The sequence below is a fragment of the Lagenorhynchus albirostris genome, chromosome 9, assembly GCF_949774975.1.
Source record: "Lagenorhynchus albirostris chromosome 9, mLagAlb1.1, whole genome shotgun sequence".
NCBI lineage: Eukaryota > Metazoa > Chordata > Mammalia > Artiodactyla > Delphinidae > Lagenorhynchus > Lagenorhynchus albirostris.
Window position 1 is genome coordinate 7,518,939 of NC_083103.1, and position 280,002 is coordinate 7,798,940.

Below are 280,002 nucleotides of genomic sequence, written 5' to 3' on the forward strand. Positions count from 1 at the left end.
AGCACCCCTGTCCCATATGAGATCTCACCAGGTAGCCTATGGAAGGGCCCAGGAGAGGCCCGCCAAGGGCTGCTCCACCCAGCGCCAGGGAGGCTGCAGCCTTTGGAGACAGCCTGCCCTGACCTGTATCCCCCACCCAGGCCTGGGGCTGCCTCCCGGCCTCCCACCTGCTGCCTGGATATCAGTTGCTCTGTCAGGCCAGGATTACTGAACATGGGTGTGCTCACCAAGCTAGACTCTGGGAAGATCAGCCTGTGTCCATTTAGCAAGAATTCCCAGAGGGTCTCTTCAGTGCCCATCCCTGGGCTCCCAGAGGGGCCCCTACCAAGATGTGGACCCGCCCCCAGTGAGGGGAGCTGCCCTTGCTGGAGCCTGCATCTCGAGGGCACATTCGTCCACCTGTTGCTGGCCTTGTGCTTTGCATTGTCATTCTCCTACATTTCCCTCTTAGCGGGCTCCACACCCCCAGACCAGGGAACCCCCTGTGGCCCCAGGCACTGACCAGGCTGCTCCGTGGACAGAGACCCCTGACCCTTGACCCCAGGTACCTGGAGAGGACTTTCAGCCCACAGAGCAGCAGGCAGCAGACAGTGCCACCTTGTGGCAGGTTGCCCCAACACTCTAAAGGAGGGTTGGGGGGTGTCAGAATGTAATGTGCCAAAGCAGGGGTGCCTGGGAAAAGCAGGGGCCCCTGATAAAATATTTGCTGCCAGCAGAGTCTGGCCACCAGCCAAAGAAAGGCCAAGAAGCCAGGGAATATGCACTGAAAGACCAAAATTGTTATTTTATCTGTGTGTTTTTTAATAGGTAGCCCTTGGCCATAGGTACACAATTTTTTAAAAAATACAAAGTAAATACAATGAGAAGTCTCCTATTCAGGTCCCAGTTACTTATAAACCTTCTGGAAGTACTTATGCATATTTAAGAAGTAATGGTATGCTTTAGTCTTCCCTGTTTCTTACATACACGGTAATATATTCCACACACTGTTCTAATCTTGCCCTTTAAGATCTGTCCTGGAGGGAATTCCCCGGCGGTCCAGGGGTTAGAACTCCGTGCTTTCACTGCCGAGGGCCCGGGTTCGATCCCTACTCGGGATACTAAGATCCCGCAAGCTGAGTGAGTGGCCAAAAAAAAAAAAAATCTGTCCTTAAGAGCTTTCCATGATCAGTGCCTCCCACTTTGTTCTTTTATAGCTGGTATTCCACTGTATGGGTTTCCCATAACTAATGTGAATTAACTGTAGTTAGATCCCTATTGATGGAAATTTCAGTTGTTTCTACTAGTTTGCTATTACAAATGATGCAGCAATAAATACTCTTATGCCATTGCCACTGTGTAGGTATTCAAGTGTCCCGTAGGATTAATTCCCGGAAGTGGCCTTGCTGGGTCAGAGCTGGCTGTCTTTGTCCTTGTGACAACTACTGTCACACTGCCCTCCCTGGGCAGAAGCCTCTGGGATGGGTCAGATCAGCCTCTGTAAGCCATCCCGTGGGTCAGCAGAAGAGGCTAGGGCACCCCAGGATGTTCGGGTAGCTGGCCCATAGCCGAGTCAAGTGAGGGTCAAGGTGAGAGGTGACAACCAGAATGTGTGCTTCAAGACAGCAGGGCATCGGCCGTGCTCACAGTGGTATGTCCAGTGCCTGGTCACTGCCTGGTGCACAGAAGGCCCTCAGTCATGCTTTCTGAGTGAAGGAATGAGCGTGATATTGTGAAGAGGAGGCCCTAGAGTTGGGCCCCCGGACTGGATGAGTTTGCTGAGCTGTGTTTTCCCCAGGTAGACCATGTCCTAAGTCTATCTGCAGGGTATAGGGAGGATTGGAAGTATTGTAGTACACATAATGCAATGACACAGATGAATCATAGAGATGTAATGCTGAGTGAAAACAGCAAATTGCATAAAATGACACACAGTATGATAGCAAAAATAAGCAAAACTAAACCATCTATTGTTTGGTGATTTAAGCACGTGTGATAAAACACTTAGGAGATCAGGGGAAGAAACAGCACAAAATTCACATGATGGCCCCTGTGAGGGGAGTGGGCATGGGGTAAGGAAGGATCCCAGGAATTTGCAAAGGTGTTGGTAATATCTTGCTTCTCAGGCTGTGTGGTGGGTTCATGAGTATTCGATTTATAGCTCAGTTCCTAATGCACATAAGGTTCCACACACCCTTTTGTAAGTATCAAATACTATGTGAGGGAATTCCCTGGTGGCTCAGTGGATAGGACTCTGTGCTTCCACTGCAGGGGGCACTGGTTCGCTCCCTGATCTGGGAACTAAGATCCCCCATGCCACGCCGCACAGCCAAAAAAAAAAAAGTAAGAAAACGTAAGTTTAGATATTTTAAAGTAACCACTTAAAAAAACTCTGTAATGGCTTAAAAAACAAAATCAAACAGGCAACATAATCCTTTCCCAGATGATAAAATCAAGTGGAGATAATGAAAATGTTCCAGTGACAAGCTATGGGCAGGTCCCTCTAGCTGCCTTCTTCTGTTGCTTCTTTTAAAACAGCTTTACTGAGGTATAATTGGCACACAATGAACTGCATCTATTAAAAATGTACTATTTGATGACTTTCACACATACACACCAGTGAAACCATTATTGCAATCGAGAGAAACATTTCCATCACCTGCAAAGCTTCTTCCTCTTTGTAATCAGGGCCTCCTGTTCCTCCTTGCCTCCCCATCCCGAAGTAACCACTGATCCGTTTTCTGTCACTATAGATGAATTTGAATTTTTCAGAATTTATATAAATAGAATCATATTGTACGTACTCCTTATTTGGCATCTTTCACTAAGCATCATTATTTTGAGATTCATCCATGTTGTTGCATGTATTAATGGTCATTCCTTTTATTGCCAAGTAGTATTCCATCATATGGATGTACCACCGTTTGTTTAGCTAGTTGCCTGTTGATACACGTTTGGCTGTTTCCTGTTTTGGACTATTTATTACAAATAAAGTTGCTATGAACATTCATGTACGTGTCTTTGTGTGGATATATACTTTCATTCCTCTTGAGTAAATGCTTTCTAGTGGAAGGGCTGGGTCATATGGTAGGTGTTGTTTCATTTTTTCCTCTTTTGTTTAATTCTAATTTAAAAAAATTATTATTTTAAACCTTATTTCACTTTTTAAAAAAATTTTTATATATTTATTATTTTTTTTTGCGGTACACGGGCCTCTCCCGTTGCAGAGTACAGGCTCCGGAGATACAGGCTCAGCAGCCATGGCTCACGGGCCCAGCTGCTCCGCGGCATGTGGGATCTTCCCGGACCAGGGCACGAACCCGTTTCCCCTGCATCGGCAGGCGGACTCTCAACCACTGCGCCACCAGGGAAGCTCTCACTTTTTAAGAAACTACCAAGCTGTGTTCCAAAGTGGTTGTACCATTTTGCATTCCCACCAGCAGGGTAGTTGAGTTCTAGCTCCTCCAAGTCCTTGCTAACACTTGGTATTGTCAGTCTTGTTTAATTTTAGCCACTCAAACACATATGTAGTGGTATCTCATAGTGGTTTTAATTTGTATTTCCTTCATGACTAATGATGTTGAGCATCTTTTCCTGTGCTTATTTACCATCTACAGGTACACCTCAGACATATTGCAGGTTCTGTTCCAGGCCACCACAATAAAGGGAATCCCGTGAATTTTTTGGTTTTCCAGTGCATATGAAAGTTATGTTTACTCTATACCATAGTCTATTAAGTGTGTGATAGCATTATGTCTTTAATAAATATACACACCTTAATTAAAAAATACCTTATTGTTAAATAAAATTGCTAACCATCATCTGATCCTTCAGCGAGTTGTATCTTTTTCCTGGTTGAGCGTTTGAAATATTGTGAGAACTGCCAAAATGTGACAGATACACACAAAGGGAGCGAATGTTGTTGGGAAAATGGCACCAACAGACGGGCTTGACACTGTTGCCACAAACCTTCAATCTGTAAACACAATCTGCGAAGTGCAGTAAAGCAAAGCACAATAAAGTGAGTTCTTTGGTAAAGTGTGGATTCAAATCTTTTGCTTTGGGACTTCCCTGGTGGCACAGTGGTTAAAATCCGCCTGCCAACACAGGGGACACAGGTTCAAGCCCTGGTCCAGGAAGATCCCACATGCTGCGGAGCAACTAAGCCCGTGTGCCACAACTACTGAGCCTGTGCTCTAGAGCCCGCGAGCCACAACTACTGAGCCCACGTGTCACAACTATTGAAGCCCGTGTGCCTAGAGCCCATGCTCCGCAACAAGAGAAGTTACTGCATTGAGAAGCCTGCGGACCGCAGCCCCCGCCCCCGCCCCGACGCAACTACAGAAAGCCGCGCAACAAAAAAGATCCAATGTAGCCAAAAATAAATTTAAAAAAACATCTTTTGCTTTTAAAAAATAGGTTTTTTTTCAGCTTTATTGAGATATAATTGACATAAAACATGTAAGTTTAAGGTATACAGTGTGATGATTTGATTCACATATATACTGTGAAATGATTACAACTAGTTGACACTTCCATCACCACACAAGTTGTTTCTTTTCTTTTTTAAAAAATTATTTTATTTATTTATTTTTGGCTGTGTTGGGTCTTCGTTGCTGCGTGCGGGCTTTCTCTAGTTGCAGCGTGTGTGGGCTTTTCATTGCGGTGGCTTCTCTTGTTGCAGAGCACAGGCTCCAGGTGTGCGGGTTTCAGTAGGTATGGCACCCGGGCTCAGTAGTTGTGGCTCGGGGGCTCTAGCGCACAGGTTCAGTAGCTGTTGCTACACAGGCTTAGTTGCTCTGCGGCATGTGGGATCTTCCCAGACCAGGGCTTGAACCTGTGTCCCCTGCATTGGCAGGCGGATTCTTAACCACTGTGCCACCAGGGAAGCCCAGGAGTTGTTTATTATTGTTGAGTTTTGGGACCCTGGATAAAAGTCCTTTACCAGATATGTGATTTGTACATAACTACTTTGCTATTATTTCTAATCTGTAGCTAACTCACAAATTCCAATACCCATCCCCCCACCTTGTTCAAATTACTTTTAACTGGGAGTTGTAAATAAACATGGTTTTCCAGAGGAAAAAAAAAAGTTATGAAAAGTACTTGGTGCATCATGTGTGCTCACTCCATCGTAGATATTATTATTCCTAATTCGGGCAATGGAATCATCTACAGGGCTCTCCAAAGGCTGGATGCAGGGTGGAGGGGGGTTGGTTGTGGTGAACAGCCATGGATTTGCTCCCTCTAGGCTCAGCTAGCTGCATGATGCTACCTCCTGATCTTGCCAGGGGCCTGGGGTTTCTCAACTATCAGATTAGAGTTAAAAGATAGAAAATGCCAGGGATTAGTAAGTAGGGGTCAAAACCTTTTTTTTTTTTTTTTTTTTGGCTGCACTCTGCGGCATGCAGGATCTTACTTCCCCAACCAGGGATCAAACCATTGTCCCCAGCAGTGGAAGGGCAGAGTCTTAACCACTGGACCACCAGGGAAATCCTGAAACTTCTTGCTCTTTATGTTCTGACACCAATTCTCTGATACCAACCGTCCTACAATTCAATTCTTTAAAAAAATTTTTTTAATTTATTTTTGGCTGCGTCAGGTCTTAGTTTTGGCTGGGGGCTCAGTAGTTGCAGTGCGTGGGCTTAGTTGTCCTGCTGCACGTGGAGATCTTAGTTCCCTGACCAGGGATCGAACCCAGGTCCCCTGCATTGGAAGGCGGATTCTTAACCACTGGACCACCAGGGAAGTCCCCTGCAATTCACTTCTGACATGAATTACCTGAGTTGGGGAAGACCCCACAAGTTAAGGAGTTCAATCACAAGTCCCAGGTCACCAGGCTACCCACATCTCTGTCCAACTTGGCTACAAATTCGGGGGTTCCCACAGCCCCCTTCAGGTTCAATGATTTGCTAGAATGACACACAGAACTCAGGAAAGTGCAATATTTATGATTACCAATTTATTTTAAAGGCTACTTTTAAATGAACAGCTAGATGAAGACATGCGTTGGGTGGCAAGGTCTGGAAGAGTCCTGAGCCCAGAAGCTTCACCCTGACCCGTGGAGTCAGGATGCATCACCCTCCTGTTACATTAATATGTTCACCAACCTGGTGGATTAACTGCTTTCCAAGGCTGCCTACTAATCCCAGTTATGGGTGATCTAGTTTATTCAGCCATTCACATATTGATGGTAATTTACTTCGTTTCCAGGTTTTTGCCATTACAAACAAGGCTGCAGTAAATGCAGTAGAAGACTTTGAACTCATTACATTATATAATCACATGCCTTGCTTTGGGGCAGATTCCCAGGACTTGGACTGCTACATTGATTTTTTAAATTTTTCCTGCAAGGGGTACAATTTTAACAGGTAACAGAATGCTTTCCAAAAAAGAATTCATAGTAGGTGTTAGCACCTTTTTTTTTTCTATTTGATTGTTATTTAAAGATTTCTTATTATCACCTTAATTTGCACTCCCCTGCTTGGGATGTTAGTACCTTTCATGTTTTTTTGGCTGTTTGGATTTGCTCTTCTGAGACTTGCCTATTCAGTGTTTGCTCATTTTCTCTTGTTTTTGTCTTTTTTCTAATTAGTTTTCAAGACTTCTTTGCATATTATAGATATTAGCTCTTTATCATATGTATGGCAAGTATATTTTCCTAATGTATTATTGTCTGTTGACTTCTATCATAGGTTTCTTTGGTAATCAAGTATATTTTTTCTTTATATTTTGAGTTTCCTGTCTTCATAAAGTCTCTACCCCTAGATGACCCTGATAATCTCCTAAGTTGTATCCTGTTTTTTTTTTTTTTTTTTCCGGTACGCGGGCCTCTCACTGTTGTGGCCTCTCCCGTTGCGGAGCACAGGCTCCGGACACGCAGGCTCAGCTGCCATAGCTCACGGGCCTATCTGCTCCGCGGCATGTGGGATCTTCCCGGACCGGGGCACGAACCCACGTCCGCTGCATCGGCAGGCGGACTCTCAACCACTGCTCCACCAGGGAAGCCCTATCGTGTCTGTTTTATTGTTTAGATTTAGGACTCTATACCATTTACTAGCTAAATCTTTTCCTTACTGAATTGAAATACCACCTTTTTGGCAGGTATTGTAGGGAATCAATTTCCAGACTCTATTCTGTTGCACTAATCTGTTTTTCCTACAACAATAACACATTGTTTCATTACTGTCTTTTATACTGTGTATTATCTGGAAAGGCAAGCTAAGCCTCAATCTCGTTTACAAGTTTCCCCACTATTTTCAGTTATTTTATATGACTTAAAGATGATTTAATCAGCCCCAACCTCGTTGGGATTCTAATCAAAATGCACTATATATGTAAACTAATTTTGGAATTGACAACTTCATATTGCTTTCCACGTAAGATATATGTACCTCCATCGGCTCAGATATCATTCTTAATAGTCAACAAGACTATTTCATAGCTTTTGTTTTTTCCACTTTAATTTTTTTCAAAAGCAGGAAGTCCCCTTTTACCTGAGTTGTCAACGAATCTGGTTTACCCGCCCGCGCCAGCCCCTCCCCCGTCCCTCGGTTCCGGGTTATCAACGGAATCGAGGACTGACGTCACCAAGAGCTTCCGCGTCGGACCCGAGGACCGAAGCTGAAGCCAGGTGCTGGGGGCGGGTTTTGCGCCAACTACGCATGCGCACTGCTGCTCCGTTCCCCGCGACCCTAAATCTCCTTCGCCCGCACTTCCGCGCTGCGACCTCGCGCTTAAACCCAGCGAAACTACTCCCCGGGGGAAGGGAGTAGACTAAAGAATCGAACCAGCGACAGCCAATCCCATGACACTACGACGCAACCGAGTTTGATTGACTCCATCAACTCCAGCCAATGGGAGAGCTCTTGGCCCCAAACGTCACAGAGTTTGCCCCACCCTATCCCCTCCCTTCTGGACTCCGAGCTCAGTTCGCGCAGTAACAAATGAAGTGCGCGCTGCGACACCTCCCAGCTCTCCAGGCTCAGCCGCCATTTCCTCGCCTGGCCTAACGGTCCGGCCAATCCCAGCGCGCATCGAGAAGGGCTAAGGCTCCGCCAATCGGAGGCCGCCGATTTCGACCCCTTGCCTCGGCCCGGCCCAATCCAGGCTCCGGCCCCATCGCCCCCGACCCGCCCCCGCGGCGCCCTCTCTCCTCCCTCTTTGTGCGTCTCGCGCCGCCGCCGCCGCCCGCCGCGTGAGAGGACGGGCTCCGCGCGCTCCGCGGCAGCACAGTCAGGTCCCCTCCCCCCAGAAGATTCGCGAAGGAGAAACCGCCGCCGAAGAGGAGCCGCCGGTGCCGGTCCCTGGGGGGCGCCATGGCGACCGGAGCGAACGCCACGCCGCTGGGTAAGCTGGGCCTCCCTGGCCCCAAAAGGGGCTTCGAGCCGGGGCCACCGCCTGCCCCCGGGCCTGGGACGGGGCTGCTGGTGTCCGGGCCGCCGCCGCCGCCGCCCCCGCCCGTGGGCTCGGTGGGGGCCCTGACCGCGGCCTTCCCCTTCGCGGCGCTGCCGCCGCCGCCCCCGCCGCCCCCGCCGCCGCCCCCCCCGCCTCCCCAGCAGCCGCCGCCGCCCTCCCCGGGCTCCTCGTACCCGTCGCCGCAGCCGCCCCCTCCGCCGCCGCTCTACCAGCGCGTGTCGCCACCGCAGCCGACACCCCAGCCGCCGCGTCAGGACCAGCAGCCGGGCCCGGCCGGTGGCGGAGGAGGTGAGTCGGGCCGAGAGAGCGCGACAGGCGCTGCGCGGATGGGCCCGGCCGGCTGAGGGGCGCGCGGCGGCGGCGACGGCGGCTGCACGCGGCTGGGGCGCGCGCGCACGGGGAGACCCGGGCGGAGGCGCCACGGGGCGCGCGGCCGAGTTCTCGGGCCTCGAGTGCGCACGCGCGTTAGGGGTGGGGGCCTGGCGGGAGGAAGTTTGTTGCGCGCAGGCGCAGTGTGGCGGCCGGGCTTCGCGGCCAGCCTGAAAGCCTAGGTGGGGGGGACTCTCTGTTGCTCTCCATCCTGGTGTAGGGGAGAGGTGTGGAGGGGGTCGAGTGAGTGAATGGGGTGTTGGGTGTGCAAGTCTGGAGGGTGTGAAAGGGTCAGTTGATGACGTGGAGCGTCCTTTTCCTGGTTGTAGAAGAGTCCTAAAGGGAGAAAAGTACCCAGAGTAGCTCTTCGACTGCTACAGTAAGGCAGGGTTTTCACTACAGAGAACCAAAGAGGTTGAAAGTCTTCAGAGGATGGTTGGGTCTGATTTTTTTGTGGCTGTTTTTGGGGGAGGAAATTCTGTACGTTTTCTAATCTCCTTTTGTCTACCTAAGAAATGTGACATGCCTTCTCCTCTTGAGGCGTTCCCCCTAGGTCTGGCCCCTGAGAAGAACACTTTTGTGTACTGAATGCTAGGGAGTTTCTGCCTGTGTACTGGAGAAGGAGGATTTGGCTGTTTTTGTATAGCTTGTTCCTTGTTGAACTTTTGATGCATCTTTTAGACACTAAATGTCCAGCTGGCCGGGAAAATTGAATGCTGATTTCTGAGAAATTTCTGAGAAAAAAGTGATCTTGTGGAAGAATCCAGTTTTTTCAGTTAGTAACTATAGGTTTAGTTGTGTTTTGGCCCCCTTAGACAGGTGGCTGATGGGGAGGTGGGAGGAGCCAGCAGGTCCCAATATTGCTTTACAGGCTTGTCTGAGTGTTTAGTCTACTCTTATTTTCTCTGGGGCTGTTAAGGTGTTTATGGACAACCACGTAGTATATTATCTTCTCAATATTTTATTTTACTACTTGAAACTTTATGCATTGAGATTTGTTACCTTGTTTACGTACTTCACAGAATTTCTGTGGGCAAAAACTATAAATGTGAAATGTTAACTTTTCAGACCCAGGTCCAGGTCCCCTTCTAGTGGCCATGTCTCTTGACTTCTCAGGTTTGTCTTCCATTCTTTGCCATTTCCATTTTAGGTCAAGCTCTCAGTTTCACCGTCTGCTGAGGTTGTGTGTAATAATCATAAGCATCCTAAACTTCTGTTGGCACTTTCTCTGCTAGTTTATATTTGCATCTGATGAACTTTATTTCTTTTAGACTTTCCCAGTAAGAAGCGGAAGAGGAGCCGCTGGAACCAAGACACAATGGAACAGAAGACGGTGATTCCAGGAATGCCTACAGTTATCCCCCCTGGACTTACTCGGGAACAAGAAAGAGCTTATATAGGTAAATACACGTTCTGCACCCAAATGCATTTTCGGATTGTTACTATTCTGAGCAACATTTTATCTGTTGAAAGTTTGGGACTTTAAAATTTTCTCTTTTTTGAGAGGAGGTATGGTCAGGTGTACTTGCGACTTTGGTATAATCTATCAGTTTTTGCTCTGTGAGTCCTGCATTTGTAGCTCCTTGTTTTGGTCTGTTGGTAACAGCAGTGTTCTCCATGAGTGCCAGGAGGGTAGAGGGGCCCACTTAGGAGTGAGAATAGTCCCCAGTCCAGCACCCCACCCCACCCTTTTCAGCTGCTGTTCATTGCCAGTTGATGAGGTGAGTGTTTTATGCCTCTCTGGACACGGCCCCACTGGAGAACACTGCAGGTATTGTAAACCAAGTACCTTTTTCACAGCATGGGCTTTCACCATAATTTCATATTCCTCCCTTCCCTAAAATGTGGTCTTTTATTTTTTATAGGTACTTCCTAAAAGGGAAAAAAAAGCTCAGTTTAATCAAAAAGTGGTTCTGAAAGTGTGTTTACAGTGCACCCCTTTTTTACCATTTTGTTGAATTTAACCTTTCCTTTAGCATCTTTTCTGGTTTGGTCTTTTGTGGAGAGCTGTCTTGAAATGAGGGCTCTTGGGTTTACTACTAAAGAACTCTGCAGGGAAAGGGATACTGCTTGGATATGGAATAATGAGGTGGTTAGGATAAAATATCTTAACTGTTGAGAAATTTTGAGAAGTAAGAATGTCCACAGTAGAAATGAAATTAACCTCAAAATTACCTTTTTTTTAAATACAAGGTTATTAATGCAAGTTTTACCTTTATTTATGTACTTGCGCAGGTGTCTCAAAAAAGTTCACTTGATAAACATTTCTTACTAACCAAGTAAACATCCCCTTTGGAGTAAATTAGGGCAGACGCCTCCTAGACCCGTGAGGTTGTGGCCTTCACGAATAAAAAAAACTTCAAGGCCGTTGTTCTTGAGGATCTTAATCTCTTGTGTTTCTAGATTGCTGAGAATTTTGAGGTGTTGGAATTGTCTGTCTCTTTTTTACAATACTAATAATTCTCTCCCCGCTGTTCAACCTACTCCCACCCATCCCTTTATGTCTCATATTTGACTGGTCTGGGTCTTGATAACCTTATGAAAATGTTCCTAGTGGAGTGATATCCCAAGGACACAAGCAGATGTAGAAAATGGGAAAAACAAACTCATTCTTTACATCTCCCGCTCTCTTCCCTTGGAGGGAGTTAATGCTCTGGGCCCTAAGGGCTGTTTATAGCTATAATCAAAGTAGAGAGAATGAGAGCCTAGGTTACTGTAGGTCTCTGCTCCAAGGAAGATAGCAGCCTTTTGATTTAAGTGCCAACAATTTCCTCAGATCAGATCCCACACCCCTACAGTCCAGTTAAGATGACTGCCTATCTCCATGAAGGTGACTTTCACCTTGAGCTGTTGAGCTAATACTTGACTGCCAAGTCAGAACATTTCTGGCATAAAAGAGCTTAGGGGCCCATGTGTGTCTTATTGCATTTCTGTCTTTCATGGTACATACTGCCTTGTACAGAATGCCCCCAATATCTTCTCTTGATATTAATGTGGATTTTCATTTCTTCAGAGTTTGAGTGGCTGTGTGATATATCCCTGTAGGATATATTTAAAATTAGAAGGGTGTCTGGGGTTAGACATGCATTAATTCTTGGAGCAAACTCAACTTTAACCCAACCCAGTAAAACTTGCCCTTATTTAGAAGTATCTGTTTACAACACTCAGATGCTACAAAGGTAAGAAACAGGTGGTCTTCAGCATGCCGAAGAAAGTGGTTTGGCTATGCAGTGCCATTATCTTGAGAAATCATCCGGGTAATATTTCCCTGGAATCACTGAACTTTTGTGAAACCCTCATCTTTCTTTTTCACATACAGCCTCATTTGTCAAGGTCTGAGGGCCACACATACTGTCCTTGACCCACACTTTTCATCCTCTGCACCCCTACTTTTACTCCCTGCATAAGGAGCAAGTCTAAAAACAGACTTCTTGCATCTTAACGGTTACTGGTTTATTAAGGTATATGGATTGTCATAAAATTTGAATAAGAAACAACAGGTATTGGAAGATCCTTTGGATCTGGTTTTACACAAAGAGTTATGTACAAACTTATATGAGATTGTTGAATTGGTTATTAAATGTCTTATTTAAGGAATTTTAAGCCTGGTATCAATGAAAATGATCTTTGCTTAACTGGTGTTTTTCCTTGTCCCATGTTAATTGAGTCTCATTTTGGGTTATGTTTAATATTTAATGAAGGAAAAATAAACTCTAAGAGTCTTGCACTCAAGAATGTAATTTGGTGGGAACAGGATACTGGTGATAACGTGGTTTAGTTCTGGGTACCAATTGTATAGCAAGCCTTGGTGGGGACGGAGAGGTGAGACACCTCCTAATAATTGCTTTGATGTTAGCCTTAGCGAACAGTCTATACTGCTAACCCCTCTTCCAACAAATTGTTTGCTTCCTTAAGTGATAACCATTTTGAAGTGAAAGATACTTATAGATGTAAATGGACTCCTGCCAATAGGTGGTTGGGGTTTTTGCCTCAATGTGTTCACTGATCAGTCGTCCCTTTCAAAGTCTCCGAGTTCTTCATGCTTGTTGTTGAGATTTGAGATGTTTTTTGGTAACATTGTCTTTTTTCCATCCTTTTTTTTTCTTTCCTAACCTGGTTTCTTCCAGTGCAACTGCAGATAGAAGACCTGACTCGTAAACTGCGCACAGGAGACCTGGGCATCCCCCCTAACCCTGAGGACAGGTTGGGAAACAGTTTTAACCAGCTGACAGTAACGCTTTTACCTTTTTCTCAATACGTTTTACTGGTGGCAACATGTTGTGTCAGTTCAATAAAATCCTAGTAAGAAGACTGGTACTGTGACCATTCTGGGAACTAGAGTGTAAATTAGCAGTATATATGGTCAGTCATCAGTTAGAAAATTGGAATGAAATTTAATTACTAGCAGAATCGAAAGTTACAGGAAAACGGACAACCGGTTTTCATTTGGTAAGCCTGTAGATTTTTAACCTGATTTACCCACCGGTAGGGACAGTGAGGTGGCCCGTTAACCAGCTGTTTCAGTACCTGCTTTGGCTGACAGCCCACGTGTAAAGTTTTCCTCACAGGTACTACACAATGTAGGGAATAAGAATATTTTTGAACATCACTGAATCTGAGAAGGCCAGAAATTCATTCTGGTGAGCTCATTCCTGCAGTCTCTTGCTCATGGTTTTGACATGGTTTTAAAGTAGACAAGATTCTAACCAACTTCCTTCACTGCCAGTTAATTTTCAGCCTTGGCCATTGCCTGGGGGTGTTGGGAGGGGCCAGAATATTCTCACCTGTTTTGGGAAGGCAAGCAACCAACCCTAAATTACTTTTTTTTTTTTTAAGGGAGTGTGGTCTTCAAACAGCTGTGGTCTTGTCATTTCAGTTTATGATTTCTCTCACCTCTGAAAAGTAAAAAGTCTGAGGGAAATGAACTTTTTAAACAGGAATTTTATTGGCAGGTTAATATTTGAGCAGCTAAAATCTGGTCCATTTAATAGAAGGGCAGTATGCCTCCCTCTCAGTGAAGTTTCTCTTAGTGCATGCAGCATAGTTCAAAACACTTTGCTTTAAAAAAGTAGTGTTTTGGGTTTTGTTACCCATTTTAATAACTTGTTAAATCAGGAAGATGATGTAATGGTTTTAGAAGCCACTCACTTAAGCATCTTTCTGCTGCCCTTTGTCAGGAAACAAATTAACTTATTTCTCCATATTGACGCTTTTAATTTTATTTAATTAAATTTATTATTTTTTCACCAGTAGATTTTGGTTGGAGGGTTGTATTATGTTTTATATTTTGACTTTTTTTTTTTAAGATTTGAATTATAGGTTGTAGACCACAACTGTTAGTGCCTTTTTGGCCTTTTTCCCTTTAATAACATGTCTACAGGTTACCAGGCAATTCCTCAAAAAGTTGAATTTTTAACAAACCTTTGCTTCCTGGAGAATTTGGATTAGAAACTAGATGTTCTATAATACAATGCCTATTCAAAGCGAAGAAGTTGGGCCAATCTGACCTCTAGAATATTGGCTTTTGCCTTTCACTTCCACAATTTGGAAAGAGGTTCACTGTTGCGGGGCTTTTAAATGACCAATTTGGTGCTGGTAAAACTGGTGATTAGCCAGAAATGCTTAATCTAGACAGCTATGAATGAGGTGGGAATTAGAAACGTCAAACATGTTAGAAATAAAAACAGAGCAGAGTTTTTTTTTCTCCCTTGTATTCAGTTTGAAAGAGGCCTTAATTAATGCCTTATGGTTTTGCTTTGAAAGAACCCAGGTTGGAGGGAAATGATATGAGTTTCTTACTAAGATTATTTCTTAAGAAGGTGTATTCTCAGTATGAAGCCACTTCATGCCATTTTGATTTTGCTCAAGTTGCACAGTTAAAAATGCTTTAAAATCTCTTATAGACTTAAATGTGTAAGATGATAGTCTAATAAGCTGGGGTATGTTTGTTTTTGTTCACTATTATTGGATTGTGCTAACAGTTTATACAAATGCTAGAAACGGAGGTGTCATTTAGCCGTCATTAGCCATGAACAAACCTGACCTTTTATTCCATCGTGTGTGTAACGTGGTATGACATGGTTCCCTTTAGGCTGAAGACAGTGGGAGCAGCCGAGTTCAGTCCTTGCTCTCCAACTAGGCAAGGTTCTCTCAACTAAATCAAGGGTATAGGAGTCTTTGACTACTTTCAGGATGTTTTTAAAATAACCTGATCCACATGGTCTCTTCCCTTCTTGCAGCTGCTACTAAATTTTCATTCAGAATATCAAGCTATGGTCCTTTTTGTAATCTTAACTCAGAATTCTAGGAGTGTAACTTCTCTTTTTTTTTTAATTACCGCAAAATCCAGCTGTGGTAAACTGACCATTTTATCATTACTATTTTTTACTTGTAGCAACAGCATTTTACTCCTTAAAAAAAGAGAGAGAGAAAATCTGCTTTCTGGACTTGTAAACTCTGGTGGAGAATCATAGGTTTTCCCCTTGCTGTTTGCAGGTTCAGACCCTAGACAAGTACTTGACCAAATCTGCATTTGCAGCCTCTCACAGAAGCTGCTTTAGCAATTTAACCGTTTTCTCTACCCAGACTCCCCAACCTCGAACAGCCAGAAAACAGGTTGACCTCCTGGGCCTTGGACACAGCCAGCCAGGCCATTGAAGGAAAAGCAGAGACGAAGCCTTGAACCATCTCTCTCCATTGTGGGGGCCAAGTAGCTGCAGTAGCCTTGAGTCCCAGTTGCATTGGGTTAAAGAGCTCAGACTTACTATGTGGTAGGGGTGTAGACTCTCTTCCTGATAGGACATGAGCTCTGCAAGAGTTAACGTTTTACCTAAACTTGGGGTTTCCGTGGTTCATAAAGTTGTAATGTTATTTTTTTTTCAAATGAAAGCAAATTCATATCTGGCAAGAAGACTCCAGAGGATGATACTGTCCTTGCCATTTATAATCTAGAGATTTTCCCCCAGAAGGACAGACTTTTTTTCCCTCTTACTTTTAGAAGCAAAACTACTTTTTTCTTTCTCACACACACCCCAGTCCCCCTAATGCTAAGCCAGCTTCCACCTCCTCATTCCACACGATCGTGAATAGCACACGTTATGGTCGGTTCCTCCGAAGAGTGTTGAGTTAGGGTCTGAGAGGCAGAGGGGCTGGGGAAGACTTATTTTAGCCCGTGTGGGAATGAGAGAAAAGTGAAGGCAGAACAGTGATGGTGGTCTGTTTCCCACAGGTCCCCTTCCCCTGAGCCCATCTACAATAGCGAGGGGAAGCGGCTTAACACTCGCGAGTTCCGCACCCGCAAAAAGCTTGAAGAGGAGCGGCATAACCTCATCACGGAAATGGTTGCCCTCAACCCTGATTTCAAGCCACCTGCAGATTACAAGTAAGTGGGGGCCAGGTGATCTGGGACAAGGACACCTGCGGATTAGGTGTGGTCTGGTAGAGCAAGTTTGGTACTAATCTCTTATTCCTTACCCCCAGTCACCTGTAATTAACAAGTGGTGTCGGGTTAGTTCTAGAAGAGCTGTCGATTTGTGTCATCTTGGAAGTGTGCAGAGTCTATGAGTCTTTTCTTTCTTAGACCTCCAGCAACACGTGTGAGCGATAAAGTAATGATTCCACAAGATGAGTATCCAGAAATCAACTTTGTGGGGCTGCTGATTGGGCCCAGGTGAGTAACTACTATCCTGTGGAATATAGAATTCCTAAGGACCTGGGAGATGTGTCTGTCTTGTGCCTGTTTGGGTGCCACTGGTGGCTTATTTTCCTGTTTTTGGTAGGATGTTCACTTTGGCTGAGTGCATGCCTTTTTGTGAGAAAATCTCTTTTAACTTCCCCATTTCACCGCAGGGAAGTCAGATCTTGAGGATTGCTGTGTCTGTGACCTTAACTTAGAGATCATGGAGCTCTTGGTGGGAAAATCCCATTCTCTGCACTCATGGTTTCCTTCCAGTGCCCAGCGAGCCACTCTGGCGTGTGAATTTGTGTGTCAGGTATGACAATGGTCTTTTCTGCCTTTGACAGAGGGAACACCTTGAAGAACATAGAGAAGGAGTGTAATGCCAAGATCATGATCCGGGGGAAAGGCTCTGTGAAAGAAGGGAAAGTCGGGCGCAAAGATGGCCAGATGCTGCCAGGAGAAGATGAGCCGCTTCATGCCCTGGTTACTGCCAATACCATGGAGAATGTGAAGAAAGCAGTAGAACAGGTGAGGGAGCCAGAAAGGAAGCCTCTAGCCAGAATTCTAGGTGGTGTCCCAGGACTTACATAACTGTGCCCGTTGCATCTCCACCAGATAAGAAACATTCTGAAGCAGGGTATCGAGACTCCTGAGGACCAGAACGATCTACGGAAGATGCAGCTTCGAGAGTTGGCTCGTTTGAATGGGACCCTTCGGGAAGATGATAACAGGTGTGTATGTGATTAGTTTAGAGGGGAGTGCACAGAGACCTGAAGAACCTATGGAAGAAGGGTGATTGGCCATAGCCCTTCAGGTGACTTTTTTCTGTCAACAGGATCTTAAGACCCTGGCAGAGCTCGGAGACCCGCAGCATTACCAATACCACAGTGTGTACCAAGTGTGGAGGGGCAGGCCACATTGCTTCCGATTGCAAATTCCAAAGGTGAGGGTTTCCTGGTAGCCCGTGGTATACAAGACAGTTCCTGTTAACCTGCAGACTCAAGAGAAGCTTTCTTTCTGTGAATGTGGTCTGTAATGGTGTGATCGAAAACCCAGAATGATTAGAAACAGCTGATGCAAAACATCCCTATTTTATTGCTTATCTTGAGCCCAGGGAAACTGGAAAACTTTCCTTCTGGGTATAGGTGTTTTCACAGTGGCTTAATGTTAACTGCCATTTGTTGCTTAAGGTGGGTATAAGAAGACAGCAATCCTGTGCACTTCCGACCAGTTGCGAACCAGCATTTGATAGCAGTGTTTTTCTACTTTGGGGGGCAAATATAAAAAGCTTTGTTAAGGAAGTTCTGGCAGTTGCTCCGGTCTTGGCATAGATGTTCCTTCCCTCAGACCTGGAATGTAGAAATTGATGAAACTTGCTATTGTAGAAAAACCTGTGCTTTCCTGGCTGGCGTGGTTGGCTCTGGTCTGGTGCTTCTCTCTCCTCTGTGCTTGCCCTAAGGGTCTCTGCTGTGGCAGAGGTACATGTAATCCCAGTGGCAGAGCTGGGCATGGAACTGAAAAACTGATGAGACTATTTTGAGGAAGGGGTTAGAAAGGGTGACTGAATTCCTCAGAACTTTCTCTGTGTAAATTTCTCAGAGTAAAGGTTTCTATCTTAAGGAGGGTTTTTTCCTTTTCTGTTTTTGTGTCCCCCACCCCACCTTCAGGCCTGGTGACCCCCAGTCAGCTCAGGATAAAGCGCGGATGGATAAAGAATACTTGTCCCTCATGGCCGAACTGGGGGAGGCACCTGTGCCCGCATCTGTGGGCTCCACCTCTGGGCCTGCCACCACACCCCTGGCCAGTGCACCTCGGCCCGCTGCTCCCGCCAGCAATCCACCTCCACCGGTGAGCTTCAAGGGCTGGTTCTTACAGCCTGGCCCCCCTTGTCTTCTGAAGAGACTGGGGGAACGTGGCCAGGTGCTTTGGGTAGAACAGGTGGACATGGGCGGCAACATTGTTCTTTCGGGACGTCAGGAATGTTTGGGGACCTCTCAGTTTGGGGAAGATCTTGTCCTTGTGTCCTGGTCCTGTGGCATAGCCGAAAGAACAGTGTTGCCACCAGGGGGAGCAGGCAGGGACGCTGGCAGGAAATGCTCTCACGTAGTCTCTCATGTCCACTACCCAGAGCCGCCCACCCTGGATGAATTCTGGCCCGTCAGAGAGTCGGCCCTACCATGGCATGCACGGAGGTGGCCCTGGTGGGCCCGGAGGTGGCCCGCACAGCTTCCCACACCCGTTACCCAGCCTGACGGGCGGGCACGGTGGACATCCCATGCAGCACAACCCGAATGGACCCCCTCCTCCTTGGATGCAGCCGCCGCCACCACCGATGAACCAGGGCCCCCACCCACCTGGGCACCATGGCCCTCCTCCAATGGGTAAGTAAGTGTCAGACCAGAAACCTTGGGGCTTTGGGATAAGCAAGGGTTTGTATCGTCACTGCACACTGGAAGCAGGTCTTAGAGCCGTCGGGTATTGGTACTGAGTCTCTTGCCAAGGCTTGGGCTCCAGGCCAGGAAGAAGGTTCCGTCCTGGTTCAGGGAGGGACTTCTGTGTGGGGTAGGCACAAGCCTGCTGCTTAGAGGCGGAGTCCCAGAACTGCTCTTGTGCGGGTAGTGATTGCAAGCTGTGCGGCTAAGCTGCTGGTGGGGCGGCATCCTCCCTGGCCAGTTCCAATGTCCTGCTAAGTTCCTGCTCTTTCCTTCCATCAAGATCAGTACCTGGGAAGTACGCCTGTGGGCTCTGGGGTCTATCGCCTGCATCAAGGAAAAGGTAATGGAACCTGGCCGTTTGCTCACTTTGGGGTGTCGCCTCCCAGGCCTGGGAGTGAGGGGGGGCTCTGTTGCAAATCCCTCTCTTCCACTGAGGCCTCACCCTTGTCTCCACCTGGCTGCAGGTATGATGCCGCCACCACCTATGGGCATGATGCCGCCGCCGCCGCCGCCTCCCAGTGGGCAGCCTCCACCCCCTCCCTCTGGTCCTCTTCCCCCATGGCAGCAGCAGCAGCAGCAGCCTCCACCGCCCCCTCCGCCCAGCAGCAGTATGGCTTCCAGTACCCCTTTGCCATGGCAGCAAAGTGAGTGGAATATTTTGGGCTTGTGGGGGTGGGTGGGATTGCGGGGGAGGGGGCTGAGAGGAATGAGAGACCCTGGCAGACAGGCAGGCAGACACCTTGGGGTGAGACTCTGGTCTCTGCTGCAGGGTAAACAGAAGGGCCTTGTGGCCCCCGGGGGCCTCGGGGAGGAGAGCTGACGTTTGGTGTGGCTGTGTCTGGGGAGAGGTTTGGGGGGGCCTGGAGGGGAGCCGCCATCATAGGTAGGGTGCCAGAAGTCCAGGCTCTGCCGGGCGAGCTGCTGGCTGGCCCAGGCCTACGCGTTAGGCCCGGGTTGGGGTGGTGCATGCCTGCTCTGCAGAGGGATGTGATTGGGGCCTGAGAGACTGCGGGGATGGGATCGGGGGCAGCGGGGAGAGTAGCTGTGGCCTTGAGGTTGAATGTGCCGTTCGGTGGTGGCGGCGGATGGGCGGAGGGATGTCAGAGCCGGTTCTTGTGTCTGGTACCTTCCCCTCGGCCCTTCCAGGGGCATTGGTGACAAAGGGCTTACTCTGTTAAGCCTAGAGACCTTGAGGCTGACCCCAGGGTAGTCCTGCCCACCCCTCCACCCCCATCGCCAGGACAGCCCTGCCCGCCCGCCCCCCACCACCGTACCGCATGCCAAGCCAGGAGCAGGCGTCCCTCGCCCCCCATCCCAAGGCAGCAGCCGCAGAGAGCCGCGGTGTGCCCCCGCGCGTGTGACCTTGGGCTTCTTTACCACCCCAGATACGACGACTACCACCACGAGCGCTGGCACAGGGTCCATCCCGCCATGGCAACAGCAGCAGGCGGCTGCCGCAGCTTCTCCAGGAGCCCCTCAGATGCAAGGCAACCCCACTATGGTGCCCCTGCCCCCAGGGGTCCAGCCGCCTCTGCCGCCCGGGGCCCCTCCCCCTCCGCCGCCTCCGCCGCCTGGTTCCGCCGGCATGATGTATGCCCCGCCCCCTCCTCCTCCGCCTCCCATGGACCCTTCTAACTTTGTCACCATGATGGGCATGGGGGTGGCGGGCATGCCACCCTTCGGGATGCCTCCAGCTCCCCCACCGCCTCCACCACAGAACTAGACTCGGTTTTTTAAGAAAATATATATTATATATAGAGAGAATTGGTCTCGTTTAAACACACGCCGAACCTCACCATATGGAGCCAGACATTGGGACGCACGCATGTGATTGTGTGCACGCATGTGTGTGTGTGCACGCACCGGGCTGGGCCAAGCGACTGAGGCCTCGCTTAGGAACGGGCAGGTGGTAGTAGGGGCGCCAGCTTGGGCTCTCCTGGCGCCCCGTAGCATCGAGTGTCTTCTTTGTCTTCTTTCTCTCCTCACCCAAATCCCTTTGCCTCTCCCCAAACCGGGCCGCCAGGATCCCTCCCCGCGGCGGCGATGGCCCGAGCCATGAGAGTGAGGACTTTCCGCGCCCATTGGTGACCCTTCCAGGCAGACAGCCTCAGCAGCGCCCCTGGTGGACAGGATGGTTCGGCAAAGCAGCCTGAGTTATTTTTATGGACGGAATCGGAACACGCTGGCTCCATATTGTGAAATTTTTTATTAATTTTTTCTTTTTCCTTTGTTATTTCCTTATCTTTTCCTTTCTTCAGACTCCGTCCAAGGAGATGCTCTCCCCGGTCTTCTGCTGCAATTAGATTCCTTTCCCTTTTTCATTCCTCATTCTTCTCTTTCTAAGGAGAGAGGAACAAATGGTTCTTAGGCAAAGGCTTTTGGCCACCAATGTCAGGCTAGTGGGGGGTTCCTTTGGTTCTAAGATTTTCAAGGTGCCATAGTCGCCCTGAGATTTTTTTTTCCCCTAATTTTAAGCGTGGGGTTTTGTCTCTGTCACCTTTGTAGACTAGCGGGTTGACCCCCAGGTCCAGGGTCCATTTCCGTCCTGGCATCCCTGCCAGCAGTCGGGGCCACCTATGCTGCCGTGGGCTTGTCTGCCAGCCAGGAGCGCCCTTTCCACGCCCCTGAGCACCTGAGCTGCCTCAGATTCCATTTGTTCCTCTCTTTCCTGGAAGGTTTCCTTTTCAAATTTATTTTAGTCCCAAATGTCAGTGTTTTGCAGTGTCTAGGGGTTTGAGCCCTTTGTTTTCCATTCTGCTTCTTTTTTTTCCTCCTTCCTCTTAATGGTGTGATTATGTTGATAATAATGTATAATGCGCGTTCTCTTCACTGGTTTATCTGCAGAAATTTCTCTGGGCTTTTTTTTTTTTTTTTTTTTTTTTTTTTTTGGTGTATGATTCAACACTGCGTTAAAGGGGGATGTTCCATTGAATAAAAGAGCAGTGTGGTTTTCTGGGTCTGTTTATTTCCTTTTGTTTTAAATCCCCTCTGCCACCATCAGCACCAGCACCAGTTACCTTACCTGCGTTCAGCTCCTGGCCATACTTGTCCTTTTCTTCCTGGAGAGCCTCTGGGACCTTCATTAAGGAAGCCCCCATCTACCTCCCTGTGTAGTTTCGCTGAGGGAAGCTGGTGTGTGGGCGGCCCCACCTCCTCCCTCTGCCTTAGTAGTTAATGGCTGAGAACCTGGTGACCCCCTCCCTGGTCTCTCTTTTCGAAGGCCTTTCCCTGGGGCTTGGACCTCCCCATGCGATGAGCTCCAGTTGTGATTTGTACTTGGAAGCTGCCACCTGACTGTGAGGTCCTGGGCCTAGGGAGGCATCGGCACTAAAGGTCAAGCCAACTAATCCTGCCTGTCAGGCTCAGAGCTGCTAAAGTTAAAACCGTCAAGTGGCTTTTTCTCTCTCTGCTGGTGACTCGCAGCCTGCCACACTGCAGGCTTCGGGGAGAGGTGGGGCAGGAGAAGGGGACTCACCTTGTGCTTTGTAAGCACTTCACAGAGGGTCTCAGGCTGTTTTGGTCTTTGGTGTCTGGGGTGGTAGATAGGGCCCATGGTGGCACCAGAAAAGTACATCTCAGGACATAACATGGGGCAGTGAGGGTCTTGTTCAGCTGCTGCTGCTTTGCTACAGTTCCCTTGGGGAGAGCTGCGCTGGGGCCTGCCCTTTCCCACTAGCTTTCCTTCCTTCCAGGAGGCTGAGGGACAGCAAGCTTCTGTTGCCCACGGCTCCTGGCCAGCGGGGACGGCACAACGCTGGCCTGGGCTGCTTTCCAGCTTCAGGCTGGGGCTGGCCGCTGCTGTTTTATCTGGAGCAGAGCCTTGCGTGTCTGGGCCCCATCCAGGGTGCCTGTGTTTGCTGTAGGCCCAGCAGGGGTTAATGAAGCCTCAGAACCCAGACCTGTTCCCTGGGTCTTCCTAAGCAAGCCCTAAACTTCAGTTGACTGAAAGGGAGCAGGGAGATTTTTTCTCTTTGTTCTTAGCTGACAGAATGGGGGCAGGGCCTGGGGCCTGGCAACTCTCTTTGACTTCGGCTTCATCTCATTGCTTCCCCCCACAAGCTTGGTTTCCCTGGTGGGCTCATGGGGCAGTTAATTAGCTCTTTGAAGCTCTGGAAGAGGCAAAGTGGCGCTATGTGGGTTTTAGAAATAAAATCAATAAATGACTTAACCACAGCCCAGCTATCTCTGTTTCTCTCCCCTGGGGCCAGCTCCATTCCTGGGCTCACTCCCTTTCTGTTCCCTGCCGTCAGCTTTCGTTAAGGTTTTGGGGGGGTAACAAGTGGCTGAAGGAGGCATCAGTGGCCTTTCTCCAAGCAGCTCAAGGCCCTGAAATGGAAGAGAGCAGGAAGGCTTGGCCCTCGGAACCACAGCAAGCACCTGCCTTTGTGGTGGAACGGGAGGGAGAAGTGCTCTCCCACCTGCCTTGGACACCTAGGGTAGAGAAGAGCCCTCTACTTGACCCTGTTTCTGTTCTGCTGCAGCAGCAGTGTCTCCCCACCCCCTCAAAGCTAGGTTGGTGAAAGGAATGTCGGTTGGGAAAGGTCACCGTCAGGGCTGTGTTACTGAGACCCAGCCAAGGGCTCTGGAGGAACCCAAGATTGGTCCCGGGAAGGAGGCAGGATTTCTGATTAGAAACCTAGTCGGATGTAAACAACTTGAGTTATTTCAGGTTGGGAAGGTGCTCTCAGGGTTCTTTAAAATCTATGCATGCAACACTAATGGGGGTGAAAGGGGAGAAGGACTTGGGGAAACAGGTCAGTTTCAGCCTTCAAGTTTCCATCCTGCTGGGCTGGGGGAAGCAAAATAAAAGAGGGTCTCCTGAGGTGGCGTCACCTTTGGAAAAGACTGGCAAGTTTGAGTGGGTGCCAATGATGCAACAAAGACCGAAAGAGCCCACAAGAAAGGTAGTTGGAGAAACCAGTTCAAAGTACATCTGTTTCCCAAGAGAAACAGGATGTGTCCCAGTTCAGCAAGTGCCTTGAGTGCAGGGGCGGGGTGAGCACTAAGTTGATGAGCAGGGAGGGGGCGTGGATTGAGTTGACATGGGGAGCAGGATAAGAAGCTAGGAATGCTCTGTTAGGAGCAGGTCCATAGTGGCAGGAAAATTAGGGGTCAGTGCACAAAGGTTTGTGTGGCCAGAGCACGCAGCCACAGTTGGGGCATGAGGTGACAACAGGGGAACTGGCGCTACCTTGTCAACAACTGTACCAAGGAGCTTCTGAGCTCTACCCGGCCCTCCACAAGGAACCACGGGCCAGGCAGCCCAAGATGCTGGCCAAGCGCAGAGACCAGGTGCTTGGTGGAGGGTGGGGTGAACCTCCCCAGAGGCACAGCCCGGGAGGAAAGGCTGAGGGTGGGAACTGTGAGACCTGAGAGCCACCAGGCATTCTTTTGAAATACAAGGTGTAAAAAACTTAAAATGCAAACGTTTTAAGAGGAAGGTTTCTGTGTTCTCATGGCATCTGTGTTTTGGTGTTCTCTTCATGGTCTTTTTTCTCTGCTCTGGAGCACGCACTATGGAAGACCAGAACAGACGCTGTTTGGGAGTAGGGGTAGAGCAGAGCTTGGCGTTTGGAAGACTTGGAGTTTGGCCCCCATACTAGGGTGGTAATTCCAGGGCTGGGTCTGCTGTGGCGCAGAGAGTCCTCAGAAACAGCTTGGCCTTCCTTGAACCAGACTCGATAGCATCCTGCTGCTGTCCCGGCCTCTGACCTGCTTTCTTGGCCCTCAGACCAGAGCACCCAGTTCTCCCCTTCCACCGGCCCACCGCCCGGCCCCAGGAAGCCCAGGCATCCTTTGAAATAGCTCCAGGCCCTGGGCTCCTTTTGCTCAAAGAACAAAGCAGGATCTGAGGTCAGCCTCCACAAGACTAGGAGGCAGTGGCTGGAGGAAGCAGGGAGTTATATTCTCACTTGAGAGTATACATTTCTTGAAGGAATTCAAGGCTCAGAAAAGTAAAGCAACCAGCCTAAGTTCCCACAGCAAATCAGTGCTGGGGCCAGGACACCAGCAGTGAACTGGGGGCAGCCAAAGCCGCAGAAGGAAGGATCTGTAGCTGCCAGGCCCTGGGGAGGAATGGTGTAACATTCCCGGGGTGCAGGAGCTCCCATTTTACGGGTGAAGTCACATTTGGGAACCTGGCCCACTTTTTTTTTTATACAGCAGGTTCTTATTAGTCATCAACTTTATACACATCAGTGTATACATGTCAATCCCAATCGCCCAATTCAGCACACCACCATCCCCACACCCCCGCAGTTTCCCCCGCTTGGGGTCCATACGTTTCTGACCCACTCTTTAGGCCTGTCCAGTGTGAGGCCCCAGGTGGGAGAAATGAATGGGAGAAGGCCTTCACTCAGTCACCTGGCAGCTGCGTCATGGGGAGACCTAATGCCACTGGCCAATGTGTGTGTGTGTCTGTGTAGGGGGTGCTTCAGTTCTACCCCTGTGGGCCACAGGACTGCAGTTCCCAGGGACCCCTGCTCCAGGCTGGTGGCCTCCAGCCAAAGCTGGCCTGTAATCTGACCGTCCCTCTCAAAAGGTCACTTCAGAGGTCCTTGAGGGACAGCAACAGGGAGAGCTCAGAGTGACGTGACTTTGTGGGGGGGTGGGGCGGGGAGGGGCCCTGCCTCAGGCCACCTCCCCATACCACCCCTGGAACCCGGGGTCCCGGTCCCCCTTCTCCCAGCCACCCAGTGTCCTCTGCTAGCTGCCCTTCTTCTGTTCGGGGTACCCTGATCCTCAGCACCTGGGCCTTCAGCCTGTGGGGAATCCTGGCCCCTCTTGCCACATGTGTCCTCCCCACCCGGGTGCAGGGCCACCGTGGAAGCTTGACCAGAGGGCATCCCGCCTGTGGTTTGCAGCCTCTTGCGTGAAGGTCTAGAACCGAAGTCAAGCTGCTCTGATGGAGGCTGGGCCTCCTGTCACCTGTTCTCCTTGACAGCGCCCTCAGCCTCTCCAAGGAGTCCTGATTGAGGGCCCGCAATCAGGCTGCATCCTTCATCTATAACCCAGGAGAGGGGCCCAGATCAGGGCAACCTCAGCCAAAGTCACAGCCCAGAGGCTCTAGTCAAGCCTCAGGCCTCAAGCCAGTGCTCTGCCTGCTGCATCTTGTCTCTGACCCTGCAAAAGGCAGGGACGGGGACAGAAGACAGCAGACCCCAGTGTGTGAGGCCTGGAGGAAGTGGGTCAGCGCAGGGCTGCGAATGAGCCAGGTGGCCCTCCCTGCCCCTCCTCTCCTCCCCTCACCCCAAAATAGCTCCCCGAGCGGCCAAGCCAAGACCGACCCATCGAGGGAGGAGGCGTGGCACGTTGCCCAGAGCCAGGCTTTAAAGCACCAGCCGGCTGGGGATCTCCACTCCCTGGCTGAAGGCACTGCTCAGGCCGCCCGCCTGTCCACACAGTCAGTCCAGCCTGCCCTCCCGCAGCCATGTCCCGGCCCCTGACAGACCAGGAGAGGAGAAAGCAGATCAGCGTGCGTGGCCTGGCCGGCGTGGAGAATGTGACCGAGCTGAAGAAGAATTTCAACCGGCACCTGCACTTCACCCTCGTGAAAGACCGCAATGTGGCCACCCCTCTAGACTACTACTTTGCGCTGGCCTACACTGTGCGTGACCACCTCGTGGGCCGCTGGCTCCGCACGCAGCAGCACTACTACGAGAAGGACCCCAAGGTGCTGCTTGGGGCACCCCGGGAGGGGGATGGGCTGGGTGCCCTGCCTGGGGGCTGGGAGATCTTGACCAAGTGGCAGCCCCTCCCTGGGGTCAGGGCTCTCTGCAGCAAAATAAAGGGTCACTCCAGGTTCCTGAGGTTGGAGGATCCAGGGGTGCCAGGTGCAATGGGTTGCTGGGGCAACCCAGGGGGAGAAATCTGGGATGGGAGCAGGTCAGGGGGCTCGGGTCAGGTAGGCTGGTTGCAAAGGCCCAGGGCTCACTCAGAGAATGGAGGGGCTTCTGGGGGACATGAAGATCCCTGTGGCCTGGGTTGGACCCTAAGTGGAAGGACATATCATTGAATGCGTGCGTGGTGTGTGTGCTGGTGCAGCGCATGGGGCGCAGCTGGGGTGGTGAGATCAAATGTCTGTTGGGGTCACTGGTAAATGTCAGCAACCTGACACTTCTGGGCAGGCGTGGGGAAGGGCCAGGGAGGGGACCCAGGGAACCAGGAGACCAGGCACCATCAGCATCCTAGATCCTGGCAGCTCTCTGTCCTCTTCTTGGGACTGAGGCTTGAGAGCCAGGGGGCCCTCTGCAAGGACGGGAGGTGGCCGACTCTAGCCCTGAGTCATGTGTGACCTTGAGCCAATGACTTTTTTCTCTGGGCCTGGCTTTCCCTTTTGGGGAGCACTTGGAGGTGCTTCCCTATATTCTGACTCCCTGATGGGCTGTTGGCAGGATTGCATGCAATGAAAGGAGTTCCTGCCTCTCCTAGGCACCTCTCCTAACCCCTGAGGTAGATATGGCCAGCCCCATCTTCCAGATGAGGAAACTGAGGCTCAGAGAAGAAAAGTGATTTGTCCAAAGTCAGAAGAAATGCTGGGACCAGAATCTTGCCTGTTGGGTCCCAAAGCCTGAGAAGGGGGGAGAAATGGAGGCAGGGCTGGAACATGCTGGGGCCTAGGAGTGGGGCAGGAAGTATGAGAGGTGCAGGCCCAGCTGCGCCTGGCTGAATGTTAGTGGGTGGCCTTGATGCCCTCCCCTCCACCTCCCCACCTGTCTCTCCGGGCAGAGGATCTACTACCTGTCTCTGGAATTCTACATGGGCCGGACGCTACAAAACACCATGGTGAACCTGGCCTTGGAGAATGCCTGTGATGAGGCCACCTACCAGGTGTGTGGGGGAGGGGCAAGCCTTGGGGCTTGGGAGATTGACCTGCTGGCCCTTGGCCCTGACGCCTGCCGTACCCTCCCGCCTCTAGCTGGGCCTGGACATGGAGGAGCTGGAGGAAGTCGAGGAGGACGCAGGGCTGGGCAACGGGGGCCTGGGCCGGCTGGCGGGTAAGTGAGCAGGGTGGCAGGGGATTGGGCAGAAGGGTTCCTTTGTGCCGTGTCTCTGACACCCACCTCCACGCACACCCCTAGCCTGCTTTCTGGACTCCATGGCGACACTGGGCCTGGCTGCCTATGGCTACGGGATCCGCTATGAGTTTGGGATTTTTAACCAGAAGATCTCTGGGGGTTGGCAGGTGAGTGACCTTGGGCCCTGACCTTGTTATTATGATGATGGAGAAGACCCCTATTTGTTCATTCATCTGCACATAGATCCAGAACCAGCCCCAGCCTTGGTGGAAAATATCCTTGCCCCTTCCCCCTGGCCCCAAGCCAGTTGTTAGCTCTGGGGATAGGAGGTCCATACCTGTGGAATGTCTCAGACTCTCATACATACACAGTGTCCCCGTGGATATTCCACCAGACCAGGGGCCCACCTACCCCAAAGCCCTTCATTTACACCCTCCCTGTATAGGGCACATTAGGGCCACTGCTCCTGGCCTACTCACCACCTGCTGTGGTGTGAGCCTGGCTCTGACACTGCCTTCCTTTCTCCCCTGACCTGCCTTGGGCTCAGATGGAGGAGGCTGATGACTGGCTTCGCTACGGCAACCCCTGGGAGAAGGCCCGACCCGAGTGCACACTGCCTGTGCACTTCTATGGCCGAGTGGAGCACACCAACCAGGGGGCCAAGTGGGTGGACACGCAGGTGAGGGGGAAGTCAGGGAGCGGGGTGTGGTGGTGGGGAAATCTAGTGAGGGAGAGGGGAGGAGGTTCTAGAGGAAACAGGGAGAAACAAGGAAAGAGCCTGGAGGCTACTGGACCTAGTGCTATTTTATAATGGATGCCACTGAGGCTCAGAGAGGTTAAGTGACTTATTCAAGGTCACACAGCTAGAACTAGGAGAGGCTAGAGACAGGGTCACAGGGGAGCCAGACCAAGTGCAGAGCCTGGGAGGAGGAGAGAGGCCACCGTGCTCTACCAGTGCTTCTCCCCTGACCTGGCTCCTTTCCACCACCCCACAAGATTCATCAAAGAATAATCACGGAGTCTTGGCTCCCCTGCACATCTGAACTGGGGGCTTGATGGGAAACAAAGCAACAGCCCAGAAACGGGGACAGGGGAGAAACTTAAAAGCCTGGAGAGGGCAATTGACTTGTTCAAGGTCACAGAGCAAGTTAGAGGGAGCCTAAAGCTAAACGAGGTGTCCAAATTCCAGCTCAGCCAGTCTTGCTGTGGCTGCAGGTCACCGGCCTCCAGATGGCTGCACAGCAACCTCTAGGCTTTCAGAATCTAGAGTTTGTTCTGCTGTCATCCACGCCAAGGTCCAGCAGGGCTCTGGCTGCCCGCCTAGCTCTATGCTCTTGGGCCAGTCCCTTCCCTCTCTGAGCTGCAGCTTTCACTCTGCTCCAATCAGGGGCTACTTAGTGTTGGGGAGGGAGGCGTGGGTGTGCCCCCGCCCCATGGTAACAGGCAGCTATGGGCAGCAATTATTGATGTTTGCTAATTGTGGGAGGTGGGGCCAGCATTAGTCACTGCTAATTAGCCCTGTGGTCAACCAGGCATAAGCCCTTCGGATGGCCTTGACCTCCGTGACCCCCTCAGCCAGGCCCCATGGTTCCCCCCAGCCCTTCCATGAGTCCAGAGTGTCCTCTAGACTGTGCTCAGGCCAGCGGCCAGCTCATCGCCATCATGGCGGAGTGGCCACCAACAGGGCCCCGCCCTGGGCTCCGAGCTCATCCCCACCTCCTGGAATCTTCACAACAGCCCAGCAAGGAGGGGCACGGTGGTGTGGGGAGGCACTGGGAAGTCCTCTCCTTATGGACGAGGTCCAGAGAGGTTGGCGGGGCTGCTTGTGTCACCCAGAGTTGGGACTAGAACCCGGCGTGGGGAGTTGGGGGAGTGCAGTGACAGAGCACGGAGTTCCGGCTCTCAGGGCCTCTTGGGCATGGCAGATGCCCACCTCCTGACACAACACCGGGTGCCTTGCAGGTGGTGTTGGCCATGCCTTACGACACACCTGTGCCCGGCTACCGCAACAACATCGTCAATACCATGCGCCTGTGGTCTGCCAAGGCCCCCAATGACTTTAACCTCAAGGACTGTGAGTTCAGCCAAAGTCAGCAGCCCCTGCCCACCCCGGCCCACACTCGACCCAAGCCTGACCCTGTCCCCACATTCGTTCCTCAGTCAACGTCGGTGGCTACATCCAGGCTGTGCTGGACCGCAACCTGGCTGAGAATATCTCCCGTGTCCTGTATCCCAACGACAACGTACGTTACCCCCTGGGCTGGGGACAGGAAGCCAGAGTGCATGGGAGAGGGCAGGAGAAGGGGAGTGACACTTGCCGGTGCCCTAGTCACACCCAAGGCATATTGCTGGCCCCTGTGTGTCCTGTTCTTCCCCCAAGTTCTTTAAGTGGGAGGATGCCTGAGTCCTGGAGGCAGCAGGTTAGGGTGGGGCACTTTGGATGAGCCGCTCCCTGGTAACACCCACAATACTCCTCCTGGTCCTTAGCCCTCCCTCCTGCTACCATCCACATTGCTGCTTCTTGGTGGGAGAAAGACCCCTGGGTCCCTGAGGTGGGGCAGCTCGGGGCTCAGGAATCTTGGTGTGGGTGGGAGTCTCCCCTGGCCACACCCACAGCAGTGTTAGGCCACCACCTTGACTCCACCCTGCCTGGCACTGTCCCCAGTTCTTTGAGGGGAAAGAGCTTCGGCTGAAGCAGGAGTACTTCGTAGTGGCTGCCACGCTCCAGGACATCATCCGCCGCTTCAAATCCGCCAAGTTCGGCTGCCGAGACCCTGTGCGCACAAGCTTCGATGCCTTCCCGGATAAGGTACCAGGCCCCAGGGAAGGCCAGCCTCTACACCTCCTGTGATGGGTGCCATCCCTCCTCCCTCCAGTCTCAGCCTGAACCACCCATTTTACAGATGAGGACGTGGAGGCTGGGTGTTGGGGGTGGGTGTGGGGGGATCTGCTCGCGATCCTCAATAGAACCTCGCTCCCCTCTTCCTCCTGCCCCATACCTGCCCCCGTGAGGGCCTCCACCCCCAGCTCAACCCTAGAACCATGAGGGGCCCTGGGGGGGGTGCTCTGAAGGGGCAAAGGACAGCAATCATAGCCTTGGTTTGGAGCCCAGACTGACTCCAATGCCCCCCCGCCCCCAGGTGGCCATCCAGCTCAATGATACCCACCCCTCCTTGGCCATCCCCGAGCTGATGAGGATTCTGGTGGACCAGGAGCGGCTGGACTGGGACAAGGTGGGCTTCAGGGCCCCTCCTGCACCCCTGCCTCACCCTCTGCATCTCAGGGTTCCCCTCCCAGTCTGGGGAGTGGAAAGATGTGGGTGGAGCCCCCACTGCACAGACGGCAGTGTGAGGCCCAGAGGGCGGGTGTCCTAGAACCTGGCGCGGCAGTGGCAGGGCCAGGGCTCTTGGCTGCACAGTGTGTGTGGAGAGCCATCCGGCTTAAGCCCGGGGGTCCTTCCTCGCCATCCCATCTGTCAGGCATGGGACGTGACTGTGAAGACCTGTGCCTATACCAACCACACGGTGCTGCCCGAGGCCCTGGAGCGCTGGCCCGTGCACCTCATGGAGACCCTGCTGCCTCGGCACCTCCAGATCATCTATGAGATCAACCAGCGCTTCCTTAATGTGAGTGGAGGAAGCGTGGGGTGGAGGGTGGGGCGTGGAGGGCATGGAAAGCATGGCTCCTGAGACTCTGGCAGGGAGGGCTGTGGACAGAGACCTGGGGATAGGGTAGGGGCTGGAAACCTGGGTCCTGGGTCCCCGTCCTAGCTCTGGGCTCTCCTGGCACAGCGGGTGGCGGCTGCGTTCCCAGGGGATATAGACCGGCTGAGGCGCATGTCGCTGGTGGAGGAGGGCGCGGTGAAGCGCATCAACATGGCGCACCTGTGCATCGCCGGTTCACATGCTATCAATGGTGTGGCTCGCATCCACTCCGAGATCCTCAAGAAGACCACGTAAGACCCGCTCCCCAGACACCGCCCCTCCCGCTGGACCCCCGCTCACCCCCTCACTGCCCGGCACCGGCCATTCACAGTCGCCCTCAGCTGGCCCCTTCCATGGGTGGCACTGCTCTTACAAGAATCATAGCCTTGCCGTCCAGTCCAGTCCTGTCCCCAGATGACCCCTCTTACACACAGCACCCTCCCCCTCCCCTCCAGGCCCCTTTCATCAAGAAACCAGGGTAGGAGCCCCAGGGAGGAGGCCTTCATCCCACAGGGGTGATTGGTGATCCCCCGACCCCATCCTATAGCTTCAAGGACTTCTATGAGCTAGAGCCTCATAAGTTCCAGAATAAGACCAACGGCATCACTCCTCGGCGCTGGCTGGTTATGTGTAACCCTGGGCTGGCAGAAGTCATTGCTGAGGTGAGCGTTCACGTATGGCCAGTAGGGGTCAACACGGTCACCGCAGGGAGCATCTGGGTGTGGTTGTGTATGTGGTTCACTGTAGGGCACCCATCTGAGGGCTGAAGTCCATCCTGCACTGCGTTCCCCAAGCCTTGCATCTGTCTGGAGAAGGGGAACCATTTTCTTACTTGCATGAGGGTGCCTGTGGGCGAATGGAAGCCCTGGCTATGAAGGTCAACCTGGTGGAGTTCACAGTCTAATGGAGGGGTTATCAGCAGGTCACATCTGGAGTGAGACCAGAAAGGGGCAGAGAGTGGGAGCAGGGAGTGGCAGGGAGCCCTGAGGTCAATGCCTGTCAGAGGAAAAGGCCAAGAGGAAGGCCTGTGGGGTCAGATGGGGGTCAGCCATCAGAGCTCAAGGTCAGGAGGGGAGGAAAGATGCACATACATGTACCACCCCCCAGCTGGGAGGCTGCAGAGGAAGGAGCTGTCTGCAGTGGATGGGGCTTGGTTGACCTGGAAAGGGACCCCTCTGTGAGGGAGGACGGAGGAGGGATATGGGCCTAACTGAGAGCTATCGTCCCACAGCGCATCGGGGAGGACTACATCGCAGACCTGGACCAGCTGCGCAAACTGCTCTCCTATGTGGACGATGAAGCCTTTATCCGGGATGTGGCCAAAGTGAAGCAGGTGAGGAGCGCTGCAATCTGGGACAGACTCCTGTGCCAGGGCTTGAGTGGAGGGTGCTGGAGGGGCCGGATGTCTGAGTCAGGAATGGCCGATAGAGCTCATCTCTTCTGCAAACTCAGGCCATTGGTAGAAGTTGCCTGGAGTCAGTCCATGGTGGGAAGGCATCATCTGACCTCACTGGAAGAGTGCTGACATTGATTAGCAATGTCTGCCCTGATGCAGGAGTGGATAAAGGTAGCAAGGGAGACTTCTATCCTCACCTTCCTGGGAAAGAAATGAGACTGTAGGATTTCCTGAGGCTGAGGCCTATTGGTGAGCTCTCTCCACTCCCCTGACTTCAGGAAAACAAGTTAAAGTTCTCTGCGTACCTAGAGAAGGAATACAAAGTCCACATCAACCCCAACTCGCTCTTCGACGTCCAGGTGAAGCGGATTCATGAATATAAACGCCAGCTCCTCAACTGCCTCCATGTCATCACAATGTACAACCGTGAGTGGCAGGGTTCCCTCTGGCTCCTGGTTCCCCCCTCTGTGTACCTCCCAGGATACTATATACTTCCTGATCAACATCTCCTTTGACCTCAGGATAACTCTTGGGACATGGAATTATCCCCATTTCACAGATGGGCAAACTGAGGCTCAGAAGGGGAGGAAGTGACAGATCTGAGGTCACAAAGCAAGTGATTGCCCAAGTCAGGGCTACTGTCTCCCAGCCCAGCCCTGGCTGGATGAGTGCTGTCAGGTGTTACTGCCTAGAAGGAAAACCTGGCCCACTCACTGGATCCCTCTGTTTCTCCACAGGCATCAAGAAGGATCCCAATAAGTTTTTTGTGCCTCGGACTGTGATGATTGGAGGGAAGGTGAGAAGCCGGGCTGCAGACCATGGCTGTGGTTCTTTGATATCCAGATTGAGGTCAGCCTGGCTGAGTTGCAGGATGGGGGTAGGAGGTCAGGCTGTGGAGCTGACCCCAGACTGTGCTCCCACAGGCTGCACCTGGGTACCACATGGCCAAGATGATCATCAAACTCATTACAGCCATTGGGGATGTGGTCAACCACGACCCGGTGGTGGGAGACCGCCTACGCCTGATCTTCTTGGAGAACTACCGAGTCTCACTGGCCGAGAAAGGTGGAATGCCGCCAGTGGGGACCCTAGGGAAGCTCTGATTAGTTCAGTTCCAGGAAGAGATATTAATCTCCTCTTCTTAGGGTGCTTGCACTTTAAGGAAGAATCTGGAGAGGACAATACTCAAATCATGAGGATGTCCCTTTAATGGTGGTATGGGGTGAAATTATAGGGGAGATGGGCCTCAGTGGTGCCCTTTAAATCACACAGTGGAGCTGGGGGGTGGGGGGAGTCCAGGTTAGGTCCCAGATGTTCAAATATCAACAAGAGGTGGCGGGGCGGTGGGGGGCAGTGAGAGAGAGACTTAATTGGTTAAGAGTGGAGCGTTGGGGTGGAGGGGACTCTGAATCTGGCTAGGCCTAGGGCCAGACTAACTCCAGAGTCTCTAGCTGGTCTGGGGCTCTTCCTGGAGCTGAGCTTGTCCCCTGCTGCCCCCCCGCACAGTGATCCCGGCTGCTGACCTTTCCGAGCAGATCTCTACTGCGGGCACTGAGGCCTCAGGCACTGGCAACATGAAGTTCATGCTCAATGGGGCTCTGACCATTGGCACCATGGATGGGGCCAATGTGGAGATGGCAGAAGAGGCGGGAGAGGAGAACTTCTTCATCTTCGGCATGCGGGTGGAGGACGTGGAAAGGCTTGACCAGAAAGGGTATGGGCTGCAAAGTTCACAGTCTGTGGGCAGGAGGCACCAAGGTGCGACTGCTGGAGGTAGAGCCGGGAGCAAGAGGCATGACTGGAAAGGCTGGTCCAGGCTGCACAAGGTCTTAGTTATGGCCATCACGAGTCTAGAAAACTTTTGAGGTGACTTATAACAAATAAAGTTAATGAAATGGGAAAAGAAAGAAGTAACAGAGAACTGAAGGGAAAGGAAGAGAAAATAATACCAACCCTCAGAGATAATATTATTTCTGGAATTGGAAGTAAAGTGAAATTCTTAGCTCCCTGGCAGCCATGGCAAAAAGGGAAATATGAGTACAGTAGTTATATCTGTGCTTGTGGTCAGAAACATAGATCTTCAGAGAAGACATTTTCCTGGCATTACATTTTTTTTTTTTTTTTTTTTTTTTTTGCGGTACGCGGGCCTCTCACTCTTGTGGCCTCTCCTGTTGCAGAGCACAGGCTCCGGACGCACAGGCTCAGTGGCCATGGCTCACGGGCCCAGCCACTCCACGGCATGTGGGATCTTCCCGGACCAGGGCACGAACCCGTGTCCCCTGCATCGGCAGGCGGACTCTCAACCACTGCGCCACTAGGGAAGCCCCTGGCATTACATTTTTAACATTTTAAAATATGATTTTTTTCTTCTCATAAAAGCAGTACATGCTCACTGGTTAGAAATATACAAAGCCACAAAGAATAAAACAACTGTCATCCATAATCTCATCACCCAGATTTAAAGCCACAGTTCTCTTTTTCTTCGTGTATATAGTTTTTAAAAGTTGGGAATAATGCATGTACAGTTTTGAATCCTGTTATCTTAACATTGGTGAGGCATTTTCCATGTCATTAAATAGTCTTCAAGATATTTTAAATGTTTGTATAGCATTCTATCTTATGTACATGGCATAACTTATTTAACTAGTTCCATATGGTTGGACATTAAGGTTGATTTCCCCTGTCTGTTAGGATAAACGTCCCTGTGATGACTAACCTTTTACATTGATGTCCACATCTCTGATTATTTCCTTAAGATAATTATTAGAAGGGGGTATTTCTGAGTAAAAAGTATGAGTTCTTAAGGCTCCTGATACACATTGTCAAATTGTTTTCCCGAAAGTTGGTACCAGTTTACACTCCCACCAACAGCTTACAAGAGCTGGCACTGAATATTGATAGGAATTTCTCCTGTGGGGCTTGACTAGAAAGTTTAGACTTGGTCCTTTGTTGTTGTTGTTGTTGTTTTGGTTGCACCGTATGACATGTGGGATCTTAGTTCCTTGACTAGGGATTGAACCCGTGTCCCCTGCATTGGAAGCGTGGCAGACTTGGTCCTTTGACCAGGAGGGAAATGTGAAATGTTTTGAGCAAAGTCCAACACGTTCAGAACTAGGCTCCAGATGGACACTTTTGGCTGCAGGAGGCTTGACTGGAGGGGACAATGTCTAGGTGGGGGACCAGTGTGGGGCTGACACCAGATGGCAGGGGGAGTCCCCTGCAGCAGGCCACTGCTGGGGATGGGGATTAGGGACATTGTTGAGGAGGCGGACTTGGTTTCTGGTTGGAAGAGAGAAAGGGAGGAAAGAGATGAGACTGGTCTTGAGAGATTTGAACCCAGGTGGCTCAGGAATGGATTGTGCTGCCTTAGGAAGTGGGACACTGGAGGAAAGTTGGTGCCAGGCACAGCGATGAGCTTGGCTGGACGGTTTGAACTTAAGGATGTTCCTCACGATATACCTGTTCGCTCCTTCTGGGGCCTGAAAGTGAGGCCAGGGATGGACTATGGATGGTGGGGGAGAAAAGCCATTAACGAAGGAAAGAAACCTGTTGGGAGACAGTGGTGGTGTGTGGGAAGAAGAGCGCTTGGTTTGGGGCCTTTGGCTCTGACACTACCTTTCTCTCCTCTCTAGACCTCAGTTTCCTCATCCACAAAGTGGGGGATGAAAAGCTGAGCTGAGAAGGGAGGGGGCCTCTCGGAAAGACCTCCAGAGGGAGTGTGGCAGCTGCGGGGAGGGCAGTAGCAGGCTGGGCCTGGGTTTTGACCCTGGGGCTTGGAACTTCCTGGAGTTTTGCTGGAGGAGGAGGAGCCAGGAACCCATTTCCAGGGCACTGACTACAGCTCTTCCCCAACAGGTACAATGCCCAGGAATACTGTGACCGAATTCCAGAGCTTCGGCACATCATTGACCAGCTGAACAGTGGCTTCTTCTCCCCCAAACAGCCCGACCTGTTCAAGGACATTGTCAACATGCTCATGCACCATGACCGGTGAGCTGGCCGGCCAGGAAACTGCGCACGTGGGGCTGCTGGGCTCAGTAGGGCTCAGGTGCGGTGGGGAGGCTGGACAGGGCTTCTGGGCAGTTGGGACTAGATTCCTTTGGAAGCAGCATCACTGTTCAGGTCCCCAGAAATCCAATGGGACAGGATGGGCTTGGCCCTTGACCTCATGAAACTTCCTGATTCTCCATTCCCCTCCAGGTTTAAAGTCTTTGCAGATTATGAAGAGTACATTAAATGCCAGGAGAGAGTCAGTGCCCTGTACAAGGTGAGGGGTCCTGGGCCAGGGGCTGGCAGGGCTTTGGTGGCCCTGGTTGGGATGAGGTGGTAGGTGGGGACCCCACTGGCAGAGCTAGCTCCCTTTTGGCTTGTAGAACCCGAGAGAGTGGACGCGGATGGTGATCCGGAACATAGCCACCTCTGGCAAGTTCTCTAGCGACCGCACCATTGCCCAGTACGCCAAGGAGATCTGGGGCGTGGAGCCTAGCCGCCAGCGCCTGCCAGCACCTGATGAGAAGATCTGAGCCTCTAGACCAGACCCAAACCTGCCCCTGAGTCTGTTGGCAGTCCCTTGGGCCAGCTCCAGCTCCTCGTCCAGAGGGTAGGGTACTGGGGTTAGATCTCTAAACCTCTTCCTGGAACCCCATTTCCCATCAGCCTTGAGATCCCAGTGTTCAGCGTCACTAAGGACACTGCTCCCGTCCTGTCCTCGGGCTCCCCGCCCGCTCCTATTTATGGCTCTGACCAACTTTACCCACTCCCCAATAAACTGGTTCTCCTTGGGAGCCTCCTTACTCCTCTGTCTGTTGGGAAATATTTTTAGCTCCGGGCGGCATAGCAGCTGCACAGTCACCGCGCCTTACCCCCACCCGTGTCAGGTGCGTCCCCTCAGAAGGGGGGGGCGGCCTGTGGGGGCAGGGCCCGGACTCTCCTGCCCACTTCCAAGCGTCATCCTCCACGCCTCTCTTCCCAGTGCTGTGTCCATACTAGGTCAGCGGCCTGCTAGGCTGGCCGGGGGCGTGGCATCCGCCCGGGTGGGGCCCACCCGGGCCGGGAGCTGGGACTTAGGCCGAGGCCTCCAGGACTACTGAAGATCCATGCGGTTGGGGGCCAGACTCAAAAGGGGGAGGAGCCTCTGGGTGGTTGGCGGCTTCTTGACTCCGCCCCTAACCCCGCCCCACTGCGGCGTTTAAGGGTCTCTCAGCAGGTGGCTGCGCTAGGTCCAAAGTAAGGAGAGTGTTAGGGCGGGGGACACACACAGACCGTCTAGGCTAGGCCGGTGTTGCCCCTCCTCACTTGGGGAAACTAAGGACCAGAAGGGGCCTGTTTGTAGGTCTCGTTTTACCGAGATTGAGGTGTGGGGGTGGTCCTGCCTCCGCAGCCGGGTAGCAGGGCGGGGCAAGCCTTAGAAGATTTGTTTGGGGCCCGATGGTTTCACAGTGAGTGTGTTTGAACCTGAACAGCCGGAAACGGTTACCGGCTCCCCTAGGCCCGGCTTGTGGGGACCCCAACCGCCTGCGGCTTCCCCTCCCAAGTTCCTCTCTGCCGGGGGGGGGGGCGTTGGCCAGGCCTCCAGGCTCCAGTTTTCTAGCTGCGGAGAACCCACCCGTCGCTTGCAGCTGCCCCTTTTCATCTGGCCTCATGGGGAGCCAGGCTTCCGGGGCCCCAGTCCCTCCTGTGTGAACTGGAGCTCCCTCTATCCCCAGACCTCGAGGCCCCTTCTCCAGGTAGCCGCGTTTTCATTCCTCCCTCCCCACAAGCCCCTCTCCCCCAAGTGTTCCCACCTTGTCCTAGCCCCTCCCCCAGGCTATCACAAGGACCCGCCGCGCCCACGCCCCAGATCTCTACCCAACCTGTGCCCCCCGCTGCCCGCAGGAAGACGCCCGGCCCCAGGCCGGGTTAGCCCCGTGGGAACGGTTTGTCTCGAAAACAGGAACCCGGGCCGGGGGCTGGGCGGGGCGCCCCTTCCCCACCGCAGTCTGCTTCCTGCCCCTCCCGGCTTCCTCTGCCCCACACCAGGCTGGGCGGGGGGCAGGGGGGTGTCTGTGATGGGGGGAGAGGACCGGTGGTTTAGTTCCCCCCTTCCATGTCCCGTGCGGCCTGACCTCCCCTCACCCACCCTCGGCGCGGCCCGTGGCGCAGCCCCCCCGCCCGCGGCCCTCGTCTCCCGGGCGGCGCGGCAGGGCAGGGGTTAAGCTGCCGCAGGGACCGCCGCGTGCGGGGCGAGAGGGAGCCCCCGATGGGGGAGGCGCAGCCGCCGGTGCGGAGCCGGGCGCAGGGGCGGGAGGGGAGGGGAGGGGAGGGGAGAGGAGGGGGCGGCCGCGGCGCGGGGGCGGGGCGGCGGGGAGCGGGGCCGCGGCGCGGAGAGCGGGCGGGAGCCGCAGCCGCAGCGAGGTCGGCGGGCGGGAGAGCACGGAGGTGGCGCCAGTCGGGCCGGGTGCGGGCTTCTTGCCGCGGGTCCCAAGTGTGAGTGAATGAGCGCGGGGCGGGGGGGTGCTCAGGGCAGAGGAGGCCCGGCCCCTAGGGGCCCTTGAGGGCGGCGCAGACGGGCTGGGGGCGGCGGGTGGGTTGGTGGGTGGGGAATCTGCGGCCCGGGTCAGGGCTTAGGAGGGACCTGCCGAGAGACCCGAAGCTCCCTGGACAAGCGCGGGAGGGGGCGGCAAACGGGGCGCACCCGGCTCTTCCTAGCCACGTCTCAGCGGGACCTTCCCCGGCGAAGCCCCCATTTGACAGATGAGAAAATTGAGGCTTCGAGAGACCAAGTGACTCTCAAGGTCACACAGCGAGGAAGCGGGAGGGCCGGGGGGTGATGACTCTGGGTGGCTCCTAGGAAAAGTCTACCAGAGAACTCCATAGAGGAGCCCCCCGCTCCCCCCCCGCAGCCCGGGGTAGTATGTGTAGGGGCGGGGTACCTTCTGTGGGGCAAGGCTTTGCCAGCGTCCGTGGGTACGGGATGTCAGGTCGCTGGGGCCGCAGGGCTGGCCCTAGATCGCAGATGAAGGGGGCGGGGGCGGAATGGGCGTGTGTGCATACCCACCGGGTGTGTGCATGTGTGGGAGAGTGTACATGCGTGTAGGTGCACTGCCTTGCGCGTGTGCACACGTGTGCGGATGTCGCGCTGCTGTGGCCGCGGAACTCCAGGCTGGCCTGGCTCTAGTGAGCAGCAGGGCCGGAAGCCGGCCGCTCCAACGGGTTTGCATTCTGGGGTAGAGAGCTGGGTATGTGTGTCCGAGGTTTCCTTCGTTCAGGTGTGCGAGGTCTGTGGGTGCCATTGTGTGTGAGAGAGAGAGTATGGGAGGTAATTGCCTGAGGCTCGGCTTCTTGGGAGCCTCAGGCATTCTTGCACCCCGATGTGGGTCCCTGGTCTCGGGTGTGGAATGAGTGTCTCTGCATGGGTGCGTATATTCCCGCCAGTGACTGGAGCTGCTGGTGGAGTCGTACAGGCACTCTCCACCCCGCACGGTGCTAGCGCCCCCTTCTGGGCACCCTGCTCTGTGCTCGAGTGTGGACGGCCTGTGTGTGCACTCAGTTCGACTGTGCAGTATGGGGACCTGCGTCAGGGTCTGGGGATGAAGATAGCCTGCGGAAGGTCTGAGCCGGGACCCTTGGGGCCTTCACGGAGGAGGTGGCTTGGGAGCGCGCGGTTCCCAGGCTCAGGCTTCCCGCTGACGCCTCCGGGCCGCAGTGGGCTCCCCGCTCCGCCCTCTCCGCCCCCCCCCCGCCCCAGGAATGTTCCTCTCCGCTCCAGCCTGCCTCCCCAATGGCAGGCCCCTGGGGGCTGCCACAGCCCCGCCTTCCTTTCCGGGGAGCCCAGGAGGGGGCGACGCGGGCAGGACGCCTGGGTTCCTCCCCCCTCTCATCCCAGGGAGAAATTCCTCCGAGGTCCCCTCAGGCTCTGGGTTCCCAAAATAACCCTGCGGGGGAAGGGAGGCTGTGAAGGGAGGGAAGCGGGAGGGGCGCAGAACTGAGCTGCGGGGTGCTGCAGGTGCCTCTGGGGAGAGGACGTGAGGAGAAGAGGGCCTGCGGGGAGGGGGGCTGGGACACTAACCAGCCCCGCGAGTTCTGGCTCGTCCCTATCCCCGGGGAGTCCCTCAGCCCTCCCACGACTCCAAGGGTGGGCCGGAAGCTTCTTGGTCAGTTCGTTTCCCAACTGGTGGGTTGCAACATCCCGGGCCAGTTAACCCCAGGAGTGGCCGCGGCGGACGACTCCACCCCTGCCCAGCAGGGGGCGTGCCTGCCCCGCCCCATTTCTGTCCGCGGGGCCGCGCCCCTGGCCCGCGCCTCCGCTGACTCCGGCTCTGTCTCTCCCGGGACAGGGGTCAGGTCCGAGCCCCGTGGAGGCTCTCGGAGCGCAGCTTGGCCCAGCCTACCCGCGCCGGAGGCCATGGCGGGCACCCTGGACCTGGACAAGGGCTGCACGGTGGAGGAGCTGCTCCGTGGTTGCATTGAAGCCTTCGGTGAGTGGCACGGGAGGACACGCCCAGCCTGAGACCAGCCGGGAGCCTGAACCCTGACCCCTGCCTCCCAGGGCAGACCTCTGCCCAACTCGCATCCTGCAGCCTCTTTGGCGAAAGTCTCCTCTTCATCCCGGGGTAGAGAGATCCACACGGTGCAGAAAGAGAAAAGGTTTCCCTTCCCTAGTATACCAGCGTTGAAGGGAGGAGCGACGGGGTCCCCAGACTCTGACCCACGAGGACCGTTATCTGTCTCCCCGGGGGATCCGGAGGAACTCGCTGTTGCGGCCTGGAAGCTGTTTCCGGCTGATGGGGGGTGGCTTATCTGGTGAAGGGGTGCCCCTTCCCCAGGCACTCAGGAAATGACCTCTGGATTCTTGACCCCGCGGAACCCGTCTCCTTCCGCCCCAGCTGGTTCCCCTCCAGACTACAGGCCCGACTCAGACGCTCCTCTCCTCTAGTTCCTCGGATCCTGCCTTATCCCTCTTCCACCCTACCTTTACTTTATAATCTGCCTCCTGGTTTCGGAGCCCCGGGAAAGCCGGAGGCGGCCGGGAGCCAGAAACCCGGCAGGCTGCGGGGTAGGGTTTAGGGACCGAAGCTGCGGGACGTAGGGTCAACCCGCTTCTCCTTGACCCCTCGGAGTTAGATGACTCCGGGAAGGTGCGGGACCCGCAGCTGGTGCGCATGTTCCTCATGATGCACCCCTGGTACATCCCTTCCTCTCAGCTGGCGGCAAAACTGCTGTACGTATATCCTTCGCCGGCCTCGCCAAGGGCCCTGCAGTCCGCATCCATAAGGGAGCCCCGCTGCCCAGCGGGGGCAGAGGATGGGCTTCGCTCCTAGAGCGTGGGCCACTCCCACATCACAGAATTCAGGATTGGCCCAGGCTGCAGCTAGGGCCTAAGCTCCACCCCTTTCCTCCCCTTAGACCTAAGGCCCCGTCCCCGGGTCTCTCCCCAGCCTAGGCCTTGCTCTGTCCTCCCCACAGCCTAGGACCTGTTCCTACTCCCAGCGCAGGTCCTGCCTCTTGCTTCTCTCCCAGAACCCAGGTCCTGCTCTCAGCCTCTCCCAGAATCTGGCCCCCATTCCATCCAGGCACCCTCCCAAAGCTCACACCTCACCTCTGCTTTCAGCCCCTTTCCAGAGCTTGGGCCCTGCCCGCCCCAGACCCCACCCCTAGAATTTCTCCTAGAACCAGGCCCTGCCCTCAGCCTCCCCCAAGAACTCGGGTTCCCTCCCCCGCCTCCTGTTCTCGAGTAAGTCTCCATGCTTGCTTTCCTTAACTCTGCTTCACCTACCAACAATCCCGGAAGGACGACTCCAGTTCGCTTCAGGTGAAAACATGCCATCTGGTCAGGTGAGTCTTCCTCTTGGGGCTCTGTCCCCTCCTCTCCTCCCTTATCTCAGGCTTCAGACTGGCCTGAAGGAGTGGAAATAGCTCGTTCTGGAAGCTGGTCATGTGGGTTTGAACCTGGCTCTGTCCATGGTGGTTGTGCTGCCGCAGGCTTGCCCCTTCCTGGTCCTGGCCCGGTCCCTGTTTTCTGATCTGCCCAGTGCGGGTAGGGAAGGAAAGAGCTGGGCAAGGGGAACCACAGTTCGAGGCTCTTTCCCCCTCTCTGGGGAACTACAGTCCTAGGGGATGGTGGGGGAAGGGCTGCCTTGGGTGACTCTGAACCTCCACCAGGTACTGGATCTCAGCATTCCCAGCAGAGTTTGATTTGAATCCTGAGCTCGCTGAGCAGATCAAGGAGCTGAAGGCTCTGCTAGACCAAGAAGGGAACCGCCGGCACAGCAGCCTCATCAACATCGAGAGCGTGTGCGTGGGGGGAGCTCGGAGGGCTGGGCAGGGCACTCAGCATCCTACACCATCTGCACTTAATAAATGTTTGTCGAATTGAATGGGTGAGGGTCATGTCACTCTTGCTTAAAAACCTTCTATGGCTTCCTATCGTCTTCAAAATGCCTCGGCTGGGGATTAAGGCCTTTCATAGTCTCAGGCCAGCTTGCCATTCCTGCCTCATCTTCCACAGCCCACCACCCCATACCAGGCACCTCATGCTGCAGCTGCACGGGTCCACTCACCATTCTGCAGCTCCTGCATCCTTTCCCACCATGGCACTTTGCTCATGTCCCCTTGCCTCCTCCTCCGTGTTATCAAAACTTAGCACAAGTGTGGAGTGTCTGTGGACTCTTTCAGGGCAGAATTTGTCGTTCCTGCCTCTGTTCCTCCATGACACTTCGTGCAGACCTCTGCCCAAAGACCTCCACACTTGTGCCACGCTATTTCGTGATTGTTTGTTTCTGTGTCTGTCTCCCTCAGTAGACTGTGAGCTCCTCGGGGGCAGGAACCGTGTCTTGCTCATCTCTGTACCCCCAGCGCCTAGCACAGTGCCTGGCACAGAGTAGGTCTTCCATAAATCTGTGTTGAGTGTGTGATGAGGGGGAGATTGCAGGAGGTGCTGGGACTGGGGACATTCGTGCTCTGCACAGTGTCTCGCGGTCAGCGTGAGTGGCATGAGTGTAGGGCCATGAGGGGTGGGGCATCTCCAGCAAAGGACTCACTGCCCCGCCCCACTCCCCCAGCCCCACCTACAAGTGGAATCGGCAGGTGACCCAGAGGAACCCTGTGGAACAGAAAAAGCGCAAGATGTCCCTGTTGTTTGACCACCTGGACCCCATGGAGCTGGCAGCACATCTCACCTACTTGGAATATTGCTCCTTTTGCAAGATCCTGGTGCGGCCCAATGGCCTTCAGTCAGGGAGCGGGTGTGGGCTGGGGAGGGGGTGCCAGGAGGGGCAGGGTCTCTGGGATAGGTGGGGTCACAGGGTGGGTCTGGGGTTTCAATGTAACCACCAAAGGGCCGCTGGAGGATGAGGAGCGGCCATTGGTGAGGGGAGGGGCCGCAGGGTGCTGAGGCCACTGTGCCTGCAGTTCCAGGACTATCACAGTTTTGTGACTCACGGCTGCACCGTGGACAACCCTGTCCTGGAGCGATTCATCTCCCTCTTCAACAGTGTCTCGCAGTGGGTGCAACTCATGATTCTCAGCAAGCCCACAGCCCCGCAGCGGGCCCTGGTCATCACACACTTCGTCCACGTTGCAGAGGTGCCTGCTCCTCCCCTTCCCCCCAACCTCCCAAATTGCCAGTAGGGCTGAGTCCCTCCTTTCCCCTAACCCACTGCCAGGTCTTCTCCAGAAAAGCTGAGCCAAATTCTGGGCCCACTCAGTGACTCACTGCCTCATCTCTCTCCATTTATTCCCCAGAAACTCCTGGAGCTGCAGAATTTCAACACGTTGATGGCGGTGGTCGGGGGCCTGAGCCACAGCTCCATCTCCCGCCTCAAGGAGACCCACAGCCACGTGAGCCCAGAGACCATCAAGGTGCTTGAGACTCGGGGGGTCAGGGGAATGGCCTGGTCAGCCTTCCCAGGGCTGGCCTCGCTGAGAACTCCCAGCAGTGCTGGGGGCTGGGCACTCCCTCTTCATTTGATAAATGAGGAAACTGAGTCTGGGGGTTAAATCCTTTTCCAGTTGCACAGTGAAAGCAGCAGAGTGGAGTCTCACAGGTCTGCCGAACTTCAAAGCTCGTGCTTTACTCTTCCCCTGCTTATTTTATTTTATTTTATTTTATTTGGTCGTGCCGCACACATGTGGGATCTTAGTTCCCTGACCAGGGATCAAACCCGTGCCCCCTGCAGTGGAAGCACCGAGTCTTAACCACGGGACCACCAGGGAAGTCCCTATTTTATTTTAAAAAACATAACTGGTGACATACATATAGAAAAGTCTATAGAACATAGGTACAGTTAAAAAAAATTAGAAAACGCCTGTGTAACTACCACTCAGGTCAAGAAGTAGAACACTGCCAGCCCCCGAAGCTCTCAGCGCCTTAGCGCATAACTCCGTCCTCGTCAGAGGCAAACAATGTCATAACATTCCTAAGGATGATGACCTTGCTTTTCTTTCTTTCTTTTTAAAAATTTTAATTTATTTATTCATTCATTTATTTTGGCCATACTGCGCGGCATGTGGGATCTTAGTCCCCAAACCCGTGCTCCCTGCAGTGAAAGCTCAGAATCCTAACCACTGGACCACCAGGGAGTTCCTGACCTTGTTTTTCTTGATAGCTTTACCACCTGTGCATGCATCCCAAAAGCATGTGCGTTTCTTGTTGCCTGTTTTTGAACCACCTATGAATGGAATTGTGTTGTATACGTGATTTTACTTCTTGCTTCTTTCATTCTTACATTCTGTTATGTGGAGCAATTGTTCATTCACGTCCGTTACCGTATGATGTTTTAGTCCACCCCGATTTGTGTATCTCCTCTACTATTGAACATTTGGGGTTTTTCCAGTTTGGGCTGTTACGAATGATACCACTAAGAATATTCTTCGAAAGCATCATCCTGTGCTGCTCTGCCTCCCTGATCCTCAGTTTCCTCTCCTGTGAAATGTTTTTTTAAAAAATTATTTATTTATTTATTTTCTTTATGTTTTTGGCTGTGTCGGGTCTTAGCTGCGGCACGTGGGGTCTTCATTGAAGCTTGCGGGATCTTTTGTTGTGGCGTGGGCTCTTCATTGTGGCGTGCGGGCTTCTCTCTAGTTGTGGCGCACAGGTTCCAGAGTGCTGGGCTCTGTAGTTTGCGGCGCGCAGGCTCTCTTGTTGAGGCACGCGAGCTCAGTAGTTGCGGCACGGGGGCCTAGATGCCTCGCGGCATGTGGGATCTTAGCTCCCTGACCAAGGATCAAACCCATGTCCCCTGCATTGGAAGGCGGGTTCTTTACCACTGGACCACCAGGGAAGTCCCCTCTTCTGTTAAATGTTGAGATAATCTGTGCCCAGGCCTGGTGTAGAGGTGTGGTATTTGGTAGTGGGTGTCCCTTTGAACTCGTGACCTATGAATTCTGATTCCCAGGGGCTAAGGGAGCCAGTGTTGGGGGATAGTGAGGGAGGCTTTTGACCTTTCACCCATCCCTGACCCTGACTCCACATCCTCTCCCACATTTCCAGGGCTGGGCAGGGGAAGGAGAGCTGAGCTTGAGATATGTGATGTGTATGTGATGTGTGTGTGTGTGTGTGTGTGTGTGTGTGTGTGTGTGTGTGTGTGACCCTCTGCCCTTTGTCCCCCAGCTCTGGGAAGGTCTGACAGAACTAGTGACGGCCACTGGCAACTATGGCAACTACCGGCGCCGGCTGGCAGCCTGCGTGGGTTTCCGCTTCCCCATCTTGGGTGTGCACCTCAAGGACCTGGTGGCCCTGCAGCTGGCGCTGCCTGACTGGCTGGACCCCACCCGGACCCGACTTAATGGGGCCAAGATGAAGCAGCTCTTCAGCATCCTGGAGGAGCTGGCCATGGTGACCAGCCTTCAGCCCCCAGTGCAAGCCAACCCCGACCTGCTGAGCCTGCTGACGGTGAGGGGCCAGGCAGCAGGGTCGACAGCTGCACCTGGTCCTGCAGGCTCGGCCTTGGGTTCTCAGTTATGATCGAAGAACTGACACCCAGCCTGGGCCCCAAGGCTGGGGTGAACTTGGAGAAGGGTTCTAGGCTCCAGATGGGGCTGTGGGCCCCTGAGGCTGGCATGTGGACTTGAGGCTGGGCCTGGGCCCTGGGTTGAGTTCCTAGCAGTGGGCTGTGTTCAAGGTTTGGGGTCAAACTCTGGATTCTGGGTGTAGGGGTGGCTTTTATTTTATTTTTTTAATTTTTAGTTTTTGGCTGTGCTTCGTGGCTTGTGGGATCTTAGTTCCCTGACCAGGGATGGAACCCGCACCCTCGGCAGTGAAAGGGCCGAGTCCTAACCCCGGACCGCCAGGGAGTTCCCCAGGGGCGGCTTTTAAACATGGCCCTGAGCTCTGAGTTTCTGGGCTTGGTCTTGGACTTGGTTTTGAGCCCTAGCGTAGGAGTTGGGTTCTAGTCCAGATCTGGACTAGGTTCTAATCGTTGGGCTGGGGCTTAGGTTTTAAGGCTTGGTGTGAAGTCTTACCTGTTTCTAGGTTCCGGACTGAGATGGGGATTGGAATCTGAGCTGGAGTCTGGTGGCTGGGCGGGGTTCTATGTTGGGGGGGAATCTCAGGAGTCTGGTGGCTGGGCGGGGTTCTATGTTGGGGGGGAATCTCAGGAGTCTGGTGGCTGGGCAGGGTTCTATGTTGGGGGGGAATCTCAGGAGTCTGGTGGCTGGGCGGGGTTCTATGTTGGGGGGAAATCTCAGGAGTCTGGTGTCTGGGCGGGGTTAATCTGAGCTGGAGTCTGGTGGCTGGGCGGGGTTAATCTGAGCTGGAGTCTGGTGGCTGGGCGGGGTTCTATGTTGGGGGGAATCTCAGAGCTCTCAGCTGGGCTGCGACCTGGAGTCTCGGCTGAGATCTTGACAGTGCCTTGTGTTCAAGGTTTGGGGCCGAGATACAGGTTCTGGTCTGTGTGCTAGGCTGGCGTGTGGTTGCTGGGATGTGTCCTAAGCTGGCCTTCGTCCTGAGTCTAGCTTCTGGGCCAGGCTCGGGGCTGGACTGCGACCTCTAGGTGGACCTGTGGGTCTGAGTTCTGGGCAGTGGGCTCCTGAGAGCAGCGGAGGCCAGTGGGCGTGATCAGACCTGTATGTCCCAGGTGTCTCTGGATCAGTATCAGACAGAGGATGAGCTCTACCAGCTGTCCCTGCAGCGGGAACCGCGCTCCAAGTCCTCGGTGAGGGACGGAATCACTGCGTACCCACTCGGCCCATCCTCTTCCTCCCCCACCTCTGCCCTCCTGGGAGTTCCAAGATTAGAGGCTACCTCACCCATCCTGCTCGTTGGGCAGGCTTCCTTGTCCCCAGGGCTTGCCCTCTCTCCTCCACTGGGCCCTGGGCTTCCTCACCTCTGGCCCTCTCTCAGCCTCGACCATTCCCACAGCCAACCAGCCCCACCAGCTGCACGCCGCCTCCCCGGCCCCCGGTGCTGGAGGAGTGGACCTCAGCGGCCAAACCCAAGCTGGATCAGGCACTCATGGTGGAGCACATTGAGAAGATGGTGGAGGTGAGACTCCGTGGCAGCCAGCTCTGGAGTCTGCGGGGTGGGGGGACAGGTCCGTAGTGGTCAATCAAGGCTAGTTTTGCCAGGGCACTGCCCTGGGAGCCACCACCAGTGCCAGGTTCAAGGGCCAACACTCAGTCTCCAGAAGGCACGGGGTGCAGCTGATAGGTGGGGTTGGGATGGGGGTACGGAGAAGGGAGGTGGTGGGGGAGCCAGACAGCTGCAAACGGCTGAGACGCCCGCCCTTCATCACTAGGACTGGGAATGTGGGCAGGGTGGGGCTAATGCTCCTTTTATCCTCCCCTCCCCCATGTGTCCCTCTGTGTACTCCAGTCTGTGTTCCGGAACTTCGATGTCGATGGGGACGGCCACATCTCACAGGAGGAGTTCCAGATCATCCGTGGGAACTTTCCTTACCTCAGCGCCTTTGGGGACTTCGACCAGAACCAGTGAGGAGGCCTGGGGGCAGGGGGAGAGGGAAAGCAGACTCACTTCCCCTTGGGTTTTAGTTTCCTCCCGTGCAAGATGAGGACATTGAACCAGATGATCTTGAGGGAGGAAGCCACCCATGTGGGGAGGGGCTCTTATTTTCGGGGAGGCTTCCAGCTGCAGAGGCACAGGGTTACCTCACTTATTCAGACCGAAGAGGGGGTGGGGGGACTCCACCTGAATCTTGCAAAGACGGTGGCCTGGGGACTGTTGCTACATAAATGCCATTTTATTTGTGGAACTCACAGCTGGCAAAAAGTGTGGGCACGTTGAACTCCTGGGTAGCCTGTCTTAATGAATAGATAAGAAAGGCCTGCAATTAGCAGCACCCACTTGCTTATCAACAATTCACAATTCACATGCTGACAATTTGGACAAACAGCTGGTTCTCTGGAGTAGGTTAAACATGCAACCATGTTCGCACCCTGGCTTTGCTGAGCGGACAAAATGCCAATCAAAATTTATAGTCCATCCCAGGTCGATTTACTTTTCAATGTTATCCATATTTCAAAAAGCTGGGTTTTTTCCCATATTATAAAAATGCATGGTTAAAAAAAAATCCAGGTAGTAAAATAGATTTCTAGTGAGCAAAGTGTATAAGGTAAGAAGTGAAAATTCCCTCCCTCCTTTCCCACTCAGAGGTTGTCATTAGTAACTATGTTAGTAACATTACTGGTGTGGCAATGCCTGTATCTTTCCAGTCTTTTTTTCATGCGTGTTGCAAATTGTTAGAGAATTTGTCTGTGTCTGTTTCATAGACAAACAGGATGATGGTATAAATCTAGTTCCGCCAGTGGCGTTCATTGTAGTTGCTTTGTTTCTCCTCCCAGCGTTGGGAACAAATAGTTGAAAACAGAGTTTTCTCTGAGTTGAAAACAGTTCCCTGTCACCTCCCTGCGTTAGGGTGGAGTTTTTCCAGGCCACGTTTTTAGGGAGGGTGCAGCCCTTGGAGACCTTCAAGGTGTCAGCTTCATGCAGGCGTCTCAGCCTTAACTCCCCACCTCCTGCAGGCCCCAGGCAGGTATCGAAATCCAGCACCCGGCTCCTGGGGCAGCCACAGCTCACTGAATCAATTCGAAGATCTCTCTTTGTTTCTGAAACTTGGGGGATTCCGTTTCTTACAAACTCACCTATGCATTTAAAGCAATTTTTGATATATTTTAAGCAGCATCTGGGTATTTGTGGCAGTAGGGTTTTCAGGGTGTTTTGTTTTTGTTTTTAAATCACTGTCTTGACAGAACTGCATGCTTTGTGTTTTTTTACTTTTGTTTTCCACTTAAACCCTCATCATGGACATCTTTCCAGGCCGATTCATGCAGAACTACCTCATTCTTTAGAACAGCTGCAGAGTATTACACTGTGTGGCTGGGCCATCATTTGCCTCACCATTCTCCTGCTGATGGACACGTAGACTGTTCCCAGTTTTTCGCTATTAATATCCACCATGCTACCGTGAACATCTTTGTACCCATGCACTCAGGCCACTATTTTTGTAGGAGAAATTCCTAGAAGTGGGATAATTGGATCAAAAGATATGCACATTCTAAACTAGAAGAGAGACTGCCAAGGTGCCCTCAGGCAAGGTTGTGCCGGCTTGCACCCGCATCGGCAGTGAACGAGTGCCCATTTCCCAGCTTCCTTGCCAACAGTGGATGCTATAATAAGCTTTACAATTTTGCCAGTCTAATTGGCAAATGGCGTCTTGGTTAAATTTGCATTTCTTTAATACTAGTGGGGGTAGGAGATCTTCATATGTTTACTGGCCACTTCTATTTCTTCTGTAAATTGCCTGTTCATGTCCTTTGTCCATTATTCCACTGGGTTTGTGAGTCTTTTTCTCATTGATTTCTAGAATCTCTGTTAATGGATATTAACCCTTGGTGTTGAATATGTTTGCAAATATTTTCTCCCAGTCTGTCATTTATGTTGTCCTTTTCCATATAAAATTTTTTAAAAATGTGTGCTCAATATGTCAGTCTTTTCCTTTATGGCTTCTCGGATTTGTGTTATGCGTAGAAAGGCCTTCATCCCCTCAAGATTACAAAATTCTTCCCTTATACCTTTTCAGATACTTTGAAATTCTTATGTTTTACATTAGTGTTCTGAATTCAGTGGGAATTAAGTTTTCATGAACAGTGTGAGATAGGAGCCTAGGTTTACATATTTTCATAAACCATCAGTCGTCCCAATGTACCACTGATTTGAAGGACAACCTGGATCACGTAAATACAATGGGCAGGCGTTTCCGACAAGGGCCACCCCTGGTGGAAATAGCTCCCAGTGACCCAGCATCTATTAACCATTACAGACGCTGTTGTCAATGTTCCATGTGCACTATCTCATTTAAGCCTTACCCAAAGGCCTCTGAGGTGTAGGAACTATCATCGTCCCCATTTATAGAAGAGGAAACCGAGGGATGGGGCTTGAAGTCACACAGAGAAGAAGTAGAGCCCAAATTTGAACTGAGTTCTGTCCATCTCCAGAGCACGTGCTCACTCTTTCCCTAAAATATGTGAATGGATGAAAAACAAGGGCTCCATGGGGAAGCCCTGGATTACCTTTCTGGCAGGATTATGCAAGAGTGAGACAGGTGCAGCTTTTCCCAATCTTACCTGGTCCCCAAACTCATCAGAGATCTCTTAATTCTCGGGGCTCCGGACTGGTGTTCCACAGAGCTCACTTTGGGAAACAGAAGCTGATAATCCCATGGGGAAGTGCAGAGCAATTTTAGTTTACACACCAACTCTGTGAAGTGAGCAGGGCAGGAATTATGATCCCCATTTTTCCAGGGAGGAAACCCAGGGCAATTGACTTGCCCAAGACCACACAACTAGTTAGTAACAGCTACTACATCTGCCTGACTCCAAGTCTAGTGTTCTTTCTCTTTCCTGCACCAGGGGTCCAAAATCAGGAGTCGGTGAGGACCTTTAACTTGGTAGGGGTTTTTCCCAGTGGGATGGGTTAAGCTGGTGGTGGGTGGTCCCAGGGAGGCCCCCAGAGCTGAGGCCCTCCCCCTTCCCGGACAGGGATGGCTGCATCAGCAAGGAGGAGATGGTCTCCTACTTTCTGCGCTCCAGCTCTGTGCTGGGTGGCCGCATGGGCTTCGTACACAACTTCCACGAGAGCAACTCCTTGCGCCCGGTCGCCTGCCGCCACTGCAAGGCCCTGGTGAGCCCCCGCCCAAGCCACACCCCTCCAGCACCGGCCCCGCCCCATCCACGCCCACCCTCCCTTCTGGCCCCGCCCCTGCCAGAGCCTTCTCAGCCTAGGCAAACCTTAATTCCACCTGCCTCCCCTCTTGCTGTTCTGAACAAAACCCTGAGGGGGGCCCTAAGGCTCCAGAAAGGGTCAGTCCCACTCCCTGCCCATGGAAAGGAAGTAGAGTCATCCCCTCTAAACCCCTCCCCCCTACTACGGCCCCTCCTCTATTTCAGATCCTGGGCATCTACAAGCAGGGCCTCAAATGCCGAGGTGAGATGGAGTTGCAAGGCTGCTGGGCTGAGTTTTTTGGGAAGAGTTACTATCTGGGTGAATATTCTCATTTTGGTGGGGTAATTGCCAAGGAGTGAAGTACCTTAGAGCCAAAGAGGCATGCTGATTGATGTGAAGGGGGTAGCCTTTAACAGGGCTTTTGTTGGGACTTCCCTGGCCATCCAGTGGGTAAGACTCCGTGCTTCCACTGCAGGGGGTGTGGGTTCGACCCCTGGTCTGGGAAGTAAGATCCCGCCTGCCTCGCAGTTTTGCCAAAAAAAACCCCCAGAAACCAAAAACCAAAACAAGCAAACCAAAAACCCAAAAAACAACCAACAACAAACAAACAAACAAAAACCAGGGCCTTTATTTTGGTGAGGCAGCTGCCCAGGAACAGGGAGCTTTGGAGAGGGCACAGACTGCCGAGTAGGATGAAGAGGCACTTGGAAAGGAGGCTCTTGTTTTGGTGGGGCAGCTGCTCAGGAGCAAAGGGACCTGGGGAGAGGTGCAGGCCTGTGGAATGGGGTGAAGGGTATTCTGATCAGTTGATCTGGCTGGGCTCCCCATCTGCCTCCCCAGCCTGTGGTGTTAACTGCCACAAGCAGTGCAAGGATCGTCTGTCAGTTGAGTGCCGGCGCCGGGCCCAGAGTGTGAGTCTGGAGGGGTCTGCACCCTCACCCTCACCCACACATACCCACCATCGCGCCTTCAGCTTCTCCCTGCCCCGCCCTGGCAGGCGAGGCTCCCGGCCTCCAGGTAAGAAGGGGTCTCTTTTTGTACTGGCCTGTGGAGGGAGGGAAGCAAGGCCATGGTGGCATAGTATTACTTTCTCCAGGATGGAAATTATTGCAGAGTTTGTAATTGTCTTATTTTGGTAGGGTGATGGAGAAGGGCTGGACAGGTAAGGGTGTCAGAAGGTGACCAGGGAGCCCTCAACCCTCTGAGGCTGAGGAGGACAGAGACTAATAAATAAAAAAGAGTAAACGTGAAAGAGACTTCAAGATTCAATTTGCACTCTTATTTTGTTAGGGGGATTGACAATGGGTTGGAGAGGGAGTTTTGTGAGCCATTTGCCTGTGTTTCCCTTTTTGGCTGCTTTGGAGGCTATTCTGAGAAAAGTCCCTTGCCTCCCAAAGCTCCCAGCAGCTCTCTTGGGGCCATTGGTGGTTCTAGGTCAGTTTTCTGAATGACAATTCCTCAAATGATTATTTTGCTGAGAACACTCTGAACAACCATGTTCAACTGGGGTCTAAGGCAGTTGACCACAACTGTTCAGACTGGCATAAGTCCTCAAAAATAGAGGCAGGCACAGGGCATAAGTTCTCAGATACAGAAAAGATGAAACCATTTGCATTGAGCCTTCCAGAAGTGCTGGGGTCTAAAATGTAAAACACACACAAAACTGACATTTAAGCAAACCGCACCGATAAATCTGTGGCTGCAAAAAAGCTGTGGAAAATGAAAACTTAGAAAAAGAGCCTCAAAAATTGGGCCTTTTGGTCATTCAGTGAATTGATTTTTGGTGGATGGTTCTGCTTCTGGGATGGGGCCGGGCGCCTCCAGTGATGGGGAGAAGGGCTGCTGAGGGCACAGGGACCCAGGAATTGGTCCTGTGACACCCCCCTCCCTGCAGAGATCCGAGAGGAGGAGGTTCAGACGGTGGAGGATGGCGTGTTTGACATCCACTTGTAATTGATGGTGAGCCCCCCTGCAGCCTGGGCAGAGCCTCCCCACTCAGGGCTGGGACAATGGGGGGATGGGTGGGACGGGTGCTCTGTCCAAATGGCCCAGGCCAGGTGGAATCCTGCTTTTTGGGGAGTGGGGAGGGTCTTCCTCACAACCTCTGTTTTCTTCTTCCCAGCTGTGACTGATCAAGCACTCATGCCTGCTTTGGAGAAAAGACTTGGACCAGAGCAGGGAGCCTGGGGTGCTGCGGCGGCAGGCCGGGGCTGGGGGGCGGGGTGTGAGGGTCGCATGCAGCTGAGGGCAGGGCCAGGGCTGGTGTCCCTAAGGTTGTACAGATTCTTGTGAATATTTGTGTTTTCCAGACGGAATAAAGGCCCAAGTAATTAACCTGGACTATCAGTGCCTAGAATCCTCGCGGGGGCAGAGGGCAGGGGTCCGTAAGCACAGGGACTAGAACTGTGGCGCAGAAAACTCTGTAGTCAGAGAATCTTGGGAGATCTGGAATCTCATGTGTCTGGAATCTTGGGGGGAGGTAGAATTGTGGGGGATAGAGCCTTAGAACCAGGAAACCGTGGAACAGAGAGTTTTGGGGGGAGGTCTAGAATCTCTAGGAGTCCAGAATCTTGGGGGCCTAAAACTTGAAAGTAGAATTGCTGAGCCTGGTGGTCATGTATAGCCATAGCCTTCAGCCCGCAGCTGAATTTCCCTTGCTTGACAGGTGGTCTTTCATCCTCTGCTTGTATACTTCCAGCAACGGGGAGCTCACTACAGAGAATCATGGGAGGGAGGGGGCAGCCCTGAGTGCTGGGTGTGGGGGAAGGAGCGAGGGGGGCACACTCCTTGGGCTTGCAGCCTCCTGGCCTGGCGCTGCTGCCAGCCGGAAGGACAGGGACTTCCAGAGGAAATGCATATCGATCCTGCTGTCAGCCTCTGGCAGCCTCTCCCAACCCAGCTCTTCCCTCCCGAGTTTGCAGCATGGAGGTTTTGGGGGGTCACCACTACCTGAGGAAGGCTAAGGCCACTTCAGAGGCTGGTCTTGGTGAGGAGGGTGGACTGGGGGTCTTCGAAAGGTTCTGAAGCTGAGCCAGGCTGCCCCTGGGGTGAGGAGGCTCTAGACAGCAGTCTGAGAATGGGAGCTACCTCCCCAGCTCCCCTCCCCCAAGCTGAGGCATGTCCTACAGCAACTGCAGGTTGTCCTGGGAGTGGAGGCCTGAGCACCCCAACTCCTACCTGCAAAGCACAATATCTGAGGACCTGGCAATGGCCTCAGCCCCCTCCCTCAAACTTCCTTGACCCCATGCCCATCTTTCCCTTGGAGACCCCACTCCCCCTGGCCTACTCCTCATCTGGGGTACCTCCTCCTCCCACCCTGTTACTTCTCAGCTGCAGCTCTGCCACCTGTTGGGCCCCCCAGCCCTGTCCCCCGTTGGGTCCCCCGCACTGCCCCTCCTTCTATCTTCAGCCCCCTCCCTTCCTTCCTCCTCTGGAGGCTGTAATATCCGTTTCACGATTTGGGGGCTGAGTTGCTATAACAACAGACGGCGATTGTGCTGTGAAGAGCAGCTCGCTCCCTACGCTGCCTCCATCCCTGCAGCCCGGTCGGCTGGCTCCCCTCCCTGCCACCCCCCAGCCCCAGCCTGGCCTCTTCTCAGTGTGTGTGTTTGCAGATGTGTGCCCAGGTCTGCTCCCCCTGGGACTGGGACGTGTGGCCGCCTTTTCACGGTCGCCTGTGTGAATCTGGCAGACGAGCTTCACATCGTGCGCGTGTGTGCATGTGTGTGCACAGGCATGCATACTGTATTCGCTGCATTCTTCCTCCACCGTGTGTCCTCACTGGACTGCGCACGGGAGAAGGGCCACGTTGGGTGGGTGCCTGTTGGGGGGGTGTCTTGAAGTGGTGGGTCCCACCTACATCCGGTACTCTGAAGCCTGGACCTGGGTGGGGGGAGACATCACTGTAGCTGGGGGAGGGGCAGGGAGGTGCAGCAGCTGCCAGGTGACCTTTCCTGCCCTTGATGGGCAAAGGTGGCCCAGGGAGCTGGGGGTGGGGACCAGAGACAAGTGCTCACTCTTGCATCTCTCCCTGCCCCTGCCCTCCCCCCACCCCTTCCCACACCCATCTATAAGGGTCTGAGTCACTGCGCCTGTCTGTGTGCCCATCTATGCCCTGTTGCCTGGCTGGACACGTCTCTGTGTGTGTGTGTGCGTGTGCGTGTGTGTGTGTGTGTAGCCTGCAGGGAGAGGAGCAGTGGGGGATGGGCAGGGCAGTGGGCTCTGGGGTCAGAGAGGCAATTTCACATTCACAGGCCCTGACTCAGCAGTTCCCATTCTCTGGCTCCTCTAGTGGCCTTGATGGGGCCATCCTGAGGGTCTCTCCAAGGTCAGAGTAGGCCCCCCAAGTCTAGAACCTGGCTCAGGGATCTCTCTTGCCAACCTCTAGGGTCCTACAGCCTGGGTCCCCCTCTCATCCCCTTACAGGCCGGGAGGGAGCTCTCTGGTGTGGGGGAGTGTCCCCATGCATCTACTCAGTAACTGACCACTCTGTGCAAAGTGCCTCGGAGGGCAGGAAGACCTCGTGGGCAGGTCCTCTGTGTACACCTGTTCCCCCCCAAGGCATGCATCTGCCTCAGGCACCTGTGTGCACAAGTTTGCGTATGTTCTTGAGCAAGTATATGCTTCTTGTGGGTGTTGTACCATGGGGGGGGCATTTCTGCACGTGTCCCTGTGTGTCCCCTCGGGAACGCCTATGTGCATGGATAGGTGTGCATGGCTGTGAGTATGCCTCCGAGTGCCCATACATGCATTTGTGGTCAAATGAGAGTGTTCTTGCATGTTGCCTCTGGCTAAGGACGCACCAACTACCACTGGCTGTGCAGATCACGGACCCTGCAACAGAAATCAGGGTCCTGGAGTGAGCTGGCAGAATGGTCTTTCACACACACACACACACACACACACACACACACACACACACACACACACACACACACACACACACACACACACACACACACACTGCCTCCCTCATTCAGAAGCCCAGTGTCCAACTTTGTGATACACACGCTAGGTGCCAGGTCCACCTTGGGTTGGATGAGTGAAGGGGGTCCCCTTCTTTCCAAACTCATACCCATGCATAGTGATGCAGACGCCCTCACAGGGAAGACCTTCACCCCAGCACCACATTCACTCTGAAAATTCTGGTTGAAGTGAGCTGCTGCCAGCTTCCCTTCTGTGGTCCAGGCAGTGTGTATCCACGCCCCTACCCCTCAACCTACTCCTATCCCAGTCCAGAGTTCCAGGCAGGACTGGAAATCAGGCTTCAAACTCTGGGATTCCCATGAGGCAGGGTTGGGAAACCCCAAGCCCCTAGGTCTACCCCGCCCCCATCTCTGCCTTTCCCTCCCCCACCGCGCCTCTGTCCTTTTCCCAGGAAAGAGCCCTCCTCAGTTCTAGGGGCGGTCAGGGGGCCTTTGGGCAGTGGGAGGCGGAAGCCAGGCAAGGGCTGGAAAGGGCCCCCAGCAGCCCGCGTCCCTAGGCTCCGGGCAGCCCGGGCCCGCTCCAAGGCGTTGCCAGCAGAGGGCGCTGCGGCCCGGGCCCCCGCACAGGACCTGCTCCTTCGGGCCCCCAAGTCTGGGCCCACAGCCTCCCCTTCGGCTCGCCCCAGCCCTGGGCGCTGCCACCTGGGCCCGCGGGCCGGGGGATGCGGGATCCCAGGGCGAGAAGCTAGGGCGCCTGGGTTTCCGGAAAAGTCACTGGGGTTGGGTTGGGGGTCTGCCTGGTTGGGGGCCCAGGCGCCAGGGTTAAGGACCTCGAGAAGCGGGGAAGAACTCGGAGGCCGGGAGGCTGGGACGCCTGGGTTCCTCGCGGGGCGTGGGCCTGTGGAGCAGCGGGACTGGCGGCTTCTGCGCCTTCGCATTGGCTGCGCAGCTCGTCCGTTAGCGCAGCGTGATCCAATGCTCGCGTCCGGGGGGCGGAAACTGGTGCTGATGCTGCCGTCAGTCGGTGTTGCAGGGATGCGGCGGCGGGAGCAGCCGCCCTGACGCGCGGAGCATCCTTCTCCGAGCGGCACCGCGGCGGGGCGGGCGGACCGGCAGGCGGGCGGGGACGCGGCGGGGAGCGAGAGAGGCGCGAGGCGGCAGACAACACTGGCCCTGGTTCTGCCACCCGCCGGAGACGGGGCGGCCCTGGGGTTCTGATCCCCACCCTCCTGCTCCTGGCGCCCCCAGAACCAGGTACGGGGGGGTGCTGCGGCGGAGACGGACGGGGGGGGCGAGAGCCGATTGGGGGAGGGCAACGATTGGAGGGGCGGGGGAGGCAAGAAGGGCGGATTGGGGGGCGGGGGCGCTGGCGCGCTGAGAGGGCTGGCTGGGTGACAGCGAGGCGGCTAAACGGCTTGGGGGGTTGGGGGTCGGAGGCTCCCTGTGGAAGGGGCACTGGCACTGAGCTGGGGTGAATGGAGGGGGGTGGGAGGGCTGGTCGTTGAGGGGAAGGAATGGGGCGAGAAGGAGGGGCATCCGGAAGGCTTGTGAGGGAGGCTCTGAAGGGGGGTCCCCAGCCTACACCCCAAGGGCTGGAAGCAGTGCCCGTCCAGAGGGGATGAGGAGCCCGTTGTGCCCTGAAGGGTCTGCAGGGGAGAAACCAGCGAGGAACTGGCCTTCCTAGGAAAAGCAGAGGGGGCTGGAGAGGGGAAAGGAGAGAAGTGGAAAGGCAGGGAGCAGGGCCAGGCCAAGGGCTCCATGCTGGGGGGCACCGCGGAGGACCAGGCTTTACTGGGGGATGGGAGCCAAGGGGAGAGGAGGTTATGGGGAGGGAGCAGAGGGGAAGGCGCCCAGGTGCTAGAGACAGAGATGGGCATGTGTTGGTGGAGAGCCGGGAAAGATGGGGGGCCCGAGGGAGAGGAGCAGAAGCTTGCGGGGGAAGGTTGGAGGTGATGAGAGAGGGAGACTGGGAAATCAGTAGGAGGGGGCTGTGCTGGGGTGGGAACACGCTGGGGGTGGTGACAAGGTTATGGTCAGAGAGTGCTGCAGGGAGGGGAAGCTGCAGGGCCCGGGGCTTGCTCCCCTGCCCCCAAAGAGGAGGAGAACATTCCTCATGTCCCAGCCTCCTCCCCAGCTGAAGGAGCCATCTGCCCTGGGTCCTCTGGGTTGGGGTATGGGGCCCTGAAGCCTTGATGGGTCCTTAGAGGAAAAAATTGGCTGTGGGCAGCTGTTATCTTCTTTACTCTCAGCCCCCACCGGAGTCCTGGGTGAAGGCATTCGGTGCCTCATTGAACCAGCAAGGCTGGGAGGGGGCTCTTTCTTGGTGCCTGGAGGTGAAGGGGGAAGCTGTCCAGACCTGGAGTGATGAAATCAATCTTAGGGTGTGGGTCTTGGGTCTCCAGTCCTCTTGGCTGCCTTGGGGCTTCCATACACTTCTGGTTTTTTATGTGTTGGGGGATGGGGTCAGGTGGGCGAGAACCTCCCATTCATTCCCACCCCTCCCTCTTGTCCACCTTCCCAGTGTCTGGGTATTCCTTTTGGGGCAGGGTAGACTTCAGGGCTTTGCATTCTCTATCTTTCGCCGGAGAAGTAGACAGAGAGAAGGAAGACAGAGGAAGAAAGAGAGGAGGGAGGTCGGCTGATCTGTTAACCGTAAAGCCTCCTGTTTTGTGGGTGCTTTGGCCACTCAGGTCCCTAACTCCTTCTGCCTCCAGGGATGCCTCCAGGGACGCTGGCATCTGAGACTCGGCTGGATCTTTCTAGGGGCAGGGGAGAAGGGTCAGGCTCGGGGGTTCCTTCACTCCTGCTAGAGGAGGTGTTCTCAGATCCATCCTGTCCTCATACCCACAGGGTGGGCGGGACTGACCGACAGGCAGAGGCCGGCCATCAGAGGATGGCTGGGGAGTTCTCTCCAGGAGCTGGGGCCTCTGCTGGCTTCTCAGCCTGGGCTGAATCCACACTATGGGTTCCTGAGAGGAGGGGGCTGGGTTCCAGAGGGACTGTGGGGGACCTCTTTCCCCTCCCAGGCCCTCAGTCTCTATCCAGGTCCAGCTGCTCCCTCCCGCCCACCCTTGCCAGTGACACAGACAACCTGACACTGATACATATGCTCAGTGGCACCCGCCCAGACACACACCTACACAGGCACACACACCTGCGTACACAATACACCTCCCGGCTGCACACCGCCTACACGCCCCGCCCAGAGACTGCCACCTCACTGCCTGCCTCAGAGACCTCCCCAAGGCGCCCTGCTCTCCTGTACGTGACACGCTCATGGCCCCTACCTGCCCCCAGAGCCCCAACACTGCAGTGTCAGCCCACACCCTCAGGTGCACACAGCCCCCCATGCAACCATTCACCTCCCCAGATTCACACAGCCATCTCAGGCACATCTGTATGCTTGCAACATACCTTCACTCCCCGGGACACACCCTCTCCTCCTAGCTGCATCCCACCCCCATCATTAAGCACCACGTTCCCTTCTTGGTCCTGAGCTCTTTGCCCCAGGCTTTGATGTGCACGACCACAGCCCCTCCGGGTCTGGCCCAGCACTCAGCCACACCTGCCGTCCTCAGAACCTTCCCGTTTCTAGGCGCTCCACCCCCCAGCACTAATCCTACACTCACACCCTGCCTGGTGCCGGAGCCATGCTGTCCATTTATTCCCAGCCCTCATGGGGACACCCCAACCCACAGTGCGAGCCCACGCCACCCACCCTGCTCCTCCGTCTGCTGGGGTGGCTCCCGGCCTGGCCCCGTCCACACCGGTGGGCTATGGCTCTCAGAGACTCATTCAACAAATAATCTGGCATCTGCATGACACCTTGCTGATCCTTGATCCTTACAAAGCTGTCTCTGCTGCTGTCACGCTGGAGTGGGGTGAGAGTGAGGCCGCCTGGGCTCAGCTCTGCCCCTCTGTGAGCCTCAGTTTCCTCATCTGTAAAATGGGGTTTCCCATACCTACCTCATGGGGTTCTTTTGAGGACTAGACCAGATGATTATGCTGACAATAATAATAGTAACAACTGTATCTACAGGCATACTTTGTTTTATTGCGCTTCACAGATATTGCGTTTTTTGCAAATTGAAGGTTTGCGGCAACACTGCGCTGTCAGATGGTGGTTAGCGTAATTTAGCAAAAAAGTAATTTAAAATTAAGGTATGTACATTGCTTTTTAGACACGATGCTATTGCACACATGACTACAGTATCATAGACTATGGTATAGTATAACTTGGAAACAAAAAATTCGTGTGACTTCCTTTATTTCAATATTCGCATTATTGTGGTGGTCCGGAATTGAACCCGCGGTATCTCCAAGGTCTGCCTGTCCTCTGTACCTACTGTGAGCCTGGCTCTGTGCTAAGCACTCTGTGAACTTTGTCTTATGCCCCCAGTAAACGGCAGCTATTTCCAGCATTATCATGGCACGCGTGCACACACCTGTCACGGGTACCTTTAGGAAAATTCCCAGGCACCTCCTGCTTACTCACAAGTCTACCCCTGGAAACCATCTATCCTCTGCATCGCTGGGGTGTACCCACCTGCGGCATCATTCCTCAGCTGTGCATAGCACAGAGTGGGCACAGGGGTGAGCTCACTCCTTTCACTGACTACCCCCAAGCTCCTAGGCACCTGTGCTCCGGCTCCCACTCTTCCGAGTCATTCATTTGCACCTCGGTCCCCAGCCCACCCGTCTCCTCAACCCCCCACACCTGGCAACAGCTGCCGCTCTTGTGCTCAGCCCCCTTCACGAACACCTGCTCAGGGGGACCCTCGCACACACCTGCCCACTCCCAGCCGTGCTGCTGTGGGACCTCCACTAGTCTCCAGACCCATTCATCCCTTTCCCACCTTCCCAGGTAGGAGGAGGTGCTCAGCAGAGTGGAGGAAGGCTCAGCGGGCAAAATCTGAGTCCCAGCTCTGCCACTGACAGGCCGTGTGACTGTGGGGATTCTGCACCCAGTCAGCTCCCTAGCACCCCCTACCCACAGGTGGACTCTGCAGCCTTGAGCCAGCGGTGATGGGAGCTGGAGGGGGTCGGGGTGGGAGTGACTCAGCTGCTCTCAGGATCTCAACTCTTTCTTCCCCCACAGAATCCTGTCCCACAGAAATGGGCACTCAGAGGTCCCTTCTCTTCTCTGAGTGTCAGTTTCCCCATCTGCCAAAGGGGGCAGTTATAAGGCCTGCATTACTTACTTCTCTCATCTGGCCTTGGTGAGAACCAAAGGAAACAAGAGACACATGGAATTTTGCAAACTGTAAAATGATGAGAGGAGGAGTTTTAAAAGTGATTATTAATACAATACCTACTTTTCCACTTTAGTCTCTGCTAGGCACTGTTTCAAATGCTTTACATATATTAACTCAATTTTGACAGCACTACTAATATCTCTATTTTACACGTAAGGAAACTGAGGCCCAGAGAAGCCAAGCAACTGGTTCGAGGTCACACAGCTAGAAAGGGGTAGAGCTGGAAGGAAACCCAGGCCCCTGAGTCAGTGCCTCTAATCACTGCAGTATCTCACTTTTGCTTTTGCCCTCTGCCGACATGTGGCTGGACTTGGACTTGCCCAAGGTCTTCCCTTGTCACTTCTAGGTCATCAGGGCTGGAAGAAGGGAGGAGGAAGAGGGGGTGGGGCCTATTTGCAGCCCACCAATCCTGCCTGAGGTTTTAGGGAGGAAACAGGACCCTCCAAAAAACACCTTGTGCAACTGAAAGGGCCCTCAGAGCTCAAGCACTTCGATGCCCCCTCCCGTATGATTCAAGAGCCCCTCCTGAGCATCTCTGAGCAGTAGTCATCCTTTCTCAGCTCACACACCTCCACAGACTGGGAACTCACCGCCCCCCCCCTCCCGGAGGCAGCCTACTCCACTGTTGGCTGTTTTGCATTGCCGGCAAGTTTCTCTTTAGCTCGAGCCAAAATCTCCCTCCCCATAACACGTACTCTCCCACCTGTCCACGGGCTGCCTTCTGGGGCCACCAGAATGTGTGTAAACCCAGCTCTTCCTCCCTGATGTCTGGGGGAGGCCCCTGCTGTTACACTCCCAGCTGGCGAGAGGGAGCTGGCGTGAGGAGAGCCAGAGGGAGGCTGGTGTTCCCATGGCTGGAAGTGTGTGTGTGTGTGTGTGCTCTGCCGGGATGGGTGCAGACGATCTCACCCTGGAATTCACATCCATTCACTCAGTTTGTGCTGGTGGTATGGGGCTAGGCCTTTGGTCAGGCTAGAAGGCCCGGGAGTAGAATAGTGGATACAGGGGAAGCATCTAGAATGGGAGGCCAGCGACCTTGATTTTAGCCTTGCTCTTCTCTATGGCCCTGGGTCAGTCACTGCCCCTCTCTGGGACTCCGTTTCCACCTCAGAGAAAACGAGAGGGGTAAACTCCATGAGCTCTGAGGTCTGTGTCTTTCAGCCCCCAGGGCAGACTCGGAGTCTGGATGGTCTGAACAGCACAGGGGCCCCTGTGAAGGTTGGGTCGGAGAAGGGTGAGCTCTGTGGCCTGTGCACAGTGCAGGGTAGAAGGAAGGCCGTAGATGCTGGAGCCAGCCGGCCCCGTACCTGCACTTGGGCAAATGAATCCATCATTTGAAGCTCAGAGTCCCTGTTTGTAAGCCTGGGGTGACAAAAATACCTCCTAGAACTGGAGGATATGTAAGAACGTGCATGTGGTGGTCCAGCCTGGCACCCGATGCACAGTGGGAAACCCCGAAGTTGCAGCCCAGATGCCACACTGGCACTGGCCTGGCCATGGGAAGATGGGGAGGAAGCCGCCAGCCTAGGAGGACCCAGGAAGAATCGCTGGGACAGGATTCTGTGGGGGAAGAGAGTGGGCTGCGGCCCTGAGTGCAGCTGAGTCACCCCACCCCCAACCTCTCTAACTCCCATCACCGCTGGCTCAAGGCTGCAGAGTCCACCTGTGCGTAGCGGGTGCTAGGGAGCTGACTGGGTACGGGATCCCCAGTTACAGGGAAGAGGTCTGTTCCCCAGAGGAGCGGTGGCCCTGGGCCAGCAGTGGCTGGCAGTGTGCACTGCACTGACATCAGTCAGCAGGCAGGATATCCCAAGGCTGCTCTGGCAATGTCCCTGCACTGGCAGTAGGCACTGGAGAAGAATCAATCTTGGGGAGCAGCACCTGGACACTGTGGGTGCAGGGGGGCTTCCACTGTACTGCATGAGCCTCGGGGAGGAGCCATGTGCAACTCCAGGGACACTGTTTACCTGATGTAATTGTGCAAGGCCATGGCCCTCGCCCACGGGGAGGAGACCTGAGGCCAGAGAACTGCGTACCAGGAGTTGAGGAAGGATGGAGCCTCCTAGGTTAGCAGGAAGCCCCTGCGTCCTGGGAGGAAGGGTGGGTTGAAGGCTGGGTCAGCAGAAGCTTGGTCCTGGGGAGGAGGGAGTCTGAAGGGAGGGGACAGGAATGGTGAAGAGCAGCAGGTTTCCTGGGAACTGTAGGGTGGCGTGGGGTGGAAAGGACCGGGTGTCCGCTTAGCTCACACTCCTCTTGGGGCTATCTCTGCCTCGCAAGCCTGAAGCTGCCTCATTGGTCCCTGGGTCCCTGGAGAGAGGACGCAGGGAGGGCTGGGGCTTCCTCCTGGCCAGCTCTGCAGCCCCTGTGCCCCTGGCGCTGAGCTAGGCAGGCCTGTGCTGCAGAGCTGCAGGCTGTGGGGAGAATGAGTAATGAGCTTTGAGGGGCGGCAGGCCCAGACCCTGCCCCGGCCCCTCCCGGAGGCACCGCAGAAGCCCAGCCTCTGCCCTGGCAGGCGCTAGCAGGCACGTGCCCGCGCACAGCACCCCCTCCCTTGTCACACTCTTCCTCCACATCTGGGCACACAAAGACTGATAGAGTCATCCCCTCCTGGACTCTTACCCACTTTGCCACTGCTGCTCCCATCCCCCAGCCAGGTAACATTCCTTCCGGCTTTTAGGACCTAGGCGACTGCCTCCCAGCCTCTGGAGGCCGCCTCATCAGCCTCCACTCTTTCTGTCCTCTGCCAACTTCCTGAATGAGGGAGACCCTGACCCTTGGCTTTGCCGGCAGGAACCCCTCTAGAAGGTGGGGGATGTGACTATGACAGAGGGACTGGGCTGGGGGTGGGGCAGGGGAACTAATCCCCTCCCTTTCCTGAGCTGAGGAGTGAGCGGACAGCAGCACGAAATCCTATTCCCTCTGCCAGCAGAAATCGATAGCTAATTAATTCCCTCCCCAAAATAGTGTCTGGAGGAGGGGGTGGGGGCCTTGCTCAGAGGCAAGGCCAGACTGAGACTGAGACCCTGGGTCGGGGAGGGAGGGAGGTTGCCATTCTCCGGCCTCCGGAGCCGTGCCTCTGCTGGGGGTCTCTGGCTGCTCCTTCTGAAGAAGAGGGGGAGTTTGGCTTTTCCCTCCCCCAAGCCTGAGGGTCCCTCTCCCCTGCCCTGGGCTGGGGTGAGGGTGCATGCATGTGGGGGTAAGGGCGTCAATCAGGCTGGGAGCAGGTGCTGCATTTAATTTGATTGGCTAATTAGCCCGCGCATGTTAATTATCTCTATTACCCAGTGAGGAGAGGCAGTGGCAAAGCTATATATAACTGCGATAGTGTTTGGAGAGAGAAGGGACTGCTTGCCTGGAACACCTCCCTCTCTGGGGCAGCCCTTGGAGGGGTGCTGGGGCAGGACACTTGAGACCCTCTTGGAGCCTGTAGGAGTGGGGGGGGCAGCAGTCAGAAGGAGCCAGATGGAAGGACCTGAGAGCTGGATTTGGAGGGTCTCTTGGAGATGGCTCCCCAAACTCTCTCTGTTGCCAGCCTCCTGAGGCCTTCTCTGCCCATCTTCTTTCTGCATACATATCACTCCAACCATCCTGCCCTCCCGTGACTCTCTGCTCACCCCCCTCACTCTGGCCTTTTCGGGGGGTCCCTAGGTTTCTCTCTCCCCCTTCATACCCCAACTTCCTCCCATGTAGGGAGGAACCACACTCATCCAACCTTCTCTCTCTCCAAGTCGCCCCTCTTCTCTTCTTTTGGTTCACACCTCTCTGAACCACACCCATGGCTGCCCTGTCCTTTGTCTCTTTCGTGGAGTTGCTGGAGTCAGACCTATGTGGATCTAAGTCCCAGTTCCCTGCTGACTGGCTGTGTGACCTTGGGCAAGTCCCTAGACTTCTCTGTGTGGGCTTCTCCAATGGTTAATGGGAATAATGGGACATCCCAGACTGATTAAGTAAAATGACATTTGTAAAAGTGCTCAGCATCCAGGGCCTTGACAAATGCTGTTGGAATTTGGAATTTAATTTTCTCTGTCTTCTCATTCCTTTTCTCCCCATCAGGCCACCTTTCTCCTCAATTACTCTTCCTTTTCATGCGATTTCTCTTCTTCCTCACCACGCTCCCCTTCAATCTTTCCCTGTCTCTTCCTAAACTATGGTCCTTCTCTGCTTCTCTCTCAGGCTTCTCCCCACCTCTTTCCCTTCCTCCCTCCCCAAAATAAAATCAATGCAATATTCAGGAGGGTTGTTGGATATAAATAATTACGACTCAGAGTTTAACGAGATGCAAATTCCCCTCCCCGGCGTGGGGTATAAATTGCTCTCTGACAGCCCGTTACAAGGGTAATCATTTCAGAAAGGCAATTTTATGCAAATGAGGCTGCCTGCCTCCTGGTGGCTCCCCCAGGCCTGGATGAGGAGGAGGGTGGAACTGAGGGGTGAAGAGAACCCAGTTATCGGAGCAGGTCTCAGGCTGAAGACTGGGAGCTGGAGGTTGGGGGTGACAGACACTTAGGTTCAGGAATGACCTGGGCTGGTGAGCAGGAGGTTGGGGCCCAGGAAGGGGTGAGTGTGGTTTTGGGGTAAGTGGAGACACGGAATCAGATGCCTGTCTCTTTGCATGGATGAAGAGGGCTTGGGGTCTGGTTGCCTGGGTCCTGGCTGGTTTCTCTCCCTTGCCCCCTTCCAGCCAGGTTACCCAGTGATACCATTGACAAATTGGCATTTAATTAATCCTAATGAATTATTTAGCAACTTCATTATCCAGCATCAGGAACTGATGAGAGAGAGCCGTGGCTGGTGGTGGGAGCCACGCACAGGGGTTGGGTGTCTCAAAGAGGAAGGGGCTGTGGTCACCAGCTGAAGGAGTCTTTAGGCCTCATCCACAGGAGGTGGCCCTGGTCCTGATGGGAGGCGGGGGTGAGGGCATCTGGGTTGGGCTCCTACTGGACACGAAGGTGTTACCTCCCTACCTGTCTACATCTTAAACCAATAATGCCCCTAGCGAGTGTCATCTCCCCCACCCCCAGGGTTGAGCCCCCAGTGCTCCCGTCATGGTGGTGTCTCTTGTTTTGAGACCCTCTCCAGGTCAGTCCTAAAGGGAAACAGTTGAGCTCTTGCTGGTGTGAGGGGGGAGCCAGACACCGACACCTCCCCTCCTCCGAGCCCCTCATTAACACTTTCCTCTCCATTTCCCCGCAGGCATCCCTCCCCCATCTTCCGTCGGAGCCCGCAGCAGGGGAGGGGCGCCTCCGCCTCAGTCCGTGGAAGCCGGCACCTGGGCCTCTGCTCGCTTCGCCCTGCGGCCGGGCCCATGGCACTGTGAGCCGGCGAGGGAGCCCCGCTCGGCGCGGGGGGCGCCCGGCCCCCTCCCCGCCCCATGAGCCCGCGGCTCTGAAGCCTGAGCGGGGCCGGGGGCCGGGCGGGGCCGGGGCCGCCGGAGGCATGGCGCCTGGGAACCCGTGGCGGCCGCCGTCGCTGCCGCTGCTGCTGCTGCTGACGCTGGCGGCGGGTGCGGGCGGCCTGGAGTTCGGCGGCGGCCCGGGGCAGTGGGCGCGCTATGCGCGCTGGGCCGGAGCGGCGAGCAGCGGCGAGCTCAGCTTCAGCCTGCGCACCAACGCTACTCGCGCGCTGCTGCTCTACCTGGACGACGGCGGGGACTGCGACTTCCTGGAGTTGCTGCTGGTGGAAGGGCGCCTGCGGTTGCGCTTCACGCTCTCGTGCGCCGAGCCCGCCACGCTGCAGCTGGACACGCTGGTGGCCGACGACCGCTGGCACATGGTGCTGCTGACCCGCGACGCGCGCCGCACAGCCCTGGCGGTGGACGGCGAGGCCCGCGCCGCCGAGGTGCGCTCGAAGCGGCGCGAGATGCAGGTGGCCAGCGACCTGTTCGTGGGAGGCATCCCACCCGACGTGCGACTCTCGGCGCTTACGCTCAGCACCGTCAAGTATGAGCCGCCCTTCAGCGGCCTCTTGGCCAACCTGAAGCTGGGCGAGCGGCCCCCCGCGCTGCTGGGCAGCCAGGGCCTGCGCGGCGCCGCAGCCGACCCGCTGTGCGCGCCAGCGCGCAACCCCTGTGCCAACGGCGGCCTCTGCACCGTGCTGGCTCCCGGCGAGGTGGGCTGCGACTGCAGCCACACGGGCTTCGGCGGCAAGTTCTGCAGCGAAGGTGAGTCTGGGGGGAGCCCCCGCTGGGTGCCTGGGCGCGGAGTGAGGGGCGGGAGAGTTGTCTGGGCCTGTAGGGGCGCCTGCGGCCCGCGGGCTCAGGCATGGGGGCGGGTGAGAGTGTGCACGCAAGTTGGGAGGGGCGTGTGAGGACGCCTGTCCCAAAGAGAGGGCGCGCACGGTCAGCCGGTGAGCTGCAGGAGCTGCGGGGTGCTGAGGGTTGGCGTGGGCGTGGCCGGCCTGCGGGTCCCGTGTGGGCGCGGCCCGTGTGGGCGCGGCCTCGTGAGCCCATCCAGTGCCCCTCTCCCTGTCCCCTAGTGAAGGTCCTGTGACGACCTGTGGGTAGGACTGTGTAGTCAGGTCCAGCTAGCGAGAGGATGAGGACCGGCCCCTGCAGGCGTGTGGATCGGGTGGGTGACTGATTGTGAGGCGCCCGTGAGGGCTGGTGGATGTGATCTCTGTGGGCGGGGCCTATGTGATGCAGTGGGTGGGGCCTTGTGGGTGGGGACGGTGGGAGTCCTGTGAAGGAGTCCTGAAGACGGTGTGTGGGGCTTGTACCGCTGGGAGCTGCGTAGGGCTGTGAAGGAGAGGGTCGGCACGAGGAGGGGCCGGGGCCTGCGTGGGCCGTGGGTGGGGTCGGTGCGGGCGGGGCCTAGGAGGCGGGCGCGTGGTCGGCCCAGGAGGGCGGGGCCGCAGCCTGAGGGTTAGCGCGTGGGCGGGAAGTACTGTCTGGGAGGCCGGCGCTGTACCACAGGATGAGGGCCCCGGACGGAGGGCGGTTGGCGCGGCGAGAAGGGCAGGGCGGCGCGTGCGAGGGCGGATGAGGGCGAGTGGGGTTCGCCAGGGTGACCGCACGCGCCAGGAGGGCGGGAACCGAGTGTTTTGAGAGTGAAGGAAGCCCGAGGGACAGGGTGGCTGAGGCCTCTCAGGCTCGTGACTAGAGTTGCTGGTTTCGTTGACGGACAAAAAAAATGGCTGGTCGTCTCTCCCGGGTGAGAAACTGGAAGTGGAGGCCTCTGTTTAAAACACTGGAGCCCTCGCGAGCGTGGGGTTTGGAAGGGTGACTGGAGGGCTGGAGAGGAGTGGTGAGGACTCTGGAATATGGAATTGGGTGTGGAATTGGGACTTCAAAAGGAGGTCAAAGGAGGGAGAGGTTCCGCAGGCTCCCGGGCTGCCAGAGGCTGCAGTGGGCGAAGTGAGGGGACAAGGTCGAGGGTGGCGCCAGGCCTGTGGCTTTAGAGGGGGTGGGGGAGGAGGGATTTCGAGGCCCCTGTTGTGCTTTGGTCTGGCTGGCGAGTCAGGGAGAGGTTCCCCATCAGTTTGAGGACGGGGCGCGTGCATCTCCTGCTCTGTGGCAGCCGTTTTTTAGCGGATGTGTGCAGACAGATGAGCGTCCCGCTCCCCCAGCACCTCTAGAAGCTGGAGTACTTAGCAGTTGCGTGTGTGTCTGCCCTCCAGAGGTAGGGTCTTTGAGGAGTGTGTGTGCCCACAGACCAGCACGGCCCTGGGGCTGCTTTGGGGATGGTGTCCTACTGGCTGGGACCTGCCTCCAGCCATGGGAGGAGCCACATCTGCAGGTGTGGCTCTGGGCTTGGGAAGTGTGTAATTTGATTATGTATCTGCAGTTGTGGTAGAGGAATATATAAGGAAGGTTTTGGATGGCTCTTGGGAGTTGTTTGTACAAGGTTGGGGGATGTATCTTCAGGAACTATGTGTATTAAGTGAATCTGACACCTTCTCACCTTTTCTCCAAGGAGTGCAGGTGCTCCCTAAACTGTGAAATCGTGTGTCTGTGCGTGTTTGCTTGCACGCGGTGGTGCGTGAGTCTGGCATTGTGTATGTTACGTGTGAATGGTCTGTTTGAAAAGTAGTGTTTGCAAATAGAAGTGCTGTGCCTAGTAGAGTGAGCAGTACACAAGTGTAAGGGTGTGGGTGCTTGTGTAGGTATCCACATGCATGCATTTTCATGTGAGATCTCAGTAAGACACCTGGACTTTATGAGGAATCTTTCATGACCTTTAACTTGATTCTCTGGTCCCTATGACCCCTCCCCTCCAAGCCTTCCTAAGAAAATAGGATGAACCACCCTTCTAACTTGATGGGAGGGAAATTTGAGCTACAGAGAGGCTACTGGTCCATGGTCTCACTGTGGCAGAATTGGCCTGGGTGTATGAAAAATGCAGCCAGAGGCCCCCTGGTCAACCAGAGCCTTTGTATTAATTCCCTGAAAGAGTTCATCGGCCAGAGGCTCCCAGTAAGCCATACAAGATGTGCGCTTCTGAACGCGCGTTGTGTGGTTGTGTGTCTGAGATGTGTTTGGGTCCCTGTGCGTGACAGGGATGGTTGTATCATGTGTATATGTGATGGGTGTGTATCAGTTGTATGTTTGTGGCAGCTGTGTTGGAGCTGTGAGAGGCAGTTGCGTATCTGACCCACTGTGTGTGTGTGTGTGTGTGTGTGTGTGTGTGTGTGTGTGTGACATCTGTGGAAGGAGTTGTGCTTTGTCTATGATAAAAAGGGAGGGATATTCATCTGGCACTTCGTGGGTGTTTGATAAAGATCTGTGTAATGACTGAAGAGATATTAACAAGTATTTGATAGAATAAAGGCTTGGGGTAAGGCTGTATGTGTATATGAAACGATGTATGTGTGTGTTTTCAGATATATGTTGTAGGTGGCCATGGTGGTTATAAACACTGATTACATCTGGCGATGACAGGCACAGTGACAACTCTACTGATTCTCCTCCCCACCCATGACCTCATTCCCTCCCCTTATATTTGTTCCTTACTTCCTGGGCAGCTTTTGTAATATCCTGTGCTCATTACACTTCTTCTAGTACATTCCCATCCAGCCAGGGAGGACAGGAATGAGCTTCCACCCTTGGGTGTTGGGGTTAGGGTTGGAAGATTTTTAAGGGGAACAGGTCTGGCTCCAGATGAGGGCCAGAGTCTTCAAGCTTCCCTGGAAGTTACATTTACTTCATTATTATCTGCTTTGAGTGGTTCGTAACTTCTTCTGAGACTGGGGACATTTTTTTTTTTTTGGCGGTACGCGGGCCTCTCACTGCTGTGGCCTCTCCTGCTGCAGAGCACAGGCTTCGGACGCGCAGGCTCAGTGGCCATGGCTCACGGGCCCAGCCGCTCCACGGCATGTGGGATCTTCCCGGACTGGGGCACGAACCCGCGTCCCCTGCATCGGCAGGCGGACTCTCAACCACTGCGCCACCAGGGAAGCCCCCAGGAAAGCTTTTAGATGGCGTTGATGTTATATTTGCCATTGTGGTTAATCAAATATACATTAGGAAAAATAGTTTTAGCTTTATATGCAAGACATGCCAATCTGCCTTCAGATATTTGATGTGCATATGGATTTGTGGATCCTTTGGACCACGCTCCGCCCCCCCCCCCCCCCTGCCCTGCCGATGCCTTCCTGGGACCGCTGACTGAGAACCTCCATGCTAGGAAATCTGTTTCTTTTCTCTGGGGCTCTGGCCACAGGTGATTGAAGGCAGAGCTAAGTATGAGTCACTGAGTGTGTATACTGCTGCTGATTGCCGAAGTGGGGATCAAGTAGGCTGGGATTTTGCATTGGTTTACGTGTGAACTCCGCCTCATGTCACTCGTGTGGGGAGAAAGGGCTGAAAAGTGATCAAGGAAGAAGAGTATGCAGGTGTGTGTGGGATACCTCGAGTGGAGTGGGGATGTAGGTGTATACGATGGAATGTCAGGTGCGTACCTCGCTTGGGGGAGAAATGAAACCAGTGGTAATGCGTGTGTTGGCAGGGAGATAGGCGCATGGGTCTCGTATTTTGTAGGTTTGTTGGCAATTTAATTCAACAGATTGTTGTCAAGTCCTCCTTGGTGATAAGGCTTGTGTTGGGGGCTGAAGGTGAGTCAGACATGAAGAAGACACTGCTCAGGGAGTTGCCTGATTAATTGGGGAAGCAGATAAAAAAGCAGTCCAGGGTGTGGTTAAGAGCACAGATGCTGTAGTCTGGCTGTCTTGGGCAGTGACCTTGGACTTAAGCCGTCTCTGCCCTGGTTTCCTTATCTGTAAAATGGGGACAGTAATAGTACCTACGTTACAGAGTTGTTATGGAAATTAAATTGGCTAATTCACATAAAGTGCTTAGAATAGTGCCCGGCACGTAGAAAGTGCTCAATAACAAAAGAACAGCATGGCATATGCAGTGAGATGCAGAGATGCAGTGAGGCAGTGTAGCTTAGTGATTAAAGCGTAGTCTTCTGAGGCTCAGATCTGGGTTTAAATCTGATTTCTCTACTCACTCGGCCTGTGAGTCAGATGAGTACTAACCTTCCGACTAATTTTTCCTGACCTGTAAAATGGGGATAAGCATGCTTATCTCACAGGTTTGTTTTGGGAATGAAGTGAGTGTCTGGTACATAATTAGTCATGTAAATGGTAGTTGTTATTATAACAGAGTACTCTTGGGGTTTTGAAGAAGGGGTGAATTTACAAGTCAGGGGATTAATAATAAAAGGCATACTATTTAAGATTGGCCTTGAACGTTGATCAGTAAACTTGGTGTGGGGAGGTCACGCTAAGCAATGGAACTAGTGAGGACAAAGGCGTGGAAGGGGGAAATGTACATCATGTCCTTAGAGGGGCACCAAGGAGTACAGGGAAAACAGTGGAATCTATAGCAGGAGAAGCAGGATGAGGCCAGGTCTTGGAGTTTTTCTTTTTTGGGGGCGTGCCCTGAGGCTTGTGGGATCTTATTTCCTCAACCAGGATTGAACCTGGGCCCCTGGCAGTGAAAGCACTGACCACCAGGGAATTCCCCAGGTCTTGGAATTTTGACTTAAATCATTCACCTAACATTTATTGGATGCTGTGTATAGAGTATTGGTAAATGGAGCCACAGAAGAATTTTGAGCAGGCACGTGAATAAGAAGAACTGTGTTTTGGAAGCTGGGAGTGAAGGGTAGAATGGAATATGGAGGGCAGAGTCATGCGGTGGAGGGATCAGTGGGAGATGGTTCAGGAAAGGGATATTGGGGCTCTGACCCTCGGCTGTCTTGGGGACTGGCAAGGAAGGGTGGTGGCGGCAGTGGTGGCAGTAGCAGCAACAGTGGCTGAGAGCTTTTGCTGAGACTGAAGCTGCAGGACTCTGCCTTTCCCACGTGGAGGGGCAGAGGTGATGAGGTTTCAGGTTTGCTTGCTCGGAAGGATGGCGGTGGGAGTTGCGGGGAGGGAGAAGTTGGGAGGGGGACCAGGTTTGAGCCACAGGTCATGCACCTGTCTTGGTGTTCCTGGACAGAGGCATCCAGACAGTTGGAAGTGTGAGACCAGAGCTTTGAGTTGAAGGTGGGCCTGCAGGTAGAGACCTGGGAGCCACGTGTGTGGAGAGAGTATTTGAAGCTTTGGGATCAGATGAAGTGGCCAAGGAGAAGGTGAAGAGACTTCAGGGGGGCTCATTTGGGAGGAAGAGGGAGAGGAGTGTCCGCAGACTCAGGGAAGGAGCAGTTAGAACAAAAAGTAAATCGGATCACACAGTCAAGGGAGGAGAGAGCGGGGCCTCACAGCTAGTGGGCATTTGCTGGGTTCCTTGAAGGCATGACCACCCCGTGAGATGTAAGAGCTGGGATCTGAACTGAGCTGACTCCGGGACCCCCCACCTTCTCCATGCTGCCTCCGAAAAGGAGAGTCAGTCAGTCAGCTGTGTCCGTGGATGACCTGCATTTGGCTTACTGGAGGTGCCTAGGGACAGCGTTTCATTAGAAACCAGCAACCATCCCAGATTCCTTGGGCAACAGCTTCTCCTTTCAGCCACTATGTGATGAGGGTGTTCCTGTATTTGTCGTCCCAGCAGTGAGAGAGGGCAGTGGAAATCGATCAGGAAACTCACAGGCTTCCAGAGCCCGCGGGGAGGAACTCACCCTGGAAAGTGGGGCATTATCCCATTAAAATACACCGCTCACTAGCATTTACAACATTACAGATGGAAATCTTTTAAAAATATGTTGCACACCTTTCTGTCTCCCTAAGCATATTTGGAATGTGATTTAACCTTTTTGGATGACTCAGGATGTCTCTATTCCCCTCAGGTATTGCACCGGACTGTCACACAGTGGTTCCTTTGTTGAGGTTTGTCCCTGCCTGAAATGATGCCTGACTTTTGAGTTCTTAATGTTAGCTTTTTCTAGTTTTTCCACCTCTGCCCTGAGGAGGAATTGTCAGGTAACAATCCATATCCCTCTCTCTCTCTCTGTTTGTGAACTTGGAAATCAGCATTCCCAGCATGTTAGAATTGGATGTCGCTAAGAAGGAATGGATTCTGGGTTGGGTCTGAGAGGCTCTCCTATGAGAAAATAACAGTTTTTAATGCATAACTGTTATCGTGTCAGTTTTGGCTGCTCAGAACTGTTTCTTTTCTTTGGTTCTGGTCTTCATCCCTGTCCTTGATAATGAATCTGCTGGAATCCCCAGTTCATGTTAGCCAAGGCAATGCCATTTATGCCCTCGGGGGAGGCACTCAAGACCTGTGTGTATGAAAGTTGAGTAAATGAAGTCACATATGTGGAATCACTCTGTCAGCTCTAACATCTAATACCTGTGGTCCTGACAGTTTCTGCTGTTGGAAACGGCTCTAGGCAGAATGGAATGGACAGCTCGAGGGAGAGCTGTGCAGAGAGCGACTGCTGTAAGATCCCAGAGATGAGATAGATGCTCCCAAGGAAAGCCTCCTGTGGCAGAATGGTTAAGAGCATGGGCTGACGGGTTTAATCCTGGCTTTGCTACTTGCTAGCGGTGTGAACTTGGACAGTTTGCTGAATTGCATTGTTCTTCAATGTCCTACTCTGTAAAATGGAGGTCATGTGTTGTTGTAGAACTAAATGAGTTAATACATGGAAATCCTTTACAATGTGCCAGGCACTATTCTAAGTGATCAATAAATGCTACGATGATTATTAACCCTCGTGGTCAGAGAAGGCTTCAAGGAGGAGGTGGGAATTGGCTAGATCTTGAAGGATGACTGAGTGAGATTTGTGGAGGTAAAGGAAGGACCAGGGTTTCCCCGCCAGGAAAATGTTCTAAATGAGGAGTCCAGAGGGTATGAGTCGAGTGTATCAGACCAAGATGGTTGTGCTTTATGGGAAATAAAATCAGAACTGTAGATTAAAGCCAGCTTCTAGAAGTCCTGAACTTCAGGCCAAGAATGCAGCCCATCGAAACTTTTAAAGCCAGACAGATTTGGTTCAGATTTTGACTCTGTCCCTCACCAGCAGTGTGACCTTGGGTAAGTTTCTTCCACTTTCTGAGCCTTGACTTCCCCGTCTTTACAAGGGAGTAATAGTAGTATCTGTTGATGAGGTAGCACGGAAACGAGGCATGGAAAAAGCCAGGCACATTTGAAGTGCTGGGTAAGTGAGAAGTGTTCACTTCTTATTTTTTATTCATTCAACAAACACAGGCATGCCTTTTTCTGAGCCAGGAACTGTGTAAGCAGCTGGATATAGAGAGATGAATGAGACGTTGTCCTTCCTCTTGGAGATCTCACAGTCCAGCCAGGAAGCAGACGTGGAAACACAATCGCAGTAGAGATGCGATAAGTGAAATAACAACCCGAGCTACATATCGAGAACTGGCACAAAAGAAGGATGGCTGGGAGGTCAGTTCAGAACATAGACCAATGTATACTGACTTGGTCTGAAAGCAGGAGTCGACTTTCTCAGGCAGCTGAGGGTGAGAGGAATGAGGATGGGGAAGGGTGTTTCAAGCGGAGGGAATAGTATGTGCAGAGACGCGGCATATTAGGGAAAGGGGGAGAAATTGGGTGTGGCTGAAGCCCGGACTGTCGCAGGAAAGGAGGTTGGAGGGAGGCATGGTCAAACCCAAATGGACTTTCCTGAGAAGATTGGACTTGATCCTGTAGGCCCTGGGAAGCCTTGAAGAGTTCTAAGCAGGGTCGTGACTCAGTTGGACCACTTTGGTGGTGCTTGGACTGTGACTTGCAGGATAAGAAGACTGGCTGTAGGGGGAGATCCTTTAAGAGGCTTATTAACATTCCGAGGAGAGGATCTGATGAGGGTTTGGCCTTGGGGCTTTGCTGATGGTGATGGAGGGATGAAAAGTGTTTCTAGGAGTCGAGTCGAGCTTTTAGAGTTTTACAAGTTGGAACTGATAGGACCTGGTGATTGGTGTGAAAAAAAAAAGAGCAAGGCTGATTTCTGGGTGTCTGACCTGATCCGGGAGTGCAGGCAGGAGGAACGGGCTTGCAGGGGCGAGGGTTTTGAGGTCCATCTTGGACATGAGGACATTCAGCCCATGAGACACTCAGGTCAAGCTTCTCTGAAGGCAGATCAGGAGCACAGAAGAGAGGTTTGTACCCAAGCTACTGAAAAGTTCTAACCGTGTGTGTGTGCGTGTGCATGTGTGTTGATCATGGCAGTACTTGTCAGGTGTACCTGGTACATGTGCCCAAGAGCGAGGCTGGGCATGGGCTGGGGGACCAAACAGCAGGAGGCTAATGAAGGAAACCGGGGGTCAGGGGTGAGCATGGGGGCTCTGATGGCCTAGGAGCGCAGTGGACAAAGGCAGAGGTGATTTTGTGCTCCTGGGCAAGTGTCCTTTTCTTTACAAAGGAGGTAGGTGACACACCAAGCTCGTGAGGGCTGCTGGGAAGCTGATGCGGACAACGCACGTTGAGGGTCTGTACAGCGTCTGGCATGTGGCTAACTCTTGGCCTCTCTGGAGCCTGGCAGAGTGTGGGGCACATGCTGGGTGTTCAAGAAGCGCTGGTTGAGAGCAGTGCCTTTGCTGAAGGCAGGGAAACGGGAGCTTTGTTGCAGCGGGTGGAGATGTCAGATGCGGCTTTAGTGGTGGACTGGGTGTCAGGAGCTGAGTGATTGCAGAGCGCATGGCTGGGGGTGCAGGACTGGCCCCCAGGGAAGAGGCCAGGGATGAAAATACAGGTTTGAGGGTCCCTTAGCCGCGAAAGTGCACTCTCATGGAGGAGTGAGGGAGAAGAAAGAGGAGTGTGGAGGGCCTGGGGCTGAGCCTGGAGGGGCCCGTGATGGCAGGTGAGGGGCACAGATGAATCAGCAGAAAGCGAAGGGCAGCCGAGAAAGAGAGGCCAGTGAGTCCCGAGGGGACCCTCTGCGAAGCCAGGAGAGGGGAGACTCATGTAGGCAGCAGGCTGTACTTGGTCGTCTGACCTTCCTGAGCATAGCACGACCCACATTTGTGGCAGGTGGGAATAGGGTTTGGAATCCCCGCCATGTCGGGTGATGTGCCTCCTTGTTTGTGCAGGAGCTGGAGAGATGAGTGTGCTGACTGGCCAGGGCCCCAGCACACTGCGACAAAGAGATCCGGACACAGGGCTGCTCTCGAGAGTCCAAGGGTTTTCCTGAGGGTCCCTTTCTAGCCAGCTCCCCTCCCCACCATAAATGTCACGTGATTCAGTTTATTTAAGGAAATCATTGTATACATGGCCTCTGGGGGATGCAGCTGTCAGGTAAAAGAAGCTCTGTGTTGTATGGAAGTGTGTTTGTAACACACGTGGATATGTAAAGGCTTGTGTGTGTAGGTTTAGAAAACAGGAGACCGATAGATGGATAGATAGCAAAAGGGGGCTGTGTTCCTCCCGGGGTGTGTGTCTCTAGTCCCTGGAGGGAGTGGGGGGTGGTGTGGTGTGTGCATCTCATGTTATGTATTAGGTCACAGCGTGCGTATGATTCTGCATTCAGCCTGTGTGTGTGTATTGTGGGTGTGCTATAAGGTGTGACAAATGACAGTGTGTGTTTCTGGAGTTTAGCTCACCCCCTAAGAGCGGATGAGAAGAGAACACAAAGTGAGGCTGGAGGTAGGAGATGGTATGTGCACACGGGCATGAGTGTGTCCTGAACAGCTGTTTGCATGTACACGTGTGTATCCCGGGTCCACATACGTGTGCTTGCGTGCGTGTGTGTTTGCCGGATGGGTCTGTTTGTTTGTAGGTCGTGCTGTTCCTTTTCCCCCTGTTGCCTCCTCTAAAGGCTCCCGGTAGGTGGCAGGTCAGAAATGCTTTCAGAGGGGCCTTCTTGGCGCTCTTAGGGAGCAGGCCGGAGCCCAGCATGCTTGAGCTCCGTTGAAGGAACTGCCTCTCTCCTACCTTCCTTCCTTCTTTCTTGATCTCTTTGGTGAGCCCCAGGGACAGGCCCAGGCAGGCCCCTGAGAGGTGAGGGCTGACTGCCCAAAGGCTGTGGCACGACAGAGGGATGGGCCCCGTCTGGCCCCCTGAAGTGGCCCGTCCGGCCTGGGGACCTTTTGCCACACCCAGCTGTTGAGAAGGCATTTATCCCAGAATCACAGAACCAGAGCCAGAAGGGTCCTCAGAGGAGCTCTAGTCCACCCGTCTCATTTTTGCAGAGCAGGTACTGGGGGCTCAGAGAGACTGGGCGACTGGGATGGGAGTCACACGGCACTCTGAGGCAGAAACTGTGTTTTCTGAGTACGTTGGCTTTTCTCCCCCGACAGGGTGGCGGTGGGGAGTGCTTGGGCCCGAGTGTGCACAGGCTTCAGGTGTGAGTCGTGTGAGAGATTATGCATGTCTCTGCATCATTAAGTGCCTATGTGTGTCAGTGTGTCACTGAGGGTGAGCCCGGCGTGAGCGTGTCCCCATCTGTCTCTGAGACGCGATGGAGTGCGGGGGTGGGGGGAGCGTGCTGGACGCCTGACTGCTGCTCCTGGCTCTGCCTCTGATTTCCCATGTGACCTTGAGCGGTTAGCTCCCTGTCCTGGGCCTCAGTTTCCTGAAGTGTAACTCGAGGCTCATGTCCCCTTGGACTGTGTGACCCTGTGTGTGAGGCTCTGATTCGGGGAACAGCTTGGTCTCTGTCTCATCCCCGCAGGGCCTTCCTGATTGGGTGACTTGTGTCCGGGCCTGGGGGGGCTTGGACCCACCTTCCATCACTCCCCTTGGAGCCCTGTCCTTGGTACCCTCGCTAACTGTCCTCCTTTTTTTCTCTCTTTCTGCATCCCCCTTCCTGAACCTCGCTGGCCTGTAGAGGAGCACCCCATGGAAGGTGAGTGATACCTCTCGGTCGCTGGGGTGGCAGATCGATCGCCGGGGGGCCTGGTGGTTCCCTCCCCTGCCCATGTGTGGGGCCCCCAGGGAAGGATGTCTGGGTGTCCTCTTGGCTGCCTTGGCCCACCTCTCACCTGGTCCCTCTTTCCGGTTTGCTGGGGAGAACTGCCTGGTAGCGGCCGTCCCTCCATTGCCTGTCTTCAGCACATCTGCCCACCGGCCTTTCTTCTTTCCTGGGGGGAGACCAGACGGGGGGTGGAGCTGGAGGGATGGGGCTGGAGCATTCAGAAGTGTCCAGAAATGATTGAGGAGATGTGTTTTTGCCCAGCCCGGCTGAGGAAGCTTAGAAAGGCCGCGCTGCCAAGGGTTGGGGTGTGGCCGGGGCTGGTGCTTGGGTAGAATCTGCTCCAGGGTCTGAAGAGCGCAGGCAGAGGCGGGGCTGTCGGGTCCCCAGGTCAGGGGATGTGGGCTGGGTGGCAGCTTCTCCTCTTTGACACACTTGTAGTCCCCTGTCCCCTGTCCCACGGGCTGGCCTAGGTAGGTAGGGGTGGTCTGCTTCTTCCTTCAGCCCAGGCCCGGGGAAGGGCGGGGAACGTGCCTCGCTTCGGGGTCTCTCTGTCCATTCTCTCCCTGTCTTCTGCTTCATTTGCCTTCTCTCTCTTTCTGATTTTTTGTCTTTGCCTCTCTTTTTCTCCAGGGTTCTGTCCCTGGACCTCTCTCTTTGTTCTGTCCTTCCCCAGGCTCTCTCTGTGTTCCTGTCTGAACCTTCTCTCACTCACTGTGCTTTTCCCTGTTTCTTTTCCTTCTTCGAGGTGGACCACGTCAGGGAGGGAAGACTGGGTTGAATGGACCAGGCTTGATACCTGGGCTGCAGGGGAGCTCATGTGGCCCACACAGGGAGGGCATGCAGCGGGCTGGGAGGGAGATAGGACCCCAGTCACCAAACCTGCCCCACATTTTCTTCTTGGAGTAGCAGGTGTGGGAAGCATGTGCGCAGCGCCAGGCTGGGAGCTCCCCGGGCCTGGCCCTGCCCTGGATGCAGGAGTCTGGGGAAGGAAAGAAGGGGCTGGAATCCACTTTCCCTGGTGGTGTCCATGGTTTGGCTTGTCTGTCTCTCTAATGTCCCTTCTCCTTGGGTGCCCTCAGGTCTCCCGATCCCTCTGGGCAGGCACCCGTGTGTGTGTGTGTGTGTGTGTGTGTGTGTGTGTGTGTGAATCTGTATGCACACTGTTCACGCAGCTCTGCTCTGTTGTGTCTGGGTGTCTTTGTGCACGTCTGTACACGTATGCCTGTGTACATGTGTCTGAGTGTGTGTGGAGGTGTGCGCCCCTCCAGCATCGTGTCTTCTGTGGCGTGGCCCACATCTCCGTGTGCCTCTGTAGGAGCGTCTGCATCTGTGTCTGCATCTGTCCTGTCTGTGTCTGCCTCTCCGTGTGTCAGTGTTTACCTCTGTGTGTGTGTGAGAGAGAGTCTGCGTGTCTGTGTGGTCGCAGCCTTCTGAGGGCTGGAGATAAGATTTAGTGCTGATGGGACTTCTACTTGCTCTTGATGTCATGTCTCCTCTGGAACAAAGGGAGAGATGGAGGAGAAAGAGAGGGGAAAAGGGTGGAGGAAAGGGGCTCGGGGGGAGGGAGCAGGGGGCAGACAGACAAGAGGAAGGAGAGGGGGTAAGTAGAGGCGGGAAGAGGAAGGACACAGTGGAGGGAGGGGCAGAAAGGGGAGAAATGGGGAGGGGGAAAAGGCCAGCCCAAGAGAAGAAACCGGAGGGCTGCTGTGGGGAGGAACAGGGGCCTGGAGCTGAAGGGGAGGAAAAAGGAAACAGTTCTTCTCCAAACAAGTAGAATAGTAGAATAGAGGGACAAGACGGGAAGCTGGGCTTGGGGGACAAGTGGGGAATGAGACCACTTAGCCACCTCTTGGGGGCGCCATGGTGGCCTGCTGGTCTGGATGTGGCCCTTCGTGTGCTTGCAGGTCAGTGGCTGTGCAGGGGTGTGTGTCTGAGGCTGTGTGTGTGTGTGTGTATACACCCAGGGATGTGATGCATCTGTGTGTCTCTGTGTCCTGGCTGCTTGTGTGTCTCACAATCTTGTCCCCTGTAACCCTCTTCCTTCTTTCGATGTTGGTCCTCCCTGGGGTTTTGTCAGGAGAGTGAGGGGGCGAGACTGAGAGTGGGGAGGTGGGTCTGGTAGGTGGTGGCTTCACGGGGGGTGGGCTGGGGGACTCCTTGGGGGCATTACGCTCTGGACTCTGCAGGTCCCTCTTCAGATCTCTGAGTCCTCCGTGCCTTCACCCTCTTGTCTGGTCCTTCGACACTGTGCCTCAGGCCTAGCTTTCTCCCAGGGACCCAGCCATCCAGCTCCCCAGGCCCCTGCCGAGCATCTCCTTTTGGGGATCCTGGTAGCCCCACCCCCTTCCCCCTAGCTTTTTGTAGCAGGGAGAGAAGACCCAGAAGCAGCCAGATAAAGTGCCCTAGGAGGGGACCCTTGGTAATGCCATCCGTCACTACCAGCCTCTTCTCCAGTGGCTGGAGGAGGGACTGATGCCACAGGTAGAGGTGGGGAGGGGTGTAAGGAGGGGGGCTGGGGCATGGGGAGAGCAGAGATTTCAGGCCACGGGGTGAGGCAGGCTTTAGGGAGAGCACCCTCGGGCCAGGCTGGGCTGAGCCTCAGGTAGACGGGGCAGGGAACTGGCCTCCCCTTCCCCAAGATGGCTGGTGCTCTCACTCCTGAGGGAGCTGAGCAGCTGGTTGCCGTGGCGACAGAGGGAGAGTGCGTTATGCTAATGAGGCTGGCTGGGAGCTGGGCAGTGGAAGGGTCTTCGAGGCAGAGATGCCACTCCCCCAGAGCAGTGGTACAGGCGGCAGTGGGGACAGGAGACAGGTTCACAGGTCCCTCGGCTCCTGGGCCTGGAAGAATTGGATGAGGGGTTAGGGCCTTGGGTCTGGGTCCTGGATTTAGGGGGTTTGGAAGATGCTGGTAGTTTTGGGGGAAAGAGTTGGTGGGGGGCGTTCGGAGCAAGGAATAAGATTTGGTCCAAATGCTTGGGTCCCCTCCGGTTTTGTGGATAAAACCTGTGTCTTCCCAAGAGCTGTTTTGTCCTGAGGCAGCCCTTGTCAGCTGTGGCCCCCTCCCCCGACTGGCCTCAGACCCAGCACTGGGGAGAGATGAGTGCTGCGCGAGACAAGAAGGGGGCAACATGAACCATCTACCCAAATCTTCCACAGGATCCCGGCCCTTGGCCCCCGGCCATGCCCTTCTGGCCTTTTTGCTGCCTTTCTTTTTGGAACCCAGGCATCCTGGCCCTCAGCCTTGCCCCAGAGACTCCTGGAGCGCTTTTCCCTGTCTTGCATCCTGGTCCTGGCTTTCTACCCCCAGGGCCCACATCTCATGGCCTCAGCAGTGGGGATGGTTTCCAAGGGTGAGGTGGTGCTGCAGGGCTGTTCCTTCCCCATCCTCTTGGCCAGACACCACAGGTGCAGGGATGGGGGAGGCGAGGGCTGCGGTTCGGTGGGGCTGGTCATCTCAGGGAGCCCTGGGGTCTCAGCTCAGCTGTGGGGCATGTGCTGCAGCCTCTCTGAGGGAGGGTGTTCCTTGGCTGATGCCTTCTGGGGACTGGGGTACTGGTCCAGTGGGCCAAAGTCTCTCCCCCTAAGGCTGGGGGGGCCCCAAATCAGGGCTGACCAGGCTCTCTCAAGGGACCAAGGCACCCCTGAAAAAAAATCCCAGACAATCTTGCTCTCAGTCTTGGCTGTCAGGCTTCTGTTTTCCCTTTTCAAAATTCAGCTTTTGGGTCACCTCAGAGAGGGCCTGTCCAGAGAAAGGGGATCTGTAGAATAGTTTCGAATGAGGTGTGTCGACCTCTCAGAGAGCTGGGGCTCCCGCCCATGGGTCTTGGCTGCCCTCTTTGGTCTTTGCTGTCCAAGAGTGCTGGCCTGGCCTCCCAGTCCTCCCTGTGGAAGGATCCAGGCCCCCATCCTTGCTCCAGTGTTTCCCTAGATTCTGTTTCCTCCAACCTGCTGTCTCTCTAACTTTGTCCTCCTGAATCTCAGTTTCCTCGTAGAATCCGGGTGGGCAGGGTGCCTGTTACCCATTTGGAGGCTGTTGGGAGGATTGGACCTGGACAGATGCCTTTCCACAGCCCCCTTTGGTGGGAGATTCCCTCTAGGTCCAGGCTCTTCATACCCCCGTCTTCCCGGTCTCTGCCAGGCTCGAGGGGTAACGGGATGGGGTGGGGTGGGGGGGTTTGGATATCCCTCTTGTCTGCTCAATCCCGCGCTAACAGGACACTCTCTCTCTCTCCAGGTGGCTTTGATTTTTGTGTCGTGTTTTATTTTCTCCTCCATCCGAATCGTTTTTCTCGTTGACTGTTTTTTTTTCTCTCCGCCTCCCGGAAGAAAAAAAAAAGAAAAAAAGAAAAAGGAAAAAGCAGCCCTCCCAGCCTCATGCTTCTCCTCCTTTTCCTTTTTTTTTTCCGGCAAGAAGAAAAAAAAAGAAACCAAAATCTCCTCTCCCCCTGCAGTGACTCCCTGCCCCAATCCTTCCTCTGGTTCTGCCTGTACCCCCCTCACCGTCTCCGGCGCCCCCCTTCTCTCTCTCTCTCTCGCCCCGCTTCTCGTGCCCTCCACCCTCTGTTTCGGCATCGGGCCCCTTTCCTCAGCTCTGGGCTGGGGGCTTTCCCCCGATGTCTGTCACAAGTTAAAAAGGGTTTTAAATTGTGGCAGCAAAAGCTTTTCCCCCCTCTCTCTGGCTGATTTTGATGACTCGTGTTTTCTTTGTTTCTTTCCCCTTTTCTTTCTTTTTTCTTCTTTTATTGTCTCCTTTCTTTCTTTCTCTCCTTCCCTTTCCAAGGTCCGGCTCACCTGACGTTAAACAGCGAAGGTATGGTTTGAAGTTCTGGCTTGGTTTGGATTGGATTGGATTGGATTGGATGGCCCCCAACCTGCACCTGGATTCTCTGTCCACCCCCCCTTGCCCCCCTTCCCCCTCCTCCACTTGTCCTGCCTCCTTCCTGCCTTCCTACCCCCTTCCTCTGCCTTGTCTTTATTTTATTTGGGCGCTGGGGTGGGTGGGGGCTGGTCCCCGTGTGTGCTCTCCCCTCTCCCACCTCCCCCGACACACTCCATCCGCCCTCATCCCACCTTGGTTTCTGACATCAAGAGATGTTTGAACTCCTGCCGTTGTCTCCAGTCACCTTTTTGCGTTTTCCTGATAGTGTATCTTGCTTTTTTTTTTTTTCTTTCTCATGGTGGTGTTTTATTTCCTTCTGCTCATTCTGCTCATTCTTTCTTTTCTGTGAACCCAAATAAAAAGAGAAAAGCATGGGCTGGAGGAAGTGGATTTTAGGCAGCCTCATTCCCCTCATCGCTGTGGGATGCCCCCTTTCCACAGCAGTTCCCCCCACCCCCGTACACCCTCACCCTTGTGTCTTCTGGATGTCTCCTGACCCTGTTTGACAGATGAGGACATTTAGGTCCAGAGAGATGAAGTGACTTGCTAGTGATTACGCAGCGTTTAATTGGTGGTACCGTTGGGACTGCTCATCTATTTTTAGCCTCCCTTCGACCAAGTCCTTACCATCTTTAAAAGCCCTGGTGTTCGGCAAACCTGGAGACAGACCCCAGGAGTCCTGACCTTGATCCCCTAGCTCTGACCTCCCTGTTGCTGACTCCCTCCCAGATCCTCAGGCACTGCTTCCCTGCCCCGTTGGTCCTCTGTTGGGGCTCATCTTCCATAAGGACAGGGTGGTATCCTTAGCCTGTAGGCAGGAGAAGCCTACAGTATGAAGGCTGGGCTGTGGGGAGAGACTCAGATCGGGAATTTGGGATGCATTTAGGTCTGGGGAGGTAGAGGCCTGGGATTCTTGCAAGGATGTGAAATTATGGTAAGAAATGTGGGGAAAGAGGAAGTCCCGAGTGGGGAGTCAGGGCCTGGTGGGTTTACTCACATCCTTCTTGCATCTCAGTGCCTGATTCTGGGTTTGCTGGCTGTGGCTCACCTTTGTCCTAGATGAAGCCCTGAAGGATCCCTAAAGCCACCCCTCCACCTCCCGAAAGGCCACAGCCCAGGTGTTATTCTAGCTTCAGTTCTGGGGATTGGGGTTGGAATAAGGGCCCAGACAAGGACTTTTTTTTTTGCGGTACGCGGGCCTCTCACTGTTGTGGCCTCTCCTGTTGCGGAGCACAGGCTCTGGACGCGTAGGCTCAGTGGCTGTGTGTCACGGGCCCAGCCGCTCCGCCGCATGTGGGATCCTCCCGGACTGGGGCACGAATCCGTGTCCCCTGCATCGGCAGGTGGACTCTCAACCCCTGTGCCACCAGGGAAGCCCCCAGGACTTTTAAACTCCATTCTTGAGTTCCCCTTAAGAACCATCTCGTGGGGTCTGGCAGTAGGTGTGGTGCCTGGGAGCCGCTGGTCAGGGCTGGGTGGAGAACTTAAGGCAGCCTGGAGGCCAGACATGGTGACGAGTGCCTGCGGGACTCTGGAGGCCTGGGCTGGGGGCGCTGGCCGGTGGCGAGCGGGAAGTCCTCCCCGAGAAAGGCCTTCCCACATCCACTGTGGAGATAAGATTTAGTGCTGCCAGCCAGGCAGGACCTCCTGGTGTGCGCAGCCCTGCTGAGGGCACAGTGGAGGGACAAGGAGCAAACAGAGCGCATGGCCCTGCCCCTGGGAAGCCCCGCGGCCTAACTGGCCAAGAAGTGGATGAAGGCAACATTGAGAGCACTCACTGCAGTAAAGGAACAGGTGTAGAAGGAGAACCAGCTTGCCTCGAGGATGGGCAAAGAGGAGAAGAGGGCTTTGGTGCGGGAACGGGGCGGTTTTGGAAGAGGGGTGCTCTGTCAGGCTGTTGGACTAGTTGAAGAAGAGGAACCTGGCCCAGCAGAGTGCGGCCGAGAGTGGGGGAGAATCTGGACGGGAGGTCAGGGCCCCCAGGGCCAGAGGTCTGACCTGTTTGCACGTTGTTGGGCAGAAGGGGCTCCTGAACCAGCAGCGAGGCCTCTGCTCCTCTGCTCGTCTCCCCGCCCCTGGGCAAGGAAGGGGAGGTCAGTGGTCGTGAGTCTGACGGGGTTTGTGGGGCTGATGGTTCCCGGTTTGTCAACTGGCTCCTTCCCCAGAGGCCCTGAAGCGAGCGAGTCCCCAGAGCAGCACCCCACCCTGACCCTGTACCTCCAAGCCGGCCCTCTGCCCTGGACAGGGCCCTCCATCGCCTCAAGGCTGGGGTGGGACTGCCTGGGTAGCCCCCTGTGCCTGACTCCCCAATTCTGCTTCTCCAGTAGGGTCCTTACTGTTCTCCGAGGGGGGGGCCGGGAGAGGAGGAGCCAGCGATGTGCACCAGCCGACAAAAGGTCAGTGACCCCACGGTCCCCAGAGAGCCCAGCCCTCACCCTCTGTAGGCCAACTTCACTTTCTGGAGGGCAGCTGAGTCAATAGAGGCATGTACCCTTCAACTCCCTCTGAGGTCCACCCGCAGTACCTGCCTCGGTGTAAACGGCCACAAACCTCCATTTCTTTCCCAAAGCCCAGTTGTCCTGATGACCTCTTTCTAGAACACGGATGTCCTTTTTTTCTTGGCCGCGCTTATCTTAGTTCCCCGACCAGGGCTTGAACCCATGCCCCCTGTGGTGGAAGCGCTGAGTCTTAACCACTGGACTGCCAGGGAAGTCCCCACAGATGTCTTTTGGTGGTAGTTGTTCAGGCCAAAGAACAGGGATGACTAGAAAGTATCTGTTTCTCTGGGAGAGTGGCTAGGCAGCAGGGTCAGCCCCCCATTTAACCATCAAATTCTGCAAGCACGATAGGTGTCAGCCCAGGGAGATTCTGGTTGGGAGATGTGGCATTTATAATAAGTTGTGTATCACATGCGTCACCTAAATGAGCCTTGACAACCCCCTGTGGAAGGGCTCATTGCCCTTGGTTTACAGATGAGGAAACTGACGCTTGCCAATGCCCCTGAGGCCAGCCCGGGGCCCTTTATCCTGTCTCAGGGCTGTAGGTTTCAAGCTCCTTTTTTTTTTCTTCACTGAGGCTGCCTCTCTCTCTCTCTCTCTCTTTTTTTTTTTTAATAAATTTATTTATTTTATTTATTTATTTTTGGCTGCGTTGTGTCTTCGTTGCTGTGCGCAGGCTTTCTCTAGTTGCAGCGAGAGGGGGCTATTCTTCTTTACGGTGCGCAGGCTTTTCACTGCAGTGGCTTCTCGTTGCAGAGCACGGGCTCTAGGCGCGCGGGCTTCAACAGTTGTGGCACGTGGGCTCAGAAGTTGTGACTCGTGGGCTTAGTTGCTCCGCGGCATGTGGGATCTTCCCGGACCAGGGCTCGAACCTGTGTGAGGCTGCCTCTCTTAAGAGACTCTCTTCCCTAAGAAGTTTACAGGGCAGTGTAGCAACCCCTCAAGGAGTTCCAGTGGGTGCCAAGCCCTGGGGCTATCAAGTCCCATTCTTTAGTACTTGCTGTTCTGTTGGCCTGCCTTTCTGCCATCCCTGCCCTCTTCCCCAACCATTTGGTATCTCTTTCAGCTGACTCTCGAAAAAGCAGCCAGGCCACCACACTGGAAGTCTCCCCCAAACTCCCCAGGCAAACCCAGAAGCTGCTCGGCGTTCCCTTTGTCTACACCTCCATTACATCACTCGCCACACGGCGAGTAACTGTCACTTTACCTGTTTGCCTCCCCAACTCCACCGAGCTCCCTGAGGACGGTGATTGGGTGTTTTCGTTCGTGTACCCCTGATGCTTTCCACAGCTCCTGGCACATATGTAGGTGTGTGCTCAGCAGATTTATTTTAAATGGGTGAATGGGCTCTGTTCTCAAGGGGCTCACTGATGTTCTAACAAAGAACTACAATAAAGTGTGGTACGTGCGAAGTATAGGGAAAGTGCGGACTTTGTGCAGAGGAGTTAATTTATTCATTGATCTAGAGAGAGAGGCAGCACATACACACAGAGAAAGTTACATTCCAGCGTAAGAGTCGTTTATTTGTGGAATGGTTTACAGTTTATGAAGCCTCACCTGGTCTGGTCTCTTTCTAGATGCCCACGGCGACCTGTGAGGTAGGCCGATGATGAGTTCCTTTGTCCTGAGGAGGAAGCTGGGGCTTAGAGATGTTGCCTCTTGGCCAAAGTCACAAAGCTGGTGCAAGAGCCAGCATTAGTGCCCAGGTCTTCTTTCTCACATCACACTTCCTCTCAAGGGAGCAGTACAAGATGTTACTAGGCAGTGAGAGCCAAATGAGCTGAACAGACAGCTGTAGTGCTTGAGCGTAGGGAGGGGCTAAGGGGGCTGGAGACCTTCCCAGAGGAGGGCTTTGAGCTGGGCCTGGAAAGGAGGCAGCTGCTCTGCCCCCCCATGGCCATTAGAGATCCAGGACCACAGCAACTGGTCTCTAGCCACATTCAGCTTGACTGTGGACACTTGTGGGGCTCCACGTTCCCCGACCCTGGGAGATAAACAGGTATCAGCAATGACCCCCTTCCAGTGCCAGGGGCTATTAGGAACCGGTAACTGTTCAAGTGCTGCTGGGAGTTGTGGTTCCGGGGTTGTCCGCGCGGTGAGGTGGGGGAGAGCGCCCCCTGCTGTTTCAGGTCTCGCTCCTCTTAGATGTGGTTGGTGCTCTTCTGAGCACGGTTGTCAGGGCAGCCCCCACTTGCTTACCTGACACACTAATCCCTAGAGGTCCTACTGCCTCCTCCCCACTCAGGGGCTGTCTCTGTCCTTCCCACCACCTTGGGTTTTCTTGTTCGCATTTGTTCATCTATTTTGTCACTTTCCCCCAATTCTTTCAGGTTCCCTCTGGCTGCTCCAAGCCTCTTTCCATCCCTGGGCCTACCTGGGTCCGTGGCGGTGACGGGCGTTGGAGAACATGTAGACTCTGGCTCCAGAGTGGCTGGCTCTGCCTCCTCTCCTAGGAGACCAGAGCCAGAGCCCAGAGGAGTCGAGGAATGGCCTCATTTCTCCACTTTGCCTTGGCAGCCGTGGTCCAGCCTTAGGCCCGCCTCTCTCCTTTTTACTGGCCTCTTTTGTTCTGTTCCAATCACTTTTTCACGTGGTTGCCTTATTCTTTCCTTTCTTTCTTTTTGACTCTCCCTTTAATATTTTCTTTGACTGCAGTGAAGGTGAGGGAGTGGAAGGGGAGGCCCAGCTTCAGGGAGGGAGTAGGATGCAGAGCAAACTCAAGGTCAAACACATTCCCTTTTCTGGTCCTTGAGCCCCCCCCACCTCCCGCTCTGCCAGTGCCTGGGCAGCAGGCCTGGTTGCTATGGAAACAGCAAGGCCCTAAGAAACCCTTGGCTTCCTTTCCTGGGAGGTCTCTGTCCCCTTTTCCTTGCGGGCCCTCTTCCCATCACCCTTACCTGTCCCCTCCCAGGTTGCCCTCGTCTTTATCCAGATTGCTTCCCCCCATCACCTCTTGGTCCCTCACAGCTCTGCGCTGTCTCCATTTCCCTTCTGTCTCTCATGGTCCATCTTTCTCCTTCTCTACATGGCCTCCCTCCACATCGCCAGTCTTTCCCTTCTTGTTTCTCCTTGACTCCTCGTCTTTGTTTTCTGGCCCTTCCCACTGGAGCCCCAAGGTAGGCAGAGTGGGGCTTGTGGCTGTCCCCATGTGGCCCATGCCCCACCAGCCTCGCTGCCCTGTGACCTCAGGAAACCAGGCCTGGCCAGCTGCAGTGAGTGCGGTGCCAGGCTCTGGGGCAGCAGCTGGTGCCTTGGCATCCGGAAGCAGTGAGGACTGAGTCTGTGGGCAGACTGCCCGGAGGGAGAGAGTGGGGCCGTTGTGCAGGGGAGAGGCATCTGCAGGAGATGCACCCGGAGAGCCACGGCTTCCACACGCGGCGCCTGCTGCTGGGGCCCGGCCCACAGGGGGGCGGGGGCCTCTGAAGGCCGCGTGTGCCCCCTGCACCGGCATCGTGCCCTGCTTCTTCCTGGGCCTGGGGGCCTGTGCTGAGAATCTCTGCACTCCATGAAGGCCCTTGGCCGGCCATCTTGTTCACCCCCACATCCACCCTGCAAGGTGGGTGGGCCCAGCTGTTGTGCCACCGCCTGCTGGGAGGAGAAATGAGTTACTGTCAGAGTCCAGGTCCTCTGCGCTCCCTTGACTCCACGGCCTGTTTTCTTCCCTCTGTGTGGGCTCCGGCTTGTGAAGGTGTGGGGCTGGGACCCACCTTCTTTGCACGGAGCCATTGTCACCCACTTACAGAACACTAAAAGTCCCTAAGGCCCTTCCAGTTGTTTTCACTCCTGTTTAAAGCGTGCCAGTGGAAGGAGCCCCGTGCAAGGCGCTTACCCATGCACGCACACTCACACGCACATGCACGAGGGCCGGGTCTGCCTGTGCACTTTTGCCCCCAGCCATCTCCTGGCACACAGGGTCCCACACCTGCCCTCTGGGGACCCTTGGAGGCTCTCTGCCTAGGGCCTGTCTGTGCTGTCCTCTCAGGTTGAACTAGGAAGCTGGGGGGGCGGTGACAGCTGGCATGGTGGCCACCTGTGTCAGCCCCGCCCAATGGCCCACTGCTCCCTGACACACATCCTTGCCACCTGCATCGCCCTCCCATGTGTCTTCCCCCTGCCTCCTCCACCCCATTCTCCTCATCTGCTCACTGCTACAAAGTAGGCCTACTAGTCCCATCCCATGTGGTGAGGCCTCAGACTGTCCCCAGGCACTGAGAATGGCCATCACTGGAGAAGAGGTGGGAGGGGGAGGTGGGCTGCACTCAGGAGACCCTTGGTGCCCCGCCATAGGGGGCACTCTGGGAAGATGTCCGGTGCAGTTTCCTGTTGCTCTACCACATCCTTTTGTTAAGGGGTGACCGATGGAGGGCCAGTGGGGGAGGAGACAGTGAGAACGTCTGCTTTGCTTGGCCCTGTGGCAGCTTAGTTGTCAGCTGTCAGTGTGAGAGCCACTTAGCAGCCTCCTGCTTTGGAGACAGACGTGGGGGAAGCTGACTTCTGACATCAAAGACGGCAGGGTCCAGAGAGGAGGGTGGACAGCACGGGGAGGGGAGAGAGCCTAAAGCTTGCAGTTGGGATCGAGGGGCTCCCGGTGCCCAGGACCTGCGCCTGGGTGGCTGGAGGGGAAGAGGGAGGGTCTGGAGTGCCCTGCCCCACTCAGCCCTCTCCTGTTTCCCCACCGCGGCGTCCAGGCAAGGAGGAGTTTGTGGCGACCTTCAAAGGCAATGAGTTCTTCTGCTATGACCTGTCACACAACCCGATCCAGAGCAGCACGGACGAGATCACGCTGGCCTTCCGCACCCTGCAGCGCAACGGGCTGATGCTGCACACGGGCAAGTCGGCCGACTATGTCAACCTGTCCCTCAAATCTGGGGCTGTCTGGCTTGTCATCAACCTGGGCTCGGGAGCCTTTGAGGCCCTTGTGGAACCCGTCAATGGCAAGTTCAACGACAACGCCTGGCACGACGTCCGGGTCACTCGAAACCTGCGCCAGGTAGGGGGAGCAAGAAGGCCAGGGGCCAGCTGTATCTGGGACAGTACGGGAGTGGGGAGAGCGGGCTGCCTGGGGTGTGGGGCGAGGCTTCAGGGCCAGCAGCAAGGCGTGGTTCTGAAGAAGGTTTAGGCCGCGGGTGGGCTGGGAGGGTCCAGGAGCGCAGCCTGCAGTGTGCAGGCTTCAAGGACCAGGATGCTGCGCTGGGGAGGAGGCTGCCCCGGGGCCGGAGCCCGAGGGAAGAGGAAGGACCAGGCTCCGATTGGTGCCAGGGGCCGGGTTCAAGGGTTGGGGCTGAGGAATCAGGTCATCTGGCAGGAGGGCGACTGGGGGGCTGGGAGGAATGAGATAGAACCTGAACTGGCGGGGCCCTTGGGGGCTACGGGATGGGGAGACTCTGGCCAGACTCTGGTTGAGTCGGTGTACCATTAGGGCAGGAAGCCTGGGCCATGTGGGGTGGGGTGTGGCCTGCCCTTGGGCGGGGCCTTTCTAGGGCAGAGGCAGGCCTGGGCTCAGAGCAAGGTCGGGGCAGCAGGCGTGAGAGGGGAACGGACTGGCAAAGGTGCTTGGTCCTGCCTCTCGTCCGGGCAGTACCCTCTCTCTCCTGTCCCTTCCTGTCCCTCCGAAGGGGTGTAGGCTCTCCCATGGGTCGGTGGCTGTCTTTCTGTGGCTTCAAGGCCAGCCCATGTGAGAGCTCGAGGAGACTCTTGGGGCAGCCCCTGCAGGCAGGACAGTGTCCTCAGCGTCCCCTCAGCTCCATCTCCCAGACTCCCCCCCACCCTGGGGGCTGATGCTTCTGGGCATCGGCGCTGTCCTCTCAGTGCAGTGGCCTCTTCGCCTCTCACAAGGCACAGGGTGGCTATGGCAGGCGAAGCATTCCCTCTGGCTGGGCTTCTGCTTGACAGCAGCCTCCACAGCTTGTTTCCAGCCCTGAGAAGTTCCCGCCTCAAGCAGAGTCCAAGCCAGACCCTTCTTCCAAAGCAGGAGAAGCCGCTGTGCATCCTCGGTGGCTCCTGGATCCACCTTCTGACTCCGTGCCCTGATCGCTTGGCACCTGAGGCCCAGGTGCCCAGACTCTTGCTGGTCCTTCTCTCCGGGTCCACCAGTTTCTGTAGCTGGTGGCAGGGACACTTTTCCAGCTCCACCCCCAGCAAGCTCAGTGCAACCAGGAACACGGAGCCTCTGTGCCTGGGAGGTGCTGTCTCGGCTGGTTTGTAGCCCTTCTCTTACTAGGTGTCTGCTCTGTATCTCCTGGTTCTAGCTGAGCTTCCTGGTGGCTGAACTTCCGATGTCTCTCCTCTTCACCGTCTTTGTCACCTGCCCTCTCCTCCTCCCCTTCTTCCCCCTGAAAGGCTCATAGTGGGCGGGGGCGGGATTCCGGCTGACCTCACACTGTTCTTACCTGCGCTTCTTCAACCCACTGAGTGACGATCTAATGGGGAGTCCCCCTCCTCTGGTGCCTTCCCCTTGCTGTAGGGACACCGTGACTAATCCGCCTGCTCTTTCCGAGCCGCTGCTCCCTGCTGCAGTCGGGCTCCCACCCAGGCACCTGCTCTCAGTGCGCCCCGAGCTCTGAAGAGCGGCACTCCTCCTCAGGGTGGTGCCCCCTTCATGTCGCATCATCCCCTGACCCTGCCGGAGGGCTGTCTTGTGTTGTCACCACCGTCTGAGCAAACCTGAGTGTTTGCACTGTTTGTCATACTTTCAGGCTCCACCCACATTTACTGCAGGGGTGGGCGGAGTTGCCTTCTTGCTGATGTTCCCTCCCCAGGCCCAGTGCTGTCACCTGGTGCTGCCTTTGGCAACACGCTACAAGCCCAGAGTCCCTATCCACGTGTCCTTTGGCCAATATATTGTCCATCTATACTGGATACCGAGGGAAAAAAGACATGGGCCCCGCCCTCCCAGCCCTTCGGCTCTTGAGGACACAGGATAAGTCTGTTAAAAGTGAACAGAGCAAAGCCACACAAGGGCCACCTGAGCGGCAGGAATCTTAAACGTTCTAGGAACTCGACAGACCTAGAGAGGGGGGAGAGGTCTGTGACCAGGGAAGGCGGGAACGCCATACGGAGGGGGTGAGGCCTGGCCTCAGCAGTACTGAGTGTGGACAGGGCCCCATAGTAGCCTCTTCCCGGGGCTCACAGAGTCCTGGGTCTGAGCTGGTAACTGGTGACCACGTCCCCCCGGCCTGCTGTACCGCATGGGTCAGAGCAGAGTCAGGTCATGTTGACCTGAACATAAGCCTTCGGGGCCAAAGAGGGTGTCTGCTTTAAGACTTGGATTGAGAGGTCTCCTTAGAAAGGGTTTCTGGAGAGATTGATTTGACTCCAGTCCACATCCGTAAATATGAGCTGCAGCCCTTTTTTGGTCATTGTGACCATCAGGGGGATGGAATGGCAGCCCTAAGGCTGTGCTCTGGATTCATTGCCCTCGCTCGGGGCCTAGCCTGTGACCAAGTCCATCCTCACCAGGCCTTTTGAGTGCCTGTCTTTCAGGGCTTCTAATAATTTATTGGGTCCTGCTGTCCCTAGAGCAGTGGTTCTCAACCGAGGGTGGAGTGCCCCCCAGGAGACACTTGGCAATGTCTGGAAGCATTTTGGGTGTCACAACTCGGGGAGGGTGCTACTAGAATGTAGTGGGTAGAGGCCAAGATGCTGCTAAACATCCCACAATGCACAGGGCAGCCCCACAGCAAAGAATTATCTGGCTCCAAATGTCAGTAGTGCGACGAAGGGGAGAAACCCTGTGCAGACACGTTTATACAGGGGCCACGTGGTGTCCTGGGATTGGAAAGATCCTTTTATGATCTTAGGAGTGACGTTGGGTTGGGAGTGGCCAGGAGCAAAGACGGGGGTGGGGGGCTGAGGTAAGAAATGACATCTGCTTCTGCCTTTAGGGTAGATGGCTGGGATCTGAGGACACTGGGATCCACATTGTTCTCCCCAAGTGATTAGAACAGCTGGGGAGACTGCCTCCTGGGGAGAGCCTGCCCCAGGGCAAGCACTGAGGGGTCTCCCTTCCTCTTGGTCCTGCAGCTTTGGGAGACTGGAAGGAGGCATTTCAACCCCTCCCCTGAACCAGATAGTGGTCCCCGGAATCATCCAGAGACTCCTAGAACATTGCAGTCAGGACCGGAGGACACCTGACCCAGACCACACCCCGCTCTCGCCCTCCTCTCCCTCCGAGCCCAGCCCTGAGGACCCTGTGCCCGGTGGTGTCTCTTGGGGGATCTTTGCAGGAATAATTCCCTCTGAGGATTCCCTGAGGCCTATTTTTAATCCTGGGCCCACCCTCCTCCCACACCCAGTATGCCTCCCCCCACCATGCAAGCCGAGTGCCAACCCATTTCATCACTAGCCAGCATGAACTCTGGAAGACAAGCTGGCTCCCAAAATATCATGTGGAGCTTCCACCCGCTCAGCTCCCATGAGGCCGTTCCTCAGTGGGGAGATTTTCGGGAGCCCCCCTGGGCCCCAAGGAGGGACATCCCCCAAGGATGGGGCCTGGCAGGCACTTGGGACTCCCTCCCCTTCCGGCCTGGGCTGCCCTGTCTCTCCAGCCTGTCACACGCCCCATCTTAGGGCCTAACTGTGGTGCTGTACACACCCTGTCCATACTGGCTTCCCGAGCTGCCCACCTCATTCCCACAGAGCTCCCACCGTTCACCCTCCTTTCTGCCGGGTGAAACCCTAGAGCTGGGGTTTGAGTCAGATAGACTGGGTTCAAATCCCAGCTCTGCCACTAGTTGGAGTGACTTGAGGCAAGTAATGTAACTTCTCTGTGCAAAGTGAGAGGGGCCTTTGAGGACTAACTGAGGTGGTGGCCTGTGCCTGGCACCGCGTGAACAGCGGAGGGCTTGCTGCCGTCATTATTGTTAGTTGTGGGTTTTTTTTTTTTCCAATCCTTCAGGCCCAGCTGAACTGCCACCTTTTTTGTAAGGTCTTCCTTGATCCTCCGGGTCCCCTGGCCAGTCTCCCTCTTTGCTGTGTTCTGGCCCTATCATCACACTCCGTCTGCATGGTCAATGATTTGTGTTCACCTCTTTTCTCTATTTCTACATGGTAAGCTCCTTGAGGGCTTAATACCAGCAACTACTGAGTGTTTTTATTTGTTTTTCTAGTGGTTTTGCTGGTTCCTTTGGGCTCTTTCTTGAAGCCAGTTGGTGAGGTTTTGGACATGAGGATCCAGCAGATCTATTTCATACGAGCCCAGAAATATCTCTTGTCCTCTGGGAAAAGCTCTACCTCACTTTACTCTCCCGCCCCCTCAGAGTCTCCTCAGGACCTGTCCCTTTCTTACAGCATTGTTGAGATTGCACCCTCACATCTCTCCTCCTCCGGAACCCCCAAGTTCAAGGGTCTCATTTCTCTTTTGAATCTCACCTAACTTTTCTAACAATCCTGTGAAGTGGGAGATACTCCTGTTTCACCAGCGAGGTTGAAGAGCTGGCCCAAGGCTGTCCCTCAGGAAGTGGGAGGATGGGAGTCTGACTCCATTTTCCTGCCTCCCGGGAGGGCCTGGCTGTCGGCCTTGGTGCGCACTGCTAAGGTGCCTGTCGTTCGTCTTGTGGTACCGCCATTCTTGGGTGTTCCGAAATCTTGAAACATCTAAATGTTCTGCTTGTCTTTTGGAAAAATGGGCCCCTCTTATCTCTGAATCCTCTTTTCTTTGTCCTGAGCGTCTCTTGCTCAAGCTCCACAGAGACTGCCTTCACTCAGACTGTTGTGATTTGTGCGTATCATCCCCTTCTTGGCTTTCTTGAAGGGCTGGAGCTATGCCGATAGATCAAGGTGAAGATGGGGTAGAGCTTTGTCAAAGGCCCTTGGCCATGGTAAGTTACACTTGCTACAATGACTGACTTCTTCATGCCCTCCTCACTCATCATGCACTGTCATCCTTGTGCTCGTGGGCTCCAGGAGCCCTCTAGCTGTTTCTGTGGGTGGGGCAAAGCTTTCCTTGCTCATTTGTTAGTCTGAAGCCTCAGCCCTCACGATCCCGACATACGGGAAGGCGTGGGCTGCTGCGTCACAGGTGCCAGGATGGGTTCCAGTGGAGGCTCCACTCTAGTATTTGGCCACAGTTGCCCCCTCGGGCATGATCACCATGGACCGGGTTCTGGATCTGCAATACCTAGGTCTAGAGGGGCCCCGTCTCGCCCACCACAACCTCGCTATTTATCAGAGGTAGCCCAGATCTCCTGACACATCAGTGGAAGGCCCTCTCAATCTTGTTTCTTTCTTTCTTATTTTTTAATTTGGCTGTGCTGCACGGCTTGCGGGATCTTAGTTCCCTGACCAGGGATTGAACCCGTGCCTTCGGCAGTGAAAGCGTGGAGTCCTAACCACTGGACCACCAGGGAATTCCCTCAATCTTTTTTCTTTTTTTTTCTTTTTACTTATTTATTATTTTTGGCTGTGTTGGGTCTTCGTTTCTGTGCAAGGGCTTTCTCTAGTTGCGGCGAGTGGGGGCCGCTCTTCATCGCGGTGCGCAGGCCTCTCACTGTTGCAGCCTCTCTTGTTAAGGAGCACAGGCTCCAGACACTCAGGCTCAGTAGTTGTTGCTCACGGGTCTAGTTGCTCCACGGCATGTGGGATCTTCCCAGACCAGGGTTCGAGCCCGTGTCCCCTGCATTGGCAGGCAGATTCTCAACCACTGTGCCACCAGGGAAGCCCTCAATCTTGTTTCTTAATTTGCTCTTGTACTTGTTAAAAAATTGAAGTTGTCCATGAAAGTCGAAAACTATTCTTTCCTTGTTTTAGTCTCCACAACCAGTTCTAATTAAAAAAGAGTAGTAGCTGGATTTTTACCTCGAATACCATTTTTCCCCTATCTTGTTTGACTAGTGCAGTGATACCAGAGCACTTGTACCTTTTTTTGTGCCATGGGTTTAGCTGCCCTGAAGCTAATGTTTCCTTGTCCTGACTAGTTGGCCTCTTCATTTCCCAACGGTCCTACTGGCTGATAGGACCAATCCTTGTACCACGTGTTATCCCCTGTTCCAGCCTCTGCATCTGCAGTTAGACTCTTGTCTGCCTGCTATGTAAACTGTTTCTGCGTCACTAATAATTAATACTGGTTATTTAGTACTTCTTCTAGCTGCTTAATATTGAATTCTGTTATTTTTAATGATACAAGGCCCTTATTAATTGTCTTACTGAATTAGTCCTGTGCCCACTGGTTATAATAACTCTCTAACTAATGGATCTGTCTCTAGAAGACCTCTCCTTCTCACAGTCACACTCTCGGGCGCACAGTTTAGTATTTGATGGACATGAAGCAGTAGTGTCCCAATATCTCTGATACACTAAGTGAAGCTGCCTCAGCCCCTTTGCCATCTCCTCCTCAAAGCGTAATTTTGAAGGTGGTTCTTTGACCATGAGGAGAGGAAATGAACATAAAGCCACATGGGGGCGGGGCCTCCAGAGTCTGGGGTAGAAGAAGCTGGCTGATAGTTTACAGAGGAGTAAGGGATTTTAGAGGGAGGTGGGCCTCTCTGTTCCTTTTTATGGTGTGGTATGTGGGGGGGAGTGAATTTTTGCTGCTGGCTGTGGGGAGCGGAGGCGCGGGGGTCTGTGGGTGTGTGTGGAAGGAGGCTGGGCTGCTGGGAAAGCCTGACCAATTCCAGGGACTTATAGGAGTGGTGGTGGTGAGGGAGTACTTCATTCTGGGAGGAACAGCTGCCCAGAGGAGCATAAGAGAATAGGCATGGGGTGATTGAAGAACTGGGGGAAATTTGGGGGTAATATGGGCTCTGAAAGGTCAGTTTAGGCAGGAAGGAGGAGTCAGTTCTCTGTGGGAGGGCGGAGGGGAGGGAGGAGGTTTTGGGATGATTAGCTCTGATGTGAGAGTGAGCTTTCTGCCAGCTCATGGAGGGCAAGTTTCCTTTTCCCTGTTCTGGTGGTGACTTACTCTCTCTTCCTTTCTCAAGGAACAGAAATGGGAAGGAAAAATCCCAACCCTCCCCCCACCCCCCTGCCAAAAACAGAGCTGCCCCTCCCCCCACCATGACTCCCTGGATCTATTTGCTATCCTCCATCCCCAGGAAAAGCAGACACCCATATCCCCTCCTATGCTCCCTGGGAACACCTTCTCCTTGCCTCCAAATGAAATTGCCTCTCATTTAAGCCAGTCCTGGGATTCTCTGGGGGACTTGGCCACTCTTCTCCCAGTCTGACAGCCAGCTGGCCCATCACCAACCAGTTAACCCATTAACTCGACATGGTCACTGGTCAGCCAGTTGGCCAGTACCAACTTGCTCTTTAGCCAGTTCTCTGGAAAGCCATCTGGTTGACCAGTTAGCCAACAAACCCATCCGTCCATTCCCTGAGTCAATAGCCCATCCCTTTCTCACACCCTGTTCCCCTCCCTCCCTTCCCCTCAACTCCCTAACATTTCAGCCCATAGGACTTACTAATACTGCATAATTGGGTCTGCTTCTTAACCGCCTGCCTTCCCTCTCTCACCTTCTGTTGGAAAACCCCGTTGCCAACTCTGTGTGTGTGACTAACATGCTTATAACCTGGGGGACCAAGGGATGGGCAGGGACAGGTGGGGCAAGGTATGCGTGAAAATCCGAACTAACCTTTCTGTCTCATCGCGGAATGTGGCCATCTTTAAGTCTTTGCTTTCCTGGTCCAGTTCTTTTGTTGTTTTCTTCTCTACTAACCAAGGTCTTTAACTGTTCCCCTTCTCTGCAGCCGGCTCTTCCCGGAGGGGATGATGGCGGGGAGAGGAATCCAGAGGAGGGTTGGGGGGGAGGGGATTGGGAGAAGGGATTTAATTTTTGTGTGTGTTTTATTTCTCCCTCCCATTATAATTTAATTTTCTTTAAACAAAATACTTCAGCTGAGCTTAAGGTGGGAGGGTCTGAACAACCAAACATACGGATATATATTTTTCCTCCTTCCTTGAGTTTCACAGTTGGTCATTTTCTTTTTCTTTTCTTTTCGTTCTGTTCTTTTGTTGTTGTCTTTGTTGTTTTCTTTGACCCCACCCCACCCCCTTCCCCCATATCTCCGGTGAAGCACGCAGGCATTGGACACGCTATGGTAAACAAACTGCATTATCTGGTAGATATCACTCTAATTGTCTTACCGTTTGGTTTGCCGTGGGTTTTTTTAACTGTTGGATTCTGCCTCTTTCGTTTCCTTTCCCCGTTTGGTTTTGGTTGTTTTGCTCTTCCTATTGTTTTCTGCGTCCTGGACAATCTTTAGATTTTGCTTCTCTCTTTTAGTTTTCCTCTTTCCCTTTTCTTTCTTTCTTTCTTTTTTTTTTTTTTTTGGTTCAAACTCAAATCCAAAAGCAAATGGAAATCGAGGAATTTGGTCTGTCCCTGCCCTAACCCCCCACTTCTGAATTCAGATTCCTGGCCAGAGAGACCTGGGGCAGTCCCCATGTTCATCGGCTCTGGTTAGACCAGCCCCGATGCCAGGCTGCTTACTTTATTGCTTTATTTTCCTTTTCTCCCCTGCCCTGCCCCTTGTTTCTTTTCTTTGATTTAGCTTCTTTCTTGATCTCCTGAAAATCCATGGAAAACACCATCCCATGACATGCTACGCTCTGCTGACTGTCAGCTTCAGGACAGGCCCCTTGAGTTGGGGGAGGGGGCTGGGGGTGAGGCCTCCAGTGGCAGCCAGCTCCACAGGCTGCAGCGAGGGAGGTGGCCTTGGGGGATGCAGAGCCATCTGGGGCCGGTCCAGAGCTCCTTCAAATCACCATTCATACAAGTTTAGGAGCTGCCCCATGCTGGCTGCCAGGGAAGAAGCGGCATCCCCTCCCTCACTTCTCAGTCTTGAGGGGTCCTGGTTCCGTCTCCCCCGACATCTTGCATGGCATGAATGGTCTTTTCCCCCCACCAGGGACAGTGTCCAGTTCCCCCACCACTCTGCTGCTCTGACTAACACTGTGTCTCACACTGTCTTCCTTCCTTCCCTTCCATCTCCTGTCCCCTGTCTGCCCCCTGCCTGTCCCGCATGGCCTCTGACCGGGGTTGGTTCCCTTCCCTGTTGAGGGGGTGAGAGGAGGAGGCCCAGCTGGGGTGAAGTCGGGGTACTTGTCGCCAAGCTCCTCTGTTTGGGTTGGGCTCAGTCCCGGTGAGTGTTGGTGTGGGTGTCTGTGTAGACACAGCTGGTGTGTGTTGGTGTGTGGGTGCGACTGTGTGTAAATGTTGGTGTGACATTTAGGGGGCGTTAGTGGGAGACTGTACTGTGTGTTTGTGATTCTCTGCTGGTGATTCTACAAGTGTAAACGCCGGTGTGAGCCGGGGGCTGCGTGACTGTGTGCTTCTGAGCTGGTGAGGGCTCTTAGGGGGTGGGCTGTGGGGACAGGGAGGGCAGGAGCAGGGGAGGAGCTGAGGGCGGCCCTTTACTCCTCGCCTCCCCTTGGAGTGTATGCCTGCAGGCCCTGCTGTGCGCCATCCCCCCGGGATTCCCTCCTGCCTGCCCGGTCCTGGCTCTGCGGCAGCAGGCAGTTAGTCATCGCCTATTAATAATGCAGAGTGACTGAGCACCAGGCTGGGGACCCTGCAGTTGGACGTGTCTGCTCCCACGGGGCCCACGCTGCTTGGGGCAGCTGCCTGGCCTTCCCAGCCTCCCAGGTCTGCGTAGCTGCCTGGCTGCAGAGGAGGGAAGCATGAGAGCCGAGGCTTCCTGTCTGAGTGGCTCCCCCACCTCCCCAGGAGGATGTACCTCTGAGGCCACATCTGGCCTGTCCTGATACTCTTGCAGGTCTGTGTTTCCCTGCACCCACAGACCTGTGGTGGTCCCATCCTTTGCCCTGTCCTGAGCTAGTGCCCGTGGCCACGGCCAGCCTAGCCCTCCCCAGTCCAAGACCTCATTTGGCCACTCTGTCGTCCCAGTGTTTAGGTGGAGCCATGTGGTGGTCCCAGCACGGCTCCTCCACGGGCCTTGTTCTCCAGCTGCTGCTGCTAGGAGTTCACTGCTGCCCACACCTCAGGCCAGGCCACTGAGTACCTGTTAGGAGCTGGGCATTTAGAACTCTTTCTTTACAGAGCTTCACTAGACAGCTGAACTGTGACTTCAGGGACAGAAGGGAGGCAAGATAAAGCCAACCCCTGGGGATACCATCTGAGAATCAGAGCCCTACAGACCTCCCCTTCCTTCTAGTCTCAGTTCAGTTAAAAACTGTGTGAACTGGGGCTAAAGCTGTTTTCTCAGCTACCAAATGAGCTGCTGATATACCTGCATTGCCTATGTCATGGGGTCAGTGTGAAGATCAGGAAGGGGAATGGAAGTGAAAGCGTGTGTACTCTGTAAAGGGAATTATAATTTTATTAAGCTTTATGAGATGTTAACTGATTATCTCCGTGTTTCCAGAGCAGGGATATTTTGTAAAGAAGCAATTCCCTTCTCATAGCAAACCCTGGAGAATACAGCATATCTGGCCCCATTGGAGATCCTATTACCGTCCTTGCTTGGGAATCAGTCCCAAAATAACTACATGAAACCCCAGAATGCCCCAGGAATCAGGCCTGGGGAGGATGGAATGACTTGGTTAAGTTGGTCAAGAAGCAAACAACCCTGTCTGGTTTCAGCCCTTGCCAGGAAAGTCCCTGTGAATTTCTAAGTCTCCAAAGTCCACGCTTTCTAGCATGAGCATCACTGCTTGACAGCCAGAGCTGGTGCCCATGGGTGGCCTGAGTTGCCTCATAAACCCTCAGATACCTGTCCCAGGGATCAGCACTTTCAGCCAAGAATGGAGTCAGACAACCGGGCACCCAGAGAGACAGGGTTCAACCTGCTCTGATTCCCGGGCATTCCTCGGCTGGACTCTGGTTGGTTTTGTATTTATTTTTACTAACTTCTTTATATGGACTCTTTTTGTTATTTGAGTATTCCTCCTTGGGGGAGAGGGTGGATCCGGATCAAAAAGGCCAACCAGTGGAGAGGTTTGGGTCAGTTGTGGTCAGGCTGAAAGAAGTGTTCTCTGCTCGTGACACTGGAGGCTTTGCTTTTCTAAATAGCTCTCATCTTTTGAATATCATTTAAACTCGACGAATGCCTAGATTGCAGGCAGCAGGCAGAGATTATTCCCAGTTAACAGATGGGGAAACTGAGGCCCAAGAAGGCCTGGGGTCATATAGCAAGTAGTGGAAGAGTTCAGTGCTTTCACTTTATTGATCTCATTTGATCCTCATAGTAAGCCTGGGAGAAGCAGGAGTGATGGAAGTTGTTAAACCCCTTTTACAGATGAGAGTCAGAGATGTAAAATGAGATTGTTCTGGAAGATGGTAAAGGCCACAGGAGAACTCAGGATTTGTGACCTGAAGTTTCTGTTCCCAAACTTTATTAAATCCAGTCATCAGGATTCACCGTGGGGCTATCACTGCTGGTTAGGTCATCTTCCTGGTGTGTCTTTCCAACCTGTTTCTCTCTGCAGCTTCTCCCCACCCCAAACATGTAACAGGGCTGCACACACTCCCTCGGCTGTCCTCCGTCCTCATGCCCTCATGCTCCCACGTCCACAGTCCTAAGGGCAGGCCAGGACCTTCTTCCTAAACTAGTTGTCCTTACCCATCTTTGGCTCAGGAACCTTCTGAGAATTTGGTGGCAGCAGTGGACTCTCACAGGAGAAAGAAGCCCATTGAAGCCGTTTGCATACAATGCCAAGGGGTGTCATGACTCCCCAAAGCCCATCTAGCCTACCTACAGGTTAAAAACAGTCTTATTCTCCCCCAAATAAGCCCCCTCCCAGGAAGGTCAGCAACCCTGTGATGGTAGCAGGGAGCTGGGAAAGGCTCTGGATGATGTCAGAGGGGTATTTTCCTCTTCCATAGCCTTTCCTCCAGGGGTGCGGTGGGCATGGAATGCCCGAGTGGATTTGTGGCCAAGACCTGGTTTCACATCCTAGCAGCCTGCCTAAGGGGGAGAGGAGCAGAGCAGAGCAGAAGAGAGGTGGGGCCAGTAGGGAGGGTTAAGAGCCCACCCAGGTCATAGGCCGCCCCCTGCAGCCACCTCTAGCCACCCGCCCCGTGCCCGGGGAACAGCGGAGGTTGGGCGCTGGGCTCCCGAGTCTCCTGGCTCCTTCCCCTCATCCCTGGCTGGCCGTGGCTCTTCCAGGGCAGAGCTGTGGCTCGTTCCTCTTGTCCTACTCAGCCCCACTCAGGGCCCAGCCGGTCTGGGTTGCGTGGATTGGTGTGGGTTGGGTGCAGGGTACCTGCTGTGTCTTGGGGTGCTAGCCGTGGTTCTGATGACAAAAAAGGATTCTGCTTGGAAATGAGCCTGTCAAGACTCCCTCCCACTGCCTTCAGTAAGACGTGGTGTGTGAGCAGGCGTGTCTGGGGTCGGTGATCAGTGATCAGTGGTGAATGGGTGGTGGGAATGAGTGTCTGGGTCACCCTCTGGGGAGGAAGGTCTGAGTCTAATGTCCCATCCCTTTCTTTCTCAATCTGTACATGTCTCTGTTCTAGTGGTGGCTCCTCTCCCTTCCTCCGTTGAAAGGAAGCTTCTCCTTCCTGCACCCCTACAGCTCTTTCGCCTCCATCTCGGCTCTTCCCAATGTCCCCCGGTCCCGCATGCCTTCCCACCTGTGGCTGCCTTTCTCTCGCCTGTCCTGCTGGGCCAGGCCCCCCACCCTGGCCCTCTAACCTGCACGCGTCCTAGCTGTGGTGGCTGTTCTGTGTCGCATGCCCCCGCTCTGCCCTCTTCCCCTGCCGTCCCCACCCCTTCCAGAAGCTGTGCGGGGGGATTGGGGGGCAGGGGCATCATGAACCCCTGGGGTGGAGGGGGACCGGGGGAATTATTCCCCTGTTTCCTGCTTTTACTAACGAACCTGCCATTTTTGTGTCTGGACTTTGATTTGTCTGAGGGAACAGTCGGGTTTTACTAATCTCAGTCATCTCCCTCCTTGCCTTCCCCAGAGACCTTCCTCCATTCCCCCGACCCTTGGCTTCCTTTCTACCCAGTGCCCGTCTCCCCCTTTCTCTCTCTTCTTCCCCCACCCCCAGGCTGACCACCCCCCCTTCCTCTGTGCACCCTGTGTTACCCTGCCTCCTGCTACCCTCTCCCCACCCCCTGGGCCGGGGTGGCTCTAAAATAGGGACAGATACAAAAGGGATTAAGTCAGCCCTTTCCCAATGGGGGCACCACGTGGTGGTGATTTGCGTAAAGCCATGGCGGGCAAGGTCAGATCTGTGCCCAGTCTGGAGGGGAGTTGAGGAGGGTCCCCCCCAAGTCAGGTCCTTCTAACTCTGAGGGTGAAGGCAGGTGAGCTGGCTGAATGGACTGGCGGAAGAGGGCCCATAGGGTGAGGAAGATGCCAGTAGCTGGTGCCCTGGCTTCTGGGGCTGGGGAGGGAAGACACCTGAGTGGCTCAGGCTGCTGGTAGGCCGACGTATATATAGAGCGAGGAAGAGCCTCTTCTGGGGGAGCTTTGGGGCTGGGAGGGCCCTCCTCATGCACAGGAGCAGGGTCATCCCATCAGAGCAGTCTTGGAGGACTGAGATTCTGTCCACCAAAGGCCCCCGAGGCGCTGGGTTCATAGATGGGACACAGGCAAGTGAGAGCCAAGTGTGGCCCTGGGTCACAAGGTGACTTGACATTCATTTTAATGATGGAGTCCACAATCCCTGGACTGTGCTGGGATTAGTAGGGTTACAAGGACACATCAGGCCAGGGGCCTGGCCTTCAGGAGCTGACTCTGTAGCTGGGGTGACCAGACACAGGCTCAGGAACTAATAGTGGCCCAATTCCTGGTCTCTCAGTGCAGCCCCGGGAGTGGAGATGGAGGGCAGGATGGAGGCCCCTTCCCCCTGCCTCCCTGTCTTACCCCCATCTCTGTGTCCCAGCCCCCTTCTGCCCTTTCTCCAGCCCCCTTCTGCCTGTTCTAATCTTGTCTGCATGTTTTTGTGACTAATACTTTGACCCTTCCCTTTTCCACCCAGATCTCCACTTCCTAGCCTCGGGTGGGGTGAAGGGAAGAAGAAATAAACAATAATGACCAACCCTCCCCTTAAAACAAGACTCAAAAGCTTCAAAGTGCCCGCTTCCACAAAGACGCCCCCTTACCTCTGTCCTTGAACCTAGTCCCCCCAGCACAAGATTTGATGGCTCCCAGGAGGGGGCCCCTTCGGCCCCTCCCCTCTCACTGTGAGGCTCCAGCCCAGCATGAGGGGGACTCGAGGGGCCTGTAAGGGACGTTCCCCTTGGCCCCATTCTGCCCATGTCCCTCAGGTGTTCCTAACACCCACTCTGTGGCCCTGCAACAGTGGAACCCTGGCAACCAGTCACTGGAAGATGGCTGGTGGCATGTGGGTGTGGACTGATGTGGGGAGGACATCACGGGCTGCAATTAGAAGGCCCCAGTCTCCAGACTTGGCCCAAAAAGGGGGTGCTGAGGCATGTTTGGAGTGTGGGATTGGGGTGAGCTGTGGCCTGCAGAAGCACAGTGTCGGGTTCACCGCGAGTCAGCTTCCTGATCACCGCTGCAGGAGCCTGACCGTCCTAATCCACAGCCTCCAGAGAGCGGGGGCTTATGGTCCCCTGGCCCCGGCTCTTCCCCACAACCTGGCTGGGTGTGGGATGCTCCTACGGCTAGACTTTTCAGGGGTTAGGTGGACATTTGTCTGGGGAGCAGGGAATCAGGAGTTCACTGTATTGTCACTGCCCCCCAAGGTCACTTCAGCCTTCTCCAGGCCACTACTGAGCCCCTTTCACCTCCTCAGAGCACCAGGTATGCCCCCATCCCTACCCATCTTGCTTTCTTACCTGACTTCTCAGCCCAGAGTCAAGGTAACATGAAGTTAACCTGTCCCCCTCTGTTCCTTACTCTGGCCCCGATGATGGTGGTGGTGAATGAATCAGACAGACTGATGAATAGGCCAACGGCTGCCCTCTCCTTGGGGGACAAGGGAGTGACTTGGAGAGTAAAGAGACAGACTCAGCAAGGGGGCTAGGACCAGTTAGGGGGGTGCTGGTGGGAATCAGCCCTGAAGGGTGCTATGTGTCCCCCAGGAAGTTCCAAGTCTCCCCAGGAATATCTGGGTTCCTGTTCCTCATGCCCTTGCTGTTGTCTACCTCCCTCCTGGCTAAGATTGAAAGGACTCCTCCACGCCCTGCAGGGAGAGCTGCAGGGGAGTCCAAGCCACCAGCACCCCAGGAGAATGGGTGTTCTCTGCCTTGTTTATGAAAGATGCTCTGAAGTCACATGGGGGTCCAGAGACCCCTTCAAGAGGAGAGAATCGAGGGCGCCACTTGCATCCTGCCCTGCTGGGGCCCCTCCCGAAGCTCCCACTCCCGTCCAGAGCCACTTCTTGGTGCTGTTCACAGTGAGCACTTCGAGCGCGCTTCAGGCCTCTGCCTGCCGCGCTGGGCCTTAGCCCACCCTGAAACCATCAAATCTTGTGCTGCCTCCTTCCCCCACTTCCCCCCCACACCCCCACTGTTCCTCCTCTGAGACAAGCAGACATAAAAATGGGGGGTCCCCCTCCCCTGCTGCCCCCCGGCCCCTCCCTTGCCCAGCCCGAGGCTCTTCCCAGGGAGTTGATGCCGGTTGTCTCCTTGTCTCTCCCCCTCCCTCCCTGGGCTGGGCAGGTGACCATCTCCGTGGACGGGATCCTGACCACCACAGGCTACACGCAGGAGGATTACACCATGCTGGGCTCTGACGACTTCTTCTACATTGGGGGCAGCCCCAACACGGCGGACCTGCCGGGCTCGCCCGTCAGCAACAACTTCATGGGCTGCCTCAAGGATGTGAGTAGGGCCAGGAGGGGGCCAGGGGTAGCCCGGGAACCGTGTCTGCAGTGTGATTCAGTCTGACCGGCCAGCTGCCTGGGGCCTCTGTTCTTTCTGGTCAGTGGTGGGAGATCTCTCTTCAAAACCTAAGGCCCATTGACTCCGGCTTCTCTCTTGCCTCCTTGAGCCCCAAAGGCCCCCGTCCTCTCGGAGGACCCTTGAGGCAGCTGTGTACAGAGGCAAGAGTGGTGGACGTGAACACTAAAGACCTGTGTTTAAGGCCCACTCACTAGCTCCATGACCTTGGCCAGGTCCCTTGACCTGTCTGACTCTTAGTTTCCTCGTCTGTAAAACGAGTGGTCAGTACCTACTTCTCAAGGCGGCTGTGAGGAGCAGATGAGAGCGTAAATGTCAACCAAACGTCAGTGGCGATTGTCCTGCGGTTATTACGAACTGCAATTCAGCAGCCCCGAGGGCCGCCGTGCTTGTGCTGGGCAGGGAGACAGGACAGAGAAATAAGTGGGGCAAGGGAGGTGTTGTTCACAGCCTCTGCTCGTGCAGTTCTAGAACAACGGTCTGGGGTGTGGAGTGGGGCCCCGGGGCTGGGTGGCAGGGGCCCATGCCGCCGGGCAGGAGTGGCCAGGCCCTAAACTGCTTCCTCTTCTTCATCCCACCCCCACCCCTCGCTGCAGGTGGTGTATAAGAATAATGACTTCAAGCTGGAGCTGTCCCGCCTGGCAAAGGAAGGAGACCCCAAGATGAAGCTGCAGGGGGACCTGTCTTTCCGCTGTGAGGATGTGGCTGCCCTGGACCCTGTGACCTTCGAGAGCCCTGAGGCCTTTGTGGCGCTGCCCCACTGGAGCGCCAAGCGCACCGGCTCGATCTCGCTAGACTTCCGCACCACTGAGCCCAACGGGCTGCTGCTCTTCAGCCAGGGCCGGCGGGCTGGGGCTGGGGCCGGCAGCCACGGTGCTGCCCCGCGGGCTGACTACTTTGCCATGGAGCTGTTGGACGGCTACCTCTACCTTCTGCTGGACATGGGGTCTGGGGGCATCAAGCTGCGGGCGTCCAGCCGCAAGGTCAACGACGGCGAGTGGTGCCATGTGGACTTCCAGAGGGACGGGCGCAAAGGTCAGAGGCCTCTGGACCTTCCCCTTTCCCCTGCCCGCCCCTCTCCACCCACCCTGACGGTCTCTTTGGCTGTTCTCCTCCTGCCCTCCCCTGGCCCTCCCAGCCCCTCTGTTGTCCCTGTTGCGTGGTGCCTTGGTGGAAAGAATGGCGTCAGTCGGACCCGGGCACACACCTCATGCTCCCACTTCCTGCGTGTGTGACTCTAGGCCGTCCCTCAACCCCCTGCAGCCTCAGTTTCCTTCTTTATAAAAGGATCATTAAACTGGGGTGCTCAAGAGGGAAAATCAAGAGAACACCTGTAAAAGCGTTAGTGCAGTGCGTAACACAGTGGTTATCCCGTTCTCTCTCTCTCTGTCTTTTTAAAACATTTATTTATTTTTGGCCGCGTCGGGTCTTATTTGCTGTGTGCATGCTTCTCTCTAGTTGTGGCGTGTGGGCTCCAAGGTGCATGGGCTCTGTAGTTGTGGTGCACGGGCTTAGTTGCCCTGTGGCGTGTGGGATCTTAGTTCTCTGAGCGGGGATCAAACTCGCGTACCCTGAACTGGAAGGCAGATTCTTAACCACTGGACCACCAGGAAGTCCCTATCTTGTTCTCTTAAAAAAACTTCCCAACCTTGCCTCCCTTCTATCTAGATTCATTCAAACTTCTTTATTAACTCACTTGAATATTTAGCAAGCACCTACTGTGTGCCAGGCGCTGTCCAGGGTGCTGGGATGGGGCAGTGCTGAGCTGGAGTCTTGGCTGGCTGTCCCGGAGCTTGTGTTCCAGTGGGGAGACACAGAGAGTAAACACCACGCTCCGCGTGGTGAGGTTCTTGCACAGTAAAGCAGCGAGGCGGAGGGCACTGGGGCCGGGCAGGTGCTGTTCTTGAATCGTCTGCTGCTTCTTGCCACCCCTCCTCTGCTCTTCTTTTTCAGTCTTCCTTTCCCATCCTCTTTCTGTTTTCTGCCTATTTCTCTTTACTTTTCTCCATCTTGCTGGACATAAGAGAAAGAATTGATATAAATGAGAACTGACACATTATCCAATTTAAGCTCTTATCAACGTCAGCTAAATTTTCATGCTCCCCCAGCTGTCGCTGCACGGGGCTTCATGTCTGGGTGGAGTGAGCGTCCCCGCACACACAGGGAGGAAGGGGCTGCCATGGCTCCCGGAGGTGTTGGCCTCTCGTGGGCTTGCTTGTTTCTTCCTCTCCTTTCCTCAGGGAAATGAGGCTTCCCCAGGCTTTGTGGTAAATGGCTTCGTCCTCTTGTTTTGTGTCATGATGGTACCAGGGAGTCTTCACAGAGCACTTGTTGCCTCCCAGGGTTTCCACATAGGGGATCTGTAACTCTCTAGGTTGGAAATCTACTCAGGTCTTGCATAGAACCCCAGGGCCTTCCGCTCTTCTCTGTCTTCAGGAAGTGGTCTCCTTAGCCTCGCTCGATCTCCAGAGCCCACACACCAGCCCTGGCTAGTCCTTGGGTCACTTTGACCAGTTCTTTTTTTTTTTTTTTTTTTTTTGCAGTACGCGGGCCTCTAACTGCTGTGGCCTCTCCCGTTGCGGAGTGCAGGCTCTGGACGCGCAGGCTCAGTGACCATGGCTCACGGGCCCAGCCGCTCTGCGGCATGTGGGATCCTCCCGGACCGGGGCACGAACTCGCGTCCCCTGCGTCGGCAGGCGGACTCTGAACCACTGTGCCGCCAGGGAAGCCCCGACCATTTCTGATGGCCCACATTTGTTCGTGTACACCAGCACAGACTTGGGACAGTCACTCCCACAAAGCTCTCTTTGACCTTCCCCATGTTTCTAAATTTTATTGTGGTAATTTATACATAACATAAAATTTACCATTTTAATCATGTTTAAGTGCACAGTTCAGTGGCATTAAGGGCATTCACATTGTTGTGTAACTATCCCCACCCTGCATCTCCAGAATGTTTTCATCTTCCCAAACTGAAATTCTGTCCACATAAATACTAACTCCCCGTCCCCCAGCCCCTGTTTACCACCATCCCACTTTCTGTCTATGAATTGCCTACTCTAGGGACCTCCTATACGTGTAATCACACAATATTTGTCCTTTTGTGTGTGGCTTATGTCACTTAGCATAACGTCCCCAGGGTTCATCCACGTTGTAGCATGTGATGGCATTTCCTTCCTGTTTCACAGCTGAATAACGTTCCATCATATGGACAGACCACCTTTTGTTTATCTACCCATCTGTCGTGGGACACTTGGTTTGTTCCCTTCCCATGTTTTAGAGTCACCTTGAAAGAAGACCTATATTCACTTTAATTTCCTTTTGCTGACTCTCCATTATACACCCTTTCCCCACCATAGCCTTCCACCCACTTCCTTCTTTCATATTCTGTTCGTCTGTGGAGAGTCCAGTTGGGTGGTGTCCGTGTCCAGGAGGCCCCACAGGGGGTGGGTGGAAGCACCTGGGGAGCCTGCTACAAATAGAAGTGTGGGTGATTGGGGGCCATGTTTGGGGGGCCGGGAGGAGCAGTGGGGATCGGACACCTTGTCGGGGAGGACAAGCCAGGGACCATGGTGTTAAAATGGGGCCCAGGGGAAGGGCCTCTCTGGTGCAGGGAAGGGTTTGCACAGAGGAGCACATGCTCCAGATGCGGAGCCAAGTGTGCAGAGGAGGCCCTGGTCCTGCTCCTGCCGCTCCACGCTTGGTGCCCGTGCTGTCTCTTACCACTCCCCACCCCTGATCTCTGCCCGATCAGGCCTAGCGTGGATCAAACCATCCTTATCTCTCTTTATTAGCCCCTCTGAGATAGGCAGACTTTTTGTTTTTATCTTTTAAAGAATTCTTCCAAACTTGAGAAAGGAGAGCGGAAGGAGAATGTATGGAATAAAAATTACGAACGGAATAAAGCTTCTAATGTATAGGTTTTGGTTTCTTGAGATCTCAGGAAAGGCTTTGAAGCTCGCACCTGATCCCAAATCTTTTTTCTAAGATAACCAGCCTCTCCATCCAAAGAACTCTTACAACGCAGAAGCTCCATGCTTGGTTTCCCTTTCCTGGCTGCCGTCCTGTCTCACAGGCTCCAGGAGCTGATCAGCCTGACTATCTCTCCAGGTCGGGGGGTGGGAGATGCAGGTTCTGGGGTCCTGCCACGTGGGTGGTACTTTGGCTCTGGTCCTTACTCGCTGCGGCACTTTGGGCAGCTTCCCCAGTCTCTCTAAGCCGCATCTGCCATTTCAAAGTGGGATCGTAAAGGACCAATTTCATAGGGTTACCGTGAGACTTAAGAGATATGATATACATGATGGGCTAAGTGCCTGGAAATATAATTAAAGCTCAATAAATGTTAGTGGGGGGAAACCCTTTGGATTCAAGCCTTTCAGCTTCCTTGGGGGTCTCTGCCTCTGACTCCTGGTCTAAGGGGCTGGCTGGGGGAAGGACATGTGAAGGATCCAGCCCTTTGGGGGCACGTCCACCTCCTGTACATCCTCTGAGGACTTGCTCTGGTGGGAAGGAGGAGTCCGGACAGAGTTCCACTGCACACTGCAGCTGGGCTGGGGCTGGTTCACACTGGTTCCTGAACTTGGCACCTTTGTCAAGCAGTGTCTGCAGCCCAGGGCTGCCTGCGGTGTGAGGGCAGGACATCCTTTTCTGGCCTGTGGGGTCTCTCAGTCCTGCCCCCCCCCCCCCCCCCCCGCCACTGAAGCCCACTCTTTCTCCATCTGCAGGCTCCATCTCGGTGAACAGCCGCAGCACGCCATTCTTGGCCACCGGGGAGAGCGAGATTCTGGACCTGGAGAGCGAGCTGTACCTGGGCGGCCTACCTGAAGGCGGGCGGGTGGACCTGCCCCTGCCCCCAGAGGTGTGGACGGCGGCGCTGCGGGCTGGCTACGTGGGTTGCGTGCGGGACCTCTTCATAGACGGGCGTAGCCGAGACCTCCGGGGCCTGGCGGAGGCGCAGGCGGCTGTGGGCGTCGCCCCCTTCTGCTCCCGGGAGACGCTGAAGCAGTGTAACTCCGCCCCCTGCCGCAATGGCGGCGTCTGTCGAGAGGGCTGGAACCGCTTCGTCTGTGACTGCGTCGGGACCGGCTTTCTGGGGCGGGTCTGTGAGAGAGGTGAGGCTGGCTGTCATCCCGGTGCCCCCTGCCCACCCCTGTGCCCCTCGTAGACCAGCCCTGGGCCTGCCATCCCTGCACTGATTCTCTGGGTCTTCTCTCTCCCTCCACTGACCTCTGCCTGTCCCCCCCTTCTCCCTCCCCCCACTCCTGGGGCAGAGGCCACGGTCCTGAGCTACGATGGCTCCATGTACATGAAGATCATGCTGCCCAACGCCATGCACACGGAGGCGGAGGACGTGTCTCTGCGCTTCATGTCTCAGCGGGCCTACGGGCTCATGATGGCCACCACCTCCAGGGAGTCAGCTGACACCCTGCGCCTGGAGCTGGACGGGGGCCAGATGAAGCTCACCGTCAACCTCGGTAACCGCCCTGCCCGCGCCCCTGGCCCCTTCCCCGACCCTGCCTCTCACCCACACCCCCTCTGTCTGGAGAAGTTGGTGGTGGTGCCAGTGAGAGATTGGTGGTGGGGAGGCGCCAGCCCTGGTCAGAGCCCCTGAGAACTTCGTCCCAGAGACGATGCACAGCGTAGGGCGATGCCTCGTGCTCGCGGCACTGTGGGGAGGGGGACCCCGAATGTGTCTGGGGTGTGACAGCCACCCTCCCGGGGCGCTCCTGGGTCTCGGAGGCATCTGTTCTGCGCGTGCACACGTAAGGACGTAGCTCGTTCCTGGTTGTCGGCTCATCCACTTGCTCATACGTTGGTTCATTCATTCGTGAAGCATCGCAGACACCAACTGGTGCTCAGCCCAAGCTCAGTGCAGTGGCAGATCCGGAGACAGGAGGACCCAGCCCTCACACAGCCGCCCTCGTCTGCTCTGCGTTTAGAGAGCCGTGTGTGTGTGTGTGTGTGTGTGTGTGTGTGTGTGTGAGATGCACAAGGGGACATGTCATCTTCCCCTTGTCTGCTTTCACATGTGAGTCCCCATAGCTGCCCCTGTTTTATAGATTGTGAAATCCATCTACTGACCTGTCCAGCATCACAAAGCGATAGTGATGGTCAGGGAAGACCCCGGACTCAAACGCAGGCCATTTGCCCCGAGGTTTGGTGCTTTCCTCATTGCCTCTGACAGAGCTGGGGGGTGGAGGGGCATCAGGGGCCCTTGCCACCTGAAGGCTCGATGCCTCTGCCCCTGCCCAGAGGAGGCACAGCTCCACTTCACCTGGCAGTCCCTGGGGCATCCATGTGGTGGGACCGTGAGACCTGTTGGACTCTCCGTAGGCTTCAGCTCTTGTGGGCAGTGTCAGAAGGAAAACAGCAGGGCTACTCATTCAGCTGACATTTATGGGACACCTTCTTAGTGCCAGTGTGTTCTGAACCTGGGGCTACAGTAGTGACTAAGGTGAGGTCCCACCATCATGGAGCTTTCAGTCAGGGGAACCCTGGAAGCTAGAGGGCCTAAGCTGCCCAGGCTGGGGTCACATCTGTCCCTTTCAGGCTAGCCTTTGAGCGTATAGAAGTGTAGCACCCAAGGGCCTGTCATGTGGGAAGTTCAGGCCCCTGGGGTTGCTTCTTGTGTCCTGGGCCTGGAGGAGAACTTGGGCTCTTCTGAGCAGGTTAGAATGCTCAACTGGAGAGAACACGGAGCTTTGAGCTTTAAATATTTATCTGGAGTCTATCTTAACATTGGTCTCCAGGGCATTTGGGGGACAGACTGTGGCCTTTTGGGGACCCATTACCTCGCTAATAAATTTATACTGTGTCCTTTCCCCTTTTGGCCACCTGGCCTTTGTACTCCTAGGACAAAGATTTGCCGAGTGAGGCGGGGGCTGGAGGTGGGGAGGTGTGCAGGCGGCCAGGGCCCCGGAGGTGGGGGACTTTAGGGTTCCCTGAAGCTCAGCTTCTGACCGCAATCACAGCCTACAGAGTGGGTGGGGGGTGGGTGGCAGTGGGAAGCGGGATGGGAGACACCCTTTGGCCAGCGCTCCACGGGTCTGTACAGCGGCCCCTGGCACCCCTGAAACGGTCACAGGAGGAAGGCGCCAGCCCAGGACCCCGTGCGTGGCCCTGCGGTTCTCAGACTGCCCAGGTTTGTGTACCCAGGGTGAGGTACCCCTTCACCCTGGCATGTGTTCTCGGTGTGGTAAGCACGTGGCTCTGTACTTGGTGGGAACACTGCAGGGGGAATCTGGGGCCTTCTATTTGCAGGGAGAGCAGATGCTTCTTCCTCATTTGAACTGTCTTAGTTTCCCTGTGAAGAAGCGTGGGTTCCTTCAGGTTCGACAGGAGGCAGCAGCCTTGGCCAGGACAGTGCCCTCTGGGGGACCCTCGGGACCTTTCACCCTCAGGATCTACCCTCTCCTTCCCATGGTTATGCTTTTCTGTCTGTGTCACATAAGTATTTAGAAGTTAAGGAACAAGGTGGCCAGCAGGACAGTCCTCCCACATCTCTCGCTGCCTGCTGTGCCCGCCTCCATCCACAGAGATGCCATTTCTAACGGCTCATGACAAGCCGTGACCAAATGCTTGTTGCAGACACATCTGTCCACAGACACCAAGTGATGTGTGTACAGGGAGGCGTGTGACCTCTGTGTGAAGCACACAAGCACACAGGTGGTCCACACCCAGCCACCAGCCTCAGGCTGTGATGGGAAGAGCACTGGGCCTGGGGCCAGAAGATCTGGGTTCTAGCCCTGGTCTCCTAGACTGCTGGGTAAGTCATTTCCCCTCTCTGAGCCTCTGTTTTTTTGTCTGTAAAGTGGGGATACGGATCCTCACTCTGCCTCCTTTCTGTGGTGGTTTTGAGGCTCAAATGGAATAGTGGGAGTGAAGACGTTATATAGATGCAAGCCACACACATAAAGACAGACCCAGCCGACTGGAAGGGAAATCGTACTGGGACACGGACCTAAGCTTAGAGCCAGGCCTGGGACTTGCTTCCACATTGCATGACCCAAGCTGGCCCCACCTCAGGAGCCCCATTCTGATCCCCATCCTGCTTGCTACCCAGGGCCTGCTCCACCGAGGCCCCGGTCCTGGTCCGGACTTGCTGCTGGAGGATGGAGAGGAGCCCGGCGGGCTTTGTCTTTGGCCTCGTGGTCCCATCCTGTAGTGAGGGAAGCCAGGCTCCCACAGGCAGCTGTGCAGCATGTCAGGGGCTCACTGGAATGACGCAGACTTGGTTCTGAAGAGAGCGGAGCTGCCCCTGGCCATGTGGCGGGAGGAGGCGCTCAGTGCCAGCCTCAGGCGCCTGGGTGTTTGCTGGGCTGGAGAGGGCCGAGAAGGCCTGAGGCTGCTGCCTCCAACCAGGCAGAGGTGCCAGAGAAGCCGGTTGTGCCTCCTGCCCCGGCCCCGGCCTCCACCACGTACGCCAACGCTGAGCCAGTTCCCGGAGCTCTGCTGTCTACGGGCCCTGAGCAGGGTGGTTGGTCTCTGTCCTTAGAGGACCGTAGAGTCCCTGGATTCTTCACCCTGTTCCAGTGTGACCTGGGTTCCTGGGTTCCTTCTACCTTGGGCGTGGCCTCTGGGGCCAGTGCCCAGCCTGGCCTGTCCCTCATCACCCCCCTGGAGTTGCCTTTCTCTAGGTGTGCCCGTTGGCAATCCCAGTTCCTAGTGAGGATGACATGAACGGCGCATTGTAACTGAAGAATCTCCAAGCTGGAGGGGCCCTCGGAAGGCACCTCGTTCAGCCCGCCCCCGTGGGTGCATCCTCTGTGCCTTCCCCCACCAATGGGAGGCTCTCCACCTCTGTTCAGATGCCTCCCGTGTCAGGAGCATCCCATCTCTGAGATGGCCACCTCAGTGATTCTAATCTCTGGGTTGTTCTTCCCTGGTGGAAGCTTCCCTTTCTGAAATTCCTACTTGTGGACCTAGTTCTGCCCTCTCGAGCTGTACAGAGCAAGCCTGACTCTCATTTGTGTTGTAAGCCAGGCTAAATGCACATTACATTCCAAAGGCCTTTAATCTCTGGGACCGTGAGACGGTGCCTTGTTCCCGTGGGGGCGCTGTTCAGTAGGTCTTGAGCTCCTTCTGAGGCTGGGCTGCTGGGGAGATGGCTGTGAAGGAGGGCTGTGCCGGAGTGCATGCTGCCACTCTGCGGTGTCACCTCCAAGACTCCAGCCAGCGGGCTCCGGAGGCTCCTAGCATTGGAGCCTCCGTTCTCTCTCCCCCACCTCCAGTCCTTGGGGCCTGGGTGGGGGGCAGGTGGGTCGCAGAAAGAGAAGCCTGGCTTCTTTTCCTGAGCTCCTTTCCATGCAGATGACTTTTTCCCACCAGTCTTATCACACATTCATACCATCACCCTGGTCTCCATGTCCTGCCAGGACCTTGGTGGGTCTCTGCAGACCAATCGCTTCTGTCCGTTTGCCGAACGTGAGGCGTAGGTTTCTAGTCAACAGATTAGCAGTTAAAGCTCCCTGAGCTGCACTCTGGGTGGGTGTGGGCACCAGAGGGCAGTTTCTCCCACTTACTCACAGTTCCTGGCTTTCCCCTGGGATGGTGCTGCCTGCTTCCTGGGGGCCCATCTTCAAGGGGAGTTTGCTCCCCTCAAGCCCCACTGGAGTAGTGGCTCCTGCGGGTGGGGTCACTGCAAGGGGGTGGGCCTGGAGCTGACACCTCTTCTCTGGACAGATGGACCCCCCCCTCTTCCTGGTGCTCCCCTGCTGGGGAGGGGAAGAACTGTGCTCCTCTCTAGACCTCTTCTCCAACAGGGGATCGGCCTGCCTTTCCAGCCCCCTTTTTTCTTTTTTGGACCCTTCATTGGTGAAGACTCTGCTGGCCCTGAGAGAGCCCCCGTGACCTGACTCCAGGCCTGGCACCCCTGCCCTCACCCCGACATCCTCCCCTTCCCACTCTGTCCAGCTCCTCCTTCCCTCTGCTCGCCCTTTCTTCCTCTTTTCTCTCTGCATCCTCTCCACTTCCTTCCTCTCCCTATGACTTCCGACTTGCCCCTGTATCTGCCCCTTGACCTCCCTCTGCCTCTCCCTTGGTGCCAGCCTGTGGCTCAAGGTCCCGGCTGCTCCCCCCACTCTTCTGCTGCGGTTGACAACGCGTGTGGGGCTCAGCTGTACTGCCCGAGGGGCCCATGCCCCCAGAGCCACAGGGGAATCTTTCACCTCCGCTGCAGGAACCTTCAGGGCCCAGGGGATGCCAGGTGCCCCCACCCTCTTTGCCTCCTGGGCCTTGTGGGCAGAGCCTGTTCCGGGAGGAGCCACAGGATGGCAGGATATTGCTGTTAACAGAGGCCTGGAACTTGCCCCTGTCTGAGAGGCAAGGGCCAGCCCAGTGGACACCTTTTCTTTCTCCCAGCTTAGGATCCTCTTGTTCAAGCCCCTCAGCTCACAGGGAGAGAAGAGATTTGCCCGCAGTCACATGATGAGATTCGGACCCAGCGTTTCTGCCTCTTCCTGCAGGACCTTCTGCAGCCCCAAGCTGTCTGGGTCTGATGGAGCAGGACAGGCGTCCAAAGGGCCCTAAGCCCCAGTTTCACAGGACGCTAGTGCTCTATTTCCTCGGCAAGGCTGGCTGACTCACATGGGGTGGGTAATGTATCCCACCAGGGGTGTGGCCAGAGGCCCTGGGGCTCCAGGCTGCAGCTCTGTGTAGACAGTGTGCTTTTTGAGCCCATGGGGCCCTCCGAGCCTGGAGTTGCTGGATAGGAATGCTGGGGCTGGGGAAGGGGCAGGAGACTTTGCCTAGGGTAACTTCTTGTCCTCGAAGTCCTCAGGAGTCATACACTGGGGGCCTCGGTGTCTTCATCTGTGAGCCCCTGGCCCTTCCCTAGGAAAACGGATTAATACTAGTTCCTCTTCAGGGTGAAGGACCACCCTGGTCCCCAAGGACAGCCTGGCATCCTCCAGGTTAGGAAGGGTAGCAAGAAGGTTCCTGTAGGGGTGGTGCTAGCCCCCTGGGACTTTGGGAGGTGTGTGGCCACGGGAAGGGGGCCCTGGGGCAGACTCCTCCATTTAGCTCAGAGCCCAGAGGGCACGGGGTGATGTGTCACAGCCTGGGCTCTGAGCAGGGAGTTGTCCCAGAGCAGGGGGTGCAGGGGCTCTGGCCCTCCCCGCCCATCTCCCTCTCAGAGATGGGGAGATGTCGGGTTGGTCAAACCCTCAGTCCCCCTCACTGATCCCCTGTACGACTGGGATTCCCAAGGTGCCCATCTCCCTCAGACATGAGAGGCCTGGGCCCCTCTAAGAAGGGAGATGTAAACCTTCTTCCCATCACCTGGCTGCCCCGCCTCCCAGCTCTGGGGAGGGTTGGAGCCCTCTTGGGGGAAGGAGGGAGAGGGGTCCAACTGAGGAAGGGGAGAAGGCACCTGAGCACGCGTGGTCCCCAGAAAGTGGCCCTGGGGGGAACCCCCGCCCGCAGATACCCCTCCCTGTGAAGGATGTAAAAAAAAAAAAACAAACAAAAAAACCTTGTTCTGCCTTTTTGTCTCCCCTCCCCCTCTGCCCGCCCCATGGCCCCCCCAGACTGCCTGCGCGTCGGCTGCGCACCCAGTAAGTGGCTTCCCTCTTCTTCTGCAGAGCCCCAGGGGGCCTGGGATTCTGGACTCTGGGATTTGGGGAGGGATGGTGGGGGAGGAGAAGGTTTCATGGCTAGCTTGTGTGGGGCTTGGGCAGTGGGTGTGGAGAGGGGAGCTGGAGTGGTGGGGGTGAGGGTGGTATGGTCGTGGAGGGCAGAATGAGCCCAAGGAAGCTGACCCAGGGGCAGCTGGTGGAGGGTCCGGGTCAGCATGTTCACCGGGACCGGGAGAAGGAAGGCCCAGAAACTTCAAGTCACCTCACATCCTCTGGGGGGTGGGGCAAAGGCCTGGTGGCACCTACAGCAGGATGGCTGGAGGGAGCCGGAGAGGGGCTGGGACATCCTGCTGCACCTCCAGAGGTGGCCACAAGGGGGAGGGCGGGGCACACAGGAAAGAAGATGAGGGCGGGAGGCGAGCAGGAGGTGAGCTCGGCCAGGGCTTCAAAGCTCAACCCCCACAGCCCCTGTTTGGGGTGGGGGGCGAGATTCTGCCAAAGGGGGGCTCTCTCAGAGGTGACAGTAAGGCTCGCAGCAGGGGTGAGATGGAGAGCGGGTGTGGACAATTCTGAGCACCCTAGTGTGCCTGGATTCAATGCTCTGTCTCTGAGAGTGCATGGTGTGCCCTGAGGTCACGTAAGAGAGCACAGGGACGTGGCAGCCACAGGCAGAGAGGGTGTGTACGTACCGTGGCTCTGGTGTGTGTTTGGCACGTGTGTGCGCATGCATGGTGAACCCTGTCCCTGCTGGCAATAGCACTGGGGGGCCCAGGTGTAACCTGGGGGTGCTGCAAATGGACTGCAGCACCATTCTAAAGCTACGTTTTTCGTCTTGGGAGTGGTTAATCCAGGTCCTGAATAAATGGCCCTAATTCCTAAGAAACATTCTGCTCTCTGGCCAGGCTGGATGTGCTGTGTATATGATTGCGTGTCTGGGTGTGTGGAATTAACCAGGCATGTGCAGAAAGGTCACGTTGGGTTCCTCTGGTTGGGGGAGCTGTGTGTCTGTGTGTTTTCACTGCCAGCAGTGAGTCTGTGGGTGCACATTCACATTTGGGTGCGTGGTAAGGCTCAGTAGTTTTGGAAGTTTTAGGCCTATGTACATATGCTGCGACTTTAGCTGCTGGCTACACACACTGACGACTGAAGGTCCTTAGGAGATGTGGGGAGGAGTATGTTGGTGCAGGTGTGAGTCTCTGCGTGCAGTCTCAGGGCACAGCTCCAGAGGCACCGCGCCATTCACACCGTATTCTTTTCGAACAGCACCCTTGGATGTTGCGTGAAGTGTGGCAAGACTGAGCATGTCTGTGTTTATGACTGGGTGTGTAAAGCTCTGTGTGTGTGGGTGTGTGTACCTGTGTGCATAGGTGCGGGCAGTGGTGAGGCTCTGTGTGCCCAGGGTGGTACACGAAGCCAAATGCGAGCGGGTGGAGGTGCCATGCTCACTCCCCCCTTGGTGCCGCAGGTAAAGGCCCCGAGACGCTCTTTGCGGGGCACAAGCTCAATGACAATGAGTGGCACACGGTGAGGGTGGTGCGGCGTGGCAAGAGCCTGCAGCTGTCAGTGGACAACGTGACCGTGGAGGGTAGGTGGTCTGCGGCCCCATTCTTGGTGACCACTACCTGGGGCAGCATTCTGGCAAGCTGCCAGTGCCGTTGGTATATCATGGGCTCCTGGACCCCAGGGACCATTTCAACTCCCCGCAGGCAGCTTTGCCCCGCAAGCCTGTCGGCCCTGGCCTAAAGAGTCCCGCAACTCCCCCAGACCCAGGAGCTGTGCTTGCTGCCAGCACCCACCTGCGAGGGTTTGCCAGTGTCTCTCCCATGTGGCCCTTGAGTGGAGGGGAGGCTCCTGGGGACCCAATGATCCTACGATCTGGGCTCCAAAGCCACGTCCCCATCTCTGTCTCCTGTCCCGAGCAGGACAGATGGCAGGAGCTCACACGCGGCTGGAGTTCCACAACATTGAGACAGGCATCATGACGGAGCGGCGTTTCATCTCTGTGGTGCCCTCCAACTTCATCGGGCACCTGAGCGGGCTGGTGTTCAATGGCCAGCCCTACATGGACCAGTGCAAGGACGGCGACATCACCTACTGCGAGCTCAATGCTCGCTTTGGCCTGCGTGCCATCGTGGCTGACCCCGTCACCTTCAAGAGTCGCAGCAGTTACCTGGCACTCGCCACGCTCCAAGCCTACGCCTCCATGCACCTCTTCTTCCAGTTCAAGACTACAGCCCCCGACGGGCTCCTCCTGTTCAACTCGGGCAATGGCAACGACTTCATTGTCATCGAGCTGGTCAAGGGGTGAGGTGCTGGGCACTACACCGCTGTCAAGGACGTGGTTCCCCCACACCCGCCATGACCAAGATGCAGCTCCCCCAGCCACTGGCTGAGATGTCCAATCCCCCAGACCACAAGTCAAGGTTCAGGTCCGCCCCCCACCAGCCAAGATGGAGAAGCAGCACCCTGTCCTCCACCCTGGTGACCCCACCGCCCCCATTACTTCCTTGCCAGGGATTTCCCAGTCATATCTGTCCTCCATTCGCTGTCCTGGCTCAGGCAGAAGACAGGGCTGTGTCCCTCTGGCCTCTCTTGCCTGAGAGGTCCCCGCCCTAGAGCAGCTCTGTCCCTGCCCCCAGAGGACCCTGCTGCCCTCACAGATATCTCCCCCCACCAGCTTCTCTTCTGAGCCTGCCCCTGGAGCCAGGTCCTCTGTGGCCTTCCCTGCCCGCATCCACCCATGATGGGACCTCACACCAGAGTCCTCGTGTTGTTGGCTTGGGTCCCTCCCCTATGAGGTCTCCCTCTCCACCCCTTCTGCTTACAGCTCCCAGCCCCGCCCCGCCGCAGCTATAGCTCCTCCTTTCCCCGCCTTCCCAGCATTGGCCCCCACCTTGACCCAGTGTCTCCTCCCTACTGTGGGGCAGGTACATCCACTACGTGTTTGACCTGGGGAATGGCCCGTCCTTGATGAAGGGGAACTCAGACAAACCAGTCAATGACAACCAGTGGCACAACGTGGTGGTGTCCAGGGACCCCGGCAACGTGCACACGCTCCAGATCGACTCCCGCACTGTCACTCAGCACTCCAATGGCGCCCGAAACCTCGATCTCAAAGGTGGGGCCTGGGGCCTCTGCAGAAGGCCTGGCCCTACCCCAGATGCCCCCTCGGCCCCAGCAAGATCACCCCTGACCTGGGATGCTTTTTCACGCGCGTGATTCTCCCCCTGCCCCCACCCATGGTTTCCCTCCCTCTTTCCTGTTCTCCACTGTGTCCAGCCTGACATCTTCCCGTCAAAGTTCTGCTCAGCTCCCCTGCGAGGCTGCCCTCCCAACACTGAAAGCCTGGTTGCAGGTTGTGTCTGTCTCACGGGGAGCCTGGTGGCCTCACTCTAGAGCTAGGAGTAGGCAGCTGCACCTTCTGAAGACCTCTTGGCCCTCCAGGGTTGAGAAGTCTGCCTTGGTTGGGGGCTGGAGAGAGAATAGTGTCCTGGCAGATGCCTCCCTGCTGGGGCAGGAGGGGGCAGTGATGTGGGGAGGAAGGAGGGGCAATAACTGGGTCCCCACATGCTGCCCTGGTCATAGCCCTTGGGCATTGGCTGGACTAGGTCTGGGAACTTTTTTGGACTCAGAGCCTCCCTGGTGGGCTCAGCGTCATACCAGGGACTTACATTCCCCAGGGTGTCTTCAGTAGCTAATGAAAGTCATTGCCTGCCCCCAGAATGGTGGGTGAGAGAGGAGTGAAGAGGATGAGCTTAGAGACCGGGGTTTTGGCACAGGAGTGAGGACAAGGCCTGCGGCTTCTCCAGAGCCCACCGGGGTAACGTGAGCGACCCTCACATGCCCAAAGCAGCCCTCAGTCCCTTAGGGAACCCTGGTGTCAGTGCGACTGGGACTGTCCGAGCTGGGGGAGGGCCCTTAGAGACTATTCATCCCCCTCTTGGAGAGACAGAAATGGAAGCTTCAAGAGGCTACATGGTTTGCCCAAGGTCACAAAGTGAGCCGGCCGCAGAGTTGGAACCAGAACCTTGGTCAGATCCAGGGCCCGACGAATGGCACAGTGCTGTCAATTCTCCCTGATGCCAGAAGGGGGCGATGTGTCTTGGATAATCCTCAGTGGCAGCAAACCCGGGGTGGTCTGGGCTGGTCTTGCATTGCACTGAGTGCAGGGCAAGGGCAGCAGGGTTGACTCGTGTCTTGTTGGAGGTCTGCTGGGGGCCAGCCATGATTTCCAGGGAGTTAGGGTCTATGTGGCCAGGCAGTGATGTGTCCCTGAGGAGAACTTCCTCGTGTCACCCAGAGTCCCCAGGCCAAGCCCTAGTTGTTGTTGGAAGGTGCTGGGCTTAGAACCCCCAGGAGACAACTCAGAGCCGGGAGAGGCTGGCAGAGGCCTGAAGGAGTTCTGGGGATGGGAGACTTCGGAAGGGAGGGAGTGGGGGTGGAGGGGATCGGGCTGCACATCTATGAAAGGCCCTGATTACAGGCCGGAACTGGAATCAGATGTGTGGGAGAGAGCACGGAGCAGGTTCCTCCAGCTGCCCCCCCTTTCCCGGGCATCTGGGCTTCTCTGGGAGGGGAGCAGACAGATGGCAAAGTGGAGAAGGAAGAAAGAAGAGTGGAGGGTGGGCATCTGCGGGCTGCTGCATCTCTGAGAGGAAACTGGAGTCCGGGATGGGACACTGTGGGGCTGCACGACCTGACAGCTGGGTGCCGATGTCCTGGGAGGGCAACGGGGACCTGGGGAGCGGGATGCTGAGGTTTTGATCCCACTCCCTTTGCAGGGGAGTTGTACATTGGCGGTCTCAGCAAGAATATGTTCCACAACCTGCCCAAACTGGTGGCCTCCCGGGATGGCTTTCAGGGCTGCCTGGCCTCGGTGGACCTCAACGGGCGCCTCCCTGACCTCATCGCTGACGCCCTGCACCGCATCGGGCAGGTGGAGAGGGGCTGTGACGGTGAGTGTGGGGCACAGAAGTCGGGTGTGACTCTGCACACTGCAGGGGGGCCAGCGGTAGAGGCAGACCAGGGCCGCTGGGTGGCCTTCTTCTCAGGCCTCGCAGGAGCTGCCACTCTGGGGCAGAATATGGGGGAGTCAGGGGGGTCACTTGCCCTCCCTGTTGCCTCCCACCCCGGCCACTTATCACAGTTCCAGGCCAAGACTAGAAGTCCTTGAGCTCCCCTCCATCCCCCTCCCACCCCCATCAGTTCTTGGCCCTTTCTGCCCAGCAGAACGGAGGGCAAGACCTCTTGGCCTGGCCCCGAAGCTTCCATACCTCCTGAGGCTGGAGGGGGCTTGGCTGAGCTGGGGGTGTTCCTTCCTCCTGCTTCTTCCAGGCCCCAGCACCACCTGCACCGAAGAGTCTTGTGCCAACCAGGGCGTCTGCCTACAGCAGTGGGATGGCTTCACGTGCGACTGCACCATGACCTCCTACGGAGGCCCCGTCTGCAACGACCGTGAGTGCAGGACCGGGAGAGTTCGGGGTGCTGGGGGGAGATCCTGGCCCGTCCCCGGCCCCAGGGATGCTCCGGAGGAGGGAGGGTCTCTGAGAGCCGTGCTGCTTGCTTGCTTCTCATCCCTTCTCGTCACGAGAGACCGAGGGAGCTGCTGGCTGCCGTCCCCTCCCGGAGTCCCCTCTCGGGCCTGTGCAGGACTGCTGCTGCCTGCATGTCTGGGGCAAATCGTTGACAGACGGCCTCTCCTCTTCCTTCTGAGCTGGCGGGACACCGCTCCCTTCACCCCTCACCAAGGGCGTCAGCCTCTGTCGCTCTCCCCATGCGATCCTGGCGATGGTCTCACAAGTCGTAGCTCACACGTACACACTGTTGCACAGGGTGGGGGGTGGGAATTGTCGACCTGCACCCCCTTTCCTCTGGTGCCCTCAGAAACGTGCAGTGGAAGCCTGGGATTTCCTGCCCAGGGTAGGCCTGCGCCCCAGAGGACGGGCTCAGGAGGGCAGGCCTCTGGAGCTGGCTTCCCTGGAAGCCGGCTGTGGTGCAGTTCCCTGGTTTTCCACCCAGCTGCAGGGTGTCCCTTGGAGCCACAAGAACACTCCCTAGTGTCCTCACCTGGCTCTTCTCCTCCCTGGCTGGGTATCTGCTGCCAGCTCGCATATTGTTTGAGGCCCCTCCCCAGAGAGGGCAGCTTCAGCAGCAGTTTCCAGTCCCTAGTGGTTGGTGGCCAGCAGCTGGTTGAGCTTGGCAGACGGAGGGCAGTGGGGCAAGAGCGGGGGAGAGCCAACCTCCTGCTTGCAGGGGGCGGGCTGGGGAGCACGCAGCCTCTTCAGGTGTCATTTGAGTGGTCTTCCTTGGGGTAGCCCTGCTGAGACCAGGGACATGAAGGGTCAGCTGCCTGGGAAAAACACACAGACACACAGACACACACACAGACACACAGAGGAGGCTAGGGCTTCTCCATTTTACAGACATGGACGCTGAGGCCTGGAGGGGTGGGTGGATTTCTGGAGGAGTGAACGGTAGATCTGGGCTGAGAACGGGGGCCAGGACCTTTGCCTCTGTGCCACACTGCAGAGCCTTGGCCATCTGGGCAGAGTCCTGAGTTTCTTACGGGATAGATAACCTACTGGTTTCAGGGATTGGGCTCTTGCGTGGGTCTTGATTTTTTCTTCTACTTTGTGAGAATGCCCACCAATCTCCCTCAGTGCTTTCCTGGTGCTCTAAGGCAGACCTGTCCTTTGGTACCTCCACATCCCGTCCTGTCCCCCAGGATTTTTCTTGTCCGACCTGCCACTCTCTGTACCTTCCAGCCTCCAGACAATGGCCAGCTCAGGGGCGCTCCAGCCCTGGCTGCCAGGGAATAGAGACGGGGCTGGGCCTCGTCCTCTCCAGCTCACTCAGCTTTGCACGGGCGATCTGGGGACGGTGGTGACTTTGCTGTTTAACAGTAACATTCCCCACTGATTGTTTCGTGTTTTGCAGCTTGCAAAGCCCTTTTAATTTGTCCTCAGAGAAGGCAGTAGGATGGAGACCAACCATCCGATTTAGCTGCTGAGGACACTGAGGCCTCAGTAAGAGGCAGTTCCCTGCCCTAAGTCACAGGTGCTAGAAGCTAGGCGTCCCTAAAGTTTGCTGCCCCTGTTGCTCATTTAGTCCCTGGGCTGGGGGTGGTGGCGGAGGTGGAGACGGTGCCGACGGTGGGCATGGCTGGCCCGGGCTGCAGGGCATCAGGGCTGAGAAGAGCTGCTGCCCGTCATCACTATTACACTCCCACATGATGGAGCCTTCTGGAAGGGAGCGTAGAGAGGGATGGTGGTTTAGGGAGTCAAGCCATCTTTCAGCAGGGGTGGGAAGGGAGCTTGGAGCAACTTCTCTGGGGGCAGGGGGGAGGCAGGGAGAGTTGGGGCTGGGCACGTCTTGGGAAGTGTCACTGTCCCCGAGCACTGGTCTGTGTGTCTGGTGGCAGAGCCTGAGCAAAGCCATGGAGGTAAGGACAAGGTGGGTGTAATCTGGGAGCCTCCAAACCCTGGCCCTGGGGTACCTCTGGGATCTCTGGCCCCAAGGGTCGAGGCAGGAATCTTGGGTCAAGCCACACCCCCTCTTCTCTTGAAGCTGTGCCTCCTCCCGCTTCTCCAGGCTTGGCTGTTCCATGTTCGTGCTGTCTCTCTATGGCGGGTCTTCTTGAGGCTCCACTGATGCACAACGTCAAGCAGGAACTTGGCCCAGAGGCCTGTTTGCTTCACCCCCAAGTGTGAAGGCCCTGGAGGCACCACTGGGCACCAAGGGCCCCTGTGCCTGAAGAGAGGGAGGCGGGTGGGAATGGCCCAGGTGTCCTTAGAGGGTTGGGCCTGGGGTGTGGAGCTGTCTGGTGGTAAAGAGACTGGAATGAGGAGGAGTCCGACCTTCAGGACAGCCTTTCCCCTTGTGTGGCCTCAGTTTCTCCGTCTGGGATATGGGCATTACACCTGGGGCTGAAGGTACCTCTGTGGGCTCAGGAGTCTGCCCTGGGAAGGCAGGAGAGAGATCAGAGGGAGAGAATTCATCTCCAGGATGGGAGAGAGAAGAGTGGAGAGAGAATGAAAAAGAGAATATGAACTCAGAGAGGAAGGAAGCTGGAAGGAGGCACGCTTCCTGGCAGGGCCTGAAGTCCCAGGGCTGAGGTCAGGACAGCTCGCCTTGGCAGCTCGGTCTCCCAGAGCCTGTCTCTGGCTCGCCCGGGCAGTCAGTTCTTCCCCATCTCTGCCCCTCTGTGTGTTTCTCGTCTCTGCACTTGCTCCACAGCCTCTATTGATCTCTTGCACACCTCTGTCTCTCCCTTCCTTTTTACCCTCTGTCTCTCCCCCTCGATCCCCAGCGTCACCCCCTCCAGCTCTCCACTTCCCACTCACTGGTATTGATTGGCCTCTAGGCGGCTTCCCTTCCTCTCCTCTTGCCACTGGCTCCTCCCTCCCTCCCTCTGGGACCATACATTTTCTGCCTGCTCAGAGCTATGTCAGTCTCTACCTCAGCGCCAGGGCCAAGAGCGTGCACGGGATGAGAGGGCAGGAGGACAAGGCTTTGGGGGCCCCAGCCCTGCTCCTCAGCCTGCAATCTCTCCTCCCTCATGGGGCCACGCACCACCTGGAAACTTCCTCCCGGGTGCCTCTGAGGACCCCTTTCTTCCCTTCTGAAGGGCTGGGGGCCAAATGGGGCCCTGGCATCTAGCAGGGCTGGGGAGGTAGCAGCTGTGGCAGAGGAGCTGTCCTGGGTTCTGACTGCACCCAGGACCTGGGTGCAGAACTTGTGGGGCTCCTGGTAGCAGTCTTTGCTCTAAAACGGAATTCAGAATCAATAAGCAGGAGCCAGCCCCTCCCTCCCCTTTCACACCTGCTTCCTTTTGCCCTTTCTTCACCACCTCTCCTTCTCACCCTATGACACTCCTTCTTTGCCTCCTTCCAGGTCCCACCTCTACCTCCCTCCCTCTCTACCTTCAGCATCTCCCTCCCCAGCCCCCCCCCAGGCCCCATGCCGAGGCCGAGGTGGCATCCAGAGGAAGGGAAGAAAGCCCCCTGCACTTACCTCTGGGCCTGTGACACGTGCTTCCCAGAGGTGTCCCAAAGTCTGGGAGGGGGCAGATCTCAGTGGAGGGGCCCCTAGAAGGAGAAGTGACTTCCTCAGCTGGACATAAGTGGTCCAGGAAGGGTTTTGTCACAAGTGGGCCACTCAGTGGATAAGTATCCTGGAAACTCCCCTCCCCAGAGGTAGAGGTTGAGGCAGCGGGAGGGGCAGGGGAAGTGGACAGGAAGGATTGGAGGAGTCCAGGAGGGTGTGTGTGTGGGGGAGGGGAGCACCCTTTTGGAGAGGTGGCGAGGGACTGTGTGTGTGGCATGTCTTACTCTGGAGCACCTTTGAGCCTCTGGGTGCGTCGTCTGTATGCGTATGGGTGACCCTGTTTTTGGAGGGTGAGCTGGAGGGAGCCGTCCGTGTGTACGTTGGCTGTTCATTCATTACCTGTGATCAAACATGTATGTGTGTGTGCATGTATTGCCTCCGTGAGCATGTGTACACGCTCGGCTGAGTGTGAGTTCGTGTGCCAGTGTCTATGAGCACATGTATGCATGTATGTATCTGAGCTTATGTGTGCGTGCGTGCACACTGATGCCTGTATGGGCACGTGGGTGTCTCCATACCCGAGCCCGTCCACATCCTAGCGTGCACGTGTGTTCCGAGGCGTGCGTGCAGAGGTGGCGGTGTCCACATCTCTGCGCCCTGGACCAGCGAGCACTCCTGGGGTTCGTCCAGGTGGGGGGGAGGGAGGAGGTGGGAGAGAGCGGCCTCTTCTGCTAGCCTCAGTCCTGTTCAATTATTCAGCAGGTCCCCTTCTCCGGAGGGGGCGGGAGGGGAGCGCGCGCCAGGGCGCGGGGGAGGGGCGGGGCTCGCGCAGAGGAGAGGCGAGCCCCGAGCGGGCTAGCCGGGAGCCGCGCGGCGGAGCTGCCCAGCGCCGCCCGCAGATCGGGAGCCGCCCGGGTCCCTCCGCCCTGCCCCCTCCTTCTCCCGCGCTCCTCCTCCCCTCGCCTCCCCTCGCCTCCCCTCTCCACTCCGCTCCTTTCCTCCCTCCTCTCTCCCTCCCTCTCCCTTCCAGCCCTCTCAGCCTCTGCAGCAACACTCCGCTGCCTCCATCTCTCCGCCGGAATCTAGCAGGCTCGCGCCTTTCCTCTGCTCAGCCCCGCTCCCCTCCTCTCCTCTCCCCTCCTCTCCTCTCCTCTCCTCTCCTCTCCCCTCCTCTCCTCTCCCTTCATTCCCCCCTCACCCGGATTTGCTTCCCTTCTCTCTTCTCCAGCCCCCCCTCCCCCGGCCCCTCCCTCCTTTCCCCTGTCTCCGTCGGGCGGCAGCGGCAGCGGCAGCGGCCCTAGCCTCCGTCGGTCTCCCGCTTCTCTCCTCCAGTCCCCCTCCTCCCCGGCTCGGTTTTTCTGCAGGATTTCCCCCGCTCTCCCGTCCCTGCTTGGCCCCCGCGCCTCCCCTACCTCTCCACCCGGCACCATGCCCCCTCCCCCGGGCGCTCCCCCGGGTTTCTGACGGCTCTCTGCGCCGCTCCGACCCCGCCGGGATGCGGGGAGACCCTTAGCTCCTCGCGATGGACCCAGGCGTCCTGGACCTTGGCGTTGCCACTCTGCGGACCCCGGATTTCCCGGCGGTATCCAGTTGATTTCGTTGGCTCGGGACCGAGGCTTGGGCTCTGGTTTTCCTTCTCTTCACCCCTACCCCCCTCCCGGGGCTCGGAGCCGGAGGGGGGCTTCGCGGGGCTACGCAGCCCCGCGTCCCTGCCCCCGGCCATGGGACTGTGAGGCGGCCGCCCCCGGGCCGAAATGCCCCCCGGGGGGAGCGGGCCGGGGGGGTGCCCGCGCCGCCCCCCCGCCCTGGCCGGGCCCGTGCCGCCGCCGCCGCCACCTCTGCTGCCGCTACTGCTGCTGCTGCTGCTTGGGGCAGCCGAGGGGGCCCGGGTCTCCTCCAGCCTCAGCACCACCCACCACGTCCACCACTTCCACAGCAAGCACGGCACCGTGCCGATCGCCATCAACCGCATGCCCTTCCTCACCCGCGGCGGGCACGGTAAGTGGCGCTGCCGATACCGGCCGGCCGGCTGGCTCCCGGGGCCTCCCGTGTGCGCAGCCCTGGCCCTCGCGGGCCGCACCCCAGCCCGTGAGCGCCGAGGCCCGGCCCTTCGGCCCTGCGGGCCCGCATCCCCTCACCTACCATCTTCGGTTCCCAGCATCTCAGCCCCACCCTCTCCTCTCCATCACAATCCCCTCACCCCGTCCCTTTATCATCCTCATCTCTGTCTTCATCACTTTCATTCCTCGCCTCACCTTTACCTCCGAATCCCTATCTCTGGTTTGTTATCACCCTCCTGTTTAGGTCCCCTCACCACCTCCCCATCTGTCCTTTCATCCTCTCTGCCCAGCTCTCCCTTCCGTTTCTCTTGTCTTCACCTCCTCCATCCCTGCCTCTTATCATTTCTCCACCTGGCTTAGCTCCACCTCTGCCTCACCGTCGCCTTCCCACTGCTGGTCCAGCATCTCTGTACCCATTATTTTCTTATCTTTGTCCCCCAACAACCTCTCACCTCTGTCCCACCTATCTTCTCTGGCTCAGACGTGTTCCATCTCTGCCTCTTTCACCTCTTCATATCTGTCTCTATTTTACTTCTGTTCCTCCAGCAACTGTCCCGTCTTTGTCCTGTCTTTCCCCTATTACCGTCCTTCCACCACCTCCAAGCAATCACCTCGCTCCACTGTCCCATTATTCTCCCAGCCTCATTCCCTGAATCTCCGGTGTCTCCTCTCCACACCTCTTCATTTCTGCCCTGCCTCCACCACCACCTCCAAGCAGTCACCTCGCTCCACTGTCCCATTATTCTCCCAGCCTCATTCCCTGAATCTCCGGTTTCTCCTCTCCACCCCTCTTCATTTCTGCCCTACCTCCACCCCTGATCCTCAGCATCTCCCACCTCCCACTGTTTGAATTTCTGTTCCCCTATCCCAGTCTCCCCATCACCTCCAGAGTCAGTCCTCTATCACTTTACACTATCACCTCTTATCTCAGCGCCCCCTCCCATAGCCTTCCATCTCAAAACCTACTTCCTCTTCCCTCTCAGACTCCATCACCTTCCATTTCTGACCTCTATCACTTCTGGTTTCTGCCCTTTGTGGGTTTGCTGGCCCTCCCAGCCCAGTCCCTTCATCACCTCATACCTTAGACCTCTAAGATTCTCTGGATGCCATCTCTTCCCATCTCTGTACCTGCCACCTTCCATCTCTGTCTTCGTATTATGTGTACCTCCATCACTTCCCATTATTGCATCCCCATAACTTCCAATCTCTGCCCTCCCCACTACCTCCCATGTGTGTCCCTCTTCACGTTTTATTCCATGTCAGACTCCATCATTTCCCATCTCAGTCTCTCCTTCACATTTCATCTCAAAGCTCCTGTTACCTACCATCCCAGAGACCCGCATCACCTCCCATTTTAGTCCACTTCCCTTCTCTGTACTCCACATCACCTCCCATCTCTGTACCTTGCTATCACTTTCCATAGGGTACCACCGTTTCTGTACCTCTCTCACCTCCCATATGGTGCAACTCATCACCTCCCATCTCTGTACCTCCATCACTTCCCATCCATATACTTCATCACCTTTCATCTTCAGTCCCCATCTCATCCCTCCAACACTCACCGTTTCTGTACCTCCATTACTTCCCATCCCTATATCCTCATCACCTCCTATACCTGTCCTCCCATCACTTCCCATCTCTGAACCCCTATCACCTCCCATCTTGGCACTCTGACATCTCCATGCTTCCATCACCTTTTATCTTGACTCCCATCACTGTGCCTTTACCAGTTCTCACTCTGTACCTTGTTGCCTCTAATTTCTGTATTCCCATCACTTCCATTTCTGTTCATCCATCCCCTCTCATTTTTTTTTAACTCCATTTTTGTTCTGCCCTCATCTTTCATGCCTGTATCTTCACTTCCCATCTATGCCCTCATGGCCTTCTATTTCTGCACTCATCTCTGCCTCCCCATCATTGTTCTACATCTGTCCATCCTTGCTTCCCAATCTTTGTTCCCCCATATCACTTTCAGTCCTTCCACCCCTTTTCTACTCTCCTTCCCCCTTTTTTCCTAGTTCACCTTTATCTTCTTCATGTCTCTACTTTCTCTTCATCCAGTTCCCAGGAGCGGCCTCTTCCAACACTCTCCTTCATTCCTTTCCTCTCCCTTGCCCAGCAGAGTGTCCCTGGCTAGCCCCTGTCCCAGCTGGGGTCCTCTCTGTGCAATGCTCTCTAGGCTCCTTGCTCCACTCCCCCCGCCACACCTTGCACCTGACTTTAACTCCCTTTTTCTCCCTGCGAGCAATCTGGCCCTGTTTGCCTTTCACCGTCCCCTTCATCATCCCTTCTGACTCCCTTGAGGCTCAGTCCCCAGAGACACCCAGATAGGACATGGTCTTTCTGGGCAATGAGGAGAGGCATGAAGGGACAAGAGAAGAAAGGCTATTGGGGGAAATCATGGTGGGGGGAAGAGGAGAGGAGGTGAAAGGGGAAAGGAAAGGAGAGAGGGGCTGGCCCAGGGGAGCTGAGCAGATTGGAAGGAGGGACTTGGGAGCCAAAGTGCCAGAAGAAGGCTCCGTGAAGGAGTTGGAGTCGGGATGCAAAGAGCTGGGGGAGAGGGAGAGAAAATGGAGGAAAGAGCTTGTGTGGGGGGGGTGTTGGGGGAACCTATGGAATGTTGGTGTTGGGATGGCCTCAGAGACGCGCTTGCTGTGCAGAGGAGACAAACAGCCCCAAGAGGGCCGATGGCTGCCGAGGACCACGTGGAAGCAGAGGAGGTGGAGGGTGCTGCAGGGCCGTGATGGAAGGTGGTGGGGAGACCGAGTGGAGGAGCCTGAGAACGGTCAGGCAGTGAAGAGGAAGGAAGAGGGTCAAAGGACGGATAGAAGAGGAGGGAGGAGGCCAGCTGTCATGGCTGAACCCCACCTGGGCGCACCTCAGATGTGGGGGGAGGCGACAGGATGGGCTTCTGCTGGGACCCCGTGCTTGGCTAGAGGAAGAGCCCAGCTTGGGAGACCTTTGTAGGCCGGGGGAGACCCTTCCTTTCTGTGCCAGCATCTCCCTGGCTGCCCCCAGTGTGAGAAGCCTCTCTTTCCTGCACCTGCGTCTCCACTTCCCGACTCTTTGCGTTCTTCCTGCATTCCTCCTTGCCTTCCTTCCCTCCTCTCCTCACTCTTTCCTGCCTTTCCCTTTCCGCCCTCAACCCCACCCGTTACATAATATCCCTACTGACCTGCCGGACACTCACTGACACTCCTGCACCTGATGTCAGTCTGAGCTTAGTACACCCGGGTCCTAAAAATGGCCTGAGGGGGTGACACTCTCCTGATCCTTGACCCCGATTCTAGTTTCAGAGCCCTTTACGAGCCTTGCAGCCCCTGACCTTCATTTCTTGTACCCTCTGAGGCCAGGAATAGAGGGGTCAATCCCGGTTCGGTTCTGAGTCAGGAGCTTCCACGGGTTCTGGATTCATCACTCCAGCTTCTAAAGGGGGCTGGCATTTCATTTGATTTGCTGGATATGGGTGTGTTCACTTGGATTTCTGACTGGATGTCTTATGGCCAAGAACAGGCTTAAGAATTGAGGGGCTATTGTTCTGGGATCAAGGGAGACCTGAGCCCAGGGCTCTGGACCTGGAGAGATAACCCCGTGGACTGTGAGGGTCTGTATTCAGAGAGCTGGCGTGGGCTGTGGGCACCCAGGACTGCGGCTTTTCTGGACTGTACAAGACGTTTTATCCTCTCATGATTCGAGATCCACCAGAAGGTTTTTGTCATGGCTTCTGATGCGGCAGGGACAGGCAGACAGAGGGTCTGCACGTGTAGTTTTAACCACAGGGGCAGCACTGCATGGGTGGTTTTTCACATGGGATGATTATGTTGTTTGGGTCTGGGTAAGCTAACCATTATTAATGGTTGGTTGGGGTTTTTCTTTTTTTTTCTAGAATGCAGGTGTGTGGGAATTGTACAGAAGATTCTTGATCATTTAGTGTTCTACTGGATCAGTGAATTTCTGGGTCCAGGAGGGATTGAGGGGACTATGTTGGGTGTGGGCAGAAGGTTCCAGGCCAGGGCCTTTGGGTGGTGGCCACTTGGGCCTGGGGCATTTTGTGTCTGGCCAGAGGCTGTCTTGCCTTGGGCTTCAGGGCTGCTCCCCACCCTTCCACCCTGCAATGTTGTGTACTTTGTAGCTCACTAGCGTTTTCCTGGGGAGGTCAAAAACAATGGGTCTGGACCACCCTAGGGCAACATAATGGGCCTTGGCTTTGGCCCCTTTCTTCTCTGGAGCCCTCTCCGGAACCTTTCAGAGGTTCTAGCTGTGGTTCGGTGTCCTGGGCTCCATGTGCCTTCGCCCCCCGACCCAGGACGCCCGGTGTCCAGGGCAGAGGACGGCTTGCGGAGTGAGAGGCGGGAGGCGCCTACGCCTACGCAGCGCGGCGGGGAGGGACGGGGAGGGACGGGGAGGGACCGGGAGGGACCAGGCGGAGTCCCGCCCCTCCGCCCGCGTTCATCCCAGCCCGAGCCCTGTGCGCCCGGGCTGGAGCGGGGTGCCGGGGAGAGAAATGTCTCCCCAGGGTAATTAGTGCCGCCCCAGTCCGATAAACCATTCATCCTTCACCTCTTCGGCCCAACAAGTGTCTCTCCACCCGATCCCCCCACCGTGTAATAAACGCTCTTAGGCTTTAACAGGCCAGCCCCCCCGGAAAAAACTGGCGGCAGTGGGAGAGCAGCTGTGTAATAAATCCCGGGGGAGGCCCGGCCGAGCAGGGCCCTGGCTGGGGACTGGGGGAGGCTGGGGCGGGGGTGTGCGGCCCGTGCGCCATGGGCCTCGGGGGCGGGGACCCGTGCGCCTGTCCCGTTCTGCGCAGTGCCAGCCAGCCGCTGCCCTCGCCGCCTGCCAGGGCCCGTCATTGTGCGCTTACCGCCATGTTTCCCGGCTGTCTCCTGTCTGGGGTCTGCCTCTCCACACTGGGTCTTTGTGCGCAGCTGGCTGCGTCGTGGCCTGTGTGTGGGTGCGGGGTCTGCGGGGTTGGAGCACCCGCCCCGCCTCTGATCCCTCCGGCCTCACTGCCCTATGGGGCATTGGGCGTGCTCGCTCCTCGCACCCTCTCCGGGCTCAGCCTGATGTGCTGTCTGGGTTCCTGGGGTGGGAAAGTGAGGAGAAAGGGCCTCCTTTCCCCTAGACCTGGGAGATTTGGGAGGCTCCAGGTAGATGGAGTTTCTTTCGCTGGTCTGAGGGATCTAGAAACCCAGTAAGCCCCTCCCGCGTCTGACTGGGAGGCGCTGGAGCCCAGGGGGTGAGAGGCAGCAGCCTCAGGTCTGGGAAGCAGGGAGGGGTGTATGTGGAGGAGGGTCAGCATCTCAGCGCCCCTGGCCCTCCTCACCCCCCAAATTTTGTACATGCAGCTTGTGAGGGAGTGGAGGGGGAAGGGAGGACCCTGGCTATTACGGTTACCATGGAAACAGCCGATTTTCCAGAGTGCTGCAGTGTTGGGAGTGGAGAGACCGTTGCTGACTGAGGCCTACCCTGCTCCTAGCCTTCGGGCCCTGCCCTGTCCAGGCAGTGACCTGCTGGAGGCGGGTGTGTGGCTCACTGCCCCAGTCCAGCTCTCCACCCTGATCCTGGGACCCCATCCTGAGAGTTCAGATCTCACCACTGAGCCTCCGGGGCCCTCAGGTAGGAAGCATACCTCAGTTTGGAGGGGCAGAGCCGAGCTCCCTCTATCTTCTGCGCGGGGACTTTCCCTGCAATGTGCTGTGGCAAGATGTCAGTTAATTGACATCAAGGTGGTTCTTTCCCACCTGCCTTGCCCCCCCGGGAGTCACCTCTCCCGTCTAGCCTTGCCTGGGGAGACGGAGGGCCCTGATGACAAGCGCTCTGGGTGACAGCTCCTACCCCCCCAGCCCCCTGCTGGCCTCACTGCCTCTCTGGGACCCAGGCAACAGCCTTCCCTTCTCAGCTCCTCCTGGGCGGGCAGATGGTACCTCCCTCCAAGGCACTCAGGAGTCCCCTCTCCTTCGGGGGCCTAGGAGCTTCCTGGGATAGAGACCCCTGATCCCCGATTGCCCAAACTACAGTGGGGTTCCCAGTCCCTGAGGTGAGAGACCCCAAGGTGCCTGAGAGGCCTGGCCTTAGTGTCACCAGCTTGGCTGCCATCTTGGCAGAGCGCTTTGGCTCCGGGGAAGTACCCCAGGCCTTCCCCGACCCAGACTTCCCATCCCACCCAGAGCTCTCCCACCCCCAAGGCCTTGCTTTTCTCCCAGCCTGCTCCAGGCTTGTGCCCTCACGCCCCATCTGCCTCTCCTTCTCTCTGGATAAGTCCTCCCCTGAACCCCTCTACCCGCAAGAAGTGCTTTGAGAGGAGTTGTTAGTGGCTAATTATTTAATTAAGCATTTTATGAGTCTCATCTGCTCCATTTATGTTCTAAAGAATGCAAGATTGTTGTCTTTCCTTCTCTGAAGGCCCCAGAGTACTAGTCCTCTAGGCCTCCCAGACAAAGCTCCCTTCCCGGAAACTGGGCGACCGGCCCTGACCCCTGCCTCCATCCTGGCAATCAGTCTGCCCCCACCCTCAGGGAGCCCAGGCAGCCACAGGAGGGAACAAGGCGACTAATAGGGTTTATTTTGGGGCTGAGATCGTTAGGGACCTCACACCCGCCCCAGCAGCAGCCGGATGGCAAAGAGGAGACAGAGGGGGAGAGAGGGTGGGATGGGAGAGGGTAGGGAGAGGGATCCCTTCATCATCTCTGGCTCCCACTCTCCCGCCTTCTCTCACCTACACCCCTCTCTGTCCCTCTCTGTCCATCTGTCTCTCTGCCTCCTTCCTCCTCTGGCTGTCAATCTCTACCCCCCCACCCCCTTGTCTGTCTCTTCTTTTCTGGGCAGGGCTCCAGGACCCCCCCTCCCCCACACCCCGTTTTGGCACCCAGGCAGCCCCCTAGCTGGGAGTAGAAGCAGGGAGTCCGGGCAAAGTGGGACCAGGATTTGCAGGGGCTTGGGAGGGGGTGGGGAGCAGGCGCTGGAGCGGGGCCAGCCTGCAGGCTGTGAGTCAGAGGAACAGCCCCTGCTCTTCCGGCCGCCATCGCCTGGGGCTGCTTTTGCCTTGGTGCCTGCTCAACTCAGGCCCCACACAAGTACATACTCGAACCTGTCACCTCTGCCAGCCCTGGGAGCAGCCGAGTGGCTCAGGCCCAGGCCCCTTGGGTCCTGCCCGTCCCTGGCGATCTTCTCTGTCCCCTTGCAGCCAGCCTCTCTCCGGGCTCTCTCTCTCTCTGTGTGTCACTCTCTCTATTACCTCTCTGTTTTGCTGTAATTAAAGCTAGAATTCTTGATGAGGCGGCTACATCTGTCTGCGCGCTTGCACGGGCTCCCACCCAGGCACCCGCCTGTCAACTGTTCCCTAGGAGGGCAGGGCCTGGTGGCCGCTGTGGGTATCACAGTTGAAGCCCCCGTACCCTAAACCTGGTGTCCCAGTGCTCCGGTCACAGCCCCAAGGACCTGCTAATCTCGCCCTCCTGACCTCGTATCTCTGTCTCCCTTTCCTTCTCTCTGCAGCCGGGACCACATACATCTTTGGGAAGGGGGGAGCGCTCATCACCTACACATGGCCTCCCAACGACCGGCCGAGCACGAGGATGGACCGCCTGGCCGTGGGCTTCAGCACGCACCAGCGGAGCGCCGTGCTGGTGCGGGTGGACAGCGCCTCCGGCCTCGGGGACTACCTGCAGCTGCACATCGTAAGGACGCGGGGCTGGCATCCCCGACCCCCCAGCCTTCTGCCCCGAATCCACTCAGTCCTCTCTTGCCATGGGACCAGCACCTCGCATCTTTCCCTCCCGTGGAGCCCTCAGAACCTCTGTTCCCTGAGTGCTGGGGTTTCCAGTCTGTGGTTCCGCACCTGAGACCCATTCTCCTCCCGGTTGTTCACTGAGGCCCCCAGAGCCACCTCCGCTCACCTGAAGCTCCCCAGCTCCCCACCCTGAGACTTCAGGGGCTTCCTTGAGCCTTCCCGGCCATTCTCCTGCAGCCTGTGGGAACATCCCCACCTTGTGACTGCCCTGGGCTGCTGCCTGCTCACTCCTGCACCGCCTATGCCTCCCACTGTGTCCTGCACCTTTTCCTGTCCCCTCCTTCGGGCCTCCCTGCCCTTGATTACTGTTCCCATGACCTTTGCCCTCCCAGCCGCCCCCTTACCCGGCCTCCCTTACAGCCCTTCTGGCCATAGCCCTGCTCATTCCTCCCTGACCTCGGCCCTACCCCACATCTCTGCTCTGGCCTCCGGTCCCGCTCAGCTCTGCTTTTCTCTGCCCAGCTCCCCTCCTCGCCCTCTGCTGCTCCCCACTGCCTCCCTCTAGGCCCCCCGCCATGCCTGTGGCTCCTCTTCTCACAGTTTCCATCCTAACTCTGGTCTTCGGGCGGCCCCTTTTCTTCCCCCTCTCTGCTCTGGCCCCACACACTTCCCTGTGGCCTCAAGCCTTGCTCCATTTCATTTGTGCTCTTAGCCTCTCCCCTGCCCCCGGCCCACTGTCTTAACCCTTGGGCCTCTGACCTCAGTCTCCATTTTCCACCTATGCAGCCGCTTACGGCCCCCTCCCTTCCCTGCCCGCATCCCACATGGTGACCCTGGCCAGGACCCCGAGCTGGGAGGGTCGAACAGGCTGGCCAGGCTCTGTGTGCTGGAAGGGTCTGAGTGGGGGGCCCTGAGCTTTCAGGGGAGCGAGGGAGCCAGGGGAGAAGGCTCGTTTGGGCTCTGGCCCCTCCTTACATGACAGCTTTGCAGGGTCCCCAGCCTGCACACCCCTTCCCCGACACGAGGGAGGGAAGGAAGGAGGTCTGAGGAGAGATGGACCGTGGACAGAGCGGAGCTGGAGTAGAAGTGGCAGCTGATGGACACCGGGCCTGGGAGGCCGGGCAGGGAAACGAGGGGGAAAGGAAAGCAGAGTAAGGAGTAGCCTGGGGAGAAGGCCTGCAAGTTCTGTGCGTGTGAGCGTCTCCACCTGCGTGAGAGGCAGTGCGGACGGTGACTGTATGTGACAGTGTGGGCCCCGTGCACGTTGATCGTGTCAGGAGTGCTGGGGGGCGGCGCCGTGGGGGACAGTCTCGTGGCCTCTGATCGGGTGTGTCGCTCTATATTTGTATTTCTTGGCAGTGTGGCGTTTGCTGCTGTTTCAGTCTCCTGACTCTGCGTGGCAGGTGTGACTGTGTTTCCGGGTTCCTCTCTGTGAGTGAGGGCTGCTGCTCTCTCATCACATAGTCCTGAGAGGTGGTGTGTGGCTTTGGAGCAGATGCCTGGGTTTGAGTCCCAGCTCTGCCGCGTCCTTGCTCTGCCCTAGTGCATCACCTTGTGTCTCCGCGCCTCAGTGTCCTCATCTGTGTAATGGCATGATAAGCGGACAGAGATGCTCGCAGGTTTAATAAGCGAGACCATGTATATAAAGCACTGAGGACACTCCTTGCCCAGCCCGTAGGAAGCACTGTGTCCACTAATGTCCTGAGCACCTGTGAGCATCCGCCTGGGTGAGCAGATCTGTGGGTGCACTGTGTCCGCCTCATTTGACAACTTCTGTTGATATGCCTGAAGGTTTAGGGGACAGGGTTCCCCAGTGCTGAGGAGAAGGGGCAGGGGGATCAGGGTGCAGGGAGAAGGAGTCTCCTTTGCTCTCCCAGCAGTTGCCCACAGCCCTCGCCTGGTGCCGGGTTATGGAGGAACGAGGGTTATGGAGGAACGAGGGTTATGGAGGAACGAGGCCTGGTGCCTGGTGCTGTAGCCGGCAGGGCGGGGCGGGGCGGGGCGGGGCTGCCCCTGGGATGAGGAGCCTGGCGAGGGCCGGGGGCCCTGGAGGAAGCGTGGGAGCCATGAGAGAGGTCAGCTCTGAGGGGAGAGCTGGGCACCCGACGGGCTGAAGCCCCCTGGGGCAGCCCCCAAGCCCCCTTCTCCCCTGGTGATATATCAGCTCCCACCGCCGCGTCATTAGCAGCTCTCAGAGAGTGGGGAGGCGGCAGCAAAATGAGAGAAAAGCAATTTGACGTTTCTAATAAAGCGTCGCTCCACTTTGCCAAATTAATTTTGACTCCCATAATTATTTGCTGTAGGAGCGGCCTCGTTCTCCCACCGCCGCCTAATGAGGTAATTGGGGAATTAGGAATTAATGACTTTAAAAGAAGTGACAACTGACTTCACGTGGGGAGCAGCTCTGGGAGCTGCCTCTCCCCTGGAGTGCACGGCTCTGGGCTCTGGGCTCGGCTGCCTCCTAGGAAACGCAGGTGTCCTGCCTTCCAGCCGCCCTGGACAGCCCTCTGCCATCCCGGCTCCCAGACCACTTCTGCTCCTTGACCGTTGTCACCACCCAGCTGAGCCTCGTGGGGAGAAACCCTCAGAGGCACCCAGGGGGCTGATGCTGTTCTATTACTGACAGTAGTACTGAGGTCTGTTCCTCTCACGTGGGGAGCAGAGACCACCCCTTCTCCCTGGATGTCGTCAGTCTGTGGGTGGTGGATGAGTGCGGCTTGCTAGTACCCTTTGTTAGGCAAGCTCGGCCTCAGTTTCCCTGCTTTGCTGCATCTGAGGGACGCTGCACGTGTATGACTGTGTGTGTGTGTGTGTGTGAGTGTGTATGACTCGTGTGTGTGTGTGTGTGTGAGTGTGTGTGTATGACTCTGTGTGTGTGTGCGTGTGTCTTTCCCAGGTTCTAGGAGGGGGAGAACTGGACCCACAGTGGGGAAGGGATAGGGCGTGGATCTTCAAGGGGGCCACGGCTGCACATCCTGCCCCCCCAGCTCTCTCTGCAAAACCCCAATCCCTGCCCCGTCTGTGAGTCACCCCATCCCCACACCCAGTGCCACCAAGCCCCTCAGCCCTGTTGCATGCTGGAGGTGGCAACTAAATGCTTCCTCATGCCCAGGCCGGACTGCAACAGTCTTTCAGGAAGACTCCAGGAGTGTAGTGTCTTCCGTGCTGATCTGGTCCCTGTGACTGTGTGAGCCTGTGCGAGTGTCTGTGCAGTGTGGGAGGAGGGGTGCAGGAACTCAGGAGGCCAAGTTCAGGGGTGCTGCTGGGTAGTACAGGGGAATGGAATAAGGGCTCAGGTTTAGGGCCGAGTGGGCCTTCCACTGGCTTCTTTAGACGTCTTTGGTCTTGAAGGAAGGTTGGCCTCAGTAGCCTCTCAGATCACCCCCACCTCCAGCACTCTGAGTCAGTGTCTCCCGAGACTGGCAGGCAAAGCGGGAGGGAGCACTTGGCTTTGGAGTCAGGCCAACTGGGGTTCAAATCTGGGGGTCCGTCCTTATGAGTTGTGAGATTGGGGGAGGTTACTTAGCCTCCCTGAGCCTCAGTTTCCCCCTCAGTAGAATGGGATGCTGTCTATTCCTCAGAGGGTTGCTGTGGGGATGAAGACAGCCTGTGTGTACAGTACCCACAGAGGACCTGGCACCATTGAGGGGTTCAGTGAGGCTCTCCCTCTCATTCTCGCACCATGGACAGAACTCTTCCTGGGCTGGATCCTGGGTGGCCTCTGAAGGGTTCCCTATGCAGGTCCTCTCTGGAGCCTGGGCCTTGGGAGAGGTTGCTCAGACTGACTCTTTGCTCCCCATCTCCAGGCCTCAGTCCCTGTCTTTCCTCTTCCTGTCCCTTCCCAGCTGCTGGCCCTCTCCTCTACCATTACACCCCCAAGCTCACCTTCCCTGAATAAGGCCAACATGGTTTGTCTTCTTGATCTCTTTCTATACCTGACTCCCTCCAGAACACACAGTCCAGACCCTGCGCCTGTGCCCCCTTGACTGCAAAGGGGCTGCCCCTGCACTCAGGCCTGACCTCCATGGGCTGACACCTGCCAATGCCCTGGTGCCAGAGCCCTCAGGGACTCGCCCAGTGCAGAACATGCAGGGGAGGCAAGGGTTGAGCTTGGAGGTGTGAGGAGTGGGGAGGCCAGACCCTCCTCAGGCACAGGGCTGCCTTCTGTGGATTTCTCTGTTGGCTGTGCCTTGGTGAAGCCTCCACCTTCTGTGGTCCCACTGGTCCTGGGTTCCTCTTGGTCGTCCCTGTCTGGGGCCTGGAGGCTCAGTGGCCCTTGCATGGAGGAGGTGCCCTGTGAACATTTGGGAACATTTTGATTGAACCAAAAAGCAACGGGCAGGTGTGGTCAGTGGAAGTGCTCCAGGCCCATGCTGTGCACCCCACGGTGGCTTCCCCAACCTCTCTGAACCTCAGTTACTCCCTTGCTTGCATATGAGGCAGGGAGGGGACAAGCCTGCCCACCTCCTTGGGCAGGTGAAAAGGTCCAGTAAAGACGCGGCTGGGAGAGGTGTGTTGTAAAGCTGTTAAATGCTGCAGAGCTGGACCGGTGGTGTTCACAGGTGGAGTTCTAGAAGGAGTGAACGGTCTCTCCCTCAGGATCCCTGACCTCTACCTCCCTGTCCCCAGGACCAGGGCACCGTGGGGGTGATCTTTAACGTGGGCACGGACGACATTACCATCGACGAGCCCAACGCCATCGTGAGCGACGGCAAATACCACGTGGTGCGCTTCACTCGAAGCGGCGGCAATGCCACCTTGCAGGTGGACAGCTGGCCGGTCAACGAGCGGTACCCGGCAGGTAGGCGGCGCGGGGCGCAGGGGAGGTGCAGGGCAGGGCGGGCGGGGCGCCCTCTGATAGGAGAGCTGCCTGCACCGGGGGCGGGGTTAAGTGGCGAGGCTTTCGGCTGCGGGAAAGGCGTGGCTTGTAGGGGCGGGACGATGGCGGGGCAGGGCTAAAGGGAAAAGTTGGGATGTGTAGGGTGGGGGCGAGACTGTGGGAGTGGGTCAGCTAGGAGGGAGGCGGCACAGCTGAACAGGGAAGGATGCAAGGTCAGGGTCCAGTTTGTGGATGGGGGAGGAGAGGAGGGAAGGAAGGTAGAATTAGGGAGAGTCTGTCGTAATTGAGGGAAGGATGAGTTGAGAAAAGAGGGACAGGCGGAAATGGGGAGGCAGATGCAGAAACCAAAGAGAGAAGATCCAGAAGTAACCCAAAACGGATCTTGGCAAGGAGGCAGGACTGTTCCCAAGGATAGAACCAAGGCAAGAACCCAGGTCTTTACAAAGAGCAAGTCAAAGGTTCATATTAGGTGATCTCGATAAAGGAAGAGAAGTAACCATGGAGACCCAGAGAAAAGGAACCCCAGGGTCTCAAGAAGTAAGGGACATGGTGAAAAGGAGAGAGCGACAAGTGACAACGAGAGCGAAAAATAGGTCAAGTGCCTTCAACAAACCTTCATCGACAACCTACTAGTATCAGGTCCTGTGCCGCGCCCTGAGGACACAGCATACAGCCCCTGCTTGCAGGGAGCTCGCAGTCTTTGGGCTGGGGGAGCACGGGGAGGCAAAGAGACCCAGTTCAACAGTGTGACAGCTGTGGTGGCCGAGGACAAACCGAGGTCTGAGGAGCACAGGGGAGGGACAGAAATGAGGACCTGAAAGAAATGAGGAGGCAGAGACTCTGCAAGAATCTGAGGGAGGCAGAGAAAGAGCCTCAGAGTGAGAGGAAACCAGAGGAGGAGCAAGGGAGAGAGATGGAAATAGTCACCCAGACAGAAGCGGAGACGGAGGCAGCTCCCAGAGGGGTGCAGGGAGATATATGGAGCCGCTGTCGTGCAGACCCAGCCAGCGAGAGAGGAGGTGGCCAGAGCCTTGGGAGGGAGAGGAAGAGAGCCCCAGTGCGGGAGATGAAGAGGGAGGGGAAGTGGAGGTACTGCAGAAGAACCGCAGAAACACAGAGATGTGGAGATACAGGCTGAGCAACGCTGCAGAGTCACACGCGCGGGTGCCGACTGAGAAGCAGCCCCTGAGAAGCAGAGAGAGCGTCTTCGGGCTCAGCCCCTCTCCTGGCAGAAGTGATGCCCAGAGAAGCTGCCCCATGCTGGCTGAGAGAGCCGTGGGCAGAAGGACAGTGAGAGGTTCAAGTGCACAGACCCTCATGGACCCGCTTGTATGCCAGGATGAAAATGCCAGTGTGGGCTCACGACTCACAGCCATGTAGGCTTGTACCCAGATGCTTTCAGGCAGGCCCTGGAAATAGAGAACCACACGGCCCCTAAGAAACTCAGAGGCTGACAAACACACAGGCCAGCCCCAGACACACAGACAACTGCAAATATTCATATGGTCAGACAGACACGAGGTAAAAAAGAGCCCTACAGTGGGATGCCAGCTTACACCAGGGCCTGGGCACGTGTAGGGCAACTCAGGCACATAAACGCTCCCATGCTGAGTCCCACAGATGCGCAGACACTGACAGGCCAGGCTCTGCGGGCATCAGACTTCGCTCTGTCTTAGACACACACGCCAGGGCAACCTTTGTAGCAGTGAAGACACCAGCCTACACTGGACAAGGCTGGACTTTGGGGAGCATGAAGGCTTTACCATGTCAAGCCAGAGCTCCTCCCCTTGGAGCCCCGCAGGCTGGATGCGAGGTTAGAGGAGTCACGCCTTCTCTCCTCTGCTCAGGGACCCCTGGCTGGGGTGCGGAAGGCCCCTTACCTGCCAAGCAGAGCACCGTGAGGGCCTGGTGGCTGCCTGTGTGCCCTGTGACAGCAGATCCCTTACGAAAGCCGAGAGTCACCCTGAGCAACAGCAGTGTGCGTGGCGCAGACTCAGGGAGCTCAGAGACACAGCCCAGGGACTCCGAGTCAGCAGGACCAGGCTTTAAATCCTGGGTCTCCGACTGACAAGCTGTGTGACCTTGGACAAGTCATTTAGCTCCTCTGGATCTCAGTTTCTACCTGTGAAAGTTGGGGATAATATCTACCTCATAGCCGTACTGTGAGAGTTCCGTGAGATAACCTAAGGAGAGTGCTAGAATGGCGTGGCGTAGCAGAGGTGCTCAGAGGTGCTGTGTAAACGGAGCTTTTGTTAGAATTGTTATGTGTGCCGGTGAGACACACGTACATTCTTCCCTCCTTCTCAGGACCCACACACAAATACATGCCACACACAGACACACAGACGCACCCACAACTATCCCAGTGCAGGTAGGTCCCTGAATGCCTCCTGCCCTCCTGCCTCTCTGCCTCTGTCTGTGTGTGCCCTCTCCCTCCCTTCCCCCATCTGACACTCTTCTGGCTACTATACTTCTCCTCCAGTGTCTTCTAGGGCCCCTCTCAGCCCCATCCCCAGGGCTGTGCTACCTCTAACAGAACACAGGACACTGCTGGTCACTTGCCAGTCTCTCCTGCTTGGCTGGGGCTCCCGGTGGTCAAGGACCGGACGTTCATCTTTGCATCTCCAGTACCCAGCACCAGGAACAGAACAGGCACTCAAGAAATGTTTGTTGAGTGACTAAACAAATGGATGATCCATTTTTGTCTGAAACACAAGTGACCTGAATCTGTGGATTCAGAACCTGTGGAATCTGTGGGAAGGCAGGGTCTCATTGCCTCGTAAGCACCTAGGGAGGCCCCATCCATGCTCATGTGAATACACCATGGGCTCATTAACGGGATGTGTACGCAGGCAGGCCCAGGCCCAGGTCTCATTGGGCAGGTAGTACAGCTGTGCAGTGGGAGATGAGAGGGAAAATGCCCCCGGCATGCATGTTACTGAAGATCGTGTAAGTGGTTTCAGTGGGTAGAGTGGCCAGATTTCCAAAGGAAATCATTTCCATTTCCACGGCTGCAGTTTGGGATCACCCACAGCCTTGGGGAAGAGCTCACAGGACACACAGACACAGACAGACAGACACACGCACGCACACACACACACATCCTCCTTCCTCCCTGTGAGTGGAGAGAACAGGTGTGTATCCAGATGGGCAGCCAGGGTTGAGAGGAGGGGTGGAGGTTAGGAATTGTGGGGGGAGGAACCTGAAGGAGGAAGGCTCAAGTGGGAGCTGGACTGGGCTCCCCAGGGCCGGAAGGAGAGGGGACCTGAGTGGACAGGAGTCTGAGGGTCTTGGAATGAAGCTGAGAGAGAGGGGAAGAGAGCAAGGTGCCGCCAGGCAGAGGAGGGCTGGGGCGCCTGTAGGGTGGACCAGGGGTGGAAGAGGTGAGATGCAAAGGGTGGGCGAGGCGGCTGGGTGACATCCAGCCGCCACAAGCAGGCACCTGTGCCCAGGCTGAGAAGCCGGAAGTGCCTGCAGTGAGAGCAGCGGGGGGCTTGGGGGGATTCAGGTGGAAGCTGGTGGTGGGGTGGGGTGGGGTGGGAGGTGAGGGGAAGCTGGGGGTTGAGCACGGAAGGTAAAGGGAGCCGAGGGGGCTTCGAGAAGTGGTTGAAATCTCACTGTTAAATGCGTGTGCTGGGCCACCCCTTAAACGCCGCATAAACCCCCCCACTTAACCCGTCCCTCCCACTTCTAAACAGCCCTCTAAACGCAGTAACCCGCCGGCCACTGAGGCCTCCCACCCCCCAACTTAAACCCGCTAAATGCCCCTCCCCGCCCCTCTGCCCCGCTCTGGGATGGGGAAGGAAGTGGGCAGACAGGGAGAGCACAGACAAACCTGGTTAACCTCTGACCTTTGACCTTCCAGCTGCCTTTTCTTCCTTTCCCCTTTCCTTTTCTTCTTTGTCCCTCTCTTTTTCTTTGGGTCGCTCCCGCCCCCAGGGTGGGGCTGGCTCTGCATGGGAGCCTAGGGAGGGGGACCGGAGGGAGGACGAGGGACCCGCGTTTCTTCTCCCGCCTTGGGTGGACCTGGCCCCCTCTCCGTTGAATGTCGCTGCTTACTCTGAGTCTCCTGAGAAATGCATAATTACTTTTCTAATTTCGCCGCCTGAGAAACCTACTGTCTTTCTAAACTTTTCCAAGGAAACTTTGATAACGAGCGCCTGGCGATTGCTAGACAGAGAATCCCCTACCGGCTTGGTCGAGTAGTAGATGAATGGCTGCTCGACAAAGGTAATTAACCAGAATTAATTAATTAATTAACTTTAAAAACACTATCTTAAAGGTGCAGAGCTCTCTCTTTCCCCATCCGTGCCTTCCCCATCGCCCACCCCCTAGTGAAAGGACAATTGTCCAGCCAGGTTGTTCCCTTCCTCTCTGTTGTCCAGGGTCCCTGTCTTTTAGAGTGGTGGTTTGGGCAGGGGACCGGCTTTTCCTAGAAGACGGAGAGTCCTTGGTCTCTTTCTAAACCTGGGAAGGGACTAGGGTCATAGGGGAGATCCTGGAACCCCTCCAGGAAAGCAGGCTGGAGTGCGGGTTGGGAGGGAGCTGCCCTGTTGGCTCAGAGGTTTTGTCAAGGGCCACCTGAGGGCCACAGCACACTGAGAAGCAGGAAGGCTTTGGGAAGCAGCAAGTGCTGGTCCTAGGATCCAAAGGCGGGTAGGAAGGGTCCACCAGGGTCATCTGAGGAGCAAAGGGAAGAGTGGGGGGCTCAGATCCTACTGGAAAGACTGCCACCCTGAGAGAGTGTCTGTGGGACTGCCATCTCTGGAACGGGCCCACCTTGGTCCGGAAGGTCTCCTAGAAGCAGCGGAGGTTGCAGGGAGACTAGGAGATGGGGAAGATGTGGCCATCCCATGGGGATTCCTGTGCCTGCTGAGCTGATGAGGAAGACAGAACAGGCTGGCTAAGCGGCCGTATGTGTGAGGCGCTGCTGGGTGTGAGGGAGAAGGCCACTTGTCACCAAGGGAAGTTGGGGCCAAGGGCAAAGCCATCCCATTCCCTTTGGAGAGGGGGCGAGCTCTGTACCTCTAAGGCTAAACTCTAGGGGGGAAGTAGAACTGTTAAACCTCCACCTAACCAGCTGATAACTGTGCTTTTAAATGTCCACTGGGGCCTGCCCCAACTAAAACCCCCAATGTCACTTCCAGCCCCCAACGTGGCCAGCGGGGACTAAACATGCTGATAACCAGATGTGATAAATCCATAACAGGACAAAAAGTTAAAGGGACTAACAGACATCGCTAAAACCTACAGCCCCCAGCCACACTGGGCTGCTCTCTCCAGCGGGGTGAACTTTAACCCTTTGAGGAGTTCATGGTGGGTGGGGCCCCAGAGGCCTAGTTGGCTCACCTGTGTAGCTTCCTCTCCATTACCCACCTCCTTCTCCCGGAATCAGAGAGGCCAAGGGAGCAGCTTGGGCTGAGGCTGGGACAACTTGTGACCCCAAGGATAGGGAGAGCCGGACAGGCCCGGTAGGGGGGTGGGGGTGGAGGGACTTGTGGTCCAGATGAGGGAAGAGCTCCTGCCGGCGGTTTGGAAGCCCAGGCATCCTTTACTAGCTGCAGGGTCACATCTTCTCTTTAGGCCTCTGCTTCCTCTTCTAGAAAGTGAACGGTTGGCCACATACTCTAGTATTTCCCAGAGTGTGGCTGGAGGAGCTCACATGCTGCATGGCCTTGCTCAAGGCTTCCCCTTCCCGAGCCCCAGTTCCCTCCTCGGGGAGACAGGGCTGGTGATCCCGGCTCAGCCTGCCTCACACCGGGTGCTGTGAGGATGAGATGAAATGAGGAGCAGGAAAGTATCTGAAAACAAAAGCTGGGCATTCTTGGAGGGACTGCTTTACTGTCAGCACCTGGCGTGTGGTAGGTTCTCAATAAATATTTATTGAGTGAATCCAGTTCCAAAACATGTCCTGTGAAGCGTAAGTCCCATGAGATGCTTCACGATAAAGAGATTTGTGGTTATAAAAAAGAGAGAGAGAAAGAGAGAGAGATTTGTGGTGAAATGAGCTTGAGAAGTCTGAATCCTGTTTCTCCCTCTTAGAGATGCATATGGACATGGATTTTAATAAAGGCTCTGAGAGGTCCTGTGAGAGACAAACCTCTTGTGTAATTGTGAAATGTTTGTTTTCCAAACTCATTTGACCACTGTGAACCTTCTCCCCTTCGTTTTTCTCATAATTCTCATATGCGGGAATAAACTCTGGACACAGTGCTCCTCAAGGGCCTCTCTGGGTCTGGTGTCCAGCTGCCACTCACTAGTTCTCCGTTTCTGTGGGCTCCGGCTCCCCCATCTGTAAGATGGTGACCCTGCTCCAGGCCTGAGGGAGGTGCTGGGCGGAGGGAGAGCTGGAGGAGGTACAGAGGTTGAGCAGAGGGGCCGAGCAGACACACCCCTGGCTGATCATTGACCAGAGGCCAGACAGATGGTTGGGTGCCCCAGAGGCCTGGGTGTCCCAGGGAACCTATGTTGCCAACAAGGGTGTGGGTTTCACAAGTTGGACTGTCCTCAGCCCAGGTTTGGGGGGCAGGGCTTACAGGCACGTAACTCTAAACCAGATCTTTAACAAAGCACTAACCAGAGGCTAACAAGGGCTAAGCCAGGTCTTAAACACCCCCAGCACCAGCAGCTGAAGGTCCAGGGGAGCAGGGGGCAACTTAGTAGTTCCTCTGACCCTCTCCCCCCAAAAATAAGCAACATCAAAACCAAAGTTAAATCTAAACTTAAACACAATAAATATCTTTTCTAAAAACCAAACCAAAGCAACAAACTCAGAGGGTTAAACTGACCCCCAGATCCATTAAAACCAAACAGAACAGCCAAACCCCACCCAGGTGGGCATTCTGAGGTGTAACTGCTAAGTAAAGAGTGAGGTTGGAGCTGGAGTGGGGTTTTTTTGGCTGTCAGCGAGCGAAGCAAGGTCCCTTTAACATTTTCCATCTCTGTGCTTGCACATCCTGGCGGGGAAGGAAGGTCTCTGCTCTCCAGGGCCTGATCCCCAGGCAGTGGCTGGGCCTTGGAGGGGAGGAGGAGAGAGGGGGGCCTGGCCAGAGGTCAGAGGGCCTGGTGGTGGCTGGGAGGGTGGCGTGAGGTCCGCGGCTCCTCCCAGCCTCACTCACGCTGGCGCTCCTCCCATGCGCTGTCCACCTCTCGGTCTCATCTCCATCCCTGCACTGACATGCACTGACCATGTGGCCTGGCAGTCGCTGCTCTGTCTCTGCCTTTTTGTCTCCTCTACCTGCTGCTTCCGAGGGTTCTGTGGCTTGGGGCTGGACACTGGGTGTGGGAAGTTTGGGGAAGCACAGAGGGAAGATGGGGGGTCAAATTGAGGGAAGGGAAAGAAGGGGAGCGATGCCCCTGGAGCAGGAGAGGAGGGGGGATGGGAAGGCCAGAGGCATGAGCATGGTGGGGAGAGTGGGGAGCTGGGCCCCCTTTCCCAGCCCAAGTGTGTCCTGGAGATCCTTCCTGTCCAGGGTCCCTACCTGGCTGGGCTGGGCTAGTGGCTGACAAGGACTTTCCTTTTGGTGTCTGCCCCTTCCTCCTTTCTCCCTCCCCACCCCACCTCCACTTGCTGGTTTCCACCTCCACCTCTCCTTCCCTCCCTTGAATCTCCATCCATTCTCCCTATCCCTTTCCGGTCTCCTCACCCCACTGCCTGCCCCCCCCCGCCCCCCGTCTGTCACTCCTGCCCCTTCCCCTCCCCCCCAGGCCGCCAGCTGACCATCTTCAACAGCCAGGCTGCCATCAAGATTGGGGGCCGGGATCAGGGCCGCCCTTTCCAGGGCCAGGTGTCCGGCCTCTACTACAATGGGCTCAAGGTGCTGGCGCTGGCCGCCGAGAGCGACCCCAACGTGCGGACCGAGGGCCACCTGCGCCTGGTGGGGGAGGGGCCGTCCGTGCTGCTCAGTGCGGAGACCACGGCCACCACCCTGCTGGCCGACATGGCTACCACCATCATGGAGACCACCACCACCATGGCCACCACCACCACGCGCCGGGGCCGCTCCCCCACGCTGAGGGACAGCACCACCCAGGTGAGGGCCCCTCCGCCGGTGCACGAGGAACAGGGCTCCAGGTGGGGAATAGGGCTGATGTCTGCATAGCAACTGTGGCGCTCAGGAAGGGTCTGAGGGGACTGTGGTTTAGGTGGGGCTGGCAAGGTCTCCTTTCTTTCTTTTTTTAAAAATATATTTGTTTATTTATTTATTTGGTTGTGCCGGGTCTTAGTTGTGGCAAGCGGGCTCCTTAGTTGTGCCTCGCCAGCTCCTTAGTTGTGACATGCAAACTCTTAGTTGCGGCATGCATGTGGGATCTAGTTTCCTGACCAGGGATCGAACCCGGGCCCCCTGCATTTGGAGCACGGAGTCTTAACCACTGCACCACTAGGGAAGTCCCCAAGGTCTCCTTTCTCGAAGTGGTTGTCACCCTGATGACCAGGGATGTTGTAGATGTGGAGGTGACCACTATTTCTAGGGGGACCATTCCCAGAGTTGAGGGGGAGTTTGGTACCCTAGCTAGACCAGGGAAGACCACCCCACTTATGAGAGAGGAAGTCCAGGCTGGGGATGAGGGGTGGAATGACCCCCTCTGCCTGCCCCATAACGAAGGCGACGCCCAGTGTTGTGTGGGCATCGAGGGAGAGACGGGGGGAGCCAGGATGGCGTCGCTTTGCGCAGGGCACAGAGACGACAGCACTGGAAGGGCTAGTGGCTCACCCAATCGTGGCAGCCCCTCTCCGGAGGCTGATGGAAGCAGGAGCAGCCTCTCCCTGATGGCTGGTGTCCTTGCAGTGAGACTGCCAGCCCACTGCCTTCACACGTCCTCTCCGTGTGACCTTGAGTAGACGCCGCCGTGTAGCAGGCCTCAGTGTCCTCCATGCCTGTGCCTCAGAGCCGGGGCTGGTACAGACAGTCGACTCCCTGGTGCTTTACCCTCCCTCCCCACTGCCTGCCCCACCTGCTCAGGTGCTCTCCCTGTGTCAGGTTTGAATTTATCTTCTCTTGCACCCAGGGGAGCACCGGAGGGGGTTGTACCTGAGAATGAGGCTCCACTGGGGAAGGACAGGCCTGGCTTTTCCGGTGGCCAAAGCCGATTGAGTATATGTGACTTACCAAGGCAGCCCTGGAGTGCAGCTGAGTTTTCTAGTTGTTGCTGCCGGTCATTGTTGGCCAGCGGGGGGAGGGCTCACACCTGGCACACTGGACCTTGCTCAGTCACCCTGCTCCCTCTGCCCAAGCTACTTCTGGCCCCCATCACACATGGCTGTGGGCCTCTGGGCCTGGAGGGACCTCTGCCCTCCCAAGGTGAGGGAGGTGCTGGGTCAGCCATGGGGACGTGTCCTACCTCCACTGCCAGCCCGCCTTCAGCCTCTGTAAATGAGGGCTGGGTTCCCTGAGCTGCAGTCCCCTCGTCCCTCCCCGTCAGTGCTGCAGGGGCCTGGGTCTGGCTGACAGCCTCGTCCAGGCAAGAGAGTCAAGCCTGAGCCCCCTTCCGTTCTGCCTTCAATGCCAAGAAAATCGAAGGGACCTGAACGCCAGGCCTTGCCCTAGGGAGCGGGGAGCCCTGGGAGAAAGGCCTGGCTCTAGCCAAGGTTGGGCACCGGCCATGCCCAGTGCCCAATGGCAAGAAGGGCTGTCCAGTCTCAGTGTGAGGTGATGGGCAGACCATCCAGGTAGAAGAGAAGGGTGGGGTTCTAGGGGTCATTGCTGTGCTGGTGGAGCCTGCACAGGGGAGACTGGTGCAGAGGGGCGGAGATGCAGAAGGAAAATTAGTCTTCCAGGTCCCACCTTGCCCTTGGGTGAGGGCTGCAGTGTCCGAAGCTCAGGGGGTGGGGAAGAAGCAAGATGTGACCGTTTCACCCCCTACCCACCCCAGACTCCTCCCATCCTTGGCCTTCAGCCTGGCCCTCTCCCTGCACCCGAAGTCTCTCAGAGTCCGTTCCTGCTTGGATTCTGGGTTTCCCTCCTTGAGTTTCTTCCCTAGCACCCCCTGAGAATCCCCCCCACCCCTTAACACTCACTCGTCTTGGGGATTCTCTTTCTTTGCAAGCAGGAGGAGAGAAAATGCTGACAAAGTCGACTCCTGTTGTCATGGCAACCACAGCCCTAATTATCGTATGCAGCCCGGTTTCCAGGCTCCGGGAAGGGGGTTGGGAGAGAGATGAAGGTGGTGGGGTGGTGAGGCTGGAGCCAAGAAACCCCCCAGGTCCTGCTCCGTGTCTGCCTGTGCTGGCCTCCAGAGGCCCCTGTGCTTCACCTCCCTGCTGCCCCGGGCCCCCTCGCTCTGGCCCTGCAGTCCCAGTTCCGGGGTCCAGTCTCCCAGGCTTCCCAGAAATAAATGGCACAACGTGTGCTGTTTCATTGATCCCCGGGAGCGCGGGAACCGCTGCAGGGCAGGCGCTGTTCAGTCTACCTTTGCACAAGGGAGGTGGAGGCCCATGGTCACCCAGCGAGCGATGAGAGAGCTGGGGTGTGGACCAGGGTGTGTGTCTCAGCCCAGGGCTCATCCCCTGTGCCTCAAGAGGTGGCTGCGGGGCCTGCTGACCCAGCCTGGAACCCTCTTCTTTCCCCCCACCCTCCTCTCGCCCCCAAGAACACAGATGACCTCCTGGTGGCCTCGGCCGAGTGTCCGAGCGACGACGAGGACCTAGAGGAGTGTGAGCCCAGTACTGGTGAGTGCCTTTCCCCCCTCCCCTGCCCCGGGCCCGCTGCAACACTGATGGGAGGGGGGCGACTGTCCCTGCCACCTGGCCCGAGCCCGAGGGGCCTGCTGCCAGGCCTTAACTTTCCCTGGTAGCTTCTTTTCCCCTACTACCATTGCCCCAGGTCCCGCAAATGCCCCCTGGCGAGGCAGTTTCTGGCGTTTGGTGCCCCTCAGAGATAGTGAGGTCCTTAGCTTGGGGTCCTGGGGTTGAGGGCCAAGGGATGCTGGGCGGGAAAGAGGGAGACTTTTCCCTAGAAAGTTGAGTAACTGCAGCTCCCATGAGTCCTTAGGGTGTGTGTGTCGGGGGGCGGGGTGTGTGGGGGATGGGGATGGGGAACACAGGCCTAGGAACTACAATTCCCATCGACTCCTGGGTCCAGAACTACAACTCCCATCAGTCCCCGAGGCCTGGTGTTCTTTTGGTCGCTAGAAAAGGAGGTCTCTGCTGGCTCCTGAACCCTCCTCATTCCCAGAGTCAGGGAGGTGGCCAGACACTGACGGGGCTGCCAGGCCAAGCTGGGGCAGTTACTACACAGTGTCGGGCAGCGTGCTGGGTAGGAGGTGCCCCAGCCAGACATGATGTCCCCCAGGGAGATTGGGCCTGGGGTCTGGTCCAGATTTCTAGTTGGGGAGCTGCTATAGGAGGAGCGCAGAGCTGGGAGGGAAGGCTTACAGGGCGAGGCATTCCAGGGCTCTACTTGATGCTTCCAGCTGGAGAGAAGGGTGCAGCCCCAGAGAGAGAGAGACCAGATTGGCAAAGCAGGGGTGGGCCTTGGGTGCCGACTCAGAAGTGTGGGGTGTGGAACGGCACAGGGGGTGCCTCTGAACAGGTGGGCGGTGGCTGGGAGGAGCTGAGATCCTGGTGCTTGAGGCTGGCAGCGGGAATGGAAGGAGACTGGATGTGGCCAGATTTCCCAGTGGGAGCCTGTGGGCTTGGTGGTGTCCTGGATGAGCCCCTGGGAGCCTCATCCCTTGCTTGGGTTTCCAGAGACTTCTCTCCGTTACTTTGCAGTGTGTGGCACCTGGGTTGTTGGTACTGGAAGGCTGGAGGTTGGGGCAGGTGCCCACAGGGTCGGGGCGGGGGGTGATGGGGTCAGCTGAGGTGGGCAGTGTGACCTGGGCATATCCTGTGAATCTGGCCTGGGCATGAGCCTAGGGGGTCTGCCAGCCCCAGAAGAGACACTCTGGGGCTGAAGGTGAGCGTGGGCTGCAACCAAGGAAGGAGTGTGAGGAGCCTTGGAGCAGAGGCTCAGGTTCCAGAGACCAAGGGCAGAGAGGTTTCTGGGGCGCAGGCCGCCAGGCCCAGAGGCTGAAGCCTGACTGCTCCGTGTCCCCCCCAGTAGGCCAGAGCTGAGGGGGTGGTTCTGGCAGTCCTGGGCCCTGAGGTTCTAGGGGGAGCCTCCGGCTGCTGGACTGGAAAGGCCTCCTCCGCCACAGCCAGGACCAGTGCTTTCTGGACAGACACCCTCCCCTGTGGGGAGTCTCCTCTGCTGGGGGCTCTCCCCTCCGTCTCACTGGATGATCTCGGCTCAGGGATGCACCCTCACACCCCACCGTTGCTTTGGGAGGCCCTGGGAATCTGGCAGCTTCGACACAGCACTCTCCTTGCACCCTGCTTTTCCCCCTACCTAGTTACTGGTGGGGCTTTCCTATAGGTGGACACAGTACCTCAAGCCTAGGCCTGCGGGGAGCACCTGGGACACATGGTCCCCTGAGAGCCCCGGGATGGGACTCTGGGGACAAAAGGCTGTGCGGTCACGAGAAAAGGGCCCGGCTTGGCCCTGCCACATGTGTTTGCACACTCAGGGGTGGGAACTGCCAGGTGACAGGAGGAGCCTCTGCTCTCCCTGGACCCTGCAGATGGCCATGATGCAGGGACGGGAAGCGCACACTGGGCTACCCCAAGGCCACATCCTGTCCACCAAAATTCTGGCCTCCCAGCCCCAGCCCGGGGTCTTGTCAGGGGCCTGGGTGTGATGCTGAGCGCGTGCACAGGTGGGCCGAGCTCTTTTAGGCTGTGTTGGGACCACGGAGTGAGGAGGAGCTGAAGTGGGCGGGTCAGCTGCCCTCCCCGCATCAAAGGGCCAAGTATGTGAGGGGACAAGGAGGGTGGAGGAGGAATGGAAGCTGGGGGATGGGGAGAGGCTGGCGGGCCAGCCCAGCATCCAGCTTTAAAAATAAGAGGGAGGGAGGGCAGAGTGCATGCTTGAGCCCCCAGAGAAAACCATCGCAGCCCACAGGTGTGCATCGCGTATGTTTGCACCTCCACGCTCATACTGCCCCGAAATGCTTAAATTGGATTTTTATCTTGATGGGAGGCCAGACAACGACCAAGATGACTCCAGGGTCCCTCAGGCTGATTTAGACTGTGATACACCCCACCTGGAGAGGGAGGGGACTCAGGCCAGAGCCCTCTTGTGCCCCCAGTGTAGGGAGGCTTTTTCTCTAGCAGACAACCAGGACTCCTTGGGCTCCAAGGTCAGTGTCAGAGGTGGAGGCAGCCTGGCTGGAGACAGCAGCTACCCAGGGGCTGACCGCAGGCTCTTTTCACCCCTCTCACCTGCCAGATCTTCCTTCCTGGTCCAGGTGTGAAGCCTCGGGTCATCCCTGAAACGTTTCACACCTTCCCTTGACTTGGACCCCTCCACAGACCCCAGGTCCCAGCCTCCCCAGCCTGGAGAGCCCATCATCTAATGGTTATTTTACCTGAGGTTGGCAGCCCAGCCAAGAGTATTGTGTTGATGGACACGGTGTTTAACTTCTTTTGAATGGGAGTACCTTTATGGGGACCTGCCCTGCATAGTGGGCAATGTGACCCAACGCCCCTCGCTGCCTTAGCCAGCCTGTCCCACACCTTGTGTTACGGGCCTGGCCCCTGTAGGAATTGCTCCCCTTGAGGCACATAGGAAGTGCACACACAGACTCAGACCCACAGAGGGACCCAGCTACATGCACACTCGTGTCTGACCAGAGGCACGCCCACATCCAGGCACAAACATTTATGGACCTACCAGCAAGCTCACGCACATCCACTTCCACGGGTACTCGTATGTTCAGACCTAAAGGGCACACACCATTTGTGCCTAGAGCAAAAGAGGCGCCGGGTGCTTAGATCTAAAGAGACACGCGTGTATTCAGAGCCCCGGGAGTCCGATGAACACAGACAAACCCACACACGTGCACATCTTCACAGAGGTACACACGTGTGCTCAGAGCTGCAGTCCTGCATGTGTGGGCTTAGGGCTCCACACCTAGATGTGGACTCACCGGCGTCTGCCTGTTTAGACACTTACACACGAGCTCAGCTGCACAAGGGTGCACACGCAGCATGTCTTCAACCCACCAAGGCAGTTGCATGTGCTCAGAGCTGCACATCCATGTACACACAGACCCACTGAAGCGCACATGTGCACATCTATCGAGGAGTAGACCAGATGTTCAGAATCACATGCACGTGCTCAGAAGCACTTGCATATTTCACACACTCACGAGACACGTACACCTATGTGCTCAGACCCTCAAGGCCCAGGCATATACGAATCCTCAGACTCTCAGAATTCCACATCCACACTCAGCTCACAGAGGCACACACACGTGTACAAATCCACTTGCATCACACACATGCTCACACATGTGCTCAGGCCACAGAATCCTCCACGTGAGCTCAGACTTACAGACACTCACAGATGTTTCAGAATCACAGGTGTGTGTGTGCGTGTTCAGGGCAGGCACGTGTACAACATGCACAGACCTTCTGAGATGCAGGCACACGCATGTGCACGTGGGCGTGTGAATTCAGGGATGTACACGTCTGCGCCCAGGCTCACAGGGGTGCACGAGTGTCACAGCGCCACCCCCGCATACACTTGGGCTCAGACCTACAGTCGCCTGCACATCTGTTCACGTACTCTAAGACACACACATCCTCAAAGGCATATCCTCGTGTACCGACGTGTGTGCTCATGCTGAGGGCCGTGAGGGCACACGTGTGTGCATCCTCAGGCAGGCTGTGTGTGCCCAGACCCAGGGGTCCAGGCATACGCACACATTTCTTCAGACTCACAGACCTGCGCCCCTGCCCCACCGCCCCAGGAAAGGAGACCCTCAGAGGCCCACCTCAGCTCAGACCTTCTGAGGCTTACTCTGATGTGCATGCCTTATGCTCAGACACACACACACGTGCTCAGACCCCTCAAGGCATGCATACTCGTATTCAGTCCCACGGTGGTGTACACACACGTGAACACACACACACACACACAGAGTCAGGCCAACACTGACACGGGCGCTCACAGCTGCTGGTGTACTTACTCATATGCTTAGAGGTACACATGCAGCTCCACACAGAAGGACACCCACATATCCGTAGACCCTCAGGCCAATCACACATGTTCAGACACAGTAAAATGCATGCTTCCGTGTTCACCAGGTGAGCACACAGACCCACAAGGACCCACACATACATGTGTACTCGGCTTCATATAAGCCCACGTGTGCTCAGACCCAGAGAGGCAGCCTCATGCACTCGGCCCACTACAGAGGCGTTGCCCCCGTGCACACATACACAGGGCCCTCAGAGGTGTACACATGCTTAATTCCACAGGCACAAACACATTTGCTCAGACCCACACATCTAGCTCAGAATCACAGAGGCACAAACATGTTCAGATTCCAGCATGTCTTAAGGTAACACTAGTTGTAACAGAGAAACTCTCAGCACCCGTGGTTAAACACATAGACATTGACTTCTTCTTCATGTAAAGTTATAAACACTGTTCCTGATGGGTGAGCAGCTTTTTTTTTTTTTAACATCTTTATTGGAGTATAATTGCTTTACAATGGTGTGTTAGTTGCTGCTGTATAACAAAGTGAATCAGCTATATGTATACATATATCCCCATATCCCCTCCCTCTTGTGTCTCCCTCCCACCCTCCCTATCCCACCCCTCTAGGTGGTCACAAAGCACCAAGCTGATCTCCCCGTGCGATACAGCTGCTTCCCACTAGCTATCTGTTTTACATTTGGTAGTGTATATATGTCCATGCCACTCTCTCACTTCGTCCCAGCTTACGCTTTCCCCTCCCCATGTCCTCAAGTCCATTCTGTACATCTGCGTCTTTATTCCTGTCCTCCCCCTAGGTTCATCAGAACCATTTTTTTTTTTTTTTAGATTCCATATATATGTGTTAGAACACGGTATTTGTTTTTCTCTTCCTGACTTACTTCACTCTATGACAGACTCTAGGTCCATCCACCTCGCTACAAATAACTCAATTTCATTTCTTTTTATGGCTGAGTAATGTTCCATTGTATGTATGTGCCACATCTTCTTTATCCATTCATCTGTCGATGGACACTTAGGTGAGCAGCTCTTTTCAGGGCGCTGATTCAGGGCTGGTCTGTCTCCACCTTGAAGCTGCATCCTCTTCACCGTGACTTCCCGAGTTGTGGTGGAAGGGGATACGCAGGGAGGGGCATGAAGGGGAGGGTTTATGGGCCAGGCCTGGGAGGAAGAGGTGTGCATGGGCCCTACTGATTCTGTTCTCCAGAGCTCGGTCATGTGGCACGACCTAGCTTCCAGGCAGTCCAGGAGGAAGCAAAAACAGATTTGTGACCAGCTAGCCATTTATTTGCCACAGTCTGGGCTTTGGGTCACCAACGATCCAGTCCACTGTTCCCCCCACTGACAGAACACACCCACTCCTACCCAGGAGAGACACCCGAAGCCCTACCCGGTTAGGATAGTCATCTCAGAGGTGAGGATGTCTGGGAGATGGACCCGCTCCATTGGGTCCAGACTTGGCTCCTGGGTACCCATATGTGGTCTGGATACCCATGAACTAAAAGGATAATTGATCTCACTGCCCATACAGCCCAACACACACCCAGAATACCATGATGGGCCAGGGAAAACCACCACCATAAAACCCTGCATCCAAAGGGAAGGATGGAGGGTGCACAGCAGCTTGTAGTTCCTAGTGTTGGGAAGATCCAGCCAGCAGGCAGCTTGAGGCTCTGCCCTCAGTAGTGGGGAAGTTTCTCCCTGAAACCCCACCTCTGCTGTGTGCGAGAAACTCCCCTCTGCTTTGTCTGGGGCCCTGGCGCTGCCCTCTGGCAGACCCTTCCCAGTCCTCCATCCTCTGGGTGGGTGTCGGGAAAATGACCTCCTTGGGGGTCTCACAGCCTTGACGGCCCTCTCTTCCTGCTCATGCATATTTGGGGGCCCAAGGCTCCAGCAGTCAACGGAACGGCACTCAGAGTTCTCTCCTAGACATAATTCTCAAGCCTGTTTATTTCCTTGTTTCTCTGCCCTATCTCTTAATTTAGTGGTGACTATCTTGAGGGCGTTTGAAACAATAGGCGGGGAGACACACCCTTAGTGTGATCCTTGAGGCAAGGCTGAGCCCCGTTTTTCAGGTGGAAGTGTCACTGGGCCACTATCCCTGAAAGCCGTTTCCAGTCTTCTCTTTTAAGATTTGGGGTTTGGGGGCAGTGGTTCTTCTGACACTTGCCGGCCCCGCATTTCTGGGCTCTCGCTGGTCCCTTCATCTCTGTTGCAAACGCACCAATTCTCGTCTAATGTTGTTTCTTTCTTCTAATATGTTACCAAACACAGAAAGTAAAAGCCGGCATTGTCCCGACTTTTCTGGCACCTTCCCTTAGTGCCTCAGCCTCAGTAAGCACGTGGTGTGTCCCGAGCAACGGTTGGTGCCAGGTGTCCTGCCGCTGCATTATGTGGTTCTGCATCTTTCCAGCCTCCAAACCCATTTTCTTGAATTGTTACCTGAGGGCCACAGGTTTTTGTTAATGTGACACCCACTTCTGGCTGTGTCTGTATTAGTTAAGGTAACATGTGTTTCTGTAACAGATAATCTCCCCCCGAATCTCAGTGGGTCCTTCAAGGGGAGTTTCTGACTCAGGTGAAGCCCCACCTGGGTGCTCCTGACCAGCAGGTGGCTCTGCCCCAAGGAGTGCTTGGGGAATCCAGAGACCTCCCATCTGTGGCTCCTCCATTTCAACACGTGGTTCGCAAGGTCACTGGAAGGAGGAGAAGGAGTGCGGAGGATCGGGCACTGGAGCTTTTATGGGCCCGTACTGGCACTGACCACTGCTTACTCCTGTGGCCGCACCTACTTGCAAGGGATGCTGGGAAATGTAGTCTCACTACCCGAGGGCAAGAGGTGGTCACAGAGGCACAACCGCGTGTGTTCAGACCCGTGGTGGCACGCTCACATGTTCTCAGCGACACATTCATGCATTCACATGCACACACGAGCTCGGACCCAGGCCTAGAGGCAGGCGGACCACACACAAACCACGTACAGAGCACAGGCTCACTCACATGCACGCACGTCCGCTAAGACTCGCTGACATGCATGCTCACGTGCTTGGATTCATTGAGGTTCGAGCGCGCGTGCGCGCACACACACACACACACACACACACACACGCTTAGAGACACGTGCCCAGCTGCGCAGAAACAGACCCTCAGAAGGGTGGGTGCACATGCATGCACACAGTAGGCGCTTCACCGCCTATGACCTTGACTCCACCTTGACGTTTGCCCTTGCTGTGTGTGGGTTTCCGGGTGGGGAGGGGTGGTACCCTTCAGGCCACTGCACACAGTTGCACAGATTGTTCTCTGCTGGAACAGGTGAGTAAGGGCTGAAATCTAGCCAGTGCTCTGCTTGCCAAGCTGTGTGTCCTGCGCCCTGGAGCGGGGCTGTGCCCACCAGGAGAACAGAATGCCTTTTTCCAGTTTTGCACAGAGACACTGTTTGCCAAATGGTGTACCTGCAGGGCTGTGGCCACACTGAGGGTCTGCCATGTTTCTAATCCACACGAAATGCCCTGTGGACTAGTGGCCTTCTTGCCGTCACAGCCTGGGCAGGGCACCCAGCACTGGCAGATGAGGCCTCAGGCAGCTGATTGCTTAGCCTCTGACGTTCAGCCTCAGTTCTAGATGCTGCTTTGGGGGTGGGCACATCTTGCTTGGGAGGGAATGGGGTTCTTGGGTAGGTTTTCAGTCAAGGGCCTTCTTTGCCCTAAAGGCAGAAAGGGCCCAGCTTGCTTGTCCAGCGGCCCCCAGAGGCAGGGGAGCTGGGGGAGGAGGGTGCTCGGGAATGGCTTGTGGTCTCCTTGGCCAGAATGGAATTCCTTTTAGTAAGCGGAACTGACATGCACTGAAATTCAATTTAGGAGCAGAGGGTGGGTGACGTCTATGATAAGTGCTCCTGTGAATCTTTCCCAAATGCTGCAGTTGCCTGAAGTGGGGGAGGGGAGGGAGGCTGCCTAGGGTCCTTATCAGACCCCCAGGGGCACCCCATCCCAATGTGCACCCTTGGCATAGAGCAGGACCCAGGGTCCGAGGCACCATGAGTCTTCATGAGTTTGCACCCCTAAAAGCCCAGTGGGAGGGGCGTCCTGGGGAGCCCCCAGTTGGACTTCTGCAGTGAGAAGTCTCTGAGGGTTCCTGCCCTCCTCCAGGCCCCACTAACTCCTCATTGGCACAAGCTTGCCTGACCCTTCCTGCATGACCCCAGGAAAAGACGGTACCCTACTTTGTGTGTGACTTCACTGCCACAGAGCCCAGGCCGACTTGAGTGAGAGTTGGGGAAGGAAGGCAGCGTGGGGTCTCAGTAGTGTGTCGTCTTGTGGTGAGGGGTGTAGGGCCCAGGGAGGAAGTGGCGTGGGAGGTGGAGGCTGAGGTTCAGGGCCAGGAGAAGGAGACACCAAGGGGCAGTTGTGGCAGTGTGGGGGGATGTGAGTGAGGGCAGGGCACCCTCAGGAGATGCTGTCAAAGCCTTGGGCCAGGGAAAGTCCCCAAAGGAGTTGGGGACGCAGGGACAGGACCGAGACCCAGAGATGGAGGCCAGGAATTGGCTGGGGTTGAAGGGCAGGGCCGAGAAGTCAATATGACCAGGACTGGGAGGGCTCTGGAGGCAGGGTTGGGGGAGGCAGGAGGCTGCACAGGGGGACCCTGGGAGCCTGTGTGTCCCAAGGACCTAAGGAGCCAGTGAATTGGGGCAAATGGTTGTGGGCGGTGGGGGTGGGGGGCGGCTCAGGCTGAGCAGGATTTGTCTGTGGTCCAAGGCCTGAAGCCCCCATACACCCTCATCTACTGGGGAGGTGAGCAAAAGGATAGAAAGCCAAGGTCTACGCCCTGATTGGCCTGATCAACCCCTTGGGCCATGATGTGTCCCCAGCAAGGGCCTTCCCTGGCAGTGAGTCCAAACCTGTGCCTCCAGGACAGAATAGGGACAAGGTGTCAGAGGCACCCAAGGCAGGGAGGAGCCTCTGGAGGTCTGCCTGGAAGAGGAGGTATTTGGTTGGATTCAAAGGATGAATGAGATATCAGCAGGGGAAAGGCGTTCTGAACAGAAGGCAAAGTTCAGGAAGGGGGCAGGTGGTGTGGGCCAGCAGTGAGGACCCCAGGTGTGTTCAGGGTCCACACAGGGAAGGGAACCTTGTCATGGCTGGGCCCAGATGCTACCACTCGAAGGGCTACCAGCCTCCTCCTGAGACCTAACAGCTGAGTTTGCCACTTACCCAGGGGCCAGGTTGCTGGGCCATCCTTGGTGGGTCTAGGGCTCAGTAGGGATGGGAGGACAAACTATGTTCATCCACAGGCTGGGATCCAGGCCTTGGCCTCACCCTGGGCCTGGAGCCCAATACCCTAATTTTATAGATGAGGAAATTGAGGCCCAGGAAATGAAAGAAACTTGCCCACAGTCACAGGAATTAATGACAGAACAGGTCTTGGCCTCCCACATTAAAATCCAAGCCAAGAGTCAAGCAGCCTAGCAGATTCCTGCAGGCGTGGGGAGGATGAGTCAGGCCTTCCGGGGCTCCTTGTGAGACTTGGCCCTCGCCTGGCCTCTGAGAGCCACAGAAGGGACTAGATAGTCTATTCATTCATGTAGCCTGACAGTGACATCTGGAAGACCCTGGAAGTCCTGCCCACCCCAGGCCTCAGCATCCTCCTCCATAAAAAGCCGGGGTTGGACAGTTCCAGCCCCACAAAACATGCTTCTCTGCTCTTGGCTCAGTTTTCCAGTGTGACTGAGCCGGTGGAAGCCCAGGTGCCCCGAGGCTTCACAATCTGGGGTGCAGGTGAGCCCCTGTCCAGGGGGAGATTGGAGCCTGGTGGGGAGAGCAGCCTGAGGAGCTCAGCAAGGCTGTGAGTTCAACAGCAAGGTCTTGGCCGAGCTGGCTAGTGTGGCCAAGGACAGCTCTGCCAAACTGCTGGAGCTTGCGATCGGAAGGATCAGCAGAGGTGTTTGAACAGCAGGGTGGAGACCAGAGCGCTTTGGGTGGGGGGAGGAGGAGGAGAGGTGCCAAGGTGTGGTGGTGGTGGCACATGGCTGGCCTGGATGCACTGGGGCAGAGGGGTCTGTCAGGGAAGCCCTGAGAAGCCTCCCATGGAGCGGGTGGGAGGTTTGTGGTGTGATCTCTGAAGATCAAACCCTGCAGAGAGACCAGCAAGCTGCACTCAGATGGGGGCAGGGCTTGAGCTGTGCTGGAGGGAGAGCTAGAGAGGAAACCTACAGCCCCTACCAGGCCCAGAGCTGCCCCTCCAAGAGAGGAGGGAGCCCTTCCACCAGCCACCTAGACCCAGGGCTGCAGCTCTGTTCTACCCCAGACCAGTGGGTTGCAGTGCTTTTGTTTGAGAGGGGGCCCAGCGGGCTGATGGGAGTTGTAGTTGTTGACCCAGGGGCTGATGAGAATTGTGGTCCACACCCCTGTAAGAACTAATGGGAGTTGTAATTCTCACCCTCTGGGGCTGATGGGAATTGCAGTTTTGGCCCAAGGGACCCCAGTTATCCGACCTAGGGAGTGAGGAGACCTACACCCCTACCCCAAAGGCCCTCCCCAGTAGTTCTCCTGGGCCCTATATTAGCAAGTGCATCCTTCCCAGATGGCTGTGTATGTATTTTCTTTTCTTTTTTTGCTTTCTTCTTCTTTCCGTTGTTTTATTATTGTTTTAAACAATAATAAGAGGGCCAGAGGCCGTCAAGCCCTGGCCAGGTCCTGGCGGCCCATGGGGGTTCTGGGGAGGGGGAGGGGGGGAAGTCAGTGGGGGTCAGAGGTGGAGGGTGAAGAAAGAGAAAGTTGGGGATTTAGGGTTAGCTCAAGAATCATGTGTCCCTGCCCAATTCCCTCACTCACTCCCTGTCCTTCCTCACCTCCTTACCTCAACATGGCTTCTCACCACCACTCCCAAAGTCCTATAGGATAGGACCCTCCTCCAATGTGCCCGTGTGTCCCTGCCAGCTCTTCCTCCTGGACCTCATCACCTCCCACCTTCAGTTCTCCTCTCCCCTTGACCAACCTGCAGTTAGCCTTCAAAGCCCCTTCCCATGCTCATCCCCTCCCAAGTCCTCTCACCCATGAGGCAATTCCTACGCAGCTGCCTGTCACGTGCCTCCTCCCCAAGCCTTCCTTCCCACTGCTCCCTCCCTCCCCCACACGCTGACACCAAGTGGTGGTAACAGTTCCTCAACGCCAGCCTTCACTGTGCAGATTTCAGCTTTGTGTTTAATGAGGGGGAGAGGGCCCAAGTGAGGGAGGAGAGAGAGTATTCTGGAGGAAGCAAGTTGTTCAGGGAGAGAAGAGTGAGGGAGGGAGATACCAAACAGATAGAAAGGAAACGTTGTACGGAAAAGTTGTTTTTTTCTTATTTTTTCCGGGAGAACCCGCTTACACAGCTCTGTTTGTAATTTTTTTCTTCATGCTAAAATCACACGGCCTATTTGTTGATGTAAGTTGCCTGAATTCCGTGGTATGCTATCTTCTTTTTTAAAAACAAAAGAAAAAAAAAAAAAAGCAAAAAAAGAGAAAAACCCAGAAAAAACCCTAAAAGATATTGTTGTTAGGTTTGTTTAAATGCTGCTCTTGTATCTGTTTTTAAAGCCTTAAACCAGTAGAATTCTTTTTTTCTTTTCCATTTCTTTTCTATTTCCTTTCCTTTCTTTTCCTTTTGGTTTCTTAAGACAAACAAAAGACCAAAACCCAGAGAGCCACAGAGCCCGTGCGTGGGGTGCCCAGGGCATCCGAGCCGCTGCCCGCTTAAAGCTTAAAGCGCAGTGCTCCGGCCGGCTGGCGGGCGGGCCCAGCCCGCTCTAGTCTCCGCCAAAGCCAATTGGAACCGATTTGGGTGTGTGAGGCTGTTGTTTCTCTCTCTGTGCCGGCCGCCTGCACCCCGGCCCTCGCTGACGCCCTGTCTTTTCTCTTCTCTCTCTTGTTCTAGGAGGAGAGTTAATATTGCCCATTATCACGGAGGACTCCTTAGACCCCCCTCCCGTGGCCACCCGATCCCCCTTCGTGCCCCCACCCCCTACCTTCTACCCCTTCCTCACGGGCGTGGGTGCCACCCAAGACACCCTGCCCCCGCCCGCGGCCCGCCGCCCGCCCGCCGGGGGCCCGTGCCAGGCCGAGCAGGACGACAGCGACTGCGAGGAGCCTATCGAGGCCTCGGGCTTTGCCTCCGGGGAGGTCTTTGACTCCAGCCTCCCCCCCACGGACGACGAGGACTTTTACACCACCTTTCCCCTGGTCACGGACCGCACCACCCTCCTCTCCCCCCGCAAACCCGCTCCCCGGCCCAACCTCAGGACAGATGGGGCCACGGGCGCCCCTGGGGTGCTGCTCGCCCCCTCCGCCCCGGCCCCCAACCTGCCAGCGGGCAAAATGAACCACCGAGACCCGCTGCAGCCCCTGCTGGAGAACCCACCCCTGGGGCCCGGGGCCCCCACGTCCTTCGAGCCGCGGAGGCCCCCTCCCCTGCGCCCCGGCGTGACCTCCGCCCCCGGCTTCCCCCATCTGCCCACAGCCAACCCCACGGGGCCTGGGGAGCGGGGCCCGCCGGGCGCAGTGGAGGTGATCCGGGAGTCCAGCAGCACCACGGGCATGGTGGTGGGCATCGTGGCGGCCGCGGCACTCTGCATCCTCATCCTCCTCTATGCCATGTACAAGTACCGCAACCGCGACGAGGGCTCCTACCAGGTGGACCAGAGCCGGAACTACATCAGTAACTCGGCCCAGAGCAACGGGGCGGTGGTGAAAGAGAAGGCCCCGGCTGCCCCCAAGACGCCCAGCAAGGCCAAGAAGAACAAAGACAAGGAGTATTACGTCTGAGCCCCCGGCACCGCGCCCCACTGCCAGCTGCCCCTCCTGGGAGGGCCCGAGAGGAGGGTGCGGCCCTCTCCCTGCCGGGGCCCTGGGGACCCACTCCCTGGCTGCCTCAGACTTCTCTCACGAAGAGGAAACGCAAAAAAATGAAAAAAAAAAAAAAAAAAGGAAAACCCCGTGCTCGTCCCCTTCCTCCTGCCGTCCGTCGGCGCGGAGTCATCGTGCGTCCTGGGGCTGTCTGTCCCTCTCAGCTCTGCGCCCATCGGGCAGGGCACGTGCTCACAGCCCTGGGTTGATTTATTTTTTTAAGGGGGGTAGTTTTATTTTGGTGGGGTTGGGAGGGAAGGAAGACTGGGGGTTTTGTACAGTGTCAACTACTCGTCCTGTTCATTTTCCTCCATTTTTCTTCCTCCTCCCTCTGTTCCCCCAGCCTTCCTTCTCTTCCCAAGCCCTCCAGTCCCCACCCCAGGCTTGCTATGTCTCTCTGTCCCCACCCTCCTTCCCCAGTTCTCCTTTTTGTGTGTGTCTGGTTTCCCCCTTCCTTTCCTCCCTTTGGGTTTCCAGAGTCGGTGGGAGAAGGGCGGGAGGGTGGGCGGAGCGTCCCAGCGGGGGGCGGGGCCGGGGCCGGGATGGCCCCGATAGCCATGGCTCCGCCCACCAGGAGGAGGCGCCTGCCTGGTTCCGCCCAGGGAAGGGGCTCGGGCCTGGGAAGACCTGTTCTGTTGTGTGCCGCCGGGCGACGTGCATTGATGGGGAAGCTGCTGGAGGAGCAGGGTGGGGGGCGGGTGGGAGGGGAAAGGCAAATGCAGATATATATTGAAGACAATTAATCTAGATATCGCGAGCAGCAGCCTGTGGCACCCATTGGGCGCGGGCAGCAGGGAAGAGAGGGAGCCAGGCATTACCCGCATACTGCTGGGGTTACTTATCTGCCCACAGGCTCCCTGCTCCCCCAGTTTTTTTTTTTTTTCTCTCTTTGTTAACAAATGTGTCTGAGTCTTGGATAACACCCCAACCCCGGAAATGTGTGGGAAAAGAAAACAAAAACTTTCCAAATCCAACGGTCCTGTGCAGTTTGTTCGGGTTGGGTGCTTTTGGGACATTGGTCTGAGCTCTGGGCTGGGGTCTGGGTGCAGATTGGAGCCCACGAGAGCTGGTAAGTAGCCCCCAAAGTTTTGGGCTGAGCATGACTTTGGGCACCTTGGGGCAGCTTGTCTTTGTCTCACCCCCGTGTCCCAGCGGGCTGGGGAAGGAGACCGCAAACAGGCCCCAGGCTTGTGAGCGATGACTGGTCTCTGGTCCCATTGGCCACGGACCTTAGCTTCTCTGGGGGCTGACAAATCCCGAGACGGGAGCAGTGTTTTGCCCCCTAGTGGCTAAAGAGGGCCTGCCCTTCTGGTGGCTGTGTGTGCAGGGCATTGGCCTTGACACAGCCCTTGGGGGAGGTGATGTTATTCCTGGGTGGGAAGAGCTTCAGTGGCTGGTCCAAGGTCTCAAGGTAACTCAGTGTCTGAGTCCAGATTGGCCCCTAGTTCCGCCTAACTCCAGTCTCTGCCCCTTCTGCATCTCTAGGGTTTGGACCTTGCCCCCTCCTGGCTGACCGTGGGCAGCCCCTGTGGCCGCAGGTGGAAGTAGAGCCAGCACACCTCAGACCAGGTGTTTGCTTCTTCATGGGGACACTAAACAGGCTCATGGTCCCAGACATGCTGAGATGGGTCTGGATTTGTTAAGCCTCTCCGTCGAAAGGAGCCGAGACTCTTGAGATGGGGGTTGTATACGAGGAGCCGTGCACCTGGGCACCCTCGGGAGAGCAAGCAGAGTGTGGGTGGGCCTGTGTCTCCCAGGGGGCCACGGTGGGCCGCCACGCCACTGGACACAGGACTCAGCCACGCTTCCGTCACTCAGGTCTCCTCTGCCTTCAGCTTGGTGGGTCTCGCCTCCCCCTCCTGGCTCTGCTTTCTCGTGCTCTTGGCTCACTGTGGCCCTTCACTGCCCTATTCTGCTTCCTGAGCTCCTACCTCGGGCGGCTCTGCTGCTGGCCAGCTCATTCTTGCAGCATCTTCCAGCTCACAAGCCTGGTCTGTGTTCAGGCCTGGACAGCACCGAGGGTCCTTGGGCTCAACTGCCCACAGGAGCCCCACCCAGGGCTGCCTCATCTCCCCCTCCTTCCCTCCATCCTGGGACGAAGCTTTTATCGTGGGACCACCCTTCCCACCACAGGTTGTGCCCCAGTGGCCCTTGAGAGTCCTCCCCCCACCCCCAAGTCCTAACATGGGTGGGAGAGCGAGTCTTCCCCCAGCGGCCCCTGAAGGTGGGTTTCCATGGACTTGGCCTCCCCTTGCCCTCCTGAACCAGCCACCAGGAGGGAGGGTTGGGCCCCACCTGCCTCCTACAGCTGCTCAGTCTTGGAGATCAGCATCACCGAGGCCGCCTCTAACCCTCTGTGGGAGCCTGAGGGGGGAGGCCTGACCTGAGGCAGGTTTGTCAAGACATCCTGTTCCTGTGCCGGTAATGGCCTTGCCCCCGGCTCTTCTGCTGCCGCTCTCTCAGTCCAAGGAATGGAGACTTAGCTCAGGTTCTCCTCCCCCATCACCACTGGCCAGAGAAAGCAAAAAGAGGCAGGCAGGATTTCCTTGGTATCAAGCAGGGAGCATCCTTACTCCAGAAATTCTAGAGTGGCCTTGAATAGTCTATCAGAGTAGGGGGCCAGAAAGAGGGAGCGTGCAGGAGCTGGAAGGATGGGCCCCAGTCCGGCTCACTGCCGTGTGCCTGTGGGACTGGGTGTTTTCCTCTCTGCGTAAGGAAGCTAAGAGCCCTGCCACCCAAGGACTTGGTAGTAAGAGGAAAGCTTCCTGGACTCTGCCGCTGACTCAGTGTACTTGTCCGTAAGAGACGGTCACCTTGCTCTTAGCTCCTTCATCCTGTGCATCTGATATTGACCTTAACACCTGGGCCGGACCTGGGCTCCTTGGTGTCTGGCTGGGCTGGCAGTGACCCCCAGGAGAGTCCAAACAGCATACGGGGGTGTGTGTGTGGCCGGAATTCCAGGCACGCTGCTCCTTGCCAGCTGGTACTGGCAGGGATGCGTCAGGAGATTCTACCGGGGGAGGGGGATGGGAAAGGAAGGACGGAGTTTGGGGAAGAAGCTTGCAGTGAAGTCTGGCTGCTGCCTTCGACCTTGAAGACCTGCACTGGCCATGAAAGCCCCCAGGGGAGGGAACACAAGCTCAGCCAGTGCTGGGGCTCTTCTGGGAGGATGTCCTCCTCCTGGGGGTGGACATGGGGCCCGTGTTGCTGACACTGTCCTCCCTCACACACCCTCCTGGGTGAGCTGCAGGCCTGGCTGGGGGCAGGAGAATGGCCCAAGTGGGTCCTGAGGCATTTTCCTGTGCCTGCTGCCTGAGGCGTCTCCTGCCATGGGGGGCGCGGAGACTGTAGGGGTGGTGGTGGGTTCTTCGTTCCCACACCCACTTCCCTGGCTCTACCACTGCAGGGCGCCCAGCAGCTTCCGGGGCCAGGAGCAAACTGGCATGGGCATCAAAAGAGCGAGTGTGTCCCAAGTGAAGACCTGCCTTTCGGGTAGTGGCACCTAGCTGATTGCAGGCCTGCGGCTGCTGCCGAGGGAGGCCCCCTCTCCCTTGGTAGGGCGCCCACTCTGTCGCTCCCTAGCTGCCCCAGAGGGGCAGGGCCCTGGACCTCCCAGCTTCTAGGTCCTGTTGAATTAAGTGAGGAGTGACATGTTGGAATTAGGTAGGCCCTGGAAGGCTGTGACCACCTGGAAGGACCAGGAGCAAGGCCGTTCTGAATTTGGGCAGAGGGACAGCTCTGACCACTCGGTGAGCTGGAGGACATCGCTGGGGAGAGGAGGGGCCATCTTCCACCAGCCCTGGGGTCTGCCTTAGGATACCCTAAGGCCCCAAGAATGCTAAGCAACAGCAAGTGAGGCAGCTGAGGCTCAGCTGGGCAGCAGGCAGACAAGACAGAAGGTCCACGGCAGGCTGGCGAAATCTCACCTTTACAAACATGATCCCCACACCCAGCCCCTTTGTTCTGGGGGTCTTCACTGAGGGGTGGCCACAGGCAGACAGCTAAAGGACACGACCCCCCAGAGGCCCAGGCAGATATGACCAAGCCAGGGAGTGATCCTGTCTCCTGGGGCCAGGGAGCTGCTTCCTGATTTCCCGCTGACCTTCTTACGTGTGTGCCCACGTGTGTACACCTCACTGATGTGTGTGTGTGTATGTCGGTGTAGAGGCTGCAGCCTTCTGCTGAGGTGCCTGGAGGCAGAGGCACAGGCACAGGTGGACCAGAGACCACCTGAGCACAGGTCTGGGGTGACTCAGTAGATGGGGCAGCTGGCGGGGACCCCGCTGGGCAGGAAAGGCCTCCTGCTGCACCCATGAGTGTGTTAGCTGGGGTGGGGGAGCTCGGGGCCCATCCCTTTCCATCTGAGCTCTTGCACTGGGTTTCCCCATAAGTGATGCCAGTGAGGGGGTTTGGGATGGTTTTTAGAGGGAGGCCCTGCCCTCGAGAAGCTCACTGGATGCCCAGACTTTGAGGCCTGAGGCCAGGCTGGGGGTGTCGGGGCCAGAGCTGGCTCTGGAGGCCTTCGGACCTGCGCTTGACTCCTAATCTGCCCCTCCTAGCTGGGTGTCACAGGCACCCAGGCACAGTTTCTCTGAGCCTTAGATTTCCCGTATGTGAAATGGGGCAACAGTTACCACAAAGCGTTCAGGAAAAGATGAAACGAGACGATGCCTTGAGGCGTCCAGCACGGTGCCTGGCCCACAGCAGAGGCTGGAAAAGGCAGCCACTCGGCTGGCACTCAGGACAGGAAAGCTGGCCTGGGAAAGGGCCGTCCCAGGGAGGAAGTCCCCACCCCCTGCGCCGGCAGTCCCTGGGGGCTCATCACTGGAGTCGCCGAGGCACAGTCCTTGATTCACTCTCCCGTCTCCCTCGCACCAATGGCCCTCTGGTCTGTGTGGGAGCTGGGGACACGGGGAGGCGGGCCACCCCAACGCTCTGGGGACTCACAGGCGTGTGGCCGCAGCCGTGGTAAGAATTTCACTGGAGACTTGGGTTGGGCGCTGGGCCCCAGAACAAGGCCATTGCCCTGGGTATGGGAGGCTGAGGCGGGGGATTTGTCAGGTAGGGAAGGTGGCAGAAGCATTCCAGGCAGAAGACCTGGCTGCGTGGCTGGAGTAGCGAGGGGGATGGGGAGGGCCCGAGCCGTCTCTCTGGTAAAGTTGAGGGGCGCTTGTGTGGAGCCCTCAGGGTGGCGTGAGAAGCTGGGGAGGTTTTGAGCGTGGCTGACGTCAGCCTGTGAGCTCAGGGCTGGTGAGGGGCGAGGAAGCATAGGGTCGGGTCGGGCCCCTGCTCCTCTCTCAGCAGCCTTGAGAGAGGGTCGGGTGATGGTGTACCGGGCAGCGTCCTGCCAATCACACCTTCCTTGGCCCCTTCTGTGTTCAGGGCGGCTCCTTAGATAGTGAGAGGCTGGGCTCGGCTGGAGGGGCAGCCCCCCGGCCCTCCGGAAACCGAGGCCTTTGCTCTCCTTCCGCAGAGAAGAGCCTCCTCCTGCCATCCCATCGCAGGCTTCCCAGGAGGCCTAAAGTCGTGTGGATTTCAGAACAGGACGCCCCTGGGTGCTGTGTGTTGCCTTCTTTACTGCCCTGTTCAGGAGAGGCACGGAGGGGTTATGTCTCGTGGGTGCAAGTCACGCCTGACCCCTGACATGTGTCCGTCCTGAAGACTTAGGAGATACTGCTGCCCTGCTCTCAGGGGCCCAGGACTGAGCTCCCTGAGCACATCGTGGGGGATGGGTGCACAGTGACAGCCTTGATAGACGTCTAGGGGCTTTAGTAGTAGAGTCTGGGGCCCGTGAGGACCTGCAGCACAGCCGTCACACCCTCAGCTCTCCCTCTCACAAAGTCCTACACCCTCCCTTCCCCTTGATCTCTCCCGAGGTGGAGCTGGGGGGTAGCTAGGGCATTTAGGTCTCAAATGGTGGAATGAAGGGTAGGGGACAAAGTCCATACTGTCAGCCGGGAGACCCTTGGTCTCCAATCTCCCAAAAATGTGCTGTGTGACTCTGGGCCAGTCCTATCCCTCTCTGGGCCTCTGCTTCTCCCTCTGTCCAGCAGTAGGGGTGGCTGCCAGGCCTGCCCTCTTCTGGGGTTCTCTGGAGGGTGGAGGGGATGGCCCACTCACTGGCTCCACACATATTGGATAGTGTCGCGCAGCGGCAGGCTCTGGGTCTCGGGCAGCAGCAGTGCAGCCAGGCTGCTCGGCACTGGCACTGCCCCGTACACCAGCAGGGATAGGGAGGCACCGTGTACACCCAGCAGCCGCAGCAGAGGCCCCAGGATGGCTCCCCCTTGGGCTGCCGTCTGGCCCAGGCCCACTGCGGTCATCCTGCCCGCACAGATGCACCTGTGAGGGGCCGCACTGCCTACCTGTGGCTTTGCCCTCTCACTCTGGCCCGGCCCTGCTCAGCCCAGAGAGGCGCCGTGGGTCAGGCTGGGTCGGGATGCACCTGGGCAGCCCTGAGACCACGTGAAAGAGAGATTCAAGGGGGAAGGGCCAGCCCCGCCTCACCTCGATGGTCAGTGCGTCCCGCACTGCCCTCTCCCGATGACGGCAGCCGCCCTCTGTAGCTCCCGCAGGCCCCTCTCCAGCCTGCCCGTGCTGAGCCTGCCGGCCACCTGGGGTGGGGCAGAGGGAGGGGAGTGGGAGGCGGACACTGCCTGTGGTCCCCAGGGTCTGGCCTGCACGAGCCTCACTGCCCCCCGTCCCCTTCTGCCCAGAGGAGTGGCCTCACTGGCAGCCGAGGCTCAGGGTGTCTGAGGTCGGGGGAGGCAGCACAGGGCTCCAGGGCTGCGGAAGCCGCGCCCTCGGCACCCTCCTTCCCCTGCAGGCCACCCTTTCTCCCTCCTCCCTCCTCCCTCTCTTGGGCTGGGGTTGGGGGCCCCTGTTCTTGCTTCCTGCCTCCTTCCCAACCCCCTGGCCCTTCCCCCGCCTCGCCCGGGACCCAGGGCTGGTGGGCCTGCGTGCAGTAAGGACGCCCTCAATGGCTCCAGGACCGCAGTCCTGCAAGCCCACCAGGGTCCCCCACTGTCCAGCCCTCCCCTATGTCACACGGCCCTTCTGTTTATCCCCATGGCCACACCTTCCTGCCTGAGCTGGCCCCTCCCCAGGTGCCCCTCCCTGCATACAGGTCCACACCCACCAGGGGAGGGGCTCAGGCCTGCAGCAGGGTCCTTGGTCCTGACATCACCAGCCCCGTCCACCTGCACCCATCAGTCACCAATGTCCCTCACCTCCAGCACCCCTTGCAGGTGACCGGCCCACTGCCCTTGCCTCACTTTGGGCCCTTTTGCCCATGCCCAGTGACAGTCGCCGCCTCTTGAGTGCCAGCCAGCCTCAGGCATCCCAGTGCCCCCTCCCCGTGGCAGGGCCCAGGCTCAGGGTGGGCCTAACACTAACCTGTCTCCCACCCCCTCAACATCAAGCCCAGATCCCCTGCGCCATCCAGGCCTCGGAGCCCCCTCCGTGCCCACCACCGCGCACAGGCTCCTGCCTCCAGACTCAGGTCCCCCAGCCAGACACGTTGCCCCCCCCCGCCCCCCGCCCCCAGCAGCAGCCAGGGCGGGGCCGCCTGCCCCACAGCCACCGGGTCCCTGAGATCCTTGGGGGTTTGCAGAGCAGGGGAGAGAGGGGGACTCAAGCGCACATTAGAGGTAGAGTTGGCAAGACCCTGTGACCTGCTCGACTTGGGGTGCGGCAACCGTGAGGGAGAGGGAGGTGTCAGGTGTCAGGTACTCCAGTACCTGTGGGTGGGGGCCCGCCATCAACGTTGGGGAGGCCCTGGGAGGAGCAGGGGTAAGGAGATGCTACGTTCGTGATGCCGAGACACTGGTAATGGGGACATCACGCGGGTGGCTGGAGGCCGGGGAGCGGCAGGACAGGGGAGGGGGTTGGGGGCCTGCAGTGTGTGGAGGGAGAGCAGTGGGCACAGGTGAGATCCCCGGAGAGAGAGCATCGGTGCCCTTTTGGGCAGGGGCCGAGTGAGGGGAGCAGAGCGAGGGCGGCAGGGTCATTGGAGTGGGTTTGTGTGTGCAGACGCTTCTCGCGAAGAGAAATTGGGTTGGAAGAGAGGCAGAGGAGCTGGCGGGAGCTGAGGGGCCAGGGGGTCCCATCCTCAGATGGGTCCACATCCCCCACTGATGCGTCAAACCCCAAGCGTGGTTTGTGATGCTGTGATGCAGGGGATTTCCTGCGAGCTCCACGTGGGCAGTGACCCTGTCCGTGCTGCTCATCGCTGTCACCCCGGCACCAGCCAGTCCCCCCGCCATGGTGGTTCTCAGTGCAATTTGTTGACGTGATGAAGTAGTGGAGTAATGAATGCATGTGGGCACATAGCACCTGTGTGGGCCTGTCTGCCAAGGAAAGTGGGGCTCAGCCCCGCGAGTCAGCCTCAGCATCAGAGCCGGGAGGGGTGCCCTGGAATCTGCATCACTGACATTTGCCCTTCACCCTCTTGTTATGGGGGTCAGTCTGCCATCCCAGAAGGCCACCTGTCAGGTACGAGTGCCCCGTCTCAGAGCCGCTGCGTGAGATGTGATTGCCTCCTGCGCTGGCAAGTGACTGCAAATTAGTTGCTAAAGGCTCCATATTAAGAACTTTTCTGCTCCAGGCTGTTGGGCTGGGAGAGATTTGTGGAGCCAGCCTTCCTCGTAGTGCGGGTGCAGGTGCCCTGTCCTCCACTGGGCCTCTGCTGTGCTCCTTTCTGCGGTGGCTGCAATGGCCAAGCGACTACCAGGTGCTGGGCCTGTATATATGTGATGAGCGAGGCTCAGCCCTACCCTGAAGGGCCATCCATCCATCCACCCACCTATTCATCCATCCATCCATCCGCCCATCCATTCACTCATCTATCTGTCTGCCTGTCTATCTGTATATCTATCTCTCCATCCATCCAACAGATATTTACTGTGCACCTACTGTGTGCCAGGAGCTTGGTCAGGGCCATGCCGGATTCATTTCAGGTCAGTGCAGACATTTCCTAGCCTCCCATGTGTCAGCCCTGTGTGGAGGAACCAGGGCCCCCTCTGACAGTTGGGTTGTGGTCCTTGTCCTCTAGCAATAATGTCAGTATGTAAGGCTGACTGTGGCTGTGTTTTGGGAGTGGGTGTGTGTGTGTGTGTGTGTGTGTGTGTGTGTGTGTGTGTGTGCGCGTGCGCGCGTGCGCGCGCATGTGCTGGATCTTTGCATCCCATCCCCCATCTGGCCTAGTGCTGCCATGCCTGGCACGAAGGAGGGGCTCAGAAAACGTGCCTGGAGGCACACTTGCCAAGGCAGGCGATGACCGGAGAGGGGAAAGGGCCGACAGGTGATGGGAAAGAAGGCGGAGGGAGTGGAGACACGTGGGAGGAGCAGGGGAAGAAGCCCTGGGTTGAGTGGGTGAGCTGTGGCTGTACCAGCCTCCTGCACCCCGGCCCTCTGCGCCCCGGGTGGAGGGTGGTCAGTTATCTCCTCCGAGGAGGGGGAAGGGTAGCACCCACCAGGGGTACACGAAGCAGAGGAAGAAGGGGGCGGAGCCCGCCAGCCGCAGCAGCGCCCAGTCGCGCACCCGTAGGCCACTGCGGCCATCAGGACCGGGCCCAAGCTGAAGCCCAGGGCTTTCAAAGTCATTGCCAAGGCACGGGCTTGCGCCGATGTCCACTCTGTCACTGCAAGGAGACAAGTGGGTCAGCCTGGGAGGCTGCACGAGCCTCCCCTGCACGGCCCGGGTCGGGGGCCCTACGGAGAGTGCCGGTGTTCATCGTGACGCCCGCCACGGCGAAGGCCACCAGGAAGCGGAAGAGGCCGAACACGGTGAAGGTGTGGAGGAAAGCGGCTGCCGTGCCCCACATGGCCGTCGGAAAGTAGCTCCAAGTCAGCGCCAGCCCGAGTCCAAACGTGCGGCACACGCACAGGGAGGGCGGCCGGGTCCGCGATGTGCCCACCCTACGCTCGCCCGCTGAGCATAGCGGTGCTAAAGTGCCTCTCAGGGCCAGACCCACATTCTGCGTCCGTGGAGGGAGGGCTCGTGGGCAGCGCCCCCGCGGCCCAGGCAGGAGTGAAGGCACTGGGCAGGGGGTGAGCTCCCTGTCAGCAGGGGCAGCCAAGCAGCAGCGGAAGGCAGGCACGTTGCTGAGCAGGTTTTAGCAGTGAACGTTTGATGAGGGCAATGACCTTTCACAGCCGCAGAGGAGGGTCAGTGAAACCGAGGCCCGGAGAGGGGCTGAGCTTTGCTCAGCGGCACAGCTGGAGGGTGTCAGAGCGAGACCCGGGAGCAGGTATTTCCACTGCAAGCAGAGTTTTCTCTCCAGGCCGGCTGCAAGAGGCCAGTTCAGGGCCAGTCAGGGCCAGGAGTCTGGGAGCACAGGGACAGTGAGGGGAAAGGGGGCCTCACTTGTTAGAGGCTTGGCGGCACACGGCAGCTCCCCCCAGGATCCCGTCCAGGTAGATGGACTGGGCCGTGGGCTTCCGGGCCTCGGAGTCACACATCAGGTCCCCCTGGTGGGAGAGGAAGAGGATCTGAGCTCAGGAGGCTGGATAGCCCAGGTGGGAGGGGCGGAGGGCGCAGAGGAGCCAGATGGGAAAGCCCAGGGCACTGGGGCCGGGCGGCCGGCCTGGTGACCTCTGGGGCTGTCACCCCTTGCCTAAGCCCCTCCATGGCTCCCTACTGCCCACAGGTCCAGGATCAAGCCCTCTCTGGCCTCACCTGCCTCCTTTGCTTTGGCCCCTCGGCAGCAGCCACGCCACGCTGGCGCCTCCCCCCGCTTTCCCGAGGCCGCGTCCCTCCCGTTCCACAGAGAGGCCCCTTCTGCTTGCCGGGACGGGCCACCTCTCCCGCTCGCCCTCATTTGCTGGATCCTGCCTCTGGGAACCCAGCGACTCTCCCCTGAGTCCCCTGAGACTCCTGGGTGGAGAGAGCTGCCCGAGTTGCAGCAGTAGGGCCGCCTGGGTATCAGACCTGCTCTAGTACCACCCGCTCTTCCACAGCCTGGGGACAGTGTCCGTCTGCAGGCTCATTCCTGCCACCAACCCCTGTAGGGCAATGTGGCCGAGGAGGAGCCAGAAGCCCCCTGTGAGTGTGGAGGCCAGGGGTGGCGGGTCCCTCCTGGGACTGGGCCATTTTTGAGTCCAGCCAACTGTAATCTGTGACTTTGGCCTCTAAGGTGCTAGGACCTGGGGAGGGTCTTGGGGGAGGCCCTCACCTTGGCCACGCTGGTGGAGGTGCTGCGGTCATAGACCCAGCCATCCACGTGTGGCTCCGTGGCAGCCTCGCTCCAGTTGGTGGCTGCAGGAGTTGCCAGGAGCTGCCACTGTGGTTGGCGGAAGCAGAGACACTGGTGGGGCTTGTGGTTGGGACCCGGTGGGATGGAGACGGCCAGGAGGGCCTCAGGGTCCAGGGCCCTGGGGACACTGGCCTGGGTAGTGCTGTTGTCCAGGAGGGGCGCCCAGCCACGGTGGCTGGGCATGGTGGCCGAGGAATTCTCCAGCATATTCTGAGTGGTGAGCCACATGGTGGGGACCACAAGGGCCACCATCTGGAGAACCTGGAACCTGCCCAGGCTGCCCACTCAGTCTGGGAGTTCGGAAAAGGCCATGGAGCCTGCCCAGGGGGCCAGTGGAGGTGCCCACTTCACAGAGGCCGGCCCAGGGCAGAGGGGCTGACGTGAGGGGCCTGCCTCCCCCGTGGCATCTCCTGCTCCGCCAGCCAGGCCACCTGGGGCATGGCAGTGGCGCCCGCTTCGCAGACCTGGCCTGCGGGTATCCGAGCGCCTGCTCAGCCGCCGTCACTCAGGGTGGCTCCGACGGACACCTGAGTCTGTGAGGTGTGACCCTGAAGCCACCGGCATCTCCCCAGAGACGCAGCTGCCCCTGGATCTCTGGGAGAAGCTGAATTTGGGAAGTGGGGAAAGAGGAGGCTGAAGGCACCCAGGCTGGAGTTACTGTGTCCAGGTGACACTGTGGAAGAGGGGTCAGTAATCATTTCCTTGGTCAGTTTAACCCAGCTCTGAGGGAGGTGCAAATTCAAAGGCACGGCAGCTCCTGCCCCATGTGGGCTGGGAGGCCTTGGCTCTGCCCTGGTTGCCGTGAGGCTGCCGCTGCCCCCAGCATCCCTGCTGCCCCTTGGCCTGGCTCTGCCGGTGCTGAGGGCTGACCCAGGAGAAGCATTGCCCGGGGTCCTCTTAATCTGGGGGCTGGTATGACATCGTGCGCCGTGAGGACTTCTGTGTGTGTGTAGGCTGAGTCACCGGCAGGCATCCAAGCACCACGCGTCCCAGACAGTGTGACCCAGCCCTCCACCCACGTCCCCTCACTTGTACGTGTCCACTGTCGTTGATGCTGCCCCGCTTTGCAGTCACCCCCTCCTGAGTCCTTCATGGGGCTTTTAGTGTCACCAGACACCCCATGGGTTCCTCAAGTTCAGTGTTTCCCCAAGGTCTCTGCCCCCTCCCCAAATCCACTCCCAAATTCCTTGTCTTGTTTCATGCTTCCTGTTACTCACTTCCCAACCCCTCCAGTGGCCAAGCCCTACTAACTTCTCCTCCCCCACCTCTCTGTCTCCACAGCTGTCCCTTCCCTGGTCTACCTGCCTCTGTTCCTGTCCCTGCAACCCATCTCCCACACTGCAAAACCCTCCTGTCAAATCCTGCTTAAAAGCCAGGGGGCACACCCTCAGCAGCAGCTAGCCAATGTATCCCATGGCCAGGGCGGGGGTGGGGAAGCAATGCATGCTGGGGGGGAGGTCAAGAAAGATTGGACCTGAGCCAAGAGACACCCCCACCCCGTGGTTGCAATAGTTAATTCTCCAGGCTAAAGGGCCAGAGGCCACAAAAGGGCAAAAAATGTGTGTGCGTGTATACATGAGTGCATGGATGTGTGTACACACGTGGTACATGAATGTGTGTGCATGTGTGTGTGCATGAGTGTATAGATGTATGTGCACATATATGTACATGAGTGTGTTCAAGTGTGTGTGTGACGTGTGGCAGGTAGAGAGTGGGCAATGGAGCAGTGATGGTGACCCAGCCATTTATTCTCATGTGCTTTGGAGCATGAGGCCCACCTATTTTAAGAATATCTCCCCTCCCACTGCTTCCTTTTGTCTTGCCCACTCTTCCCTTGGCCCATTCATGTAGCTCACAGATACAACCTCCTCACCTCCCTGGCCTCTGTACCCCAACTCACCCACTGCTTCCCACATGCACCCTGTGCTGGCTCAGTGGGCTCCTGCCCTTACTCAGACAGTGCCCCTAGCCTAGAATGCTATCTCCAGGCTCACCCTTGGGCCACATCCTCCATGTACTACAAGAGCCTCCTCCTCCAGGGAGCTCTCCTTGATTATTCCTGCCTCCCCGTGGAGCTCAGAGTGGGCAGTGGAGCCCCCCTCTTCACACTGTCCTGCACCCTTCTGTTATTGTCCAGCTGGCCTCAATTCCATCCAGTTCATGTTAGGCAGGGACCCTTCTTAAGAGCATCTTTGGAACCCTGGTTTGGACAGCAAACAAAGGTTCCATGAAGACGTGCTTCAGCTGTTTTTAAAAACAACTTCTTTTTTTCTCCTGATGATAAAATTAATGTATGCCCCTTCCAAAAAATTCAAAACATATTGAAAGGTAAAAAGAAAACAAAAATCTCTCCTAAACTCACCAACCAGTGATCACCACTGGTAACAATTTGGTGTGAATACTTCCAGACTCTATTTTAGTCATTGTATGTTCTGCTTCATAAGCCTGGAATGCAAACTAAGCTTAACATCTCCTTTTGTAAAGTCCAAACGAAAAGCCTTTGCCTTTTACCTAGTGATTCTAGCCTATTCACATTTATTGTGGTTATGGTCATGTTTGGCCTTTTGATGCTTTTTCTTCTTTACCATATTTTCCCTTTAAGTCTTTTCCTTGTTCCTATTTTCTGTGGAATCCATTGCTTTTTCTTGTTCTATTTTTCTTCTGTTGTGGTTTGGCAGTGACATATTTTATTTCTGTTAGCCTTATATTTGAACACACAAACTAGGAGCTCTTTTATACCATCTCCTCTCTTCAAACCTCCCACCTCCTCTTCTGTCCTCTCAATAATGTCTTTTCTCCTTATTTCACTAAGAAAATAGAAGCCATCAGAAACCAACAGTCTGAGTCTCTCACCGAAGCCAACAGGCCTCGGTGCCCCAACATTCTGCCTTCCATCCTGCCACCGTAAATGCCCTACACGTCCCCTCTCATCGTGGCCAGCTCCTCCCTGTGTGCCCTGCAGCCCACCTCTCCACCTTTTCAAGACTCCCCTTCCTCCCTGGCACCTGATTTTCCCTCCCTACTGGACAATTCCCATCAATGTACAAACATGCTGCTTTTTTCTCCAGTCCTCAAAAAAGCTCCCCTCACTTTCAACCTTGCATCTCTCTTCAGCTGCCACCCTCTTTTTCTGCTTCTATTTGCTGTACCGTTCCATAAAAGGCTTGTCGACACCCATCTCCAATCTCTCTTCCCATTCTTTTTTGGATTCATCTTCATCAAGTTTTTGCCCTGTCACCCCATGGTCACCAATGATGTCCCTACAGCGAGTTCAGTGCCACTTTCTATTTTCATCTTACTTGAGCCATCACAGCCTCTGAGACTTCTCTTTTCATAAGACCCTTCTTCCCTGGGCCCCAGGGCTCGCCCGCCTCTCCTCCCCCTCCCCCGCTTCTCAATCCCTTTGACTGATTCCTCCTCTTCTCCCCACACTCTTACCCTTGAGGTCACGGGGCTCAGTACTTGGTCCTCTTCTCAGTCTCTCTCCTCTATCTTTGGGACAATTCACCTCTTCAAGGACCTCTTGTTGGAATGCTAGACTTTAATCCAACCCCCTAAACGTAGGGGCCTGTTGAAATACAGAAGGCCCCAGATGGAGCTGCTCCTGCTGGGGGTGCCATGGCAACAAAGGAAAACTTTGATAACATTCATGCCCCTGTAAGTGCTCCGCTTGACCAGAAATGCAGTGTATGCAGTCAGCCGGTCCCCAGACGACAAGCCAACCCTGGGCTTTATACTTATTGCCTTGTTGCTCCTCATTCCATTCACTATGTGGTCCCAGCCAATCTGATATTTTCTACTTTTCGCATCCTGTTCTTTATTCCTTATTTTGTAAAGCTTCCTGCCTTCCCCCTCCCTCATTTTGCAGTTCTCTGAATGGAGATTGTCCACGTCATGAAGTGTTGTGGGGGTTTTTTTGAAATTTTTATCTAATTCACCATTTAAAAAAAATTTTATTGGAGTATAGTTGATTTATAGTTAATTTTATAGTTTAGTGTTGTGTTAGTTTCAAGTGTACAGCATAGTGATTCAGTTATATAGATACATACACTCATTCTTTTTCAGATTCCTTTTCCCATATAGGTTATTACAGAATATAGAGTAGAGTTCCCTGTGCTATACAATAGGTCCTTGCTGGTTATCTATTTTATATGTAGTAGTGTGTGTATGTTAATCCCAAGCTCCTAATTTATCTCTACCCCTGCCCACCACGTTTCCCCTTCGGTCACCACAAGTTTGTTTTCGAAATCTGTGAGTCTTTTCTGTTTTGTAAATAAGTTCATTTGTATAATTAAAAAAAATTAGATGCCATGTATGAGTGATATCATATATTTTCTTTCTCTGTCTGACTTACTTCACTTAGTATGATAATCTCTAGGTCTATCCGTGAAGTGTTAAATAAACTTTGTATCACCTCAGTTATCTTTAATCACTTTCTAATAGGCCTAACAGACGTCCCACAATTACCGAGGCCAAAGCTGAGCTCCCTGTAAACATGCTTCTCTGTGCCTTTCCTGTCTCAGTGGTCGGGGACTCCATCTTTCCAGCTGCTCAGGAAAAAACCCTGGAGCCATCCCTGTCATACTTCATATGCCATTTGCCAGGATGTCCTGTTGGCTTGACCTTAAAGCCATGCCTGGGCCATGCCCACTTCTCCCCTCCCCATCTGCTACCCCCGTGGCCCAAGCTGCTGCCGTGTTTCCCTGGATCATTGCAAGGGCCTCTTCACTGGTCTCCCTTCCTCCACCTTTGAGCCTCTGCCATCTATTCTCCACACGCACGCAGATAGAGGGATTCTGTCTTACTTCGTTAACAAAAAAAATTTATCAGTGTCAACCGAAGAAAGAAATGGAAAATTTTATTTGAGCCAAACTGAGGATTATAACCTGGGAGACAGTCTCTGAGAGAGCTCTAAGGACTGTTCTGAAGAGTTTAAGGGGGAGGCCAGTATATACGTGATGTTGGCAAAGCGGGAACCTGCAATTGAGCACACATCTCAGGAGACGGTTGCCGTTAGTCACGAGGAACAGACATCTTAGTTAATGCTTTTCTAAATGTGAGAAGGTGCAAGAATCCGAGTTCATAAAAAATTTCTCCTGAAAATAGCTCATTAGCCAAAGGCCCGTTCTGCACGTTTTCCCAGAGCATAAAGTGCTTCATCTTGATCTTTGCCCTGCATTTTTTTTAGGGTTACTGTAGGTCAGAGACTGCAGTGGCAAACGACTGGATTCTTGTAGAACTGGATGGTAGGCAACGTTCTTTATTTCACAATCCCTTCCCTTTGGGACTTAATTTCGACCAAGGCTTAGGAGGCGCTCTGTGACCAATTTGTCCCATGGCACTAGGAATGCTCATTCCCAGGTCAGGCGAGGATTTCATTGACAGGCCACTCAGTGTGCTATTCCTGGACTAGGCCCTGTTAACAGTAGCCAAGAGCCTCTGGGCTGCCTGTCTCATTAGTCTTTTATGGTCCAGGAAATTGTGCCCTCTTGTCACTTCTTCCCATACCTAGAGTTACACTGTTACGGTCATTGATCTTACAGAACTCGATGCTTGGTCTATTGTTTCAAGTCACCTAATCATCACTAATTCTATCAGAGGCTCAGTCATACATTGGGTAATGCAAGAGACAGTAATCTTATAAATAGACGGAATACAAGTAATATAGCCAGTAACCTTAATATGGTTGTAAGTATTTAAGCTAAGAACTTCCATTAGGTGTGGCCCAGTGTCTCCCCAGGCCATCTGACCAGTCTGTTCTGGGCTATACAGGGTGAGTGGTGGGTCATCCTGACCCCTTACAGGATTGAGAAAAGAATGTTATCTTCTAAGGAGTTACAGGGCTGGTGCCAGAAGGAGAAAACTGGATCTTTATGGTTGAGCAGGTACCTCTGCCACTGGGGAGGTCTGGTTCACACAGAACGTGGGGGCACTATGCACACCATGGGGAGGGAGGAGGCCAGAGGGCAGAGAAAAAGTTTTATGTTAAAATTTTTCTTGTCTTGCCTTAAGATGTGAATTTTTATTTCGTCAGCTTCCATCAGACTGTGTCACTGCTGTGCAGGAAACCCAGCAGTGCCTCCTCATCTCACGCAGAGTGAAAGTCAAAGTCCCCTCACTGTCAGCCTCTGCTGTCTCTGTAAGCTCCTCTCCTGTCCTTCCTGCATCCATGCCAGCTGCACTGGCCTCCTCCTGTTGCTCCATGTCTCTGCCTCAGGGCCTTTGCACTTGCTGTTCCTTCTTCCAGGAACCCTTTTCTCCCAGAGAGGCACACAGCTCACTTCATCCAAGTCTTTGTGAAGAAGTCTCATTCTCAGCAAGGCCCTCCCTGACCCCCCTATTTATTTATTTAAAAATTTTATTGGAGTATAGTTGATTTACAATGTTGTGTTAGTTTCTACTGTATGGCAAAGTGAATCAGCTATACATATACATATATCCACTCTTTTTTAGATTCTTTTCCCATATAGGTCATTACAGAGTATTGAATAGAATTCCCTGTGCTATACAGTGGGTCCTTATTATTTATCTATTTTAGATATAGTAGTGTGTATATGTCAACCCCAATGTCCCACTTTATCCCTCACCCCCTTTCCCCCTTGGTAACCGTAGGTTTGTTTTCTACATCTGTGACTCTATTTCTGTTTTGTAAATAAGTTCATTTCTGACCCCCTATTTAAATGTTAACTGCCCCCAACCTCACACCCCCCAGCCTCCTTTCCTGCTTCTCTTCTCCCCATTGCCCTCCCCGCCATCCAGCACATTTCATCTATTACTCATGGATTCCCTTGTTGTCTGGCTTCCCACTGCTAGAATGTAAGCTCCTTGGAAGTGGGGGCCTGGTCAGTTTTGCTCACTGCTGTATCCCCTTCACCCGGAGCAAAGCCTGGCACTTAGGAGGCACTCAGCAAGTGTGGACTGAATGAATGAGCAAATACTTAAAGTGCACACTACAAACACAAACACATTCCAGAATTCATCAGAATCAACCTCCTCCTGGTGGGAGGTGTTCCATGCCAGCATCCAGCTCACTGAGCTGCTCTTTACTTGAACTCATTCTGCTCTTCAGTCCTTCAGTTGAGACTCTGATTTTCAAACTGTGGGAATTTTAATTTCAGAATTTATACTTTTCATTTCCAAATTACTATTTGATCCTTCCTACAACTGCCTGTTCTTGTTTCCTAACTTCCACTTCTTGTTTCATGGGTGGCATCATTTCCTTGATCTCTTAGAGGATATCAAGGGTGCTTTTCTCTTACTGTTGTGGAGATTCATTCTTCACTGAGCATTGATTACGCACCAGCCACTGCTCTTGGCACTGGGGATGCAGCAGAGAACAAACAAGCTAAGTACCTGCCCTTGTGCTCCGTGGAGGCCATGCCACTGGGGGAGGGGAAGCAAACCAAAAAATAGATGAATATAATCCAATGATGAGTAGTGGTCATGCCATGGAGAGGAACAAGGGGGTATAAGGGGTAAGAGTGAGGGGGTTCCTTTAGACACGGCAGTCAGGGAAGACCTCTCTGTGGAGGTGACATTGGAAGAGACACAAATAGGTAAGGGGACAAGGCACACAGATGCCTGGGGATAGAACATCCCTGGCAGAGAGAAGAGCAAATACAAAGGCCCTGGGGTGGGTGTGTGCCTGGTGTGCTCAAGGCTTGGTAAGGAGGCTGGGGACGGAATGGAGTGAGAGTAGGATGAGGTGAGCAGTTATGGGGCCAGAGCATATAGATCCTTATAGGGTCTTGAGGAGGGGAGCGATGTGGTCTGACATGTTTTAAAAAGATCCCTCTGGCTGCTGTGTGGAGAATGCACTGAAAAAGGAGCAGGGTAGGAGGGGGTCCTCAGGGCTGGTGTCCCCATGAGCAAAGACGAGGGTCAGCTCTAGGACACTAGGGCAGGTGGGAGAAATGCTTAGACTCGGGGTATATTGTTTTATTTTGGGTTGGGTGTGGGTGCAGAGAGGGGAGGGAAGGTTGACCCTGTGGTCGGGCTGGTAAATGGGGGGCCATCTACTGAGATGGAGAACACTGGGGTGAAGCGAGTTTGAGGGGGTAGCAAACTATCTGGCTTTGGATGCGATAAGACTGACCTGTCTAGGAATTGCCTGGTGGTCCAGTGGTTAGGACTTTGTGCTTCCACTGCAGGCGGCACGGGTTCGATCCCTAGTGGGGGAACTAAGATCCCGCAAGCCGCGTGGTGCGGCCAAAAAAACCGAAAAACCAAAAAGCAAAATAAACAAAACCTGACCTCTCTCCTGGAGGTTGCTATGCAGTGAGAGTTGGTATGTGGGGATAACGAGGGCTGAAAGGCATTTCAAGTCCAGGACTGGCTGAGCTCACCTAGGGAGTGACCTTTCACAGCAGGAAGATGAGGTCTGAGGCTGAGCCCTTGGTCTCCAGTGTTTAGAGGCCTGGAAGACAAGGTTCCAGTGAAAGAGAGTCTGGATCATGACCGTGGGGGTGAGCGGCAGGTGGAGGGAAGGTCAAGGAGCAGAGAGGTCAGGCAGTTGGGGCGAAGGGACCAGGGGAGGTGCCGTTGCAGGAATGTGTGGCATCCCCGCTCCGGAGCCAGCCCTGGTAAATACTGGGGGTTGTGACCAGTAAGATCGCGTACTTTCCGAAAATGGGCACAGGCAAGCTGTTCAACAACATGTTTCCTTTTGTCTTTTTTTGTGTGTTTTTTTGGACCTGGGGATGCGCCATGGACCTTTCTGGCCAGATGGTGCAGCAGGCTTTTTGTGATTCCTCCCAGCCCCAATGTCCTGTGGTGACAGCAGCTGCCCTGGGTCCCAGGCCAGGCAGGAGAAAGGCCAGTAGGAGTGCTCACTGTCAGTGACTCAGCAAAGTCCCCGGTGGCCAGGAAGGCTGGTTGCATCCAGGCAGGCGGCTGGAGGAGGTGGCAGCCACAGCCAGCTGAGTTTGCTTATGCCTCCGGGATCCCCCGCACTTGGGACAGAGTATAAAGCAGCACCTGAACTCCACTGTCCTCCCTTCCCTCAAGTGCTCTGAGACCAGATGGCAATTCTGGGAGGACAGCCTCAGCCGGTCCCTCTGAAGGTGTCTGCAGGCTCCGGCTCGTCACCCTTACTCAAAGCCTCCGATGACTCCCGAGCGCTTCAGAGACAAGGCCAAGCCAGCCAGAGCCCCCCTCCCCAGCCCATCTTCAGAGCCTTCACTTTGGCGCCTCCTTCACATGGTCTGAAATGCCCTGCACCCGTCTTCCCTTGTGTGCCATTTCTTCTATCTGAGGGCCGTTGCCACCATCCCTCCACGCTTCGTCCTCCCTGTCCCTGCCCACCTCCACCGCAGCCCCCTGCCCACGGGAGTATCCTCCAGCTCTTCCCTCTGTTGGGTAATGGGCTGCACGCTTCCCAAGGGCCCAGACTAAGTCATTGTGCCCCTCACGGTGCTCACAGCAGGACGCAGCATGAGGACCAGGGCCCAGGCAGGACGCAGGGAGGCTGTGCGGTCTTCGTGGTCTTGGTTTGAATTTGGGCTCTCAGGACCTTTTTGTTTCCCTCATCTGTAAATAGAGCATCATAACCCCCACTTCGCAAGGTTGTTTTCAGGACAAGAAGTCATGGTTCTTTGGGGGTCCTCACCATCTCCCGCTGCCAGAGTGTCCAAGTAACTAGAGCCCCCAACACATGTGATGCCTGGAATTCTAACTCCTTCTCCAGAACCTCTGAAGATCTGGTCTCCTAGGTGTTACTTTTTCCAAACGATGACGATGATGATGATGATATCTAACGGTCTCATTAATGCTCCCCCCACCAAGCTTTATTGAAATGTAATTGACAAGTAACATTGTGTAAGTTTAAGGTGTACAATGTGTTGATTCGATACTTTTATAAATTGCAAACTGAGGACCACCATATATTAGCTGCTATCTCCATCCCGTCACATAGTTACCATTCCTTTTTGTGGTGAGAACGTGTAAGATCTACTCTCCGGGCTTCCCTGGTGGCGCAGTGGTTGAGAGCCCGCCTGCCGATGCAGGGGACGCGGGTTCGTGCCCCAGTCCGGGAAGATCCCACATGCCGTGGAGCGGCTGGGCCCGTGAGCCATGGCCGATGAGCCTGCGCGTCCGGAGCCTGTGCTCCGCAATGGGAGAGGCTGCAACAGTGAGAGGCCCGCGTACAGCAAAAAAAAAAGATCTACTCTCCTAGTAACATTCAAGCATATGATACAGTATTTTTTTTTTTTTTTTTTTTTTTTGCGGTACGTAGGCCTCTCACTGTTGTGAGGCCACCAGGTAGCATCCTTGCCTCAGCATCCTTGCCCCTCTCCCTGGGCTCCTGCTCCGTCAGATCAGCAGCTCCTTCCCTCACATCCTCTCTTCCTTGAGCCCAAGGGCCCCCTTCCCCTAGCTCAGAACCTCCTTAGAGGGAGCCCCAAATCAATCCGTCTCATAGCCCTTCCGGGGCCGGGGAAGAGATCCATTTACTTCCTGATGCTGCCAGCTTCACCTCTTCTCCTTCTGGACCAGACTCTAGCTTTACCTTTCTGTAGCCAAAAGGCCCAATAAAAGGTTTTACCAGACAGAAAAGTAGCCTTCCCTCCAAGCTAACTTCCAGAGTCACCCGTTTCCACCTCTGGGGCACCGCGTGTGGCACCTGCCTGGTCTCCAGTGGGCACTCATCAAGAGAACCCCTGCTTCCTGCCCCAGGCATCTCTCCCGAGCAGTCGCAGGCACTGGCTGCGTTGAAATGCATTTTCCTCTGGCTTCGCGGCTGCTGACCCCCGGGAGCAGGCGAGGCTGGGCCACCTGTGCGCACCCACCGCCCACGCGGAGGCCGCACAGTGGTGGAGTGGCTGCGGGCCACTGGCTCGGCAGCATCTCGGGCAGGCGGCCAAAGCTTGGGGGTAAGTATAGCATGGTTTTAATTGGCCCCCGTGTGCGGGCTGCCACAGCCCTGGTCACAGCCCCCCGTTTGTTTCGGCCTCCCAGGAGCCACCCCCTCCCCCTCCCTCCCCTTCCCCTCCCCCTTCCCCTTCCCCACCCCTTCCCCTCCCCCTTCCCCTTCCCCACCCCTTCCCCTCCCCCTCCCCTCCCCCTCCCCCTCCCCCTCCCCGGGGTTCCTCTGGCCCACGTAACAGATCAGCTCTAAGTAGGTCAAGGAGAGCTTTGGGCAGCCGTGGCTCCGGCTCCTTCCCTTTCACGTGCCTGGCAGCTCCTGCAAGCTTAGCCTGCCTTCACCAAAGGGACTTCGCTCTCCTTGCTGCGTCAAAAAGATATTTCACGTTAAAATTCAATGGGGAGATGTTAACCAGCCAGTCGGAATAAGGCTCGTCAGAATGCGAGCCGCTCAAACAGGATAAACTTTGCCCCGCTCTGCGCAGGGTCTTGACCACAGCTGGCAGCGACCAGCTGGAACATTTTAACAAGGCTGGATGTAAACGGCTGGCGCCCCCAGCCCTTGCACGACTTCCCTGGAACCTGTGCCACGGGGCCCCGGTGCCAGGGGTCCGGACCACCCCTGCTGGCCCCCCTGGTTCTCGGCCTTTAGGATTTCAGCATCTTTACTGAGTAAGTCATACGCTGGTTTAGCTGCATTCCTAGGAAGGCCTGGTCCTCTAGCAGAGCGCTGTCTCTTTGATTTTGTGAGTTGCAGCCTTTTTTTTTTTTTTAAGGTTGGGGACCACTGTTTTATAAATTTATTTATTTTATTTTGTTTATTTTTGTTGTGTTGGGTCTTTGTTGCTGCGCGCAGGCTTTCTCTAGTTGCGGCGAGCGGGGGTTACTCTTCCTTGTAGTGCGCAGGCTTCTCATTGCGGTGGCTTCTCTTGTTGCGGAGCACAGGCTCTAGGTGCGAGGGCTTCAGTAGTTGTGGCACATGGGCTTAGTTGCTCCACGGCACATGGGATCTTCTTGGATGAGGACTCGAACCTGTGTCCCCTGCATTGGCAGGCGGATTCTTAACCACTGCGCCACCAGGGAAGCCCTGTAGCCTATTGTTAAGAAGAGTAATTTTAGGTAGATGCAAGGAAAAGCTGCGGGGAGTGTAAGTGAAAGCGTGCGTGGATTTTGGCAAAATCCCTCTCATTTCACTGTAAAACACAGTGGCAGGACTTGGCCGGCAATGTGCAAACACACCATGCAGTCAGAAGCTTTCTTTTCTGCTTCTGTGGATGAGACACGCACAGCCTGAGATCAGCGTAGCCAGTGCCAGCCATGGTTTTAACAAACCCCTGAATTCTCCTGAAACGAGAGGCAGTGTGGTTCGATGGTTACTCACACAGATTCGGGAGTAGGCTGTCTGGATTTGAATTCCTGCTGTGCCCAATCTGTGTGGCCTTAGAAAAGGCATTAAGCCTCAGTTTCCTCCTCTGTAAAATGGGGATGATAATAGTTCTGATCTCATAAAGCTCTGTGAAGACTAAATCAGTTTATGTAGAGCACTTGTAACAGTCCCTGACGAGCAATGAATGCCTGTTATTAATGTCACCATCCTCATCATCAACATCACCATCATCATTTTTTTTTGACCATGAGGACACATTCAGGGAACCCCAGAGACCAACTTGAGAAGGGCTCATAGGGAGTGGGGTTCGGTCCAGGGTCTGATCAGGCAGGGATAGATGTTGTTTGAAGGACAGGCACTAAACTGTACACCATGGAGTGGGGCTGGCGTAAATCTAAGTCATTCATCTTTTCACATATAACTAACGTTGCTTGACGGTTTTAACGAAGAACTCTTATTTTTCGAGGAAGAACATCTGTAATGCAGATGTCAGGGGGACTGGACCTTTGGACTCTCTCCCCATCTGTGCTATTTGAACAAAATGAAGGAGGGTTTTGCGGGGAGGGTGACGGTGGGCTCCAGGCTCCTGGTTACTTCTTGTCCTGCTGGAGTCGCTGTCTACCACGGGCTTATGATTTCCTATGGTTCTATCCTGGCTGGGTCTGTACCTTGGAAACTGAATGTCAGCCCCCAGCCTTTATTTACACAAACACACACACACGTGCCCACACACATTTGCACCATTTGCCTAAATCCTAGAGGCTTAAGGAGACAGAGGGCATGTTTTCCGGCAGCCATGAGAACATGCCCGGGTGGAACTGGACAGCCTCGCTTGCTGGATGCCCTTGCCTCTGGGTTCGCTGGGCAGCCTCCGCCTTACCCTCTCTCAGCAGTTTTCTCCCGCCCCAGGATCATTCTGTCTTCTCTTTTGCTGCTGTTTCTCCTGCAGAAACTGGTGTCCTCAGGGTCTCACCTTGGCCCGCGTGACCTAGCCTAGGGAGTTTCCCAAGCCAAGACAGCTGTACCCTGAGAAGTCAGTTCTCAGCTGTGAGGACATGTGTGACTGGTGCTCCATTAGCACCGCCTCGGGCACCCAGCTGGGCACACAGCCTCAGCAGGGCCCCTGCCACCCACTGAGCCTGAAGGGACACGCATGGCTCCGGTGGGTGCCCTGCCCCCACCCTCTGTGCCAGGCCCAGGACCCCAGCGCAGCATCGCCAGGCTTTGGGTTGAGACCAGCACTGTCCCCAGCCCACACGAGACGAGGGGGAGAGTTGCACTGGGGGCCTGGGGGCTGCATCCCTCCTCTGTCCCTTGTTTCCACTTCTCTCTTGGCTTCATTCTTGCTGCAGATCTGTTTCCTCCACACAGGGGAAAGCGTGGCAGCCACCACCCCAGGACGTCAATGCTTGCTGCCCCACCCCCAAAGAGGGCTGATTTTCTTTCTCCATTTTCCTTAGAAATGTCCCAGGAGAGGGCTTTGGTGGACCCAGTGAGGGCCCAGAGAACACGATGATGCCATGGAGAGGGAGGGGCGTGGGCGGGTAGCGAGTTCTGACATCTGTGCCAGGAGGAGGGGGGTGGGAAAGGGGGTGTTTGTGGATGGGTGGTGGGTCCACGCTCTAACTTGGGGGTTGCTCGGGGCTGTCCCCATGGACCCCAGGAAGGGTCAGGCTTTCGGCAGGTGGAGGCAAACGGCATGGAAACCCCACTGAACAACGGGGCGTTCTCTTCGGCCTCCTCACTCTCTTCTCTCCCATTCATTCATTCATTCACTCGTCATTCATTCACCCAAGAAACAATTATTGGGTACCTTGAGTTGGGCCCTGGAGCAAAGCTCTGGGCATGTGGTGAGAACAAGACAGAAGCATTCCAGCCTGCAGGGTGGAGGGAGGGGGCCACATCTCTACTGCCTCCCCAATCACTAATTTCGTGAAGACAGATTCTAAGGGTGATGAAAGAAACCAAGAGGGTGTGGGGGCAACGGTGGGGGGGGGCCCAGCTGATGGTCAGGATGACCTCACGGAGGAGGGAGGAGCCTCACGCCCGATGGGGAAGGAGCTGAGCATCCAGGCTGGTGAGGCTGGGAGAGGAGAGTGGCTTTTCTCCTCCAGACACCTCTGGCCCAAATGCTGTGCTTTCAACAACTGAGCCAACGTTGAACATTTTGGAGATTTCACATAAAAATTGTGACCTCTGACTGACTGGCACCCCTGGGCTCACAAGCTCCAGGGCGACAGTGGTTGGGTCTGGGTGGTCACGGCCCTCACCCCCCTTGGGTTCTCCACCTGCCTCGTCTCCCCAGATGTGTGAGTCACAACCCTCACTCTCCCCTAGGGGAAAACACGTCACCCTCTCAGTAAGACGCCACCAGGCGGTCATTCAGACACACCGCACAAAGTCTCGGCAATTCCTCTTTCAAATTCCACTCCTAACCTTTCAGCAAATAAAAAGGGCTCTTCCTGCAAATCACGCCCCCCTCCTTCCCTGACCACTCCCCCAGGGGGTACTGCTCGCACCCCAGGCGAGCCAGTCACCTCCTGCCCGGACCTGGTAGCCCTGAATGGGTCTCCCTGCCCCAGTCCCCCGCCTGGTCACCCATTCCCTTCTCCCAGCCAGAGCATCTTCCAGAATCAGGTCAGATCCCATCAGCCCTCCACTTAAAGCCTTGCATGGCCCCTTCTCACCAAGAGTAGAGTCAACAGTCCTCCTCACAGACACTGGCCCCAGGGACTGAGCCCTGCCGCCTGCGTGACCCCAGAGCCCACTCTGTTCCCCATACTCATGCCCCTGGGCTACGCTGGCCTCCTGCCAGGCACCTGTGGCCTCAGTTGAGCTGGGAGCTGTCCCCCTGCAGATTCGCTGCTGCCTGAGGTTTGCTTTCAAGCTTAATGAATGAATAAAGGGGAGAAAAGGAGCAAACCACAGGCACGATCAATCATCGGCGAGGTTGTATCTCAAACACATAACACTGTTGTCGAAAGAAGTGGCTGAAGACTACGGGATTCCATGCTGTTGTCGCCGTTGAGGAATGTGTGAGCAGGCGGCACATTTATGAGGAAAACACGAGAATGTAGGCTAGCGGTTACCTTGCGTCACAGGTCGGGGGGCCACCCAGGGGGCTGCTGAGTACTTGCAAGGCCGGATTTCTTAAATACATGAGTGTTCGTTTGATTATAATTTTTAAATTTACTTACAGTTTTCTTGAGGATAATTGACTGTACTTATTTAAGTTTACAAAAAATGTGTGCAATTTAATGCTTTTTGACATATCCACGCACCTGTGAAACCACTTCCATAATCAAGATAATGAAGGTATCCATCACCCCAGAGATTTCCTGTTGCACCTTGGAAATCCCTCCTTCCCTCCCCTCCCCCGTCTTGGGCAACCGCTAATCTGCTTTCTGTCCCTAAAGATTAGTTTGCGTTTTCTAACATGTCGTAAAAGTACATGTCATTTGTATTTCATTGTATAGACATAGCAGATTTTGTTACCTGTTCATCTGCTGACTGACATTTGGGTCGTTTCCAGATTTGGGGAGTTGCAAATGAAGCTGCTGTGAACACTCAAGTGCGTGCTGTCCAGGGGGCGAATCCTCCCATTGCTGTCGGTAAATAAAAACAGCGGAGTGTCTGGGTCACGTGGCTGGCATAGGTGTAAGTTTTTAAGAAACTGCCACGCTGTTCTCCATTCTCACCAATGCTTGGTCTTTTACAGTTTTGCCCTTCTTGGGAGTGTGGTGGCATTTTGCGGCGGTTTTCATTTGCATCTTCCTAATGGTGTAGAGCATTTTTTCATATGCTTATTTGTCTTCCCTAGTTCCTCTTTGGTGAAGCATCTGTTCAAACCTTTTGCCCTGTTTTAAAATTGGATGATCTTTTTTTTATCGTTGAGTTGTAAGTGTTCTCTATCTTTTCTAGATAGAAGTCCTTTGTCAAATATAGATTTTTCAAATGTCTTCTCCAAAGTTTGTGGCTTGCCTTTTTATTTTTGTAACAGTCTCTTTGGAAAGCAGAAGTTTTGTTTTATGAAATCCAATATATCATTTCTTTCTTCTATAGCTCATTTTTTGTGTTCTATTGAAGATATCTTTGCCAAGCCCAAGGTGGCTAAGATTTTCTCCTGTTTTCTAAACTTCTAAAAGTGTTATCATTTTAACTCTTATGTTTAGGTCTATGATACATTTAAAGTTAATTTTGGGGGACTTCCCTGGTGGCGCAGTGTTTAACAATCCGCCTGCCAATGCAGGGAACACGGGTTTGAGCTCTGGTCCGGGAAGATCCCACGTGCCGCGGGACAACTAAGCCCGTGCGCCACAACTACTGAGCCTGCGCTCTAGAGCCCGTGAGCCACGACTACTGAAGCCGGCATGTCTAGAGCCCATGCTCCACAACAAGAGAAGCCACCGCAGTGAGAAGCCCGCGCACCACAATGAAGAGTAGCCCCTGCTCGCCGCGACTAGAGAAAGCCCGCGCGCGGCAACAAAAACCCAATGCAGCCAATAAATAAATAAATAAAAAGTTAAAGTTCATTTTTGCGTACGGTGTGAAGTAGGGTTGAGTTTCTTCTCCCCTCCTTTCTTCTTTTCCTTCCTTCCTTCCTTCTTTCCTCCCTCCTTCTTTCTTCCTTTCTCTCTCTTTCTTTCCTGCCCCTCCCTCTTTCTCTCTGCTTTTCTTTTTCTTTTCTCTTTTTTTCTATGGCTATCCAACTGTTCCAGCATCCTTTGCCATAAAAGATTATCCTTTCCCGATTTAATTCATTTGGCACCTTGGCTGAGAATCAATTAATCATTTATACATGGCTCTATCTGAATTCTTGATTCTATTATATCAAACATAAGTTGTCCAGCTCTGTTCCTCTTTTCTTTTTTAATTAATTAATTAATTTTTAAATTTTATTTTAATTTTGGCTGTGTTGGGTCTTTGTTGCTGCGTGCGGGCTTTCTCTAGTTGCGGCGAGCAGGGGCTGCTCTTCGTTGCAGTGCGCTGTCTTCTCATTGTGGTGGCTTCTCTTGTTGCGGAGCACGGGCTCTAGAGCGCAGGCTCAGTAGTTGTGGTGCATGGCCTTAGTTGCTTCACGGCATGTGGGATCTTCCTGGACCAGGGCTCGAACCCGTGTCGCCTCCATTGGCAGGTGGATTCTTAACCACTGCACCACCAGGAAAGTCCCGAGATTCTTGCTTTCTTTTTATTTAAAATCTTTTTTTAAATTTTTAAATTTAATTTAATTTTATTTTTATACAGAAGGTTCTTATTAGTTATCTATTTTATACATATTAGTGTATATAAGTCAATCCCAATTTCCAAGTTCATCCCACCCCACACGCCCCCCACCCCGCCACTTTACCCCCTTGGTGTCCATATGTTTGTTCTCTACATCTGTGTCTCTATTTCTGCCTTGCAAACCGGTTCATCTGTATCACTTTTCTAGGTTCCACATATATGTGTTAATATATGATATTTGTTTTCCTCTTTCTGACTTACTTCACTCTGTATGACAGTCTCTAGATCCATCCACGTCTCTACAAACGATCCAACTTCGTTCCTTTTTATGGCTGAGTAATATTCCATTGTATATATGTACCACGACTTCTTTATCCATTTGTCTGGTGATGGGCATTTAGGTTGCTTCCACGATCTGACTATTGTGAATAGTGCTGCAATGAACATTGGGGTGCACGTGTCTTTTTGAATTATGGTTTTCTCTGGGTATATGCCCAGTAGTGGGGTTGCTGGGTCATATGGTAATTTTATTTTTAGTTTTTTAAGGAACCTCCATACTGTTCTCCATAGTGGCTGTATCAATTTCCATTCTCACCAACAGTGCAAGAGGGTTCCCTTTTCTCCACACCCTCTCCAGCATGTGTTGTTTGTAGATTTTCTGATGATGCCCATTCTAACTGGTGTGAGGTGATACCTCATTGTAGCTTTGACTTGCATTTCTCTAAAAATTAGTGATGTTGAGCAGCTTTTCATGTGCTTCTTGGCCATCTGTATGTCTTCTTTGGAGAAATGTCTATTTAGGGCTTCTGCCCATTTTTGGATTGGGTTGTTGGTTTTTTTTAATATTGAGCTGTATAAGCTGTTTATATATTTTGGAGATTAATCCTTTATTGGTTGATTCATTTGCAAATATTTTCTCCTATTCTGAGGGTTGTCTTTTCATCTTGTTTGTAGTTTCCTTTGCTTTCAAAAGCTGTTGTTTCATTAGGTCCCACTTGTTTATTTTTGTTTTTATTTCCATTACTCTAGGAGGTGGATCAAAGATCTTGCTGTGATTTATGTCAAAGAGTGTTCTTCCTATGTTTTCCTCTAAGAGTTTTATAGTGTCTGGTCTTACATTTAGGTCTCTAATCCATTTTTACTTTATTTTTGTGTATGGTGTTAGGGAGTGTTCTAATTTCATTCTTTTACATGTAGCTGTCCAGCTTTCCCAGCACCACTTATTGAAGAGACTCTTTTCTCCATTGTATATCCTTGCTTCCTTTGTCATAAATTAGTTGACCATAGGTGCATGAGTTTATCTCTGGGCTTTCTCTCCTGTTCCATTGATCTATATTTCTGTTTTTGTGCCAGTACCATATTGTCTTGATTACTGCAGCTTTGAAATATAGTCTGAAGTCAGGGAGTCTGATTCCTCCAGCTCCGTTTTTTTCCCTCAGCACTGCTTTGGCTACTGGGGGTCTTTTGTGTCTCCATACAAATTTTAAGATTTTTTTGCTCTAGTTCTGTAAAAAATGCCACTGGTAATTTGATAGGGATTGCATTGAATCTGTAGATTGCTTTGGGTAGTATAGTCATTTTCACAATATTGTTTCTTCCAATCCAAGTGCATCGTATATCTCTCCATCTGTATCGTCGTTGATTTCTTTAATCAGTGTCTTATAGTTTTCTGAGTACAGGTCTTTTACCTCCTTAGGTAGGTTTATTCCTAGGTATTTTATTCTTTTTGTTGCAAAGGTGAGTGGGATTGTTTCCTTAATTTCTCTTTCTGATCTTTCATTGTTAGTGTATAGGAATGCAAGAGATTTCTGTGCATTAATTTTATATCCTGCAACTTTACCAAATTCATTGATTAGCTCTAGTAGCTTTCTGGTGGCATCCTTAGGATTCTCTATGTATAGTATCATGTCATCTGCAAACAGTGAGAGTTTTACTTCTTCTTTTCCAATTTGTATTCTGTTTATTTCTTTTTCTCCTGTGATTGCTGTAGCTAGGACTTCCAAAACTATGTTGAATAATAGTGGCGAGAGTGGACATCCTTGTCTTGTTCCTGATCTTAGAGGAAATGCTTTCAGTTTTTCACCATTCAGAATGATGTTTGCTGTGGGTTTGTTGTATAGGGCCTTTATTATGTTGAGGTAGGTTCCCTCTATGGCCACTTTCTGGAGAGTTTTTATCATAAATGGGTGTTGAATTTTGTCAAAAGCTTTTTCTGCATCTATTGAGATGATCATATGGTTTTTATTCTTCAGTTTGTTAATATGGTGTGTCACATTGATTGATTTGCATATATTAAAGAATCCTTGTATCCCTGGGATAAATCCCACTTGATCATGGTGTATTATCCTTTTAATGTGTTGTTGGATTCTGTTTGATAGTATTTTTTTGAGGATTTTTGCATCTATATTCTGTAATTTTTGTTTTTTGTAGTATCTTTGTCTGGTTTTGGTATCAGGGTGATGGTGGCCTCATAGAATGAGTTTGGGAGTGTTCCTTCCTCTGCAAATTTTTGGAAGAGTTTGAGAAGGATGTGTGTTAGCTCTTTGCTAAATGTTTGATAGAATTCACCTGTGAAGCCATCTGGTCCTGGACTTTTATTTGTTGGAAGATTTTTAATCACCGTTTCAATTTCATTACTTGTGATTGGTCTGTTCATATTTTCTATTTCTTCCTGGTTCAGTCTTGGAAGGTTATACCTTTCTAAGAATTTGTCCATTTCTTCTAGGTTGTCCATTTTATTGGCATAGAGTTGCTTGTAGAGGTCTCTTATGATACTTTGTATTTTTGTTCTAACTTCTCCTTTTTCATTTCTAATTTTATTGATTTGAGTCCTCTCCCTCTTTTTCTTGATGAGTCTGGATAAAGGTTTATCAATTTTGTTTATCTTCTCAAAGAACCAGCTTTTAGTTTTATTGATCTTTGCTATTGTTTTCTTTGTTTCTATTTCATTTATTTCCACTCTGATCTTTATGATTTCTTTGCTTCTGCTAACTTTGGGTTTTGTTTGTTCTCCTTTCTGTAGTTCCTTTAGGTGTAAGGTTAGATTGCTTATTTGAGATTTTTTCTTGTTTCTTGAGGTAGGCTTGTATAGCTATAAACTTCCCTCTTAGAACTGTTTTTGCTGCATCCTATAGGTTTTGGATCATCATGTTTTCGTTGTCATTTGTCTCTAGGTATTTTTTATTTCTTCTTTGATTGCTTCAGTGATCTCTTTGTTATTTAGTAATGCATTGTTTAGCCTCCATGTGTTTGTGCTTTTTACGTTTTTTTCCCTGTAATTGATTTCTAATCTCATAGCATTGTGGTCGGAAAAGAGGCTTGATGTGATTTCAGTTTTCTTAAATTTACCAAGACATGATTTGTGACCCAAGATGTGATTTATCCTGGAGAATGTTCCATGTACACTTGAGAAGAAAGTGTAATCTGCTGTTTGGGGATGGAATGTCCTATAAATATCAATTAAATCTATCTGGTCTATTGTGTCATTTAAAGCTTGTATTTTCTTATTAATTTTCTGCCTGGATGATCTGTCCACTGGTGTAAGTGAGGTGTTAAAGTCCCCCAGTATTATTGTGTTACTGTCGATTTCCTCTTTTATAGCTGTTAGCAGTTGCCATTTGTATTGAGGTGCTCCTATGTTGGGTGCATATATATTTACAATTGTTATAACTTCTTCTTGGATTGGTCCCTTGATCATTATGTAGTGTCCTTCCTTGTCTCTTGTAACATTCTTTATTTTAAAGTCTATTTTATCTGATATGAGTATTGCTACTCCAGCTTTCTCTTGATTTTCATTTGCATGGAGTATCTTTTTCCATCCCTTCACTTTCAGTCTGTATGTGTCCCCAGATCTGAAGTGGGTCTCTTGTAGACAGCATATATATGGGTCTTTTTTTTGTAACCATTCAGCGAGCCTGTGTCTTTTGGTCGGAGCATTTAACCCATTCACGTTTAAGGTAATTATCGATATGTATGTTCCTATTACCATTTTCTTAATTGTTATGGGTTTGTTTTTGTAGGTCCTTTTCTTCTCTTGTGCTTCCCACTTAGAGAAGTTCCTCTAGCATTTGTTGTAGAGCTGGTTTGGTGGTGCTGAATTCTCTTAGCTTTTGCTTGTCTGTAAAGCTTTTGATTTCTCCGTCAAATCTGAATGAGATCCTTGCTGGGTAGAGTAATCTTGGTTGTAGCTTCTCCCCTTTCATCACTTAAAGTATATTGTACCACTCCTTTCTAGCTTGTAGAGTTTCTGTTGAGAAAACAGCTGTTAACCTTATGGAAGTTCCCTTGTATGTTATTTGTCATTTTCCCCTTGTTGCTTTCGATAATTTTTCTTTGTCTTTAATTTTTGTCAGTTTGAGTACTATGTGTCTCAGCATTTTTCTCCTTGAGTTTATCCTGCCTGGGACTCTCTGCACTTCCTGGATTTGGGAGGCTATTTCCTTTCCCATGTTAGGGAATTTTCGACTATAATCTCTTCAAATGTTTTCTCAGGTCCTTTCTCTCTCTCTTCTCCTTTTTGGACCCCTATAATGTGAATGTTGTTGTGTTTAATGTTTTCCCAGAGGTCTCTTAGGCCATCTTCATTTCTCATCATTCTTTTTCCTTTATTTTCTTCTGTGGCAGTGAATTCCACCATTCTGTCTTCCAGGTCACTTATCCGTTCTTCTGCCTCAGTTATTCTACTATTGATTCCTTCTAATGTATTTTTTTATTTCAGTTATTGTATTGTTCATCTCTGTTTGTTTGTTCTTTAATTCTTCTAGGTCTTTGTTAAACATGTCTTGCATCTTCTCGATCTTTGCCTCCATTCTTTTTCCGAGGTCCTGGATCATCTTCTGAATATCATTATTCTGAATTCTTTTTCTGGAAGGTTGCCTATCTCCCCTTCATTTAGTTGTTTTTCTGGGGTTTTAACTTGTTCCTTCATCTGGTACATAGTCCTCTGCCTTTTCATTTTGTCTATCTTTCTGTGAATGTGGTTTTCCTTCCACAGGCTGCAGAACTGTCGTTCTTCTTGCTTCTGCTGTCTGCTGTCTCACTTTCTTCCTTTCTAATGTGAGCCCTGAACTATATAAAATTTCCTCTAATCACTGCTTTATCTTCACACCACAAATTCTGACACATGATTTAATTTTTTTTTCATCCAGCTCAAAATAGTTTCTAATTTCCTTTGTGATTTCTTCTTTGACCCATGGTTATTTAGAAGTATGTTTTTCAGTTTGAACAGGTTTTCTAGATATGCCTCTGTTACTGATTTCTAATTTAATTCCATGACCATCCAAGGACATACTTTGTGTGATTTGAATCCTTTTAAATTTGTTACATGTGAAGTAAGGCTGGGGACGCATAGGGGCTCATTGGTGGGGGAGGTATGATCCTTATCGTGAGCCACCAGAGGGTTTTAAGCAGACAGGGAATTTGATTTGAATTGGGTTTGATGGGTCTGGTGTGCATCAGGTGTGAAAGAGGGGAAATGGGATGGGGAACTGGGGTTTGAGGTTTCTCTGAGTTGTCCAAGGAGAGCGGGGAGTTGTCTAAAGCATCTGGATCTCCAGGGAAGGGTGTAACTTTGTGACAGTGCTGCAGATATCAGAGCACGGAGGGGTACAGGTGAGGGCGGGGAGCTGGGTGTTCGGGAAAGAGACCTGGACTGGGAATCAGGCAGGGCTAGGTGGTGTGACTCTGAGCATGTCACTTCACCTCTCTGGGCTTTAGTTTCCTTACCTTTAAAATAGATGATCAGCCTCAATGATCCCCTCGTTTTAACAGCCTGGGCTGCTGCTTGTATAGGGAGGGTCTGCATGAATTAGGAAAAGGTGACTCCTCAAGATAGACACACAGAAGGGTGGCCCTGAAGCATAAGGCCTAAAATTAAGGCCTAATATTCTGTGCTGCCTTGACATCTGGTGAAACCGGGAGGGTCTCTGTGGTTTATCTGCAGGTCCCCTTCCCCACTCTGCTCCTGTGGGTAAGGTCCCCCAGCCAACAACAATTCTCATGGGGGTTGGGGGGGCCAGCACAGTTCCTGTCATCCCTGAGAGGTGGGGGTCGGGTCCCTGCCAACCTGTGGAATGATTCAAGCAAGCCAATCACACGGTCCTGTGGAACCAGGGGTCCCCCTGCCACCTTCTTGATACCACGAAGCCCACCTCCCACAGCCTTTGGTGGTTCTCTCTTCTCCTGAGTGCAACCCATGTGAGCCTGCGTGGTACACAGTGTCGACCTCCCTTGGCTGTGAGTTTACGTGATTAGTAAACTGCTGTCCGTCTTATCTGTGCAGTGTTAGGTTGGGCCTTCCCTAAAGCCACATAACCACAGGGCAGGAGGCCTCCCTCACCAATGGGGGTAAACAGGAAGTGATTAAAACAGCCCCTTGCTTGTAATGAATCCAGCCTCTGTTAGGGGAAGTGGCTGAGTTGGTGCAGCCTGGGCTGGGTTTCAGCTCCATGTGCCTCGTCTACTGGTGCCCGGGGGCAAGGCACACCTGGTTGCCTGTTCCTGGCAGCTCTGGTAGCAGCTTCTACTTGTTGGAATCTGGTCTGTGCTAGGATCTGCTTACCTTGTCACCCACCCTGGGAGGTAGATTCCATGAGTCCCATTGTACTGATGAAGACTCTGTGAGTGGCAGAGGAAAGACTGGAGCTCAGGTCTGTCTGGACCCTGCCCTACGATCCACTCTGGAAGCTGGAAGGTGAGAAACCTGCAGCACCATGTTCTGAGAAGTGAGAAGAAGTGGGTGGCTGAGTGAAGGTGTGAAGACGAATCCTGGCAGGGAAGGGAGAGAACCACTGTGTTAACCAAGTGGACCTGGGAGCAGCCAGGCTGGGCGTGTCTGTCTGCCGGGGGCGTCCTGCGATGCTGAGGTGGGTGGAGTCTGGAGGGGCAGGGGGAGCAGAAGTGAGTGGTGATGTGGCCTTCAGCCTCAGCACACAGCTGTGCTGCCAGCTCAGACACACCAAACCCTCAAGGCTGCCCAAATTGCTTCCACCCTCTGATCACAGAAGAGGCAATTCCCACCAGAGGGATCTTTGGCCCAAGGGGCTCCCGCAGGCAGAATTTCTAGAACCAGGTGGTTTCTGTAATGACCACCTCTCCTGGCTGCCCCTGACTGCTGCTGTCCTCCTAGAATAATGAAAAGGGAAAGCAGTTGTGTGCCGTGATGGCTACCGCTCTGAGGCTTGGAGGGCAGAAACGGGGGTCAAGTCTTATGGGAATGTAAGCTCTATGAGATTAGGGTTTTATTTACGGCTCTTACCCAAAGCACGGGACAGTCCCTGACATGTAGTAGATACACAACAAAAATGAATTAAGTGAAAGAGTAAATTAAGTCTTAGCTTTCCTGTCTCTTAGCTGGGTGTCTTTAGGCAACTTGCATAACCTCTCTGTGTCTCCATTTCCTTGACAGTGAAATTGGACAGAACAGCACCTTGTGGGCTTGTTGCATGGGTCAAATCAGATGCTGTATTAAAACAATAAGGGCTCACTAAGCCCCCACTGTTATCATTACTATTATCACGGTCTTGGCTCTTGTTTAGCAAGGAGGGCTGCCTACGAACCCTCTCGCCCGAGACACAGCAACCACACTTACGGAGCACGTGCTGTGGGCCAGGCACTGTCCCTCGCGCTCTCATATAATTACTCACTTAAACCCAAATACAACTCTTTGAGCTACACTGTCTTTTTTCAACACCTGTTTTACCAATGAGGAAGTGGAAACTTAGAGGTGATTCTGGCTATAAAAGAAAGTCGAGGAGCATTCCTTCATTCCTACTCTCTCAAAGAACATACATGAGAATAGCATGGCTTTTTTCCTGGAGGGCCCGAGGGAAGACACCTGATAATCTGTCTGGGCCTGGGCTCCTTTGCAGGAAGCCTTAAGGAGCACTGTTGAGGATCTCTTTTTCTTCTTGTGTCAGTTTGATGAGAGAGGGAAGACGCTTGCCTGCACAGGCAGGGATTCAATCTTGGGCAGGCTGGCTGCAGAGCCGGGCTCTTGACCAGTACATTTTCCTGTCTAAGGTATAATCACCTTCTACCCGTGAGGCCTCAAATAAGTCACTTCATCTCTCTGAGCCTCTTGTAAACAGGGAGAGCAGTAGTATCTTCCTAGCAGGGTTGTTGTAAAGATTAAACGGTTTCAGAAACATGCTGCCCTGAGCATGGTGTCGGGAATGCTCTGGGCACTGAACAAGCCCGAGCTGTGGGCGTTGTCATGATGACCAGCCCGGCCCTGTTCCTGACCTCTCTGCCCAGGACGTCTCCTGACCCTTGGGCTCTCCTGTCTGTGGGCTGTGGTGGACCTGCCACCGTATCTGCAGCCCCACGCGGCTGCATCACTCCCAGGGTGGCCATGGGTCACTCACTGTCTCTCCAGGGCCTGGATGGTGTCAGGGAGTGGAAGTCCCCAGGTCTCCAGGAGGAAGAGGACAAAGAGGTGGGAAACAATGGGGATGACACCGTAGGAGGGGGACCCCCGCTGACCTGCTGAATGCAGGAAGACTTCTGCTGTCATCCTGTGGGTAGAGAGGAGGGCTGGGACCCTGTCACAACTGCCACTTCAGAGGGGCTACTTGGCTGGGCCAGGGGAGGGAAAGCTGGGCTGCTGGAGTTGCCCTCCTCAAGGGCTCTTCCAACCCCACCTCCTCCATTGAGCCCACCTAGATTTTCCCATCCAAAGGGTCTCTGCCTCCTGGGAACATCCGGAGTCCTTCACGGGAACTCTCTGGGGCCCACCCTATTCTCCCTGGTCTCAGGTGATTTGGAGGCTTGTCTCCGCTAGGCCACGGAGCTCCCAGTCAACAAAATCAATAAATGTGTGTCAAAAAAAAAAGAAAGAGTGGACAAGTGAGTGAGTGAGCGCCGTGGGTGAGGCTGGGCCAGGCCTCTGGGGGCTGGGGTCCAGCCCTGCTCCTCAACTAAATCCTTGGCCACCTTAAGCCTCAGTCTACCCAACTGTCCAATGCAGGGGTGGCCTAACTCTAGACCACTGGGTTCCGAGGAGGTAACCTGGGGCTCTCTTGGGGCAGGGAGGGGACAGTGGGAGGCAAGCAGAGTCCCCACTACCCCGGGTAGCTCTGGGTCTCCTCACCAGGGCTCTTATAAGATCTCACCTGAGAAGAGGGCTGTGTGGCTCGAAGCGGTTTCCAGTCCAGAGGCCTCCCGAGGGCTCTCCGTGGGGCTGCCTCCGAGCCTGGACTCCTGGGGAGAGGCTGTTTGTGGAGGCCCTGGCTGAGCAGGTGCCTTAGGGGGAAGGACTCCAGGGCGTCTGCTCGGTTCCATATCGGCGCTGGGTCCCCCTCTCCCTCTGCTGTGTGTCCCTGGGTGCCCAGCCCCTCTCTCTACCCCCGCCATGGGCCCTCGCAGGGGGGTCCCTTTCTCGCCCGCCCCAGGCCTGGCGGCCCCTCCTGGGCCCAGCCGGCAGCCCAGCCTACCACAGTGAAGTTGGGAAGAGTTCCGGCTTGTAGACCATGATGCAGGTTAAGCTGATGCCAAAACATCCCTTTCCCAGCACAGCCAAGATCACATGCAGGGTCTGCAGATCTAGGCAGAGGAAGGGGTGAGGGTGGGGTCTGCTCGGGAGGGTCCCCAGGAGCCTGGAGCAGAGAGACTGGGTTCTCCCACAAGGCTGCTTTGGACTGAAAGCAGGTCCCGGGCAGTGTGACCCGGTGCCAGGCTGCCCGGGGCCAGGTGGTGATGCAGTGCAGGATGACATCCTGGTGGGTGGGCTGGGGGTGGGGTGCAGGGCAAGAACCCAGCCAGGTCTGGGGTGGGTGAGCCTGGGGGCAGCTGCGGGTGGCACTCGAGGGGTGACAGTGCCAGGGCTCCTTGGGCCCTGAGGGTGCTTCTTCCCTCAAAGGAGAGGGTTATGCCAGGCCCAGGCCCACAGCAGGGGCCCTGGGGTGCCCAGCTACCCAGAAGCCTTCCCACCACGCCTTCCCACCACCCCTCAGTCTGCCTGTGGGGCCCCTGCTTCCACAGGGAGACTTAGCTGGGAAGCCAGGGTGCAGGTTGCAAGCCAGTGGTGGGCCTGGGCCTCACTTCCCTTCCCGCACGTGGTTGGGAGAGTCATAAACTCTCAAGTGCTCGTCTTTGGAGTTTTTCTCAGAGCGCTGCATCTCACTCAGAGTTTGGGCTCCCGACTGGTTCTCCATCCTCACCCCGCCCCTCCCAGCAGCTGGTCCTCTCTTGCCTCCCTCCTGGCTTTGCTGTCACCACGGGACACCTGTCCCTGCCCCTCCCCCAGTCACCCACCTTGAGCAATAAAATGAGACACGGAGAGGGTTTCTGGGGCCTCACAGCCTCAGTCAGAAAGGAGAGTGAGACCAGGGCCCATCCCAGCTTCCCCAGTGCTCTGCCTCTTGCTGCTGCTTTTTTCTTTAATACAGATTTTTTTGTGTCATTAATGCACCCATATTTTATAGTATCTGCGGTATGAGGTTTTTAATTTCTTAAATATAAATTTATTTATTTATTTATTTATTGGCTGTGTTGGGTCTTCGTTGCTGCGCGCGGGCTTTCTCTAGTTGCGGCATGCAGGCTTCTCATTGCGGTGGCTTCTCTTGTTGCGGAGCACGGGCTCTAGGCACATGGGCTTCAGTAGTTGTGGTGCGCGGCTTACTTGCTCCGCGGCATGTGAAATCTTCCTGGACGAGGGCTCGAACCTGTGTCCCCTGCATTGGTGGGCGGATTCTTAACCACTGAGCCACCAGGGAAGCCCCCTTTTGCTTCTTTTTTTGTTGGTCATGTGGGAATCTTAGCTCCCCAACCAGGGATCAAACCTGCGTCCCCGGCAGTGGAAGTGCAGAGTCCTAACCACTGGACCACCAGGGAAGTCTCCCCTCTCGCTTAGTTAACAAGAAGAAATACCCTCGGCCTGGTGCCTCTCCTGCCTCACTTGGAGCCCCTCTCAGCCTCCCAGACCCTTCTTCCCACTGCAGACTTGGCCTCTGGCTTGAAGTCTGGTCCAGGCCTGGCTTTGTCACTTGCTAATGAGGGATCTTGGGCACCTGGCTTCGTCTCTCTGAGCCTCAGTTTCCCCAGGAAAATGGGCGGGGGACTGGTTGGGCTGTGGCAGTAATGGCCTTGGGCAGAGCGGGGGCGCAGTGGCCCCTGCCCATCCTCGGGGCCGGGGGAGGGGAAGAGGCTGGTGGTGGTGCGGTGCCGTGGACAGGCCAGCAGGCGCCCGGGCCGGCAGCCCCTCAGCCTTCCCTCCCGCTGCCCTGGCTGCACCTTGTGGGACCAGCATTTTGGCCAGGATGGCGAGGCCAGCCACAGCCAGGGAGCCGGGCAGGGTAGTGCGGCGGCCAAAGAACCTGAGTTGGAGCGTGGTGGTGATCCGGGCCCGGAAGTCCGCAGCTCCAAAGAGGACCTGGAGGAAGAAGACGCTGCTACCCAGGTTCTGCAGGAGGAGGACTAGCCCATAGTAGGAGAGGGTGAGGGACAAGCTGTGGGGCGAATCAGAAGTCAGGTCCCTGCACCATCATCTACGCCGGGGCTGCACCGGGAGGGCACCACCAGCCCCGAGCCCCGGGCAGCCTGGTGAGTGCAGGATGCACCTCCGCGGGGTCAGGTTGTCCCAGGAAAGGGTGGGGAGGGCGGTGGCCCCATCCATTCCACGTGTGGGCCTTGGGTGTCGGCCATGGTGGGCTGGACGTTGCCTCTTAGGCTCCCTCTCCGCCAACCAGCAGGAGAACATGACCCTCTCTGGGCAGATGGGCAGTGGGTCACGCTGACCTGCCCCTTCGCCAGGCTCTGGCACCCTCTGGCTTTGTTTCCTGTTCCCAGTCGTGGCCGGGAACCATGATCTGGATCCCACTCTACTAACCATGGACCTGGGCAAGTCTCTGCCTGGCCCTCTGTGGACGCGTTTCTTTGTCTTGAAACATGGGATTAATAATAGAATGGGGTCTCAGTGGAGGATGCTGGCCTTCCCCCTTCAGTGCCCTGGGAGTTCTGCCCCCGAGCTGGGGAGAGCATCCCATGGCTGGTCTACACGGTCCAGAGAGATGACTCAGAAAGGTCACCCCAGCTCCCAGGTCCCCAGGCTGGGGCCTGGCTGTGACGGCATCACCACGACTTCTCCCCTGCCCCTGCTGCTTCCTGCCCTCCCTGGCCCCTCTCTGCTTCCATGAGAGGTGATCCCTAGAGCCCCCTCTGTGAACTGCCTGCTCATGGACCTCCATCTCAAAGTCGGCTTCCCAGGGGACCCCCTGACACAGGCTCCTGAGTAGCTGAACTTACAGTAGCTGAATTTCTACACCTTGGAGATTGAATCTGGCTCCACAAGTGGCCATGGTGGGAAATTATCCTCCACCACTGTTCCAGTCTGTCTCCATCCCTGCTTCTCGCAGCCCTCCCCTTCAGCAGCACCGGCCTGCCGTCCTCAGGAGACATCTGGCGCCACCAGGCCAACAACGGTAGAGAAAAGCTGCGATTCCTGCAGAAACGCAGAGCTTCCTGAAGTTTGTGAAAGTGACTTGACAAGGGCCAGGCTGGAGCTGCAAGCGGCTGACCCGTAGGTATCTAGAGCCTTAGCCGGTAACAACTGGGTTAACAGAAATAAGAAAACCCACGAGGGTGGCCGCTTCACAGCCTGTGATTTGAATAACAAGAGTGCAGAGTGGCCCCTGGGAGAATTGAGGAAGCCTTGATGGTTTTTGAAAAGAATGGCCCTGGACATTCAGTGGCCCTGGGCACTCCTAATTTATCAGGAAAAAAAAAAAATAAAAAAACTTAAGCAAAAAAATAAAAGAGAGAGAGAGAGAAGCATTCTCTGTCTGAGATGCAGCACGTATTTGCCGTTATAACCCATGTGTGCTTAAATATAGCATAAAATAGATGTTTTCCTAATTCTGAGTTCTATTTCAAGATCAAGGCCCAATCAAACCTGACCCTCACTTTTCCATCCACTCTTCTGGAAGTCACTTAAACTGAATTTGTCTTAAGGAGCCTTTTCCTGGTCCCAGGTACCCCTGGGAGGTGGGGCCTCCTGGGGCGGGACAGGGAGTCCACGCTCAATGTGGGGCTGGAGGGTCAGAGAGCAGGACGAGGAGGTAGCTCAGCCTGGGTTCAAACGCCTGCTCTGTCATCTTGGGCAAGTTTCTTGCCTCTCCCAGCCTCTCTTTCCCCATCTGTAAAGTGGGGTATAAATGAACTTATCTGCCACCCTCTAGGAGTCCAGCTGTCAGGGTGAGTCCCAGTGATCCTTTCCAGCTATTGCTGGTCCCTTGTCTCTGAGGACCTGGCTCTGCCTCTGCCCTGGGCTTCAGCCTGACCCTGGCACCCTGCCCAGGACCACAGCCCAGCCCTGCCGTCTAGCTGACTTCCTGCACAAGCTGGCCTCTCGATCACATCTGTACGTACTCTGTCTCCCCCACCTGCTAGGCTGCCTGTTCTGGCCAGAAATGTACCCCATGAGGCCTGCAGGGGCTGTTTCCCCACTGGACACCCCGCCCTCCTTAGCCCCAGGAGGGATGCCCAGGATGGCATACCTCGCTACCAACAGTCTGCAGCTTCTCCAGAGGAGCGCGATTATACGGAACAGGTCCAGCCCTGACCGGCAGGACTTCGCAGAGGCTATGTCCTCCTCCATGCTGGACATCAGTACCTCCAGGGATGACGGGGGCAGTGAACGTTGGGGCCATGGCCCTGCCCCACCCCTGTGCTGGAAATGGTGTCCGGATGGGCAGAGTGGTAGGGAGAGCCTGGCCTTGGCCTCTGGAGACTGGAGAGCCCTGGGGGAGCAGATGGCCTGAGGGCAGAAAGGGTTCTCTCTGGCCCCTAGCTGAGCTATCTTCCGCAGACCCGGTCGCCCTACTCAGAACCAAGGAGCAGGTCTTGTGTCCCAGCTCTAGTCTCTGAGCTGCAGGCTGCAGGAAGGTTTTGACAGTTACCCCGCAAAGCCCTACCATCCCTCTTCACTCCTCTTGGCTGGCATCAGCGCACGCCCCCTCCAGCCATTGGATCCTCCCAAGTACCCATCCAGTCTCTGCCTGCACCCCGGGCCTGGCCTGCCCTGTGCTCCACTCAGTCCCGGTCAGCTCTAGCTCACCTCCTCTTGGAAGCTTTCCCTGATCCTTCTGCCCCCAGGGAGCTCTGTGTCCTCTAGCCTCTGTCTGCACATCCTCCCACACCTACTTCCTTGAAATAGGTACCTTCAGATAAGCACATCCTGTTTCCCCAAATACGCTGAGAAGCCCCGTGAGGTAAATGAGCAGCACATGTGGATTAAGGTGATGAATAATAGAGGTGGTGATGTGGGTGTGCTGTTGTTGATAATGGTTGTATTGTTATTGGTGGTGTTGATGGTGGCTGTGGTGGAGTTGGGGATGGTGGTGATGAGGACGGCAATGATGGTGGTGAAGGTGGTGGTGATAGTAATAGTGGTGGTGTTGGTGATGCTTTGCAGAGATGTTGATGGTGATGTTAATGCTGGTATTGGTAGTGATGGTGATAATAAAGGTGAAGTCAATTGTATGGTATGCTGGTGGAGGTGATGGTGGTGGTGATGGTGGTAATAGTGATAGGGGGTCTATTCAGAGTTGTAATGCGGTTGATGATGGTGTTGGTATTAGTGGTATTATTATGATTGGTGGTGGTAATGATGGTAGTGGTGTTTGTGTAGAAATGATGACAGTGGTGGTGATTGTGGGTGTAGTGGACATGGTAATGGTGGTGATAATGGTGATGGTGATGGAGGTGATGATGGTGATGATTATGGTTGTGGTGATAATGGTGGTGATGATGGTGATGATGATTATGGTTGTGGTGATAATGGTGGTGATGATGGTGATGATAATGGTGGTGGTGATGGTGGTGGTGGTGATGGAGGTGGTGGTGGTGATGGTGGTGGTGGTGATGGAGGTGATGATGGTGGTGGTGGTGATGGAGGTGGTGATGGTGGTGGTGGTGATGGAGGTGATAATAGTGGTGGTGATGGTGGTGGTGGTGATGGAGGTGATGATGGTGGTGGTGGTGATGGAGGTGGTGATGGTGGTGGTGATGGAGGTGGTGATGGTGGTGGTGATGGTGGTGGTGGTGATGGAGGTGATAATAGTGGTGGTGATGGTGGTGATGATGATGGTGGGGTTGATGGTGATGATTATGGTGATAATGGTGTTGATGATTATGGTGATGGTGATGATAGAGATGGCAAAAGCGACAACAGTGACGGTGACGTCGATGGTGGTGTTTTGATGGTGTGGGTGTGTTGATGGAGGTGGTGCTGGAGCAGATTGGGGTGATGCTGGTGATAATGATAAGACATTCGTGGATGTCCTTCCCTGGGTCATGTCCCACACTGTATCACAAACAGCATCTCTCCTCTATAGTCAGTGTCTTTTTGGCTTCCTTGTGGCCATTTACCTTGGCCACCTTTTTGAGTTCCTGAAGCGCTCGATCTGTTTTGCCCACCGTAATCAGCCATCGGGCGGATCCTGGCAGCCACCGGTTAAAGAAGCGGGTGCTTGGCTGGGCCTTTGTTTTCTTCGTGTAGATTGGGCACTGCCCCCAGGTCATGTGGGGAGGGGGTGGTGGGCAGCAGACCTGCCAGCTGCAACAGGAGTGGGGAGAAGGCAGCCGCTTCTCCCTCTGCACCGCTAATGCCAGGCTGGGGAGTCCCTGATGGTCTCAGAATAGAGATGAGTCCCAACGCCTGGCCGCCCTCTTCACCAGCCCCCACTCCCTGGCACCCCATCTGGCTTCCCTGCTGCCAGGAGCCTGCCCGCCCAAGCCTCACATTCAGCCAGCGCACAGGCTGCCTGGACATGGGGTGATTCTGGGGTCATTTCTATGGTAGAAAGCTTGCATCATGCAGCATTTTAAAAAAAAACCAAACACACTTAAAACATCCCCAACCAGAATCAAGTGGTTTTATGAAAGTAGTAGGCTTCTTCCCAGCCTCAGGGGCAGATGGGCAGGGAGAAGCATCTCTCCTTTGAAAGGGTCAGGGTTTTCCCAGCCCGCAGGAGCTCAGCCCTGTTTGCAGGGAAGCTAAGAAAAACTTCTGGAGGCAGTTTGACGAGGCGTTTACAAGAGTCAGCCTGCCTGGATTCAAATCTTGCCTCTGGCATGCAGTGACTGCGCGGCCTTGGACAAGTCACTGGCCCTCTCTGGGCCTCAGCCCCTCATCTGGAAGTGGCAGTAATAACATCATCTTGCTCATTAGCAGGAGTGTGGATATACATCTGGTGTTACCAACAGCACCTGGATACACCCAATCAGTGTGACTAGGGCGGCTTCATCAGTGTAACTAGGGGATGGTCTTCCTCCTTTCTTCCTGGTCCTGTTGAAACCATAAGCCTCCATGTAGTCGGTGACTTTTGATCTATGATCTCTTTTATTTGCTGATGGGTCCCCAGTGCCTAAAGCCAAGTCTGGCACAGAGCAGGAGTGCAATAAATATCTGAGGATGAGTGAGTGAGTGAGTGCTCAGTCTTCTCTACACCCCGCAGCAGACCTGCTCAACTCTGGCCCCCGGGCACAAGAGAACTTATGAGGACAGGAATTTGTGTTTATTTCCCTGTATCTCTTCTTCTAGTCCCCACCCAAGCAGGTATTTCCAGACCTCAGGGATTTTCGCAGCACTGAAAATAATAATGATAATATCTCTCCATATCCAATGCCTGACTTGGAGGTCCGCAGGCTGGGCAAGTGATGTGAGGGAGTGAAGCTGGTGGGTGTGGGGGGGCTGGTTGTCAATGTGAGGGAAGAACGGAGCCCCCAGCCTCAGGCCCGGAGGTCAGTGGGCTGGAGGGAACCACGGACCCCTGGCTGAAATGCCCACCCCGGAACTCTGAGTCCCCAGGATGTCTCTCCCCAGTGGGGTCTGCTCACATCATTCTCTTCCATGGTCTCGGAGGTCAGTGGGCTGGAGGGAACCACGGACCCCTGGCTGAAATGCCCACCCCGGAACTCTGAGCCCCCAGGATGTCTCTCCCCAGTGGGGTCTGCTCACATCATTCTCTTCCATGGTCTCGGAGGTCAGTGGGCTGGAGGGAACCACGGACCCCTGGCTGAAATGCCCACCCCGGAACTCTGAGCCCCCAGGATGTCTCTCCCCAGTGGGGTCTGCTCACATCATTCTCTTCCATGGTCTCGGAGGTCAGTGGGCTGGAGGGAACCACGGACCCCTGGCTGAAATGCCCACCCCGGAACTCTGAGCCCCCAGGATGTCTCTCCCCAGTGGGGTCTGCTCACATCATTCTCTTCCATGGTCTCGCCACCTTGGGAGCCGTGGCCAGCCAGAGTGGTAGGGCCCCTCTCACCCCGGGTCCCCCTCCCGTTCAGTGATGTTCTCCCCAAGGGAAAAGGCCCCAGCTGCACTGACCAGGATATCAGCAAGATGACCAAGAAGGGCACCAACAAGGCCAGCTGGAGGGCTCGCCGGTCCCACAGGGCAAAGGCCAGGCTGCCCATGGCCGTCTGGCCGATGCTGTAGGTGCATCTCAGGGTCGTCATGGTGACAGCCCTCGTGCGGGTCGTGGTCCACTCCACCACTGAAAGGCGGTGCAGATGAGCAGGTGAGGGCCACATGCAGTGGCCTTGAGCCCCCTCCTCCCCTCCCCGACAGGGCTGGGGCAGGTGATCAAGGGATCCGCTGAGCGTTGCGGAGGTCAGGATGATGCCAGACAATCCCAAAGTGCTCAAAAATCGTAGACAAGGAGATTGGAGGCAACGATGGGGCTGATGCTGGCGACGTCACCTGCAGGCAGCGCCAGCTCAGAACAGGCTTCCGCCCAAACTATTTCGGGAGACAAGCGCAGTGGGGGCCTGGAGAGGGGCCCTGAGGACTTGGCATAGAGGCAGGGACTTGCCGCCGGAGGGCCGAAGGAGGCTGGGGCACCTGCCGGAGCACCTGCCAGTGCAGGCAGCACCTCCTTCTCGGATCTCCTAGGACCACGTACAGAGTGCATTTGTTATAAAAATGGCAGCCGCCTTGCTCTCTGGGCCACAGTTTCTCCATCTGTAAAATGCAGGGATTCACGAGGACACACTGAACAAGGGAGGAGCCTGGCAGGAGGCTAAGCGCACATGGCCTTGGGTGACCCAGGCGGCTCCCCCATGCCTGTGACCGGAGGGCCCTCAACCCCAGTGAGGTCAGCTTAGCCCGAGCCACTGCCTGCATTTAGCTGAAGTATTTGTCAGTCAGACTGGAGAGATGTGGGTGAACCTTGGCCTTGCCTGTCTGAGCAGCGCCCAGAAGCAGGGACACGCGCCCCAGATCTGGGGTGAGGTCTGGAGGCTGACACCTGGCGCTGACCCCAGGCTCACCAGGTGACCCTCAGACTGATTGCGATTTGGCTCCCGGTGTGGGTGGCCCCTGGGGACGGCTAAGTGGAGGCATGGCGGCCAGTCCTCTGAAAGTGCAAACTGGACCACCTCCTGCCTCGCTGTTCAGGCTCCCCGCTACGCTCGGGATAACATAAGGCCCACAAAGAACGACCACAGTGCTGGCCCGGCCCAAGCTCTGCATGTGATGAACTCAATCATCACAACCCCGTGGGTAGGTGGCAGGGTCCCCACTCACAGGAGGAAGCCTAGAGAAGCAACAAACCTGCCTTCTAAGAAGCTGGGACACATGAGGCCCCAGAGCCTGCACTGCCCAGAGTCCGGAAGCCATTCATGCATTCAGCGTATTATGATTGTGTGCTATGTGCTGGGCACTGAGGATACAGCCCCAAGGCCCCTGCCTCCTTGGAGCTACGTTCTCATGGGGACACACACAGTAAACGAGCTAACGAAAGCTGGGCACCGGCAGAGAGAGCCAGGAGCTGCGATGGGGTGCGTGGGCAGGACCATGGGACCTTTGTGCCTGAAGCCGGAAAGGCCTCTCTGAGGAGTGGCCTGGGGCTGAGGCCTGCGTGCTGGGCCCGAAGCAGCCGTGGGCAGAAACCCCTAGGCGAGGCTCGGCCCCTGGCTTCAGTGGGTTCTGTGGGCTGGACGGGAGCAGCGGTGCCCCAGGAGGGGCCGGCGTGGCTCAGGGGGAGAAGCCAAGTGCTGAGCAGGGGTGTTGGGGTGCGTGGGGACTGTCCTTGGTGTGGGAGCCCAGAGGACCTCAGGCTGGGCAGCGACCAGATCCACATATAAGCCTTTGCAAAGTCACTCTGAGCTCTGCAGCAGAACGGAAGGCCCAGTAGAGGCAGGAGACCCCAGAGGAGGCCGTAGCAGGGCCAGAGAGGGCGGTGGCTTGGGCGGGGGACAGGGGGCGTGGGGCGTTGGGCTGGGGCTGTGCCCTGGAGGATGAGCGTGGGCGGTGAGGGAGGGAGCACAGGGCTGGCTCCCTGCGGGGCTGTTTTCCAGGATGGAGTCTGGTGCGGAGGGGGCTGCGCTGGGGGTGGAGAGTCAGCGGCTCAGCATTGACCGCTGTAAGTGTGAGGTGCGTCCAAGTCTGCAGTTGGGTTTACAAGCTGAGGGGGTGCAACGTGGGCGTTTTCAGCACTGGACAGCGGCGCCCCACGCAGGAGGGGACTGCGGACGGAGAGCAGGTCCCGGACAGCGTTCTGATGCTCCACCTCAGGAGGGGTGTGCTGGGGGGCAGTGGAGGGGGGGATGATGGGGGAGGAGAGGAGTATTTCTATTTCATTACATTTCATGTACTTGGAGTTAAAAGAAAGAGGGGTCTGTCTATGCCCAGAAGACCATCAGCTCCCTGAGGGCAGGGGCTGTGCAGTGCTTGGCACACAGTAGGTGCTCAATAAAGTTTGGTGCAATAGCTGAAGATGAGAGCCAGTGTTCAGGGCAATTTCTCAGCTCAACCTGGCGTTGAGGTTCAGACATTGGGTTCTTGGCTCCCTGGGAACCTGGGACGCAGACCCCAGACCAGGGGAGGCCCTCTCTTAGGAAACGCGAACGCTCACTGGACATTTCTTTACCTCTGTCCCCACAATGCTCACTCTGTTGAAGGAGCTGGGAAGGGGAGAGATACTCACTGGTGGGAGAGGAGGCCCCAGGTGCTCCACCCGCCATGACCCCCCGCCAGGTAGATGGACCGGCCTAGGGGCTTCAGGCCCTGGTGGTCACACACCAGGTCCTGCTGGAAGAGAAGGGGGGTGCATCAGCCTGGCTCAGGGGGTATGGAATAGCAGGGCCAGGGTGGCAGAGGAAGGTCCAGGACCCCCAGAGGGGATCCGGCCACCCTGCATGGGTTCCCTAGATTCCTAAGGCCAGGTGACCCAGGTGGAAGGGGGGGTGTGGGCAGCAGGGCTCAGCCTCCCACTGGCAGCCCACAGCGTGGCGCATGTGACACGGCTCTGGGTCTGATGGCGTGACGGCCGCTCCGAGTGGACAGTGGTGGGTGGCAGTTAAACCACAGGCTCGAATTCTGAGTCAGCTGATGACCGACAGGCTGGTGCCCCTGGGGGCGTTCCTGCACCTGGCAGAGCCCGTCTCCTCCAGAAATGGGGCTGTACGGATGCTTCTCTTACAGGGCATGAAGTTGAGCACTGATGGCTAAGCACGTGTCACCGTGATTTTCCTGCTGCCTGACGTGGACCAGACAGACATCGCCTGAACATTGGCCCCATCACCTCTCCCCCCAGGTCAGCCCTTCCCTTCACCGAGGCCTGGCCGCTCCGCCCACGGCTCCCTCTCCATCTCCGCCTCTCTTGCCTTCACCGAGGCCTGGCCACTCCGCCCACGGTGCCCACGGTTCCCTCTCCATCTCCGCCTCTCTTCCCTTCACTGAGGCCTGGCCGCTCCGCCCACGGTTCCCTCTTCATCTCCGCCTCTCTTCCTTTCATCGAGGCCTGGACGCTCCGCCCACGGCTTCCTCTCCGTCTCTGCCTCTCCTGCCTGAACCGCTGCAGGAGGAACCCCCACCCCACAGGACATTCTTCACCCTGCAAAGTCACCTCTTGAAAATGCAGATCAGATCACAGCACCTCCTAGTCCCAAAGCCTCCAATGACTTTCCTTTGCACTTAAACAAAATCCAGGCCCCTTCCCCACACGCCCCGGCCATCGCCGGACCCCTCACCCTCTGTGCCAGGTTCTGCTCTTTCAACACCCAGACAAGCTCCTACTTGGACCTCTGTCCCAACTAAGCTTTCTCCCGAACTTCCTGTGACTGATTCCTTCCCTATCTTTTAAAAAATTATTTATTTATTTATTTATTTATTGGCTGTGTTGGGTCTTCGTTGCTGTGCACGGAATTTCTTTAGTTGCAGTGAGCGGGGGCTACTTTTCGTTGCGGTGCGTGGGCTTCGCATTGCGGTGGCTTCTCTTCTTGCGGAGCACGGGCTCTAGGCGCTCGGGCTTCAGTAGTTCTGGTGCGTGGGCTCAGTAGTTGTGGCTCACAGGCTTACTTGCTCCGAGGCATGGGGGATCTTCCTGGACCAGGGCTGGAACCCGGGTCCCTTGCATTGGCAGGTGGATTCTTAACCCCTGTGCCACTAAGTAAGTCCCTGATTCCTTCTCTTATAATCCAAGTCTCATCTTAAATGTCACCTCTTCGGAGAGCCCTTCCCTGCCTGCCTCTCCCTCCCCTACTAGCAGGAGCTGCTGTCTCCTTTGTGCTCACCTATGACGCAGGGGCCTTGAGACTCAAGGCAGGACAGAAAGTGATGGAGAAGTTCTGGTGCCTGGCTGCCCGGGTTGAATCAGATTCGAGTGTGCTTTAGCTGTGTGTCCTGGGGCAAATCACTTAACCTCTCTGGGCTTCGATTTTGTCACTTATTAAACGGGGTCGATAATAAAACCCACCTCAAGAGGTTGTTGTGAAATTGTGATGACAGGGAAAGCATCAGAACGGTGGCTGCCACTTAAAGGGCACGAGGTATGGACTTGTTCTGCTGTTATTACTGGTTTAAATGCTGACTAATTCTGAATTCTCCAGCAGAGTGTAAGCTCCTAGAAACCTCCCTGTCCATCCTGCAACCTTAGCCTTAGATCAGAGTCCAGGCCATCCCAAGTGATCAGTACTTACGTGTTGAGGGAGTGGCATATCATTCAACAGCGGTGATGCAGTCTATCTAATCTTCCCAGTCATTGGGAGGCTGGGAAGGAAGGAAGTGGTGGAGTTGGCTGGGGCGGGTCGGGGGGAGGCCCTCACCTCGGTCACGATGGTGGAGGTAAACGTGCTGCGGTCGTAGACCCAGCCGTCCACGCGTGGCTCCGTGGCAGACTTGCTCCAGTTGGTGGCCGTGGCGTTGGGGGTCCAGGAGCTGCCACTGTGGTTGGCAGAAGCGCAGACACTGGTGGGGCTCCTGGTTGGGGCTCAGTGGGATGGAGACGGCCAGGAGGGCCTCGGGGGTGAGGTTTCCGGGGGCCTCAGAGCCATTGTCCAGCATGTGGGCACAGCAGCAGTGGCCTAGGACAGCAGCTGAAAAGTTCTCCACAACTAATTGGATGGGCACCCAGACAGACGGGAGGAAGAAGGTGAGGACCTGCAGGGCCTGGAAGAAGCCCGCACCCCCAGCCTGCTCCAGGAGCTCAGTGAACACCATGGACAGAGATGCCGGCACCTAGAGCAGGTCTCCTGGGGGTCAGGGAGCTGGTGAGTAACCAGCCTGCTGCCCAGAACCACTAGCAAGCGCAGGATCTCCAGACCTTCTGCTTCCGCTCACCACTCGGCCCCGTGGGGGTGGGGCAGCTGTCCGGCAGCTAGTCAAGTGTGTCCCAAGATGCCCAATATACTCTGAAGAAACCCCTCCCCGCCCAGCTTCTAGGAATGACCGCTCAGATGCTCCACGGCTCTGGAGAGGAGATAGGACTCACTGGGGCATCTGGGGCACCCTGTTCTCCAACACCAAGAGTAAAAGGTCAAGAAACTTAAAAAAAAAAAAAAGACTCTATGTCGTGATGTTACTGAATTACAGCTGTGGAAGAAACATCAACCGGGCCGTGGCCTCGTTGCCACGGTTAAAGTTAAATCCCAGCAAGGAATCCTGGGGGAGAAAGGCAGGCTCAGCTACTCAGAAAGGCCTCAGCAGCTCCCCACGGGCCGCCTGATAGCATCCTTCAGTCTGAACTTTCAGAACCCTCTACATGCCCTCCTTCTAATCAGGAAACTGTTGGCCGAACTTTCACCCATCCTGGACCAATCAGTTCATTTTGCTAAAGCACAGAAGCCTCTTGAGCGGGGCTCCGCCACCCTGAGGCTGCAGGGAGGCCGGGGGAGGTGGGCGTGGGCGCGCGGAGCTGGCAGGAGGGCCCAGGCCTGGGCTCTGTCCCTCCTTACCGTGTGCCTCCTACCAGGCAGCATGGGGAGACCAGCTCACAGACGCACTATTTCAGGAAATTTCCATTTCAAGGTTCCAAGTTGCCTTTATTAGATTGTAAGCTCCCCCAGGTTGGAAACCAAGGCTACAATTTCCTGGCATCCCTTAGAAGGCCCTCGTGGGCCCTGGAGCTGAGCAGACTGGGGAAGTGAGTAAAGCCACACACCCCTGACCCAGTGTCTGATGCCAGTCCAGCTTGGTGTGAGGAGGCAGGGAACCCCTGCTCCCGGGCCCCACCCTGCGCTATGCCTCTTAGTAACAGCTGCTCCTGGCACCAAGGGCTTGCTGTGTGCTCATCTCCATGCTGACCACGCTGCCTGCACTCTCTCATTCCCTCCTCATAGCAGCCCAGGAGAGAAACAGTACTGATTCCCCTAGACAAGGAAACTGAGGCTCAGAGAGGGCAGGCAGCTTGCCCAAAGTCACACAGCATAATCAGGATTCGAACCAGACACCACAGCCTGTGCTCTCTCCGAGGCCCCTGGCTAGCTGCTGTTTGGTCTCTAGCTTGTCATGTTCTAAATCCCAGCTAAAGGCTGGAATTCAGATTGTAGGTCAGAATTAGGGCCTCCCAGGTACAAGAAGAATTGGCTGAGTCAGTTCCGGAGAGAAGTCTGAAGAGCGCTGGAAGTGTGGGTGAGGTGTGGGTAGGTGTCTGGACCCTAAACTTCCCAGAAGCTCCCCAGAGCGCTTGGGGAACCCAGCCAAGATGGCGCCCAGCCAGGAAGCCGGGAGTCCGGGTTCTGGGCCTGGATTTCAAAGTCCGGGCCGCTGCCTCTCAGGCAGGCACTCGTTGTGAATTTTAAAATAGCAAATAGAGAGGTGGGGAGAGAACCAGCCCAAACTAAAGCCCAGGAGGCCAGGAGAGAGGGGCCGATTGGGAGCAGCCCCCTCCAAAACTATCCCAGGCCAAATGTTACATGGAAAGAATCATGCTTCCTGCCTAGGTTCGTGCAAACACCATCACAGGGGAAGGCCTGGACCCGTGGGCCATAACCTTGAGCAGTGACCTCCTCTCTCTGGCCCCTGGTTTCTGACCTGGGAAAGGAAGTGTTGCCATGTTGGTGTTTCAAACCTTAGCCAGGATCAGAAACCATTGGAGTGCTGGTGAAAATGCCGTTCCCCTGTGGGCCCAGGAATTTGCATTTAAAAATAAGCCCTGAGGTGATTCTGCTGCACTAGGACCCAGGCCTCCCTTGGATAGTGGCTGGGCTAGAGGTGGCTACTGAAATCCCAGGGTCTTCGAGAGAATTCTTTTCTCCTTCTACCTCCTCCTTCCATATGCTTTAAAAAATGTTCTCTTCTTCCCTGCCATTTGCCTGTCATGGACGCCCCTAAGCTTTGCTTACAGGAGAAGGTCAAACCTCCTGGATTTGCCAGAAGGCTCCCGGAATCTCCAACTGACTTTCCGCTTCCAGACCAAGGAATTTTTAATTTGTATTTTCTCTTTTTCTGGGGCTGCGGGGGGCAGGACTGGGTGCAGCTGCTCCGCCACCTGGTGGTCACACCCGGGACTGCAGCATTCCCAGCATCACGCTCATCCTCACCCCCTGTGCCCATCCCCCAAGAATACCCAAGCAGAGGTGGGAAGAGCGGGCCTTGGGGTGGGATGCAGGCAGCCTCAGATTGTAGCCACAAAGCCCTCCAGACTGTCTCATTAAATTAATTCATGTAAAGTGAACCCCTGGTTCTCGTAGAACCAGAATTGCCCTTGGGGTTGACTTTTCTATCCAAGGGCTCTACCAATTAAAGCCAAGGCCAAGGGACTTCCCTGGTGGAGCGGTGGTTAAGAATCCACCTGCCAATGCAGGGACACGGGTTCGATCCCTGGTCCAGGAAGATCCCACGTGCCGTGGAGCAACTAAGCCCGTGTGCCACAACTAGTGAGCCTGCGCTCTAGAGCCTGCGAGCCACAACTACTGAAGCCCGCGCGCCTAGAGCCCGTGCTCCGCGACGAGAGAAGCCCCCGCAACTAGAGAAAGCCCGCACGCAGCAATGAAGACCCAACGCAACCACCACCACCACCACCCCCCGCAAAAAAAACCACCAAGGCCAAGCTTGGCTGCCAAATGACCTTAGGCAGTTCACTTCCCTTCTCTGAACTCCAGGGTCCCTTCTCTGAATCTCTAAGGTGGAGGCCTTCCGCTTACTTATAGTGAGATTAAATGAGATAATGAATGGCCTGACAGTGGGTATTAACCACCACCATCATCACCGGCATCGCACTTGACCCCTTATTCTTCCTTTTTTTCTTTTCCAGTTGAAGTCACAGCATTTCAGATCCAGCTGGGCTCACTGGATTTTGGCCCCTCCCTGCACTCCTAGAAGATCCTAGGGTTGGCAAAAGGTGAGGGTCTTTCCTGGGTTCACACAGCAGGGCAGGAGTAGAGACTTGTATAAGTCACAGACTCATGGGGGTAATGGAAGGAAAGCCCCTTCTCTGCTGTCTTAACTCCAACACTTCCCGCCCCAGAGGAATCCACTCAAATGCTTTTTTCTACGTATTCAGGAACACATCAACATTAATAATGAGTTGTCTTTAATTGAGAAGTTGTATGTGTACATGGCAAACAACCCAATGGTCCAGAACTTTGTAAAATGACAAATAAAAGTCCTTTTCCCCCATCACCCTCACCTGCCAGGAGGCAGGTGCCACCAACAATGTTTATTCTTCTAGCAAAATCTTAGAGCATCTTCAAATATATGCATCAGGTTTTAAAAGCGTTGAATAGGTAGTCAATTCGCAAGGTTCAGAACAGAAAATGTAAACAAGGTATACAATGAAGCGGTTTCCCGCCTGCCCCCGCACCACAGTCCCCACTTGCCACCTCCACCCTCAGGTAACCTTTTTAAATTTCTTGTGCATCCTTTCACCTTTGCTTCCTAAAACATAAGCAAGGGCAAATGTGCGTTCTTATTTTGCTCCCTTTTATGCAAAAGGTAACTTTGCACTTCGTGTTTATTTCCCCACAATGGTATACCTTGTGCGTCCAAGAACATCCTGATTCATTTTCACAGTTGCATAGTATTCCATTGTATGGATTAGTATTCCATTGTATGGATTTCCATAATGTACCTAACTGGTTTCCTATCAATGGATAGTTGGATTGCAACTAATAGTTTGATATTACAAAAAATGTTGCAATGAATAACTTTGCACATATACTCTTTTGAATGTGTGCTACTGTATCTGTAGAATAAAATTCCAGAAGTGGGATTATGGAGTTGAGGTGTCAGTGAGCTGGTGGCCTTGAGAGACAGTGCCAATGGCCTCCCCAGGGACACCCTCATGTACACTGTCCCCAGCTTCCTAACACACTGCACTATGTCCACACTTGTGGGGTTTTGCCAATATCATGGGTGACAAGTAGTTTCAAGGCAGCTTTATTTCATCTTTCTTTTCTTATGAGTGAGGTTGAGCATCTTTTAACATATTTAAGATATATTTGTATTTCTTTTTCCATGAACTGTTTCTTCTTGTTCTTGGTCTATTTTTTGATTACGGTCTGTGGCTTCCTTAGCAATTTCTACAAGCCCCTTTTATGTTGGGGAGGTTGGTTCTTTGCCTGTGATAGAAGTTGAGAATATTTTTAAATTTCTTTGGACTTTGTTACTGTGCTATTGTTATTGATCTTTTTGCATGTAGTTTTTTTTTGTCACCAAATTTTCAATCTTTTTTTTTTTGACTTTGGGATTTTTGTGTCATAATCTGAGAGGTCTCCTCCACACTATGGTGATGAAGGAATTTTTTTCATGGTTTGCCTCTTTTTTTTTTTTTTTTTTTTGCGGTACGCGGGCCTCTCACTGTTGTGGCCTCTCCCGTTGCGGAGCACAGGCTCCGGACGCGCAAGCTCAGCGGCCATGGCTCACGGGCCCAGCCGCTCCGCGGCATGTGGGATCTTCCTGGACCGGGGCATGAACCCGTGTCCCCTGCATTGGCAGGCGGACTCTCAACCACTGCGCCACTAGGGAAGCCCGTGGTTTGCCTCTTTAAATCAAGAAAGATTGTTGGGTTTTGTCACATGTCTTTTCAACACCTATGGGGTTGACAGGATGACTTTTCTTGTTAAATCAATGAATATGATGAATTATGTTAATAAATTTCCTGAATCATATGAATGAGTTTTCCAAAGAATGCTGAACCATCCTTTCATTCCAGCAGTGAACCTACTTAGACAAGGGCTATTATTCCTTCAATGTGCAGCTAGATTCTGCTTGTTAAGGTTTTATTTAGAGCTTTCCACGACTCTTCGCATGTGAGATTGGGCTGTGGCTTCCTCCCTTCCTTCCTCCCTTCCCACAATCTTTGTAGGTTTCGGTATCAATGTGATACTTCATTAAAAATAATTTGGCCGCGTCTTCTCACGCCCTGCCTCAGTTTACATAATGGAGGGCTTTTCCTCCATCCTCGATACGTAGGAGGGCTGAGAAACGGGAGCCTCTGGGACCGGGGAAGAGAGACGGTGGAAGAGGGTCTCAGCTGCACCTGCAGGTTCCAGGAGGTAGGATGTGACCAGACAGTCTCATATCTGAGCTTTATTTCCTCAGATGGGTCCAGGCTGCCAAGTGCTCATGTTCAGAGGTTGTGTCCTCTCCAGTGGACCCTGGTCACCACAGCCCCCTCCCCCCAAGTTTATGCTTTGACCCGATGCAAGAACCGTGATGTCTGGAAACTGCTGGAATCGTCCTGCAACCCACGGCCTTGTCCACTGGTCCTTCTCAAAGCAGGTGGCCTGAGACTGGACTTTCCCTCAGCCCCAGCTATGTGGATTCAGCCCTTGTTATTTGCCTTCTGCTCACTTCCTTTGGTTCTGTGGGGAAGGGGGCAAAGGGCTTCTTTTCTGTGCCTTCTGATGGCGCCTACTGCGGGTACCCGAGGGCTTCCTTGGCTGCAGGAGCTCGAGGGGGCCACGTGGAGCGAGTCAGAAGTTTTAGAGACATAAGGCCCCCAGAGCAGCCTCCAGCCTGGAGCTGGTGGGTCCATCCCCAGCTTGTCTGGCCCCAGAGCCACGAAGGTAGCGGCTTGATACCATCCCCTGTGGACTTCCTTCTCTTCGCTGTCTCACTTCCCCTCCTGAGATCACCTCCAGATAAATGGTTTACACTCAGACCTTTGGAGGAACCCAACCTAAGGCAGGGGGTCCCAACCCTCTTTTGTGAGGCATGACAGTTGGTCAACAGGGGTCCTGGGATTATGTGTGGGCACCAGGCTGATGCCTCGGTAACGCTCTGGACTACTGAGGAGGTGGGTGACTCGTGAATAAAGGAGGCTCAGAGATGTCGGGTGACTCCCTCAAGCCTCACAGGGATGCCACAGGGTGGTAAGCCCCACGCCCAACCCCACCCCATACTCCTTCAGGGTGTCTGCTGCTGCGGGTTCCCCTCCGTGCATTCGCCAATAGACTAAAGGGACAGAGACTTAGAGACAGAAGGATCCTGAGATGCGTCCTCACCCCTCGTCTTGCCACAGAGAAAAGCCTCAGAAACATAAAGTGCTGGCCCCGGGGTGGAGGGGTGATGGGGCCAGGATCCAGGTGTCCCCGCTCGGTTCTCTCCACACTGCCTGCAGCCGCCAGAGAATGACCGTGCAGTCACTGGTCACCCGTGCTCTTCCTGCCTGGACTGACCCACTCCCAGCTGTCATGAGACCCACTCTTGCATTTGTCTCAGAGGGCTTGGGGTTCATCTCATTACACATTGTAAGGGGCTGAATGGTGGCCCCCAAAGTGACGTGTCCACACCCTACTCTCCAGAACCTGGGGATGTGACCTTATTTGGCATAAAGGTCTTTGCAGATGTGATGAAGGATCTAGAGATGAGAACATCCTGGATTACCTTAAATCCAGTGACAAGTGGCCTTATAACAGACACACAGAGGAGAGGCACAGGGAGAAGAGGAGGTCACGTAAGAACAGAGGCAGAGATCGGAGTGATGTGGCCACAAGCCCAAGAGCACCTGGAGCCCCAGAAACTGGAAGGCACACAGAGAGATGGTCCCCCAGAGCCTGCGGAGGGGCACGGCTCTGCAGACGCCTTGAACTTGGACTTCTGGCCTTCAGAACCATGGGAGAACAAATGTCTGCCGTTGTCAGCCCCCTGGTTTGTGGTGCCTGGTTACTGCACCCTAGGAAACTCAGACACACATTTATTTATTCCACTTCGTTCTTAAAATTTTTTTTTTCAACCACTGCGCCACCAGGGAAGCCTGGTTCTTAAATTTTTTTCCAGCAATTTCCCTCCATCTACCAAGACTCAGATCCCAAAGGCTGTGAAAGAATTCATCATTACTTCAGCTCCACAAATACATATTAAACACCTACCAGGTGTCAGGCCCCACGTTGGGCCCTGGGGACCCAAGATGAGTCATCAAGGAGGTATGTTCAGTAGAGGGACAGAGGTAAAAAGTCATCACGACATAGTCTGATCACACAACGTCAGCAGGACCTGACACACATTGGGACAAAGCAGAAGACATTAACTGCTGGGGAGGGGGCTCCGGAAGAACCGAGAGAGGGCACAGGTCCGAGGCAGGGAGAGGGAGGTGGGGTGGGTATTTGAGGAAGAACAGCATGTGCAAAGGTCCTGAGGCGTGGGGGTGGGGCAGGGGGTAGAGGTGGGAGGAGAGGGTCTGGGCCCCAGAAGAATGTGTAGGGATGGAGGACTACAGGACTGGAGTAGGAAGGGGCCCTGAGCACAGAGCCCACCCGCTGGCTCTGCCCCAGAGGGTGACGAGCAGCTTCAAGAAAGAGCTCCAGTTATGTTCACAGTTTTGAGAGATCTTCTTGGCCAGTGTGTGCATAGGCTTGGACAAGACGGGGCTAAAAAGAGGAAAAGCAGCAAGAGGCTCTTGCCAGGCCCCGCACCATGCCTGGGAGGATGATGATGAGAGTGTAGTTTCAATAAATATTAAAGAGGTAACGATACGACCCACCCGCAGAAGGACTTGCTGGATCCAGTAACGTCCCTCCAGATAAGTATCACCAGGCACCATCCTTTTGAAGGTCCTGAGAGCACATACTGTTCTTCAGAATTCTAAAGTGTCTCTTTTCGGTAACGGGGCATCTTCCTGACCCGCAGAGTGAGCCTGTCTTGGTCACACGCTGGATTAACCTTTAAGCTTATTTATTAACCCCGGGTCAGCCACTCTCCCCACACGCACATCTTCTGCCTTGAAAGGGGCCCTCGAAGCTCCGTGGTTGGGGAGGGTTTTCCCAGCTAGGTTCCAAGGGTGGCCCGCACTGTCCTGGCCCCTGGCCAATGTCACGGGCTGCTGAGTCACTCGGTCCCGAGATTACCAAGGGTTCCTGGACACCTGCCACGTGTGCTGGCTCCACACACAGGCCTCACTTTGCACTTACGGGGACCCGATGACAAACTCTGATACCAGACACATGTGTGCCTGTAGAACCTTGTCTGATCCAGACGCCAACCCTGGAACAGAGCCAGAGCCCCTGATCTTCTGAAGAGGGGGGTCTCACCTGCCCAAGCCCCAAGCTGATGGGCACTGTCCCACCCGGGCACACCCACCCCCAGCACCTTCCCCCTGGGGTGGCATGAATTCCTGGCCAGTGAGACGCCAGGTAGGAGGGCCTGCAGCCTGGCCGGCCCAGCACCGAGACTCAGGCCTGCGTGGGCATAGCACCTCCCCGAGAGACCACAGGACTCTTCTCCTGGTGGGGTTCCCAGGGGTCTGCACGTCACTCACAGTATGGCAGCAGGGGTGTCGCAGGAAGAGGTGGCTTCCCTCTCCCCTTACTACGCAAAGTGTGGTCCACGGACCAGCAGCATCACCCGGGAACTTGTAGAAATGCAGAATCTCAGGCACCACCCAGACCTCCCGGGTCAGGATCTGCATTTGTGTTCAAGTTCAAGGGGCGCTGCCTTAGACCGTTCTCCTCCACCGGCCACTGCTGGGCCGACCCTTCCACCTCCTCAAGGGGACTTTCTAAGAGGGGCTCTGTTGTTATTCACACCACTGCCTCCTCATCAACACATCATCTCTTCGGGAATGGGATCTTACCTCATCTTTAAACTGTCCAGCGCCCAAGCCTGCCTGTGCACGGGAGGCGCATGCTGGGTGTTTGCTGCGTGGAGGGACCGTTGTCAGGAAGTTTGCCGAGTGCCCCCTCGTCAACTTTATTCTCTGCCGGCACAGAGGGCAGGGCAATGCAACCTGCTGCCCCCGCCAGCGCTGGGCCCATAGAGACAGACACCTGGGGACATGTGTTCCCCACCCCCCCTTTCCCATTCTGCCCCTGGTGGCAAGTAGACCCCAAACTCTCCTCTGCATTGTCAACCCAGCTACAGAGGGACCTCACTCAGCCACAGGCTCTGCAGCTATGGAGCTGCTGTTAAGGAACCTGCTGGGCGCCATCGCCCAGGGGATGCAGGGGCCCCGAGGCCCTGCTTCTCCTGGGTCTCCTGAGCTCTGTACCTGGTTTCCCGGGGTATGAAGGTGGGTGTAGGGTACAAACTAACCTGCAGAGCACTCATTTATCTCCCCCTCCCCAAATTCAGGTGGATTGAGAGAGATGACAAAAGGCAAAGGAAGAAAGGAATACACGTAAGATATAAAGACCATGGGGCAGGTGGACAAGGAGACCCCCCGCCCAGGCAGAGGGACCCACCACCCCACACAGGAAGAAGAAGAGGAGCTTTTGCAGGGGTTCAATAGCACCAGGTGGGAGGCTGTGGGGGAACGGAGGAGGATTTGGGCAATTAACAGAAGGGGCATCAGCAAAGTAGTCATGCCAGCCCCCCTCCCTACCTCCCCTTAGCCACCGCCTCCAGTGTTTGCCCAGGGTCAAAGCCTCAAGCACAGATAAAAGGGGTTCAGAAACTGGGGGCTAGGCCCACAGAACAAGGGCAGCACCCCAGCAATGTAAGGGTCACACATCGGAGTGGAGCCCTTTATTCAAAAATTCATGTCCACTAGCTCCACCTGGCTACGGGACTTGACTGCTAGCCCCCACCTCAAAGGACCATGGCCAGGGCTCCTGCAGTCAGAGATGTCACTCACAGCTAGGTGGCAGGAATTCCCACTTGGCCTGAGGAAAGATGTTCCAGCAACCAACGGTTTTGTCCGGACACCCCACTTCTTCAAACATGAATGGAGAACCAAGAAACACCGACACTTAGGAATCCAGTGCACTGAGAGAGATACACCAGATCAACAAACAGAAGAACCAACTCAGTAGGTAAGTGAAGTAATGCAGTAAACAGAAGAAAAATCTAAAGTAATTATAGCTTATATTGTCAGATAAATTTAAGAGGACATCTGTTTTTTAAAAAAGGAAAAGGAAAAATTCTCAGCATTTTGGAAATTGCAAACATGACTGACAAATTCTGAAACTGCCAATGAATGGGTTGAACAGTGAAGTGGACGCAGTGACCTGGGAGTTCCTGATAAGGGAATTTCCCAGAATACAGTGCAAAAGGACAAAGAGATGAAAAATACTTACAAAAAGTTACAAGTCATGGAAATTAGGCTTTTTGACATCTAATAGAGGTTGGAGAAAACATTGAACATAGAATTTGAAATAATAGAAAAAAATTAGAGGGGAAAACATCTCTGAGCTGAGTGGTTTAGACTGCTGAGCAGCTATAACAAAAAAATGACACACACTTGGTGAAAGTCTAAGCTCCAAGAATAGACATGGGTTTACACATTAAGTCCCCACCACGACTCATGCAGTATATAGTCACCTAGGCCATTATTTCAATCACAAATCTTTACTGAGGACCTGAGCACTGTGCCAATTACAGGTATCCCCACTTCTCAAAAGTTCACTTTACGCCAGTTCACTTTTACAAAGAGTTACATTAGCACCTGTGTTCATTAATTGAAAGAAATCTGAAGAGGACTTTCACTTTTACAGAAACAAGCGAAAATAGAGGTCAGTATTTGTTCTGCAGCAAGCCCTTATAAGGGCGGCGCTGCACCCTGGGCAGTGGGAGTGGCCCTGCCAAGCTCCTCCCCCAGGAACCACACCCAGCATCTCATAGTTTCATAGGAACGCTCTACTTTCGGATAGTGGGGGAAACCTGTACTATGGACGTAAAGTTGAAAAAAAAAGCTTCTGGTCTGGGGGAACAGACGCGAAGCCAGGCAGCTAGGACAGAGGTGCATTCCACAGTGGTTAAGAACGTGGGGGCTCTGCCGTGTTAATCCAGCTCCACCTCTTCCCAGTTCAGTGACTTTAACCTCTCTGTGCCTCAGTTTCCTTCTCCGCAAAATGGGAATCCTAATAGCAGTTCCTGTCCCGTAGGTCGTGTTGAGGTCATAAGTAAAGCACTTAGAACAGTGACTTGCACGTAGTACAAGTGAGCACCATATATATATTCGATAAGGACATAAAGGCAGCGATAAATGCTAATGATCAGGGATATGGAAGCGCAAAGAAGGTGGCTGACCCTCCTTGTGGGATCCTGGAGCCCCGAAGGCAAGTGGGAGTTGCTCTGAGGCGGTTTCAGGCCCAGGTTCACTTAAGCAGGCGCCGCTGCCTCTTCCCTGGGACGGGGGCCTTGCTGTCCACCTCACTCATGGAAGCACAGGGGGGCCCTGGGCTTGTCATATCCTGTCTGGGTGATGCTGACGAGGATGGCAGTAGCACCAGTGCCTGAAGGAAGCAGCCCTGGCGCTCGGGATGCTTCACATCTCATCAGAGAGCTCTGCTCATCCACAACCTGATTTCTTTTTAGCACATCACAGTTCCTCACCCCAAGGCTAAGGGCCAGGGCCAATCTGTGGGCAAGGAGGGCCCTGAGAGATGAAGAAAGTGGGGGAGGTGGGCTGTTATACTCATCTGGAATCGTGGCAAGGCAGGGGGCCGTGGGGTGGGCTGCCTCCCGGACTCTCAGTGGAAACACAAAGAGAAGCAGAGCGTCCAGGGCACAGGTGGCCAAGAGAAGAGGCTTTAGGCCAAGTGCTACCCCCAGGGCCTGTCCTCAGGGATACGGGTCGCTGGGGACGTGCTACCTCTGGGTGTTGGGGACGTGCTACCTCTGGGCAGGGTCTCCAGAGGTGGGGAGGCTTGAATTCGGATCTCTGTGAGGCCCCAGGAGGAAGACAAACACTGTGACTTGAAAGTTCTCTTCTCCTGGAGGGTTCTGCTTCCTGCTTCTGGAACGATGAATACAGAAGGCAAATGCAGCTCCAGGGGCTGGGCTTGTGGTCAGGGGACATGCAGCCCAGGCTCTGAGGCTCAGGGGTAGCCCAGGGACAGGTGGGTCCCATGATGCACAGATGACCGGAGGCCCCCTGTCAGCTCCCCCACGGTGGCCTTGGGTCCCTGACTGCAGCCCTCCAGGGCTTACAATGCTGGCGGACCACGACCTGGAGTCCAGGGGAAGAGCTAAACCCCCAGCGCCTGTCCCGAGACCGAGGACAGGATTTCCTGGTCCACGGGGACTCCAGCACCTCTGGGCTTTCTCTGTGACCTCCAAGGAGTTTCCTTGCTCCGTGATTTGTCACCAGGACCTTGATCCTTTTTCCCTCTAGGGTCCCACTCACTGTCTTCCACGTCTTGGATAGTGGAAGAAGTTTCAAGAAGGAGAAGTGGAAGAAGTTTCAAGAAGGAGAAAGTGGAAGTGGTAGTGGAAGAAGTTTCAAGAAGGAGAAAAGACCCCAGACTGGCCATACCGGGAAGGATGCAGTAGGTGATGTGCAGGACAGAGGTAAAACGCCTCCTGTGGCCTTTAGGACCCAGGCCCGCGGACGCCTGGTCCACTCCCCTGCGGTGGGAAGTCGGAACATCCTCCAACACTCCCATCCTGGAGGGGAGCCTGCTGGTGCCCATGTTATGCTTCAGCGACCAGTGCTCCCCTAACTCTGCCCTGGAAGGACAATGACCGCCACTCTCAGCGCTGTCAGCTTTCCCTGACCAGGGGACACCAGCCAAGGGAGCAGTGACTGTAGTCTAAAGAGAGGATTTCCACCCCAAACCCTTCGTGTCTCCCTCAGTCCCCAAAACACAGGGGCCCCAGTGCACCTCTGCAGTAAAGGACGATGCAGCCCCAAGAGGCTCCGAGGCAGGCGGCCACGGCAAAGACCTGGCGAAAGGCCTGCGTTTCTGCAGAGCACCCCCTGCCCTAAAGGCCTTTGAAAAGACTGCCTGGGAATCAAATTGCTGTGCTGACATCGAGCTGCTGAGCATGAGGGCTAGGAAGCCAGGACCCCATGAGAGTTCACAGCGCTGACTCTGGAGCCAACCAAACTGGGTTCAAATCCCAGCTCTGACCGCTGGACAGTTAGCTAACCTCACCGTGCCTCAGTTTCCTCCTCTGTAAAATGGGGACAGTAGTACTGATCACATAGGGTGTGAGGATGAAATGAGATAATATTATATTAGTAAAGCACTTAGAATAGTGCATAGCCACACAGAAAAGCTATGGACATATTTAATAAAGAAATACTTGTTCCAGGTTTTCAAAATCTTCAAGGCCCAGGTTTAAGTCACCAAAAAAAGCCCAAGACAAAGGCACAGTAATGACGCAGCAGGCGTTCATCATCTTGCTTCAGAGCACTGTTTTTTCAAAATTCCATCATTTAGGACTTCCCTGGTTGCTCAGTGGTTAAGAATCCGCCTGCCAGTGCAGGGCACACGGGTTCGAGCCCTGGTCCGGGAAGATCCCACATGCCGCAGAGCAACTAAGCCAGTGCACCACAACTACTGAGCCTGTGCTCTAGAGCCCGCGAGCCACAACTACTGAAGCCCCCGCGCCTAGAGCCCATGCTCCGCAACAGGAGAAACCACCGCAGTGAGAAGCCCGCGCACCTCAACGAAGACCCAAGGCAGCCAAAAATAAATAAATTTGTATAAAAAAACTTCTATCACATGTCTTCCTGACTTCTGTCACATCCTCAGTTCCCTTGCTTATTATTAATAAACAATAAACTATTATTTATTCATGCTTTTCTTTCAGTCAACAGACTTCTAAATAATTTATCTTCTGCGGGATGTTTGTCAACTACCATAACTGGAAAACCAGTATCACTTGTCATAAACAGAAGGAAACTGTAAAAACAGATCCTGTGGAAACAAAACCAACAGTATGATGTTCTAGCTGGATCCCTTTGCCTGCCAAGGGCTCTGAGCTTTCTCTTTGTTTTTAAGAAAAAAGCATCCGCAAGGGTTAAGGAGATTCTCCCGTCAGCCAATCGGGGGCGAAAAGAGAAGTGACCAGGGAATCAACTTCTTTCCCTTCTTTTCCCTTACGTGAAGGCACGTATTCCCCCGTCCTGGGACACCGCCTAGAATGACCCCCTGCCCCTCCGGGCGTGCGCCCGCGTCGAGGAGTGAGCATTTGGGGGCGGCGCTTTCACGGTCACCGTGGCCAGATGCGCGCGGGCGGTGACCCAGAACAGGTGAGGCGGGAGGGGAGGGGCGGCTGCAGCTCAGGGCTGGGTTTGTCTAACGTGTGCCCTCTGGCGGCTGTTGCCTTTGGGCGGGAGGAGCACGTGCGCCTGGGGTCTCGGTGGAGGATCTGCTAAAACAGCCGGGCTCCCTCTCGGGACCCGCTGGACACCCCGGGATAGGAAGTCATTGAGCACGCATCAGGGGGTGGGGGGGGTGCCCGCTCCGCCCCGCCCTCTTCCTCCGGTCACCTCGTGGCCATGGCAAGCTTGGGGCAGACCTCTGGTGCCCAGACCCCCTAGGCCTCCCTCCCGGAGACTCCTCGCCGCTCCCACCATACGTCAACCTGGCTCTGCCCTTGGCATCACAAGCCGTCCTTTCTCTCTAAGCAGGACCGAAAGACATGAACCGCTACCGTTAGCCAGCCCGAAGAGGAGGGGCGGGGGAACTGAGGCCCGAACGCAGCAGCCGCTGCTCAGGCGATGGCGCCCCCCAGCTCTGCGCACCCACCCGGGCGCCCGGGTAGTTACGAGCCCGCTGGCTCCGCCCAGGAGCAGGTCCAGCGTCCGCGCGACGCAGCGGCGGGTTTGCTGGCGGCGGATTTGCAGGCGGCGCGTCCCGCCAAGCAGCGCAGGGACGCGGCCTGTCGCGCCCCACAGCCTGCAGGGCCCCGGGGGGCGGCCAGACCTGCGGGCGAGTGCCGAGAATCCGCCTGGCACGGCGGCCTCAGGGTTCCCCAGCACCACCAACCGCACAAAAAGGGAGGAGCCGCGCACCAGGCAAGCCCAGGGCACCGTGGATCGGGGGATCGCGAGAGGCTGAATGTACAAACCGACCAAGGCCAGACCACATACAAAAATAGAACACTGAGCGAGCCGCAGCAAACCAGCCCGGGGGAGCCAAACCTCAACTTCTGCAGCATCAACCCCCAAAGGCCAGAACTCGGTAGGTAACTACCAGCTGCCCTAATTTTTTCTCTGCTCCAACTTAAGACCTACCAGAGAAAGCCAAATCTGCTCGCCTGACCAATCACACGGGCGGCCTCCTTTCTAATCTGCCCACCTCCAGCTTCCCCATGCTAACAACCTCCAATCCTGGCACACCGGACGCCTCCCGTTTCCCACTATGAAGCATCTGTGGTGGGAAGCAGATGGTGTGAGACATAGCAGCAAGAGCTCGAGGGCCCCCAGGTCTGTGCCCTGGATGGTGGCCCTGGGGTCCCCCCCATGGTCCTCATCCCTGGGAGCAGACAGAGCGCTTGGGATGAACTCTACACGCACTCATTCGTTCATTCATTCATTCAACAGACATTTCCTGAGCGCCTGTTGGGTAAGGAACGGCCCGAGGACACGCCCCTAAAGCCCTGCCTCAAAGGGGCTCCACTCCAGCAGAGGAAGAGAGACAGCAATCAACGCGCAAATATATTAATAGAAATGGAGGACAGAGGGTGATATAGCAGAAGGGGATCGAGCGGGGAGGGGAATTCCTGTAACTCAGGTGACGGAAAGCCTCTCTGAGGGGTAGCTGTGGCCTTCGTCCTCTTTGTTTAGGACGACTCTGGAGAATTAGGGGGCTCTACCCCTCTGCGGGCTGTGCGGCAGCCCCTCTCCCCTCCCCTAGTGCTGGCGGCCATCTCCCTGCCGCTGTCCAGGACAGCAGTGCTGTGCACGTGGCTTTGCAGCCCCCATCAGCAGCGTGCTTTGTTCCTGAGGCTCCGGAAGGACAGACGGGAAGCCAGCATCAACCCACAGGGACAAGAAGAGCATGTGAGGCTGCAGCCTCCTCTAGAACCGGGTGCTTTTCGGGACCCCAAGGTTGGCTCAGGGCTGTGAGCAGGGGCAATGCAAGACACAGCAAAATACCAGCCCGGATGTGGGTTTGAGGTCCCGCTGTCTGTAAGAAAAGGAATACGGCTCAGCTTTGGAAAGAGAGAGCTGCACCCAGCTCTCTTTGTCACCGTGTGACATGGGGCCAATTATTTAACCTCTTTACTAAGCCTTACTTTCAGCACCTGGAAACTGAGATGCAAATAGTAGCCCTCTCACGGGGCTGTCGTGAGGTTTCCATGAGATAATCTATGTGAAGCCCAGAGCATAGAGCCTGGCGCCAGAAAACCCCTAATAACAGGGCCTGTGTTAACCTGGCATCCAGCAAGCCCAGGGGCTTAAGGGGTGGGCTGTGTTTGTTTCCTACGAGGAAACCGAGGCTGGAGAGCTTAACATGGCCCCATGAAGACCTGGAGCAGGGCACTGTGGGTCCTTTTCCAGCTCACTTCCCGACCTGTCCAGGGATCTGTCCTGTTCTGGATAGCAGCCCCCAAAGAAGGCTCTGGTTCCGCCTCTCCCACCTGCACTCGGCTTTCCAAGTATTTGTCTATGCGTGTATAAATATGTATTTTTTTCTTTTTTTACACAAATCGTAGCCCCTCTCCATTTCCACTACCAATAATTCTTGGAACTCATTCCACATCCGTACATACAGAGCTTCCTGATTCTTCTTTAAGCCCGAGTGATACCCCACTGTATGGATGTTTGCAGTTTATTTCCCACAGGTGAGTACATTGGTAGGTAAATTCCCAGAAGATGAGTGGCCAACTTGGAGGCGTGTGTGTTTGTCATTCTGAAGCTGTCACTGTTGTAATAGATGACCTGCCTCCCTCACCATCAGTGGTGCCTGCTTTCACACTGTGCATCTTGGCCAGCATGATGGGGGAAACTGGTATTTTAGTGTCTTTTAACACATGTCCTGCTTACGATGAGTGAGCATCTTTCACACGTTCAACAGCCATTTGTAGCTCATTTCTGTGAATCTCATCTGCCCAGCCCTTCTCCTCCCCCAATTAGGCTGTTAGTCATTTTCTTGTTGATTTGTACATGCTCTTTATATTTTAGGGAAATTAGCCTTTGTCTGTGATGTGAGTTACAGATATTCTCCCCAGGCTGTCATTCAGAGCAGCGCTTCTAACCTTTCTGCTAGAGACCACACCCTGTGCTCTTCTTTTAAAAATTCCACCATTATTGAGTTATAAGTGTTCTTTATATTTTCTGGATATAGTCCTTTGCCCAACATATGTATTGTGAATATGTAATATGTATTCTCCTCTGTGTAAACACAGACTAAAAACAAAAGACTAAAGTCTTTTCATTAAAAAAAAAAATCCCCCAGCATCTAGCTTAGTTCTTTGCCTATGGTAGAAAATCAACAAATGTTTGACAATTAGATTAGTGATGTGAAAACATTCTTTATTCATCATCTTCATTAAATAAAAAAGTTTAAAACTTATTCTCACCATTTCATATTTATTTAGTTATAACTATATACTTAGACTCCTGATATATTAAAGATAATATAAAAGATAATCAAGAAATGGAAATTTAAAAGAATGAGCTAAAAATAAATACAAATGGGATTCTGACATTTCTTCCCTTACCCCGACAGATTGTCTGGTGCCTCTCCCAGAAGCATGCCGCCCACTTTGGAGATCTCTGGATCACACATTGTTTCCTGTGAACTTCAGCTTAACTGTGATGTGAATTGGTGTGGCCTCTGGGGTTGGTTGTGAAATGTTTGACTTGTCTCCCCTGATCTAACACCAGGCATCTCTGAGCTGTCACCGAAACCAGACCACACCTGCCAGGAATACAGGAAGGGGGGTGGAGATGGTGAGGTGCAGGAGGTGCCGGTCTGGGATGCAGTAGCCCTGGGCCCCCAGCAATCTGCGGCCCACCGGTAGTGATAGGCGATGATGGTCCCCCCTGTGGTTCAGGCCCAGTTTGCAATCCACTCCACACGGTGAGGAAGCCCGCAGAGGAGCCTGCCTTAGGGACAGGTGGGCAAAGAAAGGGACCCACAGCCAGGCCCCAGGGTGTGCTGCCTGCAGACTTACAGAGAGGCCTTGAGGTCGTTATCATGCCAGCCACACCCACTGACATGGTGCCACTGTCAAGCTTGGGAACCCTGTACCAATGACTGGGGCAGGTGCCAAGACGTTCTCCACTAAATGATGAGATGTCAGCAGCTCGCTGGGGAAGAGGATGGACTGAAACCTCCCCAGGCCCCCCACTCTGTCCAAGGATCAGCAAGGGCCACGGGGCCCCTGAGCAGAGCTATGGCATCACGGGAAGCCACAGGCAAGGATGTGCTCGGAGCAGGTGTACCAGTTTCCTCTTGCTGCTGTGACAGTGACCACCAACGTGGTGGCTTAAAACCATGCCATGGGCTTCCCTGGCGGCGCAGTGGTTGAGAGTCCGCCTGCCGATGCAGGGGACACGGGTTCGTGCCCCGGTCCGGGGAGATCCCACATGCCGTGGAGCGGCTGGGCCCGTGAGCCATGGCCGCTGAGCCTGCGCGTCCGGAGCCCGTGCTCCACGGCGGGATAGGCCACAACCGTGAGAGGCCCGCGTACCACAAAAAAAAACCCAAAAAACAAAAAAAAAACCCACACCATTTCTTCTCTGACAGTATGGAGTCCAGAGGTCCACAATCAGAGTCTCAATGGTCTGAAATCAAGGTGACGGCAGGGACTGCCTCCCTCCAGAGGCTCGTGGGGAGGATCTGGCTGCTCGCCTTTTCCAGTCCCCAGAGCTGTATTCCTTGCGCTCGGGAGCGCAACCACCTGCTTCAGTGCTCTCATCGTCGCCTCCTGTCATCAAATCTCCCTCTGCCTCTCTTACAAGGACACTTGTGATCGTATCTAGGACCCACCCGGATAATCCAGGATAATATTCCTTAATCTCAAAAACCTTAATTCCATTGCATCTGCAAAGTGTCTTTTGCCATATAAGGTAACATTTGCAGGTTCCAGAGGTTAGGACCTGGATATCTTTGGGGGGCATTATTCTGCCCACTACAGAGGGCAACGCCAAGCAGACGGGAGGCTTCGAAGACCAGAGGGTGTCGGGGGTGTCCAAGCTCACTTCTCACAGAGGCTGTGAGGCACAGGAGCTGGGACTTCCAGTGACCGCCCCCCACCCAGGTCTCTGCAGTAGCCCAACGGCTGCTTTGGGGAGTACCTCCAAGTTGGGGATGGGGAGAGGAAGGAGGGAGCCTGGATGCAGGGCTCACATCACCCACCCATGGGCACCACCCGCCAGACCTATTGCCCCATTGGTCCAGGATGATGGCTGGACAGGTGGCTGCCAAGTCATCCTCCCTCCAGCCTCCTTCTGGTCCCAATCCAAGTATTGTTCTGACGTTTTCGAGGACAGCTTTTGGTCAGAGAACAGGCTTTTCAGAAATACTTTGTTTTTTAAGCCCTAATTCTTCTCTGAGCTTTTAAGTGCAATGTACAAATCTTATTCTATGAATATATCCAGCCAATTTTAACAATCATTTTTAAGGCGAACTTTGATTAATGTTTGTAGCATTTACCTATTTAGTTAAACTCCTTTAAACATTTTACGCTGCAATCGAAGTGTATTATATTCCATTTTCTAAGTTTTTCAATTATCTGACTAATAAATCTTCCCAAGTCCTTAAGTGATCCTTATCAATCAGACCCATTAAACTTATAATTACGGTGATTTTTAAATATTCAAAAACTGTTTACCAAAGTAGTAAGACTTCAACTTACAATCACAGGTCGAAACCAATGACTCAAGAGCACATTTAAAATTAGAATCACAAGTCTGATGTTAACACTCAAATCTGCCCAATTTGCTTAGACTTTCTAAGTTCTGAAAATGCCAAAGATACAAAGTAGATTTCTGAGCTTAACACAAAAAGATAAATGCTATAGTTTTGATTTACTTCATCATCACTATACTCAATTCTAAATTTCCCTGGGTTAAAAGTGTTCCCCAAACCGATTTGGGGTTTCCTTCTCAAGCACATCATTCTCAGCTGGATGTGGGTTCTCAACCTGCAGATGTAGGGTGAGTCAATTCTTTTTTTAAAAAATAAATTTATTTATTTTTGGCTGCGTTGGGTCTTCGTTGCTGCGCGCGGGCTTTCTCTGACTGCGGCAAGCAGGGGCTACTCTTCGTTGCCGTGCACAGTCTTATTGCGGTGGCTTCTCTTTTTGCAGAGCATGGGCTCTAGGCATGCGGGCTCAGTAGTTGTGGCTCTCCGGCTTAGTTGCTCCGGGGCATGTGGGATCTTCCCAGACCAGGGCTCAAATCCGTGTGCCCTGCGTTGGCAGGCAGATTCTTTTTTTTTTTTTAATTAATTTTTAATTTAATTTTATTTTTGACTGTGTTGGGTCTTTGTTGCTGCGTGCGGGCTTTCTCTAGTTGCTGCGAGCGGGGTCTATTCTCTGTTGCGGTGAGTGGGCTTCTCATTGCAGTGGCTTCTCTTGTTGCGGAGCACGGGCTCTAGGCACTCAGGCTTCATTAGTTGTGGCATGCAGGCTCAGTAGTTGTGGCTCACGGGCTCTAGAACGCAGGCTCAGGAGTTGTGGCGTACGGGCTTAGCTGCTCCACAGCATGCGGGATCTTCCCGAACCAGGGCTCGAACCGGTGTCACCTGCATTGGCAGGCGGATTCTTAACCACTGTGCCACCAGGGAAGCCAGGGCGGGTCAACTGTGACATGACCTTTCTTTCCATTTTGTGAATAGTCCACACTCTCTAACCATTTCACCGAGGAGGACATTCGGGTTCTTTTCAGTTTGGGGCTCTTGTGGATGAAGCCGCTCTGGGGGCTCATGTGGTGTCTCGGTGGGATGCACACTCGTTTCTGTTGCATCTACACCAAGGGTGGACTTGCTGGGCAGGGCAGGAGCATCTTGTTAGCTTTCCTAGACACTGCCAAACACTTTTCCAAAGTCTGCACTGCCAGTCTCCCTGTTCTCAAGAGAGAAAGCCCTGAGCAGAAGGGACTCCGCTTCCCAGCCTGTTTACCCTCCATTTGCCTTGGTTTAGGGTCCCCCACAGCTCACAGATCTCTCAGTTCATTGTGTTTCTGAGTTTCCAACTGCTCCTCAAACCCCTGCCACATCACAATCTTGGGGCAGCTGTGTGCCGGACACTGTGCTGACCCAGAGGGCCCAGCTGAGGCAGGCCGGGTTCTCATCAGGAGCTCACTGGGCGGGGAGATAGGCAAGCAACCGGCCACCAAGGATGTACTGTGGTCAGTGCCAGGACTGGTGAACATGCCCGTAGGGGCACCAGGCCCACTCGGATGTATCAGAGAGGGAGGCATATACTTGGGCAGTGTCCCCAAGTATCCAGTATCCTTTCCCCTTGTGATAACATCAGCCCTTTGGGGACCACCCCTCCCCCATTCACGTGGACCAGACTGAGTCCATTTCTGTTGCGTCCACAGGATCCTGGCCAATCCCGAAGTTTTCCCAGGAAGTGACACCCAAGTTGGGTCCTGAAGGGTGAATAGGAGTTGGCAGAGGAGGGGTGGGAGGAGGGGCAGGAGGAACCACACATATGAAGGTGAAGAGGCAAGAACCGACCTGGAACAATGGGAGAAATGCAGTTCTCTCCACACTCTGGGAGGGGAAGTGAGAATCAGCACCCTGTCCTGAAGAGCGGGACTGCAAGGCTGGGGATGTGGGATTTCATCCTAAAAGGTAACCCGGAGCTGTCAGCAACGTTTTAAGCTGAGCGACTTGCTCAGATTTCCACCTTGGAAAGCTTCCTCTGGCCACAATATTTGGGCCAGATGGAGGCAGGAGACTAGCCAAGAGGCAGTTGGGATGGACGGTGGTGGGGGAGTGGGGGGGGGGGGCAGGTGGAGCGGGGGAGGGGAGAGGCCTGACAACAGGAACCAGGCTTGTAATAGGGGCGGGGCAGGCGAGACCTGTAAGAGCCCCACTCAGCCACTGGTCAGCGCTGCAGTGGGCCCCTCCCCTCCCCCCTCTTCTGTATAAAAGGAGCCTGAATTTCGACTGGGACAAGATGGTTTTCTGAGACACTAGTCTGCCGTCTTCTTGGTCCCTAGCTTTCCGATTAGTTACTCCTTGCCCCAGCAACTCGTCTCCTGATTTATTGGCCTGTCGTGCAGCGAGCAGAGCGAGCTTGGGCTCAGTAACAGGTTGAGGACCCTCCAGACCCACATCACAGCAGAGCTGAGCAGATAGCTGCACCCTGAGCCCAACGAGCCATGGCCTTTCTGGAAAGTTCCTAGCTCTGCCCTGCCCCCAGAGCCCTTCCTCCCTCCCTCCCCAACAGGGAGAATCAGCTGCTGCCCCTCCCCTGGGATAACAAGAAGTAACACTTGGTCCTAATCCCCGGAACCTGTAAATGATACCTTATAGGCTAGAGACTTTGCAGACGTGACTGAATTAAGGATCTTGAGATGGGGACATTATCCTGGTGGGCCTGCTGTAATCAACTGACGTGAAGGCAGAAGCAGAGAGAGACTTGAAGATGCTACATTGCTGGCTTAGAATATGGAGGGCAGCCTCTAGAAGCTGGAAGAAGCAAGGAACAGATTCTCCCCAGGAGCCTCCAGGAGGAACCCACCCTACTGGCACCTTGATTTTAGCCCAGTGAGAACCATTTCAGATTTTTGACCTCCAGAAATGTAAGATAATTTGTGTTGCTTTTAAGCCACTAAATTTGGGGTGATATGTAACAGCAGCAATAGGAAACTCATACATACACCAGGGCAACAGAAGCAGCCAGTCTCCACCAATAGGTGAGGATGGTCCTTCTCTGCCCCACCCCTCATACTCCGCCTCCTACAAGACAATGTGGAACCCTCTACCTTCTCTCTATGGGGTCAGGTGTGGGCGTGGCTGAAACAGATCCTCCAGTCCTGCTGGGGCTGGTTGGACACACCCTGCCACCCTACAGGCTGAATAATAAGCTACTGCTGGAACTTATCATTCGGGAGTTCCAGCATATGTCTGTTTTCTCCCTGCACAAGTGCCCCAGTAGTATTCTCTCAGGGGGACTGTAATGCTAATAACAAAATCCAGAGGCTGGTCTGCGTGGTGACTCAAGCCCCCACTTTCACACTTAGCCCAAGGCAATGGTGGTTATTCTAAGACACTTAGGACAGTCCAGTTACCCACTTTCCCAGCATCCCTTGCAGTTAGAGGAAGCAGAACATGACTCAGCACTGTTCTGTTCATCGAACTGCTGTTCATTCATGCACAGAATCAGTATGAGTGTATTTGGTTGCAAGTACAAAACCCAACCAGCTACGTCTTAGACAGATGGGGTTTCTTTTTTTTACGTAACTGTAAATCCAGAACGAACAGCCTACCAGAAATGATGGGTGCATCATATTCAATGGGCAAGAGCAGGAGTGTCTTTAGCAATAGCGCCAGGACAAGTGGCTGCAATATGGGAAGGAAAGTTGGATCCATACCTCACACCACACAGGAAAGTAAATGGCGCATGTATTAAGTAAGAGGAAGAATAACACTCAGAAATCTAGAAGAAACGAAATATTTGTAAACAGAGAGTAACACATGTATTTGGTGGTCTGGAGGGCACAGTAGGCACGCCCCCCACATCACAGTGGTTCTTTATCCCATGTTAATATGACCCCAACCCCTACAAGAACGAACGCTCACACACCTAATCCTGGACCATCAAACTATGTGAAGCAAAAACTGATAGAATTGAAGGTAGACATAGACAGATCTACATTAATAGTTGGAGACTTCAATACCCGACTCTCAATAATGGGTAGAACCAGATGGAAGGTAAGTAAGGAAATAGAGGACTTAACACAACGAACCGACTAAACCTGATGGACATATACAGAACACTCCACCTGACAACAATGGCATACATGTTCTTCTCAAATGCACAAGGGGCATTTTCCAGAAGAGACCATATGTAAAGGGATTCTGAACCCAATTCCAATGTAAGTGGGGGGAAGGGAGGTTCTCCAGACACCAGCTGGGTGTATGACCACTCAACTCAATCCTGACACTGTCTACCTGGAGTAGCATCAGATCCCACAGATAAAGGGCTCAGTCCCACAAGACTCTTCCCCTCCCCCACTTCCCCCTTCCCCACCCAGGTTGTCACCTGTGCTCCTGACCGACTGGCTATAGATTGGAGGTTCCAGTGACCTCCTTCTAGGACTTCCACGTTGTGACCTCATGGATTCAGCCTATTCCCTTTCCAGGGCCTGAAGGGGTGGGGAAAAGTTAACAGGTAAGTACAGATGACAGAGCTAAAGTAGAACTGAAGTCTGAGACCTGGAGCAATAGAGTCCTTTATTTATTTGTCTTTTTAAAGGAAAAAGAAGTGGGAATTCCCTGGCAGTCCAGTGGTTGGGACTCGAGCTCCCAGTGCAGGGGGCACAGGTTCAATCCCTTGTTGGGGAACTAAGATCCTGAATGCCGCTCAGTGCGCCAAAAAATAAAAATAGAAAAGATTAAATGAAGAAGAATGAAAAAAGAAAGTGTTCAAAATGGTCCAGAGCGTGCTGACAGCAATGCTGACTCAGCCAAAGTCACAGGTCAGATAAAGGTCAGGGGTTAGGAGGCAAATACCAGTGATATGGTGAAGAAGTGATACATTGAGAGAAGGAATTTTTTTTTATATAATTTTTTAAAATAAGTTTCTTTCTTTATTTTTTAGCTGCGTTGGGTTTTCGTTGCTGGGCATGGGCTTTCTCTAGTTGCAGCGAGCAGGGGCTACTCTTCGGTGCTCAGGCTTCTCATTGTGGTGGCTTCTCTTGTTGCAGAGCATGGGGTCTAGGCACACGGGCTTCAGTAGTCATGGCACACGGGCTCAGTAGTTGTGGCTTGTGGCCTCTACAGCGCAGGTTCAGTAGTTGTGGCGCAGGGTCTTAGCTGCTCCACAGCATGTGGGATCTTCCCGGACCAGGGCTCGAACCTGTGTCCCCTGCATTGGCAGGCAGATTCTTAACCACTGCACCACCGGGGAAGTCCCGAGAGGAGGAATTTTTTAAAAATCGAATAACCAACTTGAGTTCGGGAGGGGAATAGTTGAAGCTGTCCAGTTAGTTGAATCAAGCCATTTTCGACACTTTCGCATAAAAAAATTCCCCTACATTGAGATTCCTTTGAGTTTATAAATTTCTCTTGGAAAATGTAAAGGATCTTTAAGGGTCAATTCTTTGGGCTATTTCCTACTTAAATTCCTCTCAGTAGCCCATCTAAAGGCAGAGACCCACTAGGATGGGACTTGATTGGGGTTGAGGAAAGTTGATCTTTGATCAGGGATGGTTCATACAGCTGGAACATTAAGGAATGAGACAAGGTGCTGGGGTTCTCAGGATGCAGGGCAGGAAATGGGGAGCAAATTTATAGATTGGAGGTTCCAGTGACCTCCTTCTAGGACTTCCAAGTTGTGACCTCATGGATTCAGCCTATTCCCTTTCCAGGGCCTGAAGGGGTGGGGAAAAGTTAACAGGTAAGTACAGATAAGTCTTACAGGTAAATCCCAGGTGGGAGGAAAGGATTGGAAGAGTTGGTGGGAGAATGGCCCCGACCCAGGCCACTGTGGTGGACCCCCTCAGGTGGCAGTGTATACGCTTAGAAAACATTGTGACCCATATTGTCCCATTGGGTTTCTCTTTCTTTCTCCAGCTACCTCTTCGGATATAGCCAGGGTGATTTTCAATCTTAATCATCACGAACTCAGAAAATGTACCTGCGGATCCCAGAGCACATGCGATTTGAGTGTCCACCAGTTTGATCACAGAACAATCTTTTAGGTCATTCTGACTCCAGTGATCGAACTGCCATCTAAGTAACTCAGCAGGAGGTTGAGCCCCATCTTCCCCTGGAGCAGGCAGGTTGATGTCCACAAAGACAACCCGAGAACAGAAAGAGAAGAGGTATCGGAAAATAGTAACATCTGCACACAGTGTCCTATTGGGCAACCAAGGTTCAGGCAAAGAATTAAATTACCTTCTTGTTGAGAAAGTAGGTGGGAAGTGATGGTTTCTTTTCCAATCAAGAATACTGTCCCTTTACATCCATGCTTTTAAGGAATAGGGAGACATTCTCATTACTAACCTTCATAGGTTAATAGTTTAGGATTCCTTAACCCTCTCACACAATTTATTTCTCAATATATCTTGTCTTTTTCCCTTGTACAACGTCAATACGTTAAAACAGATGAGAAAGGTGTGATTTCAAAATGAGCACAACTTTTGAGTGGTGAGGGTGAGAAGGGTGTTCTTTGCAGAGGAACACAGATGAGTTAGTGGACAGCTGGGCTGTTAGAAAGCCTAGATGAGCGAGCAGCCGACTCTGCTGAAGGTAAATAATTCCCCAGATGAATAATCTAAGTTTAATTCGAAGGGAACCTGCTTGCTTTGAAGGTCAAGTTGTCCAAGGCAGATACAAATATGACGACCATTTTAGGAAAACTTCTAAATCAAAATTTGTGATTTAAAAAAAAAAAAAACTGTACACAAAGCTGTCAAGCCCAAATAGTTGGTTTCCTTGTTCTGACCACAGCTGTGTACATGCAAAGGACCAGTGCAGTACTATGTGGATAGAAACCAAGGACAATTACCAGTCTCTCTCTCTTTTTTTTTTTTTTTTTTGTTTGCGGTACACAGGCCTCTCACTGTTGTGGCCTCTCCCGTTGCGGAGCACAGGCTCCGGACGCGCAGGCTCAGCGGCCATGGCTCACGGGCCCAGCCGCTCCGCGGCATGTGGGATCTTCCCGGACCGGGGCACGAACCCGCGTCCCCTGCATCGGCAGGCGGACTCTCAACCACTGTGCCACCAGGGAAGCCCCAACTATCAGTCTCTTGCCTAAAGGAGTACCCAAAACTCCCTTTCTTCTTTTGTTCCACTTTGACATGATAATATTCTGAGTTTGAGCTACTGTAGTTGGTGCCGAGAAATTAATTAGCAGAGGCTTATAGGTTTCCTTATTAAGTTAATCGAAAAGAAAATTGTATATAACAGGAAATAATAAACTGAGCCATAGTTGGAATTATGTTTTGATATTTCAAAATAAGCACTAAACATCATTGTTGACAGACTCAAATTTTTAACTTTTAAGTGTCATTAAAATGTGAAAAGAGATGGAATCCATGGAAATAACCATGTCAATGGAGTTTCTCTATTTGTCCAGGGCATGTATGCAGCTTCTCTGATTCCCACAACGACCATGCAGAGTACAGATTCCGTCTTACCATGAAGCCACGGGACTCAGAGGTTAAGAAACTTGCCTAAGGTCTCAGAGATGGATCAGGACTTTGCCATTTATTTCTTCGCAAATTAATGTCCTTTTAAATATACCTATTGTCCTTCCATTTATATATCAAGTTATTTGAAAAGATAGATTATCAATAAAACAATGACAATTAGGCTGAAAACAGACTTATCACCAGCTACAGTGGAAGCCAGAAGACAGTGTAATAATGTTTTCTAAGTGTCATTAATGTGAAATAAAGATTTTACAAACAAAAATCGAGAGTTTACCAGCAACAGATGCCAACCAAAGGAGGTTCTAAAGGAGGTACTTCAGGAAGAAGGAAAACAATCCCATAAGGCCTGAGGGCTTCCCTGGTGGCGCAGTGGTTAAGAATCCGCCTGCCAATGCAGGGGACACGGGTTCGAGCCCTGGTCCGGGAAGATCCCACATGCCGCGGAGCAACTAAGACCGTGCACCACAACTACTGAGCCTGCGTGCCACAACTACTGAAGCCCACGTGCCTAGAGCCCATGCTCCACACAAGAGAAGCCCGCAGTGAGAAGCCCGCACACCACAAGGAAGAGTGGCCCCCACTCGCTGCAACTAGAGAAAGCCTGTGCACAGCAACAAAGACCCAACGCAGCCAAAATTTAAATAAATAAATTTTTAAAAAAGAAAGCACAGCACTTTTATGTAGCCACTGTAATTTTCAGTTCCACTGCAAGATGGAAGAGGATGGACTGAAGTGTGCAAAAATCATTGAAGCAAACAGGTCAATTATGAAATTATTGCCTCAGCTCCAAACCACTCTTCTCCATTTGGCTTTGTGAACCTGGGGCTGGAACTCATTAAATGTTTCTGCTTTGTCAGCAGGGTCCCTGTTAGGTTCTGCCCATAGTGGGCAAAGATGGAGGAGGAAGAAGAGACTTCTTCCTGTTTGCTTCCTGTTCTGGTGAACTTTATCCCAGCAAAGCTTCTTCAGCCCAGCAGCAGCATTTCCTGCCCACAGCAGCAGGTGGGATCCAGTTTGCAGCTCTGAAAATTAATAAACAGAAACCTCATTTGAAATGAAGTCAGGAGGCCAGAAGGTGGTACTCTCATACCCTGCCACTTGACCTCAATTGCAGACCCAACAAGAAGATTGCTACTTACCACCCAGCGGGAGGAAGGAAGAATTTCTCTTTGCCCCGCAACGGCCCAACCAATGAGAGACTGCCACACTCAGCCAATGAAAAGCGACGACACTTTGAACTTCCAGTTTCCTCCAATGGACCCTTTGTTTATAACAAAACAGCCCCTCCCAGCTCCTCCTTCTCCTCTATAAAAGAACACTTATCTCCTTTGTTCTTGGACTTGCCTGTGGTTCACAGTAAACGTATGTCCTGAGTTGCAATTCTTTACTGTTGCTGAAAAAACCCATTTTGCTGGTAAATTGGCCGTTTTATTGTTTTAGGTCAACACAGTTTTTCCAACACTTGCAGACCAACTTCATCATGCCCTCTCTACCCTTCAGAGACACCAGCGCAGCCAGTACCTCCCCTCAGAGGTGGGCCCCAGACCTGGAGGAGGGGCGCTCCCGCTGAGTTTCTAAGGGAGGCACATTATTCTGAGTTTAAAGATTCCAGCCTCTTCTCTGTGTTCCTTCAGCCCTGGGGGTGGTAGCTGCTTCCTGTGGTCGCTCACCCCCTAATACCTTAGAGTTTTCTCTTTACCTTTTTTGTTACCTAGTTAACAACTGTATACCTAGTTAAGGATTCTTTTTGTTTGTTTGTTTTTTGGCTGCATTGGGTCTTCGTTGCTGGTTGCTGCTGGCTTTCTCTAGTTGTGGCGAGCTGGGGCTACTCTTCGTTGCTGTGCAGGGGCTTCTCATTGCAGTGGCTTCTCTTGTTGCAGAACACGGACTCTAGGCCCGGGAGCTTAGTTGCTCCACAGCATGTGGGATCTTCCTGGACCAGGGATCCAACCTGTGCCCTCTGCATCGGCAGGTGGATTCTTAACCACTGCGCCACCAGGGAAGTCCCAAGAATTCTTTATATTAAATCTTCTCTGTTCAAATAACTGGAGTGGTTTCTGTCTCCTGACTGCTCTAACTGATACAAGTTTTAGAAATTAAAGTTTGTATCATATAATGTTGGAAATGTAAAAAAACACTCTTCTTAAGTAAAAGCACTTGAGTAAACCATGAGAGAATTATTTTACAATTTTGGAGGGGGGAAGAACTTCCAACTATAATGCAAACTTAAAAGCCATAAAATGCACACAAAAAAAGAATAAATTTGACAATATAAATTGAAACATTTCTGAGTGGGGAAAAATGACTGTAAGTAAAATTGAAAGACATAGTCAAACTGGAGAAAATATGTATAATTAACATTACAGTCAAATCCTAATATATAAAGAACTGCTACAAATAAACAAGAAAGACTAACAACCAAAAGAAAAAACTTGGCAACAGAGATAATGATTCATAAAAAAAGAAATACAATAACTTAAAAAAAATAAACTTGTTATCTAGGAATAATTTTAGATATACAGAAAAGTTGCAAAGGTAGTCCAATATTGCATTTATTTTGCTGCTCAAATAGTTCCAGTTTTGACCATTGGGAGCTTTTTCAAACGAGGTCACGCAAGAGAGAGGTGTCTCGGATGTTTGTCGAATCTATCCCTTAACCGCGGTTTTAAAAAATAATAACTAAATAAATAAACTTTTGATTCCCTCCCCAAGTAGTTTTTAAAGAGCTTAAAGAGTCCTTAAAGGTGGACTAGTACGACCACTCACTCCTGGTTGAAGAAGTGGTGGGGGCGGTGGGGTGTTTGGGAATTCCCTGGCGCTCCAGTGGTTATGACTTGGCACTTTCACTGCGGTGGCCCGGGGTTCAATCCCTGGTTGTCGGAGAACTAAGACCCCGCAGACTGCGAGGCACAGCCAAAAAAAAAAAGTAGGGCCAGAGGAAGTTTGGAGACATTAGTGCTCATGTCTCCACCTTCTCCTACTCCGCCCCCCCCCCCCGCTGTGGGCCCTCCAAAGGTGTCCCCACGGCGCATCCCTGTGCTCAGCTGCACCCGATGGGAAACAGCATCAGAATGATGCTCCCAGGAAGGGTCTGAGACGCTCAACATTCAAGAACACAGTTAACCAGTCCAGATGCATTGCCGGACTTGAAACTGCACTCCAAGTACAGTGAGCGCAAGCTGGGGTGGAGACGCTTCTGGCAAATGGAGAGGCAGCCCCGGAAGTCTGTTAGTCTGTTTCTTCGAGGAACAGGGAATCAGAGCAGGCAGGAGGGGCTGACCCATTAACAAGTGGAGTGCACTGCAGGGGGCGCCCAAGATCATGGCCACGTGTCCACCGCTCAGCCAGGGTCCCTGCCCAGCCTGGGCACATCTGGGTCCTAGAGGGGAAACCTGAAACAGCTGTTCTTGAAATCTTCTGGGCACAGAGGGCTCAACGGCAGGGCCTAACCCCTTCTGCAGACCAGGGAGGGGGGCCTTCTCCCCCACCTGCCACCTGGAGCACTGGGAGGGCAGAAGCCAGGAGGCTGGGCCAAGGGAAGGGACTGCTTGGCCCAGCAGAGGCAGGCACTGGTGTACTGACTGGTGTTGGTGCCCAGCAGAAGCCAGCTAGTAGCTGCCTGGACATAAGCACAGTGGGCTATCCAGGAATATTGGGGGGGATGCACATTGAGAGAACTCTGCAAGGGGCTGAGACCCCCAACAAGGGAGGCGCCAGAGCCCATCACAGGTTTTACGAGACCTGTGACACCAACCAGCCCCGGGCGCCCTTCGTGCCCACAGCTGGGAAGGCATGGGGTTGCATCAGCTCCACAAGCAGATGCTTCCAGCATATACAGCCCAAAGAACATCTTTGGAGCCCATCAAACCGTGTAACCAGCAATTCCAGTCTCGTGAATACACAGGGCAACTGAGACTTGCTCAAGGAATAGAGAATAAAACACTTCATGATTTACGGTACAGACAAGATTACATATAAAATGTTACTTTAGTCCTGAAGTTAAAATTTACACTCATTCTGAAAAGTACACATTTGCAAGTATTTCACTTTAGAATATTACAAAAACAATTTTCCGATGACTTAACGATTACAATTTTGAATTACAGAAGGGAAAGTGGAAGAGGCTGCTATTGGAAAATTGGAAAAAATGTCCACAGAATGGCACAAACAGCAGAGCCATGATTTTATGGGCAAAACAGATTTCTTAAAGCAATATCAAAGGGCCTGACTTGAGTAGTTACTTTGAATTTATTTATTTTTATTTATTTATTTTTGGCTGTGTTGGGTCTTTGTTGCTGCGCGTGGGCTCTCTAGTTGCGGTGAGCGGTGGCTACTCTTCGTTGCAGTGTGCGGGCTTCTCATTGTGGTGGCTTCTCTTGTTGCGGAGCACGGGCTCTAGGCGCGCAGGCTTCAGTAGTTGTGGCACGTGGGCTCAGTAGCTGTGGCGCACGGGCTTAGTTGTTCCGCGACACGTGGGATCTTCCCGGACCAGGGCTCGAACCCGAGTTCCCTGCATTGGCAGGAGGATTCTTAACCACTGTGCCACCAGGGAAGCCCTGAGAAGTTACTCTGAATATCCTAATTTCCAAGGAACTTGCCTCCTCTTTGCTGAAACACTTTGCCTCGTAAGAACACACAAGCACATAGACTCTTCACAACAAACATATTACTAAGAGAATAGGTTTTTGTTTGATGCCAGTAAATCTGCCACGCCAACCGCCAGAAAACTGACAGAGCCGTTCCCACCTGGGCTGAGCAGGACACCAAACCCCACGCCGGAGCCAGGCTCACTCTCAGGGGCATGTAGGGGCTGGCACGCACATCCCTGGACGGGACGGGACAGCCAGACGCACATCCCTGGACGGGACGGGACAGCCAGGGCACCGTGCTGGCCCTGAGGACGCTCTCACAGGCAGGAACAATTGCTGTCAGACAGGCTCCCTCTGCTGCCTTTATACACAATGGAGGCCTCCTGCAACAGAAACAAGGGGTTTCCTCCAGAAACAACCCGACCAAGAGATGCCTCCATGGTTGAAAGAAGCTCCGGGAAACCACTCTCCCACTAACACCAAGACCAGCCACAGAGAAGTCTCACTTCTGAGAGGGCAGCTGTGGTCAAGGGGGTGTCTGGTTTGGGTGTGAATTTGAGGGCTGGGAGTCAGCTTCTCTGTCTCAATAGGAACCCTTATATTTGCTGCTCACGGTGCAAGCTGCTACCTCGATTTGGAGAACAGTTTAGCCAGCCCTGATAAAACGAAGACGCACATATCCCTGTCTTCCAGTTCCCCACCTGGGTCTGTCCCCTCAAGATGGACACACACACACACGGATGTTCACGGGGTTTTTTTTGTTTTTTTTTTAGAAGATGTTGTGGGTAGGAGTTTATTAATTTACTTATTTATTTTTGCTGTGTTGGGTCTTCGTTTCTGTGCGAGGGCTTTCTCTAGTTGCGGCGAGCGGGGGCCACTCTTCATCGCGGTGCGCGGGCCCCTCACTGTCGCGGCCTTTCTTGTTGCGGAGCACAGGCTCCAGACGCTCAGGCTCAGTAGTTGTGGCTCACGGGCCCAGTTGCTCCGCGGCATGTGGGGTCTTCCCGGACCAGGGCTCGAACCTGTGTCTCCTGCATTAGCAGGCAGATTCTCAACCACTGCGCCACCAGGGAAGCCCGGATGTTCACGTTTTAGTGAAAAACTTGGAACTATCCAGACTGCCCATCAACAGGAGAATAAGGAAGTTAAGGTAAATTCAAGAGATGGAATGCTGAGCAGCCAGGTAAAGTGAACAAACTAGAGCAGCGTCCGTCAGCATGGGGTAACGTCAGACACATCACGCTGAACGGAAAAACGCATTGCGGCAGGTACCATATACGCTGTCTCTACAAAATTCAAAAATGTACAAGACAATACCGTATACTGTTTATGAGGACTTTCCTATGGAGGAGAAGTTGCATCCTTCCTGGGATGGATAATGCTAATGGGGGAGAGAGAACCATCCATAAGGAGAGAGACGGCAGGTAGGGACACACGTCATGTGGCAGCGTGGGGTGTCTTTAGTTAGGTGGCTGTCCCTGGACGTTCATTATATTATTCTTGCTACTTCTTTTTGCATGCTTGAAATATTTCATTAAAAAAATGACAACGGGGCTTCCCTGGTGGCGCAGTGGTTGAGAGTCCGCCTGCCAATGCAGGGGACACGGGTTCGTGCCCCGGTCTGGGAGGATCCCAAAAGGTCCCCAAATGTCCACTGGTGGATGGATGGATAAATAAAATGTGATTCTGTTAAAACATACCCAGGATTTGTGGTAATCAGGTATGGTAAGACACACAGACTCAGAAATGATTGTCATGAAGGAAGAAATCTGTACTCACAGATCCCTAGAAACAGGAGGCATGAAACTCCAGACAGGGCCACTCAGGGGAGCACCAGGGTCAGTCGGAAGGCAGAAGAGAGAAGAAAAGGATGAGCGTGGTCCCGATCCTTTATTGGGGTTGTTGTGGGAGAGAACGGGAGAGGAGGGTAGTTACCTTGAGTAAGCCTAGGGTTGGATAGTTTGAATAATTTCAGCAGGATCTGGGCTATAGAGGTGGTCCCAAGTTATCCAGCACCTGGCCCTGGGGTGATTCAGGGCAGGGAGAGAGTTTGATAAAGGGGATGGTTGGGCGTGTGGGCCCTGCTTGGTGGTTTGTACATCAAAGGTGCCCTCACAAGGGAGTCGTCTGCTACCTCCAGGAATCAGTAAGCCCTGGGAGAGGCAGACTCTCCAGGATCAAGGCCCCCAATGCCAGAGTGTCAAGAATACAGAGGATATGAAAAGACAGCCAATGCAGTGGTAGAAACATACAATGGACTATCATTCAGCCTTAAAAAGCAAGGAAATGCTGACATGTGCTACAACATCGATGGACCTCGAAAGCGTTGTGCCAAGGGATGAGCCAGTCACAAAAGGACGAACACTGTATGATTCCACTCATGTGAGGTCCCTAGAGTCAAATTCATAGAAACGGGAAGTAAAATGGTGGATATCAGGGGCTGGGGAAGAGGAGAACGGGGAGCCATTGTTTAACGGTTACAGAGTTTCTGTTGGGGAAGATGAGAAAGTTCTGGAGGTGGATGGTGGTGACGGTTGCACCACTATATGAATGTATTTAATGCCACTGAATGGTTAAAATAGTAAATTTAATGTTATGTATATTTTACCCAATTAAAAAACCCCCACAAAGTCAAAAGACCTCTTTTACATACATTAATGTACATAATTCTTTCAGTTACTCTCAGCTGACTCTTTTACACGTAACTGGGCTATTTTCTCAGATTACTAAAATTTTCAGACTACCCTCGAAAAAACAAAACAAAATAACAACACAGTGATTTGCAGGGCTTATTCCTAAAGGTCAGGGTGACCCATCTGATCCAGGATCCTGGCTGAGATTTTATCTCTTTTCCTCAGCAAGGAGATCTTCTGGACACCAGGTAAGGACACGCTGTCACGTTTTGAGCTCCAGGGACGTGCACACACTGAAGCTTGAGCCCATTCCTCCCACCCCTGCCGGCGCATGTCAGAGCTGGGCTGTGTTCCAGGGGAGAGTGAGCTGGATCAGGCCTGGCTGCTGCCCTCAGAAGACAAAGGACACAGGGAAGATCTGCCAAGCAGTATTCCAGAAGGGCTGGATGTGCTAAGGGCTTGTGGAGCCTGTACATAGAGCACAGAGCGAATACAGAGGAGAAGTGCGGTACTTCCAGGCGGGAGGGCTGTGGAGACCGGCGAGGGGGAAGCACGTGGAAAGGCTCCCAAGATGGATGCTGGTGCCAGCACTCTGCAACGGGGACAGGGGGGCCCACTAACTGGGTCACAGAGAATCGGGCAGAAAGGCATGCAGCCTGCTCAGGGCAGAGAATATCTCAGTGAGGGATGAAGCTGGACAAATGGCAGGCTGGAAGCAGGGGGCCCAATCCCTGGCTAAGGCCCCTGGGCTTCACTGGGGAGCTTTGGGGACCAAGGCACAAGCTTCTGTGACAGGAACAGCACCGTGAGAGCGGGGCTGTGGGATCTCGTTTCCCCATCAGGCACAGAGGAAAAGGGCGGAGGGGCCAATGGCGGACAAACCCCACCAAATCACATAAACAGGTGTAAACTGACAACTGTGGCCACTGTTCCCAAAGAGGGTACAAGTTCACAGGACAGGGTATACAGGGGGCTTTGATGTGGCTGCAGAGGTCAGAGAGAGCCCCCCAAGGAAGCCATGCCGGAGCCAAGGGTTTCAGCATGAGTAGAACTCAAGTAAGTGAGGGAGTCAGGCAAGAGGATCCCAGCAGAAGGAGCAGCATGTGCCAATGCCCTGTGGCAGGGTGGAGTGTGGGGCATTCTGGGAGAAGGGGTGTGGCCAGACCAGAACGAGGGGAAGGGCGGAGAGGTAGGTGGGGTCCTTCAGTAAAAGATGCACTGTCATTTATCTGACCAGTCACCTCCGGATGGTCCCATGGCTTCAGACACCAGCCATGTCCTTATGGCTCCCAGATGTGTATCTCCAACCCAGGCGCCAAACTCACACCAACTATCTACTTGTCGTTGGCACTGGGCTGTATAATGGGCCACTCAAACTTAACAGGTCCCGTCCTCTATCCTCCCCTGGTCTTCCTCCACCTCAGTAACGGCAGCAGCATCACCTGCATGCAGGTAACCTGGGTGCCACCCTCGAGTCCACCTTTTCCTCTCCCCCCTTGCAGCAAACGCTGTCCTTGCTCACCTGATCCCCTCAGACCCTCTTTCCTGGTTGTGTGCCCCTCTCCCAGCCACTGCGGGCTTCCTTCCTGGGCTGGGTCTGCCATTTTCTCCAGCTCCTGGAGCCACTTTTGAGTATCCCTGTGATTGCACCTCTGTTGGCTCCATCTTCCTTATCCTGCTTTCCCCGCTCTCCCTCTAGCTTCTCCTGGTAGCGCTTCCTCAGTCAGTCTTTTGTACGTGAGCCCCATCTCACGATCTGCGAGAGCCCGATCTAAACACCCCTCATTCAGTCTATTACCAAATCCTGTGGTCCACCTCTACCACTTCTCTCCATCTCCCTGGCCACCCCCTAATGCAGGGAACCATCACCTCTCAGCTAAACAAGCACAGCAGCCTCCTAGCTGCTCTTCCTGAGTTCTCTGTTGTCCCCTACCCCCAACATTCTCTACCCAAATCATGTCACTGCCTGAGGAAAGCCATCACTCTCCTCTCAGATCAGCCAGGATGGTCTGTTTGGGCTCCTCTGGTACTGTGCCCTCTCTCTCTCTCTCACACACACGCACGCACGCACGCACACACACACACACACGCTCACCAGCCAGGGCCGGGATGAATTGCCCTGGCACTGCCATTTACTAGCTGTGTGTTCTCAGGCAAGTTGCTTACCCTCTCTGTGCCTAGGGTTGCTTGTTTGTAAAATGGGTTTATTAAAACTTTCTTCAAGAGGTGTTGGAAGGATGTAACGTACTTGACACAGTGCCTGGCTTAGAGTAAGTACTCAATAAATATAAGCCAGTTTTCATTAATTCATCAAGCAAAAATCTATTAAGCGCCTGTTGTGTGACAGGCGCTGTTTTAGATGCTGGGGATGCACCCATGAAGAAAACAGTAAAGACCCCTGCCCTCTTGGAGCTTACAGTCTAGCAGGGGGAGACAGACAGTAAACAATAATTACAGTAAATAAAGAAATGAGCTAGCATGCTGAGGATGAGGGGCACTACGGAAGAAAGACAAAGCAGAGTGCTGCAGTGGGGATTCGGGTGGTCAGAACGCAATTTTAAGACCGGTGGTCAAGGCAGGCGTCAGCACAAAGGTGGTGTGTGAGCAAAGACTTAGAGGTGAGGGCGGAAGGCACACAGATGTCTGGGAAATGCATTCGAGGCAGAGGGAAGAGCAGTGCAGAGGTCTCGGGGTAGGAGACGGTGCTGATGAAGAGCAAGGAGACAGGGAGGAAGGGGGGAATCCGTGGGGAGCGGTAGGAGATACGATTACAGAGTCTATACTCCAATCTAAAAACACTCGATAAAACAGAAACAGATGCATAATTAACGTTTTTCCTTTTTGTATATTTTCCAATTTCTTTCATGCGCATTTTAAAACCTGTTTTTAAAATCATACATTTAAAAAGTTTTGAAAGCTTGGAAAAGGAAATTTTTTTACAATAAAGAAAGCTCTAGAGTTGTGGGGAAGGAAGGAGCAAAGTTTACACCGTCCTTAGACATCTTCCCTTTAGCCCTCTCAAGCATCTACTGTCTGGGACACTTGAGGCGTTAAGACAATGTGGTGCAGCCCTCTTGGTTCCTCGTGCTCCTGCTTCCCTCCCCCAACCCACAGGCAGGCTCTGGGCGCCATTTTGGATCCTCCGTCTATGGGATCAGCCGTCAAGGACCACATGACCCAAGTCCACCAATCAGAGGCTTCCCCTCCCCCCTCCCGCCCTGCACCATTTTGAGATTTATCTCTTGACTGCTGTGGCGGAGGTGGCGCGGGGGTGGGGGGAGGGAGGGGTGGTAGGGTAGCAGGGGAGGGGGGGAGGGATGGCGCAGGGCGGGGAGGGAGGTCAGATATGATGGGATTTGGCCTACATTTGAATGAGGTCACTGAATTTGGGTCTGAGTTAAAAGTTGGGAAGTTGGGGCTTCCCTGGTGGTGCAGTGGTTGAGAATCCACCTGCCAGTGCAGGGGATACGGGTTTGAGCCCTGGGCTGGGAAGATCCCACATGCTGTGGAGCAACTAAGCCCGAGCGCCACAACTACTGAGCCTGTGTTCTAGAGCCCCCGAGCCACAACTACTGAGCCCGCGTGCCACAACTACTGAAGCCCGCGCACTTAGAGCCCGTGCTCTGCAGCAAGAGAAGCCATCGCAATGAGAAGCCTGCACACCGCAATGAAGAGTAGCCCCCGCTCGCCGCAACTAGAGAAAGCCCGCGCGCAGCAATGAAGACCCAACGCAGCCAAAAATAAATTAAAAAAAAAAAAAAAGTTGGGAAGTTGTTTAAATTGTTCCTGTCTTCTCTGGTGCATCTCCATGATGGTTTGTCACCAAAGGGGAGAACCTAAGGGGATTTCTTTCCAAGAATGCTGTATTTTGCTGGAATTTCAAAATACCTTTGCTTATTAACCAACCTGCACTTCCCATCCTCTGCATTCTGAGCCTCTCCAGCCCAGATCCCCACCCTATTCCCATTATACTCCCAACACTTTCCTCTTTGTGCAAAGACTTCTAGTACCTTTAGGCTCCCACTGAATATTATGTCACTGCCAGTGTTGGCAGGAGACCCGCAGCCTCAGGGACAAGGGTGGCTTGGGCCCCTCAATGCCCTTGGTCCTGCCCACCCCTGAGAAATAACCCTGAGGAGAGGATAGACCTTCATACAGGCACCTCCCCATCCTTCCCTCCTCAGCTCTAAATGGCCCCTGAATCCTTCTGTTTTATTCTCTCAGGACCCACACTTGTTCTTTCGCGTTGAGGCAGGAAAGGCAGGGCTGAACCCAAGGACAGTCTCCTCATGTATAGGCAGAAGGCAGAGCCACATCCTTGTTTTGCACTTAATAAGGCCATGACATGTGTAGAAATGGCATCTACAACAGAAACTTTATAGCATCTGAACAAGGAACTCTGACGTGGAAACCGTGGAGCACACAGAATAGAAATGCACAGGCTGCTGATGACCCTGTACGACCTGCCACGTGTGGCACTCAACTAGTAAGGGAAACAGCTCTCAGAGCACAAGTAAGGTGGCTACAAGAGACAGATGTGCAAGACCTGGGGCTGACGCAACCTGGTGCAACCTAGGCCACACCTCAACCCTCCCCACAATGAATATTCCACCCCTAATCGAAAAGACCCCAAGCTGTTCAAAGGGCTAAAGATAAGATGAAAAACGTGCAGGATGCCGCTCGCACATGAGGCCCCCCCAGTCTTCTCTGAGTGTGGCCTTTTGCCTCAATAAACTGCTTCTTTGTTCTCTTTGCTCCTCGGCCTCAGTGTGGGTTGTTTTCCCTTTGTGTTTCTCACACAGATTCTTTTTGAACAAGTTGAACAAGAACATGGACTTTTGATGAAGCTTTTCCAGTATCACCATGATGGTTGATATGCTTATGTCTGTTTTCTTGTTTACTGTCTGTCTCCACACCCCACACATACCCAGGCTGCCCACTCTAGGGGGCAGGACTCTGACATCTGCCCCACCGCACACTCTGGGCCACGGCAGGCACAGCTCTGGAGATGTTTTATGAATGAATGGTCATGGGCATCTTCTCTCACTGGGGAAGGTGAGGAAGTGCCTCTTCCCACCTTTAATCAAGCCCTTCCCAGCCTTTCTCTGTTCCACATCCTTCTCTAGTGAGCTGGGGTAATAGGGAAGAAACTGTGTATTCTATTACAGGTTTATCACTAAAGGGATGTTGTCTATAATCTTAAATTATACATAATGGCCCATCTCTGAGATCCCTGCCTCCCAGGTAACCAGTGTTAAGCTAAAATACCTTTGTTTAGTTCATAGGAAACATCCTGACCAGGCCCACCTGTGAGTGGCTGCAGGAAGGAAGACATTAACACATCCCCTATGGACTCTGGCTGGAACCAGGACTTTACCCCTGCCCCTTTTAGTATAAAAGAAGCCTGAATTCTAACTCAGGGAAGATGGTTCTTTGGGACAGTAGTCCTCCATCTTCTCCGTCTGCTGGCTTTCCGAATAAAGTCCCTATTCCTTGCCCCAGCAACTCGTCTCTCAATTTATTGGCCTATCGTGCGGCGAGAAGTACAAGCTTGGGCTTGGTAACACAGAGGCTGAGGTTCCCGCATCGCCAAACCCGCCAAAGCCATCCAAAGTGCCTGTTTGAAGAGAAGCCCAACGAGCACTGTTCTTTCCAAGACCACGACCCACTTTGCTCCACAACACAAGCCACAGCCTTATAAAAGCCCCACAGAGGGGGCAAGACCTGCAGGCAGTAGGAAAAGCTGGGACCACTCACAGGGCCGGCCAGCTCGTGCTCTAAACCCAGTTCTTGATGGGCAGAACCAGAAACATGGCGGGCAGGGAGCTCAGGCAGGCACTTTGTATGTGTCACAGTGACTGGGTGGGGTTCTGAGATGAGCAAGAGTATCCTCCACCCCATCCTGCAAGGCTTCCAAACGTCCCTGGATTGGATTTTCAATCATTTAAAATCATTATAAATGTACCGTGGTTTTTAAATGTTACAGAATTATCATTTCAAAATTAATTTTTATTACAAGACCCTGTTTATACTTATTTAGCACCTAAAACCCAGCATCATTTTATATGGTTTTTTGGAGGGTTTTTTACTAAACACTTGCTTTTTCAGGACTGCAACTCTCATGTGAAATGCTGGAAAACTGTACTTGGTCGTGTTCCGATTTTACTGAGAGTTGGTCACCAGTTTGGGAGCCCATGTCAGCAGCGACAGTAACAGCACTTTTTATACTTGCATCACCAATACAGCACACCTGTGTCTGTCAGCATGTGTCGCTGCCAGGGCCACAGTGCCAGCCTCTGGGGGGCATGTGGCAACACAGTAGTAGATTGGTTACTGAGAAGAGATTGATCAACTAAGCAAAGTAGGGAAAAGAATGGAAGCCTGGTTTCTCACTGTCAGACAAGGGGTTACAAATACTGAAAAGGAGAAAACTGGCAGGAACCCTGTGTGTTAGATTATCATTGGAGAGGTGAAATCGTGGTTTCCAATACTTATGGATAGATACAGAAATGGGTGTCGATATAAATGTGTGCATACGTGCATATCTTGCCTAGCTTTATCCACCGACAAGACCTGGAAGCAATAGCGATCAGCCCGCCCAGCACGCAGAGCTCAGTGTCTCCCCTAACAGGAACCAGGGCTTCTTGGGGAAATGGCCAATTTCAAGACAGAGGCATGAGAAGTACAAGATGAGCCTGTAACACCTTTTGAGCCAGAAAATAAGGATGTGCTCAGAAATTGATGGGGATAAATCGGAAGGACAGGGGAGCCTGTCCTCAGGGGAGCTCTGAGGGGCTCCCACTGGCTCTGAGATAACTGAACCTCAAAATAAATAATGAAAATAACAGTTTAGAACCTATGGAATGAAACAGAAAAACATACAGCTAAAAATGAATGAATAAATAAATGAGGAGAAAAAAAAACTATTTGCACTAAAATGCCAACTAGTAGGGACTTCCCTGGTGGTCCAGTGGCTAAGACTTCACGCTCCCAGTGCAGGGGTCCCAGATTTGATCCCTGGTCGAGGATCTAGATCCCACATGCATGCCGCAATTAAGACCCAGTACAGCCAAATAAATAAAGCCAACTAATAAATGTAGAAGGAATGATGGGATTAGAAAAATTATCGTTTGACAACCATCATAGTTATTAATCATTTAACCTAGAAGTATCAATAGATGCTAAAACTGGTGGGTAAAAGTTTGAAGAGGCAGGGATACCTACAGAGCCTCAGAGTTCTTCCCCACAAAGCACATAACTACAAAAGGGAAAATGAGCACCTCTACAGTGGAGACGCCTGGCAGATACCACGTTAGTCAAGTGATCAAAGTCACAATGTCACATCACCAGTCATGGGACAAATTCAAGTCGTGTTCTCTCTGATCAGATACAAAGGGGAAAACATAACACAAGGTCTGTGATATTCCAGCCAAAAATGTATAACCTGAGTCTAATCAAAAGGAAACATTAAACAAACCCCACTGGAGGGACATTCTACAAAACAGCTGACCTCTACTCTTGGAAAGGGTCAAGGTTATGGACATTAAAGAAAGACTGAGAAACTGTCACAGACTGAAGGAGACTTAACAGACCAGACAACTAAATACAACTTGTGATCCTGGCTGTAAAGGACGTTACTGGGAGATTGCCAAAGCTTGAAAGGGGGGTTCTGTTGATTAGACGGCAATAACATGTGAGTTTTAACAACCTGATTCTGATGGTGCCTTGTGGTTATGCAGGAGAATGTCCTTGTTTGTAGGTAATACACCATAAACTATCCGAGATCATGGGGCATCAGAATGGCAATGTATTCTTGAATGGTTCAGCCGGGGGAAAAAAGCTATTTGTACTATTCTTATAATTTTCTGTAAGTACAAAATCATTTCAAAATTAAAATTATCTTTAGCATTAACAAATAAGGAGGAGTAATGAGCAAAGAAATTGGTAATTATGTGGGCAAATACTGACTATGAAGCAATAATAATAATGTCTAATTTTAGAGGTTAAAAGACCAGACAATAATAGTGCATAAGTCGGATGGGTTATGTTAGGAATCAAAGCATTCTGAGGTCCTTTATTATTCAGGAGAGTGGGATGATTATGAAATTTAGATTCTGTTATAAGAATACATGTGAAAAGTCTAGGGTTACCACAAAAAGAATAAACAAATAATGAGAAAAAGGGGGGAAGGCAAAAATGAATCCAAAAGAAGAGAAGAAAGAGGAGGGGGAAAGTAAGACCACAGAAAACCCCAAATAAGATGCTCACGATAAATCCAAGCAGATGGAAACAGAAAGCAAAAACAAACGGTGCTAATATGAGAGAAGGTGGGATTACGGTGTTATTAATATGAGAGAAGGTGGGATTACGGTGCTATTAATATGAGAGAAGGTGGGATTTAGGTTAAAAACACTAACTAGAAAACAAAGGACATTATGTAATGATAAAAGTTACATTTATGAAGACAATGAAATCATTGTAAACCTGTGTCAGAAAACAGCATAGGGAATTTCCTGGCAGTCCAGTGGTTAGCACTTGGTGTTTTCACTGCCGTGGCCTGGGTTCCATCCCCGGTCGGGGAACTAATATCCCTGGAAGGAAGCCACACATCGTGGCCAAAAATGAAAGAAAACAGCATAGCAGCTAAATATAAACAAGAACTATTAGAAATGGTAGGAGACCTTGAGAGAGATATATATGTATGTACACATATACAGACCCATACATTAGTATATATACATACACATATATACACATATATGCAAGTATAGTGGGAAACTTCATTATATACAATAAATACAATAAAAATCTTCATTTAGTAGAAATATATCTAGAACTTTATGTCACCTGAATGGTGACCAAACACATCCATAGAACATGTTTCTGTTTTTGTCCGTCAAGAAAGCCTTGAGAATATTTTTAAACTAGAGGCTTTAAGACTACATCTTCTAAACATGATCCAAAACGATTAGGAAAAATTAATACGGAGATGAACCAAAATGTTCACGACTTTGAAACTGAGACAAGTTCCTAGCTTACACTTAGCTCAAAAATAAAAAATAAAAAACAGTGACATCCTATCATGAAAACAAAGAAAAAGAGGACTTTTCATCTCCAAATCTATATGAATCCTCAAAAAAATGACACTCGGAGGAAAGTTTATTACTTTAAATGCTTTTGCTGTTAAAGTAGAAAGGTGGGGCTTCCCTGGTGGCACAGTGCAGGGGACATGGGTTTGAGCCCTGCTCCGGGAAGATCCCACATGCCGCAGAGCAGCTAAGCCCATGCACCACAACTACTGAGGCTGCACTCTAGAGCCCGTGAGCCACAGCTACTGAGCTCACGTGCCACAACTACTGAAGGCCGTGCTCCGCAACAAGAGAAGCCTCTGCAATAAGACACCCACGCACCACAATGAAGAGTAGCCCCCACTCGCCACAACTAGAGAAAGCCCACGCGCAGCAATGAAGACCCAGTGCAGCCAAAAATAAATTAAATAAATAATTTTTTAATAAAAAAGTAGAAAGATGAAGAGTAAAAGAATTAATATCTTATATTCATCATGATAAATTAGGAAAGGAAAACAAAATTACTGAAAAGAAACCGAGAGGAGGAGTTCCCTGGCAGTCCAGTGGTTAGGATTCTGGGCTTTTACTGTCAGCGTCCTGGGTTCAAACCCTGGTCATGGAACTAAGATCCCGCAAGCCATGCAGCAGTCAAAAAAAAAAAAAAGAAAAGAAACCGAGAGAGGAAATTAACAAAGGTGGACAGTGAAAAGTGCCGTTGATGGAGGGAGGGGTGGGCAGGCCACTTGGTGCAGGGCTTGAGGACGGTCCAGATATTTGCCTCCATCCTTGGGGCACAGAGAAGCCACTGAACAAGGCAATGTGATCAGAAGATATTTCCTTAAAAATGGCTGTGGCTGCAGGGTGGAGGGTGGATGCAGGAGGGGGTGGATAGGGACACACAAGGGTGCAGAGTGGCCCAAGCAAGTCAGAGCACATGGATGGTAGCGGAGAGGGGATGCCGGGGGCACTGACAGCCCTTCTCCAGAAAGACACACAGAGGATCGGATTCAGCAGGACTCAGGTGGGATCCTGAACATGTATTTTTCAATAAGATCCCTCGCAGGATTCCCTCAGAGACACAAATTACTAAATTTACACAAATTACTACACAGCTGTTACTAATCAGAATACAGATGGTTTTAGAAAACGGAACAGACCAGTCAGAGGAATCACAGGAACTGAGGCCCCGTGGATTTAAACAAGAGTGTGAGAGTGTGTGTACGTTCGTGCATGTGGGCAATAGTGTGTGTGTGTGCGTGTAGTTTCCAGGAGATGACCAAAGAGTGCAACACCCATCATGGGCCTTGGTCATTAAGCAGAAACGTAACCATCATTTTTGAAAACACACGGGTCTCTGGATGTGTTTATCAGATGCCCCAGTATCCAATAATGGTCAATGTGAGGGCGAAGTAAGACCCCAGCATCAAAGCGCCAAGTTGAGGTGACAGGAAAGGACGAGGGACAGAGGAGACTTCTCCGTGACCCTAAAACCTGAAGGGCCACAGGCTCACTCTGAGTCACGGAGAATAGGGATTTGGCCCCTATAACTTGGGAGAAACCCTGGGGTGCATCCACGGAACCCCCGAGTAAGGGCAGCCAACCCCCGTGGACACCAGGCGGTTGTCGGGCCATCTCGCTGAGGTCGTGCCGGGAAAGAGCTCCGCCAGTTCTTCCCCTTGACATCCGGTGGTTCCTTCCGGGGCTGTGTTTATTAACGGAAATCTCCTAAATGGCTGAAGCTGAACTGAAGTCCTAAAACCTGCAAAGCCCTTCAGCCCTGAGACCCTACTCTGGCTGGTGGCCACGAGTATCCATGGCAACCATGGTGGACCACAAAGGAGGGTGCAGACCTCACTGGAAACAAACCCAACGGGAACGTGGCTCTCTCTTGTGTGGAGCGCCCCCAAGTGGTCAATCATGGCAGAGGCGCGAGTGTCTGGGAGACCAAGATTGAGGGATTCTAGGAAAGTGGCCAAAGCTGGGCTTTTCCTGAGCACTCCGCCAAGGCGAAGTGAGTTTCCAACCCTGCAGGTCCCCTCCCTGCCCCACCTTGGCATCTGGCAGTGAGTCATTCTCTGTCTTTGTTCTTTCATCCTCTACTCGCTGGGCCCAGGGGACCCAGGGGTGAGAAGACTCATCAAGCCCCTGCCCTGGAGGAAAGTGTCTGACACCCCGATGAGTGTGCCTAGTTCGCTGGGGTGAAACCATTCAAGTAGTCACTTTACATTTTTATCGTAAAACAAAAGCAGACGGCTTCCCTGGTGGCGCAGTGGTTGAGAGTCCGCCTGCCGATACAGGAGACACGGGTTCGTGCCCCGGTCCGGGAAGATCCCACATGCCGCGGAACTGCTGGGCCCGTGAGCCATGGCCGCTGAGCCTGCGCGTCCGGAGCCTGTGCTCTGCAACGGGAGAGGCCGCAACAGTGAGAGGCCTGCGTACCGCAAAAAAAAAAAAAAAAAAAAAAAAAAAAAAAAAGGCAGAGAGTTTCTGGAGCAGCACGAAAAATGCACAAGAATTTTTCCAGTAAAACAGGAGACTTTCAAGTAAGTTTACACTTGGGAGGGTCATTTCCAGCTCCTTCTCCTTGTTCTGGGAAATGCACATTACTCTTCTGTGTTGAGGATGCGTCTGTGGGAACATTTGAAAAGGGTGGCACAGGCTTTAGAATCAGGAAGATCTGGGTTCAAGTCTCAGCTCAGCCTATAACCAGCCATGTGGCCCTGGGTAAGCTGCTTAATATCTCTGAGCCTGTGGCCTCATCTATAAAATGGAGCTTAGGAACTTCCCTGGTGGTCCAGTGGTTAAGACTCCACACTTCCAATGTAGGGGGTGAGGGTCCCATCCCTGGTGGGGGAACAAAACACACACACACACACACACACACACACACACACACACACAAAATGGAGCTTATATCTACTTTCCACAAGGCAAAGAAACCTTAAACACATTCCTAAATCTCTTAGGAATTTCAGATTACAGTTGATTCTCATTATTCAAGGTAGTTATGTTCTATAAAATCACCACAAACACTGAATTATCAAACCCCAACCATTGCCTGTAGGGAAAATGAACGGTTAGGAAGTCCTGTGAGCCTCTGGTCCTGACATTTTGTCAGCCCATCACTACATAACCTTGTTTTATGCGTGTTTCTGTTCAAAAACACCTTATTTAATATACTTTGTTGACTCATTAATATTGAACTCACAGCCCACAGCAAATGCTTGAAGCTTCCCTAACACACATGTTTTCTCCCCAAGTCACATCCCAGTCTTTTCGTGCTTGGAAGCAGTAGACAGCATTTCAGCGCTACTCTCGGGGCCATTTTAAACAATAAAATCAGCAAGAAAAAGCACAAAGGTGCAAAAAACGTGACAGTACATAGACGTTGAAAAGGACACCTGTTTATAGCATGAGGGCTGAAGCCAGAAGTCAGAGGTCACCCAGTTGGGCCTCAGCGGGGAATATGCACTTCAGGCAGCTCAGAAGTTCTCGCTGCTCTGCGCGTATCCACAAGTGACTGGGAAAGCGCGGCAGGTATTGATTTGGGGTTGCAAATAAATCTTAGCAAGTAGGTGGATTTACAAGTACGGAATCCGCGAATAACGAGGCTCAGCCGTGTCTGCACTTGGGCGCTCCTCGCCTCCGTCAGCTGTCACCTATCTGGAGCACTGAGCATTTTGCAGCTTTGGATGGGGCGGGGGGCGGGTTTGCCTGGGCTGGGACCCTCGGTGACGGCTTCTCACGGGGCTCACGCAGCAGCAAGCCTTCCCCAGGCTCACAGGAACCTTGGCAAAGCCACGATGGAACACCAAGGCTTGATTTTTCTTCTGTCTTGTTGGGGCTTAGAGCAGGCTGCCCCAAGACATGCCACAATGGCTTATTGATTATTTTGAATTAAAGTTACTTGAGAAACAGCCAGTGGGGAAAAATGATATAAAAAACCACTCTGACCCCCACCCCGCCACTTTCCCCCTGAAAGCAAGAAATAGATCTTCCATGTGAAGGTAGCCTCCCTGCACCAGGAGGATAGAAAGCCTCCTTACCACCAGAGTTAGGGCTCGAGCTAAGAAAGCTGTACAGACTAACTTTGTTACTTCACTAGCCTGCTCCCCCCAGGCACGAGCCTCTTTGTTTTGCTAAATCTTCACCAATAATTCTTTGTCTGAAAGTGATATCGCAACAGCCTGCTTTGGTCATTTCAGGGGCCCCATTTCTATGAGACCTTTGTAAGTAAGAATTAAATTTTTTTTTTTTCCCCCTGTTGATCTGTCTTGCGTCAATTTAATTATCAGACCAGTCAAGAGAACCCAAGCGGGGTGGGGGGAGGGGGAATCTCCCCTTCCTGACAGCATGTGGATCATTTGGGGGAACTTCAATCCTAGGTCTTCCCTCTTCGATTTTCTCTCTAATGAGAAAAGCAATAAAAAGAGATCAATAAAAAGAGATCAAAGACTCTGGGGCCTGTGGCCATCCATGTTCAAGAGATAGACCAGAGATACTGGTCCCCAATCACATGGGGGCCATTGCTCCCTGATCCAAAGCAGAGAACATACCAGCTAAGCCCCCATTCCTCACATACCCACCCCCTGCCCAGAGCTGCCTCTAAACAGCTCCCGACACCGTCCTCAGCTAATTCCTCACAGCAGTACCAGCTACCTAATTTGTGGGATCCTAGCAAATGAAAATGAAGGGCCCCAGTTGCAAATGATTAAGAATTTCAAAGAACATTAGACCAAGCCTGGGCCCTTCTAAGTATGGGGCCCCGCTTCAAAGCCTTAATCCCCCAGGCCCTTCTCCTGCCCAAACCCTACCATCCTGGTGGTCCTTGCTGCCCCGGCCAGCAACCCTTGTCCATTTCCCAGGGTGGCCAGCAGACTCCACCCACTGATGGCACAGGGGCGGGGCAGGGGCAGGTTCTGGGTCTCCAGCGGGAGATAAGTATCTGGTCTGGTGACCACCCCTTCCCCCCTCCCCTCCCCACTCCTGGGTAGGACAGGTCTGTTAACTGTGTCAGGATCTGAACCTGAACAGGGGGTGGGGGGGTGCTGCTGGGGAGTGGTTAGCAGACTAGTCAGGCCCAGATCTGTAGGAGAAGCTATGCCTACAGGCACCGGGCGCTCCAAGCTGAAGGAGCTTGGCCGGGAGAACAGACACCTCCCCACCCCATGCTGTCCCCCTGCCCTGTGACCTGCCAGTGCCCCCGCACTGATGGAGCCCACCGAGAAGGCCCTCGCCTTCTGCATGTGCCTATGACAGCTCCTACCCCACTCTGTTGTGATTCTCTGTTTATGGGTTTATGCCGCCCACCCTGCTGACTCCCTCCCAAGAAGGGGACCACGACTTACTCATCTTGGAGTTACCAGCTCCTGGGCCAGCACCACTGGATCGCTTTACCCGAGGGTGCCCCCCGCAGTGTTTTCAGGAGCCGGTGCGCCCCTTCCCTCCAGGCTGATCCCTTAGCACGGCTTCCTGTGTTGAGCCCCAGGGGTCTTTGAGGAGGGGGAGAGAACACTAAGCTGGATTTATGGAACTGCTGTCAGAACAGTAAGAGGGACAGAGTGACACGGCAACGGGGAAAGGGGCCTTGGGAATAAAAATCCTGCAAAGGGGCCGGGAAAAGTGCCTCTCAAGACAAATTACAACAATAAACCGTCTGGAGCCTGAGCTGTGTGGCCGGCACTGTTCTGGGTGCCTCCCTGGCCTTAACTCGCTTCATCCTCGAATCCGTCTGGTGATTATTCACATTCTACAGATGAGGGCACTGAGGCTCAAAGGGTTGAATTGACTGGTCCACGATCATGATCAAGCGGCCAGTGGGAGCCAAGCCCGGACGGAACTTGTGGGTGGGGTTAGCGAGGGCCTCCAGATCCCGTGTAACCTCTCCCCTCGCTGCCCCTCGAACAGAATGAGATCCTGTTGTCAGTCTCACCCTCGCTCCTTTCCCTTTCAGTCGGTCAAAAAAAGTAGTGATTAGATTGTTAGACTTCCCTTGACCTAGTTATGTAAATTATCGACCTTGGTGTCTCCATCTCTAAGATGGAAATGGTGTCCTCCACCCTCCTCCCAGAGCTGTGTCCTTGACGGTGTCATTACTGATAACAGCAGCCCTCCGCCATCTCCGTTTCTCACCTCCCACCCTCTCGCCACCAGCTCTCTGCGCCTAGGACCGAAGCCCCAGCAATTCCGCAGCCCGTCGCCCTGCCCTCCCTTTCACCGGTACCCACCTCAGCTCGCCCCAGCCATCCCCCTGCACATGTGCTCATCTTCCCGCCCTCCGCCCTCCCCCCACCCCCTCCCCCCGACCCAGCCTCCCGTCCGGCTCTTGCTTCTGACTTTGCGAAACTTCAACCTAGGTTAAATCAACCTCTCCTCCCACGCCTGCGCACCTAGGAGTACCCAACCCTGGGCTGCTGCGTCCCCCTGGCCATGGGTGTCAGCACTCCCCCCTCCTCAACTCCCTACGGCCTCTCCCACCCTCATCTCAGCTGACGGAGCTGCTTCCTCCTCCCTGAGAACCTCCGTGATCGACCCCTGCACACGCTGCACCTGCCCCCAAGCACCACGTGGGCTTCCCCACGTGGGGCCAGTGTCTCCCTTCTCCCCTACTTCATCCTTCCCTTCCTCTCTCGCATAATCAGAGTTTCCCTCTCCTGTCAAGACCACCAGTGATTTCCTTGTTGCTGCTTCCGAGGTCAGCTCTCCCATCTCAGATACCTGACTCTTCTGCAGCTCCTGCCACAGCTGCTCATTCCTTCTGGAAATGTTCTCTCTACTTGGATCCCAGGGCTCGGCGCTGCGCCGGGGGCACCTGCTGTCTCCCACGCTGGCCCTCCCCAGCCCACTAAGGGCTCACTGGCACTGAGGCTCTGCTCTCTCCACACACACACACCCCCCGCCGCCGCCCCCCCACCGTGGTCTTAGCCAGATCGACACTCCAGCCAGGATTTCTACCTTTAACTCCCTAACGTCCAGCTTTATACTAAACGCCTCCACTGGGTTGTCCGGGCAGCGTCTCAACTTAGCACGGCCAAGACCTCCCCATGTGAATGGCGGCTGCGTCCGGCCAGTGGCTCAGACCAAAATGCTTGGAGTCATCCTTGGTTCTTCCCTTTCTCTCACACTCCACGTCCACCCCCGCAGCAAACGCAGTCAGCACCACCCTAGAATAAACCCAGACTCCAGGCTCCTCTGCCCACTCCGTCCCCACCTCCCACCCTGGACCAGGCCTCCGTCATCTCACTGGCCTCCCTGTCTCCACCCTCATCTCCATGTCTAGTTGCCACCCAGCAGCCCAGTGGCCCTTTTAAAATAGTATTTCTCAGGGCTGCCCCCAAGGGGATGTCTGGAAATTAGTAGGAGCCACTCTGATTGTTGCAGTGACTGTGCCCAGCATTTAGGGGCAGGGCCAGAGCAGCCCCGATGCCTGGGACAGGCTCTCTTGCTCAGACCCATGGGACCCTCAAGGCCGGTTCAGTCTCCAAGTCCTCCTGTAAGCCCCCCTGCCCTGTGACCCCATGAGGTCTCACATCACCTCATCCAGCCTCCTCCCTTGGAGGTCGGCCTCTCCCATCTCTGAGCTGTACCCCTGTCAGGCCCTGAGGGCAGGGTGGTCAAGAAGAGGTTTCACAGCTCATCAAGCCTAGAACCTAAAAGGATCAGATGGGTGAGGTATTTGCAAAAGGGTTTCTTAGGAGAGAGCTGGAAGTCCCACCTCCCCCAAGTGGGCTGAGGGGGTAATAGCGGGTCTGCCCCCCAACTCAAGCTTGGAGAGACTGGGCCTCCCAAAGGGCTTGGTGGGGGAGCACAGTGAAGGGGTGAGAGACTGGGATGCCGCCATGGCCCATTTTACAAGCAGGGACCAGCCATATCCCAGAGTTGGTCCAGGCAGAGGGGTCAAGGGCCACTGTGAGAGAGCTGCTGGAGTCCAGTGGGTCACCTAGAAGGACACACAGGCCTCACGGAGGCAGGCTGCTTAGTTCCCGGGGTCTGAGAAGGGAGTCAGTGAGCACAGGAATAAAGGAGTTCCTCCAGGAGCAAAGGGGCTGCCGATGAGGGGCCCCTGCCCTGGAGTGTCTCCACATCGCCCCTGTCAGCCCCCAGGAGAGGCAGTGTCTGTGCTCAATCTCACAGACCCCAGACTGCAGAGCTATCTTAGGACCTGCCTTTCCTGCCCCCCTCCCCCATCCTGCCCCACACCAACACCCGCAGACTCACAGCTCCACCCTGGCCCCTGCCCTGCAGCTGCGGAGGGGAAAGGAGGCCAGAGAAGAAGAGGAAGCTGTCCAGCCCTCCTCCCCTGCAGCCAGCCGTCAACCTGCAGCCAGGTCGACATGCCTTGGCTCAGATGAAGAAGTATGTGCGGACTAATACACTGGACTGGAAACCCTGAATTTCTGAATTGAGACCCTATTTTGGACTTAGAGTGACTGTAGGACACTTCTCCCCTGAGGGTGATCAGAAAAGTCAGGATTACCCAGATTTTCATCTCTCACTCTACTGGGTTGAACGGCGTTTCCCCAAAGTTCATGTCCACCCAGAACCTCAGAATGTGAGCTTATTTGGAAATAGATCTTTGCAGAGGAAAAATTAAGATGAGGTCACACTGGGTTAGAGTGAGCCCCAAATCCGATGACTGCTGTCCCTATAAGAGGAGGGAAATTTGGACACAGACACGCACAGAGGGAAGGCATGTGAAGACACAGAGACACAGGCCAGAAGGTCACGTGATGACAGAGGCAGAGATTGGAGTGATGTGTCTACAAGCCAAGGAACTCCAAGATCACCAGTAGCCACCAGAAGAGGGAGAGGCTGGGAAGGATCCTCCCTAGAGCCTTTGGAGAGAGCATGGCCCTCCTGACACCCTAATTTCAGACTTCTAGCCTCCAGAACTGTGAGAGTACAAATTGCTCTTGTTTTAAGCTGCCCAGTTCATGGCATGTTGTTACAGCCACCACAGGAAACTAATACACCCACTAAATATAAATTTGAGTAAGGCAGTGGGGGACAAAAAGAAAGATGCTTTCTGATGCCTGCAGGCTGACTAGGTCAGCAACACAGCCAACTACAGGCTCCTGTTTCATCTTTGAAACTTCCGAGGGCTTGCTGGGTCCACTCAGCATAAGAAAACTCGAAGTTCTCCTCCGAAGTCCGAATCGGGCCTGCCAAGTACAAAGGCAAAATCTTCAGTGTTCCTCTGCGGTGCAACCCAGCGCCTCCCAGGCTCTCCTTAAGAGCCTGTGTCGAGGGATACTCTCCACATTTGGATTCAGTTCATCGATGGTATAAATCTAAGATGCCAAGGCTTAAACGAGAGCCCTTAATTCTAATTAAAATCTCGCCAGCCACAAAGCCGCCGCGACATCCGGAAACGCCCGCCTAAGACCACGTTTTCTTATCTCAGTGGTCAGTGTGTCTCCGGCTTCCTTTTTCCCATTCATTTGTGCTGGTTTTCCGTGTATTTTGAACTCCAGATCTAGTTTGCCTGAGGTGATCAGCCCACTGCGAGACCCTTCCAAATACCCATGTGGGCTCAGATCTCCCCAAGAAACATTTAATGCAACTCACGAACACTGACAATGGACGGATAACTAACGCCCACGGCAAGGAAGCATCGCTGGCGGCCTAGCTCATTAGGGTCCACAGTGTCAGTACTGTGTACAGATTCTTCCTAAGTCAGAAGTCTGTCTTTCAATCAAATAATTAGTGCCCAGAGCAAATGAAAATGGATTTGAATCTCACAGCTAATTTAGAAGGTCGTAGCTTTTTCTATTTCAATCTTTACATGCTCTATCTCCTTTACAGATACAATGATTCCAATTCTGCATCTACTTCATTCTTGTTTTATTTTATTTTCATTACGAATGTTAATAATGCCTTTTGTTTACGGCCCAGGCAACAGGTCCATCCTCATTTTGTAGATGGGGCTCGTGCGGCTACCGATTAGGAAGGCAAACTTCTAAAAACCTCTAGGGTCGCGTCTTCAATTCAAAACTTTATCCCCTGTGTTGCTTTCTCCTCAAGCTAATGAATGAAAAATTGTAATAAAAGGACCTTGAGAGTCCACTTACTGGAATCACTCTGGAACTGGTCAGAATCTATGAACCGGAAGATTCCTTGCATCTAAGGCTGGTAAAAAATGATCCGAGAAGAATTCCTCCTCCCTCCCGAAGGAGTGGGACTCTAGAGAGAGAATCCCCTGGTGACGTCTGTCACGTCTCCCAAACCAAATTAGCAGACGCACAGCCTGTGTTTGTGACTTGCTAACTCCTGGAGGGTTCCTGGTGTAGGCTGCAAGGAACACTGCACTTACACTCAATTACCCACTCTCTGCCAGAGGCCTGGCTCTCAGGAGAGAGAGAGACAGTTCACTCATTTTTATGAGCTGAATTGTGCCCCCCAAAACTCATATGTCAAAGCCCTAAACCCCAGTACGACAAAATGTGACTGTATCTGGAGATAAGGCCTTTAGAGAGCTGATTAAGGTAAAATGAGGCCATTAGGGTGGGCCCTAGTCCAATGTGCCTGATGTCCTTATACAAAGAGAAAATTTGGATGCCGGGGATGCCCACGCCTAGAGGAAGATGAAGACACAGCAAGAAGGCAGCCATCTACAACCAAAGGAGAGGACCCAAGAGAAGTCCAACCTGCCAACACCTTGATCTTGCACTGCTGGCCTCCAAAACTGTGAGAAAATAAATGTCTGTTGTTTAAGCCACCCAGTCTGTGGTACTTTGTTACAGCAGTCTGAGCTGACTGATACACTCACTGCCCAAGTCATTTGACCTCCGTGACCTTAAGTTTCTGATATGCCGTAGGGATGGTTTCCTGCCCTCTACCACCTCTCAAGGTCAGTGTTGAGGCCACGGACACAAAAGCCCTTTGTAAGACACAAAGCACCAAACACCCAGAAGACTGGAGGGTATGTGCCCATGGACGCCATGTCCAAGGCTGGGGCCGGGAAAAGCTGGGGTCAGACACTTGCAAAGCACCTGCCTCTGGCTTGAAATGAACTTTCAGAAACTAATTCGTACAAAAACGTTGAAATGTGCATTGCCTTAGGCTTAACAATTCCACGTCCAGGAGAGAAGCAAACAAGTGAACTGACATAATGGAAAAAAGATGTTCATCCCAGAGTTGTTTATGGTGGCAAAAAAGAAAATTCCAGTAGGGAATCAGTTAAGGAAAAAATCATATGACAGGATAATTTGCATCTGTTAAAAACCATACAGTAGGAAAAAATTATCAGCATTGAAAGATGGTGATAAGAGACTGCTGTCAGGAAAAAGAAGAAAATACCTGACAACAGAACCATATGTAAAAACCAACTACTTTGTAAGACTCTACCTGTATCTATCTGAATACATACATAAAGAAAAAATAGAAAATACATCAAAATGCTAACAGTGGACAGGTGATTATGGATTTAGGGATGTACCTTTCTGAAGTTTTTCTATGTTCTTCAGTTTTTCTGCATTGAATAATTATTAATTTGGTTTTTTTTAAAGTAGTAACCAGTATTTTAAAATAAATATATAGGGACTTCCTTCGTGGTCCAGTGGGTAAGGCTCCGTGCTCCCAATGCAGAGGGCCCGGGCTCAATCCCTGGTCAGGGAACTAGATCCCACATGCATGCTGCAACTAAGAGTCTGCATGCCACAACTAAGACCCAGTGAAGCCAACAATAAATTTAAAAAAATTTAAATTGTTTCTAAAATAATAAAATAAAATAAATATATAAATGGCACCTAGAGTCCAGAAAATAAATTTAACAGTTAAATGAATGATTTTAATATGTAATAACATAGAGTGGTTTGGGCAGAAATTAAAAAGACTGATTGCATGTAGGACTAGGGTAGATGTGGGGCAAAGGATCCTCTTACAAACTGCTGGTGGGGGTGTAAAATGATATAATCTTTTTGGAAAGTAATTCAGCAAGATATATTAAAACTTTAATATGTGTACCCTTTTGTGTTATAGCATCCTTGGAAATCTATCCAATAGAAACCAAAGCAGCACTACATAGGGATATGTGGATGTAAGTGTGGACAGTGAGAATGCCTGGGATATGATGAAAGGCTGTCACACAGGGTGAGTAAAGGGCAGTAGAGCCACATCATGGACTTCTGTGCAGTCGTGAAAGGGCAAGCAATTTATACAGATGGCCTGGAGGATTCCTGTGATGCATGAAGTGAGGAAAGCAAGATGCAGAGAAGTATATATTATGTGGTTCCAATGTAAAAATGTTAAGCACTGATTCTATTGAAAGCCCCTCTATGGTCTGTACATAGGGACTTTGTGCATGATTAAATGAGTATGGAGGGAAAGTGTTACTACTGAGTAACTGGGATAGGAGGAGGGGATGTAGTGTGGGAAACTATCAAAAAATTAAAATGTAAAAGGGATCAACAATAAAAAAACAACATGTTTACTATGATCCACCATATGCAAAATATGGGGGTGATGCATAGAAAAATGTATGAAAGGATGCGCTCCAAAAAATCAATGGTGGTAATGCCAAGGTTGTAGGTTTTTATGATTTTTACTTCCTTCTTTATATTTTTCTGTAATGTTTGATATTTTTACAAGAAGCATGCATTTGTAGTAAAGTCATGGAAATGCAGTAAAGATCATATATTTGGGGGGAAAAAAAGCAATCCCTCTATTCCGACCTCTCTCTCCCAACAAATCTTATTTTGAACTAATTTTGAGAGTGATGCTGCAGGAGTATTTCAGAATTTGGAAGTCTTCAACGTCTCTCCATTTCTTCTTGGTCCTATTAGCTCAGGAAAAATAGGATTTATTCTTCAACTCAGCCATGTGTTCATTGGTCTATTAAATAAAGCCTTTACATTGTCCCCAAACTGACACTCCTATGCCCTACATGAATTTGTGATCTAGGGTAATTTTTAGACCTTGATTTAAAAAAAACAAAAAACAAAAACTGTTCCTTGGTAATGCTATGCTCCCTAATCTGAACAAGAGCCGGCACCTTTGGTAACACATGCCTGAAGCTGGAGCAACATGGTTCTGAGATCTGACACTTAGAACAGGACAGAAGAGTGTTCAGTGCCCTGTCCCCAGGCATTTGCTCTTGACCACCAGTCCTTTTTTTTTGTGGCCCTTACTTGAGATGAGCCCTTACTTTTGCCTCCTTTGTGATTCCTAAGCCAGAGCAGGTGGTCAAACTTAGATAAGGACTGGTGGTCAGGGCTTCCCTGGTGGTGCAGTGGTTGAGAGTCCGCCTGCCGATGCAGGGGACACGGGTTCGTGCCCCGGCCCAGGAAGATCCCACATGCCACGGAGCGGCAAGGCCCGTGAGCCATGGCCACTGAGCCTGCGCATCCGGAGCCTGTGCTCCGCAACGGGAGAGGCCACAACAGTGAGAGGCCCGCGTACCGCAAAAAAAAAAAAAAAAAAGCATTACCATTAAAATTCAGGAATAAAATAAGAATACCCACAATCACTCCTCTTTCAACATGTACTGGAGATCCTAGCCAATTCAATAAGACACGAAAAAGAAATAAACAGTATAATAATAGAAAGCAAAGAGCCAAAACATTGTGGGTTTTTGCTGTCAATATAATTGTCTATATAGAGAATCCAGAGCATTTACAAACTTTGAAGAGTAATAAAGGTCCAGCAGGCTTGCCAGATACAAGATCAATGTAGAAGATCAATAATATCATAGGCCCAGCAATAACCAATTAGAAAATATAATTTAAGAAGGCATCGTTCACAATAGCAAAAGCCATTATGAATTGAGATTAAAGAGAGTGATGGGTAAAACTTTTATGGAGGAAATTACAAAATATTACTGCAGAACATAAGAGACATGAGCAAATAAAGATAAGTGACACGTTCATGGATAGAAAGACAACATCATAAACATAACAATTCTTCCCAAATTAATCTATAAAGTGAATGCAATTCCAATCAAATTCTGAATGGTCCTTTTCAGGGAACTTGGCAACATAATCCTAAAATGGAAATGGAATAGTGAAAGATCAAGAATAGCTAAAACAATTTTGAAGGAGAAGTAGAGGTAAGGGGAAGGATTTTCCCTACCAGGTATCAAGACTTATAAAGCTGTGATAATTAAAACAATGGGATAGTAACCCTGGGATAGACAAATACACCCAGAATGTGAACCCAGAAATTTGATATACTAAAAGCCATAAGAAAGTGGACGGACTACTTAATAAATTGTACTGGAACAAAATAAACACAGGTTCCAGCCTCATACTTCTGCAGCCACAGGGGTGCCCTGCCCTTCACATTCTCAATGCAGACCTACAAAAGTGTCCACTTACAAACACCTCTGAGACCCACAGGCTCCCATGCACCCTGCAAGAACAGCAGGCTGGAAGTGCAGGCTGAGTTAGTGCCCGAGGAATGGCGCTCAGGTGGTGATGGGCAGAGTTGAAGGATAAATACCACGACTTCCTTGCCCCTCAAGGAGGACAACCGTGAGACTGGTTCTACACCGTCTCCCCGAGGTCCCCAGGGGATGCCTGTTTGTCCGCTACCCTTCCTTGGCTTCCTCCCTTCCCCTTCCCATTGCTTGCATTCAAATATTTCTCTCAGGTCAGCTTCTGGAGGAACCAAAACCTAAGATAACACTAAACCAAAAAAATAAACCAGGTACCTAGAAGTCCCAAATATGAAAAGATGAAAAGCAAAGTTTTAGAACATTTATAAGAAGAAAATACAGGAGAAACTGTTTATGACCTCTGCATAGGTGAAGGATTTCTTAAACAAGATGCAAAAAGCACACCCTAAAGGAAAAGATTGATACATGTGACGACAATAGACTGTAGTATCTGTGTTCAACGAAAGACACCATAAACGAAGTGAAAAAACAAACTACCAACTAGGAAAAGATATTTGAATCGCACTTAAGGATCATGACCAGAATACATATGAACACCCTCCAAAGAATAAAGACAAAATTGGGAAAATGAACCAAGGATAGAAACAGGAAATCCACAAATATAAGTGACCAAGAGGCATTAAAATATGTTCTACTTCAATAATGCATAAGGAAATGCAAATTAAAACAAGGAGATAATCATATTTTATCTACCAGATTGGCAAAGTCTTAGAAGATGGAAACTTCTAGTGCGGGGACGACAGGCTTAAACACTTGTTCCGAACAGGACTCGGTGTAACCTTTTGGGAGAACAATTTGGTGATATCTACAAACATTTGAAATGCTTATCCCCTGTGACCCAGCCATCCCACTTTGAGAAATGTATCCTACAGAAGTAATAGCATGAATATACAAAAATATATTAAAGGGTATGTTTTTCTGCATTGTTAGTAAATAGAAAAATTTTAAAGGAAACCTAAATGTCTCTCGATACAGAATCTTTAAATAAAGGCAACTATACCACTTCATCATTAGAAACAAGGGGTGAAGTTTGGTTGTATACACAATGGAATACTATTCAGCCTTAAAAAGAAAGGAAATTCTGACACCCGCTACAACATGGATAAACCTGAAAGACGTATGCTAAGTGAAACAGCCAATCACAAAAGGACAAGCACTGTATGATTCCACTTATAGGAAGTCCCTAGAGTAGTCAAGTTCATAGACACAGACAGCAGAATGGAGGGTGCCAGGGGCTGGGGGAGGGGTATGAGGAGTTCGTGTTTAACGGGGAAAGAGGTTCAGTTTGGGACAATGAAAATGTTCTGGGGGTAGAAGATGGTGACGGTTGCACAACAATATGACTGTACTTAATGCCACTGAACTGTACACTTATAAATGGTTAAAATGGTAAATTTTATGCCATGTACACTTTACCACCATTTTTTAAGGCAAGGGGCAGATAACACGTATTGACCTAGACAGAGGTGCTCATTTGCTCAGTAAATGCTGGGGCCGACTTCCAGTGGAAGAAACAGACAATAAATAAGTAAACAAGCATAGACATAAGATAATTTCAAGCTGTAAATATTACAGAGAAAATACAGAAAATGTAGCAGGGGTGTGTAATGGCAAGGGGACCCCCATGAGATGGAGAGCTGGTGGGGGGCTCAGTGAGAAGGGGGCATCTGACTGATGCCTGAACAGTGAGGACACTTCCTGAAACCCCGCTCTCACCTCTCCCCTTCCAACACTCTCAGTCCCATTTCCCCTCCTCCATAAGCCAAGAGAAAGCCCTGGACTCCTATCGGGGAGGTGAATTCTCTTTAGATATCATGCTAGTCCACGAATGAGGGAAAGCTTTGTAAAGATACACAGGGGGTTAAAAAGAAGTGAGTCATTTAGCTGGGGTTAGTGTGCACAAGGAAGAAAGTAAAGGTAATGTTAATGAAATAGGATTTCAGGAAGGAAATAAATACCGGGGTAGCCAGTGCTGAGGAAGAGCACGACCTGAGGGTGCAGTTCTGCCCCTTAGATAATATGTCATCCCTCCACTTCTAGAACAGTCTTGGTGCAGTAATTAACACGCCCAAGACCAGGTAATAGTCCACCACTCCACTTCACTTAAGGCTGCGGCTCAGCCCTCAGGAAGCTCGCAGTGGCAGATGTGTGTGTGTGTGCCCGCGTATGTGTGTCTGTATGTGTGGCAGGGGAGAGGGGGTTCTTATTTTTCATACATCAATTTTAAAGTAAGGTGAAATTCACATAATATAAAATTAACAGTTCTAAAGCATACCTTTCCTTGGCAGTTAGCACACTGAAAATACCACCACCTCTGTCCAGCTCCGAAACTTTTCCATCACTCAAAAGAAAGCCCTGTACCCATTAAGACTGAGGCAGGGATTGGAGAACGTGTAAGTTAGTAGGGCGCACGCTACAGCGAAAGCTGGAAGGGGGTGGGGGAAGAGAAGAGGGCAGAGCAGGGGTGTGGGTTCCACCTGAGCACGGCCCTGCTCTGACCGCAGAGGGAAGGCTCTGCAAAAGACACAGCGGTCAGGCCAGTGCACCCACCGCCGGAAGCTCCGCCCACTGTCTCTTGGGAGGTGGGGCCCCCTTCCGCCGCCTCCTCCTGGGCTCACACCAGCACACGGAGCTGATGATCTACACGCCAACCCACCTCCCCTCCTCTCAGCTGGCCACGGGGAGGCCTCTATCAGGTGGGGGCTGGCACAGGAATCTGGGCCACCTGTTCGGGCATGTTGGGACCTTAGCGGGCCCAACCCCCTTCTGCCTTAGAGGCCTGGCCTTGTGATGTGGTGGGTGACTCATCAGCTCATGATGACGAGTTATGGCAGGTGGTCACTGGACGGCCCCTGGTCAGGTGCTCGGGTCCTACCGCGGCCGGTGGCACACCAGGAGTCCTTCTCTGCTGGAGGCGGCCCGGCCTTGCTCCAGCGCCTGGGGAGCTTCCCACAGAGTGACCTTTTCTACCACAGACACCTCTAGTCCCATGGGATCTGGCAGGTCACATGTCCCAAGCATGGACGCATACTTCAGGGCAGCTCCTAACCAGCAGCATTCTGTGTCGCCCAATCAACGGGCCAAAGAGTGTTGAATATGTACGTGTTCAGCAGTGCCGAGCGTGCCGGCCGCAAACCCAAGAAGGCCCACCAGGAGGTGGAAGGGACAGGATGCAATAAGCTGACCCTTACTTCAGGGGAAATGAGCCGGCATGCAGACCACTGGGCCTTTTAAAACTTCCCCAACGGGCAGGGCCCTGAATCTCAGCTTACCGCCCTCCAGCCTCCAGAGCACATACGTTCTACCAAGGCTTCCCTCACACCTACAGCTTCTCACTCCTCAAGTCTGATTAACGTGCTGCCGCTGGAGTGGACCAACGTGGCTGCCCAGATGGGCCAGTTCCTCTGGACTGTATTGTGCAGACAGCGGGAGAATGAACACAGCCCTGGGGGAAGGCCGTGAAGGCACGTGTTGGCCAGATCAGTAGCCGCGTCGCATAACCCAAAATGATATCAACCGGCTCTGGCAAAGACGCAGGTCCTTCCTAGAAGCTGCACTGGAGGCTAGGACTTGGCCGAGTCGCTGGTCATCCACTGTTGTCTGCCATGACCCAGCTGGTTTTTGTAAGGGCCAGGTTGGTGAATTCAACAGCGGTGTGATAAAGACCCCTGTCCCTGCATCCTTTAAGTCTCTGAAGATTGCACTGCTGTCATTCCTCCAGAAATGCAATATTGCTTTGGAATTACTATCTTAGCCAGGATGGGGCGGGGGGAGGAGGATCAAGGCTATAGCAGGGGCTGCTGCTCAGAGGAACAACAAGATGGTTCTGTGGGGCTTCCCTGGTGGCGCAGTGGTTGAGAGTCCGCCTGCCAATGCAGGGGACGCAGGTTCGTGCCCCGGTCTAGGAAGATGCCACATGCCGCGGAGCGGCTGGGCCCGTGAGCCATGGCCGCTGAGCCTGCGCGTCCGGAGCCTGTGCTCCGCAACGGGAGAGGCCACAGCAGTGAGAGGCCCGCGTACTGCCAAAAAAAAACAAAAGGGTTCTGTGAACTGCCAAGCAT

General features: G+C 54.1%; 5 protein-coding genes across 34 annotated transcripts; 4 read left to right on the forward strand and 1 right to left on the reverse strand.

The window, feature by feature from the left end:
- Nucleotides 1-7,940: 7,940 nt before the first annotated feature.
- SF1 (splicing factor 1) lies at nucleotides 7,941-23,052 on the forward strand. 11 transcript variants are annotated; one of them, XM_060158772.1, is made up of 14 exons: nucleotides 7,941-8,685; nucleotides 10,038-10,166; nucleotides 12,894-12,969; nucleotides 15,995-16,147; nucleotides 16,346-16,435; nucleotides 16,789-16,972; nucleotides 17,060-17,175; nucleotides 17,280-17,387; nucleotides 18,112-18,292; nucleotides 18,552-18,825; nucleotides 19,160-19,219; nucleotides 19,344-19,523; nucleotides 20,265-20,469; nucleotides 20,903-23,052. In XM_060158772.1, exons 1-14 carry the CDS (start codon nucleotides 8,298-8,300, stop codon nucleotides 21,030-21,032), a joined length of 2,274 nt encoding a protein of 757 aa, XP_060014755.1. In that variant the 5' UTR covers nucleotides 7,941-8,297; the 3' UTR covers nucleotides 21,033-23,052. The 11 variants fall into 11 exon arrangements, with proteins under 11 accessions (XP_060014755.1, XP_060014746.1, XP_060014745.1 ...); XM_060158773.1 differs by having other exon boundaries at nucleotides 7,947-8,328; XM_060158763.1 differs by lacking the exon at nucleotides 20,265-20,469.
- Nucleotides 23,053-26,231: 3,179 nt separating this feature from the next.
- On the forward strand, nucleotides 26,232-37,789 carry PYGM (glycogen phosphorylase, muscle associated). The gene is made up of 20 exons (XM_060158774.1): nucleotides 26,232-26,551; nucleotides 27,607-27,708; nucleotides 27,797-27,875; nucleotides 27,960-28,063; nucleotides 28,444-28,575; nucleotides 29,859-29,970; nucleotides 30,057-30,139; nucleotides 30,562-30,705; nucleotides 31,037-31,129; nucleotides 31,376-31,522; nucleotides 31,688-31,851; nucleotides 32,148-32,262; nucleotides 32,832-32,933; nucleotides 33,275-33,422; nucleotides 33,734-33,792; nucleotides 33,920-34,061; nucleotides 34,503-34,710; nucleotides 36,852-36,986; nucleotides 37,197-37,263; nucleotides 37,370-37,789. Exons 1-20 carry the CDS (start codon nucleotides 26,309-26,311, stop codon nucleotides 37,517-37,519), a joined length of 2,529 nt encoding a protein of 842 aa, XP_060014757.1. The 5' UTR covers nucleotides 26,232-26,308; the 3' UTR covers nucleotides 37,520-37,789.
- Nucleotides 37,790-38,012: 223 nt separating this feature from the next.
- Nucleotides 38,013-54,436, forward strand: RASGRP2 (RAS guanyl releasing protein 2). 12 transcript variants are annotated; one of them, XM_060158783.1, is made up of 16 exons: nucleotides 38,013-38,434; nucleotides 41,312-41,452; nucleotides 42,099-42,201; nucleotides 42,747-42,809; nucleotides 43,137-43,268; nucleotides 44,036-44,186; nucleotides 44,385-44,558; nucleotides 44,718-44,834; nucleotides 46,585-46,866; nucleotides 48,050-48,127; nucleotides 48,334-48,456; nucleotides 48,787-48,902; nucleotides 51,969-52,110; nucleotides 52,377-52,413; nucleotides 52,993-53,169; nucleotides 54,047-54,431. In XM_060158783.1, the coding sequence occupies exons 2-16, from the start codon at nucleotides 41,380-41,382 to the stop codon at nucleotides 54,103-54,105; spliced, it is 1,827 nt and encodes a 608-aa protein (XP_060014766.1). In that variant the 5' UTR covers nucleotides 38,013-38,434; nucleotides 41,312-41,379; the 3' UTR covers nucleotides 54,106-54,431. The 12 variants fall into 12 exon arrangements, with proteins under 12 accessions (XP_060014766.1, XP_060014760.1, XP_060014767.1 ...); XM_060158777.1 differs by lacking the exon at nucleotides 38,013-38,434 and adding an exon at nucleotides 38,488-38,722; XM_060158784.1 differs by lacking the exon at nucleotides 38,013-38,434 and adding an exon at nucleotides 38,891-38,911.
- Nucleotides 54,437-67,768: 13,332 nt separating this feature from the next.
- On the forward strand, nucleotides 67,769-167,571 carry NRXN2 (neurexin 2). Of its 9 annotated transcripts, none has more exons than XM_060157614.1 (22): nucleotides 67,769-68,492; nucleotides 79,501-79,518; nucleotides 84,368-84,397; nucleotides 86,791-86,862; nucleotides 91,653-91,954; nucleotides 99,976-100,020; nucleotides 107,500-107,661; nucleotides 108,336-108,774; nucleotides 112,464-112,850; nucleotides 113,010-113,213; nucleotides 119,265-119,291; nucleotides 120,778-120,897; nucleotides 121,235-121,616; nucleotides 122,240-122,430; nucleotides 124,094-124,267; nucleotides 124,647-124,766; nucleotides 137,915-138,096; nucleotides 142,779-142,950; nucleotides 147,130-147,219; nucleotides 150,697-151,022; nucleotides 153,580-153,658; nucleotides 165,942-167,571. In XM_060157614.1, exons 1-22 carry the CDS (start codon nucleotides 67,769-67,771, stop codon nucleotides 166,826-166,828), a joined length of 5,133 nt encoding a protein of 1,710 aa, XP_060013597.1. In that variant the 3' UTR covers nucleotides 166,829-167,571. The 9 variants fall into 9 exon arrangements, with proteins under 9 accessions (XP_060013597.1, XP_060013599.1, XP_060013602.1 ...); XM_060157616.1 differs by having other exon boundaries at nucleotides 166,524-167,571; XM_060157619.1 differs by having other exon boundaries at nucleotides 99,976-99,999; nucleotides 166,524-167,571.
- Nucleotides 167,572-172,427: 4,856 nt separating this feature from the next.
- On the reverse strand, nucleotides 172,428-218,078 carry LOC132526097 (solute carrier family 22 member 11-like). Its single transcript, XM_060159914.1, is given in 12 exon segments — nucleotides 172,428-172,491; nucleotides 173,030-173,233; nucleotides 205,069-205,177; nucleotides 206,867-207,081; nucleotides 209,128-209,243; nucleotides 210,935-211,187; nucleotides 212,964-213,132; nucleotides 213,235-213,293; nucleotides 213,295-213,377; nucleotides 215,562-215,669; nucleotides 217,685-217,786; nucleotides 217,788-218,078. Coding segments are annotated over 12 exon segments (1,773 nt in total).
- Between the last annotated feature and the right edge of the window lie 61,924 nt (nucleotides 218,079-280,002).

Excerpts from the sequence above, each read along its gene's own strand:
- SF1 (XM_060158762.1), top strand. The coding sequence starts at position 8,298 with ATGGCGACCGGAGCGAACGCCACGCCGCTGGGTAAGCTGGGCCTCCCT. Across the intron at positions 16,148-16,345 it reads AAGCCACCTGCAGATTACAA|ACCTCCAGCAACACGTGTGA; the intron begins GTAAGTGGGGGC and ends TTTCTTTCTTAG. Across the intron at positions 16,973-17,059 it reads TGAAGAAAGCAGTAGAACAG|ATAAGAAACATTCTGAAGCA; the intron begins GTGAGGGAGCCA and ends CATCTCCACCAG.
- PYGM (XM_060158774.1), top strand. The coding sequence starts at position 26,309 with ATGTCCCGGCCCCTGACAGACCAGGAGAGGAGAAAGCAGATCAGCGTG. Across the intron at positions 34,711-36,851 it reads GAAAGGCTTGACCAGAAAGG|GTACAATGCCCAGGAATACT; the intron begins GTATGGGCTGCA and ends CTTCCCCAACAG. Across the intron at positions 37,264-37,369 it reads GAGTCAGTGCCCTGTACAAG|AACCCGAGAGAGTGGACGCG; the intron begins GTGAGGGGTCCT and ends TTTGGCTTGTAG.
- RASGRP2 (XM_060158775.1), top strand. The coding sequence starts at position 43,364 with ATGTCACTCTTGCTTAAAAACCTTCTATGGCTTCCTATCGTCTTCAAA. Across the intron at positions 44,187-44,384 it reads GCTCCTTTTGCAAGATCCTG|TTCCAGGACTATCACAGTTT; the intron begins GTGCGGCCCAAT and ends CTGTGCCTGCAG. Across the intron at positions 52,414-52,992 it reads GCAGGGCCTCAAATGCCGAG|CCTGTGGTGTTAACTGCCAC; the intron begins GTGAGATGGAGT and ends CTGCCTCCCCAG.
- NRXN2 (XM_060157614.1), top strand. The coding sequence starts at position 67,769 with ATGGCGCCTGGGAACCCGTGGCGGCCGCCGTCGCTGCCGCTGCTGCTG. Across the intron at positions 86,863-91,652 it reads TGTGCACCAGCCGACAAAAG|GCAAGGAGGAGTTTGTGGCG; the intron begins GTCAGTGACCCC and ends CGCGGCGTCCAG. Across the intron at positions 119,292-120,777 it reads GCGCGTCGGCTGCGCACCCA|GTAAAGGCCCCGAGACGCTC; the intron begins GTAAGTGGCTTC and ends TTGGTGCCGCAG.